Source organism: Hyla sarda, chromosome 8 (genome assembly GCF_029499605.1).
Source record: "Hyla sarda isolate aHylSar1 chromosome 8, aHylSar1.hap1, whole genome shotgun sequence".
In the NCBI taxonomy this organism is placed as follows: Eukaryota; Metazoa; Chordata; class Amphibia; order Anura; family Hylidae; genus Hyla; species Hyla sarda.
The window spans coordinates 51,151,695-51,399,321 of NC_079196.1; the positions used below are offsets into that span (position 1 = coordinate 51,151,695).

Genomic DNA, 247,627 nt, shown 5'->3' on the forward strand with positions numbered 1-247,627 from the left:
AGGTTACCTCTGGCAAGCACATGGAGGACTGTGTGGCTCCCCCCAAAGAAATGCCACCCCACACCATTACTGACCCACCGCCAAACCGGTCATGCTGGAGGATGTTGCAGGCAGCAGAACGTTCTCCACGGTGTCTCCAGACTCTGTCACATGTGCTCAGTGTGAACCTGCTTTCATCTGTGAAGAGTACAGGGCACCATTGTTGAATTTGCCAATCTTGGTGTTCTCTGGCAAATGCCAATCATCCTGCATGGTGTTGGGCTGTAAGCACAACCCCCACCTGTGGACGTCGGGTCCTCATACCACCCTCATGAAGTCTGTTTCTGACCGTTTGAGTGGACACATGCACATTTATGGCCTGCTGGAGGTCATTTTGTAGGGCACTGGCAGTGCTCCTCCTTGCAGAGGTAGCCGTCCTGCTGCCGAGTTGTTGCCCTCCTACGGCCTCCTCCACGTCTCCTGATGTACTGGCCTGTCTCCTGTTAGTGCCTCCATGCTCTGGACACTACGCTGACAGACACAGCAAACCTTCTTGCCACAGCTTGCATTGATGTGCCATCCTGGATGAGCTGCACTAACTGAGCCACTTGTGTGGATTGTAGACTCCGTCACATGCTACCACTAGAGTGAAAGCACCACCAGCATTCAAAAGTGACCAAAACATCAGCCAGGAAGCAGAGGAACTGAGAAGTGGTCTGTGGTCACCACCTGCAGAACCACTCCTTTATTGGCTGTATCTTGCTAATTGCCTATAATTTCCACCTGTTGTCTGTTCCATTTGCAAAACAGCATGTGAAATTGATTGTCAATCAGTGTTGCTTCCTGAGTGGACAGTGGGATTTCACAGAAGTGTCATTGACTTGGAGTTAAATTGTGTTGTTAAAGTGTTCCCTTTATTTTTTTGAGCAGTGTATTAATGATTCCACAAGATGAACAGCGTTGATTAAAAAAGAAATATACCCAATGCCAGAATTGTTATTTTGTGGGCACATCACATCCTAGAAAAAAGGATCTGCAGACATCATAGATCTGTAGAGTCACATGCAGATCCAGTATGGTCACTCCTGAGCTGCCACTGCTGTTACAAAATCTCTGTCCAAACTCATACTATCTGTGAGGTTTACGTAGCACAGCGTTTCCCAACCAGGGTGCCTCCAGCTGTTGCATGCTGGGAGTTGTAGTTTTGCAACAGCTGGAGGCACCCTGGTTGGGAAACACTGGTCTAGTGTAAAGAAGACACTTCCCAAAATGTAATTCACTAGAACACGCTCTGAGCAGACACTGAATAAGCCGAGGGCGCTGTCCGGGCATGCTGGGAGTTGTAGATTTGTAAAAGCTGGAGGCACCCTGGTTGGGAAACACTGACGTAGCAGGTTAAAGGGGTACTCCGGTGGAAAACTTTTTTTTTTTAAATCAACTGGTGCCAGAAAGTTAAACAGATTTGTAAATTACTTCTATTAAAAAATCTTAATCACTCCATTACTTATTAGCTGCTGAATACTACAGAGGAAATTATTTTCTTTTTGGAACACAGAGCTCTCTGCTGACATCACGAGCACAGTGCTCTCTGCTGACATCTCTGTCCATTTTAGGAACTGTCCAGAGCAGCATATGTTTGCTATGGGGATTTTCTCCTATTCTGGACAGTTCTTAAAACGGACAGAGATGTCAGCAGAGAGCTCTGTGTTCCAAAAAGAAAAGGATTTCCTCTGTAGTATTCAGCAGCTAATAAGTACTGGAAGGATTAAGATTTTTAAATAGAAGTAATTTACAAATCTGTTTAACTTTCTGGCACCAGTTGATTTGAAAAAAAAAAAAAAAAAATGTTTTCCACCAGAGTACCCCTTTAACACCTTAAGGACCATGGACGTGTATACACGTCCAGGCTGAATGCACGTTCAGCCATTAGGACGTCTATACTCGTCCATGGCTCTCGTGGGTGCTGCCCAGTGCACCCACAAGATCGCAGCAGGGAGTTGGCTGTAACACACAGTCGGGACCCTGCCGCACTGCCGGAACTGAAGTAAACTTCAGTCCCGGCATTTTAACCCTTACAGCCGCGGTCGGAAGTGACCGCGGGCTGTAAGTGTTATGACAGGGGGAGGGGGCTCCCTCTGTCTCTCTCCTGTAGCACCCCGCAACTATCACGGGGTGCTGCTGCTTACCTGGGCAGCCGGGGGTCTTTACTAGAACCCCCAGGTCTGCCCCGGTTATTGCCTGACAGGACGTGCCTGAGGCATGTCCTGATATGCTGCCTGCCAGTGTAAAACTGGCAGACAGCATATAACTGCAATGCTTTGGAATACTAAGTATTCCAAAGCATAAAAAAAAAAGTGTAAAAAAATATAAAATAAATAAAAGTGTAAAAAAGAAAGTGTAAAGACAATAAATGTAAAAAAAAAAGTGTACAAAAATGTAAAAAAGTGTAAAAAAAATAATAAAAATACATTTATTAAATAAATATAATCAAAAATAAAAATGCATAATGTGTAGGATCATCCCGCCGTGTGGATGCCCGCCAGCAGTCATGATAATGAGCTCCCTGCTACGGCTAGGTAGCTTTGTGTGTCCACTCATAGCGGCGGATTTCCCGGCGGCAGTCATGAGCAGACACACTGAGCTACCCAGCCACAGCAGTGATCTCGCCCCTTGTGACTGCTGCCGGGGGCATCCGCGGTGTGAAATAAGCCGCGGATGTGCTCTGGGACCCTACACTGCGTCCCGTTCATACTGCGATTGTGCAGTGTTAGAGGTATCCGTCAGCATCACGTCAATAAGAGTGAAGCTGACGTATACTGTAGCAGCTCCATTTATTTCTGAATGAGACGGTACAGTATACATTGGATCCCTTTTTTGTCATGAGAATGGACACCTGTACTGCAGAAACGCAGTATGAATGGGGACTATTCATATAATGATGCCCTGAAAGCCAAAGGGGGCTCCTCTCCTTCTTGGTCCTACCAGGCGGTCAGGCAACCAGATACAGCCTAAGTAGGGGTACTGCCCAGCCCGGGACGTACACGGTGATAAAATATGGGGCGTATTTCCTCCATTTCAAAGCGACTTACCAAAATGATGTCCCACAAATAAAGAATTTGTGGGAAAAAAAGCTAATTTCTATTTTTTCTACTGACTTTGAAATAATTCTAGCCACACAGTAAGGGCTCAACGTACTCACTTTTGCCCTAGGTGAATACTTTAGGGGGTGTAGTTTCGAAAATGGGGTCACATCTGGGGGTGCGATATTGTTCTGACAGCTAGAATGCTTTGCAAGAAGAAGTGCGGCCCATAATTTGTATAATGATATCCTGAAAGCCAAATGGGGCTCCTCTCCTTTTGGGTCCCACCATGCGGCCATGCAACCAAATATGGTCTAAGCAGGGGTATTACCGAACACGGGACGAACAGCGTAATAAAATATCGGGCGCATTTTCTACTTTTCAGATGCAATGTACAAAATATAAGTCCCACAAATGATGCATTTGTGAAAAAAAAAGAAAATTTTAATTTTTCCACTGATTTTGTATCCATTCCAGCCACACAAAAAGGACTCAAAGTACTCCCTTTTAGTCTAGATGAATACTTTAGGGGGTGTAGTTTCCAAAATGGGGTCACTTGTGGGGGTTCTGTATGGTTCTGATAGCTAAAACCCTTTGCAGGCATGAAGTGCAGCCTATAATACATTCGGCCTAAAATGATGCCCTGAAAGCCAAATGGCGCTCCTCTCCTTCTGGGTCCTACAACGTGACCAAGGAACCAAATATGGCCTAAGAGGGGGAATTTCCAAACACGGGCCGAGCAGCTTAATAAAATATAGGGTGCATTTCTTTCAATATCAGAAGTGATGTACAAAAAATAAGTCCCACAAACGATGCATTTGTGAAAAAATGCAAATTTCGAATTTTTTAACACTGACTTTATAATAATTCATGCCAAAAAACTATGGTGTTAAAATACTCACTGTACCCCCTAGCGAATACCTTGAAGGTCTAGTTTTTAAAATGGGGTCATTTGGGGGGGGGTGTTCCTATGTTCTACCACCTTCAAATTTCTGCAAACCTTGCATAGCACATAAAAAAATATGTACTTTTTAAATTTTCAAAATTTCAAGTTAAATTGTTAGGCTTCTAATTAATTTAAAATGTGAATTAAAAACAAAAAAAATGGTGTCACAATAAAGTAGACATCTGAAAGTATAAGTTTCATAAACTATTTGGTCAGTAAGTATAAATATATGCAACCTATTAGTGTTAAAATAGCAAAAAATCTTAATTTTTTTTAAATTTCATGATTTTTCGCATTGTAAAAAAAACTACAAATGATATCGGCTTACTTTTACTATGTACATGAAGGACAACTTGTGACAAAAAAACAATGTCAGAATTATCGTGATTGGCAAAACGTTACCAGAGTTATTCTCTAATAAAGACAGACATCCCCGATTTGAAAAAACAGGCCTGGTCTTTCAGGGGCGTACAGGTTTATTTGTATTGGTCCTTAAAGGGGTTAAAGGGGTATTCCAGGCAAAAACTTTTTTTTATATATCAACTGGCTCCGGAAAGTTAAACAGATTTGTAAATTACTTCTATTAAAAAATCTTAATCCTTCCAATAGTTTCTGAAGTTGAGTTGTTGTTTTCTGTCTAACTGCTCTCTGATGGCTCACGTCCCGGAAGCTGTGCAGTTCCTATGGGGATATTCTCCCATCATGCACAGCTCCCGGGACGTGACATCATATTTGAGGTTAGACAGAAAACTTCAGAAGCTAATAACTATTGGAAGGATTAAGATTTTTTAATAGGAGTAATTTACAAATCTGTTTAACTTTCCGGAGCCAGTTGATATATAAAAAAAAAGTTTTTGCCTGGAATACCCCTTTAACCCCTTAAGGACTCAGCCCATTTTGGCCTTAAGGACTCAGACAATTAAATTTTTACGTTTTCATTTTTTCCTCCTCGCCTTCTAAAAATCATAACTCTTTTATATTTTCATCCACAGACTAGTATGAGGGCTTGTTTTTTGTGCAACCAGTTGTCCTTTGTAATGACATCACTCATTATATCATAAAATGTATGGCGCAACCGAAAAACACTATTTTTGTGGGGAAATTTAAAAGAAAAACGCAATTTTGCTAATTTTGGAAGGTTTCGTTTTCACGCCGTACAATTTACGGTAAAAATGACGTGTGTTCTTTATTCAGAGGGTCAATACGATTAAAATGATACCCATTATTATATACTTTTCTATTATTGTTGTGCTTAAAAAAAATCACAAACTTTTTAACCAAATTAGTACGTTTATAATCCCTTTATTTTGATGACCTCTTACTTTTTTATGAGGGCTAATTTTTTGGGTATGAGGGCTCATTTTTTGCGCCATGATCTGTACTTTTTTTTGATACCACATTTGCATATAAAAAACTTTTAATACATTTTTTATAATTTTTTAAAATAAATAGTATTAAAAAAGTAGCAATTTTGGACTTTTTTTTTTTTACGTTCACGCCATTCACCGTACGGGATCATTAACATTTTATTTTAATAGTTCGGACATTTACGCACGCGACGATACCAAATATGTCTATTAAATTTATTTTTTACGCTTTTTGGGGGTAAAATTGGAAAAAACGGACGTTTTACTTTTTTATTGGGGATGGGGATTTTTCATTTTTTTTTACACTTGAATAGTCCCCATAGGGGACTATTCATAGCAATACCATGATTGCTAATACTGATCTGTTCTATGTATAGGACATAGAACAGATCAGTGTTATCGGTGATCTTCTGCTCTGGTCTGCTCGATCTCAGACCAGAGCAGGAGACGCCGGAAGGAGGAAGGAGAGGTGACCTCCGTGCGGCGTTCTGAATGATCGGATCCCCGCAGCAGCGCTGCGGGCGATCCGATCATTCATTGAAATCGCGTACTGCCTCAGATGCCGGGATCTGTATTGATCCCGGCACCTGAGGGGTTAATGGCAGACGCCCGCGAGATTGCGGGCATCGGCCATTGCCGGCGGGTCCCTGGCTGCGATCAGCAGCCGGGATCAGCCGCGCATGACACGGGCATCGCTCCGATGCCCGCGGTTATGCACAGGACATAAATGTACGTCCTGGTGCGTTAAGTACCACCGCACCAGGACGTACATTTACGTCCTGCGTCCTTAAGGGGTTAAAGCATATTATTCATTACTGGCTCTGAAAGCCTATGTAGACCAGTGTTCCCCATCTTGGCTCTCTAGCTGTTGCAGTGTTGCTCTTACAGTGGCATGCTGGGAGTTGTAGTGTCCCAACAGCTGGAGAGGCACAAGTTGTAAAAAAAAATTAGATTACTACTGAGGCAGAAACAACTTCTCTTTTTCTCTATAATTATAACAATGTATATCATGGTAATTAATCCAAGAGGCAATAACAAACTCTAGAATATTCACTTAAGAGATTTTATATATATTTGTTTTGCTAAATGACAATAAAACATCAATTATCAGCATGAATCATGTTCCTGAGGTATTGGAATTGGTTGTCTCTTTCTGTCAGCATCAGCGATTTCCATTCATAACTGGGAATCTGCGACACAAATAAAATCTGATGTTAGGGCCAATTTACTGGAAGACTCCGAGCACAATGATGTGTGACCAATGACCAAGCACCATTATATAGTGATCTCCACTGTACCTGAATGACACGGTATCCTAATATCTCCAAATGCCTTTTCTTCATTGCAAATTGTCCTTTTAAATGTGTATTGTTGCAGAAGGCCTTGAAACCAAGCATTTCCACTGCATATCTGGAATACAAAAAAAGGTTAGTGATCTTGATGACCAATGCTACGGGTAGACCAGTAGTATATGCTAAGGGTAGACCGGTAGTATATGCTAAGGGTAGACCGGTAGTATATGCTAAGGGTAGACCGGTAGTATATGCTAAGGGTAGACCGGTAGTATATGCAAAGTGTAGACCAGTAGTATATGCTAAGGATAGACCGGTAGTATATGCTAAGGGTAGACCGGTAGTATATGCTAAGGGTAGACCAGTAGTATATGCTAAGGGTAGACCAGTAGTATATGCTAAGGGTAGACCAGTAGTATATGCTAAGGGTAGACCAGTAGTATATGCTAAGGGTAGACCAGTAGTATATGCTAAGGGTAGACCAGTAGTATATGCTAAGGGTAGACCGGTAGTATATGCTAAGGGTAGACCGGTAGTATATGCTAAGGGTAGACCGGTAGTATATGCTAAGGGTAGACCAGTAGTATATGCTAAGGGTAGACCGGTAGTATATGCTAAGGGTAGACCAGTAGTATATGCTAAGGGTAGACCGGTAGTATATGCTAAGGGTAGACCAGTAGTATATGCTAAGGGTAGACCAGTAGTATATGCTAAGGGTAGACCGGTAGTATATGCTAAGGGTAGACCAGTAGTATATGCTAAGGGTAGACCAGTAGTATAGGCTAAGGGTAGACCAGTAGTATATGCTACGGGTAGACCAGTAGTATATGCTAAGGGTAGACCAGTAGTATATGCTAAGGCTAGACCAGTAGTATATGCTAAGGGTAGACCGGTAGTATATGCTAAGGGTAGACCGGTAGTATATGCTAAGGGTAGACCAGTAGTATATGCTAAGGGTAGACCAGTAGTATATGCTACGGGTAGACCAGTAGTATATGCTAAGGGTAGACCAGTAGTATATGCTAAGGCTAGACCAGTAGTATATGCTAAGGGTAGACCGGTAGTATATGCTAAGGGTAGACCAGTAGTATATGCTAAGGGTAGACCGGTAGTATATGCTAAGGGTAGACCAGTAGTATATGCTAAGGGTAGACCGGTAGTATATGCTAAGGGTAGACCAGTAGTATATGCTAAGGGTAGACCAGTAGTATATGCTAAGGGTAGACCGGTAGTATATGCTAAGGGTAGACCAGTAGTATATGCTAAGGGTAGACCAGTAGTATATGCTAAGGGTAGACCGGTATTATATGATGTGTGAGGGTCTGACTCTTGGCTCCCCTCCCCACTGATCAGCTGAATGAATGGGATGTGGCACTCGTTGGTGCCTTTGGTAGTGGCTGTGGCGGGTAAACATTGAAGGAGAGGCGGCGCCCGCTGGAGTAATACAGATGGCCTGTGATTGTCATCTATATTATAATCCCAGAAAACTTGCTTAAAGGGGAACTTTACTGCCCCAGCGTTCCGACATTTTGTTCCAAATGCTGGGGGTGGGCTGCGGGGGGGTCGTCACGTCATGGCCACGCTCCTCAATGCAAGTCTATGGGAGGGGGCGTGGCCGTGATGTCACGACCCCCAGCAGCCCGCATCCAGCGTTCGGAACAAAATGTTCTGAACACTGGGGCAGTGGAGTCCCCCTTTAAATATACACTGCAAAAAATAATAGAAAAAAATGTAGTTTATTTTAATTCTAGAAAAGAAAAAAAAATTTTGACACTCAATGGGGGAGTTTTTTTTTTTTACTAAAATTACCTTATTCTTCAGACAATGCAAATTTGACAGCCTAAGAATGCACCAGATTTAACACAGCTGCTGATCTTGTTTGATAAATTTGGTGCACTTAGGGTATTGTTCACACTACCGAATCTAAAGTACTAATCTACAATTGGTGTAAATGGGTCTTCTGTTGGTTCTCAGCAGTCGGAAAATTGCGATGCAGAAATTCCCACCGGAAGAACGGATATGTTCATTCTTTCCGTGGAAGTCCGTGCAGACTGGATTACCATCAATGTGGGTGGCGCAGGTCCACGCGACCCTAGCGCCGAAAGATTTCCACAGCAGCCGCTTAGACAGAATCTCCGACCAGGGATATGTGAGCGGAGACTCCGCAGTGTCAACGTACCCTACTAAACTTAGTTAATAAAAAAAATGTGTTATCTTACTTTATGTAAAAGTAAGGCAAACCATTTCCCGTAGATGCACCTTCTTGTCGGGCGAGGTGCATTTTCCTATTCTTTTTGGTACACGGTGTTTTGCTATTGTCCTGTTCCAGGATTCTGATGCAAAAGCCAAGTTAAAGAGTACCTATCAAAAACTAATCTGTCCCTAAATCCCTCCAGCATCTGTCCCTGACTCATCCTGACACTAATCCTGCCTTTTATTATATTCAAACCCCCCCCCCCCTTTTTTTTTATCGGCTCCTCAGCCTGCTCAGTCAGCGGTGTTCCAGTGAGGGAAGAAGTGGGCGTGGCCCGGCAGGCGCAATATCATCTGATGCCTGCCAGGGCCGGCTTCCGCCCTTCTTCCTGTATGCTGTGATCCCTCTGGAGGTTGTGCCCAGCGGGATGAATGGTACTGGAGGAGAAGGGGGAGATGCAAGGGGCAGGGATATTTAAATTAGGCACACGCCGCGCGCACGAGGATTGCGCTCACTCTCTGCCTGTTTCATATGCAGGCAGAAAGCGAGCTGCGCGGACGTGATTTCCTGCAGTGGGACCACTGCCCTGGCAAGCAGTGGTCCGAACGTGCCTTACATGAGGGGGGGGGGGGGGGGGGGGGAAGCCATCCTGGACCCAGTTGGGAGACACCTAGAGGCCAGGATTTCAAAGGAGAAAAAATATGGTAAAACTACGGAACATTTTTTTAAAAGAAATATATCAGAAAGATTTAGATTTTTTAATAATCTGTATGATATAAAAATGTACTTTAATAAGAGTGCCCATTTAAATCAGGGGCCAATGTTAACCCTTCATACTTAAGATAAAAGACTTTTGCCAAATTTCATATTCTGCTGGGGCTGAGAAAAAAAACAACCTAACTTACCTAGCCCCTGTCTCCCTCCCTAAGTTCTGTAGTCTTCCTGCTTCCAAGCTAAGTGCTTGGCTTAGCCAATCACAGCAGCGGTGTCCCCTCTAGGTCAGCGATAGGCTGTGTCAGCAGGTCCTTCTCCAAGCACTCGTCTCGGAAGCAGGAACACAACAGAAAACTGGGGGCTGGACCAAGCACAACGGGAGCTGCGCATGACCAGGGATAGGTAAGTATAGGTTTTTTTTATATAGTGAGTGTGTGTGTGTGTATTTAATTTTTTTTTTTCCTGGCCCTAGCTGGATATAAATTTTGGCAATACACTGGATAACTTCTTTAACATTTGGTACAGAAAACGAAGGGGAATAAAAAAAATAAAGAAGAAAATTGAGGGCAAGAGTCTAAGTTCTTAAGGCGAGTTATTACGGACAAATCTTTGGATCGTCAGAACCTAAAGCAATATTCTATGGTTGTTAAACATTGCTCCCAAGCTTTGTTCAAAGTAAAATGATCTTGAGCAAATAGATGCTTACCTTTGAGCTCCTTCTAGTAACTGACCGTCACGTTCACACATCTTTATTGCTTTATCGGAGACGCTGTCCTGCTCCTGGTATGGAATTGGTTTTTTATCCTTGTCTAACACAAATTCAAAATCTAAAGAAATAAAATGCAGACTATTTAAGCGTATGTCTGCTGCCCATTTTAGGTTTATACTTGAAGTGTTCCAGTCATTTTAATTCACTTCTGACAAAAAGATAAAGTCGATCAGGGCCGGTAGAATTCCGCGGCAATGCGCTTCACTCCCCAGCTCCCTATGTTTTTCCGAAACAGGGGGCCTCACACTATTGCAAAACTACAACTCCCAGCATGCCCAGACAGCCTTTGGGAGCTGTAGTTTTGTAACAACTGGAGGCACCCTGGTTGGGAAACACTGAGCTAGGGAGTGAAGTGCCACACTGCACAATTCACCCAGCTAAAACTAACAATCGGACCACAACCAATCTTAACTTTTGACATGTCTGTGCGACATGTCAAAAGTTGAATGAAATGCCAGTACAGTGATCCCTCAACATACGATGGTGATCCGTTCCAAACGGACCATCGTTTGTTGAAACCATCGCATGTTGAGGGATCCGTGCAATGTAAAGTATAGGACAGTGGTCTACAACCTGCGGACCTCCAGATGTTGCAAAACTACAACACCCAGCATGCCCGGACTTGCCGTTGGCTGTCCGGGCATGCTGGGTGTTGTAGTTTTGCAACATCTGGAGGTCCGCAGGTTGTAGACCACTGTTAGAGGAAGTTGTACTCACCTGTCCCCGCCGCTCCGGACCGTCACCACTCGTCAACGCTGCCCGGGATGCCGCCTTCCATCGCTCCAAGGCCTCTGCTTCCCCGGCATTCTCGCTCTCCGTCGCCGCCATCACGTCGCTACGCACGCCGCTCCTATTGGATGACGGGACGGCGTGCGCAGAGATGTGATGACGTCGATGGAGAGCGCCGACGATGGAGGGGATCCCGAAGAGGACGCGCCGGAGCCCGAGGTCAGGTAAGAGACATCACCAGACCACACGGGGCACCGTAAACGGCTATCCGGTGGCAGCTGAAGCAGTCTGCGCTGCCGGATAGCCGTTTATGCGATGGCCCCGACATACAAAAGCATCGTATGTTGATGCTGCCTTCAACATGCGATGGCCTCTGAGAGGCCATCGCATGTTGAAATGATTGTATGTCGGGGCCATCGTAGGTCGGGGGGGGGGTCACTGTAATTCTTTGACATACAATTACAGTCATTTTGAACTCCACAGCTACATTCACAATGCTGCAGGCTACTGAGCATAAAGGATTTGTATAGGATTTGAAAAACACCTGAAACAGTGCCACACCTGTCTGTAGGCTGTGACTGGGAATGAAGCTCAGCTCCATTGAAGTGAATTATTATTATTATTGTTTTTTATATAGCTCCCTTGGTTCCAGGGCACTTTACATATGATAAAGGTAACAGCACATAACACTAACATGGGATCAATGAGGATTACACAGATTAACTTGCCGACTGACATAGAGGGGGAAAGGGCCCGGCCCACAAGGGCTCACAATCTACAAGTGACTGGGGCGGAGCTGCAATACCACACACAACCTGGGGACAAGGAGGCACTGTAACTGGAGGAAAATACCTATGCTTTCTCCCCCTTTAAATCGTATAGCATGAAGTCTCAGAGTTGCAATAATCTTGTACACTGGGAAGGTCTGTCTAATCATGTAAACTGGCTTTAAAGGGATACTCCAGACTAAAACAACATTCATTCAGCTGTTTCTGTGAGGGCCATAGACACTGATTGGAGAGAAGGTACACATGGTCAACCACTTGTCCATTGAAACTCCTTGTAGCCATGGTAGTGTGGCACCCCAGACATCCAGTGCATGGAGTGAACTTCACTCCGTGCCGGATGACTGGCGATGCGGGGCAGAGGCTCGTGACGTCACAGCCACACCCCACTCGTGATATCAAGGCCGCGTCCCCTCAATGCAAGTCTATGGGAGGGGGCGTAACGGCCATCACGCCCCCTCCTATAGACTTGCATTGAGGAGCCGTGGCCATGATGTCACAAGACTCCGGCGCTGCACCAAACGCTGTAAACAAATGCCGGGGGAGATCGCAGGGGTCCCCAGCGGCAGGACCCCCGCGATCAGACATCCTATCCCCTATCCTTTGGATAGGGATAAGATGTCTAGGGGTGGAGTACCCCTTTAAGACCCACTGCGATTGTGACTTATAAGCCGGTGAAGTGCCGCTTCACTCCCCGGTCATCAATCAAATCCAACTCATTCACTGCATTAGATCTCCAGGGAGAAAAGCCCAGCAATCCAAGAGGTTCAATATAAAAACTATCCAAATTTATTTAAAAAATACAAAACTTTATAAAGGACTTTGTTTTTTGCACGACCAGTTGTCCGTTGTAATGCCATCACTCACTTTACCATAAAATGTATGGCGCAACCAAAAAAATACTATTTGTGTGGGGAAATTAAAAAGAAAACCGCAATTTTGCTAATTTTGGAAGGTTTTGTTTTCACGCCGTACAATTTACGGTAAAAGTGACATGTTCTTTATTCTTTGGGTCAATATGATTAAAATGATACCCATGATAACATACTTTTCTATTACTGCTGCGCTTAAAAAAAATCACAAACTTTTTAACCAAATTAGTACATTTAAGATCCCCCTATTTTGAAGACCTATAACTTTTTCATTTTTCCGCATAAGCGGCGGTATGAGGGCTCATTTTTTGCGCTGTGATCTGTACTTTTTATTGATACCATATTTGCTTATATAAAACTTTTAATACATTTTTAATACATTTTTGGGAATAAAATGTTATAAAAAGCCAGCTATTTTGGACTTTTTTTTTTTTTTTTTTTTAACGTTCACGCCGTTCACCGTATGGTATCATTAACATTTTATTTTAATAGTTCAGATATTTACGCACGCGGCGATACCAAATATGTATATAAAATATTTTTTTAACACTTTTTGGGGGTGAAATAGGGAAAATGGGACAATTTACGTTTTTATTGGGGGAGGGGGTTTTTCAACTTTTTTTTTACTTTATTTTTTTAACTTTTTTTTTACACTTTAATAGTCCCCATAGGGGACTATTTAAAGCAATCATTCGATTGCTAATCCTGTTCAGTGCTATGTATAGGCCACAGCACTGATCAGGGTTATCGGTCATCTTCTGCTCTGGTCTGCGGGAAGGCAGATCAGAGCAGAAGACTCCCGGAAGACAGCGGAGGCAGGTGAGGGGACCTCCGGCTGCAGTGCTGGATGATCGGATCGTCGCGGCAGCACTGTGGGCTATCCGATCATCCAATTAAGTGACCGCGATGCTGCAGATGCCGTGATCTGTATTGATCACGGCATCTGAGGGGTTAATGGCGGACATCCGCGGGATCGCGGATGTCAGCCATTACCGGCGGGTCCCTGGCTGCGATCAACAGCCGGGACCTGCCGCGCATGATCCGGGCATCGCTCCGATGCCCGCGGTTATGCTTAGGACGTAAATGTACGTCCTGGTGCGTTAAGTACCGCATCACCAGGACGTACATTTACGTCCTTCGTCGTTAAGGGGTTAAAAATGTCTCTTTGAGGCCTGCTAACATACCTGTATTCATACTGAGATCTTACCTACAGAATAACAGAACGGTGTTGTTACCAGGACCTTAGTATAATGTTTTCCTCCAAGAATTTCCTCCAACAATTCCTGAATGACCTGGTTCCAAGACGTCATCTCTGCAGAATGGTAGGACATTATTATTATAGGATATTAGGGATAGTTTTTCCATTTTGAAAGGTCTTTAGAACAGTCAATATTGGGTCATCAGCTTACCACCATGATCTAGAACCAAGGTTCTCCACTGGGGTATGTGTACTGTGGGTTCACGCAATGTCTCCAGGGGAACCCACAATGTGATCATGCTTCGCTTTATTGATAACCTTTGGTGTGCTTTATTTGAGGAGCATAGAAAAACTGATGTAAAACACTGTTCCCCAATCTGTGGCAACAGCTAAAGAGCCACAGGTTGGTGGAGCACAAATGTGGAACATTAACTCATCCTCATCTTACATGATCTAGAACACAAGGCCACAGTTGCATACAAATTGTGGTCATGATGCAACTTTATCCTCTACAGCAGTGGTCTCCAACCTGCGGACCTCCAGATGTTGCAAAACTACAACTCCCAGCATGCCCGGACAGCCGTTGGCTGTCCGGGCATGCTGGGAGTTGTAGTTTTGCAACATCTGGAGGTCCGCAGGTTGAAGACCAAGGCTCTACAGGAAAAAGTAATCATCGAACTTGTGACCATCGCAGAAAAATGGAAAAAGAGTTGCATTATTACCTTAAACTTTATGCAATGTGCTATATACAGCATGTGGTTCTGGATTGTTAAAGGGATTATTCAGGATTAGAAAAACAGCTAATTTCTTTAAAAAAAAAAAAAAAACATCCCCACCCCTGTCCTCAGATTCCATTGAAGTGAACGGAGCCAAGTTGTAATACCAAACACCTGAGGACAGTTGTGGTGCTGTTTTTGAAAGAAATATGCTCTGTTTTTCTATTCCTGAGTAACCCCTTTAAAGAGCCAGTCACATCTTAAAGGGGTATTCCGGGCAAAAACATTTTATCCCCTATTCAAAGGATAGGGGATAAGATGTCTGATCGTGGGAGGCCCGCTGCTGAGACCCCCTGCGATCTCCCTGCAGCACCCGCATTCTATGCGGGTGCTGAATCTCCAGTTTCGGAAACCTTCGGGACTGGCCCCTCCATTCATGTCTATGGGAGGGGCGTGGCATGACGTCACATCCCCAGTCCCGGAAACCCGGAGGTTTCCGAAACTGGAGATTCAGCACCCGCATAGAATAGGGAGATCGCAGGGGTGTCTCAGCAGCGGGTCCACCGCGATCAGACATCTTATCCCCTATCCTTTGTATAGGGGATAAAATGTTTTTGCCCGGAATACCCCTTTAACTGTAATAACAGTGAACGCGTGTTTTTCACATGAATTCACTGTGCCTGCTAAAGATGATATATGGTCAGCAGAATTTATTTCTTCTCTACATAAAACAAATACTGTTTGGCAGCAATGAAGGAACTAGAGAAACAAACTGCAATAGTTTAATAAATGACATACAAATATATATGAATATAAGTTCCCAAATTGGCAGATCTGTAGCTCACCTTTCTTCTTCATGTGCTGACAATATGGTTCATGGAACCATGGAATCTGATATTCTGGGCGCTCAATGCAAACTGCACGATTCAGTTCCATAAGATAATGCCGTAAACTCATACTCTGAGCGTGCGGAAAAGCTGAAACGTAACATTTTATAGATACCATCAGTGAAGTCATTCCTAATATAAAATGTCTATGGCTAAATGGACAGAATCCAAGATCTGTAACCTTCTCTGTTTAGAGGGTCCAGGCAGTCTCTAAGGGTGCATGCACACCACGTTTTTACTCTACGGGTAAAATCCATTGACTTTAATGAGCCGACCGGAGTCACCGTTTTACTCCGGTCGGCTCATTTTTAACCCGTATCCAGTTTTCTGACCGGACCTCAAAACGTAGTATATCGTTTTACTCTGGCCGGCTCATTTTTGACCCATATGCGGATTTCTGACCGGAACTCAAAACGTAGTATACTACGTTTTGAGGTTCGGTCAGAAAACCGGATATGGCGACTCCGGTGGGGTCATTAAAGTCAATGGATTAGGGCGTCGGTCTGGCTAGGGTACAGGACCACACGGTTTTCCCCTCCCCCGGATCCGGCACCCGTAGAGTGAAAACGTGGTGTGCATACACCCTTATAAAGCTGGCCACACATTTTATATTAGCCATCTATCCCAATACTTCCCATACATATGCACCCTCAGCTTGGCCCAGTGTGCATGTACTTTAAATAGGGAGAGGGGAGGAAGCTGGTGCAGGACACCTCTGTCCCCAAGAACAAAGGAATCAGGCATGTTGAAAACTAACATGCCCGACTGTTCTCTCTTGTGACACTTGCAGTCAGAGGCCTTTATACACATTAGATGGTTGGCATTTGGCTGTCCAGGCATGCTGGGAGTTGTAGTTTTGAAACAGTTGGAGGAACCCAGGTTGGGAAACACTGACCTATAGTATACGGCTGCCATGTTGGATATTATTGGCTGCTTCTTCCACCCTCCTCCATTTACAGAAATAACTGAGCTAAAGTAGAAAACTGGTGTAGAAACTGTCTGTAGTTTATGTCTGATGATAGGAAACGCTTCCATAGACAGTAATGGGGGCCAGGGCAACTTTAGGGGGTTTTCTTGCATGCGGACACAAAGCAGTTGCCCATAGCAACCAATCAGGCTTCAACTTTCAGTTTTAAAAAGGCTGGAATCTGACTGGTTGCTATGGGCAACTGCTCCACTGTTCCTTTGCACAAATGTTGCTAAATTTCCCCCAAATAAAACATTTTACAGACCTACCAAAAACCCCAGAGACCATAATAAAATAAAAATAGACTTACACTTCAGCTGGGCATCTAGCTGGCGCAAGAATGTGATGTTAAATACGGCCTTTAACAATTCTTTAGGAAAGTATTTTGCCAAAGCAAAACTGTAACAAATCTGCATTAAGCATGAAGGACTCAACAAATCTGTCAAAACAAAACAAAAAAATTATGGAGAACATAAAAAAAAAAAAAAACATAAGAAGCATTTTGTTACTAAAAACTCAATGCATGAAGTTTAAATTGTCAATGTCAAAAGTTTTGATCGACGGGGGTCTAAGTGTTCAGACCTCCACTAATCAGGAGAACGAGCTGGGAGAAATTAGCGCTCATCGCGTTCTCTCCTGGTCCAGTGATCGAGACAGTTTCATAATGGAAGTCTATGGAGCGTGCCTCGTTCATGTGACACAGAACAGGGAAAGGAGTGTGCGGCAGTGCGGACTTCTCCCGGCTCGTTCCTCTGATTGGCGGAAGTCTGAACACCTAGATTCCCACCGATTAAAACTTTTGACATGTGAAAAGTTTTTTTTAAGTGACAGGTACACTTTAAAGCGCAACTGTCATGACATTTTGGTGCAATAACCTGGACACAGCCTTTGTACTGTGTGCAGGTGGTGGGTATAGCAATATTTTTACCTAAAATTTGCAGGCTTTCATGACTGCAAAAAAAGCTTTTATTCAAAGCCACTGACGGTCAGATAGGCATAGCACGAGGTACGTGATGCCCCGCCGCCGCCCACGCCCACCTCCACGCTTACCCCGTATGTCAGCGCTGGGACCGCTGTGTGATTGACACACAGGTCCCAGCGCATGCGCCCTTCAGCTAATCTAACCTGCGTGCCGATGTGTCATCCAGCAAGAGCTTGCTCCCGCCGCCATCTTCCTCCTCAGTGCGACTGCGCAGTGCTAGGTGCAGAGAGCACGCTTCCTCTCTGCACCTAGTATCAAGAACTAACCTGATTGCACGTTGCTCTGCGCAGGCGCACTGAGGAGGAAGACAGCGGCGGGAGAGAGAAATTGCTGGATGACACACAGCAGTGCGCAGGTTAGATTAGCTGAATGGCGCATGCGCTGACATACAGGGGTAGGCGTGGAGGTGGGCGTGGCGGCGGCGGTTCATCGCGTACCTCGCGCCACGCCAGTCCGACCGTCAGTAGCTTTGAATAAAAGCATTTTTTTGCAGTCATGAAAGCCTGCAAATATTAGGTAAAAGGAGATTTTTGTACTCACCGTAAAATCTCTTTCTCGTAGCTCTCATTAGGGGACACCGAACTGATGGGTATATGCTCTTGCCACTAGGAAGCACTGACACTAGGAAAAAAAGTCGGCTCCTCCCTGGCAGGATATACCCGCCCACTGGAAGTGAGGAAACCAGTTATGTCACAAAGCAGTAGGAGAAGCCAACAAGAAATACGTCCGAAGGACCCTAGAAAGGAATCCCGGAGAAACAACTCAAGAACCGGAAAGAATAATCAGGAAAAGGGAAGAAGAAATGGGTGGGTGCGGTATCCCCCAATGAGAGCTACGAGAAAGAGATTTTACGGTGAGTACAAAAATCTCCTTTTCTCTGGCATTCTTCATTGGGGAACACCGAACTGCTGGGACGTACCAAAGGAGTCCCCTAGGGTGGGAAAAATACAACTACTGGAAAGAAGGTATCAGTCCCAAGACTGAACCCCAGAGTCCACGGGGTCCCAGGACGAGCCCCCAGGTCGGAGACAGACCAGAGCTAGAAACTGAGCTCCCAGAAGATCGCCCGACCAGAAAGAGGGACTAGGACCCCAAGGAAAAGGCCGACCTCTGGGGGGACCAGACGAGAAATCGATATGTCAGGGTCACCTGGAATACGAACAACCCCAGAGGAGTAAGGAAAAGCAGACGTCCGCGAAAAGACACCGGACGACCACTACATAGAGGAACGTGAAGAAGAGAAGGAGTGCAGTAGAGAAAAAAAACGCCCCGTCTGATGGGATAGCGGTGGAGTCTGGGTCAAAACAGAACACATGCCCAAGATCGGAACCAGCACCAAGGGTGAGCCAAAAAAGCTGCCTGAAAGGAATGCACGCCACAGCAGCCAAGGACAGAGTCCAAGCCAAGGACCAGAAAGTCATAGATCCAGTGGTCCGAGCGGACCCGAGCACTCCGAAAAAAAATCCCGCTAGAACGGGAACGGAGGGGGTGAACAAAGGAGAGCCCAACTGGGACTCCCAGGGTCTGGCCGCAGGAAGGATTGTGCCCAGAGACCTAGGTGTCAGTGCGGTATAACTGACACAGACAAAAAAGGGAAAGAAGAACTAACCCTTCCATGTAGATGGCCCCCTCCAGCAGAGGAGAGATGCCAGGCTGCGTGAGCAGCAGTAGAAAACCAAAAAAGTGGAAGAGAGCGAGGCCGCAAAGGCCGGCAAGCCAACAGCCCAGACAGGAAGAAACTCTGAGGAGGGCCCCCGGAAAAGCCAAGGGCCCCACCGATATCCCACCTAATAGGGGGAAACAACAAGACGGCATCTTCTCGGAAGCAGAAGCCAGTAAGGACCCGTGCCAAGCACCGCGATCCCCACACCCCCTGTGGAAAGACCATGGCACAAGAGGTGGGTGGACAGAGCCCCCAACTCTGTCCAGAGGGGCAACAGGAGACCCCAGATGGAGCGGAAGCCAGGACACTGAAGCAGGGCAACCATAGCAGTGGGGTACCAAGGCCGCCACACAAAGAACAAAAAACAGCAGACATCCCAAGGAAGAAGGAATGTAGCGCAGGAAACCTGCAGACACAGGTAGACTTACAGGGAGAAAGGGCGTCAAGAACCCGCAGATACGCACACAGCGTAACTGTCCCTGGAAAAAGACATCTGACGACAGCCGCGGCCGCAAAGTAGTGAGGAAGGCAACCAGGTCGTTTAGAAAAACATGCAGACACAGTCCGGCTATGTAGCATAGGGACCATGGGCAGGTCCAGTTCCGCATACAGAAAACACTGCGAGAAGAGTGATACCTGCCGTACACCCTGCCACTCAGAATCTGATGCATGGAACAAAGTCCACAGAGAGACACAGGAGACGCACTGAAAACAACACCTTGGCAGAGGGTCACCTGAACTACCGCCCACAGAGTGGGAGATGTATGGAAGATAACTGGAGTCAGTAGACAGCCACGTGGCAAACCAACTGGCCGACAAGAATAGAATTCCAGAGCACCCAAGATGACTCCAGGCAGCCCCCCACATAAAGTGGGGTACTAGAGTGCGGTCCGACCAAACAGTTGACCAGGTGGAGGAGAAAGACCCAGCAGCCGAAGGAACGTCCAACTGACAGCAAACCTGCATACCTGTGGGGACCTTACTTCCCCTTCAAACTATAGCTAAAGTGTGGTCCGTGGTGTCGAGTAGATTTCGGCAGCCTCTGGTATCTCCTAGCGCACCCTTGTGGGGGAATGTAGATTTACCTCACATGCATGGGTTACAGGCAGCTGGTTTCTGGGGTTCTCTTGGCGTCAAATTTGTGATCCACTTGTTTGGGGAGGATTAGGTTTTCTTATGCTTTTCGGACATGAAGGAACGTTATGGCATCCCTGGAAATGCCTTTTATAGGTATCGTCAGCTCAGGCATGCGGATCAGGTGCAGTTTGGCTCCCTGATGTTTACTCCTGTGTTTTCTGATGTGGAGCTTCTCCTGGGCACTATGGATCTTTCTAAACCCCTTAATCTTATGTTCTCCTCCAGACACTGGGGCCTGACCCTTTCTCACAAGCCTTTCATAAATGGGTGGCCGATATCCTGGAGGTTGAAGGCTCTTATTATTCCACTGTAGTTAGTATTAGAGATATGCTGATCCAATCTAGATATGTTTTGAGATTGTATTTTACTCCTGCTAAGCTTAAGTGCATTGGTGTTTCTCCTTCTGATATATGTTTTCGATGTTCTTCGGCAGTTGGTACTTTTTTGCATGCGGTGTGGGAGTGTCCTGTCATTGCTCTCTTTTGGAGGGAGGTGATGGGGTTTCTGGCCGATAATCTGATCTTCCCTTTCTCACTCACCCCTGTGGTATGCCTGCTGGGAGTTATTAATGAGGTGGTCTCTAGTTCACATAGACGCGTACTAATTTGCTTCCTGCTATTCTGTGCCCGTAAAGTGGTAGTAATGACCTGGAAGGATACCTCTCCTCCCTCGTTGTCTCATTGGCTAACTTTGGTTAACAAATATGTCCCGTTGTACCAGGCACTTTATGTAAGTCGTAAGTGCCCTAATAAATTTGACAAGGTATGGACCCCCTGGCTTCTGCTGGATGTGTCGGCGGACCCCCTGGGTAGACTGTCCCAGTAGGTTTTCTATAGAGTGTTGTTGCTCTCTATGAGAGGGGGCCGAGGTTAAGGGGGGGGGGGGGGGGGTAACCGGGATGTGTGCTTGTGTGCATGTGTTTGTCAGTGTTGGGCTTCCTCCAGTAGGGTCTCAGAGGTGCTCTTCTGTCCTAATAGTGCACGTTTTTACTTACTCTGAATCTCTGTTTTTGTGAAGGAGCCTGTAGCTGGGACCTATGGAGGCTGTTGTTATGTATGTTTTTCCTTGTTCCACCTTGTTGGTGGTGTTTGTTCATTAAAATCCAAAACTTAAATAAATACTTTTTTTTAAAAAGGACGCTCACCCGGATGTTGTGATGATGGCTATGATCATCGAATTCCTCCAAATGGTGCCCTGGTAGCAGGAGGTGCAGTAGCCATATTAGAGGTCTTCACCAGATGATCAAGAGGAGAACAGAGGCATATTAAAAAAAGTTCTCAGAGGGGTCATAAGCAGAGGGTACCAGAGGAGGAAAGTCCTGCAGCAGGCAGGCGGCAGAACAGGAAGGTGAGGCTCATCTGCCCAGAGAGATCATCGCAGGGGCCGCAGGAGATAGCGCATCCCACACCAGGGAGCCGGCCCAGCACGCAGGAGCTGAGAAAGCCAGCTCAGCAGAAGAGGAAACCAGCAGAAGAAGCGCCCGATGCCATTTAGGACAGAACGAGTGCAACGGCAGAAGAATCAGGCAGGAGGTAGCGGAACAGCGTGTTCAAATGGACAGCAGGGACCAGCTAAAGTGTGGGCCCCCAGGGGGGTCTAGTGGCATTTGTTTCCCATGGAGGGGAGAGGAGGACTAGACTAGGAAACACGTGTCTTACTCCAAGAACAGCAAGCCACACCCCTACAACTAAATTTTTAGTCGTCATGGCGAACTGGTGCCTGGGTTTGTCAAGCCCTGCCTTAAAGGAGTACTCCAGGATGGAAAATTTGTCCTCCATACTGCCAGCAGTAAAAAAATTAAGAGGTACATACCTTCCTTCGCTCCCTCGGTGCCTCCAGTAACCCACTCCGGTCTCCGCCGTGATCCTCTTCCTGGTTAGAGTATATTCACACCACGTTTTTTCAATACAGTTCCCATATATGTTTCCAATTTGAAAACCGTATGGAACCATATTGAAAACAACATGCATTGACTCTCCATTGAAAACCGTATGACAAACCATGCATCCAATTTGCATCTTGTACGGTTTTGTCAGTTTTTTTTTCCGTACCCAAAACCGTAGCCTACCACGGTTTTTGGTCCGGGTGAAAAACCGTATTGAAACCGTATACGGTCTTTTAAACATGGGAGACAATGGGAACTGTAGAAAACCGTATGTGCGTATGGTTCCATCCAGTTTGCACCATACGGTTTTTGACTATGCAAAGTTTTTTTCTTGGAATTTCAATCAAATAAGTAAAACAATATTCATAATGGGGTAAAAAGTTAAAAAATTATAAAAAAAAAAATTCTTGAAAAACAGATGCAACCGGACATCATTTTTCAAACCGTATAAGGGTTAAAATTTGTACACACGTTTTGATACAGTTTAGTACAGTTTTGAGGAATCCATTTTTAATCAAAAACCTGATACGGAAACTGTACTGCAAAAAAGTGGTGTGAATGTAGCATAAGAAATACAAAACACAGATATTTAAGCAACAATGTGCAGAAAAAAATTTGAAAAAAAAACAAACAAAAAAACAATTAAAGCAATGTCCACCTTCACAGCCATTTTTTTTCTATTGTACCAAAAGCATCTAAAATGATCCAGAAACATTCCCCTTCATCTTTCCTCTATGTTTTACTAACACATTCAGGAGGTAATAGGAAACTAACTGACTAGGGGTCTGAGTCTTGGGACCCCCACCGATCACGTGAACATAGGGCTCTTGTCAAGCAAATGGCCTTTTACTTGACAAGAGCATTTACTCTGTATGGGACTCCTGCCAAGCACGGTACGGTCCTATCTTCAGGAGCCCGACAATGGAGGGAGTCCCAATGGTTGGACCCCCATTGATGAGATACTTATCTCCTTATAGGAGATCCATTATAACTTGAGGACAGAACCTTTAAGAACTGACCTACTAAACACAGTACAATTTTATTGAGAAATATTGGAATACCTACCTTTTTGCTCCAGTGTACGTTGTAAACATACATCAAAAAATTCTGTCCCCTGAGGAGGCTCATAGTTTAGAAAACTGAAGGGACGCAGTACCATAAGGATACAGGATGAATGCATCTGAAAGAAAGTGACTGGATTTTAAAAAAAAATAAAAAACAATACAACAAAAAATGTTGGGAGTAAATAAATGTAAAGAAACGTATTCCAAGGGACTGGGCCTTTCTGAGATACCTTTGAAATATTTTCCATGGTCACTGTTGCTACCGTGTGTAGTAGTGGGACTCGTGCATTGTTCATGTGCATTAAAAGTATAGAAAGTTTTGTGACGTTCCTCCAGGTGACTTTATGCCTCAAGTTCTGGCAGGTATCCAAAAATCCCTCTATACATTCTTCATTCATCCACTGTCGGCTCTTGACCTGTATGAACTCATCTAGGAGGAGATCAATGTTGTCCACCTGCTGGATCCTCTCTAGTGCACGGCTGTTCAGTTTTTGGAGGAGTTCCCTGTAAGTATTATGGTGGTTCCCAAATGCACGTTGGGTTTTGGACAACTGCATGAGCAGGACCGCTATCTTTTCCATGCTTGGTAAATTGCATTGCTGGATTATAGCATCAATTTTAGAAAGGACAGCTTCATCCACTTGGTTTGGGTTCAACAGAGAAAGTGTTTTGGCCATAGTTGCCACTTCAGATGGTACGAAATTGGCAATTAAGTCCCTGCGGGAAGAAATTAGAGGACAAAGATTAGAGGACAAAGAGAGAATGCAAAGTGGTGTATTAAAGGGGTACTCCGGTGAAAATCAACTGGTGCAGGACGTTAAACAGATTTGTAAATTACTTCTGTTTACAAATCTTAATCATTGCAGTACTTATCAGCTGCTGTATGCTCTAGAGGAAGTTCTTTTCTTTTTTAATTTATTTTCTGTCTGACCACAGTGCTCTCTGCTGCCACCTCACCACGGTTCCTGAGACAGACAGAGGTGTCAGCAGAGAGCACTGTGATCAGACAGAAAATAAATTCAAAAAGTAAAGAACTTCCTGTGGAGCATACAGCAGCTGATAAGTACTGGAAGGATTAAAGGAGATCTGTAGTGCTCTGAACTTTATCCCCTTCGGATAGGGGATACGTTTTAGATTGCGGGAGGTCCGAGCGCTGGGGCCCCCCGCGATCTCCTGTACGGGGCCGCGGCAATGTACAGGAAAGGGGGCATTCCGTCCCCACAAGACGCGACAGCCGGCACGCCCCTCCATGCATCTCTATGGGATTCATGGAGGGGCGTGCCAGCTGCCGTGTCATGCGGGGATGGAACGCCCCCTTTCCTGTACATTGCCGTGGCCCCATACAGGAGATCGCGGGGGGCCCCAGCACTCGGACCCCCCGCGATCTAAAACTTACCCCCTATCCTTCGGATAGGAGATAAAGTTCAGAGCACTACAGATCTTATTTAAGATATTTAAATAGAAGTAATTTACAAATGTTCTGGCACCAGTTAATAAAAAAATAAAAAAAATAAATATATATATATTTTCACTGGAGTACCCATTTAACCCCTTAAAGGGGTTATCCCGGAAAAAACTTTTTTTATATATATATATCAACTGGCTCCAGAAAGTTAAACAGATTTGTAAATTACTTCTATTAAAAAATCTTAATCCTTTCAGTACTTATGAGCTTCTGAAGTTGAGTTGTTCTTTTCTGTCTAAGTGCTCTCTGATGACACGTGTCTCGGGAACCGCCCAGTTTAGAAGAGGTTTGCTATGGTGATTTTCTTCTAAACTGGGCGGTTCCCGAGACACGTGTCATCAGAGAGCACTTAGACAGAAAACAACAACTCAACTTCAGAAGCTCATAAGTACTGAAAGGATTAAGATTTTTTAATAGAAGTAATTTACAAATCTGTTTAACTTTCTGGAGCCAGTTGATATATATAAAAAATTTGTTTTTTCCTGGATAACCCCTTTAAGGACGAGGCACATTTTCACCTTAAGGACCAGAGCATTTTTTGCACATCTGACCACGGTCACTTTAAGCATTAATAACTCTGAATTGCTGTTACTTATTAATTTGATTCCGAGACTGTTTTTTCGTGACATATTCTACTTTAACATAGTGGTACATTGTTGTCAATACTTGCATCATTTCTTGGTTTTGAATTTTTTTTAACTTTGAAACCCTCTGCTTGTAAGGAAAATAGACATACCAAATAAATTATATATTGATTCACATATACAATATGTCTACTTTATGTTTGCAAATAGGATTATGTGATCAGTAAGGGCCACATAAGAACCCTGTCAAAAACCCCATAGACTACAAGTAAAATCAAAAACAAAAATTATAGGGTGTCGCTAAAACTAGTAAATTTTTATAATTCCTTTTAAAAGCCACCAGATAGAAGGATAGTGGATACCAAAAGGTGAAATGTAGCAAGGGGCGCAAGATTATCCTCTCAGAGCTATTATTAAAGTCCCATATGAAGAATTATTACCAACGCGTTTCTGTCCGCATGCTATATTCTTTTGTGCATGGGGACGTCCCCAGGGGAACCTTAATACATATAGCTCAAGAACTAATAGAAAAACATATTCATCTAATTCAAATGATATGCATTAAGAATACAGTATAAGCCTATTGGCTATCGGTACCTGTCATCCACATGGACATTATTGTGTATAGATCAGATGTCCAGTGGTAGCATATGATTTCCAGACATCCAGCACCAAGTAATATAGAAGCGCGTCCTGCAGTGGCAGGGAGCCGGGGAAGTAGCCTCGCATTCTGTTGTAGCTTGTGGTGAAGCCGGCTCAGGAACGGCGGCAGCAAACATAACCAGCATGAGTGGTGGCAGCAGCGGCGGCGGTGGCCCCGGTGGTGCAGGCGGCAGAATACAGCAGGAGGTGAGGCCCGTTACCCCCAGCTGTTGCATAACTACAACCCCCAGCATGCAGACTACCAATGGGCACGCTGGGAGTTGTAGTTGGAACACCAGCTGTTGCAAAACTTCAACTCTTAGCATGCCCTTTGGCTGTGCATGCTGAGAGTTGTTGCTAAGCAACAGCAGGAGGTGAACAGGCCTCACCTCCTTCTGTATCCTGCCGCCTGCACCGCCGGGTCTGCCGCCGCCACTGCTGCCACTGCTCCTGCTTCTCCTATCCGCCGCTCCTGAGGGGACCCCCCGCCGGGCCAGGCAAAGGTAGGAGACCCCCGCCGTCCCAGATCACCGCCCCGCAGTCATTCCAACCAATCAATCACGTGATCATGAGGTGGCACCCGTGCCACCTCACTCCTGCTGGGTAAGGGTGAATGGGGCTCGGACAGCCCCATTCACCCTATTTTTCCGGGTATCCAGAGAGCCGATCCGGAGACCCGGAATTTCCGGAAATCGCCATTCTGAATTAACAGGCGACTTGCGGCGATTGCCGACATTGGGGGATGGGGTCTCAGGACCCCCCCAGGGGTTTGCACGGGGTGCCTGCTGAATGATTTCAGCAGGCATCCTGGTCCGGTTCCCGCCCGGTGAGTGGTGTGGACCGGAATTCCCACGGGTCCTTAAGTACCAGGATGTCGAGGAGCACCTGTATGCCCGAGGTCCTTAAGGGGTTAAAAATGGTTGCAGAGACCAACATATTTGCTCCATTATTAGCAGGATGGTGCAATCTAGAGAGAGGACTCGGCAGAGTCCTATCGTAAATCATGCAGGAGGGGTAAAGGAGGGGATGATGCTGCAGAACTTCAGAACAGTGTTTCCCAATCTAGGTGCATCCAGCTGTTTCAAAACTACATCTCCCAGCATGCTGGAAGTTGTTGATTTGAAATGGACAGAGGTCTCAGCAGAGAGCACTGTGGTCAGACAGAAAAGAAATTCAAAAAGAAAAGAACTTCCTCTAGAGTATACAGCAGCTGATAAATACTGGAAGGATTAAGATTTTTAAATAATAATAATAATAATAATAAAGTAATTTACAAATCTGTTTAACTTTCTTGAGCCAGTTGATTTAAAGAGTACTTTTCACCAAACTAAACTTTTAATATATTGTTCCTTAAGTTATTATAAGACACTTTGCTATTTACTTGCTGTTAAAATTCTCAACCTTTATATGTTTTTAATGTGATTGAAAAAACGGCCACTAGATGGCTCTGTTCTGTTACCAAACAGTCCATTTGGTCTCCACCCAGACGTGCAGAAGTCCAATTCAGGAAGTGCGTGCGGGGCATGGCGAGGCACAGCTCTCGCAGGCTTCAGTGACGTCGCCCCTGCTGGGGAACGCCCACTTTCTCCTGACGGGAGCTCACAACATTGTGAGCAAGGGGAAAGGTATGATACACAGCTTTTTAAAGCTCTGAAATTTTTTTTTAGGGCAGGAGGGGTGTTAGGAGTAGTTAGAGAATATAATCTGAATTAGTTTAGAAAATATGGTTTGATGACAGGTACTCTTTAAAAAAAAAAATTTCCACTGGAGTACCCCTTTAATGATCCCAGAGTAATACACTTTTCTTTTACTACCTATCACAACCACCTATACTTAAAGGGGTTATCAAGGAAAAAAAATGTTTTATATATCAACTGGCTCCAGAAAGTTAAACAGATTTGTAAATTACTTCTATTAAAAAATCTTAATCCTTTCAGTACTTATGAGCTTCTGAAGTTGAGTTGTTCTTTTCTGTCTAAGTGCTCTCTGATGACACGTGTCTCGGGAAACGCTCAGTTTAGAAACAAATCCCCTTAGCAAACCTCTTCTACTCTGTGCAGTTCCCGAAACAAGCAGAGATGTCAGCAGAGAGCACTGTTGCCAGACAGAAAACAACAACTCAACTTCAGCAGCTGATAATTATTGAAAGGATTAAAAATATTTAATAGAAGTAATTTACAAATTTGTTTAACTTTCTGGAGCCATTTGATATATATAAAAAAGTTTTTTCCTGGAATACCCCTTTAACACCCTGATGATCCCATATTATTATGGTTTAAATGCGTCGGATATGAATACAAATATATGTTAATAGTGATAATTTTTTGGCAATTTCATTAACCCCTTAAGGACCAAGGGCATACGCCTTTGCTCCCTGGTACTTAAGGACCAAGGGCGTACCTATACGCCTGTGGGAATTTCGGTCCCCGCCGCGTGCTGGGGGTGGGGGGGGTGGGATCGGACCGGGGTGACTGCTGATATCTATCAGCAGGCACCACGCGCAAATGCCCAGGGGGGTCATCAGACCCCCCCATGTCGGCGATCGGCGCAAATCGCAAGTGAATTCTCACTTGCGATTTGCGCGATTCCGGGTCATTAATGGTCTATGGTGACCCGGTATATAAGGGGAATCGCTGGTGTCTAAGACACCCACAACCCCTCTGAAGAGATAGGAGTGAGGTGGTAGGGGTGCCACCCCTCCTATCCCTGCTATTGGTGGTCTAGACGCGACCACCAATAGCAGATCGGGGGCGGGGGGGTTAACTTTAGTTTTCCCCGTTCTGCCCACCCACAATAGGTGGGGCAGGACGGGGAAACGACAGAGAACCGAACGCCGAACATCCACTTACCGATCCGGAGGCTGCGGGCGACGATCGGCGTCGGAGATCGGCGGGCGGCGATGTCGTGCAGCAAGCTCCCTGGATCCGACGGAAGCCGGTAACTTGCCTAGCAACATCTGGAGGGCTGCAGTCCGAGACCACTGTATAGTGGTCTCTATACTGTAGCACTCCAGATGTTGCAAAACTACAACTCCCAGCATGCCCAGACAGCTGTTTGGGCATGCTGGGAGTTGTAATTTTGCAACAGCTGGAAGGCTACAGTTTGAGACCACTATATGGTAGTTTCTGAACTATAGCCCTCCAGATCTTGCAAAACTACAACTCCTAGCATGCCCACACAACTGTTTGCTGCCTGGGCATGCTTAGATTTGTAGTTTTGCAGCATCTGGAGGGCCACAGTTTGCAGTGGTCTCTATACTGTAGCTCTCCAGATGTTGCAAAACTGCAAATCCCAGCATGCTGGGAGTTGTAGTTGCGATCCCTCCAGCTGTTGCATAACTATATCTCCCAGCATGCCCTTCGGTGATCAGTACATGCTGGGAGTTGTAGTTTTGCAACAGCTGGAGGCACACTGGTTGGAAAATATTGAGTTAGATAACAGAACCTAACTGAAGGTTTTCCAACCACTGTGCCTCCAGCTGTAGCAAAAGTACAACTCCCAGCATGCACGATCTGTCAGTACATGCTGGGAGTTGTAGTTTTGAAACAGCTGGAGGTTTGCCCCCCCATGTGAACGTACAGGGTACATTCACACGGGCAGGCTTACAGTAAGTTTTCTGCTTCAAGTATGAGCTGCGGCAAATTTTTTGCCGCAGCGCAAACTCCTAGCAGGGAACTCACTGTAAACATCCGCCAGTGTGAATGTACCCTAAAAACACTACACTACACTACACTTACACATAATAAAGGGTAAAACACTACATTTACACCCCCTTACACTGTCCCCCCCAATAAAAATTAAAAACGTATTTTACAGCAGTGTTTCCAAAACGGAGCCTCCAGCTGTTGCAAAACAACAAATCCCAGCATTTCTGGACAGCCACTGACTGTACGGGTATGCTGGGAGTTTAGCAACAGCTGGAGACACCCTGTTTGGGAATCACTGGCATAGAATACCCCTATGTCCACCCCTATGCAATCCCTAATTTAGTCCTCAAATGCGCATGGCGCTCTCTCACTTCGGAGCCCTGTCGTATTTCAAGGAAAAAGTTTAGGGCCACATATGGGGTATTTCCGTACTCGGGAGAAATTACACTACAAATTTTGGGGGGCTTTTTCTCCTTTTACCCCTTATGAAAAGGAAAAGTTGGGGTCTACACCAGCCTGTTAGTGTAAAAAAAAATTTTTTTACACTAACATGCTGGTGTTGCCCTTTACTTTTTAATTTCACAAGAGGTGAAAGGAAAAAAAGACCCCCAAAATTTGTAACGCAATTTCTCCTGAGTGCGGAAATACCCCATATGTGGGCGTAAAATGCTCTGCGGACGCACAACATGGCTCAGGAGTGAGAGCGCACATGTACATTTGAAGCCTAAATTGGTGATTTGCACAGGAGTGGCTAATTTTACAGCGGTTCTGACATAAATGCAAAAAAATTAATACCGACATGTGACCCCATTTTGGAAACTACACCCCTCACGGAATGTAACAAGGGGTATAGTGAGCATTAACACCCCACAGGTGTTTGACACATTTTCGTTAAAGTTGGATGGGAAAAATAAAAATTTTCACTAAAATGCTGGTGTTATTCTAAATTTTTCATTTTCACAAGTTAAAATAGGAAAAAAGCGCCCCAAAATTTGTAACCCCATTTCTTCTGAGTAAGAAAATACCCCAAACGTGGATGTAAAACTCTCGGCGGGCGAACTACAATGCTCAGAACAGAAGGAGCGCCATTGGGATTTTGAAGAGAAAATGTGTCCGTTTGTTTACAAAGCCCCCATAGTGCCAGAACAATGGACCCCCCAACATGTGACCCCCTTTTGGAAACTACACCCCTCACGTAATGTAATAAGGGGTGCAGTGAGCATTTACGCCCCACAGGTGTCTGACAGATTTTTGGAACAGTGGTCCGTGAAAATTAAAAATTTTATTTTTAATTTGCTCAGCCCACTGTTCCAAAGATCTGTCAAATGCCAGAGGGGTGTAAATGCTCACTGCACCCATTATTAAATTCTGTGAGGGGTGTAGTTTCCAAAATGGGGTCACATGGCCCCTGACTACCATTCCAAACAAATTCACTCTTCAAAAGCTCAATGGCGCTCCTCCTCTTCTGAGCATTGTAGTTCGACCACAGGACACTTGACGTCCACACATGGGGTATTTCCATACTCAGAAGAAATGGGGTTGCAAATTTTTTTTTTTTTTTTTTACATATGCAAAAGTTGTGAAACCCCTGTGGGGTATTAAGGCTCTCTTAATTCCTTGTTATGTTCCTCAAGGGGTCTAGTTTCCAAAATGGTATGCCATGTGTTTTTTTTTTTTTCTGTTCTGGCACCATAGGGGCTTCCTAAAGGTAACATGCCCCCCAAAAACCATTTCAGAAAAACGTACTCTCCAAAATCCCCTTGTCGCTCCTTCGCTTCTGAGCCCTCTACTGCGCCCGCCGAACACTTTACATAGACATATGAGGTATGTGCTTACTCGAGAGAAATTGGGCTACAAATACAAGTATAAGTTTTCTCCTTTTACCCCTTGTAAAAATTCAAAAATTGGGTCTACAAGAACATGCAAGTGTAAAAAATTAAGATTGTGAATTTTCTCCTTCACTTTGTTGCTATTCCTGTGAAACACCTAAAGGGTTAAAACACTGACTGAATGTCATTTTGAATACTTTAGAGGGTGTAGTTTTTATAATGGGGTCTTTTATGGGGTATTTCTAATATGAAGACCCTTCAAATCCACTTCAAACCTGAACTGGTCCCTGAAAAATAGTGAGTTTGAAAATTTTGTGAAAAATTGCTTCTGAACGTTGAAGCCCTCTGGTGTCTTCCAAAAGTAAAAACATGTCAATTTTATGATGCAAACATAAAGTAGACATATTGTATATGTGAATAAAAAAAATTATTTGGAATATCCATTTTCCTTACAAGCAGAGAGCTTCAAAGTTAGAAAAATGCCAAATTTTCAATTTTTTCATCAAATTTTGGGATTTTTCACCAAGAAAGGATGCAAGTTACGACAAAGATTTTCCATCATGTTAAAGTAGAATATGTCACGAAAAAACAATCTCGGAATCAGAATGATAACTAAAAGCATCCCAGAGTTATTAATGTTTAAAGTGACAGTGGTCAGATGTTCCAAAAACGCTCTGTTCCTAAGGTGTAAAATGGCCTGGTCCTTAAGGGGTTAAAGAAGCCAGTATCTTTATCAGGCATTTAGGCTATACTTTGGGTGGCCTTTCGGCCCAGTGCCAAAATGTTATCTTGTTATCTATTATTTTCTCCCTTATTTAAACAGTATAGGGACTGTCACCATGGTTGAGTTCATCGTGCTAAGGAGATGGGTACCTCAAAAGGAAGGGACAGAATGTTGAGGGACTACCAGCATAGGATGGACACCACAGTGACCCCCCGATCTACGATGGCCCCGACATACGATCATTTCAACATGCGATGGCCTCTCAGAGGCCATCGCATGTTGAAGGCAGCATCAATAATGCTTTTGTATGTCGGGGCCATCGCATAAACGGCTATCCGGCAGCGCAGACTGCTTCAGCTGCCACCGGATAGCCGTTTACGGTGCGCCGTGTGCCCTTACGATCACTTACATGTCCTTGGTGCTCCGGCACGTCCTCTTCGGGGGCCCCTCCTACGTCGGCGCTCTTCTTTAACGTCATCATGTCGTCACGCACGACGTCCCGTCATCCAATAGGAGCGGTGTGCGTAGCGGCGTGCGTAGCAGCGTGCGTAGTGACGTGATGGCGGCGACGGAGAGCGGGGATCCCGGGCAGCAGAGACGTCCGGAGCGACCGGGACACGGCGACAGCGATGGAGGGCGACATCCAGGGTAGCGGTGATGGGTCCGGACCGGCGGGGACACGTGAGTATTACCTCCTATACTTTACATTGCACGGATCCCTCAACATACGATAGTTTCAACAAACGATGGTCCATTTGGAACGGATTACCATCGTATGTTGAGGGACCACTGTATTCTCTTTTTTTACTACAACTACTACTAGCCAGAAATAAGTACCCCCCCCCCCCCCTTATTTGACCATCACTCACAGGTTACATACCTCTGAAGATTCCTTTGTAGATCTTTTAATAGCTTGGCATTCTGGTACGGCAGGTGCACCAAGGCCTCACTTATATAAAATAGTTGTATGGGTTTGCAGACATCCAGATGCTTCTGCAAGAGGAAGAAAGTTCTAAAGGAGGAAACAAAAATTGCTCATGAAATACACATTCACACTATTGCTTCACATGTTAAGTGCTCACTGCAATGGGACAGTAAGTGCCTCTGTATGGCCAATTAACCAATGATCCAAGATACTATCATTAAGGAGTACTCCGCTGCTAAGCGTTTGGAACAAACTGTTCCGAACGCTGGAGCCGGGAGCTTGTGACGCCCCTGCCCCCTCATGACGTCACGCTCTGCCCCCTCAATGCAAGTCTATGGGAGGGGGCGTGACGGCTGTCAAGGCCCCTCCCATAGACTTGTATTGAGAGGGCAGGGCTATGACGTCACTAGCTCCTGGTGCCGGCTCCAGCATTCGGAACAGTTTGTTCCAAATGCTGAGCTGCGGAGTACCCCTTTAACTAGTGACTTATGTAGGTAGTTTATTCCTGTACAGGTTCCTGGGCAGCTCATAATAACCACTACTTGAGACCTTGGTAATATAAAAAAGTGACCTGCATGTAGACCACCATGGATCTCCAAAACAGCAAGGACATGATTAATCCCCTTAAAGACCAAGCCCATTTTGACCTTAAGGACCAGCAATTTTTCACAAAATTTTCAAAATCGGAATTTTTCACAGACCAGTTCAGTTTTGAAATGGATTTTAGGGGTCTTCATATTAGAAATACCCCATAAATGCCCCATTTATAAAACCTTCACCCACAAAGTATACAAAATGATATTCAGAATGTTTGTTAACCCTTTAGGTGTTTCACAGGAAGTAGAAAATTCAAAATCTAAATTGTTTACACTAACATGTTCTTGTAGACCCAGTTTTCAAATTTTTACAAGGGGTAAAAGGAGAAAATGCCCCCCAAAATGTGTAACCCAATTTCTCTCGAGTAAGGAAAGGGCTCAGAAGCGAAGGAGCGACAATGGGATTTTGGAGAGTGAATTTTGCTGAAATGATTTTCAGGGGGCATGTCGCATTTAGGAAGCCCCTATGGTTCCATAACAGCAAAAAAAACAAAAAACACATGGAATACTATTTTGGAAACTACACCCCTCAAGGCACGTAAAAAGGGGTACAGTGAGCCTTAACACTCCACAGGTGTTTGACGACTTCTCCTTAAAGTCGGATGTGTAAATAAAAAGATAAAAATTTTCACTAAAATGCATTCCCCCCCCCCCCCCAAATTTACTGTTTTTACAGGAGGTTTAGGAGAAAATTCCCCCAAAATTTGTAACCCCATTTCTGCTGAGTATGTAAATACCCTATATGTGGATGTAAAGTGCTCTGCAGGCGAACTACAATGCTCAGAAGAGAAGGAGCTTTTGAAGAGAGAATTTTTTTTGGAATGGAAGTTGAGGGCCATGTGCGTTTACAAATCCCCCCCCCCCCCCGTGGTGCCAGAACAGTGGACCCCCCCACATGACCCCCATTTTGGAAACTACACCCCTCAGCGAATTTTATAAGGGGTGGAGTGAGCATTTACACCCCACTGGTGTTTGACAGACTTTTGGAACAGTGGGCTGTGCAAATGAAAAATTACATTTTTAATTTTCACGGACCACTGTTCCAAAAATCTGTCAGACCCCTGTGGGGTGTAAATGCTCACAGTACCCCTTATTATATTACGTGAGGGATGTAGTTTCCGAAATGGGGTCACATGTGGGGGGGGGGGGGGTCCACTGTTCTGGCACCATGGGGGCTTTGTAAACACACGTGGCCTTCAATTCCAGCTAAATTCTCTCTCCAAAAGCCCAATGGTGCTCCTTCTTTTCTGAGCATTGTAGTGCGCCTGCAGAGCACTTTACATCCACATATGGGGTATTTACATACTCAGAAGAAATGGGATTACAAATTTTGGGGGGGCTTTTTTCCTATTACCCTCTGTGAAAATATAAAATTTGGGATAACACCAGTATTTTAGTGAAAAAATAAAAAGGTTTCCTTTTCAACAAAAATGCTTTAAACACCTGTGGGTAGTTAAGGCTCACTATATCCCTTGTTACATTCTGTAAGTAGTTTCCAAAGTAGGATCACATGTGGGTGTTTTCTTTTTCTGTTTATGTTCTGTGCAAATCACCTCAAATGTACATGATGTGCTGTCACTCCTGAGCCTGGTTGTGCGTCCATAGAGCATTTTACATCCACATATGGGGTATTTCCGTACTCATAGGAAATTGTGGTACAAATTTTGGGGGTCTTTTTTTCCTTTTACCTCTTGTGAAAATTAAAAGTATGGGGCAACACCAGCATGTTAGTGTAAGACATTTTTTTACACTAACATGCTGGTGTAGACCCCAACTTTACCTTTTCATAAGGGGTAAAAGGATAAAAAGCAACCAAAATTTGTTAGGCAATTTCTCCCGAGTACAGAAATACCCCATATGTGGCCCTAAACTGTTGCCTTGAAATATGACAGGGCTCCGAAGTGAGAGAGCGCCATGTGCATGCTGAAGGTTGTAGTTATGCAACAGCTGGTTGCAAAACACTGAGAGTTTGTTACTTAACTCAGTCTTTCCAAACCCATGTGCCTCCAGCTGTTGCACAACTACAACTCCCAGCATGCATGGTGTGTCAGTGCATGCTGGAAGTTATAGTTTTGCAACAACTGAAGGCACATGGGTTGGGAAACACTGAGTTAGGAAACAGACAATGTTTCCCAACCAGTGTACCTCCAGTTGTTGCAAAACTACAACTCCCAGCATGCCCAGACAGCCGAAGGGCATGCGTGGAGTTGTAGTTTTGCAACAACTGGAGGAGAACAGTTTGGAGACCACTGTGTAGTGGGTGTCCAAATTGTAGCCGTCCAGATTTTGCAAAACTTCAACTCCAAGCATGCCCAGACTGCCCAGGCATGCTGGGAGTTGTAGTTCGGCAACATTTGATGGGCGAGATGTTACAGAACTACAACTCCCAGCATGCCTGAACTGTCTGGACATGCTGAGAGTTGTAGTTTTGCAACATTTGGAAGAGCACAGATTGAAAACCAAGGCACAGTGGTCTCCAAACTGTGGCTCTCTAGATGTTGCAGAACTACAACTCCCAAAGGCTGTCTGGGCATGCTGGGAGTTGTAGCTTTGAAACTCCTAGAAGCAGCAGTGAAGGTCACTTTACAGCGATCTTCACTGCTACCTCTGATGCTGACGCAACCGCTGCCTCCTCCACTTGCCTGCCGCCCCTGCCTCCTCCACTTGCCTGCCGCCCCTGCCTCCTCCATTTGCCTGCCACTGGTCCCTGCTGCCTGTGCCGGTCCTGCGGTACGTCCCCCCCACAGCCCTCGGGGTCATCTTCCCCCGCTCTGCCCAGACTTCCAGGAGCGGCCAGAGCTGGGGGGATCTGAACTTTAACCCCCCAGCCAGCTGACACACTGTCATCAATCAAGACCTGTGATGTGGGGAGAGGTCACTGGGGACCACCCCGATGACTCATGGTCCAGAAAGCATGAAAGTAATAACAGGTTCCCTTTAAATGTAGCTTCTTTTGGCCAATCTATATGGTCAAGAGCCAAGGAGAATAAGTGATTACTACACAAAACACCAATTGCCATGTCTGTGGCTGAGAAAAACATACAATTTTAGAAAAAAAAAGTATTGTTGTGAAACCAAAAATATTACTTTTGGATGAGCGCACTATTTTTGCATTCCGTTTCTACCATTGCCTTCAGGACAACAAGTAGCTGGCTCAGATTCATCTCATCAATGATGGTCAGCAACTTTTCTTCAAGTCTGCAAAAAGATAAATATCTATGAATAAGTCTGGGCCATAAAAAGTCCTTAGTTAACCTATGTAAAGACATTTATGTATTAAAATGACTTAAAGAGGACCTGTGGCCTCCCCCAAAAAATTAGATTTTACTATTATTAAATAGCTTATGGTGTCCTAGTCACACACCTTCATACAGTTTCTTGATACGCCTTTCTGTTCCTGAGATATGAGGGTTTATAGTTTGTCCGACAATTCAGGGAATCAGTCAGATTGGCGTGAACATATAATGGGAGTGACTATAAGGTAATGGGTGGGATCATACAGTCAGATGGGCGTGAACATATAATGGGAGTGACTATAATGTAATGGGTGGGATCATACAGTCAGATGGGCGTGAACATATAATGGGAGTGACTATAAGGTAATGGGTGGGATCATACAGTCAGGGGGCGTGAACATATAATGGGAGTGACTATAAGGTAATGGGTGGGATCATACAGTCAGGGGGCGTGAACATATAATGGGAGTGACTATAAGGTAATGGGTGGGATCATACAGTCAGGGGGCGTGAACATATAATGGGAGTGACTATAAGGTAGTGGGTGGGATCATACAGTCAGATGGGCGTGAACATATAATGGGAGTGGCTATAAGGTAATGGGTGGGATCATACAGTCAGATGGGCGTGAACATATAATGGGAGTGGCTATAAGGTAATGGGTGGGATCATACAGTCAGGGGGCGTGAACATATAATGGGAGTGACTATAAGGTAATGGGTGGGATCATACAGTCAGGGGGTGTAAATGTTGTACAACAGGGGTATATGTGCCTAATACACATCCCCTGACTATATACTGTAATCCAACCTACTACTGCCACCTGCTATTGAAGATCGGCTTAATTTGAATAAATGGGGCAGAGCCACAAGACCAGACACAGCCCATGGGCAAATCCCTTTAACCCCTTAATCACTATGCAATTTTTTTTCTCGTTTTTAAAATCCTTGCCTTACAAGAGCCAAAACTTTACTTTTTCATTAATTGAGCCATACAGGGGCCTTTTTTTTTTTTTTTTTGCAAGACCTGTTCTATTTTTCAATGGTACCCTTCATTTTGCTATACAATGTATTGTAAAATATATATATGTATATACTGTGTATATATTTGTGCAGTGCAATTCAGCATTTTTTCCAGGAGGTGTTTGTTTTCACACGATTTACTGTACAATAAAATCACCTGTTAACTTTATTCAGTAAGTAAGCACAATTACAGTGATAACGAATTTATATAGTTCTGTAAATAACAGTGGTCAAAATAAAATATATATAAAATAAATAAAAAAAGAACATCTATATTATATTTTGCCACCGATAACGTCTTAAATTTTTCCATCTATGGCCCTGTGTAAGGTCAGGAAGGCCTTAGTCATACGATGACTATGACTAAGGCTTTCCTGTGAGGCCGAAACGCGTCACCTGTACCTGAGTCTGCATTATGTCCTGTGTGGCTTGTGAATAAATTAATCGTTCCTGAGTCTTTTGTGCTAGACATTCTTCCTCCTTTTGCATTCACCTGGGGCGAGGTTCACACTTGGTCCGTGCCGCATGTGGGGTGAGCTGAAGCACTACACGTTTTTGTTATTTTATATTAGTGGTTTGGACATTTCTACATTCAATTATATATTTAAATTTATATATTTTTAGTTTAGATTATTTCATTTAATGTAAAGTTAACGAAAGTGACTTTTTTTATTTTTTTTTATTTGGGCTTTATTTTTTTTATGTTTTTTACATTAAATTGTACATTTTAAGTTTCCTTATGTACAGTATGTTGAAGAACCCTATGTATTACAGTTTGCTGTCAAACTGAATGTTTCCTATTACACTTCAGCAACAAAAATAGCACCAGTCTTCTATATGCTTAGATGCCATGTCTGCCACCAGCAAAGTGCGCCTGTGCTGGTGCACATACAGTGGGGATCAAAAGTTTGGGCACCCCAGGTAAAAATTTGTTTTAATGTGCATAAAGAAGCCAAGGAAAGATGGAAAAATCTCCAAAAAGGCATCAATTTACAGTTAGACATCTAACTTTTGTTGAGATATTATAAGAATGTCTAATCTGTAATTTGATGCCTTTTGGAGATTTTCCATCTTTCCTTGGCTTCTTCATGCACAATAATACAAATTTTTACCTGGGGTGCCCAAACTTTTGATCCCCACTGTATATGTGAAGCCTCAGTGGATTCACACTCATCATACAGATCAGAGCCGCTTGCGCTGAGGACCTGTGTGTCAATCACACAGCGGTCCCAGCGCTCACTTACAGGGATAGGTGAGGCAGAGGCGGAGCATTGCCTATCCAACTGTTGCTGACCGCACAATAAAACTATTTTCTGGCTGATAACGAGGTGATAAAGAGGCTGCATTGCAGTTGTTATCATCTATACTATCATGGTACATGGTCTGGAGGGTACAATATCCATGACATCCAGGAGTAATACAGTGGTCCCTCAACTTACAATGGCCTCAGGTTACAATATGTTCAACATACAATGGTCTGGACCATTATAACCTGAAATCATACTCACCATACAATGCTACGGACAGTCCGGATCTGCAAAAAATGTAAATGGCTGAAAGAACTGACCAATCAGAATGGATATATTATTGGTGAATCAATTTGTGTTACTGAAGTGTATGCACTTGCTGGCTATCTGGTGGCGCCCCCTACAGTACAGGGAGGTATTACATGTTCTGTACTATTTACCTGTGCCACTGTTAACTGCTCCTTTGGACATCAGGTGAGGGCGGCTCCATTTAACTTTTTTGGGACACTGCGTGTACTGTACAGGACCCTGAAGAAGCTTCTGTCCTCTACATAGACAGTGATTACAGCTCCCAGCAGATCTTTATTAATTTTATATGTAAAGATTTGCTTTATCTATATTAGTTATCTACTTATTATTCTTTAATCCTCACTTTTTCCTATTTTTGGATGACATTTTGGGGCTTAAGAACCAATTACCAGGTTTCCATAGAGTTATGGTCTCAACATACAATAGTTTCACCATACAATGGTCACCATGGAACTAATTAATATTGTAACTTGAGGGAACACTGTACACAGATGACATTTACTACATATAAAGCAGGATCAGCTCCTAAATCTGATCCATACCACCCCACCACACTTCCAATATAGGGATTTGTCAGAATGTGTGAAAGGGTCATACATACAAAGATGAAGTTGGTCTGTAATATTGAACTGCAACTAATTTCCACAAATACATTTTCTATAAATGTTGTCAGATTTCCAATAACAGAAGCCTCTGAGCAGGGAGTATGAGTCCTTTGAAGAAAGAAAGTACGGAGGGTCCAGCACTTCGTTGCAAGCAGCTTTATTGAAGATACATCACACCATAAAAACGACAGTCAGTCAGACATGTTTCGACCTGGTCACCGAGGAAGAGCGCTTGCGCTCGAAACATGTCTGACTGACTGTCGTTTTTATGGTGTGTTGTATCTTCAATAAAGCTGCTTGCAACGAAGTGCTGGACCCTCCGTACTTTCTTTCTTCAATATTGGATGCCTTGCCGGGCACCGGTCCGAGCACCGTACATCAGGGAAGGTGAGCTGGATCACTCACTTGATAGTATGAGTCCTTTGTAGGGCACTTTTGTTCTGGAAATGAGTGGTGGTCCAGGATCAAAGGCTTTAAAGGAGTACTTCAGCCACAGACAACTTATCCCCTATCCCAGCGGATGGACCCCCGGCGATCTCCCGTACAGGGACCCGGAACTGCCGCGGCTCTGCGCGGCTAATGTTTGTGTTGTCGACCTCACTTGACAGACACGCCCCCTCCATTCAGCTCTATGGGAGAGGCACAAATGCTGCAACTCCGCCTCTCCCATAGAGATACATGAAGGTTGCGTGTCGACCGCATAGGGAGAGCCGTGGCAGAGCCTGGGCCCTATACAGGAGATTGCAGGGGTGTCCCAGTGTTCGGACCCCCCCACGATCAGACACTAATCCCATATCCTGCGGATCCTAGGGGATAAGTTGTATAAGGCTGAAGTACTCCTTTAAAATGTACCTGTCATTATAACAAACTTCTGACATGTCACAGTGAAATGTAAGGAGTTTGTATCGCTGGGGGTCCACGTGCTAAGACCCCAACAATCAAAAGAATGAAGGGGCATGAACTGTACCCCTGAATATCTTATCAGTCTATAGAACTTTTGGCAATTCCGCATCCTATAGACTTCCATTGTAGCTGTACACCACTGTACGGAGATGAAGGGGCACAGGATCTGCATCCGTACGCTTCTGCCCCTTCGTTCTAACAAACGGTGAACACCTGGACCTTCACCGATACAAACTAGATCTAAAATGTTATAATGGTAGGTACACTTTAACAACTCATAATGCAGCAAAACTATATTTTTATATTTAAGAATTTTTTCTTATAGTGAATATATAGAGAAAAGGAGTAATTTATATGAGAGACATTTATGCTTTCTTACCTGACTACACGACAAGAATCCATTCTACTTAAAGCATCAAACAGATCTACAAAAGTCTCAGGGTCATCACAGGTTTTCATCATTTCCACAAGTCTTGGCTTTGCCATCATAGGGAAGTCCGATTCTTTTAATCGCAGGTGTTGGTACAAGCTAGTAAGACTGGATAGGTTTTTGGCATCCATTGTATCTATACACTCTTTAAAGAACTTGTCATATTTCTCCAGCAGAGAGACATAAGTAAACTTATATTTGTAGAAAAGTCTCATCACCCTGAAGGCATGTCTGACACCGGACAGATCCAACGTGTGGAGGACGGATTCTGTCTTTTCCATCAGTCGTTCCTGCAGGATTGGTGAGCTCGCTGCTTGCAGGCAGACCAGGAGCGAGGACAGTGTCCTGGAGAGGATAGAACAGTGTTATGTTTGAAATAGAAATAAAATAATGTTGTACCCACATATACAGGGTATTCAAGGCAATAGTAATGACAAATATTTATGGTACTTATTATTTTACAAATGAGTTGTGTCTCAAGTTTTAATCGATAGGGAACCAGATGCTGAGACTCCAACCAAATGCAGACAAAAGAGGCAGAAATTACATGCTGCTGACTGGAAAGCTGAGTGTGTGGTGTGCTAAATCCTAGAAAGTATCAGAGACCGTATCTGAATCTGTACACCATGTACTTGTATCTGAATCTGTACACCATGTACTTGTATCTGAATCTGTACACCATGTACTTGTATCTGAATCTGTACACCATGTACATGTATCTGAATCTGTACACCATGTACTTGTATCTGAATCTGTACACCATGTACATGTATCTGAATGTGTACACCATGTACTTGTATCTGAATCTGTACACCATGTACTTGTATCTGAATCTGTACACCATGTACTTGTATCTGAATCTGTACATCATGTACATGTATCTGAATCTGTACACCATGTACATGTATCTGAATCTGTATACCATGTACATGTATCTGAATCTGTACACCATGTACATGTATCTGAATCTGTACACCATGTACTTGTATCTGAATCTGTACACCATGTACTTGTATCTGAATCTGTACATCATGTACATGTATCTGAATCTGTACACCATGTACATGTATCTGAATCTGTACACCATGTACTTGTATCTGAATCTGTACACCATGTACATGTATCTGAATCTGTACACCATGTACATGTATCTGAATCTGTACACCATGTACATGTATCTGAATCTGTACACCATGTACTTGTATCTGAATCTGTACACCATGTACATGTATCTGAATCTGTACACCATGTACTTGTATCTGAATCTGTACACCATGTACATGTATCTGAATCTGTACACCATGTACATGTATCTGAATCTGTACACCATGTACATGTATCTGAATCTGTACACCATGTACTTGTATCTGAATCTGTACACCATGTACATGTATCTGAATCTGTACACCATGTACTTGTATCTGAATCTGTACACCATGTGCTTGTATCTGAATCTGTACACCATGTACATGTATCTGAATCTGTACACCATGTACATGTATCTGAATCTGTACACCATGTACTTGTATCTGAATCTGTACACCATGTACATGTATCTGAATCTGTACACCATGTACATGTATCTGAATCTGTACACCATGTACATGTATCTGAATCTGTACACCATGTACTTGTATCTGAATCTGTACACCATGTACATGTATCTGAATCTGTACACCATGTACATGTATCTGAATCTGTACATCATGTACTTGTATCTGAATCTGTACACCATGTACATGTATCTGAATCTGTATACCATGTACATGTATCTGAATCTGTACACCGTGTACATGTATCTGAATCTGTACACCGTGTACTTGTATCTGAATCTGTACACCATGTACATGTATCTGAATCTGTACACCATGTACTTGTATCTGAATCTGTACACCATGTACTTGTATCTGAATCTGTACACCATGTACATGTATCTGAATCTGTACACCATGTACTTGTATCTGAATCTGTACACCATGTACATGTATCTGAATCTGTACACCATGTACATGTATCTGAATCTGTACACCATGTACTTGTATCTGAATCTGTACACCATGTACTTGTATCTGAATCTGTACACCATGTGCTTGTATCTGAATCTGTACACCATGTGCTTGTATCTGAATCTGTACACCATGTACTTGTATCTGAATCTGTACACCATGTACTTGTATCTGAATCTGTACACCATGTACATGTATCTGAATCTGTACACCATGTACATGTATCTGAATCTGTACACCATGTACATGTATCTGAATCTGTACACCATGTACTTGTATCTGAATCTGTACACCATGTACTTGTATCTGAATCTGTACACCATGTACATGTATCTGAATCTGTACACCATGTACATGTATCTGAATCTGTACACCATGTACTTGTATCTGAATCTGTACACCATGTACATGTATCTGAATCTGTACACCATGTACATGTATCTGAATCTGTACACCATGTACTTGTATCTGAATCTGTACACCATGTACTTGTATCTGAATCTGTACATCATGTACATGTATCTGAATCTGTACACCATGTACATGTATCTGAATCTGTACACCATGTACTTGTATCTGAATCTGTACACCATGTACATGTATCTGAATCTGTACACCATGTACATGTATCTGAATCTGTACACCATGTACATGTATCTGAATCTGTACACCATGTACTTGTATCTGAATCTGTACACCATGTACATGTATCTGAATCTGTACACCATGTACTTGTATCTGAATCTGTACACCATGTACATGTATCTGAATCTGTACACCATGTACATGTATCTGAATCTGTACACCATGTACATGTATCTGAATCTGTACACCATGTACTTGTATCTGAATCTGTACACCATGTACATGTATCTGAATCTGTACACCATGTACTTGTATCTGAATCTGTACACCATGTGCTTGTATCTGAATCTGTACACCATGTACATGTATCTGAATCTGTACACCATGTACATGTATCTGAATCTGTACACCATGTACTTGTATCTGAATCTGTACACCATGTACATGTATCTGAATCTGTACACCATGTACATGTATCTGAATCTGTACACCATGTACATGTATCTGAATCTGTACACCATGTACTTGTATCTGAATCTGTACACCATGTACATGTATCTGAATCTGTACACCATGTACATGTATCTGAATCTGTACATCATGTACTTGTATCTGAATCTGTACACCATGTACATGTATCTGAATCTGTATACCATGTACATGTATCTGAATCTGTACACCATGTACATGTATCTGAATCTGTACACCGTGTACTTGTATCTGAATCTGTACACCATGTACATGTATCTGAATCTGTACACCATGTACTTGTATCTGAATCTGTACACCATGTACTTGTATCTGAATCTGTACACCATGTACATGTATCTGAATCTGTACACCATGTACTTGTATCTGAATCTGTACACCATGTACATGTATCTGAATCTGTACACCATGTACATGTATCTGAATCTGTACACCATGTACTTGTATCTGAATCTGTACACCATGTACTTGTATCTGAATCTGTACACCATGTGCTTGTATCTGAATCTGTACACCATGTGCTTGTATCTGAATCTGTACACCATGTACATGTATCTGAATCTGTACACCATGTACTTGTGTCTGAATCTGTACACCATGTACATGTATCTGAATCTGTACACCATGTACATGTATCTGAATCTGTACACCATGTACATGTATCTGAATCTGTACACCATGTACATGTATCTGAATCTGTACACCATGTACATGTATCTGAATCTGTACACCATGTACATGTATCTGAATCTGTACACCATGTACTTGTATCTGAATCTGTACACCATGTACTTGTATCTGAATCTGTACACCATGTACTTGTATCTGAATCTGTACACCATGTACTTGTATCTAAATCTGTACACCATGTACATGTATCTGAATCTGTACACCATGTACATGTATCTGAATCTGTACACCATGTACTTGTATCTGAATCTGTACACCATGTACTTGTATCTGAATCTGTACACCATGTACATGTATCTGAATCTGTACACCATGTACTTGTATCTGAATCTGTACACCATGTACATGTATCTGAATCTGTACACCATGTACTTGTATCTGAATCTGTACACCATGTACATGTATCTGAATCTGTACACCATGTACATGTATCTGAATCTGTACACCATGTACTTGTATCTGAATCTGTACACCATGTACATGTATCTGAATCTGTACACCATGTGCTTGTATCTGAATCTGTACACCATGTACTTGTATCTGAATCTGTACACCATGTACATGTATCTGAATCTGTACACCATGTACTTGTATCTCAATCTGTACACCATGTACATCTGAATCTGTACACCATGTACTTGTATCTGAATCTGTACACCATGTACATGTATCTGAATCTGTACACCATGTACATGTATCTGAATCTGTACACCATGTACTTGTATCTGAATCTGTACACCATGTACTTGTATCTGAATCTGTACACCATGTGCTTGTATCTGAATCTGTACACCATGTGCTTGTATCTGAATCTGTACACCATGTACATGTATCTGAATCTGTACACCATGTACTTGTATCTCAATCTGTACACCATGTACTTGTATCTCAATCTGTACACCATGTACTTGTATCTGAATCTGTACACCATGTACATGTATCTGAATCTGTACACCATGTACATGTATCTGAATCTGTACACCATGTACTTGTACTTGTATCTGAATCTGTACACCATGTACTTGTATCTGAATCTGTACACCATGTACATGTATCTGAATCTGTACACCATGTGCATGTATCTGAATCTGTACACCATGTACTTGTATCTGAATCTGTACACCATGTACATGTATCTGAATCTGTACACCATGTACATGTATCTGAATCTGTACACCATGTGCTTGTATCTGAATCTGTACACCATGTACATGTATCTGAATCTGTACACCATGTGCTTGTATCTGAATCTGTACACCATGTACATGTATCTGAATCTGTACACCATGTACATGTATCTGAATCTGTACACCATGTACTTGTATCTGAATCTGTACACCATGTACTTGTATCTGAATCTGTACACCATGTACTTGTATCTGAATCTGTACACCATGTACTTGTATCTGAATCTGTACACCATGTTGAAAGCCTAATTGGCTGCATTTGTGGGAGTGGCGTGGGGTATAAAACTACACCTCTCCCACAGGTAGGGGCGTGTGTATCATTGGCAGTAGTTCTCTTGTAGGCTACTGTATTAGGTCTCACGTTCCTGGAGAGTTAGTTGGTGGTTTCTGTGACGGTCCTATCCCCCGTCCTCTACGAGGTTTTTCAGGTAAGCGCCGGTTCCCGGCCTCTATGTGTCCTGTCTATGCAACCCCACTGCTCCCTGTCTACGTTGTTCTGGGGCAGGGTACTGCTCTCCTCGCCAGGGCCGCCCTCCCCCCACGTTCCTGGGCCCTCCCGTCGGCTTTGCTGCCGCTCCCGGGAGTCCGGGTTTCCCCGGTCAACAACAGGGCTCCGCCCCTACCTGGTTCTCCTTCGGCCTGGTGGCGCCGCTGGCCCGAGGCGGGGAGACGTCATCGTGCTGGTCCCGCTGCTCCGTTCCCTCACGCCGCTCGCTGGCTCCGGTCGGCGGCATGGCTGGGGGGGGCAGGGTTTCGCGGCGCCAGCGGATGGCGTCACTCCCCCGGCGCCGCCTCGCGTCACTCACCGAGGGGAGGCCAACACGGGCGCCGATCGGTGTATCCGTCCCGTCGGGCCTCGCGCTCCTTCCCCTCTCCGGTCTCCCGGCGTCTCCTAGACATGGCAGGGAGACAGGAGGGGTGGGGCTCCGGGGTCACGGTGGGCGGGGCATGCGCCCCGGGCCCAGGGAAAATAGATATATACATGTATAATGTACATAAAGGGGAGGAGTTTTGTTTTGGGGTATTGCTGCATATGGGGGTCTCCCCTGGGAGACAGGGCATGTAAAATACTATAAAACAAGAGGGAAAAGGCATGTATGCACTCTCCTGGGGCAGCACATAAAAAATCCAGGGTGCCACTTCTCGCCTTGGCCACCTGCACAGGGCCTCAGTGAGTTCAGTGAGCGCAGGGCTTCACGCCCACTCAAAACACCGGTCTCCATGGCAACGGGCCCACGACTCATGCATGCTCCACGTTGTTGCTCAGTTCCCATGGCTACCAGACCTCACCAGTGGCTCCCTTCAGCTCAAGGCAGGGAGAGAATTGCGTACTCACACTGTACCACTCGTAATTTCCATTTTCACGGTTGCTACTGGAGACCGCATCTACTATGCTTCCAAAATGTCATTTCTGTGATTTCTTTCCCCCCTCAGGTTTGTCTAGTTGGTGGTCGGTGATTAGGTTCCCTTCTAAACGTTTTCCTCTCAGCTTGCAGCTCGAGGTACAAAAAAAAAAAAAGGAGGGGGGGGGGAATACATATTATATACACATACACACGTGCAAACCCACAAACTCACGTCCCGTGATCCACGTTTCTGACATCCACGGGTATACTCCCCGATGTCATGCATGACGCTGCTACTGACATTCCGTCACAGCCACGCGCGTCCTCACGCACACCTGCCACTCGGCTCTCGATCTGACTCTGCTTCAGTCGGGGCATGGCATTCATGTTGTACCTGACTCATTCAGCGCAACATGTCATTAAACTAGGCGGAGGATCACCTTTTGTCTGACACGTCTTCAGCGGGGTCCTCTGCGTGTGCCGTTTCTGACTCTTCTTCAGCGCAAACGGCATACACATAGTCACTACAGTAATTACTTTCTTCGCCACCCACACCCTCTAGTTGTTACTCAGTACACCACGCTAATTGTCTCATATAATATTCACAGCTGTATCAGGTCGTGCCGCCAAGGCTGTCGCGTTGTCCCTACAGCTCAGGACAGCAGCAGGTCAGTTCCTGTGTCTAGTAGCTAGGTGAAGTTGAGTTAGTTGCAAATTCATCAGTCATTTTTCTTTTCCCCACCGGCACCCTTGAGGAGGAGTTAAGGCGAAGGGACTTCCCCTTCCCAGCCTCTGCCAGGAAGGGCGAACTGTATAACCTGCTCACTGCCGACCAAGCCCCCAGGGGCAGTCAGGAAGCTTTCCAGGCTCAGGCGTCAAGCGCCTCGCTGTCCCAGCTTCATACTATGATGGCAGACGTCCTAGTGTCAGTCGCTGGCTTCCAGGCCAGACTGGACCTTATGGACACCTCCAAGAGTAGCAAATCTGCTCCCACTACGGCAGCTCCCACGGCTTCTACCTCACAGGCTACGCCTACAGGTACGCCACAACTCCCACCCAAAAATCACCCCAGCGCATCTCATCTCGGCGCCCATTAAAAAAAAAAAAAAAAAAATGACATCCTAGAGGGCAAGGATGTCAACCTTGCCTCCCTTCTAATCGCTACGACAGACATCAAGGACACCAAGACTGTCGCCTGTGGTGAGCTGGCGGTGACATTCAAAGCAAGGACGCCAGGCTCAACAGGTCCTTGAACGTCACCGAATTCGTCCTTGCATTCGGCCTCTTTTAGGGACGTCATCTGCTCGGTCAGCCCTAGCCGCAGGGTTGAGTTAGACCTGTATCTGCACAGAGTTATCCAGATGGCTCATAAATACGGGGGCACTACGTTTTATGATTACCACAAATCCTTCTCGGCCAAAGCAGCGGCAGCTTACGCAGAATTTAACTATATAACTAACTTGGGGGGTTGTTGATACGGAGCTCTATTGCGATCACTTCGCAGGCATGAAAGCTCCGTCCTGCGCTGTGTGCGGACTCACCTCCCACTCAGCCAACTGGTGTCCTAGGAGCAGCGACCCAGGGGAGTCTAGCTCCAGCAGGGGCCCCAGCTCCCACGCCTCTGCTCCTCAGAGGAACACAGGCGCTCTAGACAGGCTGGGCAGGCCTGCAACAACTTCAATCTCTTTTCCTGTCAATACAGCAACTGCAGACTCCTACACATATGTCTCACCTGTTACAGAGCTCACTCCAGCTCAATCTGCTCCCAGAGGGGCTCTCAGGCGTGACTAGGCGTGGTCCAGGTGCAGGTCCTGGCCGGGGTCCTCGCCTGTCACCCTGATCCCAACTGGGTCAGTTGGTTGGTGTCTGGGTTCTGTGACGGATTCCACACAGGCTTGGTCGCCCTCCCACAGTGTACTTATGAATGTCACAATTTGGTGTCAGCCCTTGCTGACACAGAGGCGGTGTCCAGTCTGATCATGTCAGAGCTGGAAAAAGGATTCATGATCGGTCCTTTTGACACGCCTCCTTTCTGCACTTGGAGAGTCTGCCCGCTGGGGCTCGCTACCGGAAAGTTCAATAATAAAAAGAGGTTAATATACGATCTCTCCGCTCCTTATTCGTCTGTCATACCCAGCATCAATGCTTTAATTCTGTCAGAGGAATTCTCAATGAAGTATTCATCCATTGACCAGGCCATACAAATCATCCTGCAGTTAGGGAGGAACACCTGGTTGTCAAAAGCAGACATAACCGATGCTTTTAAATTACTCCATATTAGGCCAGACCTCTGGCAGTGGCATGGCATTAAATGGCTAAACAAATATTACTTCACCACCAAACTCACTTTTGGCGCAAAGAGTAGCCCGTGGCTTTTCGATCAGTTGGCCACAGCCCTTCACTTGGCACTCCAAAACGTCACCAACTGCCAACACACCATACATTACTTGGACGATTTCTTGATGCTTGAACACCCCAAACATACTCCAAGTAACCTTTCCTCACTGCTGGCTTTGTTCAAAGAGATTGGCATCCCTGTCGCTTCACACAAAACAGAGGGTCCCTCCACCCAGCTTGTCTTCTTGGGTATCCTCCTGGATACCGGGAACATGCAAGCGAGACTACTACAGGACAAACTGGACAGAATCCGGGAGCGACTACACAGCCTCTCCAGGTGTCGTACGGTCTCCAGGGTCGAGCTTCAAAGCCTCCTGGGAATGATGGCTTTCGCCATGAGGATTATCTCTCTGGGGAGAGCATTCATTTCCAGGCTCCTGGACCTTCTCCCCTCAGTCTCTGGCCAGAGGCAGACTATTCACATTGACAATGAAGCCATGGCAGATCTACTTATGTGGGACCAGTTTTTAGACAAATGGAATGGGGTGTCTTTCTTTACTCCTGGAGCATCAGAACTGTCCTCCATTGTGCGGTCCAATGCTTCTGCACTCGGGTTCGCAGCTATACACAAGAATTAGTGGCTGGCAGGTCCTTGGCCTCCAGAGATCGGCAACATTCCCGGTTTCAAAGAAACCTCTGCACTGTTCGAGATATATCCCATTGTAGCGGCCGCTGCAGTGTGGGGACGGTCTTGGAGTAACACGACTGTTCGCTTCATATGTGACAACACGGCCATGGTTGATATACTAAACAAAGGGTGCTCTAAGTCCCCCCACATCATGCGCTTCGTCAGGAAGTTCGTGTTTCTAGCACTCGAGCACAACTTCCACTTCTCAGTCGAACATATTGAGGGCAGGTTAAATGTTGCAGCTGACGCATTGTCCCGAGCTAACCTGAGGCTGTTCTTTCAGGTACTACCAGGAGCAGATCGAACGGTCCACCCGCTCCAGCAACTGACGGCCTAGCCACCTACTCAGCAGTGGCTATCGCTCTAAACCGAGGTTCCTTAGCACCCAGCACGATTCGGGCTTATGATTCTGCTCTGGCGTCTTTCACTACCTTCATGAACAACTTAGGTCTGCCTGCCACAATCTCGGTGCATTCTTCCCTAGCGTTCATTGGTTTTTGCCACTCCTCCTTACACTTGTCCCACAATACCATCAAGCTGCACCTCACGGGTCTTCAGCACCACAGGTCCTTGTTGCACCCTAATGCACCGTCACTGCTTTCCGCACGTCCCATCAAGGCTGCTCTCAGAGGTGTGTCACTTTCTTCCCTTCACAGGTCACCTTCCTGCGCACCGGTCACCGGGGACCTCTTCAGGGCCATGTGCACCCTGCTAGACACTCACCCTTTCGGTTACCACCTAAGTACGGTCATCAAAGCGGCCATTCACCTCGCTTTCTATGGCTTTCTCAGGCCCGGTGAGTTCACGCGTCTCGGGCACAGATCACCGGGCCTGACCCCGGGCCAGCTGTCGCCTAGTGGCTCAGGTTTCACCCTCTCTCTGCTGGCCACCAAAACCTGCAGGTGGGGAGTGTCCGTCCGCTACTTTCCCACGTCACATCATTGGTGCCCGGTAGCTGCCCTATCAGCCTTACTGGCCATGTTGTTGGGGCGAGTGGCGGACGGTCCTCTTCTACCTCTTGGTGGCCAGGCTTTAACGTCATCACAGTTCATCAAACATGTCCGGTCACTCATCAACATGTTGGGTAAAGACTCTGCAGGCATCACAGGGCACTCATTCAGAATTGGCACGGCCTCGGCTGCTTCTAGACACAACGTTCCAGCTCACATGATCAAGAAGCTGGGTTGTTGGAGTTCTGCTTGCTTTGACCGGTATGTGCCCGACCCTTCAATGGAATGGCAAATGTATTTAAGATACTGGCTCTGGAAACTAAATAAAATCAAGTTGCACCCTATTTCTGACTTTTGCCCTCTATAGGCGTACCCACGGTCGCGGTACTTTGGGCACACTTCAACCGCTGTTTCCTTACTTCTTCTTATGTTCCAGGTTCCATAGGAATTCAAGGTTAGGTCGGTAAGTCATCCTAATCCTGTTTTCTCCTTAGGTTATTCATTCACGGCTCTTCGAGCCACGACCACAAGTACATGTATCTGAATCTGTACACCATGTACATGTATCTGAATCTGTACATCATGTGCTTGTATCTGAATCTGTACACCATGTGCTTGTATCTGAATCTGTACACCATGTGCTTGTATCTGAATCTGTACACCATGTACTTGTATCTGAATCTGTACACCATGTACTTGTATCTGAATCTGTACACCATGTACATGTATCTGAATCTGTACACCATGTACATGTATCTGAATCTGTACACCATGTGCTTGTATCTGAATCTGTACATCATGTGCTTGTATCTTAATCTGTACATCATGTGCTTGTATCTTAATCTGTACATCATGTGCTTGTATCTGAATCTGTACACCATGTGCTTGTATCTGAATCTGTACACCATGTGCTTGTATCTGAATCTGTACACCATGTACATGTATCTGAATCTGTACACCATGTACTTGTATCTGAATCTGTACACCATGTACTTGTATCTGAATCTGTACACCATGTACTTGTATCTGAATCTGTACACCATGTACTTGTATCTGAATCTGTACAACATGTACTTGTATCTGAATCTGTACACCATGTACATGTATCTGAATCTGTACACCATGTACATGTATCTGAATCTGTACACCATGTACAAGTATCTGAATCTGTACACCATGTACATGTATCTGAATCTGTACACCATGTGCTTGTATCTGAATCTGTACATCATGTACTTGTATCTCTGAGGAGAACAAAGCAGAGCTGATCTTAAATAAGAGATGTATGTTACTCAGCTAAGCACTTCTGACACTAAATTCAGCAACTAAAGGGGGTCTAAGCAGCCAGACCCCGACCACGAGAGATGTGGATTTACAAAAGTAGCTGAATGTCAAGCATTGGCTGGCATTTTATTTTGTATGGCATAACACCTGGTCTCCTGGGACAATGGTCTGGTACCACCTGGAGGTCTCCTGGGACTATGGTCTGGTACCAGCTGGAGGTCTCCTGGGACTATGGTCTGGTACCAGCTGGAGGTCTCCTAAAACTATGGTCTGGTAGCAGCTAGAGGTCTCCTGGGACTATGGTCTGGTACCATCTGGAGGTCTCCTAAAACTATGGTCTGGTACCAGCTGGAGGTCTCCTAAAACTATGGTCTGGTACCAGCTGGAGGTCTCCTGGGACTATGGTCTGGTATTACACATGAAGGTATTGTAGGACTATGGTCTGGTATGACACCCGGAGGTCTTCTAGGACTATGGTCGGGTATGACACCCGGAGGTCTTTAAGGACTATGGCATGGTAGGACAACTGGAGGTTTCCTAGGACTATGGTCTGGTAGGACAACCCCAAGGTCTCCTAGGACTATGGTCTGGACCCCCAGAGGTCTCCTAGGACTTTGATCTGGACCCACAGAGGTCTCCTGGGATTATGGTATGATATGACACCTGGAAGTCTCATAGCCCTATGAGTTGGTATGACTCTCAGAGGTCTTCTAGGACTAAAGTCTAGCATGACACCCAGAGGTCTCCTAGCACTATGGTTAGGTATGACACCCAGAGGTCTCCTAGCACTATGGTTAGGTATGACACCCAGAGGTCTCCTAGCACTATGGTTAGGTATGACACCCAGAGGTCTCCTAGCACTATGGTTAGGTATGACACCCAGACGTCTCCTAGCACTATGGTTAGGTATGACACCCAGACGTCTCCTAGCACTATGGTTAGGTATGACACCCAGAGGTCTCCTAGCACTATGGTTATGTATGACACCCAGAGGTCTCCTAGCACTATGGTTAGGTAAGACACCCAGACGTCTCCTAGCACTATGGTTAGGTATGACACCCAGAGGTCTCCTAGCACTATGGTTAGGTATGACACCCAGAAGTCTCCTAGCACTATGGTTAGGTATGACACCCAGACGTCTCCTAGCACTATGGTTAGGTATGACACCCAGACGTCTCCTAGCACTATGGTTAGGTATGACACCCAGAGGTCTCCTAGCACTATGGTTATGTATGACACCCAGAGGTCTCCTAGCACTATGGTTAGGTATGACACCCAGACGTCTCCTAGCACTATGGTTAGGTATGACACCCAGACGTCTCCTAGCACTATGGTTATGTATGACACCCAGAGGTCTCCTAGCACTATGGTTAGGTATGACACCCGGAGGTCTCCTAGGAATATGGTCTGGTATGACACCCAGACGTCTCCTAGCACTATGGTTAGGCATGACACCCAGAGGTCTCCTAGCACTATGTTCTGGTATGACACCCAGAAGTCTCCTAGCACTATGTTCTGGTATGACACCCGGAGGTCTCCTAGCACTATGGTTATGTATGACACCCAGAGGTCTCCTAGCACTATGGTTATGTATGACACCCAGAGGTCTCCCAGCACTATGGTTAGGGATTACACCCAGAGGTCTCCTAGCACTATGGTCTGGCATGACACCCAGAGGTCTCCTAGCACTATGGTTATGTATGACACCCAGAGGTCTCCTAGCACTATGTTCTGGTATGACACCCGGAGGTCTCCTAGCACTATGGTTATGTATGACACCCAGAGGTCTCCTAGCACTATGGTTATGTATGACACCCAGAGGTCTCCTAGCACTATGTTCTGGTATGACACCCGGAGGTCTCCTAGCACTATGGTTATGTATGACACCCAGAGGTCTCCTAGCACTATGGTTAGGTATGACACCTGGAGGTCTCCTAGCACTATGGTTAGGTATGACACCCGGAGGTCTCCTAGCACTATGGTTAGGTATGACACCCAGAGGTCTCCTAGCACTATGGTTAGGTATGACACCTGGGGGTCTCCTAGCACTATGGTCTGATATGACACCTAGAGGTCTCCTAGCACTATGGTCTGATATGACACCCAGAGGTCTCCAAGCACTATGGTTAGGTATGACACCTGGAGGTCTCCTAGCACTATAGTTTACGTATGACACCCAGAGGTCTCCTAGGAATATGGTTATGTATGACAACCAGAGGTCTCCTAGCACTATGGTTAGGTATGACACCTGGAGGTCTCCTAGCACTATGGTCTGATATGACACCTAGAGGTCTCCTAGCACTATGGTCTGATATGACACCCGGAGGTCTCCTAGCACTATGGTTAGGTATGACACCCAGAGGTCTCCTAGCACTATGGTTAGGTATGACACCCAGAGGTCTCCGAACACTATGGTTAGGGATTACACCCAGAGGTCTCCTAGCACTATGGTTAGGTATGACACTCAGAGGTCTCCTAGCACTATGTTCTGGTATGACACCTGGAGGTCTCCTAGCACTATGGTTATGTATGACACCCAGAGGTCTCCTAGCACTATGGTTAGGTATGACACCCAGAGGTCTCCTAGCACTATGGTTAGGTATGACACCCAGAGGTCTCCGAACACTATGGTTAGGGATTACACCCAGAGGTCTCCTAGCACTATGGTTAGGTATGACACCCAGAGGTCTCCTAGCACTATGGTTATGTATGACACCCAGAGGTCTCCTAGCACTATGGTTATGTATGACACCCAGAGGTCTCCTAGCACTATGGTTAGGTATGACACCCAGAGGTCTCCAAGCACTATGGTTATGTATGACACCCAGAGGTCTCCTAGCACTATGGTTAGGTATGACACCCAGAGGTCTCCAAGCACTATGGTTATGTATGACACCCAGAGGTCTCCTAGCACTATGGTTAGGTATGACACCCAGACGTCTCCTAGCACTATGGTTAGGTATGACACCCAGAGGTCTCCTAGCACTATGGTTAGGTATGACACCCAGAGGTCTCCTAGCACTATGGTTAGGTATGACACCCAGACGTCTCCTAGCACTATGGTTAGGTATGACACCCAGAGGTCTCCTAGCACTATGGTTAGGTATGACACCCAGAGGTCTCCTAGCACTATGGTTAGGTATGACACCCAGAGGTCTCCTAGCACTATGGTTAGGTATGACACCCAGAGGTCTCCTAGCACTATGGTTAGGGATTACACCCAGAGGTCTCCTAGCACTATGGTTAGGTATGACACCCAGAGGTCTCCTAGCACTATGGTCTGGTATGACACCTGGAGGTCTCCTAGCACTATGGTTATGTATGACACCCAGAGGTCTCCTAGCACTATGGTTAGGTATGACACCCAGAGGTCTCCTAGCACTATGGTTAGGTATGACACCCAGAGGTCTCCGAACACTATGGTTAGGTATGACACCTGGAGGTCTCCTAGGAATATGGTTAGGTATGACACCCAGAGGTCTCCTAGCACTATGGTTAGGTATGACACCTGGAGGTCTCCTAGCACTATGGTTATGTATGACACCCAGAGGTCTCCTAGCACTATGGTCTGATATGACACCCAGAGGTCTCCAAGCACTATGGTTAGGTGTGACACCCAGAGGTCTCCTAGCACTATAGTTTACATATGACACCCAGAGGTTTCCTAGCACTATGGTCTGATATGACACCCAGAGGTCTCCAAGCACTATGGTTAGGTGTGACACCCAGAGGTCTCCTAGCACTATAGTTTACATATGACACCCAGAGGTCTCCTAGCACTATGGTTAGGGATTACACCCAGAGGTCTCCTAGCACTATGGTTATGTATGACACCCAGAGGTCTCCTAGCACTATGGTCTGATATGACACCCAGAGGTCTCCAAGCACTATGGTTAGGTATGACACCCAAAGGTCTCCTAGCACTATGGTTAGGGATTACACCCAGAGGTCTCCTAGCACTATGGTTAGGGATTACACCCAGAGGTCTCCTAGCACTATGGTTATGTATGACCCCCAGAGGTCTCCTAGCACTATGGTTAGATATGACACCCGGAGGTCTCCTAGCACTATGGTTAGGTATGACACCTGGAGGTCTCCTAGCACTATGGTTATGTATGACACCCAGACGTCTCCTAGCACTATGGTTAGGTATGACACCCAGAGGTCTCCTAGCACTATGGTTAGGTATGACACCCAGAGGTCTCCGAACACTATGGTTAGGTATGACACCTGGAGGTCTCCTAGGAATATGGTTAGGTATGACACCCAGAAGTCTCCTAGCACTATGGTTAGGTATGACACCCAGAGGTCTCCGAACACTATGGTTAGGTATGACACCTGGAGGTCTCCTAGGAATATGGTTAGGTATGACACCCAGAAGTCTCCTAGCACTATGGTTAGGTATGACACCCAGAGGTCTCCGAACACTATGGTTAGGTATGACACCTGGAGGTCTCCTAGCACTATGGTTAGGTATGACACCCAGAGGTCTCCTAGCACTATGGTTAGGTATGACACCTGGAGGTCTCCTAGCACTATGGTCTGGTATGACACCTGGAGGTCTCCTAGCACTATGGTTATGTATGACACCCAGAGGTCTCCTAGCACTATGGTTAGGTATGACACCCAGAGGTCTCCTAGCACTATGGTTAGGTATGACACCCAGAGGTCTCCGAACACTATGGTTAGGTATGACACCTGGAGGTCTCCTAGGAATATGGTTAGGTATGACACCCAGAGGTCTCCTAGCACTATGGTTAGGTATGACACCTGGAAGTCTCCTAGCACTATGGTTAGGTATGACACCTGGAGGTCTCTTAGCACTATGGTTAGGTATGACACCCAGAGGTCTCCTAGCACTATGGTTAGGTATGACACCTGGAGGTTTCCTAGCACTATGGTTATGTATGACACCCAGAGGTCTCCTAGCACTATGGTCTGATATGACACCCAGAGGTCTCCAAGCACTATGGTTAGGTGTGACACCCAGAGGTCTCCTAGCACTATAGTTTACATATGACACCCAGAGGTCTCCTAGCACTATGGTTAGGTATGACACCCAGAGGTCTCCTAGCACTATGGTTAGGGATTACACCCAGAGGTCTCCTAGCACTATGGTTAGGGATTACACCCAGAGGTCTCCTAGCACTATGGTTATGTATGACACCCAGAGGTCTCCTAGCACTATGGTTAGGTATGACACCTGGAGGTCTCCTAGCACTATGGTTATGTATGACACCCAGACGTCTCCTAGCACTATGGTTAGGTATGACACCCAGAGGTCTCCTAGCACTATGGTTAGGTATGACACCCAGAGGTCTCCGAACACTATGGTTAGGTATGAAACCTGGAGGTCTCCTAGGAATATGGTTAGGTATGACACCCAGACATCTCCTAGCACTATGGTTAGGTATGACACCCAGAGGTCTCCTAGCACTATGGTTAGGTATGACACTCAGAGGTCTCCTAGCACTATGGTTAGGTATGACACCCAGAGGTCTCCTAGCACTATGGTTAGGTATGACACCCGGAGGTCTCCTAGCACTATGGTTAGGTATGACACCTGGAGGTCTCCTAGCACTATGGTTATGTATGACACCTGGAGGTCTCCTAGCACTATGGTTAGGTATGACACCCGGAGGTCTCCTAGCACTATGGTTAGGTATGACACCTGGAGGTCTCCTAGCACTATGGTTATGTATGACACCTGGAGGTCTCCTAGCACTATGGTTATGTATGACACCTGGAGGTCTCCTAGCACTATGGTTATGTATGACACCTGGAGGTCTCCTAGCACTATGGTTATGTATGACACCCAGAGGTCTCCTAGCACTATGGTTATGTATGACACCCAGAGGTCTCCTAGCACTATGGTTAGGTATGACACCCGGAGGTCTCCTAGCACTATGGTTAGGTATGACACCTGGAGGTCTCCTAGCACTATGGTTATGTATGACACCCAGACGTCTCCTAGCACTATGGTTAGGTATGACACCCAGAGGTCTCCTAGCACTATGGTTAGGTATGACACCCAGAGGTCTCCGAACACTATGGTTAGGTATGACACCTGGAGGTCTCCTAGGAATATGGTTAGGTATGACACCCGGAGGTCTCCTAGCACTATGGTTATGTATGACACCCAGACGTCTCCTAGCACTATGGTTATGTATGACACCCAGAAGTCTCCTAGCACTATGGTTAGGTATGACACCCAGAGGTCTCCGAACACTATGGTTAGGTATGACACCTGGAGGTCTCCTAGCACTATGGTTAGGTATGACACCCAGAGGTCTCCTAGCACTATGGTTAGGTATGACACCTGGAGGTCTCCTAGCACTATGGTCTGGTATGACACCTGGAGGTCTCCTAGCACTATGGTTATGTATGACACCCAGAGGTCTCCTAGCACTATGGTTAGGTATGACACCCAGAGGTCTCCTAGCACTATGGTTAGGTATGACACCCAGAGGTCTCCGAACACTATGGTTAGGTATGACACCTGGAGGTCTCCTAGGAATATGGTTAGGTATGACACCCAGAGGTCTCCTAGCACTATGGTTAGGTATGACACCTGGAGGTCTCCTAGCACTATGGTTAGGTATGACACCTGGAAGTCTCCTAGCACTATGGTTAGGTATGACACCTGGAGGTCTCTTAGCACTATGGTTAGGTATGACACCCAGAGGTCTCCTAGCACTATGGTTAGGTATGACACCTGGAAGTCTCCTAGCACTATGGTTAGGTATGACACCTGGAGGTCTCTTAGCACTATGGTTAGGTATGACACCCAGAGGTCTCCTAGCACTATGGTTAGGTATGACACCTGGAGGTTTCCTAGCACTATGGTTATGTATGACACCCAGAGGTCTCCTAGCACTATGGTCTGATATGACACCCAGAGGTCTCCAAGCACTATGGTTAGGTGTGACACCCAGAGGTCTCCTAGCACTATAGTTTACATATGACACCCAGAGGTCTCCTAGCACTATGGTTAGGTATGACACCCAGAGGTCTCCTAGCACTATGGTTAGGGATTACACCCAGAGGTCTCCTAGCACTATGGTTAGGGATTACACCCAGAGGTCTCCTAGCACTATGGTTATGTATGACACCCAGAGGTCTCCTAGCACTATGGTTAGGTATGACACCTGGAGGTCTCCTAGCACTATGGTTAGGTATGACACCTGGAGGTCTCCTAGCACTATGGTTATGTATGACACCCAGACGTCTCCTAGCACTATGGTTAGGTATGACACCCAGAGGTCTCCTAGCACTATGGTTATGTATGACACCCAGAGGTCTCCTAGCACTATGGTTAGGTATGACACCCAGAGGTCTCCGAACACTATGGTTAGGTATGAAACCTGGAGGTCTCCTAGGAATATGGTTAGGTATGACACCCAGACATCTCCTAGCACTATGGTTAGGTATGACACCCAGAGGTCTCCTAGCACTATGGTTAGGTATGACACTCAGAGGTCTCCTAGCACTATGGTTAGGTATGACACCCGGAGGTCTCCTAGCACTATGGTTAGGTATGACACCTGGAGGTCTCCTAGCACTATGGTTATGTATGACACCTGGAGGTCTCCTAGCACTATGGTTATGTATGACACCTGGAGGTCTCCTAGCACTATGGTTATGTATGACACCTGGAGGTCTCCTAGCACTATGGTTATGTATGACACCCAGAGGTCTCCTAGCACTATGGTTATGTATGACACCCAGAGGTCTCCTAGCACTATGGTTAGGTATGACACCCGGAGGTCTCCTAGCACTATGGTTATGTATGACACCTGGAGGTCTCCTAGCACTATGGTTATGTATGACACCTGGAGGTCTCCTAGCACTATGGTTATGTATGACACCTGGAGGTCTCCTAGCACTATGGTTAGGTATGACACCTGGAGGTCTCCTAGCACTATAGTTTACGTATGACACCCAGAGGTCTCCTAGGAATATGGTTTGGTAAGATATTTATGTTCATTAGTCTGACTTTTAATCCCTCTTTTTTCAATTATTTACACACAGATTTGCAGTAAACAAGGTAATTTTACTTACCTTTCATCACATTTGAACATAACTGATCACTTCATTATACATATACTTACACAGGATCATCTGTATCTTCCAAATTCTTGTTCACAATGTCGGCTATCTGTCCCATAAGTGGACTAGTGCTCAGATCTTGTTTTTTCAAGCATACTGCAAACTTCGATAATGTTGGAAGATCAAGCCTACGTATAAAAGGAAAATCCTGATCACAAGATGCATATTTACTCCATGGGGGGAGATTTATGGAAATTTGTACAGAGGAACAGTCACCGATAACAACCAATCAGATTGCAGCTTTTATTTTTCAGTTGCCTTTTTAAAAATGAAATGAAAACTCTCCTCCCATTTTTTTGATCTTGTTGCCCTCCGTTCGCTAATCCTATAACTAGCAAAGTGACTTGGGGCAAAAAGCAGAACTTTTCTCCTAATCCTGGACAACAAGCAATAGACGAACCCTCCTGATCCCTCCACACACGTGAACGTTCGGCTTGGCCAAATGTTCATGTTTTCTGAATGGAGGGGTGAAGGGGGGAAAAACTGATTTAGGCTGGGTCCACACTACGTTTTGTCCCATACGGGAGCGCATACGGCAGGGGGGAGCTAAAACCTCGCGCTCCCGTATGTTACCGTATGCGCTCCCGTATGTCATTCATTTCAATGAGCCGACCGGAGTGAAACGTTCGGTCCGGTCGGCTCATTTTTGCGCCGTATGCGCTTTTACAACCGGACCTAAAACCGTGGTTGACCACAGTTTTAGGTCCGGTTGTAAAAGCGCATACGGCGCAAAAATGAGCCGACCGGACCGAACGTTTCACTCCGGTCGGCTCATTGAAATGAATGACATATGGGAGCGCATACGGTCACATATGGGAGCGCGAGCTTTTAGCTCCCCCCTGCCGTATGCGCTCCCGTATGGGACAAAACGTAGTGTGAACCCAGCCTTACAGGGGTTTTCCCACCTTGCAATGTTATTCCTCTTTCCACAGGATAGGTGAAAACTATCAGATCGCAGGGAGTTTTACACCTGTGACCTCCGTGATCACCAGGATGGGGTTCACCACCTCTCTTATGAATGAAGCAACAAGTCCCAAATCCACCGCCATTCCATTTATTGTCTGTGAAGCAGTTGAAGACAGCGGAGTACAATGCTCGGTTACCTTCAGCACCTCTCATACAAAATGAACGGGGCATCAGTGCGCATGTGTGACAGGTCCCTCCATTCATAACAGAGACCAGGGGCCCCATTTTAAGGATCATGAGGGACCAAAACAATTGGACCCTCCGCAATCTCACACCTATAACCTATTCTGTTGATAGGGTAAACTTACCTCAAAATACCCCTCAAATTAACCCCTGCAATTTAAAGTCTCATTGACAATGGGCTTTTCCGGGACAAATTTCACAAAAAGAATAAACATGTAAATTATTTCAGTGGAATCCGGATCCGCATTGGACGTTCCATAGTGTGCACTAAATGAACCCTATTAAGATCAATGGAATTCTGCTGAAAGTGGATTCTGCTAAGAAGTAATTTGGAGCAGATAATCTGTATTGTGTATGAGCCCTTAGGCCATGTCCCCACAATGGAATGTCACAGAGACTTTCCGTGCGGACATTCTGCAAACTGCGGCAGCCAGCATAAACATGCCGGCGCTAGGACCGCCCGGAAATTCTGACGTGTGAACATGTGCTGAGGGTCCTTATGTAATCTTCCTTTTACCAAATATAGGCCTACCTTCAGTGGTATTTATCTGTAAGGTATTAAAGGGGTACTCCGGTGGAAAACAAATGTTTTAAAATCAACTGGTGCCAGAAAGTTAAACAGATTTGTAAATTACTTATATTTAAAAAATCTTAATCCTTCCAGTACTTATCAGCTGCTGTATACTGCAATAAAACAGAAATTGGTTGGCTACACACTAAAGGAGGGAAGACTAAGTTCAGACCGAGGTACTGAGTTGCACTATATCCAAATAAAAGCTAGTGAAATGGAAATCAGACCTCAAGGAATGAACTGAATTTAGTAAGGTGTATAATACCTTAATATATAATCTAACTAGAGAAATACGATGTAGGTGATTTAATATAAAATAGCGTAATTTATTAAATTAATAAATACAGAAGCTGGTATCTGAGCATGGCCCTTGCTCCAGATCCAGCGATAATAGGTTAATAAAATATTGATAGGATAAAGAAACAGCTGTAAAAAAGAAAATAAAATAAAACAAGATCCTACATATTAATCTTGTTTCATTTTATTCAATTTTTTTACAGCTGATTCTTTATCCTATCAATATTTTATTAACCTATTATCGCTGGATCTGGAGCAAGGGCCATGCTCAGATACCAGCTTCTGTATTTATATATATATATATATATATATATATATATATATATATATAAAACTCAATGTTTGTGTGTATGTTCCAGCATCACGTCCAAATGGCTGAAGATATTAACATGAAACTTGGCACACATGTTACTTATATGTCAACAACAAACATAGGATAGGTCATTTAACCCTTACTCAACCCCATTTACCGGGGTTGGGGTTTTTGTTTAAAGTCCCATGCAAGTCTATGGGAAATATATGTTACCACATAACTTCCAAACGGCTGGAGATATTTCAATAATACTTGGTCACATGTTACTTATATGTCCACTTAAAATATAGGATAGTTAATTTAACCCTTAACTACCCCCATTTGTGAGGGTCAGGGCTTTTGTTTAAAGTCCCATGCAAATCAATGGGAAATGTATGATCCCACATAACTTTCGTACGGCTGGAGATATTTCAATACCTGGTACACATATTACAGGTCGGGATATGAGGTCGGGATAGGAGGTCGGGATAGGAGGTCGGGATAGGAGGTCGGGATAGGAGATCAGGATAGGAAATCGGGATAGGAGTTCGGATTAGGAGGTAAGGATCGGAGGTCATTATAGGAAGTCGAGATATCAGGATAGGAAACGAGGACGGGAAACAAGGACGGGATAGGAGGAGGGGATAGGAGGTCAAGATAGGAGGTCGGGATAGGAGGTCGGGATATAGGGTTGGGATATGACAACAATATATGAGTACGGGATATGAAGGCAAAAGCTTCCTCCTCTGTTGATTTTCCTCCACAACAAGGTTTAGGAAGGAAAAACCGGGCAACGACGTGTACTCAGCTAGTTCATTTAATAAATTACGCTATTTTATATGAAACATCGTATTTCTGTAGTTAGATTTTATATTAAGGTATTATACGCCTTACTAAATTCAGTTCATTCCTTGAGGTCTGATTTCCATTTCACTTGCTGTATACTACAAAGGAAGTTGTGTAGTTCTTTTCAATCTGTCCACAGTGCTCTCTGCTGACACCTCTGACCATGTCAGGAACTGTCCGGAGCAGGAGAGGTTTGCTATAGGGATTTGTTCCTGCTCTGGACAGTTCCTGACATGGACAGAGGTGTCAGCAGAGAGCACTGTGGTCAGACTGAAAAAAAACTTCACAACTTTCTCTGAGGTATACAGCAGCTGATAAGTACTGGAAGGATTAAGGTTTTTAAATAGAAGTAATTTACAAATCTGTTCAACTTTTTGGAACCAGTTGATTTAAAAAAATAAAAATAGTTTTCCACTGGAGTACCCCTTTAAATGTATTCTTATTCCTACTAAAATTAATGGTGTAACATCACACTGCATTTACACAGTAACCACCAAAAAATGTCAGTGCACTAACCTTTCCAATCTCCTCCAGCCTTCTACTACCAGCTGCTGTATTAGTGAATCGTGGGTCTCCACCTGAAACCTTGGAATGAAGAAATAAAGAGTTAATCCAGTGTATTATAGGGGTACTCTGCTGCGCAGCGTTTGGAACAAACTGTTCCAAATGCTGGGGTCGGCACGGGAACTCATGATGTTATAGCCCCGCCCCCTCACACTGAAATGCCCCGCCCCTCATCACATCTCACCTCACCCGCTCAATGCAAGCCTATGAGATTAGGTGTCACACCCCCTCCCATAGACTTGCATTGAGGGGGCAGGGCTATGAGGTCACGAGCTCCCGGGGCCGGATCCAGCGTTCAGAACAGTTTGTTCCAAACGCTGAGCAGCGGAGTACCCCTTTTAAGGTATGCCTGCTACCTGTGTTAGTACCACTGCAAAACCATAGTAATATTTTATTCTTTAAAGTGTCCTTGTCATAAAAAAAAAAACATGTGAAATGTCTAAAATTTTTTGGTAATATTTTTTAATAATAATAACAGCAGACACAAAGCACGGTCGGCTACCTACCTTATTACGTTGTATAAAATATCCACCAGTTCCTTGTCATCTAGAAGATCTAGTTTGTTCTGTGCTAAAGTGCGAAGTACAATAAATTCTGGATGATCTCGAACTTGGCCAAAAGTTCTAGAATTTTCTGGTTTCCCTTCCTGAAAATACCAAAGCAGATTGACTGCGGAGCCCACGTGATGTACGGTGAGTGCGGATCTGTTCATGCCAAGCAGCTGGAAGACCTGGTATTCTGTGGTGCATGACTTTAACTGGTCCAGTAACGACTCCGCTTTTACATTATGAGTCTGAAACAGTCGCAGTGAGAAACGGAAGGGGCTTCTCCAGCGGAACATGGCGGAAATACTTAAAGAGATGCTTAACTTGTATTCAACATCCTGTACACCTGTAAAGAAAGTAAATTATATTTTCACTAATTTCATACTAAGTTTTTTTTCTTTTATAGGAAATCTGTCATCATTGTCACCTACACTAACCTGTACCGACAGATAGTGCAGGTGACACTGATAACAACGATACTTACCTTGTCCCGTTCCGTGCAGTCGTTCTTTGGTAATCTTCTCCGGTATCTTCTGCTCCGGGGCCCGGCTTGGAGCATGGGCGGAGCTTAGTGACATCACTGCTGCTGTTCTCTGCTGGGTCCCGCTGAGCAGCAGCGGTGATGTCACTAAGCTCCGCCCATGCTCCAAGCAGGGCCCGGAGCAGAAGATACCGGAGAAGATTACCAAAGAACGACTGCACGGAACAGGACAAGGTGAGTACTGTTGTCATCAGTGTCACCTGTCACGGTACCGACAGGATAGTGCAGGTGACAGATTTCCTTTAAAGGGGTACTCCCGTGGAAAACTTTTATTTTAATTTTTTTTAAATCAACTGGTGCCAGAAAGTTAAATAGATTTGTAAATCGCTTCTATAAAAAAAATATTAATCCTTCCAGTACTTTTTAGGGGCTGTATACTAAAGAGAAATCCAAAAAAGAAATGCGTTTCCTCTGATGTCAGGACCACAGTGCTCTCTGCTGACCTCTGGTGTCCATTTTAGGAACTGTCCAGAGCAGCATATGTTTGCTATGGGGATTTTCTCCTGCTCTGGACAGTTCCTAAAATGGACAGCAGAGGTCAGCAGAGAGCACTGTGGTCATGACATCAGAGGAAATGCATTTCTTTTTTTGGATTTCTCTTTATTATACAGCTTCTAAAAAGTACTATAACAGTAGTCTCCAACCTGCGGACCTCCAGATGTTGCAAAACTACAACTCCCAGCATGCCCGGACAGCCAACGGCAGGTTGGAGACCACTGCTCTATAATATCCAGCAAGCTATTCTTCATGGCATATGCAGGAAACATTCCTCAGAGATTTCCCTCCATATAGACATGATGACATCACACAGTTCCTCCATATGGACATGATGACATCACACAGTTCCTCCATATGGACATGATGACATCACACAGTTCCTCCATATGGACATGATGACATCACACAGTTCCTCCATATAGACATGATGACATCACACAGTTCCTCCATATGGACATGATGACATCACACAGTCCCTCCATATGTACATGATGACATCACACAGTTCCTCCATATGGACATGATTACATCACACAGTTCCTCCATATGGACATGATGACATCACACAGTTCTTCCATATAGACATGATGACATCACACAGTTCCTCCATATGGACATGACATCACACAGTCCCTCCATATAGACATGATGACATCACGCAGTCCCTCCATATGGACATGATGACATCACGCAGTCCCTCCATATAGACATGATGACATCACGCAGTCCCTCCATATAGACATGATGACATCACGCAGTCCCTCCATATAGACATGATTACATCACGCAGTCCCTCCATATGGACATGATGACATCACACAGTCCCTCCATATGGACATGATGACATCACACAGTCCCTCCATATGGACATGATGACATCACACAGTCCCTCCATATGGACACCGTTGCTGCAGATTTGCTGGCTGCACATCCATGATGAGAATCTCGCTTTCCACCACATGATTTATTGGACTGAGATCTGGTGACTGTGGAGGCCATTGGAGTCATGTGACCTCATTGTCATGTAGGAGATGATGTCATGTCACAAGGTGCATTATCCTGCTGGAAGAAGCCATCAGAAGATACAGGGGACACTGTGATCATAAAGGGATGGACTTAGTCAATACTAATACTTAGGAAGGCTGTCATGTTTAAACAATACTTAATTGGTACTAAGGGGCCCTAAGTGTGCCAAGAAAATGCCCCCCCCCCCCCCCCCACACACACACACACACCATTACACCACCAGACTGACCCATTGACACACACAAGGCAGGATGGATTCACGCTATCATGTTATTGATGCTAAATTCTGACCCTGCCAGCTGAATTTCGCAGCTGGAATCGAGACACATCGGACCAAGCAATTTTTCGTCCAGTCTTTCATTGTCTCAGTTTCCTGTTCTTAGCTGACAGAAATGGCACTCTGTGTGGTATTCTGCTGCTGTAGCCCATCTGTTTCAAGGTGTGACATGTGGTGCATTCAGAGACGGTATTCTGCATAACCTAATTGTAAAGAGTGGTTATTAGAGTTACTTTTGCCTTTCTGTCATCTCCAACCAGTCTGCCCATTCTCCACTGACACCACAAGGCATTTTTAACCACACAAATGCCACTCACTGGATATTTTCTCTGTAAACCTTAAAGATGGTTGTGTGCAAAAATCCCAGTAGATCGGCAGTTTCTAAAATACTCAGACCAGTCCGTCTCGCACCAACAACCTTGTCACTTTAATCCCCCTTTCTTCCCCGTTCTGGTGCTTGGTTATAAGTCCAGCAAGTTGTCTTGACCATGTCTACATTCCTAAATGCATTGAGTTGCTGCCATGTGATTGGCTGCTTAGCTATTTTTTTTTAACAAGCAAATAACAGGTAATACCTGAAAAAGTGGCCTAAAGTTGTCAGCTGCAACTTTGGCGTGATTTAATGTCAGAATGGCATTGGGTGGCTCGAAGCCCATTCTAATTTTGGGTGCAACAAACATGTTAGTACACGTATGGGTCTGGGTTGTGCTGGTGCAAAACTACAACTCCAAGCATAGCTAAAGGCCGCATAGCTAAAGGCTGTCTGGGCATGCTGGGATTTGTACTTCTGCAACAGCTGGAGGCACCATGGTAGGAGACCTCTGGTGTATTGTGAGTCTTCGGGTGAGTAATTCCTCTTGAATTCTCCACTTAAAAATAATTAAGATCTATTTTGCCATTGACTTCAATGTATTTTACTCTGCACTGTTCACACTGCGTAAATTCTGATTGCGGAATTCCGTTCCGCTAGAAGAAAGAACATGTTCATGTTGTACTTGCGGAATACGCGAGCAGAAGTCCATTGAAGTCAATGGTAAAAAATAAATTCCACTTGAAATTGTTTCTGCACGGAATTTTCAGAAATTCCGCACGAAAAAAAATAAAATAAAAAGGGAAATTCCAATTGGTGGTTGTAGTCCAGCAAAAAAAAAAAAGTTTTCTCCTATATTCTGCACAGAATTCAGCATTAATTCCACGCTATTTTTGCGCAAATTTCGTGCAGGAAAAAAACCAGTAAATTCCGCTGTGGAATTTTAACACGAGGATTCCTCTCCTATTCCTCAGTGTAAACGCACCCTTTTAATGACAAAATAAGCTCCTCCCCTAATGTCAGATCCACTAAGGCTGGATTCACACCGCGTTTTTGCAATACAGTTCCTGTATCAGGTTTTTGATTTAAAAAAACGGATTCCTCAAAACCTGACTAAACTGTATCAAAACGTGTGTACACATTTTTATCTGTATACAGTTAAAAACTGTATACAGTTTGAAAAATGATGTCCGGTTGCATCCGTTTTTAAAGAAAAAAAAACGTATACGTTTTTAACTTTTCACTCCATTATGAATAAAGTTTTACTTGTTTGATTGAAATGACAAGAAGAAAAACTGAGCAAAGCCAAAAACCGTATGGGGAAAACTGGATGGAACCGTACGTACATACAGTTCTGTACGGTTCCCATGTTTAAAAAAAGAAATTAAAAAAAGTATACAGTTTAATACAGTTTTTCACCCGGAACAAACGGCTGCATTCACATCTCATTTTTGCAATACTGTTGCCGTATCCAGTTTCTGTTAAAAAAATGTATGTCACCGAACCGGACCGAAACGTATGCAAACGTATGCAACCGTATATGCCTCCTCACGTTTTTAAACTGTATACGGTTTAAAAACGGATATACATTTGCATACGTTTTAATACGGTTTTTCTTGAAAAAAAATATATATACAGTTTTAAAGTTTGTCAACATTTTAAATAAAGTTCTTCTTTTTATTGAATTTCCCCCCCCCCCCAAAAAAAGAAAAAAAATGAAAAACCGTATTGTGCAAACCGGATGTAACTGTATGCACATACGGTTACATACGGTTACCATAGAATTCCATTTTAAAATAACTGTATACAGGTTGGATACGGTTTTTGACCGGGACACAAAACCGTAGTAGACTACGGTTTGGTGTACCGTTAAAAACCGTATACAACCGTAAATGATGCAAAACGTACACAACCTGATGCTACAGATGGCATGCGGTTTACAATGAAATGTCTATGTATACAGTTTGCACTACGGTTCGATACGGTTTTTTAAAGCAAACTGGATACGGCAACCGTATTGCAAAAACGAGGTGTGAATGCAGCCGTAGACTACGGTTTTCTGTCCAGAAAAAAAAAAAAAAAGTAAAAAACGTATGGTTTGAAAAACGGAGACAACCGTATACATTATGGTGCATACGGTTTTGAATGGGAAGTCTATGGGCACGGTTTTCTGTACGGTTGCATACTTTTTTTTTTTTTTTTTTTATGAAACCGTATGCCGAAACCGTATAGTAAAATCATGGTGTGAACCGAGCCTGTGTTTCTTAATTCGGGTGCCTCCAGCTGTTGCAAAACTACAACTTCCAGCATGCCCGGACAGCCTACGGCTGTCCGGGCATGCTGGGAGTTGTAGTTTTGCAACAGCTGGGGGCACCCTGACTGGGAAACACTGCACTAACACGTCCCACACCGCACAATTCTGTAAAGAACACAACAGCTGGAACACATGAGAAGCGACAAGACCCAGAACGTCGCGTTTATGACGTCATCTTGCAAGCCCCGCATCTCTCACACACCACTCTCTAAATCAACAGAAGACGCTGGGTGAATGTGAACAGGTGTCCGATCGTTACACATAAAGACGCGTATATATATATGTGTGTGCACAAGCGCTATGTAGCCGGCACCTTACTGCGTTACTAGGAGGTCAGAATCCAGGCAGGATGACTGCGAACCGCCGAGTTTGACTTTCACTGGAGATCACGTGTAAGGGAAGTCCAGACAAGACGAGCAGATAACCGAAATATCGATTGTCACCTTGTCTAGTGCTAAAGTGATCGCTCCTGCCACCTGCTGGTCACTAAGTGTTATGTTCGCAGCTTGTGGAGAGGGAAATGCATATTTTAGTGATGTCGCAGGTGGGGGGGGGATGGGTCCGAAATTTGTTCTTTTGCCCACTGGACTCTATTTATACCACTGGATGTAGTCCAGTCGCTGCAAAACTACAACTCTAATCATGCCTGGACAGCCAAATGATGAGAGTTGTAATTTGTGCAGTAGCTGTAGCCTGTAGAGCCACAGGTTAGGCTGCATTCACATCTCGTTTTTGCAATAAGGGTCCGGTATCCCGTTTCTGTACAAAAAAAACTTGTTTCTCCAAACCGGACCGAAACGTATGCAACCGTATTTGCCTCCTCACGTTTTTAAACTGTATACGGTTTGTAAACGGATGTCCGTTTGCATACGTTTTACTTGGGGAAAAAAACGGATATACGGTTTTATGTTTGTTAACATTTTAAATAAAGATCTTTTTTTATTGAATTTTCAAAAAAAAAAAGAAAAACAGTATTGTGCAAACCGGTGGTACCCGTACGCACATACGGTTCAATACAGTTACCATAGAACTCCATTTTAAAATAACCGTATACAGGTTGGATACAGTTTTTGAAGTTAAAAAACGTATAAGCCCGTAAATGATGCAAAACGTACACAACCTGATGCTACGGTTGGAATGCGGTTTACAATGAAATGTCTATATATATATATATATATATATATATATATATATATATATATATACGGTTTGCAATACGGTTTGATATGGTTTTTCAATGAAACCGGATACGGCAACCGTATTGCAAATACGAGATGTGAATGCAGCCTTAGGAGACATGGTGCCAGGTCCCTTTCCATTTACTGAAGCAGTGTTTCCCAACCAGTGGTGCCTCCAGCTGTTACAAAACTACAACTCCCAGCATGCCCAGACAGCTACCCTGGTTTGGAAACATTGTAGGAGAAGCAAATGTGCCCCCTACCCCCCTACTCTTACTAAGGCCAAGGATTCAGCTATTATGGGCTCAGGGTGCGTTCACACTGCGGAATCTCCGCTCGCTGAATTCCATTGGCTATACCATTGATGGCTATGCAGTGCTCGCGGAATCCGCGCAAAGAATGAACATGTTCTTTCTTTGCGCGGAACAATTAGGAATCATGGAATTCCACGGAAATTCCATAGTGTGAACGCACCCTCACACTCAACAGAAAAACATGGTGGGGAGTTGTTAGTAGTTGCACCGTTGGCTGTCCGGGCATGCTGGGTGTTGTAGTTTTGCAACATCTGGAGGTCCGCAGGTTGTAGACCACTGTCCTATACTTTACATTGCACGGATCCCTCAACATACGATGGTTTCCACAAACGATGGTCCATTTGGATCGGATTACCATCGTATGTTGAGGGACCACTGTAATTCTTATCATATAATTACCAGTATGGGGCTGATTTCATGTACAGAATTGTTGGCACTCCTTCCCTCCTTACATCCCATACTGGTGGCCCCTGACAACTGCTGAAAATATGCAATTAAAGGGGTCTTCACTACACCGGCTCTGGAGAAACTGGGCAAAAATTGCCACAACTGATGCCAGAAGTGCATTAGTTGGCATCAGTTGTGCATCATCCAGTGTCCATTGTTTGAGATGGCCGGACGGGGAAAGCAGCAAGATGGTCCAGCGGGTACAATCATCCGGCGTCCAAACTGAGACAAATGAATGGGATCAGTTCTTGCTGACGACGCTGATATGTAAAGGAGGCCTTAGTGCCAGTTCAGGTCATAAGACCCAGCTCTAGCGATGTATTACACTCGTGTGAAACAGGTCTCAGGGTGGGCTCACATTGTGGGGCAGTAGTGCACCATGTCAGCAAGGACCGCGAGTTACCATGTTTTGCCCTTGTTCTCTCCTGCATTTTTATCTACCATGGGAGGGGTATTTTGGGCGCCAAACTGAACCCTCATTCATGCTTCCTGCACTGTCCTCCTTGTGCCAAATCTGTCCTCCTCCTCCTGCAAGCAGCTGGCCAAGTAGAGAGGGTTATATATGGAGCGCAGTGCCACCTCCGAGGCAGACAGGCAGGCCAGGTCCGTCCAGCATCCTGACATCGCGCGTGCCTCCATACATCTGCCCCAGCTCCCGTCCCGAACCATAACCCCAGTAGTAAGGTGATTACATGAGAAGGAGGTTTGTTACAGTGTGTCATCCCATTAAAGGAGTACTCCGGCACGCACTTTTTTCCTTTTATCCCATCCGGGCTGCAAAATAAAAGAAAACACACTTTCTCTTACCTGCCAACGAGCCCCCAACGCTCCGGTAAACTCCGGTACAGGTGTTTGGTCCCCGGGCTGTATTCTTCTTACTTCCTGTTAGCCCGGGACATCACACGGAGCTTCAGCCTATCACCGGCCGAGGCGGGACATCACTGCGGCCAGTGATAGGCTGAAGCTCCGTGTGACGTGCCGGGCTAACAGGAAGTAAGAAGAATACAGCCCGGGGACCGAACACCTGTACTGGAGCTCCGGGGGCTCGTTGGCAGGTAAGAGAAAGTGTGTTTTCTTTTATTTTGCAGCCCGGACGGGATAAAGGGAAAAAAGTGCGCGCCGGAGTACTCCTTTAAGGTGGGGCGTGTCAAAGGGCAGAGCAATAGGCAGGGTCAAGGGGCGGCAAAATTCCTTTCGCCTAGGGTGGCAAAAATCCTTGCACCAGCCCTGGCTGCAAGACAGGCAGCGCCTTGCATACACATTAAAAATAACCCAAACATAATCACTGGGTAACTACGCCCAGGCCATTGAACTGAATAGGGCCCGTGCGTGGATAATGGGCATGTTATTGTGACAATTTCCCAACGTAACTAAGCCTCAGAGGCACAAATCGTGATGTGGACCTAACCTTGTTCTTATCAATAGCATCACATTTTGTCCTAGACTAAAATGGTAAATTCTGCCAGACCATATGGAGAGCACACTGAATGCAGATTTATAGAACTCCCATTTAGTTCAATGGGCAGAATATTGTGTGGATCCATAGGTAACAAGCTCCCCCTAGTGGAGGCAGAATTTTATGATACCACTGGCTGTGAATACTGTATACCAGTGGTCTCCAACCTGTGGACCTCCAGATATTGCAAAACTACAACTCTCAGAATGCTCAGACAGCCTATGATCAGGCCATTAACCTGTTGGGGACGAAGGGCGTATGCATACGCCCTTGCGTCCTGGTACTTAAGGACGAAGGGAGTATCCATACGCCCGTGGGAATTTCGGCCCCCGCCGCGCGCCGGGCGGGGACCGGGCTGGGGTGACTGCTGATATCTATCAGCAGGCACCCCGTGCAAATGCCCAGGGGGGTCATTAGACACACTGAATTCACACTTGCGATTTGCGCCGATTCCGGGTCATTACAGGTCTATGGTCATTACGGGTCTATGGTGATCCGGAATTGAAGGGGGATCGCGGGTGTCTAAGACACCCACGATCCCCCTAAAGCGATAGTAGTGAGGTGGCAGAGTTGCCACCCCTCCTATCTCTGCTATTGGTGGTCTAGACGCGACCACCAATAGCAGATCGGGGGCGGGGGGTTTACTTTCGTTTTCCCCGTCCTGCCCACCCACAATAGGCGGGGCAGAACGGGGAAAACGAAGAGGAGCGGCGCCGGAGTCCACTTACCCCTCCAGAGGCAGCGGAGCGACGGGGATCGGCGGCGGCGACGGAGATCTGCGGCGGCGTGCGGCAGAAGAGGACGGCTCCCGGATGCGACGGAAGCCGGTGAGTAGTTGCCTAGCAACATCTAGAGGGCTACAGTCTGAGACCACTATAGTGGTCTCTAGACTGTAGCCCTCCAGATGTTGCAAAACTACAACTCCCAGCATGCCCAGACAGCTGTTTGCTGTGTGGGCTTGCTGGAATTTGTAGTTTTGCAACAGCTGGAGGGCTGCAGTTTAGAGACCATTGCACAGTGATCTCTATACTGCCCTCTAGATCTTGCAAAACTACAACTCCTAGCATGTCCACACAGGCTGTTTGCTGTCTGGGCATGCTGGGAGTTGTAGTTTTGCAACATCTGGAGGTCCACAGTTTGGAGATCACTGTTCAGTGGTCTCTAAATTGTAGCACTCCAGATGTTGCAAAACTACAAATTCCAGCATGCCCACACAGAAAACAGCTGTCTCGGCATGCTGGGAGTTGTAGTTGCGTACCTCCAGCTGTTGCATAACTACATCTCCCAGCATGCCCTTCTGTGATCAGACATGCTGGGAATTGTAGTTTTGCAACAGCTGGAGGCACACTGGTTGGAAAATACTGAGTTAGGTAACAGAACCCAACTCAGTATTTTCCAACCAGTGTGCCTCCAGCTGTTTCAAAACTACAAATCCCAGCATGTACTGACAGACCGTGCATGCTGGGAGTTGTAGTTTTGCAACAGCTAGAGGCTCACTGGTTGGAAAATACTGAGTTAGGTAACAGAACCTAACTGAAGGTTTTCCAACCAGTGTGCCTCCAGCTGTTGCAAAACTAAAACTCCCAGCAGGTACTGACAGACCGTGCATGCTGGGAGTTGTAGTTTTGCAACAGCTGGAGGCTCACTGGTTGGAAAATACTGAGTTAGGTAACAGAACCTAACTGAAGGTTTTCCAACCAGTGTGCCACCAGCTGTTGCAAAACTACAACTCCCAGCATGTACTGACAGACCGTGCATGCTGGGAGTTGTAGTTTTGAAACAGCTGGAGGTTTGCCCCCCCCCCCCCCCCATGTGAACGTACAGGGTACATTCACACGGGCGGGTTTACAGCAAGTTTCCTGCTTCAAGTATGAGCTGCGGCAAATTTTTCGCCGCAGCACAAATTCCTAGCGGGAAACTCACCGTAACCCGCCAGTGTGAATGTACCCTAAAAACACTACACTATACTAACACCTAATAAAGAGTAAAACACTACATAAACACCCCCTTACACTGTCCCCCCCCTCCCCCCCAATAAAAATGAAAAACGTATTGTACAGCAGTGTTTCCAAAACGGAGCCTCCAGCTGTTGCAAAACAACAACTCCCAGCATTTGCGGACAGCCACTGACTGTCCAGGCATGCTGGGAGTTTAGCAACAGCTGGAGGCACCCTGTTTGGGAATCACTGGCATAAAATACCCCTATGTCCACCCCTATGCAATCCCTAATTTAGTCCTCAAATGCGCATGGCGCTCTCTCACTTTGGAGCCCTGTCGTTTTTCAAGGAAACAGTTTAGGGCCACATATGGGGTATTTCCGTACTCGGGAGAAATTACACTACAAATTTTGGGGGGCTTTTTCTCCTCTTACCCCTTATGAAAAGGAAAAGTTGGGGTCTACACCAGCCTGTTAGTGTAAAAAAAAATTTTTTTACACTAACATGCTGGTGTTGCCCTTTACTTTTTATTTTCACAAGAGGTAAAAGGAAAAAAAGACCCCCAAAATTTGTAACGCAATTTCTCCTGAGTACGGACATACCCGTAAAATGCTCTGCGGGCGCACAACAAGGCTCAGGAGTGAGAGCGCACTATGTACATTTGAGGCCTAAATTGGTGATTTGCACAGGGGTGGCTGATTTTACAGCGGTTCTGACATAAATGCAAAAAATAAATACCCACATGTGACCCCATTTTGGAAACTACACCCCTCACGGAATGTAATAAGGGGTACAGTGAGCATTTACGCCCCACAGGGGTCTGACAGATTTTTGGAACAGTGGTACGTGAAAATGAAAAATTAAATTTTTTTGTTTGCACAGCCCACTGTTCCAAAGATCTGTCAAACGCCAGTGGGGTGTAAATGCTCACTGTACCCCTTATTACATTCCGTGAGGGGTGTAGTTTCCAAAATGGGGTCACATGTGGGGGAGTCCACTGTTCTGGCACCACGGGGGGCTTTGTAAATGCACATGGCCCCCGACTTCCATTCCAAACAAATTATCTCTCTAAAAGCTCAATGGCGCTCCCTCTCTTCTGAGCATTGAAGTTCGCTCGCAGTGCACTTGACGTCCAAACATGGGGTATTTCCATACTCAGAAGAAATGGGGTTACAAATTTTGGGGGGCATTTTCTCCTATTACCCTTTGTAAAAAAAAGTAAAATTTGGGGAAAAACCAGCATTTTAGTGGAAAATTTTTTTTTTTCATTTACACATCCGACTTTAACAAAAAGTTGTCAAACACCTGTGGGGTGTTAAGGCTCAACGTACCCCTTGTTACATTCCTTGAGGGGTGTCGTTTCCATAATAGTGTGCAATGTGTTTTTTTTTGCTGTCCTGGCACCATAGGGGCTTCCTAAATGGGACATGCCCCCCAAAAACCATTTCAGAAAAACTCACTCTCCTAAATCCCATTGTTGCTCCTTCGCTTCTGAGCCCTCTAGTGCGCCGAACACTTGACATACACATATGAGGTATTTCCTTACTCGAGAGAAATTGGGTTACAAATTTTAAGAGGATTTTTTTCCTTTTACCCCTTGTAAAAATTCAAAAACTGGGTCTACAAGAACATGCCAGTGTAAAAAATGAAGATTTTGAATTTTCTCCTTCACTTTGCTGCTATTCTTGTGAAACACCTAAAGGGTTAAAACACTGACTGAATGTCATTTTGAATACTTTGGGGGGTGCAGTTTTATAATGGGGTCATTTATGGGGTATTTCTAACCAGAAGACACTTCAGATCCACTTCAAACCTGAACTGGTCCCTGAAAAATTCCGATTTTGAAAATTTTGCGAAAAATTTCCAAATTGCTGCTGAACTCTGAAGCCTCTGGTGTCTTCCAAAAGTAAAAACTCATCAATTTTATGATGCAAACATAAAGTAGACATATTGTATATGTGAATTAATATATAATTTATTTGGAATATCCATATTCCTTATAAGCAAAGAGCTTCAAAGTTAGAAAAATGCAAAATTTTCAAATTTTTCATGACATTTTTGAATTTTTCACCAAGAAATGATGCAAGTATCGCCGAAAATTTACCACTAACATAAAGTAGAATATGTTACGAAAAAACAATCTCGGAATCAAATTTATAAGTAAAAGCATCCCAGAGTTATTAATGCTTAAAGTGACAGTGGTCAGATTTGCAAAAAATGCTCCCGTCCTTAGGGTCATAATGGGCTCCGTCCCCAAGGGGTTAAAGTGAATGGACCCGCTGCTGTGCTCCACGGCACCCCCAACCCGTCCGTACGTGCCCCCCCGCGCGCAATCAGACATCTTATCCCCTATCCTTTGGGGATAAGATGTCTAGGGGCGGAGTACCCCTTTAAGGTGTGAATGTCATTAAAAAAAAAAACTGTCAAGAGTTTAGATGTCAGTCCTGAGAACCTTTTTATTCCACAGACATATGCTGTGAAAGTGTCGGATTTGATTGACAGCTAGGGGATGAGGTGCGCGCTGCTGAACACTTTGCTTAGCTGCAACTCACGATCGCTATGCAGTGGGTCTCAGTAGTGAGTCCTGGTGGTATCTATCTTTTTATAACATTATAACAGTGGTGCTTTAGGCTAGGTTTCCAGTCTGCAAAAACGCCTTAAAAAACACCATAGTCTCGACATGCGGCAATTTTGGAAAACTGCTCCTGAGCCCCACACCGCTGAAAAACGCCAAAGATGAGTAGAAAAAAAAAAAATGCCAAAGAAAAAAAATGGCAAGTGGATTTGGCATTTCATATATCCCATATATGGCATTTCATATATATCTTTACCAGTAAAAACCTTACCCTGTTGGATTAAAGGGGTATACTGGGATTTTATGTTATTATTTGACTGTGCTACAGGGGCTGTAAAGTTAGTGTAGTTCAGTGGAGTGTGTCTGTGTTTTAATGGTTGGAGTGACAGCTGGGTGGGAAGGAGATCATTCTCACAGGGCTGCAGAGAATTGTAGTGTCAAGCTCAGAATGCATGGAAGGGAGCTCAGCTGTGCTGCAAAAGGTGGGGTGGCTGATGTGTGGGAGATACAAAAGTTACCTCACATCTAGAAACAAGGGATCCTGGGGATTGTAGTTGGAGGGAGAGAACTCCAACAGGAAATAACCAGTTCACAAAAATAGCAGCAACATTATGGTGGACTCACAACACAGCCATTTAGCCCCAAGACAAGCACAGATCCTTCCTAAGCATGTCCATTACTGTCTGGCAGGTAAGTAAGGAAGTTACCTTATGTTGGAGAACCCCTTTAATGTCATAACATTAGTCAGTTCTATTAACGTGCAAGGTTGCCACCTATATCTTACATTAGTCCGCACAAATAGAATGCTTTTCCAAAACTTTGAAGTGTCAACAATATTTTTGAAGCTGTATATTGACACCTTATTTATGTGCTTTTGACACTTTGTTCGTGCCTACATCAACAAGGGATCATAGCTTATAAGGAAAGGGGTGCTGCCTGCATGACTCTTCATGTGCAAAAAAAAAGTGAGTACCTTTTGGTGCTAAATTTTGACTTAAAGTAGGCGAATTGATAGGTTATCTAAATTTACACAAGACAATCTAAAGATTTATCAAATAGCATAAAACACAGTGATAAATCTGGTGGTTCTTTAGATTGTCTAGTCTAAGTATACAATGTCTAAGTCAGTGTTTTACAGCCAGTGTACCACCAGCTGCTGCAAAACTACAACTCCCAGCATGCCTGGATAGCCTTAATGGGGGGCTGCTACTATTACCTAAAGGGGTTTCTACTACCTAATGTGGGGGATGGTACTATGTAAAGGAAGGCTTTTACTATTACCTAAAGATGCTACTACCTAAACAGGGGCTGCCGCTATTACCTAAAGTGGTGCTTTTCCTACTACCTAAAGGAAGTGTTGGTAATTTTAACTACACATCATAACTCAATTATGAAATATGGTCAATATAACAAAAATTATTTAAAAAAAATTATGACCTGGTAAACTGCAGAAAAATATAATCAATATAATTCACATCAGGAGACTAGTTCTCAACTACGTTAAGTTACTTTTGATGATCTGAGATGACAGTAACGCTAGGAAAGTAGTGTAAAAAAATTATTTACTGGTTATAGGTAATAAACGTAAATGAGTGAAAAATAAACACTACGATGTATAATAATAAATACTAATAGGTTATAAACTTTACAAAGATAATTAATAAAAGCAGTATTAGCTGGTTAATTAACTACAAGTCAGAAGTTAGTAATTATGTCACAATATAACAACATCAGCTACAAGGTTGGTTCAGATATCATACAAAAAGAAGGTGTGTTACTCTGAAAGAAACTCAAATCATATGGACAACATCTCATTAATACATATATAAAAATGGGTGTAATATCTCACACTCCGCCCAATTCTAACTAACTACACATCACATGACTGGGTAAGAACTTTCAAAGACACAATACAAGAAATGCCTGTTACATAGCGAGGGACAGCTCTCGCTCGCTGCCTATGAGACAGACAGGGGCGAGTGCTGTGCCTGCCACGCACCGCATCCTGTACTAGGCTCCGCCCCCTGTGATGAAGAGCCTGCCGGCTGTGCGCGCCGGTCGGAGCTCATTGCAGTGCTGGATAGAGAGTACAGCACTGGATACAGAGAGAGGCCCGAAAAGATGAGAGGGAGGAAGTGAGCTAGTTTAGAAAAGATTGTTTTGTTACAGGTACTCTTTAATCCAATGAGAAGCCATTTGTATCTTACCGAGATCATGTGAGATGTAACTTCTGCACCCGGGAAAGCTAAGCACATTGCATCTTCATGGATAGTCATTGTGGATGATTTCCCCTTGGCTTTTCATTGTTGCGTTGTCCCTCAGGTAACTTTTTCTAAGGGTACATTTACACAGGCATATTGCTTTTCAAACTCGCAGCAAATTTCCCGTTTTGAAACTCGTTTCCAGAGTTTGAAAAGGGGCTGGGTCCTTGGGCAATACCCACAACATTTTCGCCAGCAGAATCTCTGATGTTAAAAATCCGCCACAGACCCTATTGGCTTCTATGGGGTCTGCGGCAGATTTTAAACAGCAGAGAATTCACTGGCAAAAATATGCTGCAGGTAGCGTGCTAGGACCCCGCCCCTTTTCAAACGCACAGCGGGAAATCCGCTGCGAGTTTGAAAAGTAATACGCCCATGTGAATGTACCCTAAATATGTATAGAGGTCCTAGACAGTATGTAACCTTTCCCTATAATGGACTTCATCCAAGATCTCTCTAAGATCTGGAATTTTCTTTGTAAAGTTTATCCTAAGATACAGCGGAGTATATTCTTTGTGTAACTACACATGGTCATACCAGAAATGACCATAAATTACCTTCCTTCTGGTTTAATGACCATTTTACCGATCCACTTATGGCACTCTGGCACAGCATTTTAAAGGGGTACTCCGGTGAAAACCTTTTTTCTTTTAAATCAACTGGTGGCAGAAAGTTAAACATATTTGTAAATTACTTCTATTAAAAAATCTTAATCCTTCCAGTACTTATTAGCTGCTGAATGCTACAGAGTAAATTCCTTTCTTTTTGGAACACTGATGACATCACGAGCACAGTGCTCTCTGCTGATATCTCTGTCCATTTTAGCAACCATGCATAGCAGATGTATCCTAAGGGCAGCATGGTGGCTCAGTGGTTAGCACTGCTGCCTTGCAGTGCTGGGGACTTGGGTTCAAATCCCACTAAGGACAATAAATAAAGTGTTATTATTATTATTATTATTATTATAACAACATCAGCAGAGAGAACTGTGCTCGTGATGTCATCAGAGATCATTCCAAAAAGAAAAGAATTGCCTCTGTAGTATTCAGCAGCTAATAAGTACAGGAAGGATTGAGATTTTTTAATAGAAGTAATTCACAAATATGTTTAACTTTCTGCCACCAGTTGATTTAAAAGAAAAAAGGTTTTCACCGGAGTACCCCTTTAAGAATTAACCCAGGTCTACCTATGTATCATGGACAAGAGATAAGCTTGATCTCTCCAGACTCCTGGCACTAGGTCAGACATCCCAAGGCTATAAATTAATGAAAGGCTTTTAGACCTGGAGATAAGAGTACACGCTTCGTAAACTAACCCGATAAAGGTATTAGTAGTAGACACACCAGTTCAAGTAACATGTGTTAACAAAAAAAAAAATATATATTTATAATAGGATAATCACTGTATAGAGAGCTGCTCCATTTTGTCTGTGGGCCTACCCCTCCCACCTTTATGTTGAGCGAGTTGTGAGCTTCTAGCCTAACTGTCCAACCTATTCCCCACTACTCCTTCAAATATTTGTATGAGGCCCTGGTCTTTTTCTTGGTGACATGGCTCAATAAGTCACATTGCAGATGCGGCTATCGATTCACTGAGCTTAACTCTGAAGCTTCGACCGCTGACACCAGGAAGAGGATCTCACTGGGGACTTTATTTTTTAGTTTTTTTTATAGGACAAGCTGGACATCTTTAAAAAAAAATAAAATAAATTTAAAATACCCTTTTAAGAGGGAAACCTCAAAACATGCCTTGTATAAAAACCAGTGTTCCAACTACAGTGCTGCCTCCTGAATATAACCTCCCTCTTTCTTAAGTCTGCAGGGTTCTCATTATCATTATCCGCAATTCAGGGTCTAAACATTTTGCTTGCTGTGCTGCATTTTTTCTTTCTGATCCTATAGCACCTCGTAAACCCGGTGCACCAGATAGGCTTCGTTCAGATCTGCTTCAGAGGCTTCGTTCTGTGCCTCAGTCACAAAGTCTGTTTACTGCAGAAAATCTTAGTCTGCAAACGGACTTAGGGCGGACAGCCTAACCCCTTCTGCCCCACGTGCCATCTACAGTCATGTAATGTAAATCATCCAGTTCAGGCCGTTTCATCAGCACTGTGTCATGTCATGTCATTGCAGATATAAGTAGGTGCTGTCCTATGTTTGGCCAGACAAGTAAAGGAAAGGAATAATGTGTGTGTGTACTTCTGACAACTGCCCAACTTTGGTCTTGCGCCCTGAAATGGCGTGTGCTCAATAACGGCATTGAGATCACTAAGATCACCTTTTTACAACTCTAAAAGGCTAATGTAACCAAACCATGCAGGTTTTCAAAAATCTTTTGAATGTACAGGTATGCTAGAAGTCACATAATTTTGCAGTAAATTGTAGCATGTACGTAAACCCATAGCTTTAGCTACCTTAATATATATTTATAAAAGTTCCCTTTTTCTCCTATTAGTTTCTGAAAGAAGCAGAAATGTTTTTCCATGCTTTACCATTCCTTTTATTTCCTTTGCACTAATTTGCACACAATAAAAAAAAAAATTATAATCTTGATATTGAATAAAAATAAAAACGGTTTTATTTTGTGTTTTCTTTTTTACCCAACCTACACAGATATACATAACATATTATAAAATAGTTTATTTACAACTTTGCATAAAACATTTTAAAGTTCATTAGCAAAGATCTTCTTCCTGAGATAGTTTATCCAAGTGTCCTTTGTTCCTAGTTCCATCGAATTCCATTCAAAACTAGGGATCTGTAAAACAGAAAAAAATTACGTGTAGAAGAAATACGGATTAGCAGCCGGGCAATGGGAATCATCAGATTTTAAAACCCATAAACATGGGACAATTTATCTACTGAGCAGTGTATGTGGAAGTATTTCTAAAGGATCCATGCACAATGTGTAGCTGTTCATTCTTCCCTTAGTGTCATTGTTCATATTAGGGCTGCACGATATATCAATAAAGCAATCGAATCGCTATTATCTGCTCGGGCCGGCTCCCATGCGCTGCTGCAGGCGGGGTGCCAGCCAGAGCAGGTAATAACAAATATAAATACTAAAAGTCAGTGTTTCCCAACCAGGGTGCCTCCAGTTGTTGCTAAACTACAACTCCCAGCATGCCCGGACCGGCAAAGTCTGTTCGGGCTTGCTGGAAGTTGTAGTTTCACAACAGCTGGAGGCACCCTGGTAGAAAAACACTGAGCTAAGTAAAAGGGCACAGGGAGAATAAAAAATAAAAAATTCTGCTCACCTACTCCCGATCCCTTCAGATGCCGTTCCCCTCCGTGTGGTCCGATGTCTCCTCTCTTCACCATTCAACTAGTAGGACCTTTCTCTTTTCAGCCAATCACTGGCCACAGCGGTGTCACGTGTCAAGCCAGTGATTGGCCGATGGGGAAAGGTCTTTTTCTTCAGCAAACAAACTAGGTTTCCCGAATCCGGTGGGAGATTTGAAAATTTGGTTATATGTTGCCATGGTCATCTTGGTAGCATGTGCCATGTCATCTTGCATTCTCTATGCTTGCTTCTATGCATGATTGTTCTTTCCAGTATCTGTCTGCAAGCAGTATTTTCTGTGGACCGGTTGTGTTTACCTTACATGTTTAATATCATATTGTATACAGTTGAGCATTTATTTCTGCATTCATTACATCATTTATGCGTGCCCTTTAGCATTATCAGCTGTATTTACAGATCTAGGCATATCCAGCCCTTATTCCATAACACACTGTGGGGAGGTTCCAGTTGTAAATGTCCATCCCTGATATATTTCATCTATATATTTGCTTATTCCCTGACTTTGTATTCATCACACATAGTATTAGGGATAGGTCAGGTTAGCTAGCTAGTATCTTTTCTAGTTAGCTATTTAGTTTAGCACAGGGATAGGATAGCTGTTGGTAGGAGGTTCCAGTGCTGGACCGTCCTTCTTAGGACGAAAATTCTGCCTAGGGGTAGGGCCTGACCTAGGGATTAGTGTAGAGAGTGATAGGCTCCCTATCCCGGCCCCCCTGTTGTCCCCACCTGTTCCCTCCCTGAGTCATTGGGGGATAGGGTTTATTAGATACATACTGGGTATACAAACTTTTTTCAGTTTATCATTTTGGTATTATCAGTTACCTTTGGATTTTTGGTATTAGAGATGAGCGAACTTACAGTAAATTCAATTTGTCACGAACTTCTCGGCTCGGCAGTTGATGACTTATCCTGCATAAATTAGCTCAGCTTTCCGGTGCTCCGCTGGGCTGGAAAAGGTGGATACAGTCCTAGGAAAGAGTCTCCTAGGACTGTATCCACCTTTTCCAGCCCACGGGAGCACCTGAAAGCTGAACTAATTTATGCAGGATAAGTCATCAACTGCCGAGCCGAGAAGTTCGTGACAAATTGAATTTACTGTAAGTTCGCTCATCTCTATTTGGTATCTATAGTGGTTGTTGCAATCCGTGTTATTTGCTGTATCGGATGCATTTAATATTATTGTGGTTTATTATCACCATATTGGAAGTTATATTGATTTATGTAGAGTGGTATCCCTCGTTTTATAGGCTCGTATTAAAAGTTGTATTTTAAATATGTCTATTTTTCTGTGATTCCTAATTTGCTCGATAGACGCTATATCCCAATCTGTGAAAATGAGATTTGAAAACCGCCTGGGAAACCCAGTGTATTGCTGCAGTACAAAATGTGACAGGGGGGGGGGGGGGGAATGTGACGAGGAGAATGTGGCAGGGGGAAAATGTGATGGGAGAAGATGTGACGGGGGGGGGGGGGGGGGGGAGAGAAATTAAATGGGGAGATGCGAAATGGGCGGTGGGCATAAAATAGGCGGATAGTTGTAAAATGGAGGAGATTGGACATAAAATGACGGGATTTTACAATTTATTTATTATATTGCATCGCATATCGAAATCGCAATATTTAGGCCCAAAATCACAATCGCACATTTTCCCCATATCGTGCAGCCCTAGTTCACATATAATCAAGTTGAGCAATCCCTACACCCAATATAGATGAAAATGTGGTATGACATGATTGTATTGAACCCTTTAAAGGGGTACTCCACTGGCCAGCGTTAGGAACTAAATGTTCCGAAAGCTGTTTTCGCGCTGCAGGGTCGGTCACGCCCACATCCCCTCAATGCAAGTCTATGGGAGGGGGTGTGACAGTCATTCCGAACGTTGCCTGGTGGAGTACCCCTTTAAGGAAGCTAAGTATGGACCCTGCCTTATAGGGCACATGAGCAGGGTTGTCACAATGGGGTTGGCTGCTATAGCAGGCTGGCAATGTTACAAAGGACAGAGTAGTTGTACCCACCAGGGGAACATGGCAGCCAATTCCTCAAAAATAACTAACCAACAATTGGCTACTGTGATCACATTGGGGCAGACAACACAAAAAAGCCCCAACATCAGGGTAAAGTGCAGGGTCAGGGGAACGGAAGCTCGGAATAAGCAGTTCTATAATGTTTAGCTGTGGTACACAACAGAGCTTCTTAGAGAACAGTTATCAATAGGATAGGCGATAATAAAATGACTGAACACAACCCATTCTTTTGGCCATTTGTGATGAAAGTAATGATATGCTGTACTATAGGGCAGGCTGTCTGCCGTTTTGTACCCAGGACAGAAAGGTCTGTTAAAGGGGTATTCTGGTTTTATACATCTTATCCCCTATCCAAAGGATGGGGATAGGATGTATGATTGCAGGGATCCCGCAGCTGGGGACCCCCGAGATCTCTGTGCAGCCCCCAGCATTATGTGCCAGGCACCGCCTCGGAGACCAGGACGTGATGTCACGGCCACGCCCCCTCCATCATGTCTATGGGAAATGGAGGGGGCGTGGCGTGACGTCACGTCCCCAGTCCCGGAGGTTTCCGAAACTGGAGACTCAGCATCCGCATAGTATGTGGGTGCTGCAGGGAGATCGCGGGGGGGGATATGGCGGTTCAAAGCAGCGGGCCCCCCGCGATCAGACATCTTATCCCCTATCCTTTGGATAGGGGATAAAATGTCTTTGCCCGGAATACCCTTTTAAATGTAGCAAAGTCATGGCTTAACCACAATAATACTGAAAATAAAGTCAACAAACCTGAACTACATAGTACCCCAGGATCTCCAAATGTCTTTTCTTCATGGCATTTAATCCTTTAATCTTCGTAGAATTTCTGCAAAAGGCCACTGGATTAAGAAATTCAATGGCAACTCTGGAAAAATGAAGGAAATAATATTTATTGTGGAGGTACTCCAGAGAAAAAAAAAATTTTCATATCAGCTGGTGAAAAATCATACAAGTTTGTAATTTACATCTAAAGAAAAAAATAAACAACAACTCAGGCCTTCCTGTACTGATCAGCTGTTATATGTCTAGGAGGAAGTTGTGTAACACACAGTGTTCTCTGCTGACAACTCCGTCTTCGTCCCCATAGCAAACCTCTCCTGCTCTGGAAAGTCCCTGACACAGACAGAGGTGTCAGCAGGGAGCACTGAAAAGAACTACAAAACTTTCTATGGAGCATACAGCAGCTGATTAGTACTGAAAATACACACTAATTGATTTAAAAACAATGTGTTTTATTTCTCCCGCAATGCATAGACGTGTGAACTAAAAGTAAAAAGCTATTTGGTCAATACTAGAAGTCACTGCACATAATGACTGGGCCTGAATGACTGGGAGTTGTGGAAAGAACATTGCACGGTGATCTAGCATCACTCTTCAATACACAGAAGAATGAGGACTATACAATCACTTACCTCTGGGCTCCTTGTGGTAAAGGCTTGTTATCCATTAACTGACTGTCCAGACCCCACTGTACTTCTGCCACATTAGAGGAAAGCTTGTTTTCATCCATATACGCAATAGGCTTTTTATTTTGGTTCAGTATGCACTCAAAGTCTAGAGGATCCAATCATCACACTATGTTAGAAGCTTCACAATTTCATAAAGATAACCCCTCTGTCTCCATTACCAGCCGATCACCACTGATCTGGATTATCTATCCATCAGCGATCACCTATCCATTTTAGAGTACAGTTTTGTGTGGCCATACCTAGAGGATAACCACCGCCCCCTTCACCCCTATGACGTTCATATGCCCTAATAGGGCACATAGAAATTGTCTGTCACCATGGAGCAACCTATGAAGGTTAAGGCTATGTTCACAAGAAAGATTCAGCTTGGAAATTCAGTTGCAGCAGAGTCCCATTGTTTTCATTGGGTTTCTGCTGCACTGTGCACCTGGCAGAATTTCCACGGTGGAACATTTTCCACGGAAATCCCGATTATAGCCCTCGCTGAAAGCAAAAACATGTCAATTCTTTTAGTGGAATCCACTCGGAAGTGCATTGCTGTCTATGGAGACATAGTGTCTCTAAGCGGTCCTAGAGCCAGCATTTGCAGAATGTCTGCCGCGTGGACATGGCTCTTCATATGATTTTCAAATTCTCTTCCTTAAAGTATAACTGTCATCCTGTTCACCCACACTAAACCCAATACACTGGGTTATAGTGCAGGTGAACAGGAGACCAATGCGGGCTCTCTGGCTAATATACCTACCTTTTAGTAAGGCGCAGTGTCCCTCTGAAGATCACAGTGTGAATTTGGGTAGAAAACAGACATGGTGCACATCTAGGGACGTTAGGGACCCACTCTGGATAGGTGGCCTTGACATGGCGAGTGGGCTTGTACTTTTTGATCAAAAATGTATACTAACTACCTGTTAGTTTTTGATATTATGCTGAGAAGCAATCAGATCATTATACAAGATTGTAGATGTGCGACCATGTCTGTTTTCTACCCGAATTCACACTGTGATTTCTATCCCCTCCTTTTTTTTTTTGTTTGAACATGTGCTGCACTCTTCCCCACCCCCTCAGCCCAACCCTATATAAGTAGCAGGTAGCTACACAAGGGCCATTTCTTTCCTAGCAGCCTCCCAGTCTGACTGGGAGAGCAAGTTAAGTGAGCGATTACACCTTGTTCACACTGGTGTGGTGCTGGGCGGCGTCCGTTGCTGCCGTGGCACCGTGTCTGCAGGGGGGTGCGACCCATAGACTGGTTTGAGTGGCATTGGGGCCGCTCTGCCGGTGGGTCGTTTCCCTCCCGTGGGCACTGGTGTTTGGCGGCGGTGGTGGTCGCTGCCCGGTGCTGCGCCATTTTATGTTAGGGACGTTAGGGACCCACTCTATAGGTGGCCTTGACGTGGCGAGTGGGATTGTACTTTTTGATCAAAAATGTATACTAACAACCTGTTAGTTTTTGATATTCTGCTGAGAAGCGATCAGATCATTATACAAGATAGTAGATGTGCACCATGTCTGTTTTCTACCCGAATTCCCTCTGAAGATCAGCTTTCATCTTTGCTGAATTGAAAATTGAAGATGAATTTGAATATTCATGGTCGCTTGTCACATGAGTGTTTGAGCGCTCACATGACCAACGACCATAAATATTCAAATCCAGTCAGCGGGCCCGCCTCCAGCGTGCAATTTAAGTAGCTGATATTCAGAGGGACCGGGTGCCGGACTGTAGGTATGTATATTCGTCAGAGAGCCTGTATCGGTCTCCTGTTCACTCGTACTACAACCAGGTGAATTGGATTTAGTGTGGGTGAACAGGATGACTGTTTTCCTTTAAGGGGGAACACAGTATTTAAAAATGGATTTTCTAAACTAGACATCCCTTTAATAATAAAAAAATAAAAATAAATGTATAACATAAAACATTCCTTTCCGATTAGGTATAGTAATATAAAATGTTTAAAGTCTTACCTACTGTATAGTAATATGGAGTAGTAACAAACATCTTGGCATAATTAATTCCTCCAAGGAGATCTCCAAGAAACAGGTGAATTTGATTATAAATGGATCTTTTGTTGTTTGAATCTGAACAAAGAAAAAAGAAATGTAATTCTTCCCCTTCGAGGCCTCTCTTGGGTTGGGTCTAGTATTGCAGCTCAGTTTCACTCACTTCAATGGGGATGAACTGTAATACCAGACAATGTCACAGACTAAGTATGGGGCGGGAAGAAAAAAAATGATTTTTTTTGTTGATCTTATAATATCCAACCACTTAAATTATCATTATAAATGAAGTTAATTTAAGCATTTGTTAAATGAAGGAAACAAGAGAGCACTATCATCCAGCTCCACGCGTGTCAGGTAATTAGGAGAATAAGCTGAAAGCAGGACAGCGGCCGGTATCTTCTATTAAATCTCTACTCACGGGGTGCAAAGCTCAAAAGTAGAAGAATACTGAAGGATGAAGATGTGGAAAATAAACTTGCACTCACCGTTCTTGTAGTATATTCATCAGACGGTCATTTCATTCAGGCAGGGAGGTCTCGGTGATGCGGGGCGCTCAGAGGCAAACAGCCGTTTTCGCACACAGCCGTGTGCTTCTTCCGGCCTCAGAGGCCGGAAGAAGCACACGGCTGTGTGCGAAAACGGCTGTTTGCCTCTAAGCGCCCTGCATCACCGAGACCTCCCTGCCTGAACGGAATGACCGTGTGATGAATATACTACAGGAACGGTAAGTGCAAGCTTCTTTTCTACATCTTAGTGCATAAATGAAGTTAACTCAAACTGGCACCACACCTTTTTGCTTCATCTGCCGACAGTAACCTTCATGAAACCATGGGACTTGGTATTCGGGGCACTCCAGACAAACGGCTCGATTTAACTGCATCAGACGCACACGGATCTTGGTACTTCTGTCAGGCGGAAAGGCTAAAAACAATACAAATAGTGAATAAAGACAAAGTCTACAGCACAGTCAGTAGCAACCAATCACAGCTCAGTTTTCATTCTGTATTCAGTGATTGGTTGCTATGGGCAACAAAAAGTTTTTTTGTTATCTTTCCCAGAAGGAGAACTTAGTCTTACAAATTATAGGAGAGATTTATTTGCCTTGGTTTTCTGGGAAAAATTAGCAACTTCTTTTGCCTCATGTGAGGTGGGTGGAACATGACCTTCCCCCTGGCCCAAAAGATTTACTAAACTTTATGCCAGAAACTGTAAGGGCTTGTTCACACTACAGAGTTTAGTAATGAAAGTTTCCTCACAGAATTCCTTAAAGGAGAACTCCGGAATATAAAAATTGTCCCCCATAGTGCCGGCAGTAAAAAAAATAAAGATGTACATACCTTCCTCCGCTCCCCGGGGCCTCCGGTAACCGTCTCCGCCACGATCCACTTCCTGGTTGCCGGTGGTCGGATGAATCCTACTGCGCTCAGCCAATCACCAGCCGCAGCGAAGTCCGACTCGGCCGGCGATAGGCTGAGCGGCAGTGTGAAAACGCTTCAGGACACAAAATTCTTCACTACACCGGCACCTGCGGCCGGGGCCGAAAACGTCACACTGCCGCTCAGCCTATTGCCGGCCGAGTCTGACTGCGTTGCGGCTGGTGATTGGCTGAGCGCAGTATGATTCATCCGACCACCGGCAACCAGGGAGTGGATTGCGGCGGAGACCGGAGCCGGTTACCAGAGGCCTCGGGGAGCGGAGGAAGGTATGTACATCTTAATTTTTTTACTGCCGGCACTATGGGGGACAATTCTTATGTTCTGGGGTTCTCCTTAAATTTTCGCAATTTGTCCAGGAAATAAGTGCCAAAATTCATCATCCCATTAACTTATGAGCTCTTACTGTTGGGTAACTCTTCTGCTGGAATTAAAATCCTCTGATGCAAAACTTCTGCTGAGTGAACACAACAGAGAAAAGCCCACTGAAGGCAATGGGAATGTTTGCAGAATTTGCCTTAAAGGGGTACTCCGCTGCTAGACATCTTATCCCCTATCCAAAGGCTGGGTTCCAGCGGCAGTGGTTGTGACGTCACGCCACGCCCCCTCGTGATGTTAAGCCAAGAAGAAAAACATGCCATGCTTACTATCAAGTTCAGAATCCAATTTGGTTAGGAAACCAATGTTGAAAATGGATTTAATCAGCCCCTCAGGAAAATATTGTGCAACAGCAAGCGTGAATCCAACCAGAACCATTAGATGGGGAGGTAAGGAATCTGGAAAAGGAATAAAGACAAACACAGGTTAAAGGGATTGTCCATTTTCATACATCCTATTGGGTTGGTTTCTCTATTCTGGACCCTAATCTCTTGGCCAGAGTGGAAAGTGGTTATAAACAGAGTCGCTAACCCTGGAGGACCAGTCCTGTCTTGTATTACACATACAACCCATTGATGGGAACGGATTCCTTGTAATGCTTCACTTCTTCTGTTGTGGCGCTGCAGCGAAACTGAACACTTAGGTTATGTTAACACGACGGAATGTCTGCACGGAGACTGTGCGGACATTCCACAAACAGCGGGCGCCGGCATAATATGCCGTCTCTGGGGCCGCACAGGAATGCGCAGTATTATAGATAGCTATGCATTCCGTGCAGACTCCGCACAAAGAATGAACGTTTTCATTTTTTGTGCGGAGACGGAAAATGGAATTTCTGTGCCGGAAAGATCTGGCACGGAAATTCCACCGTGTGCACGGCGCAGCAGAATCCCATTGAATTCAACGGGACTCTGCTGCAGCGGCGTCTCCGTGACGGAATCTAAATTCTGACATGTGACGGAATCTAAATACTGACATAGTGAGTGCAATTCCGCTTGCAATTATCTCAATGAGCTTCTGCTGCACTGTGCACACTTGGAAAGTTCTGTAGTGGAACTTCCAAAGTGGATCTAGATTTCACTGAAAGAATTAAAATTTTAATTCTTTCAGTTTAATTCCACCCAGAACTGCACTTGCAGGCGGAAGTTCCATAGTGAGAACGAGCCCTTACTGTCATGTAAGCCTAGGATGGGAAATACATAATCCCCCCCTGTCATCATCCAGACCCCGTCATCATCCCCCCCCCTTCATCATCACCGCCTGTCAATCCCCTCAGTTGTCTTTAACCTGCGGACCTCCAGATGTTGCAAAACTACTACTCCCAGCATGCCCGGACAGCCACCGGCTGTCTGGGCATGCTGGAGTTGTAGTTTTGAAACATCTGGAGGTCCACAGGTTGAAGACCACTGTGCGGGCCTTTCATGCGCATGAAAGTCCCTGTGCGTCATCGTCAAGGCAACGTCACTAGTCCGGGGCCGGCCCGGAGCGAGCGGAGAAGAGGGCCTCCCGGTGAAAATGTACAGCCCGGAACGACTAACCCTCCCCACCGGACGGTCCCTGCAGCATAGATGGCCCGGACCAGCTCACCCTTCCTTCCCACCGAGGGGAGGTGAGTAGAAAACTAAAGGGGGGGGGGGTCTGGATGAAGGCCCGCGCAGTGGTCTTCAACGTGCAGACCTCCAGATGTTTAAAAACTACAACTCCCAGCATTCACAGACATGCTGGGATGGCTGTCCGGGCATGCTGGGAGTTGTAGTTGTGCAGGCGGAGAGTTCACTCGAGTATAAGCCGAGGGGGGGCGTTTTCAGCACGTAAAATCGTGCTGAAAAACTCGGCTTATACTCGAGTATATACAGTACTTAGTCTAAGGAAATATAGAGTGGGAAGTAAAAGCTTTTCTGAATTACTTCTCCCTGATCTGTATAAGATTAGGAGGCATATTCAGTTTTTCAGTTTATCCTGGGGTACAAAAACTGTATATACTGGCCCTGATAACTGCTCATGTTGTTGTTGAGTTGTGGGGTTTTCCAGAGCTCATATCCACCACCAAATCTGTGGAAACCTTAGTAAATATGTTGGCATTTTTTTGATGGTCACACCCCTTTTCGGGTTTTCTAAATAAAATGGAGAGTTGATCGGGTTTTTGAATTTTTTGGCACGAATTCTGGTCCAGACACAATGAGCCAAATTCTGGCGCACAACCCGACAAAACAGGTTGGGTTTACAATAGTAAATCAGGGCCAATGTGTAGTTGTGGATTTAAATACAGTGGTCCCTCAAGTTACAATATTAATTGGTTCCAGGACGACCATTGTATGTTGAAACCATTGCATGTTGAGACCATAATGCTATGGAAACCTGGTAATTGGTTCTAAAGGCACCAAAATGTCATCCAAAAATAGGAAAAACTGAGGATTAAAAGGAAAAATAAGTAGATAACTAATATTGATAAAGCAAATCCTTACATATAAAAGTAATAAAGATCTGCTGGGAGCTGTAAATCACTGTCTATGTCAGCGTTTCCACAGCAGGGAGCCTACAGCTGTTGTAAAACTACAACTCCCAGCTGCTCCTTTGGACACCAGGTGAGGGCGGCTCAATGTTACTTTTTTAGGACACTGCGTGTACTGTACAGGACCCTGAAGAAGCTCCTGTCCTCTACATAGACCAGTGTTTCCCAAGCAGGGTGCCCCCAGCTGTTGCAAAACTACAACTCCCAGCATGCCCGGACAGCCTTTGGCTGTCCGGGCATGCTGGGAGTTGTAGTTTTGCAACAGCTGGGGGCGCCATGCTTGGGAAAAACTGTTCCTTTTAGAGGACAGGAGCTTCTTCAGGGTCCAGAACAGTACATGCAATGTCCTGAAAAAGTAACATGGAGCCGCCCTCACCTGGTGTCCAGAGGAGCAGCTAACCCTGCACAGGTAAATAGTACAGAACATGTAATACGTCCCTGTACTGTAGGGGGCGCTACCAGACAGGGATTCAGTGCATACACTTCAGTAATACAGGTGTTTTACCAAAGAAATGCCCATTCCGATTGGCCAGATCTTCCGGGTATTGACATGTTTCACAGGTCTGAACTGTCCGTACATTGTATGTTGAGTCTGGTTTCAAGTTACAATGGTCCAGAAAAGACCATTGTATGTTGAGGCCATTGTAAGTTGAGGGATCACTGTATCTGTGTGAATACACACCCTGAAGAATTACCGCAGAATGTGCACCACAGCAGGTGCTTCACCCAAACTCTGCGGCAATTTACAGTAAAATAAACAGGAATAGGAATTTCAAAAACCTGTCATGGAGGGCACACCGCAGAGGTTCTAGTATGTGGCATGTCCATTTTTCAGCGGCTGGCACCATGTGAAAACCAAGTCTGCTCTTTAGCGCAGCCATTCCTCCCATGAGAAGAGCTTCTCCACCACATCTCCAACCACACAAAGAACGGCCAATAAAAAAAGAGCTTATTGAATACTTACTTAAATTAGAGAGAATATGCTGAATACACATATTATAGAACTCCTCTTCTTGCGGGGGATCGTAGTTCAAATTGACAAAGGAATATAAAATTCTGTTCAAATCAGTGGGATGAATCTGGAAAAGAAGAAAAAGCTAAATATTAGGGGGAGATTGATCAAAACCTGTCCAGAGGAAAAGTTGCCCAGTTGCCCATAGCAACCAATCAGATCGCTGCTTTCATTTTGCAGAGACCTTGTTAAAAATGAAAGAAGCGATCTGATTGGTTGCTATGGGCAACTCAGCAACTTTTCCTCTGGACAGGATTTGATAAATCTCCCCCATGTACGTTCTCAGACAAGGCGGCATGAATACGCTTTATACATATATTACCTAGAGATGAGCGAATTTACAGTAAATTCGATTTGTCACGAACTTCTCGGCTCGGCAGTTTATGAATTTTCCTACATAAATTAGTTCAGCCTTCAGGTGCTCCGGTGGGCTGGGAAAGGTGGATACAGTCCTAGGAAAGAGTCTCCTAGGACTGTATCCAACTTTTCCAGCCCACCAGAGCACCTGAAAGCTGAACTAATTTATGCAGGAAAAGTCATCAACTGCAGAGCCGAGAAGTTCGTGACGAATCGAATTTACTGTAATTTACTTCGCTCATCTCTAATATTAAACAGTGCAGTGTTCTCAATTAGGGAAGAAGTTCGTGACCTCAAAGTTAATCTCAACTTAAAATAAAACGTTTGACATGTTACACGTGTGTCAAAAATCCCAATTGATATATGTAAAGCCAGAAGACAAGTGTGGCTGCGCGCTTCTTTCCCAGTCTTGTTGCAGGAGGCGGACTCTGTAGACTTAAAGAGGCACTCTGGTGGAAAACGGTTTTTTTTTTTTAGGTCTTTTTAAGTCAACTGGTGCCAAAAAGTCAAACAGATTTGTAAAATACTTCTATTAAAAAATCTTAATCCTTCCAATACTTATTAGCAGCTGTATACTACAGTGGAAATTCTTTCCTTTTTGGATTTCTTTTCTGTCTGTCCACAGTGCTCTCTACTGACACATCTGTCCGGAACTGTCCAGATTAGGAGAAAATCCCTATAGCTTACCTATGCTGCTCTGGACAGTTCCTGACACGGACAGAGGTGTCAGCAGAGAGCACTGTGGTCAGACAGAAAAGAAATTCAAAAAGAAGAGAATTTCCTCTGTAGCATACAGCAGCTAACAAGTACTGGAGAGATTAAAGGGGTTATCCAGGAAAAAAAAATTTGTATATATATCAACTGGTTCCAGAAAGTTAAACAGATTTGTAAATTACTTCTATTAAAAAATCTTAAATCCTTTCAGTACTTATGACCTGCTGAAGTTGAGTTGTTCTTTTCTGTCTAAGTGCTCTCTGATGACACGTGTCTCGGGGACCACCCAGTTTAGAAGCAAATCCCCAGAGCAAACCTCTTTTGCTCTGTGCAGTTCCCGAGATAAGCAGAGATGTCAGCAGAGAGCACTGTTGCCAGACAGAAAACAACAACTCAACTTCAGAAGCTGATAATTATTGAAAGGATTAAGATTTTTTAATAGAAGTAATTTACAAATCTGTTCAACTTTCTGGCACCAGTTCATAAAAAAAAATAATAATAAATTCCACCGGAGTACCCCTTTAATTTAGAACTCCTGCATCCAGCCAGGGAGAGAAGTGCTCAACAGTGGACTTCTCCCAGCTTTATCTAGTGATCAGCGGGTTTTTGAACACCCAGACACCGACAGATCTAAACTTTTGACATGTCTGTGTAAGGTTAGAAATACATATGTCCGGTGTCTGTCATATGTAAATTCAGCCTAAATCTCAACGCAACTAATGCCCCAACTGATGACTACATACAACAGTTGTCATCAGTTGTGTAGCATCTGGCTTCCATTGTTTCTGAACGCTGAACGGGGGAGCGCAGCACAATCCATTCCCCTGTCCGGTCTGACGAGTCTGGATCAGTTTTAGCATCAGTTGCTGGAAAAGATGCCAGACACCTGACTTATGTAATTCTAGCCTCACATACCATAAGTATTTTTTATTTTTTTTTTTAAAGTGACAGTAATGCTTTAAAGGGGTACTCCGTTGAAAACATTTTTTATTTTATTTTTTCCCTTTTATTCCAACTGGTGCCAGAAAGTTAAAACAGATTTGTAAATTACTTCTATTAAAAAAAAAATCTTAATCCTTCCTGTACTTATTAGCTGCTGAATACTACAGCAGAAATTATTTTCTTTTTGAAACACAGAGCGGTCTGCTGACATCACGAGCACAGTGCTCTCTGCTGACATCTCTGTCCATTTTAGGAACTGTCCAAAACAGCATATGTTTGCTATGCGGATTTCCTTTTACCCTGGACAGTTCCTAAAAATGGACAGAGATGTCAGCAGAGAGCACTGTGGTCATGATGAGAGCTCTGTGTTTAAAACGGAAAATAATTTCCTCTGTAGTATTCAGCAGCTAATAAGTACAGGAAGGATTAAGATTTTTTAATAGAAGTAATTTACAAATCTGTTTAACTTTCTGGCACCAGTTGATTTAAAAAAAAAAAAAAAAAAAAAAAGTTTTTCACCGGAGTACCCCTTTAAGCCATCCATAGATGGCTTATAGTGATTGTCAGATGCTTGACAATATACTTTTTGACTAAAAGAATTACAAAATATTAACAAAATATTAACAAGCACGAGATCACTAGATATATCTGACATTTTAGTGCTTTACTGATACATTTATTAGTCATAAACCCCCCCCCCCCCCGCCCCCCGCCCCAATACACTTATTGGAAGATATTTTGTGGTCTACGTGATACATAGAGTCAGATAATCACTGACTTTGACAAGTATCAGAACAAAGTGCAGGTCCTTGCTTTTGTCTTTGCAAAGGAATCCCCCAAGCAAAAGCCATGAAAAATAGAGGTTTCATTGACCAATTCCATCTGCTCATTTATAGGAACACATATATAAAATGATATATTATATTTATATATATATATATATATATATATATATATATATATATATATATATATACACACACACACACACAGTGGTCCCTCAAGTTACAATATTAATTGGTTCAACTACGACCATTGTATGTTGAGACCATAACTCTATGGAAGCCTGGCAATTGGTTCTAAAGGCACCAAAAGGTCATCCAAAAATAGGAAAAAGTGAGAATTAAAGTAGATAAGTAGATAACTAATAAAGATAAGTAGATGGCTAATAAACTAATAAAGATAAAGATAAAGCAAGTCCTTCCATATAAAAGTAATAAAGATCTGCTGGGAGCTGTAATTACTGTCTATGTCAGTGTTTCCCAAGCAGGGAGCCTCCAGCTGTTGCAAAACTACAACTCCCAGCATGCCCGAACAGCCAAAGGCATGCTGGGAGTTGTAGTTTAGCAACAGCTGGGGGCACCCTGCTTGGGAAACACTGGTCTATGTAGAGGACAGGAGCTTCTTCGGGGTCTTGTACAGTACACGCAATGTCCTAAAAAAGTAACATGGAGCCGCCCTCACCTGGTGTCCAATGGAGCAGGTAACCCTGGCCCAAAGAGTACAGAACATGTAATACCTCCCTGTACTGTAGGGGGCACTACCAGACAGCCAGTCAGTGCATGCACTTCAGTAATACAGGTGTTTTACCAGTGAATGCCCATTGTGATTGGTCAGTTCATTGACTCATTTCACAGATCTGGACTGTCTGTGCATTGTAGGTTGAGTCTGGTTTCAACTTACAATGGTCCAGAAAAGACCATTGTAAGTTGAAACTATTGTATGTTGAGGCCATTGTAAGTTGAGGGATCACTATATATATATATATATATATATATATATATATATATTTTTTTTTTTTTATTTTTTATTACAGACTGTTCCCGTAAGCTCATAATTTTAAGATCTGAGACTACCTCACAAGCTAGATGACAACCAGAATGCATGCGGCTACTAGGCTACTACCTTTGTAATATTCTCCTTGGTAACTTCTGCAATCCTATCCAGCACTGAAGGACACAGAGTGTTACAGTAACTAGTAACCAGCGCTAAAAATGGAGCGTTGATCCACGTGACCTGATGCAGCAGGCGCTGGCACGTGTGCAGTATGTCGTCTATGAGCATATTCTGCAGCCACTGCCCGTTCATCATGTATGTCAGTTCCTGCAACAGATTATCAATGTTGTCCATGTGTTGGATTCTCTCCAGCCCGTGTCTGCTCACTTTATGGAGGAGTTTTTCATACAGCCCAGATTTATTCTGTCTGGACACCTTAACCGGCTCTAACCACCGGATGAGGCTGTTAGCAATGCTATTCAAGTCGCTGAGATCGCACTGGGGAATGATGGCGTCAATCTTGGTAAGGATGGCCTCATCCACTTTGGTAAGGGTCAGCATTGATAGGGATCTGGTCATCATAACCACAACGGTTGGAATGTAACACGTCTTCATATAGCTATGGAAACGACAAACAAATCAATATTCATACGTAAAGCAGGAAAACCAAAAATGTGCACCATTACAGTTCCTACAGGGGGGAGTCGCAAATAGAGATGAGCGAACTTACAGTAAATTCGATTCGTCACGAACTTCTCAGCTCGGCAGTTGATGACTTATCCTGCATAAATGAGTTCAGCTTTCCGGTGCTCCCGTGGGCTGGAAAAGGTGGATACATTCCTAGGAAAGAGTCTCCTAGGACTGTATCCACCTTTTCCAGCCCACGGGAGCACCTGAAAGCTGAACTAATTTATGCAGGATAAGGCATCAACTGCCGAGCGGAGAAGTTCGTGATGAATCGAATTTACTGTAAATTCGCTCATCTCTAGTCACAAAGCTTTTAAACATTCTTGTATGGCAACTTTGGGGATATATACGGGGATCAGGAGAAAGGGAAGTCACATTACTAGAGATGTAAAATTTCCGTAAATTTTAAACAGAAAAAAAGTCTTACAAATTGAAAATAGTTTTGTTACACTGGGAACATAAAATGCAGTGTATATAAAAGTACTGTGCTTGAAATAAAAGTACAACTTAATCAGTAAATAATAAACTAAATTTACTTTTTTAGGGTAGGGTCTCATGTAGCGTATACACAGAATATTTCACTACAACGGGAAATACGCTGCATACTCTTCTTAGAGCAGACACATGAGGCTACCCGCCGGCAGCCCTGTGTGTGCAGTTAGGTTTGGAGGTGGGGCATGCACGCCGATGTGATGTGAAATGCAGCCACACCTCCAAACCTCACTGTGCACACAGGGCTGCTGCTCTTAGAAGAATATACAGCACATTTCCCACTGTGCAGCAGAATTTGCGCAACATGAAATATGCTGTGTATACGCTATGTGGGACCCTTCCCTAAAACTTTATTTTTGCTACAAGCAGAACAAGCTTCATAGCCAGGTTTGTCATAGGAGTGGTCCTTTAAATTTCTTTCTATATTTTGTGCTTTTGTTTGCTTTTCTCAGTTTTACGTAAGGATGTCCCGATACTAGTATTGGTATCAGGGCCGAGACTATCCATTTGCATGTATCGGGGACTCGTTCAATGTCCCCGATACCAAATCAGATACCTGCTTCCCAGCTCCACTGCCCAGTTCACCATTCTCCTGTCCACATCATGGCGTCCTATGGAGGAGCATGTGACACACACGTCACTCCACCTTCTTCACTGCGCCCAGCGTAACGCTACGGAGGAAGCAGAGTGATGTATATGTCACATGCTCCTCCATAGGACGCCAGGATGCGGACGGGAGAACTGGGCAGCGGAGCGGCAGCACCTGACAGAGGACAGCCGCAGGGGAGCAACTCACCGGGTGTGCTATCTAGAAGAGTGGGGGCTGCGGTTTACAGGGAGGCTGCTACTTATGTCTACAGGGGGGGCCTGCTGTCTACAATGGTGGGGGCTGCGGTCAACAGGGAGGCTTTGCTGTCTAAAGGGGGGGGGGGGGAGCCTGCTGTCTACAAAAGGGGGTGCGGTCTACAGGGGGGCTGCTACTAATGTCTACAAGGGAGGGGGGCCTGCTGTCTACAAGGGGGGGGGGGCTGTGGTCTACATGGGGGCTGTTGCTAATGTCTGCAATTATCTATACTACCTACAAGGGGATACTACCTACTATTAAAGGCAATCTTTCAGGAGTCACCTGCACTAACTTCAATTTATAGGTAGATAGTGCAGGTGACCCGGTTTCTACCTCTGCCCACCATGTGAACATCAGCGCAATTGCTCCGGAGACATCGGTCTCACCGCCAATGTAAACTCCCTGTTCTGCCCAATGGAGAAGACAGAAATCTTTGCTCATACTACAGCAGCCCCCTCCATTGTACACATCATACGGTAAAAAGCGCCAGTAACCAGGTCACCTTGGTGTCACATTCCCTTTAAAATAAAAGTACTCGTTATTAGTATCGGCGAGTACTAGAATTGAAGTATCGGTACTCAGTATTTAAAAAAAAAAAATGATATCGGGACATCCCTAGTTTTACTTATTTATTTTTAATTTTTTTTTTACCTGCCTCATACTGCTACTACTGCTGGGTATTTGAGAATGTTCACAGATTCTTAAAAGGTTTTTTCACCAAGGTCTAAAGGTTATATAGTTTGAATACCATGTTATTAAAAAACTACTTATCACTATGAACATATCCCATACTCCATTTTTTGTGTTCTGAAAAAAAAAAAAAAAAAAAAAAAAAAACTGGTTCAGGCCTTCTCATCTCTACATATTGCCAGATTGGATACTCAGGATGACAGAAAAGCTGGGTAAGAACATAGGAGCTAGAGGTAATCGATGTAAGTTTCCACTGGATGACAGCAAGCAGAGGTCTTGCAGACCATGAGGAATTTAAAACAGAAAGCAGTTTAGAAGTTGTATTATGTTTAAAGGAGTTCTCCAGGACTACAAAATTGCAGACCTAGCCTTAGGATCAATATAAGATCAGTGGGGGTCTGATTGCTAGAGCAATGCCCCCCCCCCCCCCCTTTGTTGTTTATCAGACACAGCTGTGTAATTTTAATAGTGGCTGTATCTGGTGTCACAGCTCAGAGCAGCTCAATCCTGTTTAATGGGACCAAGCTGTAATACCAAGCACAGCCACTACTGGAAGTATGGCGCTGTGCCTGGTAAACGTGTAGCGCGGCCGCTCCAATCATCCGGTGTGCCAAGAGTCTGATTATAAAAATTCAATATTTATACAATCCACGCTGTAAATTTTCCACCGTCTGCTCGCGGCGATAACCCAAATACCTCCCTCTTTGTTAGCAGAATAAGACACACTTACGCAGTTAGACGTTTCTGTAGATCAGCAAACAGCTGATAATTCTGGCAGGGCAGGCACACCAGGGCATCTGTTATTTTACATAAATACAGTCGATGATAATTATCTAGATTTTCCTGGATAGATGAGCAGATTCTAAACAGATAGAAAAAAGACAAGATGGTATCAAAACACAAGTTTCTTATATACAGGTCATGAAGCAGGATATAAGTAAACTACAGTATAATGAGGATCCAATCCCAACAGACTCTCCATACAATGCCACAGTCCAGGTCTGTGAAACATGTCAATAGCTGGAAGATCTGACCAATCAGAATGGGCAATGGGTAAAACCCCTGTATTCCTAAAGTGTATGCATTGACTGGCTGTCTGGTAGCGCCCCCTACAGTACAGGGAGATACTACATGTTCTGTACTATATCTTCTGTACTACTCTTTACCTGCACCAGGGTTGGCTGCTCCTTTGGACACCAGGTGAGGGCGGCTCCATTTTACTTTTTTCGGACATTGTGTGTACTGTACAGGACCCTGAAGAAGCTCCTGTCCTCTACATAGACAGTGATTACAGCTCCCAGCAGATCTTTCTTACTTTTGTATGTAAGGATTTGCTTTATCTTTATTAGTTATCTACTTATTTTTCTTTAATCCTCACTTTTCCCTATTTTTGGATGACATTTTGGGGGCTTCAGAACCAATTACCAGGTTTCCATAGAGTTATGGTCTCAACATACAATGGTTTCAACATACAATGGTCGTCCTGGAACCAATTAATACCACTGTAAACGGGTCTTATTTTTTGGTTTTACTTTAATGGCATGCTGCACCTTAGAAAGAACTGCTGATAGAGCCTTCTAAAGGCGAACTGACCGGTCGATCCATTCGGACATTGTCCGAAGGCCTGGCCGGGAAAAGGGCCCGCCGTCCGCTGCCGGTCATATAAAATAAAACATTTCTCTTCAATAGCCGGAGCTGTTACTGTTATTCCGCTCCCAAACAGCCTCTGTAGCGGCGGCCCTTTAAGAGAACCGCAGCGGCTGCCTGGGAGAGGAGCTTAGGTCACGTGAACCTCATGTGTAAGCGTGGCAGCGCCAGAGTTCACTGCTGCCACCGAAGACCAGTGTGCCCGCCCCGCTTCCCCTCGGTGCACAGAGCCCTGCTTCCCCTTGGTGCACAGAGGAAATTCTTTTCTTTTTGGATTACTTTTCTGTCAGGACCACAGTGCTCTCTGCTGACACCTCTGTCCATTTTAGGAACTTTCCACAGCAGAAGAAATTCCCCATAGCAAACACATGCTGCACTGGATATTTCCTAAAATGGACAGAGGTGTCAGCAGAGAGCACTGTGGTTGTGACAGAAAAGAAATCCAAAAAGAAAAAAATTTCCTCTGTAGTATACAGCCGCTAATAAGTACAGGAAGGATTAAGATTTTTTTATAGACGTAATTTACATATCTGTTCAACTTTCTGGCACCAGTTGATTAAACAAAAAAAAAATAAAAATTCCACCGGAGTACCCCTTTAAGGTGAATAGAGGCTTGAGCCAAGTTGGACTGGGTATCACAGACAGAGATCCCAAGTTGGCATAAAAAGGAGGAGGATAGTTCAGTGTTTTTAAGCGCTTGGTGTAGTTAAGGTGATTGGCATTGTCATCCCTCAAAGTAAACCATAGCCTCAAGCACACTGCAGCCCCGATTCCTTTCTATGGCAAATATTCATATACATACTGGGCGGGAATAGGGGCAGGGTAGAGGTGGGGCCAGGGGTGGAGTCTTACTGGGGGCACTTGCTTTATCTGGGTGCCCTGAATGGTGTCAGTCCGCCCCTGTAGCATTCAATTAGTTATCTTTCACAACCTTCCCATAAACTTGAACAGTCTGCATGGCCAAACATTCATATGTTGTCTATGAAAAGGGGAGGGGTAAGCTGAAGCCAGACAGCTTTATAGTGTCCAACATGTGCAAACCCTTCTCTGCACCAACATCATCTGTCAGTGGAAAGTCAGGAGGCCACCATGCATCTTAGATAGTCAGCCGACCCTGATACCGGCGTATGGGCATCTTAAAATGCAAAACTCTTTAACCCAAGTATCTACCCCAATAAGGGAAATATTATTGCAAATGAGAGTAAGTGGACATTATTATTCCGACCCATAATAAGGAAAAATACTCAAATAAAGACGCCAGTGAGTCTCTATGTCACTTAAAAACTTTTTTGACTTGTCAAAAGTTTTCTTTATCTTTCAAGGTCTGGGGCTTCTCTGCTACTAAATCTAGAACAGGTGGAAAAAAACACATGGCTTCGGCATGCACCTGAGGGAAACTGATGCCAGAACTGATCCCATTCTTTTGAATGGGGCAGTTCGCAATCATCCAGTGTCTCAATTTTGACGCCGGATGGTTGTACACGCCGGACGGCACTGGACAGGGGAACACAGCTTGCTGCATTCCCCTGTCCGGCGTCCAGAAACAATGGATGCCAGATGCCATACAACTGATGGCAACTGATGCATGTTGTCATCAGTTATAGCATCAGTTGAGTCAAGATCTATGCTGGACATATGTGAACCAAACCTAAGTGCATCTCTTCTCATCTCGCTGCACAGGATGGGCTCCATCAGTTTTCTATAAAATCTTTCCTGTGTACTAAGCAGCAAGTAGCCATGCGTAGCGTAGCCATGCCCTTTTCCCGCCATGTTGTTGTTTTTTTTTTTTTTTTTTAAATCAGAAAGTTTTTATTGAACTTTTTTTTAGCATAAAACAAACAAACAAAAAAAACATACAGAAACAATAAACAAAACCCCCTTCCCGCCATGTTGTAGTGATAGGTTTGAGTACATTTTCCCATGTCTATAGTGCAGTGGTCTTCAAACTGTGGACCTCCAGGTGTTGCAAAATTACAACTCCCACCATGCCTGGAGAGCCAACAGCTGCCTGGGCCTGCAAGGAATTATTGTTTTGCAACATCTGATAGGTGGCGATAGGGGGGGGGTGCTTTTCCCATGCCTATAGACCAATGGCCTCCAAACAGTGGACCTCCAGAGATTGCAAAACTACAACTCCCAGCATGCCTGGACAGACGTTGGCTGTCCAGGCATGCTAGGAGTTGTAGTTTTGCAATCTCTGGAGGTCCACTGTTTGGAGGCCATTGGTCTATAGGCCATGCTTGACTGTCAGGATGATGGAATTGACTTACTAACTGCCCATAAACAGAGGTGAAGCCTCCTTATAACCTCCATTTATTATTTGTTTCCCAGCGCTGGCTTCAAAAACTGCATCGGGAAACCTGAAAATGTGAACACTCTCTAAAAAAAAAAAATATATTATATTATAATATATATATATATATATATATATATATATATATATATATATATATATATATATATATATATATATATATAATATAAAACTTACTTTTGAATGAGTATGGGATTTTTACATTCTTCTTCTGCCATGGTCTCCAGGATATACACCAAACTGATATGATGGATCTTATCAGCCAGTATGACAAGGTCGTCTTCAAGCCTGGGGAGAAAAAAAAATATATATATAAACACACAATGTCATTCCTTTACAAATTTCATATAGTTCATAAGGGAACAAGAGAAAAAAAAATTAAGGAAATAAAAAACCCTTTAAAAAAAAAAAATAATAATTTAAAAAAAACTTTACCCTCCAATACAGTACATAAAAAAATAGAAATGACCAATATAAAAATATAATAAATAGTAAGCCAAAGTATCAAAGAAAAAAAAATTCCAATCTACGTGTACCATAAAAAATTAACAGGGGGAATCTGTTCCTTGACTTCAGCTTTTCACCACTGTATTGTGCGAATTATTATTATTATTTTTTTTTTATTGGTTCAGACCTGATACATTTTTTACCACTTTATGGGACCATTTACCTGTTTCTTGTCTCCTGGGAAGCCATTGGAAATAAGGCACAAAATATTTTCCCAAAATGCTCAGCGTTATTCCACAGGTTTGATAATTCCAGCAGAGACGACTTTGCCATGACCTGAAATTCATACTGCCTGAAGGCCATTTGTCTGTACAGACCGGTAACAATGCACATTGTGTCTGTGTTCATCTTCTTTATGTCTCGTATGAACACTTTGTTGCATTTATCCATAAGGAGCTGGTGGTCATACTTCATCAGGAACAGAAACTGGACGATCCTGCGCACACTGTGCACATCTACATTATCACTACTCTCCATGAAGGATTCTGCCTTTTCGGCCAATCGATGCTGCAGCCTTGTAGAGGTGACGGGGAACGTCTTGATCATAAGACTGGATAAGATTCTGGCAAAATTATTTAAAAATCAGAAATTTAGCCAATGGTATTAGGTATGTCATCTCTAAAGAATGAATGAAGACAGTGATCTAGTGAATGCTCCTACCGGTTCTTATAGGGTCCTGCATCATACAAGTAAACCCTTAAAGGGATACTCCGCTGCTCCAGTGTTCTGAATGCTGGGTGCAGGCGGCGGGGGTCGTGAAGTCACAGCCACGCCCCTCATGCTGTCACACCACGCCCCATAAATGCAAGTCTATGGGAGGGGGCGTGACAGCCTTGCAGGCTTGCATTGAGGGGGGCATCGCGTCACGAAGGATGTGACGTCATGACCCTGCTGCCCACACCCAGCATTCTAAATGAACACCAGGTGCTGCACAGAGAGCGCGGGGGTCCACAGTGTCGGGACCCCCACGATCAGACATCTTATCCCCTATACTTTGAATAGGGGATAAGATGTCTAGGGGTGGAGTACTCCGCACCTAGACATCTTATCCCCTATCCAAATGATAGGGGATAAGATGTCAGATCGCCGGGGTCCCGCTGCTGGGGACGCCCGGGAATCGCCGCTGCGGCACCGCGCTATCATTACTGCACAGAGCGAGTTCGCTCTGCACGTAATGACGGGCAATCCAGGGGCCGGAGCATCGTTACGTCACGGCTCCCCTCCTCGTGACGTCACAGCCCACCCCCCTCAATACAAGTCTATGGGAGGGGGCAAGGTGGTCGCCACGCCCCCTGCCATAGACATGCATTAAGGGGACGAGCCGTGATGTCACGAGGGGCGGAGCCATGATGTCACGCTTCTCCGTCCCCTGTATCGCCCGTCATTACGCACAGAGCGAACTCGCTCTGTGCAGCAATGATAGTGCAGTGCCGCAGCGGGGATCCCGGGGCTCCCCAGCAGCAGGACCGCGGCGATCTGACATCTTATCCACTATCCTTTGGATAGTGGATAAGATGTCTAGGGGTGGAGTACCTCTTTAAGGGATATTCCAAATTCCAACTTATAAAACACTTATCCCATAGACAGTTCATCCCCCCACCCCAAGTCTCAGAATGGAGCACAAGTTGCTCCGTATATATTGTTTATGGAGCAGTCAGAATAGCTGGTTACAACTGGGGCCATAAAATTAAACAGATTAGTAAATTACTTCTATTTAAAAATCTTAACCAGTACTTATCAGATGTTGTATTCTGCAGAGGAAGTTGTGAAGTTTTTTCCAGCCTGACCACAGTTCCTGACACGGACAGAGGTGGCAGCAGAGAACACTGTGGTCATACAAAAGAACACCCCTTAAAGGGGTTGTCTGTGTTAAATAACTATCCTGAGTATGACCAAATTATAGCTGAATCAGGAAAATAACTATTTTAAAAGGGAATAAACGGTTATTTAAAACTAAAGATTAATTCTTCAGATAGGTCATAAATTTTAGATTAGTGGGGGTCCAACTCTCAGTTTAAGGGCTCAATAGTGTGAGTGGTGAGGCCTCTTCATAGTTTAAACTGCTTCTTAGCATTTTTTCAAGTGGACGGAAGAAAAAGCCGGGATCCGTTGGCGCATGCCGCAGTAATGCTCAGATGTCCAGTTAGGATAAAAGTTCTTTTATTAATGCCAGATTTTAGACGCGTTTCGAGGTTCCTACCTCTTTCTCAATAAAACATAGGCTTCAGACAACATTGACATACAAGTGCTATTTAAATGAAAAAAGCCTGCGAGTGGCTTGTATGTCAATGTTGTTAGAAGCCTATGTTTTATTGAGAAAGAGGTAGGAACCTCGAAACGCGTCTAAAATCTGGCATTAATAAAATAACTTTTATCCTAACTGGACATCTGAGCATTATTGCGGCATGCGCCAACGGATCCCGGCTTTTTCTTCCGTCCACTTGATGTCTTAGATCAGCAAGGGATACCCCCTACTGATTACCGGGAGGCAGCTCCGTAAAACACTGGCAAGTGCTTCATGGTGGATGTGTCTGGGACACAACCCCACAAGGTGAGCGGACACCCTACACGGTGTGCACATCTACACTTGCTATACCCATCTGTATATACATACTACTCTTAGAGGAAGCTCTGCTCTCTTCTTTTTTCTGCTCTTAGCATTTTTTAGAATGAAAGGCTGTAACATAACGCACAACCACTACGACCGTGACAACCACTACGACCGCGACAACCACTACGACCGTGACAACCACTACGACCGTGACAACCACTACGACCGTGACAACCACTACGACCGTGACAACCACTACGACCGTGACAACCACTACGACCGTGACAACCACTACAACCGTGACAACCACTACGACCGTGAAAACCACTACGACCGTGAAAACCACTACGACCGTGAAAACCACTACGTCCGTGACAACCACTACGTCCGTGACAACCACTACGTCCGTGACAACCACTACAACCGTGACAACCACTACAACCGTGACAACCACTACAACCGTGACAACCACTACAACCATGACAGTCTTGTGCTGTGTGAAGCCGTGTAAACAAAAATAGAAAATGGCGTACACAAAACATTACAGTTCCCTGATCAGCAGGGATTTTGAGAGTTTGTCCCCCACCTGTCCTCAGGCTGTGTGTGGTATTGCAGCTCAGTTCCACTGAAGTAAATGGAGACATAACCTGAGGACAGGTATGGAGCTGTTTTTGGAAAACAATTAGCTCTGTCTTTCTAATCCCGTATAACCCCTTTAACATTTTCAAGTTTATTAACATAGTTAAGATTCCTGCATTGTGATCAACTCCCATTTTGTGTTTTTTGTTAATGGGCCCAACTATTCTTCTATCACTAATAATCCTCAGAATTCAAAATATCTGTAGCATACACATAAAAGCTTACCTGATATTCGGTATGTTATCCAGATTCATGTTCAGAGCGTTGACTACCTGTCCCATAAGCGGACTGGTGCCTAGATCAATTTTTTCCAAACAAACAGCAAATTTTGATAGTGTCTCTGGTTCAAACCTAAACAGGTAAAAACATAATAGTAATACTAAATCTTCATTAAATGTATATGTTTAACATTGCAAATCCATGGAATTCTAAAATTTTTGTTTGTTTGTATCATTTAAGCCAGTGTAAAACCTCTATGCATAGGTGATCAAGATCAAACTAAACCAACATAAAATAAACCAATATACATAATATACAATAAAGGAAGTTATCCAGGATCTGAACAAGTGAAAATTAACACTGATGACAGAAGGTATATAAATAGCTACTAAACAAAGTTTGACATTATATCTACTAAGGTGAAGACAAAGGAATCCTCGAGATGGTTGTGTGAGGTGCGGACAAGGAAAAAAAACACAGGCAGAGGTCTTCAGGAGGATCAGAGATTACGTGGGGGGCGTTATCGAGAGGTCATGTCAGGGTTAACAGCTTCAACTGAATTTGTTGGCCAATGGGTAGCCAGTGAGTGAATTGGCCGAAAAGAGAGGCAGAGGAGCAGTGAGGTGGATTAGTGGTTTCTTACAAAAACAGCACCACACCTGTCCTCAGTTGGTACCGTGTTTCTCCGAAAATAGGACCGGGTCTTATATTATTTTTAGCCACAAAAAACACACTAGGGCCTATTTTCAGGGTAGGGCTTACTTATTTACAGTACAGTATGCACATTAAACAACATGGCGGTTCCACGGTATTTACACCCCCCCATTATTATCATGTGATGGGCGCAGCTCTGAAGCCCAATGTCCCCCCCCCCACCGGTTTATCAGCACAGCACCCCACATCGGGGTAATAATCGTTTCTCCCCCCCAAATAATGATCAGCTGCTGCGCTGTATCTATTCCTGTGCCCGGGCTGCAAATAGGGTATTACAAAACAAACTTTAACTTACCGTACCTTCATCCTCCGTTCCCCCGTTGCTAAGGCACCGGCCTCACCGTCCTCCGCTGTTATCGCTGCTTCCTGGTGTTGGGACGTCACAGAGCCTTCAGCCAATCACCGGCCGCAGCGATGTCCCGCCTCAGCCGATTATAGACTGAGTGCATTCTCATGTAAGGAGCCGGCCGGCTTCTTACATCACAGTGGGCTCATCCTATCATCGGCTGAGGCGGGACATCGCTGCGGCCAGTGATAGGCTGAAGGCTCTGTGACGTCCCAACACCAGGAAGCAGCGATAACAGCGGAGGACGGTGAGGCCGGTTCCTTAGCAACGGGGGGGACGAAGGTAGGTTTAAGTTTGTTTTTTAATACTTGCAGCCCGGGCATTGTCTAGGTCAGTGGTCTTCAACCTGCGGACCTGCAGCTGTTGCAAAACTACAACTCCCAGCATGCCCGGACAGCCAACGGCTGTCCGGGCATGCTGGGAGTTGTAGTTTTGCAACATCTGGAGGTCCGCAGGTTGAAGACCACTGGCCTAGGTCTTATTTTCGGGGTAGGGCTTATATTGCAGCCCACCCCGATAATACTGCTAGGGCCTATTTTCAGGGTAGGGTGTATTTTCGGGGAAACACGGTATTACATCTATCTCTATTAATTTCAATGGAACTGAGCAGCAATGCCGCAGAAAAACTGGGGACCAGAGTGGTGCTGTATCTGGAAGAAAGCAACTGCTTTTCTAATCCTGAATAACTCCTTTCAGTGAATATTTTACCAAGCTTACCTCTCCAGTCTTCTCCAGCCTTCTACTAGTAGCTGCTGCACCAAAGAATCATGAGCTTCTACATTAAACCTTGAAATGTAACATAAAACAACAATTAATGGCAATGAAACAATGGGATGTCAGGTAATGGCAGAACAATTCTCCCCAAGGGACAATAGTAGGGATCATCTTCTTATATACAGGTACAGTGGTCCCTCAAGTTACAATATTAATTGGTTCCAGGACGACCATTGTATGTTGAAACCATTGCATGTTGAGACCAGAACTCTATGGAAACCTGGTAATTGGTTCTAAAGCCCCAAAATGTCATCCAAAAATAGGAAAAAGTGATTATTAAAGAAAAATAAGTAGATAACTAATAAAGATATAGCAAGACCGTACAAATAAATGTAAGAAAGATCTGCTGGGAGCTGTAATCACTGTCTATGTCAGTGTTTCCCAAGCAAGGAGCCTCCAGTTGTTGCAAAACTACAAATCCCAGCATGCCCGGACAGCCAAAGGCTGTCCGGGCATGCTGGGAGTTGTAGTTTTGCAACAGCTGGGGGCGCCCTACTTGGGAAACACTGGTCTATGTAGAGGACAGGAGCTTCTTCAGGGTCCTGTACAGAACACGCAATGTCCTAAAAAAGTAACATGGAGCCGCCTTCACCTGGTGTCCAAAGGAGCAGCTAACCCTAGAACAGGTAAAGTGTATAGAACAATACCTCCCTGTACTGTAGGGGGCGCTACCAGACAACAGTCAGTGCATACACTTCAGTAATACAGGTGTTTTACCAGTGAATGCCCATTCTGGTTGGTCGGTTCTTCCAGCCACACAGATCACAGGTTCACAGATCTGGACTGTCTGTAGCATTGTATGTTGAGTCTGGTTTCAACTTACGACGGTCCAGAAAAGACCATTGTATGTTGAAACTATTGTATGTTGAGGCCATTGTAAGTTGAGGGATCACTGTATATGTGTACAATATTGTTTCCTACTAGCAGGTTACCAGCAGGCACAGCAATGAAGCAAGAAATCAGGGTCCCTACAGTTTACCTTATTACAGCATACAATGTATTCACCAAGGCGGCATCATTCATGAAGTCAATTTTATTTTCTGCCAGGATCCGAAGAGCAATAAATTCTGGGTGATTTCGTACAGCTTCACTTTTTAAGGACGAGCTGGTTTTCTCCTTCTGAATCTCCCATAAGGTGTTAATGGCGCAACCCACATGCTGGACTGTAAGCTTGGACTTATGGATCCCAACAAGCTGAAATATCTGGAACTGATTGGTGCAAGTTACCAGCTGGTCCAGGAGTGGATCGGAACTTATACTACGGATCTGAAACAAGCGCACTGAGAGGGGCAATGCCCTCCTCCAGTGGAACATGTCCGGACAATAGGGGACGACCCTTATGACTGTAGAGAAATGAAATATTTTTGCATCTTTTCCTGCATCATCCTCTTGGGAATTTGATCTTCCTTTCTCTTGATAAGATCACGTTATTTTAAGTGGTGATAAAACAATTTTCATGACCGTCATCTGTAAAAGCGAAACAAAATATATTGAAAATATTGAGTATTTAGAACTTGCATATAAGGCTCGCCTTCTACCACATTCAGATTATACAGTTACAGTGGTATTCAAACTGGACCTCCTGCTGCTGGAAAACTACAACTCCCAGCATGCTTGGACAGCCAACAGCTGGAGGTCCACAGATTGGAGACCATTGCTGTAAATTGTTCTGCATAAAGTGTTAATGAAGTTTAAAGGGGTATTCCAGGCAAAACCACACATATATATATATATATATATATAACCAAAGGATAAATTGGCCAGCACTGTTGATCCAAACTATTGTAAAAACCTGGCTTGCAGGTTCAGGCTGCTGGGCTAAATATACAGCAACAAGAGAATACAGCAGCACACTGCTAGCACAAAGATATAGATGAAACATGAGTATATAGATAAAACATGAGTATATAGATAGAACATGAAAAGCTATACAGCTGTAATGCAATAAATGAATTCACTTATTGCATTACAGCTGTATAGCTTTTCATGTTCTATCTATATACTCATGTTTTATCTATATACTCATGTTTCATCTATATCTTTGTGCTAGCAGTGTGCTGCTGTATTCTCTTGTTGCTGTGTATATATATATCTCAATTGGCTCCGAAAAGTTAAACAGATTTGTAAATTACGTCTATTAAAAAATCTTAATCCTTCCAATAGTCATTAGCTTCTGAAGTTTTCTGTCTAACTGCTCAATGATGATGTCACGTCCCTGGAACTGCACAGCTCCCGGGACGTGAGTCATCAGAGAGCAGTTAGACAGAAAACAACAACTCAACTTCAGAAGCTAATAACTATTGGAAGTATAAAGATTTTTTAATAGAAGTAATTTACAAATCTGTTTAACTTTCCGGAGCCAGTTGATATATAAAAAAAAAAGTTTTGGCCTGGAATACCCCTTTAACCCCTTAAGGACCCAGCCCAAATATACCTTAAGGACCCGGCCATTTTTTGAACATCTGACCACTGTCACTTTAAGCATTAATAACTCTGGAATGCTTTTACCTTTCATTCTGATTCCGAGATTGTTTTTTCGTGACATATTCTACTTTATGTTAGTGATAAAATTTTGTCGATACTTGCATCATTTCTTGGTGAAAAATTCCAAAATTTGATGAAAAAATTGAAAATTTTGCATTTTTTTTTACTTTGAAGCTCACTGCTTGTAAGGAAAATGGATATTCCAAATAAATTATACATTGATTCCCATATACAATATGTCTACTTTATGTTTGCATCATAAAATTGACATGTTTTTACTTTTGGAAGACATCAGAGGGCTTCAAAGTTCAACAGCAATTTTCCAATTTTTCACAAAATTTTCAAAATCTGAATTTTTCAGGGACCAGTTCAGTTTTGAAGTGGATTTGAAGGGCCTTCATATTAGAAATACCCCATAAATGACCCCATTATAAAAACTGCACCCCTCAAAGTATTCAAAATGACATTCAGTAAGTGTGTTAACCCTTTAGGTGTTTCACAGGAATAGCAGCAAAGTGAAGGAGAAAATTCAAAATCTTCATTTTTTACACTCGCATGTTCTTGTAGACCCAGTTTTTGAATTTTTACAAGGGTTAATAGATGAAAAATCCCCCCAAAATTTGTAACCCAATTTCTCTCGAGTAAGGAAATACCTCATATGTGTATGTCAAGTGTTCGGCGGGTGCACTAGAGGGCTCAGAAGGGAAGGAGCGACAATAGGATTTTGGAGAGGGAATTTTGATGAAATGGTTTTTGGGGGGCATGTCACATTTAGGAAGCCCCTATGGTGCCAGAACAGCAGAAAACCCCAACATGGCATACCATTTTGGAAACTAGACCCCTCAAGGCACGTAACAAGGGGTCCAGTGAGCCTTAACACCCCACAGGTGTTTGACGACTTTTCGTTAAAGTCGGATGTGTAAATGAAAAAAAAAAAATTTTCACTAAAGTGCAGTTTTTCCCCCAAATTTACCATTTTTACAAAGGGTAATGGGAGAAAATCCCCCCCCCAAATTTGTAACCCCATCTCTTCTGAGTATGGAAATACCCCATGTTAGGATGTAAAATGCTTTGCGGGCAAACTACAATGCTCAGAAGAGAAGGAGTCACATTTGGCTTTTTGAAAGCAACTTTTGCTGAAATGGTTTTTTGGGGGCATGTCGCATTTAGGAAGCCCCTGTGGTGCCAGAACAGCAAAAAATACCCACATGGCATACTATTTTGGAAACTACACCCCTCAAGGAACGTAACAAGGTGTCCGCTGAGCCTTAACACCCCACAGGTGTTTGACGACTTTTCGTTAAATTTGGATGTGTAAATGAAAAATTATTTTTTTTTACTAAAATGCAGTTTTTCCCCAAAATTTTACATTTTTACAAGGGGTAATAGGAGAAAATGACCCCCAAAATGTGTAACCCCATTTCTTCTGAGTATGGAAATACCCCATGTTAGGACGTAAAATGCTCTGCTGGCGAACTACAATGCTCAGAAGAGGAGGAGCGCCATTGAGCTTTTGGAAAGAGAATTAGTTTGGAATGGTAGTCAGGGGCCATGTGCGTTTACAAAGCCCCCCGTGGTGCCAGAACAGTGGAACCCCCCACATGTGACCCCCTTTTGGAAACTACACACCTCACAGAATTTAATAAGGGGTGCAGTGAGTATTTACACCCCACAGGACTTTGGAACAGTGGGCTGTGCAAATGAAAAAGTTTATTTTTCATTTTTACGGACCACTGTTCCAAAAATCTGTCAGACATCTGTGGGGCGTAAATTCTCAATGTACCCCTTATTACATTACGTGAGGGGTGTAGTTTCCAAAATGGGGTCACATGTGTCGGGGGTCCATTGTTCTGGCACTATGGGGGCTTTGTAAACACATGTGGCCTTCAATGCCGGACAAATTTTCTCTACAAAATCCCAATGGCGCTCCTTCTCTTCTGAGCATTGTAGTTCGCCCGCAGAGCACTTTAAATTCACATATGGGGTATGTTCTTACTCAGAAGAGATGGGTTTACAAATTTGGGGGGGCTTTTTTCCTATTTCCCGATGTGAAAATGAAAAATTTAGGGTAACACCAGCATTTTAGTGAAAAAATATAATTTTTTTCATTTTCCCATCCAACTTTAATGAAAATTCGTCAAACACCTGTGGGGTGTTCAGGCTCACTATACCCCTTGTCACATTCGGTGAGGGGTGTAGTTTCCAAAATGGGGTCACATGTGGGTATTATTTTTTTTTGAGTTTGTCAGAACCGCTGTAAAATCAGCCACCCCTGTGCAAATCACCAATTTAGGCCTCAAATGTACATGGTGCACTCTCACTCCTGAGCCTTGTTGTGTGCCCGCAGAGCATTTTACGCCCACATCTGGGGTATTTCTGTACTCAGGAGAAATTGCGTTACAAATTTTGGGGGTCTTTTTTTCCTTTTACCACTTGTGGAAATAAAAAGTATGGGGCAACACCAGCATGTTAGTGTAAAAAAATTACAAAAATTTACACTAACAGGCTGGTGTAGCCCCCAACTTTTCCTTTTCACAAGCGGTAAAAGGAAAAAAAGCCCCCCAAAATTTGTAGTGTAATTTCTCCCGAGTACGGAGATACCCCATATGTGGCCCTAAACTGTTTCCTTGAAATACGACAGGGCTCCGAAGTAAGAGAGCACCATGCGGATTTGAGGACTAAATTAGGGATTGCATAGGGGTATTCTACGCCAGTGATTCCCAAACAGGGTGCCTCCAGCTGTTGCTAAACTTCCAGCATGCCTGGACAGTCAGTGGCTGTCCAGAAATGCTGGGAGTTGTTGTTTTGCAACAGCTGGAGGCTCCGTTTTGGAAACCCTGCCGTACAAGACGTTTTAAATTGTTTATTGGGGGGGGACAGTGTAAGGGGGTGTATATGTAGTGTTTTACTCTTTATTAGGTGGTAGTGTAGTGTAGTGTTTTTAGGGTACATTCACACTGGCGGGTTACGGTGAATTTCCCGCTAGGAGTTTGCACTGCGGCAAAAAATTTGACGCAGCCCAAGCTTGAAGCAGGAAATTTACTGTAAACCCGCCTATGTGAATGTACCCTGTACGTTCACATGGGGGGGGGCAAACCTCCAGCTGTTTCAAAACTACAACTCCCAGCATGTACTGACAGACCGTGCATGCTGGGAGTTGTAGTTTTGCTACAGCTGGAGGCACACTGGTTGGAAAACCTTCAGTTAGGTTCTGTTACCTAACTCAATATTTTCCAACCAGTAAGCCTCCAGCTGTTGCAAAACTACAACTCCCAGCATGTACTAATCACCGAAGGGCATGCTGGGAGATGTAGTTATGCAATAGCTGGAGGTACCCAACTACAACTCCCAGCATGCCGAGACAGCTGTTTGCTTTCTGGGCATGCTGGGAATTGCAGTTTTGCAACATCTGGAGAGCTACAGTTTTTAGACCACTGCACAGTGATCTCCAAACTGTGGACCTCCAGATGTTGCAAAACTACAACTCCCAGCATGTCCAGACAACAAACAGCTATGTGGGCATGCTAGGAGTTGTAGTTTTGCAACATCTGGAGGGATATAGTTTAGAGACCACTGTATAGTGGTCTCAAACTGCAGCCCTCCAGCTGTTGCAAAACTACATATTCCAGCATGCCCAAACAGCTGTCTGGGCATGCTGGGAGTTGTAGTTTTGCAACATCTGGAGGGCTACAGTTAGAGACCACGGTCTCAGACTGTAGCCCTCCAGATCTACTTACCGGCTTCCGTAGGATCCCGGCAGCCGTCCTCTTCAGACGCACGTGACGCCGCCCGCCGATCAACGTCGCCGCAGCCTCCGGACGGGTAAGTGGACGTCGGCGCCCGGTCCCCTTCGGTTCCCCGTTCTGCCCCGCCTATTGTGGGAGGGCAGGACGGGGAAAACGAAAGTTAACCCCCCCGCCCCCGGTCTGCTATTGGTCGTCGCCTCTGACGATCAATAGCAGACCAATAGCAGGGATAGGAGGGGTGGCAACCCTGCCACCTCACTCCTATGCCTACAGGGGGATCGTGGGTGTCTTAGACAACCGCGATCCCCCTTCTATTCCGGGTCACCGGGTCACAATAGACCCGTATGACCCGGAATCGGCGCAAATCGCAAGTGTGAATTAACTTGCGATTTGCGCCGATCGCCGACGTGGGGGGGTCTGATGACCCCCCTGGGCATTTGCACGGGGTGCCTGCTGATAGATATCAGCAGTCACCCCGGCCCGGTCCCCGCCCGGCGCGCGGCGGGGACCGAAATTCCCACGGGCGTATGGATACGCCCTGGGTCCTTAAGTACCAGGACGTCAAGGCGTATCCATACGCCCTAGGTCCTTAAGTGGTTAACTAACATTTCAGGATGAGTTGCTGTGCGTGTATGAGGAGCCGCAGCTATTTCTGGTCATTATATAACTTATGATTTCTGCTCTGCAGGCATATCTAAAAATTTCTAGTTGTCCACCAGCTAGTGGGTGTAGTATAGCCTTTTCTGATGTCAAACACTGCACACACGCACAGTGGAGGAGCTCATGCTCTCCTATGTCTCGTTAGCTCCCCCTTAGAAGCAGCAGCAGCATGAAAGATATTGTAGAGCAGCACAAGTCTGTGTGGGAAGGGCTTCCGGTTCCGGCGCGCTGATGGAGTAGTCGCAGCAGCGGGAGCTCCGTCCCACCACCTTGCTACCGCCGCCTAACCGACACTTTAAACCGCCGTTCAGGGGTTGATCTGTTGCCCGGATCTCCCCTCACATCTCTCCGATGGAGAAATTTGTCAAGCGCGGCACCACCGCTTTCCCCCAGTCCTCACCTGCCCCACAGACGCCGAGCAGCGCTCCTTCTAAGACGGCGGCGGACGGCACAGCTCCGGAGCAGGAGATGCAGCAGCTACAGGCGCAGCAGTCGCAGACACAGGCAGCCCAGGATGCGCAAGTAAGCGGGATGATGGACACAATTATCCCATCTTTGGGAATGACAGGGAAGCAATATGCTATGGAGATGGTGAAGTTGATCTCCCCACAAATTACAGCCACCATTGCGACTTCCATCTCAACGGCTGTGGCGCAGTTGAAATTAGAAGTGGCCACACATACTGCGCAGATCACTGAATTAGACCGCAAATATGTCCACATGGAGAATGAAGTGGATACTGTCACCAGAGAGCTACGTATCCTATCTAAATCCCAGCAAGCTCTCCAGGACAAAGTGGAGGATTTGGAAAACAGATCTAGGAGGAACAATTTAAGGGTGGTGGGGCTCCCTGAAACAGTGCCACACAACCAACTTACTATGCTTTTTTCTGTTGATCTACCTAAAGCGCTTGGTTTGGAAGGTGGCTTCCTGATAGAAAGGGCGCATAGGGTGGGCCCCCCCCCCCCCCCCCCACAAGCGGACATGAATAGACCTAACCGGTCCCCAAGAGCGCGCCAAGTAATCGCCCGCTATCTCAATTACATGGACAAGGATCTGGTCCTCCGCACCTTTAAAAAACGCTCCACTCCACTGGTTTTCCAGGGACATAAGCTTCTTGTTTTTGGTGATTATTCAGCAGAAGTGGCTCAGAGACGTAAATCTTTTGCTCCCATCTGCACCAGTATGGTTAAAAAACAGATTCGTTTCACCCTGCAGTACCCTGCTATCTTGAGAGTCTTTATGAAAGACGGTACTTCTTCTACATAACAAACTCCCGATGCTGCCGCCATGTTGTTAGACTCTACTGAGGACATGGAAATCTCGACGAGATCTGCGCAGAAATGCAGACGGGATGACAAGACTGCCACCACTCCGGACCCTACAGGATGATCTGCTTATATTGACGGTCGGATTTGATTTGCACTGCTTGTCACCGGACTGTTTAGGAGTCTTAGTGACACATGGGATACACATTGTCTCTATTTCAAGCAGCCTTTTGATACGGGGCTCATCGGGGGGAGGGGGGTTTAACTAAAACGACCACTTTGATGCTCTTTATTTTTGTACAGGTGTTTTGTTGCTCCTTTTTACTGTATTCCCACTTGCGGTTTACAGATAATTGACCTTTGTGAGAGTTTCAGGGGATATTTTCTCGTGGGGGGGAGGGGGCAGGGGGAATGGCCAATATTCAGAGGGACTAGGGGTGGGAGGGGGAGACCAGTTGATTGTTGAGTACACCACGACATTACTTGAGTGGTTCAGTGCCCCACTAGTAGCCATCAGCAAAAAAAGTGAAGCCCGATATCACATTGGCACTGTGAGAGGGCGTGATGCCCTTCTGTTATGGTTTCTATTTTTGATTTGTTGTTATATGTTTATGTTCACTACTGCTCCTCACCTGTCTTTTCTCAGATATCATTCACAGAGACTGTATGATGTATGCTTGGACGGAAGGATGTCGCTTGCCCCCAGGCCATTGAGGTGTGTAACCTTACATTTTGAGTGGGAATGACTATAATAACATGGAATGTGAAGGGGCTGCGATCCCCAGCTAAGAGAAGGATGGTACTACGTCATCTACATAAACTAAGGGCCAGTATTGCATTACACCAGGAAACACATTTAGAGGAAGGGGACTTCTTTAGGATGCGCCAAATGTGGGTAGGGGAGGTGTATGGTTCCCCAGCAGTACAGGGGAAAGCGGGAGTCCTCATACTGATAAGGAAGAATTTTGCACACACGCTCATTTCTAAAACTAGCGATACTGAAGGCAGGCTATGTCACATTGTTATGGACTCGGAGTTGGGGCGCTTGAGCCTATATAGTGTTTATGCTCCCAATGACAATCAGACCCCTTTTGTTAGGGATTTGCGGGAGGCAATTCATGGGGATTCAGAGAGGGATGTACTGATCGGGGGGAGACCTTAACACTGTACATTCCGGTGTAGAGGACAGGAGGCGACATCAGGAGGGGACGCACCGCAGAGGGGGAGGGGACTCTTGGTTAGCTCACCTACTGGACTGCACAGACCTCACAGACGCGTGGCGACATTATCACCCAGATGAGAGGGAGTTCAGCTTCTTTTCACCGGTATGGAACACGTGGTCCCGAATAGATTATTTTCTGTCCTCGTCTTCTTTATTACATAGGGTGCTGGATGTGGAGATTGCTGACATTGCTATTTCTGATCATGCCCCGGTTCTGATTACAATCCTTCCGGTTGTCCCCAAGGGTCAGGATATTTTATGGCGCTTCCCCCTAGCTCTGGCTACCAATTCTGACTTTGGGTCACAGTTGAATGGGTGGTGGATCGACTTCTGTGCCACAAACTCTGCTCATGAGCACAACCCAAGACTGTTCTGGGACACCGCAAAAGCCGTGCTGAGGGGGAGAGTCATGGCGTATACTGCACATAAGAAGAGGGCTGCTGTGGCCGCCTTCAAGCTGGCCACGCAGACTCTAAGGAACTCTTACACAACTTTCCTTGATTCTCCCAGTCCTGAGAATAGAGATAGTTGGGTTGGGGCCAGGACAGAATTTTTGGAAAAGCAGGAGGGGTTGGACGCTTTGTTCAGAGACCAGAGAAATGCCACTTATTATAAATATGGGAATAAAGCTGGTAGGTTATTAGCTAACTTGGCGAGAGGTTGGAGGCCCATTACAGACATTAGGTGCCTGAGAGACACTCACGGAAACCCTACTACTCACCCCAAACAGATCAACCAAATTTTAGGGGATTTTTACCAGAAACTATATCAGGGGGATGAGGTGCATAGGCATGGGGGCCTTGAACTCATACGTTCCCTTGATCTACCCCGTATATCAGAAGAGGATCTTGCCGCCCTGAATGCCCCGGTAACTGTGGAGGATGTTCAGACCGCTATCGGGGGGCTGCAGAGAGGTAGGGCCCCGGGCCCAGACGGGTTTGGACCGGACTTTTATAAACTACTAGGGGAACAGGTTACACCCACACTGGTGAAGGTGTTCAATTCTATTCTCACAGACAAAACCATGTTATCCTCTGGAAACATGGCCTATATCAAGGTCATACCTAAACCGGGCAAACCAGCCAATTCCACGTCATCCTACCGGCCGATATCACTCATTAACCAAGATTGTAAGTTGCTTTCTAAAATATTGGCAGATAGGCGCACATCAGGTTGGCTTCATTAAGGGAAGGTCGGCTGTGACCAACATCAGAGCAGTGGTGGCGGCCATGGATATTGCAGGGAGGATGGATCCCTCCAGGTCTCCCCCAGCTTTACTTGCCATTGACGCCGAAAAGGCTTTTGACAACATTAGCTGGACTTGGTTGGGGGATGTCCTGGACAGATTCGGGGTTAGAGGGACTTTCAGGGAGTATATCCAGACTATGTATAGTGCTCCAGTGGCAAAGGTATATACCCCAGGTTTCCTGTCACAGACTATTCATTTACAGAAGGGGACGCGACAGGGATGCCCATTATCGCCCCTCCTTTTTGATTTAGCCTTGGAACCTCTGGCGCGTCGCCTGCTCTCCACTGCAGAATTTCGGGGAATTGGGGTGGGATCTAGGGAAATTAAACTTACCTGTTTTGCGGACGACGTCCTAGTTTTTCTTGATTCACCGTCCCTCCACGTCCAGCGTGTCCTAGATCTGCTTCAAGATTTTGGTACCTTATCGGGATTTAGGATAAACCCTTCCAAATGTCAGTTATTGTTTCTGGGAACGGGAAACATCCCACATGTGTCCATACCGGAGGTTGAAATTCCGACATCACACATGACATACCTAGGCATAAAATTAGGGCGCACCCCATCTGCTCTTTATAACCTTAACTATAAACCAATTTTCACTAAGATTAAAGGTGATCTAGGCAGGTGGTCCACTCTTCCTCTCTCTGTGGTGGGTAGAGCGCATTTGGTAAAGATGATGTGCTTCGGCAAGCTACTATACCCGCTACAGACGATACCTCTACTGCTTAGACATGATGACATCCGTACACTTAGGTCGCTTATAATTAAATTTCACGCATAGCGTATACAAACTTCAGTTGGGTAAACATATTGGAGGACTGAATTTGCCATGCATTCGCACTTATAACCTAGCGGCACTCTATAGGCACGCGAGGGATTGGATTATGAACAGCTCTTATTTTTCTGACCTGACTATAGATAGACAAATGGCGGAACCGTGGGACCTCGTGGCTCTGCTACACTCCAAATACTCTGAACTTCCTCCGTCGGTCAAACATAGTGTATTGTTGAGGGACACAATTGCAGCATGGAAAGCTATTAGACTACTCTATAAAGTGCCCTTTAGTATCTCCCCGGTAATGTCCTTATGGAATTCACCATCCTTTGCCCCCGGACGTACTAACAAACTTTTTAACGCATGGAAAGAAAGGGGGATTATGAAATTGGGAGACCTCTTGTTGCCTCCTAGGGGTACCTTTATGACATGGCCGGAAGTCAGGGACAAATATCATTTCCCCTCTTCTCATATATTGCAATATTATCAAATTAGGACTTTTTGTAGATCGAGAGCCCGCCTTTTTGATGAAGTCCATGGGGAGGTGCAGTTTGCAGATTTACTGGCTCAGCCCACTGGTTCGCTCTCTTTATCTACTATATACAAGATTTTGAGAGAACACAGCTCAAGGGGGCTGGCTGACAAAATTTTCGATCACTGGGTTCCTATCCTGCACACGGACGATTTGACTCCTAAACTATTGCAGGGCCTAAGACACGTCAGGAGCGTTGTAGTGGGGGAGGACTGGAGAGAAATGCATTTCAAACTTCTACATAAGGCCATCAATGCTTTTAACTTCTCCCACTGGGAAGTACCTCCCCATTACTTAAAAGCTTGCCCAAAATGTCACCTAGATGGAGCGGACCTCTGGCATTGCCTATGGACCTGTGATGGGATACAGGGGTATTGGAAGGATATCAAGTTCTTTCTTTCACACATATGGAATGTGCATATTCCTCTAGAACCGCTACACTTCATATTTCATTATATTCCTACTCCAAACACTAGCAGTGTTTCATCCACCATAGCCTCCAAAGATATCCATCTCCTCCTGCTGGTGGGGGTGAAGTGCTTATTACGCCATTGGTTGGTTGCCACAATACCCACACTGACGGAGGTGAGGGATACTATGATACATTTATTAGGTCTAGAGGCTAGAGAGACGCTAAAAGACCCTGACAAACTTACTAAACCTTTTTTTGCTAAGTGGAGGACAGTGATCGAAAAAGTAATGCCTGATGGGGACAGGAGGCGCCTGATGTCCAAATTCCGAATGACTGAATGTTATGCGCTAGAGTCCTTGAAGGGGACTCTTGGAGTCCTAGAAGTAGTAGAGGAGTGAATGTAGCGGTTGTGAATGAGTTGATGTTGCTTTGATGTTTTTTATCTTTTATTTTTTCTGATTATGTCCTTGTCAGACTGTAAGACAGATGCTTCCACATGAGGAGTCTCTCTCCTTATTTGCTCCTCTCATCAACCTAAACGCAGTTTTGTTTTTTATCATCTGTCCTGAATTATGGAGCAATGTTCCACCTGAATGCTGATGTACCGGATATATGTAGGCCCTTTTGCATATGTTATAGCTCTTGACATGTAATATAATGGGTTGTATTGTTTTTCAAGGAAGCATTCTTTTGCTCTATTTCTGTCAAATGTTTGGAAAATTTCTAATAAAATTGTTATTTAAAAAAAAAAAAAAGTCTGTGTGGGAAGTAAAGTGGTCAGCACAACCGGCATGTTCAGGGATTACAAGCCCAGGGCATAAGTCAGCAAGTGTCTATGGATACAGACAGGTGAATATGCATAGTAAGTGATGCTCAATCCCCGAAAACAGAGCAGTCCAACAACTTAAAGGGGTACTCCGGTGAAAACCTTTTTTATTTTAAATCAACTGGTGGCAGAAAGTTAAACATATTTGTAAATTACTTCTATTAAAAAAATCTTAATCCTTCCTGTACTTATTAGCTGCTGAATACTACAGAGGAAATTCTTTTCTTTTTGGAATGCTCTCTGATGACATCACAAGCACAGTTCTATCTGCTGACGTTATTATAATAATAATAATGCTTTATTTATTGCTGTCCTTAGTGGGATTTGAACCCAAGTCCCCAGCACTGCAAGGCAGCAGTGCTAACCACTGAGCCACCATGTTGCCCTTAGCATACATCTGATATGCATGGTTGCTAAAATGGACAGAGATGTCAGCAGAGAGCACTGTGCTCGTGATGTCATCAGTGTTCCAAAAAGAAAGGAATTTCCTCTGTAGCATTCAGCAGCTAATAAGTACTGGAAGGATTAAGATTTTTTAATAGAAGTAATTTACAAATATGTTTAACTTTCTGCCACCAGTAGATTTAAAAGAAAAAAGGTTTTCACCGGAGTACCCCTTTAATCCGTAAGTGGTATAAACGGAGGCACCCACCGAACTGTTATTTGTAGTGAAAATATATCAATGGCATGGGATCTGGGGTGGATGCTGAAGCCCACAGGTAGATAACTGTCCTTTAAAGGGGTACTCAGGTGCCAGAAAGTAAACCAGATTTGTAAGTTACTTCTATTAAAAAATCTTAATCCTCCCAGTACTTATTAGCTGCTGAATACTACTGAGGAAATTATTTTCTTTTTGGAACACAGAGCTCTCTGCTGAATCACAAGCACAGTGCTCTCTGCTAGGGATCGACCGATATCGATTTTTTAGGGCCGATACCGATAATCTGTGACCTTTCAGGCTGATAGCCGATAACTTATTGGCTATCAGTATAAATTATTGGCTATTCCCCCCCCCCCGATAGCGGGCGCTTTAAATCAATGAACTGCAGTGGCTTTTGCGGGGCCAGAGATCGCCGCCGCCACCCGCTTCTCTCCCCCTGCCTGTCCTGGGGTCCTGAGTCCAACCACAACCGCTGCCCCATTGCCTCCCCCATCCCTGGTTTTATAATTACCTGTTCCCGGGGCCAGCGCTACTTCTGGCTCCGGCGGCGTCCTGAGCTGTCACTGTGCGCACTGGCGGTGACGTTGCGTTGAGGACGTCACTCGTCATTGCGCAGTAAGATTTTTTTTTTAATAGAAGTAATTTACAAATCTGTTTAACTTTCTGGCACCAGTTGATTTAAAAAAAAAATAAATAAATAAAAAGTTTTCCACCGGACTACCCCTTTAATGCCCTACGTCAGGCATTTTCAGGAAGGGTGTGACACGGTTATTTCCTACCTGTGTCCATGCTGGATCCCAGTTCTTCGATGTATCTGCACTACAAATTTCAATTCTTTAATAAGTAGGGATCGACCGATTATCGGTATGGCCGATAATCACGATTTTGGGCATTATCGGTATCGGCAATTACCTTGCCGATAATGCCCCGCCCCCCGCACGCCCACCCCCCGACCCGCCACACCGCGACCGCCCCCCCCCCGACCCACCGCACCCCCCACCGTAGTGCTGGGTGGTATACCGGTATGGAATTTTGCCCATACCGCTATACCTGTCGGGCCCCTCCCCCACCCTCCGAGTCAATAAAAAAAATTCAACTTACCCGTAATGGGGGTGGTCCGGGCCATCCATCCTTCCTTCCTGAAGTGTCCGGCGGCATTCCGGGTGGAGGGTGAACCGGTCCGGGCTGTCCTTCTCCGGGGGTCATCTTCTCCACTCCGGGCACGCTCTGGCCTAGTACGCTGCATAGACGCCGTGACGTCAGGTGCGTCGCTGCGCAGCGGCGTCTATGCAGCGTACTAGGCCAGAGCGTGCCCGGAGTGGAGAAGATGACCCCTGGAGAAGAAGAAGGACAGCCCGGACCGGTTCACCTCCACCCGGAATGCCGCCGGACACTACAGGAAGGAAGGATGGATGGCCCGGACCACCCTGACAGGTAGGGGAGAGAAGCGGGTGGTGGCGGCGGAGGCCTATGGCACCACAAAAGCCACTGCAGTGCATTGATTTAAAGCGCCCGCTTTAAATCAATGATCTGCAGCGGTGTCGCGGGGTGATAAATAGCCGATAACTTATAACGGAATATCGGTATAAGTTATCGGCTATCGGCCCTAACCTACACCGATAATCGTATCGGCCCTAAAAAAACGATATCGGTCAATCCCTATAATAAGTTCCTCCCTTTGTTCCTCTTCTGGATTATAGTATAGAGCAGTGCTGAGCCCTGGGGTGAGGCTAGGTTCATACTACAGCAGTGTTTCCCAACCAGGGTGCCTCCAGCTGTTGCAAAACTACAACTCCCAGCATCCTGGGAGTTGTAGTTTTGCAACAGCTGGAGGCACCCTGGTTGGGAAACCCTGTACTACAGAGTTTCTGAGGGGAATTCCATTTTGAAATCCCACTGGCAAATTCCGGTACAGCAGAATCCCACTGCTGTCAAAACTCCCAGTAAGCTAATTTACGCTCTTAGTTCACCCTCTCTCCAGCAACTCCTCCCTTTTGTTTCTCCCTTCTCTCTCTCTATAGACTTCTAGGGGCAGCATGTCACTGATCTCTCAGTGAACTGCTGGCTTTTCTTATAAAAAGACAAGATGGATATGAGCTTTTTGGAGTGAAATATGAGCAGCCAAAGAATTCAATGGGCAAAATTTACAATTTACACAAAATATAATATTGTACACATCCAAGAGGCAAGACAATTAATTGAATAAACCCTACCTGCAAGCAAACTATAAATACAATTTTAGAATAAATAACTGCATAGGTTACATTAAATGCATAAGTGATGTTTCTATTGAAACCAACAGCGCTAAACTAAAGGGTAATAACAATAACCAGAATAGAAATAAATAAAAATAAAAAACAAGCCAAAATCTCTGTACATATGAAGCCCATAGCATGTGCTTACACTGACCTTGATGCTGATATAACCCCCAGTGATATTTTTTTTCTTCTGGATTTAGAGGACAACTGAAACTCCTGTACCCATCTCAAAGACATGTGTCAGGTCTCATTCAGAGTCGCACATTTCCTGTCGCACAGCTGACGTCATCCTGAAAGCCCCGCATACCTCCTCAGTTCATCGCTTCAGCAACTAGCACGTTTGGTTGCAGGCTCAGAACAACAAACAGTGTAAGTCGTCAACTAAGTATCGCGAGAACACCAGACCGCAGTCCCTACCAGTCGATGTCCGATGAACTTGGTTCGTCTTTTCAGTTCTCTTTACGGCGCAGCTTGGTCACGTGACCTCTGTCGGGGCGGCCATCTTCCCAGCAGATTGCTGCAGTAAAGTGGAGGGAACGATTGGCTCGGTGTTCGCTTGCTGATGTCTGTGTGGTGTCCGCGCTCAGTGGTGAGGAGGGAGGCGGATCCGGCCCGTATGGTTCGCTACTAGTTGGGCTCCCGCACGCCTCTGCCTTCGCTTCCGTCAGTCCTTTACCTGCAGGGGGGAAATACGAGCTGACCCTCGGCTTCCACGGTGACCGCCCCCCGGTAAGTGCACACATCGCTTCCTGCGGCCGCCTTCACATCCGTAAAGTTGTATCTACAGATCAGTCCATTACTAAAGATCTATAGCTACAAATCCCAGCATGCACCTCGGCTCCTGATCCCCAGTGCAGCGTATGATGATACTTTACCATTTTTATTCATTGCTGTAGAACTACAAATCCCAGCATGCACCTGGGATCCTGATCAGCCACAGTGTACTTTACCCACAGCCTTTCATTCATTGGAGTAAAACTACAAATCCCAGCATGCACTTGAACCTGATCAGCCACAGTGTTTGTGTATTCTGATACTTTATCCAGAGCCTTTCATTCATTTCAGTAGAACTACAAGTCCCAGTATGCTCCTGAGCCTGGTCAGCCACAGTGTTGGTGTATGCAGATACTTTACCCACAGCCTTTTAATTTGTTGCAGTAGAACTACAAGTCCCAGCACGCTCCTAAGCCCAATCAGCCCTAGTGTCCTTTACCCAGGGCCATTCATTGGAGTAAAACTACAAATCCCAGCATTAGGGATGTAAGAAAAAATCAATTCACTTGATTATCACGACTTTTCATTTGGCGCTTCTGTAATCTAAATATTTTTGAATCAGTCCTTTTAGGGATGTGGAATTTGTATATCCAGACACCTGTGACAAGCAGTTCCGGGCGCCGGGCAGGTGATTTTTTCCGGCTCGTGCAAGCAGGGCCGGACCTGACAAGCGCGGCGGCGCTCTTGGTGTATGGAGCGGCTCCGACTCGTGCCCGCTCCGTACTCTGCGGCCCCCGGCTGATTTCAGTAGCCATGGGCCGCTGATGCATCACCGCCCCTAATATCCAGCATTCAGTAGCCGGGGGCCGCCGCTAATAGCCTGCATGCAGCAATTGCCGCGGCTGGCTATTAACCCTTTAGATCGCCGCTGTCACAGCTGACAGCGTCGTCTAAAGGGATCTGTGAATGCTCCCTGGTGGGCTAGTGGGGTGGATCGACCCCCCCCCCCCCTGTGGAGGTAGCCGGAGGGCTTACCTCTGCTTCCTGCTGTCCCGTGGCTCTGTCATTCATAGATCCTGGCTGGACGAGGCTCTATCAATGGATCACAGATCAATGGAGTTCAATAGAACTCTATTCATCTGTCTGAGGAATCTAATGATTCCTCCTAAAAGTCTAATAAAGTGTATAAAAAAAAAATATATAGATATAGATATATATGTTTTTAATAGAAGTGTAAAAGACATTGTTTTTGAGACAGAATCGGGATATATCGCGATATATCATATCGTCATACATCTATCGCGACACATATCATATCGCCAAATTCTTTCTGATTCACACCCTTACCCAGCATGCTTCAGAACCTAATCAGCTATGGTTTTTGTGTGTTCTGGTACAACTAAGAGCCTTTCATTCATGTCAGTAGAACTAAAAGTCCCAGCATTCTCCTGAACCTTATCATCCACAGTGTTCGCGTATGCTGATGCTTTTCCCACAGATTTATTTTATTTATTTTTTTAATTGTTGCAATTGTACTCAAAATGCACCTGGGCTTCTGAGGCTGATCAGCCACAGTGTTCTTAAAGTGTACCTGTCGTCATCAAAAACGTTTTATATAATGGAGATAATGCCATTATATATATGTATTTGTAATACAGTCATGGAAGTATTTCTCACAGGAAAGGATTGCAGTAACACATGTTTTGCTATAGACATGTTTATTCCCTTTGTGTGTATTGGATCCAAACCAAAAAAGGGAGGGAAAAAAGCTAATTGGACATAATGTCACCAAACTCCAAAAATGGTCTGGACAAAATTATTAGCACCCTTAACCTAATAATGGTTGCCCACCCTTTGGGAAAAATAACTGAAATCAGTCGCTTCCTATAACCATCAATAAGCTTCTTACACCTCTCAGCCGGAATGTTGGACCACTCTTCCTTTCTGCTCCAGGTCTCTCTTTTTGGAAGGCGCCTTTTTTAAGATCTCTCCACAGGTGTTCGATGGGATTTAGATCTGGACTCATTGCTGCCACTTCAGAACTCTGCAGCGCTTTGTTGCCATACATTTCTAGGAGCTTTTTGACGTTTGTTTGGGGTCATTGTCCTGCTGGAAGAACCAAGATCTCAGACACAAACCCAGCCCTCTGACACTGGGCTGTACAGTGCGACCCAAAATCCATTGGTAATCCTCAGATTTCATGATGCCTTGTACACATTCAAGGCACCCAGTGCCAGAGGCAGCAAAACAGGTAATTATAAAACCGCGGATGGGGGAGGCAATGGGGCCTGGGGGGTGCGACGCGGCGTGGTGGGGCGGTAGGGGGCGGGGAGCGGTGTGGCGGTGATAGGTCTCAGGACCCCCGGACAGGCAGGGGGAGAGAAGCGGGAGGCGCCGGCGGCCTATGGCACCGTAAAAGCCACTGCAGTTCATTGATTTAAAGTGCTCGCTTTAAATCAATGATCTGCAGCGGTGTCACGGGGGGATAAACAGCCGATAACTTATATCGGAATATCGGTATAAGTTATCGGCTATCGGCCCTAACGTCCACCGATTATCGGTATCGGCCCTAAAAAAAAAACGATATCGGTCGATCACTATTATCCACCATCCAGATTATCCTGCGTTGACAGTAGGGATGTAAGAAAAAATCGATAATCACGATTTTTCATTTGCCGATACAGAATCGATTCAAAATATTTTTGAATCGATTCTTTTAGGGATGTGGAATTTTTAATAAAACGCACTTTATCTTACCTGCCAACGAGCCCCCGGAGCTCCGGTACAGGTGTTCGGTCCCCGGGCTGTATTCTTCTTCTTACTTCTTGTTAGTCCGGCACGTCACATGGAGCTTCAGCCTATCACTGGCCGCAGCGATGTCCCGCCTCCGCTGGTGATAGGCTGAAGCTCCATGTGACGTGCCGGACTAACAGGAAGTAAGAAGAATACAGCCCGGGGACCGAACACCTGTACCGGAGCTCCGGGGGCTCGTTGGCAGGTAAGATAAAGTGCGTTTTATTTTATTTTGCAGCCCGGACGGGATAACATGAGAAAAGTGAGCACCGGAGTACTAGATCGCCGCTGTCAAAGCTGACAGCGGCGTCTATTGGGATCTATGAATGCTCCCAGGTGGGCGATATATCGCGATGTATCGTCACCTAGACGGTATCGCGATATATCGGGATATATCGAATCGCCACACTGGTATCGCGATTCGAATCGAATCGCCAAATTCTTGGCGATTCACACCCCTAGTTGACACATTTCATCAATTTTTCTCTTCCGTCCACGCCCAGGGAGATTAGCTACAGTGCCATGGGTTGCAAACTTCTTGATAATGTTGCGCACTGTGGACAAAGGCAAATCTAGATCTCTGGAGATGGACTTGTAACCTTGAGATTGTTGATATTTTTCCACAATTTTGGTTCTCAAGTCCTCAGACAGTTCTCTTCTCCACTTTCTGTTGTCCATGCTTAGTGTGGCACACACAGACACACAATGCAAACACTAAGTGAACTTCTCTCCTTTTTATCTGCTTTCAGGTGTGATTTTTATATTGCCAACACCTGTTACCTGCCCCAGGTGAGTTTATAGGAGCATCACATACTTGAAACAATCTTATTTTTCCACAATTTTAAAAGGGTGCCAATAATTTTGTCCAGACCATTTTTGGAGTTTGGTGACATTACGTCCAATTTGCTTTTCCTCCTTTTTTGGTTTAGTTCCAATACACACACAGGGAATAAACATGTGTATAGCAAAACTTGTGTTACTGCAATCCTTTTCTGTGAGAAATACATCATTTTCTAGAAAAATTTAAGGGGTGCCAACATTTACGGCCATGACTGTATACATTGGTCCGTGCAGCTATTGCCTGTGTGTCTATATGAGGAGACCAAATACAGAAAGTGTGGGTGGACAAGCAGGGCTCTGTGCACTTGAGGCTCTATGACTTGCTATGGGCTCACATAGCAGGATGATTGACAAGCCAGGAGTCTGTGATAAGGATGACCATTATGATTTTGATTACTAATCAATATATACCATATATTAAAAAGAGAGAGAGATATGCTAATATGCTGCAGAAAAACGTTATTTTCCTTATGAGACATTTCAGCTTGCTAACTTGCTGACCAAGAAGATGAAGACCTTGGAACGAGGCCAAAAGAAGCAAGATAAGAGGCTGAAAGTTGGAAGACAAAATATTTGAAGTATAGACTGTGTAGAAGGGTGGATATATATCCAGAAATTTCCGGTAGAAGAGTGAGAGGGCAGCATAAGTGACCTATGGCTAAGAAAGAAATGAATGCTTTACTCAAATGAACGCAGTACTCAAATAACCAATCAAAATATAACCTGATGATTTTGACGTGATAACTAACCTCCCCTTTTTTGTCAAATGTAAAAAACTAATGTACTAACGTATAATAAACAGAACTCCTTGGGACAGCTCCTTAGCCAGTATGCTGAGAAGGAGATATATATATATCAACATTTTGTCTGGTGTTTATTCCTTGTGTCGCTGTCACTCGCATTTTAAGGCCTAACCAGCAGCCATCCTTGACACCTGCACAGAGCCCTGCTTGTCCTGTCCTCACTTCCTGTATTTGGACTTCTCATAGGGACACACAGGCAATAGCTGCAGGGACAGCATTTTTCACCCACAAATATTCACATTTTAACTAATGTATATTATAAATATCTATATGATATCCAAATTTTTGTTGATGACAGGTACATTTTAACCCAGAGGCTTTCATTCATTGGAGAACTAAAAGTCCCAGCATGCTCCTGAACATCCACACTGTACTTTACCCAGAGCCTTTTATTCATTAAAGTAGAACTGCATGCCCCAGAATGCACTTGGGGGGCCTGAGCCTGATCAGATGCAGTGTTAGGCTCCTTTCACACAATATGTTGCTCTGTTTTAACGGCGTCCGCCATTAACCCCTCAGGTGCCGGGATCAATACAGATCCCGGCATCTGCGGCAGTTCGCGATTTAAATGAACGATCGGATCGCCCGCAGCGCTGCTGCGGGGATCCGATCATTCATAACGCCGCGCGGAGGTCCCCTCACCTTCCTCCTTCCGGCTCCCGGCGTCTCCTGCTCTGGTCTGTGATCGAGCAGACCAGAGCAGAAGATGACCGATAACACTGATCTGTTCTATGTCCTATACATAGAACAGATCAGTATTAGCAATCATGGTATTGCTATGAATAGTCCCCTATGGGGACTCTTCAAGTGTAAAAAAAAAAATTAAAAAAATGTAAAAGTAAAAAAAAAAGTGAAAAATCCCCTCCCCCAATAAAAAAGTAAAACGTCTGTTTTTTCCTATTTTACCCCCAAAAAGCGTAAAAAAAACATTTTTTATAGACATATTTGGTATCGCCGCGTGCGTAAATGTCCGAACTATTAAAATAAAATGTTAATGATCCCGTACGGTGAACGGCGTGAACGAAAAATAAAAAAAAAATTCCAAAATTCCTACTTTTTTAATACATTTTATTTAAAAAAAATTATAAAAAATGTATTAAGTTTTTTATATGCAAATGTGGTATCAAAAAAAAAAGTACAGATCATGGCGCAAAAAATGAGCCCCCATACCGCCACTTATACGGAAAAATAAAAAAGTTAGAGGTCATCAAAATAAAGGGATTATAAACGTACTAATTTGGTTAAAAAGTTTGTGATTTTTTTTAAGCGCAACAATAATATAAAAGTATGTAATAATGGGTATCATTTTAATTGTATTGACCCTCAGAATAAAGAACACGTCATTTTTACCATAAATTGTACGGCGTGAAAACAAAACATTCCAAAATTAGCAAAATTGCGTTTTTCGTTTTAATTTCCCCACAAAAATAGTGTTTTTTGGTTGCGCCATACATTTTATGATATAATGAGTGATGTCATTACAAAGGACAACTGGTCGCGCAAAAAACAAGCCCTCATACTAGTCTGTGGATGAAAATATAAAAGAGTTATGATTTTTAGAAGGCGAGGAGGAAAAAATGAAAACGTAAAAATTTAATTGTCTGAGTCCTTAAGGCCAAAATGGGCTGAGTCCTTAAGGGGTTAAAGACCCGTTACAATGTCCCGTTAAGAAAACCATTAAAAACGTCCGTTACAAAATCCCATTCAGGTCTATGGGAATTTGTCATTTGCCGTTATCACTCGTTATGACTAACGGACGTTATTTGTGACGGGAGAAAAAACGTCACGTGCACTAATTTTTCTCCCGTCACAAATAACGTCCATTATACATAACGGGTGATAACGAATAATGAAAAAAATCCCATAGACTTGAATGAGAATGTGTAAAGGCCGTTTTTAAGGGTTTTCTTAACGGGACATTGTAACGGTTGTCTTTAATACAGAGCAACATATAGTGTGAAAGGAGCCTTAGTATATTTTTTGCACAGCCTTTCATTCATTACGGAAGAACTAGCAGTCCCAGCATGCAGTGGCATCTGTAGGTCCTGAGCAGTGCCAGCTTTCAAAGCATGCTGGGAGTTATGGATTTACAGTAGCTGGACAGCCCCAGGAGGGAGACTAAAAGGCCAAGCGATTCCGGATCTCCAGGGGCAGACGGCTGTACATGGCAATGATAGGACAGATGTCAGATTGGCCCACTACATCCCTGCTGTCAGTTCCTAGTGCCAACACCAGGGGGACTCGAGCTGTTGCAAAACTACAACTCCCAGCATGCCCGGACAGCCGCAGGTAAAACTTTGACAGCCGCAAACTTTCTAGGCATGCTGAGAGTTGTAGTAATGCAACAGCTGGAGGGTCACAGGTTGGGGATCTTTGCTCCTCAACCTGTGACCCTCCAGCTGTTGCAGTACTACAACTCTCAGCATGCCTAGAAAGTTTGCGGCTGTCAAAGCACACTGGGAGTGGTACTTCTGCAAGGCTGGGGATCCCTGTGTTAGAGTAATGACTGCCATAGTTAGTGGCCTGTATTCTGCGCAAGGTTGCAAAAGGGGAATTAGATTTTGCTCATAAAGCCATGATAGAGAATTTTTTGTTTTTTTACCGTGATGAGAATGTTTTCATTGAAGTCAGTGGGAGATGATTGATTTATTATTTTTTTTTATTTATTATTATTTTTTTTTTATTATTGCTCAAATTTCATATCCAGACTAGTGTGACCTATATCAGTGTAAACATGCCCTTTAAGGACACGTACGCAGATTTGATGCACAGGATTTTCTGCTGCAGATCTTAATGTAAACTAAATGACTGAGCACAGCTTCTAATCTGCAGTTACAAATCCTGCGCATCAAATCTGCGCAGGATCCTGTATGTATGAACGTAGCCTAAAAGTGGCCCTCCAGATATGTAGAATATAGATCTGTCTACATTTATTGTTTTTTGTTTCTAAATAGCAGCACAGGACTGCTGTCTGCTGTAATGTGGTTCTACCGTTGCGGCACCTATCCAAAGGATCTCTGCCGCGGCACCCAAGTCATCCGGAACTCTGCTCCATGCTGGATGACTGTCGATCACAGCCGCCACGCCTCCTCTATTCATGTCTATGGGAGGAGGCATGACAGCTGTGTACTAGCCAATCACTGGTCACAGCAGAGTCCTGTGTTGGCCAGTGATTGGCTAAGCTGCGGGGGACCAGCCATCAGTAAGTATAGGTGTTTTTTCACCACAGCTTGATATTAGTTTGTGCAACATGCCTGATATCATCTTTTAAAGGCATACTTTGGATAGGGGATAACATGTCTGGGGAAGTACTCCTTTTAAAGGAGTACTCCGGCGCTAAACATCTTATCACCTATCTGAAGGATAAAGGATAAGATGTTAGATTGCGGGAATCCCGCCGCTGGGGACCCCCGTGATCTCTTCTGCAGTACCCCCTGTTTTTCAGCTGCACAGAGAGAGGATTGCTTTGTGGCTGACGGGAGGTGCAGGGGACGGAGTATGATGACGTCACGGCTCCGCGTGATGTCACGAGGGGCGGAGCCATGCAGTAGAGATCGCGGGGGGTCCCAGCGGCGGGATTCCTGTGATCTAACATCTTATCCCCCTATCCTTTTGATAGGGGATAAATTTAGCGCCAGAGTACCCCTTTAAGGCTATGTTCACACTGACATCTTAAAGCGCAGCGGTCATGAACTCCGGGCTATATAACCTACACACCGCCTTTCTACTGTGTGCAGATGGTGTGTATAGCACCGTTTTTACCTTATTTCTGACGGCTTTTATCACCCCAAAAAATGCTTTTGATCACAGCCACACAGTCGGATAGGTGTGGCGCGAGGTACGCTATGCCCCACCGCCGCCACCACGTCCACCTCCCATAGGTCAGTGCTGGGACCGCTGTGTGATTGACACAGTTCCCAGCACACGTGCCGCTCAACCCAGCTAACGTGTGAGCCAGAAACATTTTTATTCAGATATTCACCTTTTATAATTTATGTACTGTACTCTGTGCTGCTATCCTCTTGCTGCTTCTTTCTTCACCCCTGCAAACGTACGCAGGACCGTCCCCGTTACTAGAGGCAGAGAGGCGGGAGTGAGGAGGCAGAGAGGCGGGAGTGAGGAGGCAGGCGGCGGGAGTGAGGAGGCAGAGAGGCGAGAGTGAGGAGGCAGGCGGCGGGAGTGAGGAGGCAGGCGGCGGGAGTGAGGAGGCAGGCGGCGGGAGTGAGGAGGCAGGCGGCGGGAGTGAGCGCTTGCCTGGATACCATACGCCGCGACGCACATGCACTGGGACCTGTCAATCATACAGCGGTCCCAGTGCTGACGTACAGGGGTGGGCGTGGTGGCTCGCTCCACACCTGTCTGACTGTGTGTGGCTGCGACCAAAAGCATTTTTTGGGGTGATAACAGCCGGCAGAAATGCGGTAAAATCGTTGCTGTACACCATCTGCATACAGTACAAAGGCGGTGTGTAGGTTATATAGCCTGGAGTTCATGACAGTTGCACTTAAATGGTTCCCATGTATATAGATCAGTATGACTGATCTGAACAGTGACAGATCCTGTTGATTTTAAAAGGTTCTTTTGGGGTTTCCTCATGTTTAGGGCAACATGAGGGAAAACCTACACTGAATAAAGTGTGTGCTAAATATACAATATTCCTGCAGAGCTTTAACATGCTTATTGGTATGAAAGACTTAAAGTGTACCTGTCATTTAAAAAAACTAAACTAGGGATCGACCGATATGGATTTTTATTTATTTTTTTGTAGGGCCGATACCGATAATCTGTGACCTTTTTAGGCCGATAGCCGATAACTTGTACTGGAATATCGGTATAAGTTATTGGCTATTGCCCCACAGAAGCTGCTGCAGATCAATGATTTAAAGCGGGCACTTTAAATCAATGAACTGCAGCGGCTTTTGCGGGGCCAGAGACCGCCACCGCCACCCGCTTCTCTCCCCCTGCCTGTCCTGGGGTCCTCCCTAGTCCAACCACTGCCGCCGCTGCCCCATTGCCTCCCCCATCCCCAGTTTTATAGTTACCTGTTCCCGTGGTCCACGCTTCTTCTGGCTCCGGCGGCATCCTGAGCTGTCATTGTGCGCACTGACAGTGATGTTGTGTTGAGGACATCACTCATCATTGCGCAGCGCAGCGTGCAGGACGCTGCAGGACATAACAGGAGCCAGAAGTAGCGTGGACCCCGGGCCCTGGGAACAGGTAATTATAAAACCGGGGATGGGGGAGGCAATGCGGCAGCGGCGGTGGTGCCGGTGGTAGATAATCGGTCGATCCCTACAAAAAACTTTAGACATGTCCGTGCTCAGGCCCCCATCAGTCATGAGATCTCCCTGGCTGTGTAAATTGCTGTGCATGGCTGTGAGCTTTCTACGTCCTGCAGCTCAGTTAAAAGTCTATAGCAGTGGACCTCCAGATGTTGCAAAACTACAACTCTGGCATGCTGGTACTTTTAGTTTTGCAACATCTGGAGGTCCACAGATTGGAGACCACTGGTCTATAGGCTTATAATGGGGCCTTAGGATGGAGACCACTGTGACCCATGAAGTGTCAGTCAGTCAATAATGTCTAAGGCTGCATTCACACCACATTTTTGCAATCAGGTTTTTGATGAGAAATGGATTCCTCAAAACCTGACTAAACTGCATCACAATGTCTGTAGAAATTTTAACCCGTATGTGGTTTGAAAAATGATGCCTGGTTGCTTCCGTTTAAAAAAAAAAAAGTGTAAATTTTTAACTTTTCATTGCATTCGGTGTGCACTGCGCATGTGCAAACTCAAAAACCGTATTGTGCAAACCGGATGGAACCGTGCGCACATATGGTTCTCTACAGTTCTCATTGACTCCCATGTTAAAGGAACCTTATACGCTTTCAATACGGTTTTTCACCCGGACAAAAAAAATCGTGGTAGGCTACAGTTTTGGGTACGGGAACAAAATGGACAAAACCGTACAAGACTCAAAGTCCACAGCCGGATGCATTGTTTGTCATACGGTTTTCAATGGAGATTCAATGCATACGGTTTACAGTACGGTTCCTTACGGTTTTCAAATTGGAAACGTATACAGGAACTGTATTGCAAAAAACGTGGCGTGAACACAGCCTTAGTGTGACGGAGCAGAGAGGGTCTGCTGGAAATGGGTAAAATGTTACTGTTATTGGATGTAATGTCCTCTCATACATAGTCTATCTTTTTTTTTTTTCCAGTGGAAATCATGGGGGTCAAAGTGCAGCGTCCTCGTTGTTTTTTTGACATAACTATCAACAATGTACCAGGTAAGTCAGGGTTAAATTACAGTTATGCCAACATACACTGTGGCCTCATTTACTTTTGCAAACCCGACATGTTTTGTTGGATTGTGCGCCAGAAATTCTGTCTGCGCCAGAATAGAAAAAACCCGACTAACTCTCCATTTTGCGAAGAAAACCCTAAGGGGCGTGGTTGCTTACAAAAGGGGGCGTGGTCTCTGAAAAGGGGGCGTGGTCCCAACATTTTCACAAAAACCCAACATATTTAGTAAGGTTTACACATAAAAATGTGGTGGATTTGAACTGAGGAAAACCAGACAGATCAGAGCATGTGTTTAAAAAAAAAAAAAAGGAAAATGTAGGGAAACCTTAGTAAATACCGTGGAAAATAAATTGTAAGGAATTAAAACCCACAAAGAAACCTACACAACACTCTTAGTAAATGAGGGCCTGTATGTAGGATGGGGGACACTACTCTTTTATTGGCCAAGACCTTAGATGTTCCTTTATGGTAAGTCCTCCGTAATGGATTTATTGCAGATAATTTACACAGAAATCTGCTAAAATCTGCACTAAATCCAGCAGGCTTTAGGACAGCGGACATTTAGCCAGCGGAGTTTCACTTGCAGCAGGCACCACCAAAATCATTGGAGATAGGACTGCGCGGGTGACTGCGCTAACTCGTAGACAGCAATGCAGTCTGGTGGAATTCTACCCAAAGAATCAAAATGTTAAATTTTTTTTAGGCAGTTGCCCATTCTGCTGGCTGAATTCCACTGAAAACAATGGGACTCTGCTGGAAGTGGAAATCCGCAGCAGAATTGGCCGCAGTGAGGACGAGCCCTTACCCTGAGGATTCAGACAGCTGGTTACATAAAATAAAAATCTGTGTTTATATTCCCCTTACCAATCCCCTGTGGTTCCTATGCTGATGCTTACATGGTCTCTGTTCACCAGTGATGTAATGTCGACACCTGTGACTGGGGCAGGTACTGTAGCCAACATATACATGATTGGTGGAGTCCATTAAAGGAAAACTGTCAGCTTGCTCCCCCGGCACTAACCAGCTGTACTGGTTGATAGTGCGGGGGATGCTGATCAGTTTGATGCTTACCGTGCCCCGATCCGCCCGGCCGAAATCTTTGTTTTTCCGTATATGCTATTCAGGTGCTAACTGGCACAGGTGGCGTAACTGGCACTCGAACGTTGCCGTCGTCCGCAGCGCCGCCCAGTTCATCAATATTCCTCCCTCTGCCTCTCCCTGTTCTCCCCGCTCTGTAATGAAGAGGGAGAGGCGGAGGGAGGGGAGAAGATTGATTGATTGAGCTGGGCGGCGCTGCGGTCGGTCGATGGCCAATGGCATCAGAGTGCCAGTAACTCCGCCTGTGCCCGTTAGCACCTAATTAGCATATATGGAAAAACAAAGATTTCGGCCGAACGGCGGGACTGATCAGCGTCCCTCGCACTACCAGCCAGTACCACTGTTAGTGCGGGGGGAGCAAGCTGACAGTTTTCATTTAAAGAGGTTGTGTGCTGCCCTGACTTTCAGAGCTCCGCTCACAGCGTCCGGAAGTTCATTACTCCGAACGCTGTGTGCGGGCTTCTGTGTTCGCGGCCGCCGGGTGTGACGTCACGCACGCCCCCTCAACAAAAGTCTATGGGAAGGGGGCACGTCACGCCTGGCGGCCGCGAACACAGAAGCCCGCACACAGCGTTCGGAGTAATGAACTTCCGGACGCTGTGAGCGGAGCTCCGAAAGTCAGGGCAACGCACAACCCCCTTTAAATGAAGACCAGCGGAGGACCACTGAATGGAGGGGGCGTGGTGTGACACCACAAACACTGAAGCTCCAAGCTTCCGTGTTCCAGACTACGCCACTGGCGGACATCATATCCCCTATCCTTTGGACAGGGGATAAGATGGTTTCTCACCGGAGTACCCCTTTAAAAAAACAAACCCTCCCCTGAGAATACTTAAGATTCTGTCTGTTACCTGTTTTAATGCTGTGAGTGAGTGACTGTCCGCCTCTTAGTTCTTACAACCATTAGGGAATTGACAAACTATCGGTATATAGTATATAGTCACTTCTTGTTTCTTACTTGCGTGTTCTTTTCTTGCAGCTGGAAGAGTTGTCTTTGAACTGTTTACAGATGTTTGTCCCAAAACTTGTGAGAATTTCCGCTGCCTCTGCACAGGTCGGTGGACACATCATTGTGTATGTCAGTGTAAGAATAGATGTTTAGTCAGAACGTTCCAGATGCCTACATTGAATCCCCTGCAAGTTGTATAAAAATGTTGGCACTGCTGTGACCCCAAGGTTTCCTCTCAGGAGTTCTGATGATATTATAATTCAACAATACTTACAAGTCATTTGAGAATCTCCCTGAACATTGCTGTGGCCAAGGCCACCGACACCTTTGACATTTTTTTGTTCTTGCATTGTGCCTATTATTGAGCAAAAAAATTTTGTTTTTTGGTTGTTGTTTTACATTTTGCTTCTCTTCTACAGCCTTCTTGTGTCTCCTCTATCGTGAACATTCTCATAAGCGACCTGCCTGCTCAGTCCTCCAGCCCCCTCCCCCCCCTTCTTACTGAATAAACTTTTAAGCTGATTTATGACCAGAGTAAAGTTAATGTTTGTTCTGGTCACAGATCATCTTAGAGAATTGTTCGGGGCAGAAGAGACAAAGGCTGGAAACAGACCCATCCTGTTCTGACAGGACTTCACTGTGCATGAGGCAGCAGTCTATGAAAACAGGGAGGCCTTAGAAGAAAGACAAAAGACACGCTCTTTTGTTTTTGCGGGTTTTCCGCTGCGTATTTGAAAGGGGGCGGGCTCTACTCGGCTGTCCGCAGCAGATTTTCCACTGAGGAATTTACGCTGCAGAAAATCCACCGCAAGCCCCATTGAAGTCAGTAGGGACTGCGGCGGATTTTCTGCTGTGTAAATTCCGCTGCGGACAATCTGCTATGGACATCCGAGAAGAGCCCACCCCTTTCAAATACGCAGCAGAAAACCCGCAAAAACAAGAGCGTGTGAACGCACCCTAAGGAAGCATTTTCACAAAGACCTATAAAGAGTTTTTTTTTTTTTTTTAAATTAATCATTTTTAATCTAATGCATCTAAATAACAGAGGATGGTAAATGCCCCAAAACATAACATAACAACCTCAACTAAACACACATTTGTTGTGTAGTGCCATGGCAATCCTCACCCCACTACAATCATATTTTAAAGGGGTACTCCTCGGCTCAGCGCTTGGAACAAAATGTTCCGAATGCTTAGAGCCAGCGCCGGGAGCTCGTGACATCATACGGCTGTCAGGTCCCCTCCCATAGACTTGTATGGAGGGTGTGGGGCGTGACATTATGAGGGGCGGGGCTATGACGTCACGAGCTCCCGGCGCCGGCTCTAAGCATTCAGAACATTTTGTTCCAAATGCTGAGGAGCGGAGTACCCCTTGAAGTTATCTTGAGATGACCTAGTGAACCACGAAGATCTTCATTACACCAAATGGTGTTACAAAAAATAAGTGTTTTTTTTTTTTTTTTTTGTTTTTTTTTTTAGAAATGATCTTTGGAAACATGGATAACCCCTTTAGTGTCCCAGTTGTTCACAAAGGACAAATGCACAGCCTTTCTGCACCAAAAGCCACACCAAATTGTGCCGATTCTGAATGTTGTATAAAAAGTTTAGTAAAAATGTTTTTTATACAAAAATCAATGTATTTAAAATCCACAGTTGCAATTTCTGACATTCCTATTGAAGTTAGTGCTAAAAATCCTTTTAAATTTGGAATGCAGCGTGTGGAGGATATTTCTCCAGATTCCCTCCTCATTGTTACTACTGTAACACCCTGCATACTTTCCAGCTTGTATGAACATACCCAAAGTCTTTAAAGGGGGACTCCACTGGAAAACTTTTTCTTTTAAATCAACTGGTGCCAGAAAGGTAAACAGATTTGCAAATTACTTTTATTAAAAAATCCCAATCCTTCCAGTACTTATCAGCTGCTGTATACTACAGAGGAAGTTATTTTCTTTATTTCCTTTCTGTCTGACCACAGTGCTCTCTGCTGACACCTCTGTCCATCTCAGGAAATGTCCAGAGCAAAAGAGGTCTGCTATGGGGATTTGCTCCTGGACAGTTCCTGACATGGACAGAGGTGTCAGCAGAGAGCACTGTGGTCAGACAGAAAGGAAATTCAAAAAGAAAAGAACTTCCTGTGTATTATACAGCAGCTGATAAGAACTGGAAGGATTAGGATTTTTTAATAGAAGTAACTTCTGTTTAACTTTCTGGCACCAGTTGATCTGAAAGAAAAATGTTTTCCAGTGGAGTACCCCTTTAAGCTAAGGTCTTGGTGGTCGGTAATTTTATGCCAAAGGTTCTTTAACCTGCATAGGCTGCTCTGCACCTGGATGGTTTCCTTATCTCTAATCTCGTGTGTATGTTCCAGCATCACGTCCAAACGGCTAAAGATATTAACTTGAAACTTATATGTCAACAACAAACATAGGATAGGTGATTTAACCCTTACTCACCCCCATTTGCCAGGGTCGGGTTTTTGTTTTAAGTCCCATACAAGTCTATGGGAAATATATGTTACTGCATAACTTCCAAACAGCTGGAGATATTTCGATAATACTTGGTCACATGTTACTTATATGTCCACTTAAAATATAGGATAGTTAATTTTAACCCTTAACTACCCCATTTGTGAGGGTCGGGTTTTTGTTACATTTCCCAATGAATTGCATGGGACTTTTATGTTCTCACATAACTTCCGTACGGCTGGAGTTATTTCAATACCTGGTACACATATTACTTATATGTCAAATAAAAATATATGATAGTTAAATTAACACTTACCTACACCCTTATATAAAAGATGGGTTTTTGTTTCAAGTCCCATGCGAGTATATGAGACTTCCAGTACCTTACTCCACAAGCTCCTCTCTGCATCTCCTGTTGAATGTGTCAATCCGGCTTGCAAGCCACACCCCATCTCACAAAGACTCTGTTTAAGTCCCACTCCTTTTATTCTCTACCCCTTTTGTACATAGGTCTGGCTTGCAAATCACGCCCAGTCCCACAAAGCCACGTCCCCTTCTATTATTAGCTTACAGTATCTTCATCACAAATCAGTCCCACCTGATAGGACATGGGGACGGGACATTGGGACTGGATAGGGGGTCGGGATATGGGGTTGGGATATAAGGACAATATGAGGACCGGATATGAAGTCAAAAGCTTCCTCCTTTGTTGATTTTCCTCCCCAACAAGGATGAGGAAGGGAAAACCAGGCAACACCGGGTACTCAGCTAGTGTGTGTGTGTGTGTGTGTGTGTATATATGTATGTATGTATGTATGTATATGTGTGTGTGTGTGTGTATATATATATATATATATATATATATATATATATATATATATATATGTAATCATCTGACATTTCATTTTTACATTCATGTCTTCCATTATTTCTCTTCTTAGGTGAAAAGGGCATCGGGAAAACCACCCAGAAGCCGCTGCATTACAAAAACTGCTTGTTTCATAGAGTGGTGAAAGATTTTATGATCCAAGGAGGGGATTTTAGTGAAGGTAGCCCCTATTTTTCTTTTCTTTCTCTCGCTCTCTGTTGAGTTAGTCCAAGTTTGTGTTGATGACCTCTCATTATACTTTTAGGAAATGGAAGAGGCGGAGAGTCTATATACGGAGGGTTTTTTGAAGGTATGTAAACCATTATACTTGTCTCTTGCCTCAAGTTGATGAAATACATAAAGCTACATTATTCTCACGTATCCATGGTTACAGACTACAAACCAACTGTCTGTCTGTCTTATCTCCAGATGAAAACTTTTCGGTTCAGCACAATAAGGAATTTTTACTGTCCATGGCCAATAGAGGCAAAGACACCAACGGATCGCAATTTTTCATGTGAGTAGTTATGAGGATATCCCCAGTCCATATGTCGTATTAGGGCATAGAGCTGTGGTGTCCAACCTGCAGCCCTCAAACTGTTGAAAAACTACAACTCCCAGCATGCACGGACAGCCAACGTCTGTCTGGGCATTCTGTGAGTTGTAGTTTTGCTAAAGCTCGAGGGCCTCAGTTTGGACACACTCAGCATAAGGTGACTTGTCTGCAGGTAATCTTGTACTTATCTTTTTTACCTTATATTTTTCTGCCCTTTTATACCTTATACTTTTTGCTTCTTTTCTCTCTTCTCTCCCCCAGGGTGCCTCCAGCTGTTGCAAAACTGCCGAAGGCTGTCCGGGCATGCTGGGAGTTGTAGTTTTGCAATAGCTGGAGGCACCCTGGTTGGGAAACACTGGTCTATGTAGAGGACAGGAGCTTCTTTAGGGTCCTGTACAGTACACGCAATGTCCTAAAAAAGTAACCTGGTGTCCAAAGGAGCAGCTAACCCTGGCACAGGTAACGAGCAGTACAGAACTTGTAATACCTCCCTGTACTGTAGGGGGCACTACCAGACACCAGTCAGTGCATGCACTTCAGTAGTACAGGTGTATTACCAGTGAATGCCCATTCTGGTTGGTCGGTTCTTCCGGCCATTGACAAGTCCGGCCATTGGACTGTCCGTACATTGTATGTTGAGTCTGATATCAAGTTACAATGTCCAGAAAAGACCATTGTATGTTGAATCTATCGTATGTTGAGGCCATTGTAAGTTGAGGGATCACTGTACTGTAGCTGCTTCAGCGATATTTTAGTTTATTAAATTTTTTTTAATGACCTTATCATTCTTTCTGAATTTCATTTCTCTTTTCTGTAAAATTGTTGATAAATGTATTAAAATAAACAAACGTATATATATGTGTGTGTGTGTGTGTGTGTGTATATATATATATATATATATATATATATATATATATATATATATATATATATATAATATATGTGTGTGTAAATAAATAGAAAAGTGACCTGTCTGTTTAGCCGGAGCAAAAGATCCTAACAAAGGGTGTTTCCCTCACGGCAGCCATGTACAACACGGTCCCCCTCTTGTTTTCAGCAGAGAATTATGGAATACCAGATCACTCCTGTAGGGGGCGATGCGGCATGTGCAGCTCGGCCTTTGTGCTTGGCAAATATTATGTGAAGAATCACCAGTTATAATACACATTGATTGTATTTCTATAGTTAACTGTGTATTTTATTTTTTCCTTCTCGTGCCATGTCTTATGCTTCCATTTATGTGAACCCCTGCAGTACGACAAAGCAGACGCCTCATTTGGATGGGTGAGTATTGCTTTCTGGGTTGACTTTGCAGGACGTTATCTGGTATGCCTGGTGATTGAGCACCACCTGCTTTTGTCTTTATAGGCTTCATGTTGTTTTTGGACAACTAATATCCGGACAGGAAGTAGTAAGGGAGATTGAAAATCAGAAAACGGATGCTTCCAGTAAACCATCCACCGAAGTCAGGATACAGAATTGTGGAGAGCTTGTCCATGTACAGAAGTCAAAATGTGAGCTTTTATGTTGTGGAGCCGTAACGCAGCGCCCATAATAATATTTGTGCCGCAACGTGCAGGTTTTCATAGGAATCGAACAGAGACTAAAACAATATGTTCCATTGGATATCCTTTTACTTAACCCTTGGAGGACACTGTGACCTTTTACTTGGCGAACAACGTAGGGTTCCACGATCACCACATCCCAAAAATTACAGCACCTTTAATTGTTTGGTTTACAGATGAGAGAGAGAAAAAAAAAAATAGGACTGTTAAGTTTACTTGACCCGGTACCAAACCACTGGTGCTATACTGACCAAGTGTTGCAATGTAATAGCAGTATACAGCTCGAGGACCCTATCCGCATACCCTAGGGTGCAGATAATTAATGGAAGAGACAAAAGGGAGCGTAACAAGGTTTACAGATAGGAAACAGGTGGGAAACAGTTATTCAGGTGGTGGATGATGTCAAAAAGGAAGTGGTTGCAATGCAATCACTATTGGCAATGTTTTTCTTTCTGAAGAGACTGCAGCTGAACAGTCTATCATGGGCTTTTTTTTGTACAAAATACATACTTAAAGGGGTGTTCCAGGGAACTGAACCCATAGCCCATCCGTTCCCTTTCATCAACCTATTTAGTTGTCTAACTATTAATCATTGGCTATATAGAGCAGTTCCCTCTTTCACTTGTCACTTACATGCAGGGAGCGAGGAAAATATGTCATCTAGCCATCCACTGTGTGTCTGTCCAAGTCCCTTTCTGAAAGCAGCCCCCACCCTCCTGAGACACACAGACCACATGGTTTTTTAAGTCATGCTTCCTTTAGTTCTGAGAGTTGGGAGGTGTGGGCAGCCTCAGCCAATCAGACACTGAATTTCCCTGCTTGCAGAGCAGGAGGGTGGGGGCTACTCTCAGAGAGCGAGCTGGCCGGTAGTGAGGGCAGAGCTGCAGTGATTCCTGAGACTTGTAGTATCATGCTGCAGGGGGAGGGAAGGATGGCAAAGAATATCAAGCAGTTGGCAAAGAAAACAGGCCACAGGAGCAATGCATATTATAGGCAGAAGCAATTACAGAGAACATATCTAGGTAGTGTGTTGGTTTCTAGAGCTTTTTCTTATATATACTTCTGGAGCACCCCTTTTTAATCACAACCTCTTTCCGTATGTTCCCTATCCATTTTTGACTGTAGTAGTAGCCACTGGAAGCTTTCACTGGAGTTGCTGTACACTACCACATTCACATCTACTAGCAGAATGACATTGGGTTCTCCTTTCTTTGTCCAAATAGGGTGAAAGTGTAATTATGGATCTGTAGATCCTACAATAATAGTTTGCCTAAAATATTGTAATCTTCTCATTTCATTAGCTAAGAAAGAGAAGAAAAGACACAAATCCTCATCATCCAGCGACACTGATGGCTCAAGCGATTCCGACTCCTCTTCCGAGTCCTCTTCTGACTCTGATGAAGAGGAAAAATCCAAGAAGAAAAAGAAGAAACATAAGAAAAATTCAAAGAAACAGAAAAAGGAGAAAAAGAAGCGTAAGAAGAGTAAGAAAAGGTGAATTAATTTCAGACTCCTTTTTCTTTTACGGTCTTCAGGGTCCAGATCAAAACCTAAAGAACAAAATACCTGCTTAGACCCCCAACAGATGGTATAAAGGGGATTCTGTGTCCCACATAGATTATTTTTTTTTCCAATTAAAAAAAAAGGGGTTTATTAAAGAACAAAAATACAATATACATACAAGGTATGCAATAAAATGACCAAGTAGGTAAGGGTCCAACGGCCAGGGGAGGCCAATAGGGACAAAAACATAATAACCTGAATGAAACCGCACATAAGGAAAACAAAGCACATGTATTGAAGGAATAAAGAAGGCAATGGGAGTGATGGGAAGGGCAACAGAGCAAGTAGAACGGATATCGTAGGGTGTCCAGAGCTACGGATAAGAGATCCAGATAGAAAAGAAGTATGAGAGAAAGGGCAGGGAGCTTGTCCATATCAGTCCCACATTGATTTTACAACCGAGCCAGAAGGGAGTAGAAGCAAGGGAATGTCCAAAGGAAAAACTGAAGACACCCATACACATTAGAGAACAGTAGGACAAACTTCAGCAGGACCTGCCTACTGTCTAATGTATGGGGGCCTCCCACCTCTGCCCAAGAGACCACCCGCTTCTCTCCCCCTGCCTGTCCTGGGGTCCTCCTAAGTCCTACCACCGCTGCTGCACCCCCCCCCCCCCCCCCCACCTATCCTCTGTCTAGAGACCGCCACCTGCCGGTCCTTAGTCCAACCACCGCCGCTGCCCCATTGCCTTCCCCATCCCCGGTTTTATAATTACCTGTTCCCGGGGTCCGCGCTACTTCTGGCTCCGGCGGCGTCCTGAGCAGTCACTGTGTGCACTGACGGTGACGCCGCGTTGAGGATGTCACTCGTCATTGCGCAGCGCACAGCGTAACGCAGTCCTGAGACCAGATACAAGTGCGTTATAACCCTGTGAGGTTCACATGGCAGCTCTGTCCAACTTATTCTCTGTTTCCCAAACAGGGTGGCTCCAGCTGTTGCAAAACTACAACTCCCAGCATGCCTGGACAGCCAAAGGCTGTCCCGGCATGCTGGGAGTTGTAGTTTCGCAACAGCTGGAGGCGCCCTATTTGAGAAACACTGGTCTATGTTAGAGTCAGGTTGGAGTGTCAGCCTGGGTGTGAGCTGCGTACTTCACCTGGCTGGAACTCACGATTACAGTAGGTTTGGGACCTGGTGCGATCTAAACTTTTGACATGTCTGGACAATGTCAAATGTTTTTGTAAATGACAGTGACACGAATTGTTCTCGACTAAACTCTATTTACATATAGACACACATGAGGATTTGATGGACTCATTTCCTATGTATTGGTGGTTAACTTTATTTATTTATTTTTATATAATATTCCTTTTTTTTTATTTTTTTTGCAAGTTCTGAGAGTGAAAATGAAGATCAAGAACTTCAAGTGACATCCACCGTCCGTCCAGAAGAGATCCCCACTGTGCCAGAAAACAAATTTTTGATGAGGAAGAGCCCTCAAAGAGCCGAGGAACAGGAGAGCAGAGGAAACAGAGAACGTGAGCGGGAAAGGTGAATGTTGTTAAAAATTTGTGTTGTGCAAAAGTATATACCTGTGTACATTCCAGAAATATATTATACAAGACACTAGATAAAAATTAAGAAATTTACCATTCCTTTTGAGTTTGGGATACCATAAGACATGTCCATATGCAATTTACTGTTTGTTTATACAATGCATTAAGAAAGTGTTATGACCAAAATTGTACAGACTAAAAAGTACCGATCACGGCGCCAAAAGAAAGCAATTTTAAGCATACTTAAAAAATATTTTCCTAAAAAATATATATATTAGAGATGAGCGAACTTACAGTAAATTCGATTCGTCACAAACTTCTCGGCTCGGCAGTTGATGAATTATCCTGCGTAAATTAGTTCAGCTTTCTGGTGCTCCGGTGGGCTGGAAAAGGTGGATACATTCCTAGAAAAGAGTCTCCTAGGACTGTATCCACCTTTTCCAGCCCACAGGAGCACCTGAAGGCTGAACTAATTTACGCAGGATAAGTCATCAACTGCCGAGCCGAGAAGTTGGTGACGAATTGAATTTACTGTAAATTCGCTCATCTCTAATAAATATATATATATATATATATATATATAAAATTATAATTTTTTAAAGTAAAATAGAAAATACTAATATATATATATATATATATATATATATATATATATATATATATATATATAGTATAATAAAAAATTTCTCTTCAACTCAACTTGTAATTTTCACCGTAAAATGCACTCCCCAAATAGTCTTTTTTATTTATTTATTTTTATTTTTTTTCTATTTCAACCCCGAATCGGTCTCCCTGTCCCAGCCGCTGAAAACCACCCCTACAGCATAATGCTGCCACCATCATTCTTCACTGTAATAATGTAATGGTATTGGCCAGGTGATGTACAGTGCCTGGTTTTCTCCAGACAAGGAACTTTAAAAGTGAGACCAAAAAGTTAAAGGGGTACTCAGCCCCTAGACGTCTTATCCCCATCCAAAAGATAGGGGATAAAATGTCTGATCGCAGGGGTCCCGCGATCTCTGTGCGGCACCCGGCATTTGTTTACAGTAGAACGCTGTGTGCAGGCAGCAGGCCCCTCATGATGTCACGCCGTGGCCCCTCAATGAATGTCTATGGCCATAGTCTTGCCTTGAGGGGAGGTGGTGTGACGTCATGAGGGGCGTGGCCGTGACATCACTTCCCCACCGCCCGCCCCAAGTGTTTGGCACAAAATGTTCTGGTGCAGCAGAGTGCCCCTTTAAATCTTTATCACACCAGAGTGTCTTGTTGGACTTTCATTTGACTTCCCCCATTAATATCAATGCTTTAGTTGCTTGCATGTTTAGTGTCATAGGTAGGACACCTCTGCAGTGCCCAATTCTTGCTTATCCCCAATAATCCAGGTAAAAAATGCTGGTGCTGAGCTTTATTTGTTTGTGGGGAGAAATCATCCAGCTGTCTATGCAACCTATCCGATCTACTCTGCCTGTGTCCAACAACTTACATGAGATGCTTATAGAGGGACAGGAAAAATCACAAACTGGTATTTCGGGGGTAGTAATGTGAATGAGACCTGGCTCCAAAATACCTATTTGAATATTACTATTTCTTAAAATATTTTATGATATTTTTTTTTTTTTTTTTTGTTACCAGTTCTTCACTTTATCAGAGGAGACTCTTAGTAACCAGGTCTGGAAGGAAGATCAAGGGGAGAGGCCCCAGAGTAAGTTTTTATTTCTCTTAAGTTGTTACTGAGATTTCTTCTCAAAAGGGTCGTTCATATTAATCTCCACATATACTCCATATACCAGTGGTCTTCAACCTGCGGACCTCCAGATGTTGCAAAACTACAACTCCCAGCATGCCCGGACAGCCGTTGGCTGTCCGGGCATGCTGGGAGTTGTAGTTTTGCAACATCTGGAGGTCCGCAGGTTGAAGACCACTGCCATATACACTGATGAAACGGGGAATTAAAGGCAGGTAAAAGCAAATAGCAGAGAAACCGGAAGAGGCAGCGCACTAATCTAAACAGCTACAATCATCTAAACATCGTAGACGCAAAAAAAAAATAGCGCAGAAGAGAAGAAAGCAAGGCAGGACGAAGGAAAACAAAGGGTGGGAGAGGAAGCAGGGAAAAGCCAATTGATCATGTATTTGGCATAAAATCCTGTTTAAAAAAAAATAAAAATAAAATTTTAAGGAATAATGCTAAGGTTACTATTTACGTTTTTATACCCACTGCTCCATCCGTTTTCTAGATATGTCTTGACTTGGGCTCCTTTCACACTATATTATTGTTCCGTTTAGGAACTTCCATCAGAAGTTCCATCACTATATCGGGGAAAACCCCTGACAGCCGTGACTAAATCGCATTGCAGCCTATGGGGTTTTGTAACTGGCCGTTTGCACCCGTATATGCCCGTAATTCATTACGGACGTTATATAGTGACGGGACATCGTGGCAGAAAATTACTGCCTGCAGTAATTTTTCCGCCACGATGTCCCGTCACTGTATAACGTCCGTAATGAATTACCGGCATATACGGGTGCAAACGGGCAGTTACAAAACCCCATAGGCTGCAATGCGATTTAGTCACGGCTGTCAGGGGTTTTCCCCGATATAGTGATGGAACTTCTGATGGAAGTTCCTAAACGGAACAATAATATAGTGTGAAAGGAGCCCAAGTCAAGACATATCTAGAAAACGGATGTAACGGCCGGTTTTCCCCGATATAGTGACGGAACTTCTGACGGAAGTTCCTAAACGGAACAATAATATAGTGTGAAAGGAGCCTTATTTCAGTAGAGTACTTCACTTTCTTGGCTAACACCTTTTTGCTTTCATTTTTAGCGCTACCGTACACCCTCAAGGTCCAGGTCTAGAGACCGCTTTAGGAGAAGTGAGACTCCCCCACACTGGAGACAGGAAATGCAAAGAACCCAGAGAATGAGATATTCCAGCGGAGAACGTTGGATCAAGGGCGATAAGTATGTTGTTTTGATTTAAAATAAATAAATCACACTGGGGTCATGTAGGTCTGGTGATCCAGCATAGTTACCATCCAGCGTGCAAGCGCCAGATCATAAAATGTTGCTTGCATAATAAACCAAGAGGAAAACTAATCAGAGCATTGCTAATGATAAAATCCAAATCACACAAAAATAGTATATTGTACAACGATTAATATTTGGGGAACAATAAATTGATCCTAAAAAAAACAAATGTGCGAGACAGACTATAAAGTAGAGTAAGCCCAATAATAGTATTAAGGTGAAGAGAAGGGTGAAATAGTTATATCCATATAAAACCTTGCAATAATGGTATAGGAGAGTCAGGGTTACTCCCACCCTCACCACTACCATAAGTGGTCTCAGCTATGATGTGCTCCAACTACTATAAATCATGCAAACAATGTGGCAAAATATCCACTCGCCCATCATGGAAGATCTGCCACCGCAAGCCCCGACGTACGTTTCATCTGCCCTGGAGGCCCTTGAGAAAGTCAAGCAGGTGAAATGTGCATTTGTCTGATCACTTTTCCAAGTTCTATTAAGGCTATGCTACTTAAACTTTACTGATTCACAGTGACTGCTTATCACTCAGAAATCTGCCTTATCTGTTGGCCCATGGATTCTTGTACCACACTTGCTGTAAACTAGTCTATCAATGAGAAATATTGTTTTCCTATTCAAGGCCTGTCCCATGGTTGTGGATCATTGAGGACATGTATCATAACACTTCTACCAAAAACCACTGTTGTTGGTGTAAAAACAGATCACCTCAGTGTCTGTATGCAAAGCGGTAGTATGTATAGGAGCTGACCCTACACTTGGCATCATCTGTGGCAGAGCCCATACTTATATACTCGAGTTTGTCAGCACGATTTTTCGTTCTGAAAACGCCCCCCTCGGCTTATACTCGAGTAAACAAAAAACATTCATCTGGAGGTCCTCCCCAGTTGGAAAGGAAGGGTGAGCTGGTCGGGCCGTCCATCTTCAGCCATCTATGCTGCAGGGACCGTCCGGTGGGAAGGGTTAGTTATTCTGGGCTGTCCATCTTCACCGGGAGGCCCTCTTCTCCGCTCCGGGCTGTCCCCGAACTAGTGAGGTTGCGTTGACGACGACGCGCAGGGACGTCCGTGCGCAGCAGACGTCCGTGACATCCCTGCGCATGAATGTCCCTGCGCCGTGGCGTCAATGCATCGTCACTAGTTCGGGGCCGGCCCAGAGCGGAGAAGATGGCCTCCCAGTGAAAATGGACAGCCCGGAATAACTAACCCTTCCCACCGGACGGTCCCTGCAGCATAGATGGCCCAGACAAGCTCACCCTTCCTTCCCACAGAGGGGAGGTGAGTAGAAAACAAAAGGGGGGGTCTGGATGATGACGAAGGCCTCATTGGTCTTCAACCTGTGGACCTCCAGATGTTTCAAAACTACAACTCCCAGCATGCCCGGACAGCCGATGGCTGACCGGGCATGCTAGGAGTTGTAGTTTTGAAACATCTGGAGGTCCGCAGGTTGAAGACCACTGAGATGGGATTGACAGGCGGTGATGATGAAGGGGGTGTCTGGATGACGACATGGGGGGGGGGGGGGAGATGATGTATTTCCCTAGGCTTACAGTCGAGTCAGTAACTTTTCCTAGGTATTTGGGCTGAAATTAGGGGCCTCAGCATATATTCGGAATGGCTTATACTCGAGTATATATGGTATGTTCAACAGGGCAAGAATTTTATGTTGAGCTGCGGAAATCGTTTTTGTTACTAGAGCTATATACTAGTACTTTTCAGATATTTTTATTGGAATATCAATATGTCTCAGGAAGTATATCTTATATACATCTATATTGTTTTTACAGGAGTGAATTAAATGAGAAAGAAAGTCCGAAAAGCCCCATAAGAGGAAGAGAGAGAAAACAGTCTGACCAAAAGGAGGGTTCAGTGAGTCCACACAAAAGAAGTGATCATAGGAAGAGAAGTAAAGACCGCAAACCAAGCAGCAAGGATCGGGAGTCTAAAGATGCAGAACATGAAGAAAAGCGGAACACAACTCGGAGTAGAAAAAGAACAACTTCAGAAAGGAGGAGTGAAAGCAAAGAGAATGTAAGAAACAACAGAGATGATAAGCAAAGCAAACGGGATGACAGGAGCAGATCAAGGAGTAAGGAAAGGGGACACGAGAAGAGAAAAGAGAAAGAAAAGCACTCAAATAATAAATCAAAAGACAGAGAGAGAAGCAGGAGCAAGGAAAGATTGAGGCATGGTACATCAAAGAATGAAAAAGGACGAAGTAAAAGTAAGGAAAGGGGTAGAAGCAAAGAGAGAGCTAAAAGCAAGGAACAAGAGAAAAGCAAAGAGAGGCACGATAAAGCTAAGAGCAAGGAGCGCGAATCAGAGAAAACAAAGCCTAGATCTAGTAGTAAAACGAAGGAGCGGAGCAAAAGCCGAGAGAATAGCAGAAGAGCTCGATCCAGAAGTAGAGACCATGAAAAGACCAGGGGTCAAGACCATGCAAGAAGCAAGGAAAAGGAAACAAAGCGAAGAGGTCGATCCAGATCAAGAGACCAAAAGGGATCTCCAGAGAGGACAAGAAATAAAAGAAGCAAAAGTAGAGGAGGCTCCAAATCTTCAGATAGAGAGGTCAGTCAGAGCAAAAGCAAAGACTCCTCCAGAAGGGAAGAAAGCAGCTCCCATAAAAAGACCACCGAGAGGGAAAGCCATAAAAAGAGGCCGTCTCGCAGCAGTAGTCCGGACAGTAAGAAGGCCCGGAGGTCCAGTAGGAATCACGTGAGCCCGGACTCCAATACGGTACATAGTACTTATAAAGAAGATCGCTCATCCCACCGAGGGAGTCGAGACAAAGAGAAAAGAAGGTCGTCAGATGACAAGGAAACGAGCAGAAAGTCACGTAGTCGAGAAAGGGATTCATCTCGCACAAAAGAAGCAAAACTAGATAACCCATCAAGTCCTAAGAATATTGATAGCAAGAATGAGAAGTGACCTATAAATACTACCTACATCTAAAGGACATTCAGCTTTCTGTTTGTGGTTTTTTTTTTTCTTTTTTTTTTTATTAAGCATAAACTTTTACGTTCAAATTTTTTTGATAATCCTCAGCCCCGAATCATTTGTATTCATGAAGTTTTAATAAACTATCCAAAAAACAAATTTTAGATGTAAAATTGTTTCAACCTCCGGAGGACTCTCTTGTGGTCTTATTTTTATTTTTTTTATTTAGATTTATTTTTATTTTTTTTAAGCACTTCATCCCAATGTAATTTGGCAAGAGAGAAAAAATCTATTTTTTTGTGGGAATATACAAAAAGTGCATGTTCTATTATTACAATTGTTTTCTGACTGTTTATTACCAGTAATCATGTTTTAATGGCATGTTCATAGTAGAAGCATTTTTTGTTGTTGTATAGTACTGTGCATTAAAGGCCATTTTTTCTGCATGAGTTTCGGCCTTGATGGAATGATGAAGATACATAGTAGTTTTGATCAGTGTATACTGAGGCTGCTCCTCGTTTAGCCTATACCAGTGTGCCTCCAGCCTTTGCATTACTACAACTCCCAGCATGCCCGGAGAGCCTTCATTCATTCAGAGAACCTTAATTTGAGCAATTAAACTTGCTCAGAAAAGGAAATAAACTCCCCTTCCATATGTAGAAAAAAACATAAGGTTTTAATTAGAGATGAGCGAACTTCCAGTAATTTGATTCATCACAAACTTCTCGGCTCAGCATTTGCTGACTTGCTCCGGTGGCTGGAAAAGGTGGATACAGTCCTAGGAGAGAGTCTCCAGCCCACCGGAGCACCTGAAAGCTGAACTAATTTATGCAGGCTAAAGTCATCAACTGCTGAGCCGAGAAGTTCGTGACGAATTGAATTACTGGAAGTTCGCTCATCTCTAGTTTTAATAGGAGGGCATTCTTCTGCTTCATCACTGAAGAAAAAGGTTTACATGATGGAGAATGATGATACTCAACGGGCTTGTCAGGTTTTCATCATGGTGGCCTGTATTTTTGATGGAATCTGCAACCAGGTTTCCTTACAAAACTTCTGACACGGATGTGCATGTGGCCTTAGGTTCTCTAAGATGGCACTTTTAGAGTTAGCAAACCACTTAAAAAAAGAAAATCTTACTCCAGGATTAAGAGGTTATTTCTGGAGCTGCTGTTCGGAGGATCAGGGAGGCCATGTAATGTAATTAATAACATGTATATTTATAATATACATTGGTTTAAAATGTGTATATTTTTGGGTGAAAAAAATTCTGTCTCTGCGGGGCCCTGTGCACTGGGGGACGAGCGGGGCCCTGTGCACTGGGGGACGAGCGGGGCCCTGTGCACTGGGGGACGAGCGGGGCCCTGTGCACTGGGGGACGAGCGGGGCTCTGTGCACTGGGGCTCAGTCACACTCCCGGGTCACACAGCAGGATGATTGACAAGCCAGGAGCCTGCACAGAGCCCGGCTTCTCCTGCCCTCACTTCCTGTATTTTGCAGACGCACAGGCAATAACTGTGGGGACAAGACAGCATAATAAAAAATAATATATATATTTTCTTTTCTAAGCAATGTACACTGCTGAAAAAAAATGGAACATTTAAACAACAAAACGTAACTCCAAGTCAATGACACTTCTGTGAAATCACACTGTCCACTCAGGAAGCAACACTGATTGACAATCAATTTCACATGAGACAGACAACAGGTGGAAATTATAGGCAATTAGCAAGACACCCAATAAAAGAGTGGTTCTGCAGGTAGTGACCACAGACCACTTCTCAGTTCCTTTGCTTCCTGAATGATGTTTTGGTCACTTTTGAATGCTGGTGGTGCTTTCACTCTAGTGGTAGCATGAGGCGGAGTCTACATCCCACACAAGTGGCTCAGGTAGTGCAGCTCATCCAGGATGGCACATCAATGCGAGCTGTGGCAATAAGGTTTGCTGTGTCTGTCAGCGTAGTGTCCAGAGCATAGAGGCTCTACCAGGAGACAGGCCAGTACATCAGGAGACGTGGAGGAGGCCGCAGGAGGGAAACAACCCAGCAGCAGGACTGCTACCTCTGCCTTTGTGCAAGAAGGAGCACTGCCAGAGCCCTGCAAAATGACCTCCAGCAGGCCACAAATGTGCATGTGTCCACTCAAACAGTCAGAAACAGACTCCATGAGGGTGGTATGAGGACCTGACATCCACATGAGTGGGTTGTGCTTACAGCCCAACACCGTGCAGGACATTTGGCATTTGTCAGAGAACACCAAGATTGGCAAATTCACCACTGGTGCCCTGTGCTCTTCACAGATGAAAGCAGGTTCACACTGAGCACATGTGACAGAGTATGGAGATGCAATGGAGAACGTTCTGCTGCCTGCAACATCCTCTCGCATGACTGGTTTGGTGGGTCAGTAATGGTGTGGGGTGGCATTTCTTTGGGGGGCCACACAGCCCTCCATGTGCTTGCCAGAGAGAGCCTGACTGCCATTAGGTACCGAGATCCTCGGACCCCTTGTGAGACCTTATGCTGGTGCGGTTGGCCCTGGGTTCCTTCTAATACAAGACAATGCTAGACCTCATGTGGCTGGAGTGTGTCAGCAGTTCCTGCAAGAGGAAGGCATTGATGCTATGGACTGGCCCGCCTGTTCCCCAGACCTGAATCCGATTGAGCACAACTGGGACATCATGTCTCTCTCCATCCACCAACACCACATTGTACCACAGACTGTCCAGGAGTTGGAGCAGCTGGAGCATGCCCAGGCATTGTAGGGAGGTCATACGGGCACGTGGAGGCCACACACACTACTGAGACTCATTGTGACTTGTTTTAAGGACATTACATAAAGTTGGATCAGCCTGTAGTGAAAAGAAAAGGAGATATGAAGCATGAATAGGAGAGAGAGTGAACAAATAAAGGAACGGAAGAAAAAGGAGGGACGGGGCCGGGCCCAGACTGTAAGTTGGAATTGGGGGGGCGGATGGGGAGCTGGAATTAATATTATATATTATTATTTTTTTATATGGTGGTTATTTAGAGATGGGGGGAGGAGAGGAGGGATACAATTTAAAGAGTAGGTGGGTGAAGTGGGTCGGTGAGGGCACTGTAACCGGGGAAAAAAATAAAATAAGAGGAGACTGAGGTGGCTTTAAATCTTCAAGGTTTTTCTGGTTCTAGAAAAAACTATAAAGCAAAAAAGTGTATTTTGCATGATTCTAAAGAGGACTACCAATCCAGCATCTAATCCATAGAACTTCAGGACTAGAAGAAAGAGGTATGTTCTCTCATCAGAAAATGTGAATACTCTTTTGAAGGCTCCCAGAGATACTATGAAGAATAAGAATGTCAAGAAGCCAGCACAGAGACAAATGTTTTGGGGCCTGGGCTTACACTAATGTGATTAAGGTGGTTGATATATTGGCTGAAAAAACTGCAAGACAATTCCTAAGACTATGGAAAAAAGTACCAAAACCATATCATTGCCTTTCCAGGATTCCTCTCAATTAAAGGCCAAAGTATCCTGAAAAGTGACAATTCCTATAATCACATCTGATGTGGTGTCTACCTTTTAGACATCATCTCATTTTTCTTAACAAGCTGGATAATGGTCTGATAAGAAGAACACTTATAGATCAGCTGAATGAGATCAGGACGGATGCTGAAATTGTCAGAACAGCGCCAATGTATTCTGGGTATGTCCACCTGGGATGACAAGCTGATGGACTTCTAGATGGAAAAGTTTATTTAAAGGGGTACTCTGCCCCTAGACATCTTATCCCCTATCCACGCCCCCTCCCATAGACTTGCATTGAGGGGGGTGTGGCCGTGACATCACAACCCCCACCACCTGCTCCAAGCGTTTGGAACAATATGTTATGAACGCTGGGGCAGCGGAGTACCCCTTTAAGCTTCCTAGAGGTTGGGATCTTAAATCTTGTTTTGACTTTTGTCCATTTCAACCTCATTCCCATTGGAGTGGCTCCTGGGAGGATTGCATTTTTGGTGGCAATTTTTGGTGGCAATGTGCTGTGTCTGTGAGATGCTGGCACTGTCAGTAAGGGGACCTTATCTGAACATACTAGATAATAAAATTATTGTGAGCAATGTTATTGCTTAGTTTTCCTTCCTTAGTGTCTTTGAAAGGGTTCATATGATATAAGTATTGTATTGCCAGTTGGGCTTAAGGTTTGGGTTTATATTTTACCAAGGAAGGATTGTGTGGCTTATAAGAGTTTAAATAGGGTTAGTTTTTATATTTTCCCAAGAAGGAATGGTGTAGCTTATAGTATTTTAAATGTCATTTGGAGTTCTCCCTAAGTTGAAATGTACCAGAAAGATAGGATCTTTGATAGGGTTTATGTCATCATATTAAATATTGTATTGCCGGTTAGGGGGAACCTGTGCTGTATATTGTACTGTTATCCTTTGTGTGATTTGTAATTTATTGTTTGACTTGTAATGACCACTGAATGAAGAATAAAGCTCTTTCATTACCCTAGGGCAGTGCTTCCCAAATAGTGGGGTTACGTAGAGGGGGGCTCGTTTGACCTCGGCAAATACTCGCAAGCGGCGTCCCACACGGCATCGGTTGCCTAGCAACTCTACGGCTGGAGAGAGGGAGAAGCGCGGCGCGATCACTGGAGATTGTCCCAGCACAGCCCCAGTAGCAGCCCGACGCGGAGGACCACGTGACCGCCAACGCACGTGACACATGCAGAGAACCCGTGGAGACATACAGGAATCAATATGCCGGTTCCTAGTGCCACTCACAGAGGAGAAAGAGCAGGACGCCGGCATGTCATCAAGATACATCCGCAGCATCACCAGGTGGGAAAACAAGAGCTGAAGAACAGAAAGAACATAAAGAGCAGGGGTCAAGGAGAGGAGGTAGGACAAACACAAAATCTGATAATAAAACTGAAAAGGGGAAAAGAAATAGTAACCAGGGGATGGAGGAGGAAAAAGTATACGAACTAGAAGACAGTACCCTGGATCAAAAGGAGGAGGGGGAAGGTGCAAAAAGACGCTCTGCAGGTAAAGTTACTAAGCCCTGAAGGTAACCTAGATAAAAAAGGGCATAATAGCAGGAATGCAGGAGTGGAAGGGGTACAAAGCACACCGCAGGAGGATACCAATAATAAGGGTCAATATCCATTACAGGAGCCGCAAGTAGATACGACCCCCCCCCCCCCCCATACAATAGACCACCCCCAGGTTAAGCTAATAAAGCTATTCTTTGTTGTAAATTGATCCACATTTCTTTCTTTTTTTATTCTTATATACGTTAATAAGGACACAGTGTTATGCAGAGGTGTACTTATAACAATTTTATAGACAAATGATACTATTTACAGTTGCGCAAAATTTTTTCTTCTTCCTAGGGGGGGCATGACAGAAAATAATTGAGAAGCACTGCCCTAGGTTTAGGGTTTAAACACTGCTCAAAAAAATAAAGGGAACACTAAGATACAACATCCAAGATCTGAATGAATGAACTAATCGTATGAAATACTTTCGTCTTTACATAGTTGAATGTGCTGACAACAAAATCACACAAAAATGATCAATGGAAATCAACTTTATCAACCCATGGAGGTCTGGATATGGAGTCACCCTCAAAATCAAAGTGGAAAACCGCACTACAGGCTGATCCAACTTTATGTAATGTCCTTAAAGGAGAACTTCAGAATATAAAAATTGTCGTCCCCCATACTGCTGGCAGTAAAAAAAATAAAGATGTACATACCTTCCTTCACTCCCCCGGGGCCTCCGGTAACCGGCTCCGATCTCCGCCACAATCCTCTTCCTGGTTGCCGGTGGTCGGCGAGTCATACTGCGGTCAGCCAATCACCGGCCACAGTGAAGTCCCGACTCAGCCGGCAATAGGCTGAGCAGCAGTGTATAAACGCTTCAGGACACAAAATTCTTCACTACACCGGCACCTGCTGCCGGGGCCGAAAAACGTCACACAGCCGCTCAGCCTATCGCCGGCCGAGCCGGGACTTCACTGCGGCCGGTGATTGGCTGAGTGCAGTATGACTCGCCGACCACCAGCAAACAGGAAGAGGATCGCGGCGGAGACCAAAGCCAGTTACCGGAGGCCCCCCAGGGGAGCGAAGAAGGTATGTGCATCTTTATTTTTTTTATTGCTGCCAGTATGGGGGACAATTTTTATATCCTGGAGTTCTCCTTTAAAACAAGTCAAAATAACGCTCAGTAGTGTGTGTGGCCTCCATGTGCCCGTATGACCTCCCTACAACGCCTGGGCATGCTCCTGATGAGGTGGCAGACAGTCTGAGGTGCACATTTTATTCGGTCTTTATGGCTGAATTTAATCATATTGAAAAACATGATATCAATTTTAATGGTAATGATAATCTGACTACGATGGAACGTCATGCTATTAGAACATTACAAAACAATGATCAAATTATTATATGCCCCGCAGATAAGGGGGGGGCATAACTATCCTTAATCGAGGGGACTATATCCTTGAGTCTCGTAGAATCCTGTCCGACACAAATTATTACATTATTTTACCCACAGACCCTTCAAAAGAGTTTCATGAAATCTATACTAATAATATCAATACAGCATCTGATAAAAAATATTTTCAATAAACAAGAATTTTTGTTTCTTACAGTAAAACATTTTTCTTTACCCAATTTTTATTATCTACCCAAATTGCATAAAAACCCTGTCAATCCCCCCGGCCGACATATTATTTCAGGTATCTCTTCCCTAACCTCCAATTTATCCCATGCTGTTGATTTGTTTTTACAACCTTACGTTTAAAATTTACCTTCCTATTTTAGGGACTCCTCTCAACTAATTTTGGAATTACAAAAGATTAATTTACCATCATCATATCCATTTTTGACTCTTGATGTTTGCTTGTTATATTCTAACATTGATACAGATCTGGGTTTGCATGTTATGCATAGGCGTGCGCACGGGGTGTGCCGGGTGTGCCCAGGCACACCCTAATCAAGCCCAAGGAGGCATCCGAGGCCACCATGAGCAGCCCGCAGAGGACCCCCCCCGTCACATTCGGGACATCCCTGTGTCCCGAAAGATCTTTTCGGGACACAAGGATGTCCCGGTTACCTTTCTACAGTGGCCCCCGTGTTAACTTTCAAAACACAGGGGCCGCCGGGAAGTAGCGCACGCAGGGACGTCATTGACGTCCCGTGCGTGCGCCCATAGCAACAGAGGAGCGGAGATTCAAGGAAGAGGATGCGCGCGCCGGCCGGAATGGTAAGTGACCAACACGAGCTGGTGTGGGGGAAACTATGTGGGGGAAACTATACTGCACCTAATGTGGGGAAAACTATACTGCACCTAATGTGGGGAAAACTATACTGCACCTAATGTGGGGGAACTATACTGCACCTAATGTGGGGGAAAGTATACTGCACCTAATGTGGGGGAAAGTATACTGCACCTAATGTGGGGGAACTATACTGCACCTAATGTGGGGGAACTATACTGCACCTAATGTGGGGGAACTATACTGCACCTAATGTGGGGAGAACTATACTGCACCTAATGTGGGGAGAACTATACTGCACCTAATGTGGGGAAAAGTATACTGCACCTAATGTGGGGGAAAGTATACTGCACCTAATGTGGGGAACTATACTGCACCTAATGTGGGGAGAACTATACTGCACCTAATGTGGGGGAACTATACTGCCAGCCTAATGTGGGGGAACTATACTGCCAGCCTAATGTGGGGGAACTATACTGCACCTAATGTAGGGGAACTATACTGCACCTAATGTAGGGGAACTATACTGCCAGCCTAATGTGGGGGAACTATACTGCCAGCCTAATGTGGGGGAACTATACTGCACCTAATGTGGGGGAACTATACTGCACCTAATGTGGGGGAACTATACTGCACCTAATGTAGGGGAACTATACTGCACCTAATGTGGGGAAACTATACTGCACCTAATGTGGGTGAACTATACTGCACCTAATGTGGGGGAAAGTATACTGCACCTAATGTGGGGGAAAGTATACTGCACCTAATGTGGGGGAACTATACTGCACCTAATGTGGGGGAACTATACTGCACCTAATGTGGGGAGAACTATACTGCACCTAATGTGGGGGAAAGTATACTGCACCTAATATGGGGGAAAGTATACTGCAGCTAATGTGGGGGAACTATACTGCACCTAATGTGGGGGAACTATACTGCACCTAATGTGGGGAGAACTATACTGCACCTAATGTGGGGAAAACTATACTGCACCTAATGTGGGGGAAAGTATACTGCACCTAATGTGGGGGAAAGTATACTGCACCTAATGTGGGGGAACTACACTGCACCTAATGTGGGGGAACTATACTGCACCTAATGTGGGGGAACTATACTGCACCTAATGTGGGGAGAACTATACTGCACCTAATGTGGGGAGAACTATACTGCACCTAATGTGGGGAAAAGTATACTGCACCTAATGTGGGGGAAAGTATACTGCACCTAATGTGGGGAACTATACTGCACCTAATGTGGGGAGAACTATACTGCACCTAATGTGGGGGAACTATACTGCCAGCCTAATGTGGGGGAACTATACTGCCAGCCTAATGTGGGGGAACTATACTGCACCTAATGTAGGGGAACTATACTGCACCTAATGTAGGGGAACTATACTGCCAGCCTAATGTGGGGGAACTATACTGCCAGCCTAATGTGGGGGAACTATACTGCACCTAATGTGGGGGAACTATACTGCACCTAATGTGGGGGAACTATACTGCACCTAATGTAGGGGAACTATACTGCACCTAATGTGGGGAAACTATACTGCACCTAATGTGGGGGAACTATACTGCACCTAATGTGGGGGAAAGTATACTGCACCTAATGTGGGGGAAAGTATACTGCACCTAATGTGGGGGAACTATACTGCACCTAATGTGGGGGAACTATACTGCACCTAATGTGGGGGAAAGTATACTGCACCTAATGTGGGGGAAAGTATACTGCACCTAATGTGGGGGAACTATACTGCACCTAATGTGGGGGAACTATACTGCACCTAATGTGGGGAGAACTATACTGCACCTAATGTGGGGAAAACTATACTGCACCTAATGTGGGGGAAAGTATACTGCACCTAATGTGGGGGAAAGTATACTGCACCTAATGTGGGGGAACTATACTGCACCTAATGTGGGGAGAACTATACTGCACCTAATGGGGGGGAACTATACTGCCAGCCTAATGTGGGGGAACTATACTGCCAGCCTAATGTGGGGGAACTATACTGCACCTAATGTGGGGGAACTATACTGCACCTAATGTAGGGGAACTATACTGCACCTAATGTAGGGGAACTATACTGCCAGCCTAATGTGGGGGAACTATACTGCCAGCCTAATGTGGGGGAACTATACTGCACCTAATGTGGGGGAACTATACTGCACCTAATGTAGGGGAACTATACTGCACCTAATGTAGGGGAACTATACTGTACCTAATGTGGGGGAACTATACTGCACCTAATGTGGGGGAACTATACTGCACCTAATGTGGGGGAAACTATACTGCACCTAATGTGGGGGAAACTATACTGCACCTAATGTGGGGAGCTATACTGCACCTAATGTGGGGGAACTATACTGCACCAAATGTGGGGGAACTATACTGCACCTAATGTGCGGGAACTATACTGCACCTAATGTGGGGGAAACTATACTGCACCTAATGTGGGGGAAACTATACTGCACCTAATGTGGGGGAAACTATACTGCACCTAATGTGGGGGAAACTATACTGCACCTAATGTGGGGGAAACTATACTGCACCTAATGTGGGGGAACTATACTGCACCTAATGTGGGGAGCTATACTGCACCTAATGTGGGGGAACTATACTGCACCTAATGTGGGGGAACTATACTGCACCAAATGTGGGGGAACTATACTGCACCTAATGTGGGGGAACTATACTGCACCTAATGTGGGGAAACTGTACTGCACCTAATGTGGAAAGATATACTGCACCTAATGTGGGGAACTATACTGCACCTAATGTGGGGGATCTATACTGCACCTAATGTGGGGGAACTGTACAGCACCTAATGTGGAAAGATATACTGCACCTAATGTGGGGAACTATACTGCACCTAATGTGGGGAGCTATACTGCACCTAATGTGGAGGAACTATACTGCACTTAATGTGGGGGAACTATTCTGCACTTAATGTGGGGGAACTATACTGCACCTAATGTGGGGGAACTATACTGCACCTAATGTGGGGGAACTATACTGCACCTAATGTAGGGGAACTGTACTGCACCTAATGTGGGGGAACTGTACTGCACCTAATGTGGGGGAACTGTACTGCACCTAATGTGGGGGAACTGTACTGCACCTAAAGTGGGGGGACTGTACTGCACCTAATGTGGGGGAACTGTACTGCACCTAATGTGGGGAAACTATACTGCACCTAATGTGGGGAAACTATACTGCACATAATGTGGGGGAACTATACTGCACCTAATGTAGGGGAACTGTACTGCACCTAATGTAGGGGAACTGTACTGCACATAATGTGGGGAACTGTACTACACCTAATGTGGGGGAACTGTACTGCACTTAATGTAGGGGAACTGTACTGGTGCAGTAGAGTTCCCCCACATTAGGTGCAGTACAGTTCCCCCGCATTAGGTGCAGTACAGTTCCCCTTCATTAGGTGTAGTACAGTTCCCCCACATTAGGTGCAGTACAGTTCCCCCACATTAGGTGCAGTACAGTTCCCCCACATTAGGTGGCACCTAATGTGGGGGAACTGAACTGCACCTAATGTGGGGGAACTGTACTGCCAACCTAATGTGGGGGAACTGTACTGCCAACCTAATGCGGGGGAACTGTACTGCCAACCTAATGCGGGGGAACTGTACTGCACCTAATGCGGGGGAACTGTACTGCACCTAATGTGGGGGAACTGTACTGCCAACCTAATGTGGGTGAACTGTACTGCTAACCTAATGTGGGGGAACTGTACTGCCAACCTAATGTGGGGGAACTGTACTGCCAACCGAATGTGCGGGGAACTATACTGCACCTAATGTGGCGGGACTTATACTGCACCTAATGTGGGGGGGGACTATACTGCACCTAATGTGGGGGAACTATACTAACTGTGTGTATGTGTGCGTATATATACATATATGCACGCGCGCGGCGTGAGTTTGTGCTTTAGGGTGCACACCCTAATGCAATAGGCTGCGCACGCCTATGATGTTATGAGAGATATTTTATTTGGTGATAGTTCCCTGATCAAGCATCTTTTTTGTTACAATCAATTTCATTTATTCTCAAACATAATATCTTTTCATTTAATAATGTCATCTATCAACAGATCAGAGGCTGTGCTATGGGGACGCGCTTCGCCCCCAGTTATGCTAATTTAGTTATGGGGGCTTTTGAGGCCGTCCACATAGCACAATCTCTGATCTATTCACCATTTATTTTATTTTTCCGGCGTTTCATTGATGATTTATTTTTCATTTGGACAGGCACGGAAAAACAAGCTTATGATTTTGTCAACCATCTCACTTCCAACACTTGGGGTTTACAATTCACTATTAATTTTTCCCCTATAACTATAAATTTTTTAGATTTAGAAATCATCAATTCTACAGGTCAAATACACACCAAAACCCACTTCAAAACCGTAGATGTTACCGTATTTATCGGGGTATACCACGCACCGGCCTATAACACGCACCCTCATTTTTCCAAGGTTATTTGGGTAAAAGTTTTTTACCCAAATATCCTTGGTAAAATGAGGGTGCGTGTGTGTGCGTGTGTGTGCATACCCTGATAGACTGTTTCTGACCCCACAGAAGCCCCAAGGAAAGGCAGGGGGAGAGAGGCCGTCGCTGCCCGCTTCTCTCCCCCTGCCTTTCCTGGGGTCTAGAGTCCTCCTGCCGCCACCGCTTCTCTCCCCCTGCCTTTCCTGGGGTCTAGAGTCCTCCTGCCGCCGCCGCTTCTCTCCCCCTTGCTATCCAGAGACCTCTGCTGCCCCGTTACCTCCCCCATCCTCGGTTTTATAATTACCTGTTCCCAGGGTCCACGCTGCTTCTGGCTCCAGAGGCGTCCTGTGCTGTCACTGTGCGCCGGGCCACTGACGGTGACATCGCGTTGAAGACGTCACTCGTCATTGCGCAGCGTAGCGCATAGCAACAACGCAGGACACTGTTGGAGCCAGAAGCAGCGAGGACCCCGGGAACAGGTAATTATAAAACCGGGGATGGGGGAGGTAATGGGGCAACGGCGGCGGTGGTCTCTGGACCCCAGGATAGGCAGGTGCAGAGAAGCGGGCAGTGATGGCAGGTCTCTGGCCCCGCAAACGCCACTGCAGTTCATTGATTTAAAGCGCTCGCTTTAAATCATTGAACTGCAGAGGTCTATCGGCGTATAACACACAGATAGACTTTAGGCTAAAAAATTTTGCCTAAAAATGCATGTTATACACCGATAAATACGGTAATAGTTTTTAGACTACACCAGTGCTCACTACCCCAGTTGGTTGAGAGGAGTCCCTGATGGACAATATCTTCGAATTCACAAAAATTGCACCACTGACCGTCATTTTTCTTTACCGGCACAAATATTAAAACAAAGATTTCTATCAAAAGGCTATCCAAATTCATTACTAACACAAACATACCACAAAGTCAAAAATAAAACCCAGACAAATCCCACTACTACTATACCACAGAAAAAAGAAAACAATTTGTTCAAATATAATTTCATCACTGGTTATAATAGAGCGGCCCCTTTGATACACAATATTTTAAAACGCAATTGGCATATTATTCGGAGTGATCCGATACTCAAGGATATAGTCCCCGCTAAACCAGGTATCACATATAGGAGATCTAAAAACCTCCAAAACTTACTTGCTCCTAACAGATTAAAAAATTCCTCACCAATCAGCACTGTACCTTCATCCCCCACTATGGGCTGTTCACCATGTAATAAAACCCGCTGCTTATGTTGTAGCATGATGGATCCATTTGTCGATAAATTTCATTCTTTTTATACAAAAAAAACTTTTTATATTAAAGAAAATTTTAATTGCAACACCCAATATGCTATATATCTGCTATCATGTAGCTGTAATATTCAATATATCGGACGCACAATCCAAACAGTACGTTGCCACATGTCAAAACACTGATCTAATATTAGGAACAAATTCACACTCCACAGCGTCTCACGTCATTTTACCTTAATTCACAAAGTGATATGTCTTCTTAACGTTTAAGTATCTTAGAATCCATTCCATCTACTAGACCAAACCGCTTTCAGTATTCAATTAACCGCGAATCATATTGGATATATACACTCTCCACTTTAATACTGCATGGTCTGAATGAGACTATAGAGAACGCTCGCTAACTACCCGTCCGTCCTCTATTCTCATTCACCATTTTTGTACTTAATCATATTTTTATGTATATATTTTTTAATAATTTCTTATTATGTTTTTGTGAATTTTTTTATATGAATTTTGTAATCTTCATGTCTTTTTATAATATCTTTTTGTATGGTGTAATTTGCCCAGCAGTGAGGATACATTCCATGTTCCCTCCTCCCACTCCCCCGGTCCTACTCCCTATCCCCTCCCATTCCCTTACGTATCCTTTCACTGTCTGGATAAATTCACCACTCACATGTTCCTTGTTATGAAGCTGCTATAGCAGTGAAACGCGTTGCATGCTGGGAGAATAAACTACCTTTGCACCTTACCTATATGCTTCCATCTGTGTCCTGCGCCACCTGAAAGCCGGTTTTCCATTGAAGCCTTTCCCTACACTCTCCATTGATCAGCCCGGCCTGCTGCGGATACTTTACGCGCTCACCATTGTTGTGTATGAGGTTACACAACATAACCAGGTGAGCTCCTTGCCTATTGCACATCTACCATACAGGTCTCTCTTTTATTACACCATGGAGCACTTTATTTCTTATTTCTTTTAGCTGAGGTGCAACATGGCATTGGTGGATGGAGCAAGACATGATGTCCCAGATGTGCTTAATCGGATTCGGGTCTGGGGAACGGGCGGGCCAGTCCATAGCATCAATGCCTTCCTCTTGCAGGAACTGCTGACACACTCCAGCCACATGAGGTCTAGCATTGTCTTGCATTAGGAGGAACCCAGGGCCAACCGCACCAGCATATGGTCTCACAAGGGGTCTGAGGATCTCATCTTGGTACCTAATGGCAGTCAGGCTACCTCTGGCAAGCACATGGAGGGCTGTGTGCCCCCCCCCCCCCCCCCCAATGAAATACCACCCACACCATTACTGACCCTCCGCCAAACCAGTCATGCTGGAGGATGTTGCAGGCAGCAGAACGTTCTACACGGCATCTCCAGACTCTGTCACATCTGTCACATGTGCTCAGTGTGAACCTGCCTTCAGTGTGAACCTGCCAGTGGCGAATTTGCCAATCTTGGTGTTCTCTGGCAAATGCCAAATGTCCTGCATAGTGTTGGGCTGTAAGCACAACCCCCACCTGTGGAAGTCGGGCCCTCATACCACCCTCATGAAGTCTGTTTCTGACCGTTTGAGTGGACACATGCACATTTGTGGCCTGCTGGAGGTCATTTTGCAGGGCTCTGGCCAGGGACGGACACAGACAGCATAGGGCCCCTGTGCAAAGAACGTGCCTGCCCCCCCCCCCCCCCCCCATACATCAATTGTTCAGGTAGGAGATAAATATGAGATGGATAGATGGATATGAGATAGATAGATATGAGATAGATAGATAGATAGATATGAGATAGATAGATAGATAGATAGATAGATAGATATGAGATAGATAGATAGATATGAGATAGATATGAGATAGATATTAGATAGATTTGAGATAGATAGATATGAGATAGAAAGATAGATATGAGATAGATAGATATGAGATAGAAAGATATGAAATAGATAGATATTAGATAGATAGATAGATATGAGATGGATATAGATAGATATGAGATAGATAGATAGATGTGAGATAGATAGATAGATAGATAGATAGATATGAGATAGATAGATGTGAGATGGATAGATAGATAGAAAGATATTAGATGGATAGATAGATGATAGATAGATATAAGATAGATACAGTAGATAGATAAATAGATAGATGATAGATAGGACATGGATATCTTTTTACCAACCAGGGTGCCTCCAGATGTTGCAAAACTAAAAAACTACAACTCCTGGGCCTTTGGCTGTTGAGGTAAGCTGGGAGTTGTAGTTTTGCAACAGCTGGAGGCACCCTGTGGGATGGATAGATCGATAGGTAGATAGATAGTGTTTTCCAACCAGGGTGTCTCCAGCTGTTGCAAAACTATAACTCCCAGCATGCCTGGACTGTAGTTTTGCAACAGCTAGAGGCACCATGGTAAGAAAACACTGATCTATGCCCAGTCAATCTATCTCAGTGTTAACCAACCAGTGTGCCTCCAGCTGTTGCAAAACTACAACTCCCAGCATGCTGTCTGGAAGTTGTAGTTTTGCAACAGCTGGAGGCTCCCTGATTGGAAAACACTGCCTTAATGGATTAATGACAAATAAACAAGCAGTGTGTCCACATGTTGTGGCCCCAGTGAGGTCACTTTCCCTCCTCCGGGGTCCTCAGGTCACATTACAAGAACAATTTTTTGAAAAATTGCGGCAAAAATGGCGCAGTTTTACCGCGATTTCGAAAAATCGTGGTAAAACCGTGCCATTTTTGCCGCAATTTTTCCCAAAAATTGTTCTTGTAATGTGACCTGTAGGTGACCTGTGGACACCGGAGCAGGGAAAGTGACCCCACTGGGCTGCTACCCCCCCAGCCCCAGGTTATACTGCTAGTGAGAAGAGAGGCAGGACAGGGGGACATAACTTCCCCTCACAGCCGCTGTGCTCCTGGGAGGCCTGTCAGTTCTCGGCCTCCGTCCTCTTCCTGTGCTGGGGGCGGAGCCATGAATCAGGTGACTTCATCCCTGCGCTACTGCCTGTCTCCCTAATGATACCGGAGCAGGAGCAGCGCAGGGATTGTAAAAAATAAAAAACTAGCGCTTGTCTGAGTGGGGATCGGGACAACTGTCCTGGATCCTCACCAGCTGCACCTCTCTCTCAAGGGGGCCCTTGGCCAGTGCCTGAAGGCCCGTGTGTAGTGGCGGGCCCCTGTGCAGCTGAACATGCTGCACATGTGATTTGTCTGCCCCTGGTTCTGGCAGTGCTCCTCCTTGCACAAAGGCGGATGTAGAAGTCCTGCTGCTGGGTTGCTGTTACGCCGAGCGCTCCGGGTCCCCGCTCCTCCCCGAAGCGCTCGCAGCATCCTCGCAATCGCAGCGCCCCGGTCAGACCTGCTGACCGGGTGCGCTGCGATACCTCTCCCAGCCGGGATGCGATTCGCGATGCGGGTGGCGCCCGCTCGCGATGCGCACCCCGGCTCCCGTACCTGACTCGCTCTCCGTCGGTCCTGTCCCGGCGCGCGCGGCCCCGCTCCTTAGGGCGCGCGCGCGCCGGGTCTCTACGATTTAAAGGGCCGCTGATTGGCGCAGTTGGCTTAATCAGTTCATTCACCTGTGCACTTTCCTATTTAACCTCACTTCCCCTTCCCTTCCTTGCCGGATCTTGTTGCCATTGTGCCAGTGAAAGCGTTTCCCAGTGTGTTCCTAGCCTGTGTTCCAGACCTCCTGCCGTTGCCCCTGACTACGATCCTTGCTGCCTGCCCCGACCTTCTGCTACGTCCGACCTTGCTCTTGTCTTCTCCCTTGTACCGCGCCTATCTTCAGCAGTCAGAGAGGTTGAGCCGTTGCTAGTGGATACGACCTGGTTGCTACCGCCGCTGCAAGACCATCCCGCTTTGCGGCGGGCTCTGGTGAAAACCAGTAGCAGCTTAGAACCGGTCCACTAGCACGGTCCACGCCAATCCCTCTCTGGCACAGAGGATCCACCTCCTGCCAGCCGAATCGTGTCAGTAGATCCGGCCATGGATCCCGCTGAAGTTCCACTGCCAGATGTCGCCGACCTCACCACGGTGGTCGCCCAGCAGTCGCAACAGATAGCGCAACAAGGCCACCAGCTGTCTCAACTGACCGTGATGCTACAGCAGCTACTACCACAGCTTCAGCAATCATCTCCTCCGCCAGCTCCTGCACCTCCTCCGCAGCGAGTGGCCGCTTCCGGCCTACGACTTTCCTTGCCGGATAAATTTGATGGGGACTCTAAGTTTTGCCGTGGCTTTCTTTCACAATGTTCCCTGCACTTGGAGATGATGTCGGACCAGTTTCCTACTGAAAGGTCTAAGGTGGCTTTCGTAGTCAGCCTTCTGTCTGGGAAAGCTCTGTCATGGGCCACACCGCTCTGGGACCGCAATGACCCCGTCACTGCCTCTGTACACTCCTTCTTCTCGGAAATTCGAAGTGTCTTTGAGGAACCTGCCCGAGCCTCTTCTGCTGAGACTGCCCTGCTGAACCTGGTCCAGGGTAATTCTTCCGTTGGCGAGTACGCCATCCAATTCCGTACTCTTGCTTCCGAACTATCCTGGAATAATGAGGCCCTCTGCGCGACCTTTAAAAAAGGCCTATCCAGCAACATTAAAGATGTTCTGGCCGCACGAGAAATTCCTGCTAACCTGCATGAACTCATTCATCTTGCCACTCGCATTGACATGCGTTTTTCCGAAAGGCGTCAGGAGCTCCGCCAGGATATGGACTTTGTTCGCACGAGGCGTTTTTTCTCCCCGGCTCCTCTCTCCTCTGGTCCTCTGCAATCCGTTCCTGTGCCTCCCGCCGTGGAGGCTATGCAAGTTGACCGGTCTCGCTTGACACCTCAAGAGAGGACACGACGCCGCATGGAGAATCTTTGCCTGTACTGTGCCGGTACCGAACACTTCCTGAAGGATTGTCCTATCCGTCCTCCCCGCCTGGAAAGACGTACGCTGACTCCGCACAAAGGTGAGACAGTTCTTGATGTCAACTCTGCTTCTCCACGCCTTACTGTGCCTGTGCGGATATCTGCCTCTACCTTCTCCTTCTCTACTAAGGCCTTCTTGGATTCCGGATCTGCAGGAAATTTTATTTTGGCCTCTCTCATCAACAGGTTCAACATCCCAGTGACCAGTCTCGCCAGACCCCTCTACATCAATTGTGTTAACAATGAAAGATTGGACTGTGCCGTGCGTTACCGCACGGAACCCCTCCTAATGTGCATCGGACCTCATCACGAAAAAATTGAGTTTTTGGTCCTCTCCAATTGCACTTCCGAAATTCTCCTTGGACTACCGTGGCTTCAACGCCATTCCCCAACCCTTGATTGGTCCACAGGAGAGATCAAGAGCTGGGGTACTTCTTGTTTCAAGGACTGTCTTAAACCGGTTCCCAGTACTCCCTGCCGTGACCCTGTGGTTCCCCCTGTAACCGGTCTCCCTAAGGCTTATATGGACTATGCTGACGTATTTTGCAAAAAGCAAGCTGAGACTTTACCCCCTCACAGGCCTTTTGACTGTCCTATTGACCTCCTCCCGGGCACTACTCCACCCCGGGGCAGAATTTATCCTCTGTCCGCCCCAGAGACTCTTGCTATGTCTGAATACATCCAGGAAAATTTAAAAAAGGGGTTTATCCGCAAATCCTCCTCTCCTGCCGGAGCTGGATTTTTCTTTGTGTCCAAAAAAGATGGCTCCCTACGTCCTTGCATTGATTACCGCGGACTTAATAAAATCACGGTAAAGAACCGCTACCCCCTACCTCTTATCTCTGAACTCTTTGATCGCCTTCAAGGTGCCCACATCTTTACCAAACTGGACTTAAGAGGTGCATATAATCTCATCCGCATCAGGGAGGGGGACGAATGGAAAACTGCATTTAACACCAGAGATGGACACTTTGAGTATCTGGTCATGCCCTTTGGCCTGTGCAACGCCCCTGCCGTCTTCCAAGACTTTGTTAATGACATTTTTCGTGATCTCTTATATTCCTGTGTTGTTGTGTATCTGGACGATATTCTGATTTTTTCTGCCAACTTAGAAGAACATCGCCTGCATGTCCGCATGGTTCTTCAGAGACTTCGAGACAATCAACTTTATGCCAAAATGGAGAAATGTCTGTTTGAATGTCAATCTCTTCCTTTCCTAGGATACTTGGTCTCTGGCCAGGGACTACAAATGGACCCAGATAAACTCTCTGCCGTCTTGGATTGGCCGCGCCCCTCCGGACTCCGTGCTATCCAACGTTTTTTGGGGTTCGCCAATTATTACAGACAATTCATTCCACATTTTTCCACTATTGTGGCTCCTATCGTGGCTTTAACCAAGAAGAATGCCAATCCTAAGTCCTGGTCTCCCCAAGCGGAAGACGCTTTTAAACGGCTCAAGTCTGCCTTTTCTTCTGCTCCCGTGCTCTCCAGACCTGACCCATCTAAACCCTTCCTATTGGAGGTTGATGCCTCCTCAGTGGGAGCTGGAGCGGTTCTTCTACAAAAAAATTCTTCCGGGCATGCTGTTACTTGTGTTTTTTTTTCTAGGACCTTCTCTCCGGCGGAGAGGAACTACTCCATCGGGGATCGAGAACTACTGGCCATTAAATTGGCACTTGAGGAATGGAGGCATCTGCTGGAGGGATCAAAATTTCCAGTTATCATTTTCACCGATCACAAGAATCTCTCCTATCTCCAGTCTGCCCAACGGCTGAATCCTCGCCAGGCCAGGTGGTCGTTGTTCTTTGCCCGTTTTAACTTTGAAATTCATTTTCGCCCTGCCGACAAGAACATTAGGGCCGATGCTCTCTCTCGTTCCTCGGATGCCTCGGAAGTAGAGGTCTCTCCGCAACACATCATTCCTCCTGACTGTCTGATCTCCTCTTCTCCAGCCTCCATCAGGCAAACTCCTCCAGGGAAGACCTTCGTTTCTCCACGCCAGCGTCTCGGGATTCTCAAATGGGGTCACTCCTCCCACCTCGCAGGCCATGCGGGCATCAAAAAGTCCTTGCAACTCATCTCTCGTTTCTATTGGTGGCCGACTCTGGAGACAGATGTTGTTGATTTTGTGCGGGCCTGTACTGTCTGTGCCCGGGATAAGACTCCTCGCCAGAAGCCTGCTGGTCTCCTTCACCCTCTGCCTATCCCCGAACAGCCGTGGTCTCTGATTGGTATGGACTTTATTACAGACCTACCCCCATCCCGTGGCAACACTGTTGTTTGGGTGGTCGTTGATCGATTTTCCAAGATGGCACATTTTATTCCTCTTCCTGGTCTTCCTTCAGCGCCTCAGTTGGCAAAACAATTTTTTGTACACATTTTTCGTCTTCACTGTTTGCCCACGCAGATTGTCTCGGATAGAGGTGTCCAATTCGTGTCAAAATTCTGGAGGGCTCTCTGTAAACAACTCAAGATTAAATTAAACTTCTCTTCTGCTTATCATCCTCAATCCAATGGGCAAGTAGAAAGAATTAACCAGGTCCTGGGTGACTATTTACGGCATTTTGTTTCCTCCCGCCAGGATGACTGGGCAGATCTTCTACCTTGGGCCGAATTCTCGTACAACTTTAGAGTCTCTGAATCTTCTGCTAAATCCCCATTTTTCGTGGTGTACGGCCGTCTCCCTCTTCCCCCCCTCCCTATTCCCTTGTCCTCTGGTTTGCCCGCTGTAGATGAAGTGACTCGTGATCTTTCCACCATATGGAAAGAGACCCAAAATTCTCTTTTACAGGCTTCATCTCGCATGAAAAAGTTTGCCGATAAGAAAAGAAGAGCTTCCCCCATCTTTGCTCCCGGAGACAAGGTATGGCTCTCCGCTAAATATGTCCGCTTTCGTGTCCCCAGTTACAAACTGGGACCACGCTATCTTGGTCCTTTCAAAGTCTTGTGCCAGATTAATCCTGTCTCTTACAAACTCCTTCTTCCTCCTTCTCTTCGTATTCCCAATGCCTTCCATGTCTCTCTCCTTAAACCACTCATCATCAACCGTTTCTCTCCCAAACTTGTTTCTCCCACTCCTGTTTCCGGTTCTTCTGACATCTTCCCCGTAAAGGAGATACTGGCCTCCAAGACGGTCAGGGGAAAAAGATTTTTTTTGGTTGATTGGGAGGGCTGTGGTCCTGAAGAGAGATCCTGGGAACCTGAGGACAACATCCTAGACAAAAGTCTGGTCCTCAGGTTCTCAGGCTCCAAGAAGGGGGGGAGACCCAAGGGGGGGGGGGGTACTGTTACGCCGAGCGCTCCGGGTCCCCGCTCCTCCCCGGAGCGCTCGCAGCATCCTCGCAATCGCAGCGCCCCGGTCAGACCTGCTGACCGGGTGCGCTGCGATACCTCTCCCAGCCGGGATGCGATTCGCGATGCGGGTGGCGCCCGCTCACGATGCGCACCCCGGCTCCCGTACCTGACTCGCTCTCCGTCGGTCCTGTCCCGGCGCGCGCGGCCCCGCTCCTTAGGGCACGCGCGCGCCGGGTCTCTACGATTTAAAGGGCCACTGCGCCGCTGATTGGCGCAGTTGGCTTAATCAGTTCATTCACCTGTGCACTTCCCTATTTAACCTCACTTCCCCTTCCCTTCCTTGCCGGATCTTGTTGCCATCGTGCCAGTGAAAGCGTTTCCCAGTGTGTTCCTAGCCTGTGTTCCAGACCTCCTGCCGTTGCCCCTGACTACGATCCTTGCTGCCTGCCCCGACCTTCTGCTACGTCCGACCTTGCTCTTGTCTTCTCCCTTGTACCGCGCCTATCTTCAGCAGTCAGAGAGGTTGAGCCGTTGCTAGTGGATACGACCTGGTTGCTACCGCCGCTGCAAGACCATCCCGCTTTGCGGCGGGCTCTGGTGAAAACCAGTAGCAGCTTAGAACCGGTCCACTAGCACGGTCCACGCCAATCCCTCTCTGGCACAGAGGATCCACCTCCTGCCAGCCGAATCGTGTCAGTTGCTGCCCTCCTACGGCCTCCTCCACATCTCCTGATGTACTGGCCTGTATCCTGGTAGCGCCTCCATGCTCTGGACACTACGCTGACAGTCACAGCAAACCTTCTTGCCACAGCTCGCATTGATGTGCCATCCTGGATGAGCTGCACTAACTGAGCCACTTGTGTGGGTTGTAGATTCTGTCTCATGCAACCACTAGAGTGAATGCACCGCCAGCATTCAAAAGTGACCAAAACATCAGCCAGGAAGCATAGGAACTGAGAAGTGGTGTGTGGTCACCAGCTGCAGAACCACTCCTATATTGTGGGTGTCTTGCTAATTGCCTATAACTTCCACCTGTTGTCTGTTCCATTTGCACAACAGCATGTGAAATTGTCAATCCCTGTTGCTTCCTGAGTGGACAGTGTGATTTCACAGAAGTGTGATTGACTTGGAGTTACATTGTGGTGTTTAAGTGTTCCCTTTATTTTTTTGAGTAGTGTATTTGACCAAGGAGAGGATTGTGTAGCTTATAAGATTGTAAATGTCATTTGGTTCCAGGTAGATAGTGTCTTTGAAAGGGTTCACGTCATCATATCAAGTATTGTAATGCCGGATGGGCTTAAGGTTACGGTTTATATTTTAACAAGGAAGGTAAACTCTGGTTTCTCTTCAGATCGTAAAAATCTGATGAGAGGCTTTCCTGGCAGGAGATCCTGGTCTTCAAGCTTCTTCTGAGGATCATCTGCTTTCAACATTAAGCTTTTCCTGCTGAGGATTTTATTTTGCTTCAACTTTTCCTGTTGGATTACAACTGCTGGGGAAGAATTTGCATAGCTCGGCCCACTATCTTCACCTAGTTGGATTTTCTTCAGGACTCGACCTTGCTTCTGGATTTTGACCCTTTCTTTGGATTTACAATGGCTTTAGATAAGGAGACCCAGCCTGGATCCTTTTCTCCTGATGCTCCCCAGGCATCTGGAGGGGCTACACCATCAGCTCCCAGACAAGGAGCCAGCTCCCAGCCTTGCCAAGGTTCTTCAACCCTGGAGCCTTAGATGAGGCAGACCGTCGTGCTCAAGCTGAAGGAGGTTGACGGGAGCAACCCCCGACATGAGCCAGGATATTTTTGGAAGAAGATGGTCCTGGAACATCCAGTCCTTTTTCCCTGTAATGTTTTACATTACCTTTGCCTCCATTGGAATCTGTAAATGTTACTGGGATATGGTGAAATCTGTGAGGCCGGACTCCCTCTTTGCCTGCTTTGTTGTGAACTGTCCCATGCAGAGGGAGGAGAGGAGGATTACAGTTTCAATGAGGAATCCACACATCCCAGGACCTGACATCACTACCTTCCTGAAGCGTTTCCCACTCACATCCTGGACAGAAATTGTTTTTGGACTGGCAAGTGGTCTATGATTGTGCGCCTGAACAAGGACTCTTCATTCCCAGATGGGGTTCAACACCTAACCCAGTTTTTTTTTCCCAGGAACTCCTCAGACCTGATTTTCTACCCGGACATGCCGCAGGCCTGTCGAGTGACAGGACATTTGACCAAGGATTGCCCAAAGACCAAGACATGCAACCTTTGCGGATAAGCAGCCCACACCTACAAGGACTGTCCCCAGAGGAAAAGAACATGGACATCTGTTGCAGCAAAAGCCCCAAAGCCAGCCTTAGCTCCAGAGCCAGCAGCATAGAAGGAAAAACCGGCTAAGAAGGAGAGTAAGAAGGCGAAATCTGTCACTACCCAGCCCACCCCTGCCCAGAATCCGACCCTTCCCACCCCTGCCTCCGGCAATCTCCGGCTCTGCCATAGAGTTGTATTGAGGGGGTGTGTCGGCCGCCGCTTCGAGCAGTGGTCAACACGCCCCCTTCCTACGGGCTGCCGGGGGCCCCGTACAGGAGACTGCGGGGAGCCTCAGCGGTCGAACCCTCCCCCCCCCCTCCCGCGATCTGAAACTTATCTCCTATCCTTAGGATAGGGGATATGTTTTTCAGGACTGGACTACTCCTTTAATGTGAGGAGTATTAGAGATAGGATTAGACGTCAGACTGTGGTTTACCTTTTTAGATTCTCAGATGTGTGATGTGTATATGTTGCAGGAATGTGCTTTGCCCTCTTCTAAGTCCTATAACCATCTGGCCAGGCAGTGGTCCCACAGTCCCACTGGTCTGGTGGGGGTAACAGCAGGTCTGCAGTGGGTGGCCATCCTCGTTAGGGGAGGTAGTTTTACACTCGACTCCGTCCGGGAGCTTGTCTGTGGCAGACTTCTTGTTGCAGACGGCTCCTGGGCAGGGGAGCCCATAGGGCTCATCAATGTGTACGCCTCTCCTGATGGGGGTAGTTGCCTGGAGTTTTTCCAGACCCTGCAGACCCAGCTCGCAACCACTAGGGCAGTAGTGTTGGGTAGGGATTTTAACTGCATCATCGAAGCGGACAGGCGCAGTTCCAGCACATCTGCCAGACTGGACCCTTCCTCCAAGTTGCTGATCGAGATGGTGACAGAGGCATCCTTGCAGGATGCTGTGAGGTCTATCGGGAAAGGCTCTGTAAATTATACATGGAGCCTCACCGATGGCCCACTTAGTTCTCGAATACACTTCATATTCAAGTCTAGAACGGTCAAGTATATTAAGCACTCTATGGTCCCTCCTTCTTTTCTGACACAGGGCCATTCGATTTCAGGGGGTTGTGAGCCATGGTTTCTCATCTCGCCCTGGCTCCTGGAAGTTGAATTGTGCCCTGTTGGTGCAGAGGGAGGTTCTGGAGGAACTTACAGATGCTTACATAGTGTGGCGAAATGATAAATGTTTCTTCAAGTATACTAGCGATTGGTGGGAGTATGTTAAAGTCTTCTCACATGCCAGACAACAGGCATGTGAGAAGAAGTGGGACTTAAGGAGGCTGCAGCGAGAGTTGCGATCACTGCAAGAATTGCTCCGGTGCGGCTGGGACGTCAGGGATGAGCTGGAGGAGACCAAAAAGCTTGAAAAGGCACTTTGAGGAGGAATCCAAGCCAATTGTCTTTCGTTCCAAGGTGGAGAACCTGGAAAAGGGTGAGAAATTTAACACTTTCTTTTTCAGGAAGCTCCACACCGGCCCCTGACAGAGCTGAGAGATGAGACTGGACACATGCGGAAGGGCAAAGAGGAGGTGATGGGGATCATTGCAGACTACTACCACAATCTCTACACCCCAAAGATATCCGACCCTGAAGCCGCCGAGAGGTTCCTGTCAGGAATCACTAACATTGCCGATAACGCAGGTGCCGTGGCTATGGATGATCCCTTGACGGTGGGGGAGCTGCTTTCTGCCGCTAAATCCTTTAACCCCTTTCCTGTGCCAACAATTTTACTTTGTAATACATTAACAATTTTACCATAAAATCTACGACAAAACTAGAAAAAAATTATTTGTGGGGCAAAATTGAAAAAAAAGCCATTTTATAATTTTTAGCGGCTTCCGTTTCTACGCAGTAGTTTTTGGTAAAAATTGCACCTTACATTTATTCTGTAAGTCCATACGGTCGCAAGGATACCCAATTTATATAGGTTTGATTTTATTTTACTAGATGCACCAAAATACATTGAAAAATTTCCTGTTCTGACCCCTATAACTTTTTTATTTTTCCGTATAAGGGGCAGTATGAAGGCTCATTTTTTGCGTTGTGATGTTAAGTTTTTATTGGTACCATTTTTGTTTTGATCAGACTTTTTGATCACTTTTTATTAATGTTTTTATGGTATAAAAAGTGACCATCTCTCTCTTGAACGTGGACTACAAGATCCTTGCCAAAGTGCTGGCCAACAGGCTGAAATCTCATCGGGCAGATCGTCCACCCGGACCAGACCTGCGGCATTCCCGATCGCAGGATCGCCGACAGCCTTGCCCTTGTGAGAGACTTGGATTTACATGCAGGACCATCGTCGTGCTGGTCAGTCTGGGTGAGAAGAAGGCGTTTGACTGTGTCTCCCACGCTTTCATGGGCAGGGCTTTGCTCAAGCTGGGTCTGGGGGAGATGTTTTGCACGGTGCTGGTGAATGGCTGGAAGACTGACCCCTTCCCGATTCTTTCAGGGGTCAAACAAGGCTGCCTTCTTTCACCTCTTCCTTTTGATTGTGTTATAGAGCTCTTTGCGGAGTCTATCCAGCAGAATGAAGAGATCAGAGGGATCACCGCACCTGGACCAGATCACTATGAGGTCAAGTGCTCACTCTACATGGATGACGTGACGTCTTCTGCGCTGATTGGCATTCTGTGACTGCACTCGTCCAGACCTGCGAGGACTTCGGCAGAGCTTCATGGGCAAAAGTCAACTGCGGGAAGACGGAAGCTATGCTCTTCGAGGAATGGCACCTGGCTTCTTCTGCCCCCTTCCCTTTTACTATTAAACCAGATTTCATCAAAATCCTCAGACTCTGATTCGGTTAGGAAGGCACAACTCACAGGTCATGCATGTGTAGTAGTGCAGCTTCGTCCTATTCACTTTGATGTAGTGTAGCTGCAGTACCAGAAACTATTTGTGGACAGGAGTGGTGCTGTTTTCGCAAGAAAGAAGCAGCATTTGTCTAATCCCGCAAAACCCATTAGATGCTTTTCCTTTCTTAATAATATTTGGGAATTTTGCACACTCTCCCTTTGGACCGTAGGCATGTAAAAAGCCAGTCTTTAATACATTTTCTCCTTTGAGTTTAAAATAGGTTCTCCTTGGTCCTTTAGTGTAGACTGGAGTTGGAGGTGCCAGCTTTTTATCCTCTGTGTTTTTTAACATTCTATTTTTTAAAATACTTTCTCAAAAATACAGGCCACTGCATGGGGAAATAAAAGTGGATGATACTTCATCAGCCTTCATTGTATACAAAGATTGGTTGGATTTGGGCACCTGGCTTGACTGATAATGTAACCTTACTATTCTAATATGATGCCCTTTTCTAAGTGTTTAGGGACACTGCTTTTATTTTGTACTTGTGTGTGATTATCCTTCTCCATTTTCTTTCCTATTGCCCAATAGTTTTTCATTAGGATTTGGAAAGTGATTTTATGCAGCTGTCCATATCCTTTATTATTCTTTTTTTTTTTTTTTTTTTTTAATACTTCCATTTTTATTTCAGTTTTTCATTTATACATTAACTCTGCAAAGGCATGTTACGTTTCTCGAAAATGTAAACAACAATATTCTCCCCACATTTTCTAATTTCCCAATCATTGCTGATTGTTCTCGGTTTCTGATTTTGCTTGTCACTAAGACTCAATAAAATGAAATAAGAAAAAAAAAAGGAAATTAAAAAAATACAGGTCACCGTGACTAAAACTCAACAGAGCCGTGAAAGTCATATGGGTCTGTTGAGTGATGTTAGTGTTTGACCTGCGACAAATCCGGCACTGAGATTACTCTCATTCTACAATAGAACAAAACAATGACCATGTATGTGAGTTGAAGTAAGGTAAAGATTTGTAACTCTAATCGCATACTACTTGTATGCATATCCTGGGCTGGTATGGATCAATGTATTTGATTAATTTTTTTACTGTATGGAATAACACAGTAGTAGGACGTAAGAAAATAAAGTGCTTGGGGTGGTCGAGTAGATTGGCACTTGTTAAAGCAGTCTTTACATGGCTTAAAGGGGTACTTTGCCGTGTGTCTGCTGGGGGTTGTCAATGGGCTGGTGAAGGGCTCTTATAGACTGATTTTGGTACGATTCCTCTTGTTTTGTGCGCGCAAAGTTGGAGTAATGGCGTGGAAGGATGTGTCCTCACCCCCTCTGGCTCGGTGGATAGCTTTAGTTAATAAATATGTTGTTACGCCGAGCGCTCCGGGTCCCCGCTCCTCCCCGGAGCGCTCGCTTCTCTCTCGCTACCGCAGCGCTCCGGGCAGCTCCACTGACCCGGTGCGCTGCGATACCGTCTCCAGCCGGGATGCGATTCGCGATGCGGGTAGCGCCCGCTCGCGATGCGCATCCCGGCTCCCGTACCTGACTCGCTCTCCGTCTGTCCTGTCCCGGCGCGCGCGGCCCCGCTCCCTAGGGCGCGCGCGCGCGCCGGGTCTCTGCGATTTAAAGGGCCACTGCGCCGCTGATTGGCGCAGTGGTTCCAATTAGTGTGTTCACCTGTGCACTCCCTATTTATACCTCACTTCCCCTTCACTCCCTCGCCGGATCTTGTTGCCATTGTGCCAGTGAAAGCGTTTCCTTGTGTGTTCCTAGCCTGTGTTCCAGACCTCCTGCCGTTGCCCCCGACTACGATCCTTGCTGCCTGCCCCGACCTTCTGCTACGTCCGACCTTGCTTCCGTCTACTCCCTTGTACCGCGCCTATCTTCAGCAGTCAGAGAGGTTGAGCCGTTGCTAGTGGATACGACCTGGTCACTACCGCCGCAGCAAGACCATCCCGCTTTGCGGCGGGCTCTGGTGAAAACCAGTAGTGACTTAGAACCGATCCACTAGCACGGTCCACGCCAATCCCTCTCTGGCACAGAGGATCCACTACCTGCCAGCCGGCATCGTGACAGTAGATCCGGCCATGGATCCCGCTGAAGTTCCTCTGCCAGTTGTCGCCGACCTCACCACGGTGGTCGCCCAGCAGTCACAACAGATAGCGCAACAAGGCCAACAGCTGTCTCAACTGACCGTGATGCTACAGCAGCTACTACCACAGCTTCAGCAATCATCTCCTCCGCCAGCTCCTGTACCTCCTCCGCAGCGAGTGGCCGCTTCTGGTCTACGACTATCCCTGCCGGATAAATTTGATGGGGACTCTAAATTCTGCCGTGGCTTTCTTTCCCAATGTTCCCTGCACTTGGAGATGATGTCGGACCAGTTTCCTACTGAAAGGTCTAAGGTGGCTTTCGTAATCAGCCTTCTGTCTGGAAAAGCTCTGTCATGGGCCACACCGCTCTGGGACCGCAATGACCCCGTCACTGCCTCTATACACTCCTTCTTCTCGGAAATTCGAAGTGTCTTTGAGGAACCTGCCCGAGCCTCTTCTGCTGAGACTGCCCTGTTGAACCTGGTCCAGGGTAATTCTTCCGTTGGCGAGTACGCCGTACAATTCCGTACTCTTGCTTCAGAATTATCCTGGAATAATGAGGCCCTCTGCGCGACCTTTAAAAAAGGCCTATCCAGCAACATTAAAGATGTTCTGGCCGCACGAGAAATCCCTGCTAACCTACATGAACTCATCCATCTTGCCACTCGCATTGACATGCGTTTTTCCGAAAGGCGTCAGGAGCTCCGCCAGGATATGGACTTTGTTCGCACAAGGCGTTTTTTCTCCCCGGCTCCTCTCTCCTCTGGTCCCCTGCAATCCGTTCCTGTGCCTCCCGCCGTGGAGGCTATGCAGGTCGACCGGTCTCGCCTGACACCTCAAGAGAGGACACGACGCCGCATGGAGAATCTCTGCCTGTACTGTGCCAGTACCGAACACTTCCTGAAGGATTGTCCTATCCGTCCTCCCCGCCTGGAAAGACGTACGCTGACTCCGCACAAAGGTGAGACAGTCCTTGATGTCTACTCTGCTTCTCCACGTCTTACTGTGCCTGTGCGGATATCTGCCTCTGCCTTCTCCTTCTCTACTATGGCCTTCTTGGATTCCGGATCTGCAGGAAATTTTATTTTGGCCTCTCTCGTCAACAGGTTCAACATCCCAGTGACCAGTCTCGCCAGACCCCTCTACATCAATTGTGTAAACAATGAAAGATTGGACTGTACCATACGTTTCCGCACGGAGCCCCTTCTAATGTGCATCGGACCTCATCACGAGAAGATTGAATTTTTGGTCCTCCCCAATTGCACTTCCGAAATCCTCCTTGGACTACCCTGGCTTCAACTCCATTCCCCAACCCTGGATTGGTCCTCTGGGGAGATCAAGAGTTGGGGGCCCTCTTGTTTCAAGGACTGCCTAAAACCGGTTCCCAGTACCCCTTGCCGTGACTCTGTGGTTCCCCCTGTAACCGGTCTCCCTAAGGCCTATATGGACTTTGCGGATGTTTTTTGCAAAAAACAAGCTGAGACTCTACCTCCTCACAGGCCTTATGATTGTCCTATTGACCTCCTCCCGGGCACTACTCCACCCCGGGGCAGAATCTATCCTCTGTCCGCCCCAGAGACTCTTGCTATGTCGGAGTACATCCAGGAAAATTTAAAAAAAGGCTTTATCCGTAAATCCTCCTCTCCTGCCGGAGCCGGATTTTTCTTTGTGTCCAAAAAAGATGGCTCTCTACGTCCTTGCATTGACTACCGCGGTCTTAATAAAATCACGGTAAAGAACCGCTACCCCCTACCCCTCATCTCTGAACTCTTTGATCGCCTCCAAGGTGCCCACATCTTTACCAAACTGGACTTAAGAGGTGCTTATAATCTCATCCGCATCAGAGAGGGGGATGAATGGAAAACGGCATTTAACACTAGAGATGGACACTTTGAGTATCTGGTCATGCCCTTTGGCCTGTGCAACGCCCCTGCCGTCTTCCAAGACTTTGTTAATGAAATTTTTCGTGATCTCTTATACTCCTGTGTTGTTGTATATCTGGACGATATCCTGATTTTTTCTGCCAATCTAGAAGAACACCGCCAGCATGTCCGTATGGTTCTTCAGAGACTTCGTGACAATCAACTTTATGCCAAGATAGAGAAATGTCTGTTTGAATGCCAATCTCTTCCTTTCCTAGGATACTTGGTCTCTGGCCAGGGACTACAAATGGATCCAGACAAACTCTCTGCCGTCTTAGATTGGCCACGCCCCTCCGGACTCCGTGCTATCCAACGTTTTTTGGGGTTCGCCAATTATTACAGGCAATTTATTCCACATTTTTCTACCGTTGTGGCCCCTATCGTAGCTTTAACCAAAAAAAATGCCAATCCCAAGTCTTGGCCTCCTCAAGCGGAAGACGCCTTTAAACGGCTCAAGTCTGCCTTTTCTTCGGCTCCCGTGCTCTCCAGACCTGACCCATCTAAACCCTTCCTATTGGAGGTTGATGCCTCCTCTGTAGGAGCTGGAGCGGTCCTTCTACAAAAAAATTCTTCCGGACATGCTGTTACTTGTGGTTTTTTTTCTAGGACCTTCTCTCCGGCGGAGAGGAACTACTCCATCGGGGATCGAGAGCTTCTAGCCATTAAATTAGCACTTGAGGAATGGAGGCATCTGCTGGAGGGATCAAGATTTCCAGTTATTATTTACACCGATCACAAGAACCTCTCCTATCTCCAGTCTGCCCAACGGCTGAATCCTCGCCAGGCCAGGTGGTCTCTGTTCTTTGCCCGATTTAATTTTGAAATTCACTTTCGGCCTGCCGATAAGAACATTAGGGCCGATGCTCTCTCTCGTTCCTCGGATGCCTCGGAAGTTGAACTCTCTCCGCAACACATCATTCCTCCTGACTGCCTGATTTCCACTTCTCCAGCCTCCATCAGGCAAACTCCTCCAGGAAAGACCTTCGTCTCTCCACGCCAACGCCTCGGAATCCTCAAATGGGGTCACTCCTCCCATCTCGCAGGTCATGCAGGCATCAAGAAATCTGTGCAACTCATCTCTCGCTTCTATTGGTGGCCGACTCTGGAGACGGATGTCGTGGACTTTGTGCGAGCCTGCACTGTCTGTGCCCGGGATAAGACTCCTCGCCAGAAGCCCGCTGGTTTTCTTCATCCTCTGCCTGTCCCCGAACAGCCTTGGTCTCTGATTGGTATGGATTTTATTACAGACCTACCCCCATCCCGTGGCAACACTGTTGTTTGGGTGGTCGTTGATCGATTCTCCAAGATGGCACATTTCATCCCTCTTCCTGGTCTTCCTTCAGCGCCTCAGTTGGCTAAACAATTTTTTGTACACATTTTTCGTCTTCACGGGTTGCCCACACAGATAGTCTCGGATAGAGGCGTCCAATTCGTGTCAAAATTCTGGAGGGCTCTCTGTAAACAACTCAAGATTAAATTAAACTTTTCTTCTGCATATCATCCTCAATCCAATGGACAAGTAGAAAGAATTAACCAGGTCTTGGGTGATTATTTACGACATTTTGTTTCCTCCCGCCAGGATGATTGGGCAGATCTTCTACCATGGGCCGAATTCTCGTATAACTTTAGAGTCTCTGAATCTTCCTCCAAATCCCCATTTTTCGTGGTGTACGGCCGTCACCCTCTTCCCCCCCTCCCTACTCCCTTGCCCTCTGGTTTGCCCGCTGTAGATGAAGTGACTCGTGATCTTTCCACCATATGGAAAGAGACCCAAGATTCTCTTTTACAGGCTTCATCTCGCATGAAAAAGTTTGCCGATAAGAAAAGAAGAGCTCCCCCCATTTTTGCTCCCGGAGACAAGGTATGGCTCTCCGCTAAATATGTCCGCTTTCGTGTCCCCAGTTACAAACTGGGTCCACGCTATCTTGGTCCTTTCAAAGTCTTGTGCCAAATTAATCCTGTCTCTTACAAACTTCTTCTTCCTCCTTCTCTCCGTATTCCTAATGCCTTTCATGTCTCTCTTCTTAAACCACTCATCATCAACCGTTTCTCTCCCAAATTAGTTTCTCCCACTCCTGTCTCCGGTTCTTCTGACGTCTTCTCAGTGAAAGAGATACTGGCCTCCAAGACGGTCAGAGGAAAAAGGTTCTTTTTGGTGGATTGGGAGGGCTGTGGACCTGAAGAGAGATCCTGGGAACCTGAGGACAACATCCTAGACAAAAGTCTGCTCCTCAGGTTCTCAGGCTCTAAGAAGAGGGGGAGACCCAAGGGGGGGGGTACTGTTACGCCGAGCGCTCCGGGTCCCCGCTCCTCCCCGGAGCGCTCGCTTCTCTCTCGCTACCGCAGCGCTCCGGGCAGCTCCACTGACCCGGTGCGCTGCGATACCGTCTCCAGCCGGGATGCGATTCGCGATGCGGGTAGCGCCCGCTCGCGATGCGCATCCCGGCTCCCGTACCTGACTCGCTCTCCGTCTGTCCTGTCCCGGCGCGCGCGGCCCCGCTCCCTAGGGCGCGCGCGCGCGCCGGGTCTCTGCGATTTAAAGGGCCACTGCGCCGCTGATTGGCGCAGTGGTTCCAATTAGTGTGTTCACCTGTGCACTCCCTATTTATACCTCACTTCCCCTTCACTCCCTCTCCGGATCTTGTTGCCATTGTGCCAGTGAAAGCGTTTCCTTGTGTGTTCCTAGCCTGTGTTCCAGACCTCCTGCCGTTGCCCCCGACTACGATCCTTGCTGCCTGCCCCGACCTTCTGCTACGTCCGACCTTGCTTCCGTCTACTCCCTTGTACCGCGCCTATCTTCAGCAGTCAGAGAGGTTGAGCCGTTGCTAGTGGATACGACCTGGTCACTACCGCCGCAGCAAGACCATCCCGCTTTGCGGCGGGCTCTGGTGAAAACTAGTAGTGACTTAGAACCGATCCACTAGCACGGTCCACGCCAATCCCTCTCTGGCACAGAGGATCCACTACCTGCCAGCCGGCATCGTGACATATGTCCCCTTATATCACGCTCTTTATGTCAGTAGGAAATGTCCAAAAAATTTTGGGTTCCATGGTTGTTGCTGGATGTCTCTACTGATACGGGGTGCCTCTCTGACTTAACCTGGCTGAGGAGCTCATAAGGTATGTCTGGTTATGTGTGTGTGAATGGATTTGTCTGTGGTGTTTTCCTCGTGTGGTGTTCTTTTGTGCGGAATCCCCTTCTTCTCTTGAGTTGGGGGGGGGGGGTTATGGGATCTGTTTATATGTCTGTTATTCAGTTAATTGAAAATCAATAAAAATATGTAAAAAAGAAAAGGGGGGTACTTTGGTGAAAAACATCTTATCCCCTATCCTTTCTATCCAAAGGATAAAGGATGTATTCCAGGTCTGGAATCAACTGATGTACGTGATTAAATTCTACCTGTAACCCTAATCTACTCCCCGTTCTTCAGAATGGGTGTGTAGAGACACAAGTCCATACTGGGCAGTACAAATTCAAAGGCACCGTAAGGCCATGTTCACACGCCATATTTTCCGTGCAGACATTCCGGATGTGTGAACATAGCCACCCACACTGTTAACTTGACTCAAAAATCTAGTAATACAACAGAAAAGTATGTGCACTCACTGCAGTGTACTTGTCACTGCGTTCCGGGGTCCGGGTGTCGGGTAGCTGGATCTCAGCGTAGACGCATGCTGAAAGCGCTCAGAGGCAACGCCGGCAGTTTCGCACGTGAGTGCGTGCTTCTTCTACGCTGAGATCCAGCTACCCGCCATCCGGACCCCGGAATGCAGTGACAAGTACCCTGCGGTGCGTGCACATACGTTTCTGTTGTATTACCTTGTTGATACTTTACCTCTAGTATATGCACCCTGCAAGCATCACCACTTTTATTGACCGCTGAGACTGACCGCTGATCCTACATAGGTGAATATTCCGTCTAGTGTGCCCTCCCTATTCTATCTTGCATTGTTTTTCAAAAATATATAGACTCATGCATGGCACTTGCTGGGAATCATATGGTTGCTTTACAACTGTGCTGCCCAGCATAGACCTTTTTCTCTTCATGCCTGATCTGGAGAATAGGCAGGACACTTACAGACTAGTACTAATTTCTATGATGTTAACTCTCTTTATTAGGGACAAAACCCAAAAGTCATATTTAGTCCAGTTCCAACATCTAAAACCTACCTTATCCGATACTCACATCAGTAATAATAAAGCTCTTGGTGCTTGTCTGATTTACTCGATGACATAATGATTCTACCACAGATTCCTTTCATCATATATCTCCCACTTAAATCCAGCACTGTACACAAGACAGCAGGGAGATTTATTAAAGAAATGCTCCAGTTTTGAGAGGCTTTTGTCAATATAGTGCACTATATTCCACTATTCTTACAGTGTCATGGTAGCTGCATCCATACATTTCATCACTGTAGCCTTATCAAGTGATCAGACCACCCAAAAAATGCCAGTGCTTAATGTGTAACAGAAGTGGTCTGTCTTTGGTCAGCTGACTTCTGTAAACCGAAGGATGACATCATCACCTACCATAATCCCCAAGAGCCTTCATGGTAAATAAAGGCAGCATTAGAAAATCGTTTAACCTCTATATTTATTCTCTGACAGCCTATGATGCACTATATAAGCAAAGCATAAACAACATTTCCCAAAGTGCTTCTTTAATACTGACTTAAATTTAGATAGCATGGACCTAGACGAGGCAGACAGAAGATGAGCTTTATCACAGTGACATATTTGGTCAATCTAGCTTGATATTAAACACTTTTTTTTTTATATGTCACTTCTTGATGTCTTACTTTACTCCAATATTTAGTTGTGCCAATCATCAATAAGTCTGGTACGTTTTATGATTACTTAGCCACTCCTCCTTTTCCAGACACACTTCAAAAGTGTCTAAAGTGTATAATAAACTTGGTGAATGGCCTGTAAGTCAGTTTTTTGGCACAACTGGAGTTGTAGTCCAGGCAAAATTGGTGGCTCGCTTCAATGGGATCTGAGCTCCAGTAACCTAGTACAGCAATTACATAATATATTGAGCTAAGGGTTCCAGCTCAGGACACTATATTTACTTTCAGGCGCCGTAGCTCACTTAAGTGTCGGCAGCCCACTGATCACCTATTAAAGGCCTATTCTACAGATAGGCCATCAATCAATTTTGCCTGGTATATTTTACTATAAACTAAATTACTGTGTAGAATTTTTTGTGTATGACTAGATTTGTTGCTCTTGTGTTGTTTATGTTGAAACTACACCTCCAAGAATGTGGCTGGCAAAGCATGCTGGGAGTTGTAATAGCAGCTGTTAAGCAACAGGTTTGGAACCACTTCACCACAGACGTTCAAATGGCAATCGTTTTAAATGTCTAATGACAGACCTAACATCTGGAAGGAAGATAGCTGTTTGTGAAATTTTCAGCCAAAGGTAGGATCTTTCGGAAATAATGTTATCAGTCTATTCTCATTTCCAGAAAGATCATTCTTACTTCTGTCGGTGTCAATGATTATATATGACCAGCCTGGATACCTGTTTTAGCTAATACAGACTAAATTCTGCATGGCAATGTTTGAGAAGCAATCTCTGAACAATCAATCATTTCTGATAATCGTTCCTATTCCTATTTTTCGCCGTATAAGACGCACTTTTTCTTCCCCAAAACTGGGGAGGAAAAGTTGGTGCGTCTTATATGGCAAATACATATTAAAACCCTGTCCTATCGCGGCGGTCCCTGCGGCCATCAACGGCCGGGACCCGCGGCTAATACAGGACATCACCGATCGTGGTGATGCCCTCTATTAACCCTTCAGATGCGGTGATCAATGTGTCTGAAGCGAAAGTGACACTAACCTGGTTGCTCAGTCAGGCTGTTTGGGACTGCCGCGGTGAAATCGCGGACACCGGGAGGATCCTTACCTGCCTCCTCGGTGTCTGCTCCTTGCCGGGCTCCCCTGCATGGCCGGCGCTCTCTTTCATTGTCAAAAGATTCTAAACCAAATACAATGTAAAGTATAGGACAGTGGTCTTCAACCTGCGGACCTCCAGATGTTGCAAAACTACAACTCCCAGCATGCCCGGACAGCCAACGGCTGTCCGGGCATGCTGGCAGTTGTAGTTTTGCAACATCTGGAGGTCCGCAGGTTGACGATCACTGTCCTATACTTTACATTGTATTTGGTTCAGAATCTTTTTTTTCTAGATTTTCATCCTTTAAAATTGGGTGCGTCTTAAATGGCGAAAAATACGGTACTTCTAACTAATGGGTACGACCACCTTTGGGATGGCTTGTTATATTAATTAGAAAAAAACAAGTTTCACAATTGAAGATCTCATTGACTTGTATTTAAATGATACAGACATTTGTATAAAGTGAAGTCACAGAATCTCCACAATACTTATGCTGAGAAATCATCCCTAATCAAAATGTAAAACCGAGTCTTCTCTTCCCTTGTTGTACATTACCAGAATCATTTATTTCCTTTATTTGTTGGGTGGTCTCATTCTGATACGTCGGCAGCTGAACTCCACTGGTGTCCTGCACTTGATAACTAGGTTGAATGCCTCCCCTGTCTGAGTACACAGGACCACGTCCTCCCCCAGTGCCCTTCTGTGCTGCCTTCTTCAGCAGCAGTGGGTTTCGGTCAGCTTTGGTCACGGAATCAATCACCTGTTTGGCATACTCCTGAAATATTTCTTCTTCCTTACTTATCAGGGCTTCATTCTGCTTGACATACTCTAACTCTGCTTCTCTTTCTGCTTGTGTCATAGTCTTCTTCTGCGCCTATAAAAATAAGCAGGATAGACGGTAGAATTAAAGGGGTTCTCCGGTGCTTAGACATCTAATCCCCTATCCAAAGGATAGGGGATAAGATGCCTGATAGCGGGAGTCCCGCCGCTGGGGACCCCCGTGATCATGCACGTGGCACCCCGTTTGTAATCAGTCCCCGGAGCGCGTTCGCTCCGGGACTGATTACCGGCGACCGCAGGGTCGGCGGCGTGTGACGTCACGCCTCCGCCCCCGTGTGACGTCACGCTCCGCCCCTCAATGCAAGCCTATGGGAGGGGGCGTGATAGCTATCAATCCCCCTCCCGTAGGCTTGCATTGAGGGGCAGAGCGTGACATCACATGTGGGCGGAGGCGTGATGTCACACGCCGCCGGCCCTGCGGTCGACCATAATCAGACCCGGAGCGAACACGCTCCGGGTCTGATTACAAACGGGGTGCCGCGTGCATGATCCCGGGGGCCCCCAGCTGTGGGACTCCCGCGATCAGGCATCTTATCCCCTATCCTTTGGATAGGGGATAACATGTTTAAGCACCAGAGTACCACTTTAAGAATCAAAGAAGCACAATTATTGGTAGAGTTGAGCGAACTTACAGTAAAATGGCTCGTAGCGAACCTCACAGCTCGGTTGTTGATTACTTTAGTGTGCATAAATTAGTTCAGTTGCCTGGAAAAGGCGGATACAGACCTATGAGACCTAAGACTGTCATCCCGGACTTTTCCAGGCAACCAGAGTCCTTGGAAAGCTGAACTAATTTACGCAGACTAAAGTAATCAACAGCCGAGCTGCGAGGTTCGCTACGAGCCAATTTACTATAAGTTCACTCAACTCTAATTATTGGAACTAAGTTTTGCATAATTGGGTACTCCGGCGGAAAACTTTTATTTTTTTAAATCAACTGGTGCCAGAAAGTTAAACAGATTTGTAAATTACTTCTATTAAAAAATCTTAATCATTCCAGTACTTATTAGCTGCTGAATACTACAGAGGAAATGGTTTTCTTTTTGGAACACAGAGCTCTCTGCTGACATCACGACTACAGTGCTCTCTGCTGACACCTCTGTCCATTTTAGGAACTGTCCAGAGTAGGAGAAAATTCCCATAGAAAACATATGCTGCTCTGTACAGTTCCTAAAATGGACAGAGATAGAATGGGCAGAGAGCACTGTGCTCATGATGTCAGCAGAAAGCACTGTGTTCCAAAAAGAAAATCATTTTCTCTGTAGTATTCAGCAGCTAATAAGTACTGGAGGATTAAGATTTTTTAATAGAAGTAATTTTCAAATCTGTTTAACTTTCTGGCCCAGTTGATGAAAAAAAAATAAATAAGAAAAAAATAAAAGGGTTTTCCACCGGAGTACCCCTTTAACATTGCCTTTTCCTGCTGTTCTACTGAACCAGTGTTCCCCAAGCAAGGTGCCTCCAGCTGTGGCAAAACTATAACTCCCAGCCTCCGGCTGTCTGGGCATGCTGGGAGTTGTAGTTTTGCCACAGCTGGAGGCACCCTGCCTGGAAACACTGTACTGAACCGTAAAGTTCAAATTTTTTTTTTGTTTCATTCAGTACATCTGTGTAATATGGCCACTTGACCAAGAACACCCCCCTCCCCATTCATTTTAAGCTAAGTTTTCTGGGTGCTATTCTTACCATCTGCTGGATCTGAAGTGTTTGTACATTCTTACATTCCTCCTCTGCTCTCTTCATTTTCTCCTTTTGCTGAGCAATAAAGAAGTTATCGGCTTCTCTTATCTCATATTGAGCCTGGAATCCTTTCAATTTTTCTTCCTTCTCTTCTTTTTCTTTCTTCTTCCTCTATTAAAAGTATATCAAATACAGTTTAAATAAACAGCTAAATAAAACTCAATTTTAACCCCTTAACGACCAAGGACGTATATTTACGTCCTTGGCCGGCTCCCGTGTCATATCGGGTCGGTCCCGGCATGTATCTGATGCTGGGACCCGGGGCTAATAGCGCGTGGCAGTGATCGCGATGCCGCGCGCTATTAACCCTTTAGTCTAAACCGAAAGTGAAAGCTGCCCGGCTGCTCAGCGGGGCTGATTGGGACTACCGCAGTGAAAATGCGGTGTCCCGATCAGCTGGGACACGAGCGGGGGTCCTCTTACCTGCCTCCGGCGTGTCCCCTCGGCGACTGATTGCTCCAAGCCTGAGATTCAGGCTTGAGCAATCGACCGCCGATAACGCTGATCATAGCAAAGCTATGGCTTTACAGTGAACAGTGCTGGCAATCAGGGTGTGCAGTGTTATAGGTCCCTATGGGAGCTATAACACTGCAAAAAAAAAAAAATAAAAAAATAAATAAATAAATGTGATTTAACCCTTTCCTTAATTAAAGTTCAAATCACCCCCCTTTTCCCATAAAAAAAAAAAAAAAAAATAGCATGTAAATATACGTGGTATCGCCGCGTGCGTAAATGAACTATAAAAATATATAATTAATTAAACCGCACGGTCAATGGCGTACGCACAAAAAAATTCCAAAGTCCAAAATAACGTATTTTTGGTCAAAAAGTCCGATCAATACAAAAATGGTACCTCGAAAAACTTCGCGCAAAAACTGAGCCCTCATACCGCCCCATATGTGAAAAAATAAAAAAGTTATAGGGGTCAGAAGATGACAATTTTAAACGTATACATTTTCCTGCATGTAGTTATGATTTTTTACAGAAGTGCGACAAAATCAAACCTATATAAGTAGGGTATCATTTTAACCGTATGGACCTACAGAATCATGATAAGGTGTCATTTTTACCGAAATATGCACTGCGTAGAAACAGAAGCCCCCAAAAGTTACAAAATTGGTTTTTTTCTTCCATTTTGTCGCACAATGATTTTTTTTCCGTTTCGCCGTAGATTTTTGGGTAAATGACTGATGTCACTGCAAAGTAGAATTGGTTGCGCAAAAAAATAAGCCTTCATATGGATTTTTAGGTGCAGAATTGAAAGGGTTATGATTTTTAAAAGGTAAGGAGGAAAAAAAGAAAGTGCAAAAACGGAAAAACCCCGGGTCCTTAAGGGGTTAACAATGATGGGGGAGATTTATCAAAACTTTTCCAGAGGAAAAGTTGCCCAGTTACCCATAGCAACCAATCAGATCGCTTCTTTAATTTTGCAGAGGCCTTCTTAAAAATGAAAGAAGCTCTTTCCTCTGGACAGGTTTTGATAAATCCCCCCATTATCTTTATAAATGTTTTCTCCCAGCTGTGCATGGCTTCCTCCATATCAGTATCAATACCTTCCTGCCTCAGTATAGAAGTATTACTCTAGTATAAATACAGTAAAATCTGGTTAACACTGCTATATTATGATCACACCAGCTTCATTATTACTGCACAACATCCCACAATGATTTTAGTAAACCTAATTTTGCTGATCTTAAAGGGGTATTCCAGGCAAAACATATACACATACACACATATATATATATATATATATATATATATATATATATATATATATATATATATATATCAACTGGCTCCGGAAAGTTAAACAGATTTGCAAATTACTTCTATTAAAAAAATCTTAATCCTTCCAATAGTTATTAGCTTCTGAAGTTTTCTGTCTAACTGCTCAATGATGATGTCACGTCCCGGGAGATGTGCCTGATGGGAGAATATCCCCATAGGAACTGCACAGCTCCCGGGACGTGAGTCATCAGAGAGCAGTTAGACAGAAAACAATAACTCAACTTCAGAAGCTAATAACCATTGGAAGGATTAAGATTTTTTAATAGAAGTAATTTACAAATCTGTTTAACTTTCCGGAGCCAGTTGATATATAAAAAAAAGTTTGGGCCTGGAATACCCCTTTAATTCAGTTCAGTAGAATCACTGATGATCAGGTTGTTGCTTTTATAATGTGGTCATGGAAAACCAGTTTTTTTATATATCAACTGGCTCCAGAAAGTTAAACAAATTTGTAAATTACTTGTATAAAAAAATCTTAATCCTTTCAGTACTTATGAGCTGCTGAAGTTGAGTTGTTATTTTCTGTCTAAGTTCTCTCTGATGACACCTGTCTCGGGAACTGTCCAGAGTAGAAGCAAATCCCCATAGCAAACCTCTTCTACTCTGTGCAGTTCCCAAGACAAGCAGAGATGTCAGCAGAGCAATGTTGCAAGACAGAAAAGAACAACTCAACTTCAGCAGCTGATAATTATTGGAAGGATTAAGATTTCTTAATAGAAGTTATTTACAAATATGTTTAACATTCTGGAGCCAGTTGATCTAAAAAAAATAAAAAATTTCCCCCTGGAATACCCCTTTAACCTCTTCAGGACCCATGACGTATGCATACGTCATGTCTTTTCCTGGTCTCCGCCGCTCACCCGGTGGAGATCGGAAGCAGATAACTGCTGAAATCCTTCAGCAGGGATCCAGAGCAAACGCCGAGGGAAGCCATGTAGGCCCCCCATGTCGGTGATCGCCGCAAATCGCAAGGGAAATCGCCCTTGCGATCTGCGGCGATACCGGGCTGATCGGGTCTCTGGGACCCGACCGCCCGGTAATTTCGCATGATCCCGGCTGTCACAGACAGCCAGGACCATGCTAACGTATAGGAGCGAGGTGGCAAACCTGCCAACTCCTCCTATTCCCTGCGATCTGTCAGTTAGTTAACCGACCAATCGCAGGGAGTAGATCTTCAGCCGCGGCCGGGCCCTTTACAGCAATGCACGTCGCCGTAAAGCGACATGCATTGCTGTATTGGGACCCTATATACTACAACTCCCAGCATGCCCAGACAGCCCTTGGCATCTGGGCATGCTGGGAGTTGCAGTTTTGCAACATCTGGAGGTCCACAGTTTGGAGACCACTGTGCCTTTCCAGATGTTGCAAAACTACACATTCTCAGCATGCCCTTACTGTCCAGGCATGCTGGGAGTTGTAGTTCTGTAACATCTGGCCCTTCAGATGTTGCAGAACTACAACTCCCAGCATGCCTGGACAGTTTTGGCATACTGGGAGTTGTAGTTTTGCAACATCTGGAAGGGCACAGATTGGGAACCACTGTATTAGTGGTCTGAAAACTGTAGTCCTCCAGATGTTGCAAACTACAACTCCAAGCATGCTGGGAGTTGTAGTTCAGCAACATCTGGCTCTAAAGATGTTGCCGAACTACTACTCCCAGCATGCCTGAGAATGTTTGGGAGTTGTGGTTTTGCAACAACAGGAGGCACACTGGTTGGGAAACATTGTCTGTTTCCTAACTCAGTGTTTCCCAACCCGTGTGCCTCCAGCTGTTGCAAAACTATAACTACCAGCATGCACTGATCGACTGTGCATGCTGGGAGTTGTAGTTTTGCAACAGCTGGAGGTCCCCCCCTTGTGAATGTACAGGGTACATTCACATGGGCAGGGGGCTTACAGTGAGTATCAGGCTGCAAGTTTGCGATGCAGCAAATTTTGCGCGGCAGCTCAAACTCGCAGCGGGAAAATCGCTGTAACCCCCCCTGCCCGTGTGACTGTACCCTAAAAACACTACACTACACTAACACAAAATAAAATAAAAAGTAAAAAACACTACATATACACATACCCCTACACAGCCCCCCTCCCCTCCCCAATAAAAATGAAAAACGTCTGGTACGCCACTGTTTCCAAAATGGAGCCTCCAGCTGTTGCAAAACAACAACTCCCAGTATTTCCGGACAGCCGTTGACTGTCCAAGCATGCTGGGAGTTTTTCAACAGCTGGAGGCACCCTGTTTGGGAATCACTGGCGTAGAATACCCCTATGTCCACCCCAATGCAAATCCCTAATTCAGGCCTCAAATGCGCATGGCGCTCTCACTTTGGAGCCCTGTCGTATTTCAAGGCAACAGTTTAGGGTCACATATGGGGTATCGCCGTACTCGGGAGAAATTGCCTTACAAATTTTGGGGGGCTTTTTCTCCTTTCACCCCTTATGAAAAGGTGAAATTGGGGTCTATACCAGCATGTTAGTGTAAAATTTTACACTAAAATTTTTCATCAAATTTTGGGATTTTTCACCAAGAAAGGATGCAAGTTACCAAAAATTTTTACCACTAAGTTAAAGTAGAATATGTCACGAAAAAACTATCTCGGAATCAGAATGATAATTAAAAGCATTCCAGAGTTATTAATGTTTAAAGTGAAAGTGGTCAGATGTGCAAAAAATGGCCGGGTCCTAAGGTGTAAAATGGCCGGGTCCTAAGGTGTATAATGGCTGGGTCCTTAAGGGGTTAACATACATAAGAGCAATTGACAATGGAAGAAAAATATGTGTGTGTATACACAGCTATTCTGTACGGGCATCAAGGGAATACATAGTTCCCAGGAGGGGTTTGAATGCAGGTCCCAGGAACGTATTGAAAGTAGGGGCTATCCTTAAACTGTTTTGGAAAAAGCCTAACAAAGGGCATCCAAACAGGATAGAGAATTTCTACCTAGAAAAACCATGTACAGTGTATCCCTATGCCCGGGCTGCAAAAGATAAACAAAATAAACTTTAATGCACCTTCCTACGTCGGGATCACACTCTTCCTAGGGACAGGAAAGTCGGACAGCTGTCAGCCTATCACCGGACGCAGCGATGTTTGGCCTCGGCCGGTGATAGGCTGAGCCCACTGTCATGTAAGAAGGTGTGTTAAAGTTTATTTTGCAACATTTTATTATGCTTGTGGGTGACACGTGAGTATACTTAATGGGGGGGGGGGGCAGAACAGCATTTGTGGGTCACATATGATTAGTTACCCGATGTGGGGACAGCACAGGACTGGTTTTTCAATCCCGCTCCCGATGATTTTTTTTTTGACCAATCCCGCCCGCTCCCGTAGGGTGTTTGCCATTTTGTAAATTGTGGGGAATTCCATTTCTGCGCAGTGCACTTTTTGGTAAAAATGACACCATATCTGTATTCTGTAGATCCAGACGGTTGCAAGGATACCCAATTTATATAGGTTTTATTTTATTTTACTACCTTAAATTTTTTTTAACTACATGCACCAAAATTAGTATGATTAAAATGGTCCTCTTCTGACCCCTATAACTTTTTACATTTTTTCTGTATAGGGAGATGTATGAGGGCTAATTTTTCGTGCCATGGTCTGTATGGTGTTTATTGGTACCATTTTTGTTTTGAGGGGACTTTTTGATCGCTTTTTATAATTTTTTATGGCATATAAAAATGACTTAAAAAAATGCGCAATTTTGGACTTAAGTATTTTTTATATGTGTACGCCATTGACTGTGCAATTTAATTTACATCATTTTTTAATAGTTCAGACATTTACGCATGCAGTGATACCACATACGTTCATTTATCTCTTTTCCATAATTTTATTAAAAAAATGGGAAAGGATGGGGGGATTCAAGTTTTTATTAGGGAAGAGGTTAAAGGGAAGTGGTTAATTTTTTTACACTTTTTGTTATAGCTCCCATAGGGTATGAGCAGACTGCAGAGCATTGCACTCTAGGGTCTGTAGACGACCCTAGGGTGCAATGTTCTGCAGTCTGCACATTCCCCCATGTGTATAGCAGTGTGTGTGTGCGTGTATGTACATTTCTATACATGTGGGGGTATGTGCAGAGTATTGCATCTTAGTCTGTAGTACCCTAGGGTGCAATGCTCTGCACATACCCACCCCCACGTGTATAGCAGTGTGTGTGTATGTACATTCCTATACAGGTGGGGGGGTATGTGCAGACTGCAGAGCATTGCACCCTAGGGTCTTTAGAAGACACTGGGGTGCAATGCTCTGCAGTGCACTTACCCCCATGTGCATAGCAGTGCAGAGGCCCTGGCTGATCACTGAGATGCAGTCACTTACATACCCAGCTGGGGCAGCAGCACGTGCACAGTGCACTCTGAGTCTCTGTGTGTGAACATTGGTGGCAGCTCTCTGACCTACTGGGCTGGCAGGATAAGATGGAGTGTACAGTACAGAACACAATCCTCCAGGGCAGGCTAAGCTCAACGGGCTCCACAAAATGGCGTGGAGGCTGCAGCAGCAAGGGGAGGATACAGTACTGGGATGGGCACTGGGAGTGTGAGACACTCAGTCACTGTCTCATTTCGAGTTATATTGAGGTTGACCGCCCGCAGCAGCCTCCTGACCGCCCATGCCCGCACGTTTTGGGTTTTGGAAGTTGTACATGGTGTCCCCCACCTTTTGTGTGACAGAAATAGGGTGAAAGTGTCTCGGTGCAGCTTAAAGGGGTTCTCCGGTGCTTAGACATCTTATCCCCTATCCAAAGGAGCGTGTTCGCTCCGGGTCTGATTATCGGCGACCACAGGGCCGACGGCGTGTGACGTCACGCCTCCGCCCCCGTGTGACGAACGCTCCGGGGACTGATTACAAACGGGGTGCCGCGTACAAGATCACGGGGGTTCCCAGCGGCGGGACTCCCGTGATCAGGCATCTTATCCCCTATCCTTTGGATTGGGGATAAGATGTCTAAGCACCGGAGTACCCCTTTAAAGACTTTGTTTGCTGCAGAACCAAATTGGTGGTTTATAGGGAGCACTATATGGCAGACGCATGCACGATTACAGGAACACATCTATTCCCTCAAATGCTGGAAGCGCATGGGGTAAATCTAAAGACAAAGGGGGAGATTTATCAAAACCTGTTCAGAGGAAAAGCAACCAATCAGATTGCTTCTTTCCTTTTGCAGAGGCCTCGTTAAAAATGAAAAAAGAAATCTGACTGTTTGCTATGGGCAATTTTTCCTATGAACTGGTTTTGATAAATCTCCCCCAAAGACTTTGGCAAAGAGAAAAGGTGAGAGAGATGGAGTGAATATGGGAAGGTGTTGTTCCAGGCTGAGGCTTGATGGATAATGCGCACTGGCGCACAAGGTAGTCTGGGTCTTAACAGCAAGTTGGATTTTAGTATGTTTATGTGATACTCTCGCTTACTGCAATATAGTGTTCCAGTTTTGTTTCTTTTTAATGTTTTTAACTCTTTTACTATGTTGGAGATATTCGTCCACTAATGTCCTCACCAGGTGTATTTCACCAGTGCCAACGTCAGTCAAGGAAGTACAAATCGTGCCGGTGTCGGTGTCTCCCCTCCCCTGCTTTTTGATATGATACTGTACCCTAAATAAAAAAGTATATTGCAACTGGACTCACAATTGAAACAATAAAATCCTTCCTTAATGTAGGCTCAATGCAAACTAGTTAAAGGGGGTTAAAAAAAGAACCACAATATATACACCTATAAGCGCACTAGGCACAAAAACAAATAACCCCCATGAACAATAATACATAAAATGGTTAAAGAATTTTATTTTAATCAGCAAAAAATTTATATTAAAAACATTACATAAAAATCACACAATGACAGAGTAATAAAGTTATACATTTATGTGGATACTGGGGTGAAAGTCCTGTTATAATGTATGATCTGCATGTCTATTACTAATACGTCTGCTACATGCTTAAACACATTAGAAAAGTGCAAGCTAACAAGAGATGATCGATAATACAAAGGCAGAATATGACCCAATAGTAAAAAAAGTGCATAAATCTAGTTTAAAAAACTAATAAAGTGCACAGGTGCCATACATGTGTGATAGCGGCAAAATACAAATAAGAATAATAAGCAAAAGTGTAGCAGCAGATACATACAGCACCCAGGACTCACCCCAGCCCCACAGTAAACCCCCAAGGTGTTTCACCGGGAAGGGCTTTATCCAGGAGTGTGACACATAAGTGACACATTGATTTCTACTACAAGACATTAAACAGAAAGCCAACTTTTTTTCTAAGGGAGGCCTTAAATTTGCATGTGGCGGACATGTTCAAAATGTTATTCTGAGGTATGTTTTACTGATGGCGCACATGGATATATTCAAAAAGGTCTCCATAGCCCCTATATAGTGGTGACAGCAGGAGTGAAAGCCGCTGGCATGTTGCCTTTATATTCAGGGATGTTGGAATTGTATCGCCCGATGCCCGGGACATGCAGTTCTGGGCGCCGGGCAGGTAAATTCATCAGGCATTTAGCCCTGCTTCAGGCAAGCAGCGATAGGAAGAATTCACCTATGACGAGGAAACACTGTCTTGCCCCGTCACTAAACTGCTATACACTGCAGCTGTATGCTGCAGCATATAGCGAGCCTTCCTGGCGGAGGTGCGCGTGATGAGTAACGTCATCGCAGGTGCCACGCAGGACGAAGGGATGCTGAAGTCCTGCACAGAGCGTTTGATGACGTCACTCACTGCGCGCATCTCCGCCAGGAAGTCCCCGCAGGGAACACGGAGATGTAAGTAGCAGTGAGTTACTTACTCAAACTTGGCTACTTACTATATAAGGGAGGACCTGCCTACCACTATGGGCTACCCTATGTACTTAGGGCAGTGCTTCCAAACCATGTTGCCTCCAGCTGTTGCAAAACTACAACTCTCAGCATGCCCGGACAGCCTTCGGCTGTCCGGGCATGCTGGGAGTTGTAGTTTTGCAACAGTTGGAGGCACCCTGGTTGAAACTTAGGGGGTATAATTGTTTAAATGGGAGCCCTACCTACTGGGGGTCATATATATCTGGGGGCCTTTCTACCTACTGGGAAGCCCCACCTAATCATCAGGTGGGGCTCCCCAATAGGTAGACAGGCCCCCAGATAGATACGACCCCCATCAGTGATGGGAGTCTTATCTATCTGGGGGCCTGTCTACCTACTGGGGAGCCCTACCTGATGGAGGTCATATCTATCTGGGGGTCTAACTACCTATTGGGGAGCCCTACCTGATGGGGGTCATATATATCTGGGGGCCTATCTACCTACTGGGGAGCCCTAACTGATTGGGGTCATATCTATCTGTGGACCTGTCTACATATGGGGGAGCTCTACCTAATGGGGGACATATCTTTCTGGGGCTCTGTCTGCCTACTGGGGGAGCTCACCCTTCCTACCCACTGGGGGGGGGGGGGGGGACATATCTATCTGGGGCATTATTTACTTACTAGGGGATCCCTACCTGTCTACCTACCTGATGAGGGGACGTATCTACCTGATAAAGGGACATACCTTCCTGAAGGGGGGACTACCTACTTAATGGGGCGGACTTACTTACCAGGGGCCCTATCCACCTAATGGGGTGACATACTGGTCTACTATTAAGTTTCTATTAATAAAGACCTTATTTACATACTATTTTGGTTGGAATTATTTTATGTACCAGGACAAGTTGATTGTCATGAGGGACAAGTAGATTGTGCTTCGTTTTAGTCCCATGGACAGGTAGTTTTTTTATTTTATTTCCACACCCCTGATATTACAGTTAAATAAAAGACCCAAGGATCATGTACTCACCATGGCGATTCTGTGCTCTGTAATTGCCTTCAGATCTGCTTTTCTTTTCTCCTCTTTTTCCATAACTTCTTTTTTGAGCTTTGCTTCCATTTCCTCCAGAGCGTTAGTTAGACGTTCTTCTTCATCATCAAGCTTTTGCTTCATCTGTGCTGCCAGCAGCTCAGTGATTTTATCCCTGCGTTCCACTGTTTTTCTATTTCACATAAAGACGAGGAAATCTACATTGTATCTTCATATACAGTGATCCCTCAACTTACAATGGCCTCAACATACAATAGTTTCAACATACAATGGTCTTTTCTGGACCATTGTAAGTTGAAACCAGACTCAACATACAATACTACATGTCAATGGCTGGAAGAACCGACCAATCAGAATAGGCATTCATTGGTAAAACACCTCTATTACTGAAGTGCATGCACTGACTCGTGTCTGGTAGCGCCCCCTGCAGTACAGGGAGGTATTACATGTTCTGTACTCTTTACCTGTGCCAGGCTTGGCTGCTCATTTGGACACCACCAGGGAGCGGCTCCATGTTCCTTTTTTAGGACACTGTGTACTGTACAGGACCCCGAAGAAGCTCCTGTACTCTACATAGACCAGTGTTTCCCAAGCAGGGTGCCCCCAGCTGTTGCAAAACTACAACTCCCAGCATGCCCGGACTACATCTCCCAGCAGATCTTTCTTACTTTTATATGTAAGGATTTGCTTTATCTATATTAGTTATCTACTTATTTTTCTTTAGTCCTCACTTTTTCCTATTTTTGGATGACATTTTGGTGGCTTCAGAACCAATTACCAGTTATGGTCTCAACATACAATGGTTTCAACATACAATGGTTTTCCCGGAACCAATTAATATTGTAACTTGAGGGACCACTGTATATGCATGCTATAACTTATTCACCTTTAAAGATGTTAGAGAATTGCTTAAATAAGATGTTCTCTTAAATCCTATCTTTACAAACAGATGTACAGGATAACCCTGCAGGACAGCAGAATGACTGTCACAGCCTGTTTGTTGCTGCCCTTTACAATAATAAACCTGTAGGTACTTGTTCAAGTCATGTGTTCTCCCTATGTATGATATGTAGAGTTGCCACTAGGCCGATTATCCACGACCCAACTGGTATTAGGAGAAAGGTTGGTGCTTGTAATGATTTTTCACCAGCAATAATTTGATATGCAGCCAAGCTCTTCCTACCCTGCAGTCAGTCTTTTCATGTAACTTCTACCCCTATACTCTGCAGCTGCAGCATCAGTATGCCAGAGTGGAGACCATCCCCACAGCTGCCAAACTAAAGAATCCTGCCCAACCTGGACAGACTGCCTCTATGACCAGCCTTCATATCAGTCTCAGCATAGTGAGCATTATTCACTGGCTATGCTGGGACTATGTATACCCACTTATATACTTATAGTACCTCACTTTCCTTTACTTGTACATCTACAGTAGTGCTTTAGAACCAGAGTGCCTTCAGCTGTTGCAAAACTACAACTTTCAGGATGCTGGACTGTCAAAAGCTATCTGGGCATGCTGGGAGTTGTAGTTTTGCAACAGCTGGAGGCACCCTGGCTGAGAAACCCAGATCTATAGTGCCCAGAGGCTACTTTTTGCTGATTGCCTCCAAAAAGTAGAAAAATGCATAGTTTTTAGGTTTATCAAAGTCCTCACCTATATAATTGCTCTTCTCTCTCCCTTTTAAGATTTGCCATTTTTTTCTTTGCAAGAACATAGCGTCTTATCAGGTCGTCATTCTCTTCTTCCATCTGCTTTTCAAGTGCTTGAAGGAGGTCTCTATCAGCCATATGTGCCTAGGAATATTGACAGTGTAAATGTATTGATTTCTTTTCGTAGTTTTTTTCTGGATTGAGATTACATTACAAGGGTACTCTGGTAGTAAACAACTTATCCCCTATCCATGCACGGACCCCCCCGCAATCCCTTGCCCGTTGCCCAGTTCTCCCTATGCACGAAGCTGTGTCGACCACCACAAGGAGTGGTGAAAAAAAACACCCCCTCCATGCATCTCTATGTGAGAGCCAGAGATACTGTGCTTGTGTATCTCCTTCTCTCCCATAGAGACGCGTGGAGGGGGCATGTGTCAGTGCCAGCTCCATGCATGGGGAGAGCCAGGGTGCCGAACCCCCGCAATCAGACACTTATCCCCTATCCTGTTGGAAGAAGATCAGTAACAAATCACTAAGTGCTTATGTCCTTTCAATTCAGACCATTACTGATCAAAACTTTAAAAATGATCTAAATAATGTTTTATACCACTTAACAGTTGCATTAAAATTGGAACAACTCTGAAAATGTCCCTTTTTAACTGTGGGATTCAATTGTATATCTTGAGTAAATGTAATTAGCACATAACTCTTGCAATCATCATTTTTTTTCTTATGTGTGACTGTATTTTGCGGGATGAGTTGTACTTTTATTAGGAACCATTGTGGGGCAGATATGGTGTATTCTATAACTGAATAACTTTTCTAATTTTTTTTTGAGGAAATTCTAAATAAAACAGTAAGTCCTATATATATATATTCTTAAATCTTTTTACTGTGCAGTACACAGACAGCAGAGCGCTGGGACCTGACGTCTCATAGAAGGCAATGCATATCCTTGCGGAATACGCAAAAACACTGAACATGTTCAATGTTTTTGGGGACACCGGAATCAGGAATTCCGTGGCAGATGTTGCTGCTGCGGAAATTCTGCCGTGTGAACAAAGCAGCAGAATCCGATTGAAATTAATGGGACTCTGCTGCTGCAGAATGTCCGTGTGGAAGATTCATGTGGAATTCCGCATGGAGATTCTGCCGTGTGAACCCGGCCTTAGGGGGTTAAAGTGATCTCTACATAAAAAGTTGTAAAACTCAGTAAATGCTTTATTGTTTTTGATCTGAAGTAGAAGACGACATCTTCCTTCATTTTGCAAGATATTCTGAGCTTTCTACATGGCTATATAAATGTCTCCCCACTCACCAAATGAGTCTTCATTATTTCTTTTTTCTCTTCCTTTTTCAGTTTGGCTAATTTATTCATTTCCCACTCATATAGCCTGGCCTGTCTCTGGATCTCTTCACTTTCTCTGTGACTGGTTCGCTTCTCCAGGTCAGCAGCATGGTTGTGCTCCTCCATTCTGGGGAAAAAATGTAATGACAGTAAGATATTTAGAAGTAATTTACATGTATGCAGTGTAGTGGTATTAATGTTTAATCCTTCCTAATGCCAATGTTACATAATGGTTTTAAACTGTAGTGCTGATTACCCTCTTAAGTAGCTATGAATTTCCTATTCATATTGTTGATGACAGATGTATCTCTGTATTTCTCCCATCTAATTGAAAAAAGGGCCTCTATTGGACACCGTACTACAGATGTTGTATTATGAAGCCCTGTATAGCAGATTGAGTATGGCTCTATGCACATGGCTCTTCTGGTTGGGAGAAGAAAGAGGGGCAATCTCTGTTAAAATTATCCTCTTTTTAACCATTCTCTAATAGCTTAACCCCTTAGGGACGCAGGACGTAAATGTACGTCCTGGTGCGGTGGTACTTAACGCACCAGGACGTACATTTACGTCCTGTGCATAACCGCGGGCATCGGAGCGATGCCCGTGTCATGCGCGGCTGATCCCGGCTGCTGATCGCAGCCAGGGACCAGCCGGCAATGGCCGACGCCCGCGATCTCGCGGGCGTCCGCCATTAACCCCTCAGGTGCCAGGATCAATACAGATCCCGGCATCTGCGGCAGTGCGCGATTTGAATGAATGATCGGATCGCCCGCAGCGCTGCTGCGGGGATCCGATCATTCAGAACGCCGCACGGAGGTCCCTTCACCTTCCTCCTTCCGGCTCCCGGCGTCTTCTGCTCTGGTCTGAGATCGAGCAGACCAGAGCAGAAGATCACCGAAAACACTGATCTGTTCTATGTCCTATACATAGAACAGATCAGTATTAGCAATCATGGTATTGCTATGAATAGTCCCCTATGGGGGTAAAAAAAAATGTTAAAAAATGTAAAAGTAAAAGTAAAAAAAAGTGAAAAATCCCCTCCCCCAATAAAAAAGTAAAACATCCGTTTTTTCCTATTTTACCCCAAAAAGCGTAAAAAATAAATTTAATAGACATATTTGGTATCGCCGCGTGCGTAAATGTCCAAACTATTAAAATAAAATGTTAATGATCCCGTACGGTGAATGGTGTGAACGTAAAAAAAAAAGTCCAAAATTGCTACTTTTTTTATACATTTTATTAAAAAAAATTATAAAAAATTTATTAAAAGTTTTTTATATGCAAATGTGGTATGAAAAAAAAGTACAGATCATGGCGCAAAAAATGAGCCCCCATACCACCACTTATACGGAAAAATAAAAAGTTAGAGGTCATTAAAATAAAGGGATTATAAACGTACTAATTTGGTTAAAAAGTTTGTGATTTTTTTTAAGCACAACAATAATAGAAAAGTATATAATAATGGGTATCATTTTAATTGTATTGACCCTCAGAATAAAGAACACAGGTCATTTTTACTGTAAATTGTACGGCGTGAAAACGAAACCTTCCAAAATTAGCAAAATTGCGTTTTTCTTTTTAATTTCCCCACAAAAATAGTGTTTTTTTGGTTGCGCCATACATTTTATGATATAATGAGTTATGTCATTACAAAGGACAACTGGTTGCGCAAAAAACAAGCCCTCATACTAGTCTGTGGATGAAAATATAAAAGAGTTATGATTTTTAGAAGGCGAGGAGGAAAAAATGAAAACGTAAAAATTTAATTGTCTGAGTCCTTAAGGCCAAAATGGGCTGAGTCCTTAAGGGGTTAAAGGGGTACTCCACTGCCTTATAATAAATCCCCTATCTGCAGGATAGGGGATAAGTGTCTAATCGTGGGGTTCTGACCTCTGGGCATGCCCAGTGATCTCTGGAACTGGGCCCTGTGTATTTCTGTGCATGTAGTGGCGTGTAGGCCCATGCTTTATGCATTCTCTATAGGTGCACTGGAGATCTACGAGCACTGCACTCTCCGGCACTCCCATAGGCAGTGCATGAAGAACATGCTGACAAGCTGCTCTATTTACAGGGAGAGATGAGGCCCCGTTCTGGATATCGCAAGAGGTCCCAGAAGTCAGATCCCCCTTGATCAGACACTTATCCTGCAAATATGGTATGAGTTTTAAAGTAGTGGAGTACTCCTTTAAAGGGGTTGTCTAGCAAAATAAACAAGCTGTGTATGGTGTCAAAGAGTATAACAAAGTAACATACTAATTTAATGTTATTAGCCATACTGCACAAATCTGCCATTGTCAGTTGAGCTATCTGGCTTGAAGATGTGATGTTCCATCACATTTTCTAAAAGGAGAATTTTAATCCTTGCCCCCGCACCTGTTGTCTGCTCAGGGAGAGACCAGTAATGTGAAGGGGAGAAACTCATATTACTGTTTATTAGATTTTTAAAGAAGTAGAAGGCTTTTCCCAGGTGCAGAAGTTTCCTTCAGTACAGGCTCACAGCTGTCTTATCTGTTGCCTTAAAATCTAATGAGCAGTAATATGAGCTCTCTCGCTTCACATAAATGGTCTTACCCTGAGCAGAGGGGGCGGGAGGGATAGGTGCTTTGTGTGTAACATGAAGTCACAGCTACAAGGGAGAGAGCAGAGCTGATACAGAGAGATCTGTGCAGTATGACTAATAACATTATATTAGTGAGTTGCTTTATTATACTGTGACACCATACACAAGTTATTTCCTTCTCTGGACAATCCCTTTAACCCCTTAAGGACACAGCCCATTTTGGCCTTAAGGACACTGCCAATTTTATTTTAGCATTTTTGTTTTTTCCTCCTCGCCTTCTAAAAATTATAACTCTTTTATATTTTCATCCACAGACTGATGAGGACTTGTTTTTTGCGCAACCAGTTGTCCTTTGTAATGACATCACTCATTTTACCATAAAATGTATGTCGCAACCAAAAAAATATTTATGTGGGGAAATGTAAAAAAAATTCATAATAAAGGCCAAGAATGAAATATGAATCCTTTACATACTGCTTTAGAAGATCTTGTGCGTTCTTCTTCTTCTTGGTTGACCTCTGCAGCGCCTTCTGCTGGTCATTATAAATACTTTCTTCCAATTCCCTCTGCATTTTAGCCAAGATGTCCTTGTCTTGCCTATTGCTCCTGTTCATCTGTTGATTTTTAAGTTCTATCTGGGCATCTCGTTCTTTTATGACTTCAGTAAGCAGCAAAGCACTCTGTAATAACATATTTAACTCATTTCATTGTGATCAGCCAAATGCCTAGAAAACTTGCACAGCAGATAACCAAACATAGCGTCTTGCATGAACGAGCCCTGAAAGTGCTTTGAGTTTTTAATGCACCACGATTTAACTATACGGTTTCGGCATACGGTTTCATTAAAAAAACGTATGCAACCGTACAGAAAACCGTGCCCATAGACTTTCCATTCATGCACCATATGTATACGGTTGTCTCCGTTTTTCAAACCGTACATTTTTTTTCTCCGGACAGAAAACCGTGGCCTACCACGGTTTTTGGTCCGGGTGAAAAACTGTATTAAATGTATACGTTTTTTTTTAACATGGTAGTCAATGGGAACCGTACTGAACTGTATGTGCGTACGGTTCCATCCGGTTTTCACCATACGGTTTTTGGCTTTGCTCAGTTTTTTTTCTTGGAATTTCAATCAAAAAAGTAAAACTTTATTCATAATAGTTAACGTATAAGTTTTTTTCTTAAAAAACGGATGCAACCGGACATCATTTTTCAAACTGTATACGGTTTTAAACCGTATACAGATAAAAATTTGTACACACGTTTTGATACAGTTTAGTCAGGTTTTGAGGAATCCGTTTTTTATCAAAAACCTGATACAGGAACTGTACTGAAAAAACGTGGTGTGAACCCACCCTTAGGGTGCATGCACACCACGTTTTTGCAATACAGTTCCCGTAACAGGTTTTTGATGAAAAACGGATTCCTCAAAACCTGACTATGGCTGCATTCACATCTCGTTTTGTACATACGGGCGCCGGATCCGGCTGGGGGAGGGGCAAACCAGGCGCTCCCGTACCCCAGCCGGATCAGCCCGTGACTCCATTTACTTTAATGAGCCGACCGGAGACAAGCGGTGACTCCGGTCAGCTCAGTTTTGACCCGTATGTGGTTTCCTGACCGGACCTAAAACCGTAGTATACTATGGTTTTAGGTCCGGTCCAAAACCACATACGGGTCAAAACTGAGCCGACCGGAGTCACCGTTTGACTCCGGTCGGCTCATTAAAGTAAATGGAGTCACGCGCTGATCCGGCTGGGGTACGGGAGCGCCCGGTTTGCCCCTCCCTCAGCTGGATCCGGCGCCCGTATATACTAAACGAGATGTGAATGCAGCCTAAACTGTATCAAAACGTGTGTACAAATTTTAACCCATATACGGTTTGAAAAATGGTGTCCAGTTGCATCCGTTTTTTAAGAAAAAAACGCATACGTTTTTAACTTTACACTCCATTTTGAATAAAGTTTCACTTGTTTGATTGAAATTCCAAGAAAAAAAAACGTGCAAAGTCAAAAACTGTATGGTGAAAACTAGAGATGAGCGAACTTACAGTAAATTCGATTCGTCACGAACTTCTCGGCTCGGCAGTTGATAACTTTTCCTGCATAAATTAGTTCAGCTTTCCGGTGCTCCGGTGGGCTGGAAAAGGTGGATACATTCCTAGGAAAGAGTCTCCTAGGACTGTATCCACCTTTTCCAGCCCACCGGAGCACCGGGAAGCTGAACTAATTTATGCAGGAAAAGTAATCAACTGCCGAGCCGAGAAGTTCGTGACTAATCGAATTTACTGTAAGTTCGATCATCTCTAGTGAAAACCGCATGGAACCTTTCGCACATACAGTTCTGTATGGTTCCCATTGACTCCCATGTTAAAAAAAAATGTATATGGTTTAATAGAGTTTTTCACCCGGACCATAAAACGTGGTAGACTACGGTTTTGGGTACGTGTAAAAAAATGGACAAAACCATATAAGATGCAAAACGGACTAAACCGGATGATGCGTTTGACATACGGTTTACAATGTTAAGTCAATGCATACGGTTTTCTATACAGTTCCATATGGTTTTTAACTTGAAACCGTATACGGGAACTGTATAGCAAAAACGTGGTGTGCATGCACCCTTAGTCAGACAAGCAGAAAGACAAGTTACCCCCATGATGACAGAAGTTTGATCTGTAAGGCTGGTGGTTGTACATTTGCATCCCCATTAAACTTGTCTTATGGATTCCCTGTCTGTTTACGACAGGTGCATAAATGCTATGTTTGTTGGAGGTCCAACCACTAGGACCCCCCCTTCCTATCTTTCAATACAATGGCAGACCCCAAGTGTCCCTTGTGAATGGAGCAGCAGTCACTGATGAATAGGACCGATGAAGAGTGCAGAGCTTGGCTGTCAATGATCTCAATTCAGCGGTGGACACGCAGGCTAAATACTGCTCCATACACACTTAGTAGGGGGGGTTTATCAAAACCTGTGCAAAAGGAAAAGTTGCCCAGTTGCCCATAGCAACCAATCAGTTTGCTTCTTTTACTTAGCAGAGGCCTTGTTAAAAATAAAAGAAGCGATCTGATTGGTTGCTATGAGCAACTTTGCCTCTGAACAGGATTTGATAAATCTCCCCCATAGAGACCACAATTCTCGATCAGAGGAGGTATCAGCAGTGGGACCCTTCAGCGCTCATACATTTATCATCTATCCTGTAAATAGGTGACAAATGCTGTTAGTGAGCCAATCCTTTTGAATAGAATGTGCAATAAGATTGCATATTAAAACAAGCTCTTGTTTTGTATTTCAGACACAATAGTGCACTAAAGAAATAAAAACAAGAGCATCAATAGCTTCATACAGGATCAAACCAAAGCAGCCGAATATTTGAGTCCATGGCAGAAACAGATGACATACATGGAAGGTCTTGACTCTGTCATTCTGATTGTATTGCTTGATCCTGGCGTTTTCTATTGCTTGCTTCCTCTTTTCTGCCTGGTACTGGGCCTCCTCCAAATCTATCCTTTTTTTCTCCTCCTCTTCTCTTTCCTCCCGCAGTTTCTTTGCCTGTAATTTTTCCTTCCTCAAGCCCTGTGAAGAAGTAATATTTTGAAAGAAATTAATATCTGGAAAATATGAAAGCCTTTTCTTCTGCAGCAAAAAATCCACACGGGAAACCCATTGACTTCAATGGGTATCAACATAATCCACAAGCGGAAGTTCAGCTGCAGGAAACCCTACCCTAAAAGTTACAGCTAGTCTATTAAAGGGGTATTCCAGGATTTTTTTTTTATTTGACTATTGACTAGGTGTTGTAAAGTCAGTGTAGATTATAATATAGTGTCTATACGTGTGTGTGTGACGGTTTTCTCACAATTGTTCTGTGATTTTCACCTTAATATTTATTTTTAACAGCATACAAAATTACTCAGGTCTCCGGTTTTCCCAGGTTGCAGTGCGGCCGAGACCTGACATCACTAGTCAGGTGTGCAAAGGGAGCCTGTATGCTTCAATAGGTGGAGCGACCGCTGGGTGGGAGATTATTTTGCAACAGCTAGAGGCATCCTGGTTAGAAAATACTGGTCTTTTGAATGGAATGCAACTAATTTGTGTTTCAATGGGTGAGGTGGCTGATGTGTGAGAGGGAGGAAAGTGACCTCACACTTACAAACAAGGAACTATGGGATGTGTAGTTTGAGAGAACGAACTCCAACAGGAAATAACCAGTTCACAAAAAAATAGCCACAGAATTATAGATAAGCCCTTTAAGTCCTGTTACAGCCAGACAGGCTTTCGCACATGGCAGTTATGAGAGCTATTGTTAGGCCCTTGGATGCTGTAGCAACCCATTAGCACCCTGCAATCGCGTTATGGGGAAACTGATAAGCTTACAGAGGGACTCTTCTTCATCTTATAAACAACTTATTTGCCATGATCAGCATTCACCACAGTATTTTAAGGGGTCAGATTACTAGATTTGTACCTAAGTCTTGTCCTGGCTGTTGTAGCAGGATGTCAGCTGCTTCTGAGCTAAAGATAGGGAGGTAAAACTTGCTTTTCTTTTTTATTGTGCATTTATATTACTCAAACTGTTGCTGACCAGGTGGTCAGGTGTGGCAGCTATCCACATGGTGCCCAGGCCTTCTTTACACCCAAAGGCATTGATAGCTTGTGCTGATGCGTATGACACCTAACCCAATAATCAGCAATAGGTTGAGCAATATTTTTGACTCATTAGCCAGTTATAGCGTGGATATTTAACCCTATGTATACAATGTCCCCTGACAAAGTAAACCAATACAGTGCACTGAAACATGCGGTGACATAGTAGAATATTTATAGTTTTGGATATTCAGGGCTCAGAACTGGAGTTAACAGCTTTCAGAGAAGGTCACCATTTTAGAATGTGTGCTCTGGTTAGATCTATAGGGACTGGCAAGTAGGACACAGTAGGGGTGGTTTATGGTCCCACTCTATCCATTGCCTTCTTGATGACCACCTATCACCGTATCCAGTGATAGTTGGCACTTTTTTAATTCACGAAAGAAGAACGTAAGATGGCCCTCACTTGTTCTCAGCATACAAACGGTTTATTAAAACAGTCGAGTCACCTATACAGAGATGCCCAACAGGCCATTTAACGCTAGCGTCAAATGGCCTGTTGGCCATCTCTGTATGGGCGACCTGACTGTTTTAATAAACCATATGTATGCTGAGAACAAGTGAGGGCCATCTTCCGTTCTTCTTTCGTGAATTGGATATATGTTTTTGATGTAATGAGCACCACATGGATTACAGCACGGCTGGAAGCAAAAAGGTGTGTTAGCTGTGGACTGGTTATAACCTCCATTGAACGCGGGGCCGAATCATACCTGATATGTTTATCTTAACTGAGTGGCGATGCACACAAAGGACTCATTACCTACATAATCCATTGCTTGCCTACCTACCGACTGGGATAAGGGACTCATTACCTACAGTGGGGATCAACAGTTTGGGCACCCCAGGTAAAAATTTGTATTAATGTGCCTAAAAAAGCCAAGGAAAGATGGAAAAATCTCCAAAAGGCATCAAATTACAGATTAGACATTCTTATAATATGTCAACAAAAGTTAGATTTTATTTCCATCATTTACACTTACAAAATAACAGGAAAAAAAATGGTGTCTGCAAAAGTTTGGGCACCCTGCAGAATTTATAGCATGCACTGCCTCCTTTGCAAAGCGGAGACCTGCCAGTGTCATGGATTGTTCTCAATCATCATCTGGGAAGACCAAGTGATGTCAATCTCAAAGGTTTTAAATGCCCAGACTCATCTGACCTTGCCGCAACAATCAGCACCATGGGTTCTTCTAAGCAGTTGTCTAGAAATCTGAAACTGAAAATAGTTGATGCTCACAAAGCTGGAAAAGGCTATAAGAAAATAGCTAAATGTTTTCAGATGTCAATATCCTTTGTTCAGAATGTAATTAAGAAATGGCAGTCATCAGGAACAGTGGAAGTTAAAGCAAGATCTGGAAGACCAAGAAAAATATCAGACAGAACAGCGCGCAGGATTGTGAGAAAAACAATTCAAAACCCATGTTTGACTGCACAATCCCTCCAGAAAGATCTGGCAGACACTGTAGTTGTGGTACACTATTCCACTATAAAGAGATAGTTGTACAAATATGGTCTTCATGGAAGAGTCATCAGAAGAAAACCTCTTCTACCTCCTCACCACAAAAATCAGCGTTTGAACTTTGCAAATGAACATATAGACAAGCCTAATGCATTTTGGAAACAAGTTCTGTGGGCCGATGAGGTTAAAATTTAACCTTTTGGACGGAATGAGCAAAGGTACGTTTGGAGAAGAAGGGGAACAGAATTTAATGAAAAGAAACTCTGTCCAACAGTTAAGCATAGGGGTGGATCAATCGACCTTTGGGGTTGTATTGCAGCCAGTGGTACAAGGAACATCTCCTGAGTAGAAGGAAAAATGGATTCAATAAAATTTCAGCAAATTTTGGATACTAACTTGATGCCATCTGTGAAAAAGCTGAAGTTAAAGAGAGAATGGCTTCTACAAATGGATAATGATCCTAAACACACCTCGAAATCCACGGGAGATTACATCAAGAGGCGTAAACTGAAGGTTTTGCCATGGCCTTCACAATCTCCTGACCTCAACATAATTGAAAATCTATGGATAGACCTTAAAAGAGCAGTGCGTGACAGACAGCCCAGAAATCTCAAAGAACTGGAAGACTTTTGTAAGGAAGAATGGGCAAAGATACCTCAAACAAGAATTGAAAGACTCTTGGCTGGCTACAAAAAAGCTGTGATACTTGCCAAAGGGGGAAGTACAAGATATTAACTCTGCAGGGTGCCCACACTTTTGCAGACACCATTTTTTTTTAGTTTTCTGTCATTTTGAAAGTGTAAATGATGGAAATAAAATCTAACTTTTGTTGACATATTATAAGAATGTCTAATCTGTAATTTGATGCCTTTTGGAGATTTTCCATCTTTCCTTGGCTTCTTTATGCACATTAATACAAATTTTTACCTGGGGTGCCCAAACTTTTGATCCCCACTGTACCTGCCTACCTACTGGGGAGGGGGGTAATCACTATATACCTGCCTACTTACTGGGAGGATTTATTATCTACCTGTCTGTCTACCTACTGGTAGACCATCGACTGCCATATACATTAGTGAAAACAAAAGGGAAGATTTAGAAAAACTGTTTAATACTGTCTAAGAATACACCTAAGTAGATTATGCAATTTGATAACTCTAGTGCATCTCTAGACACTCTTGTCTAACCTTACACCACCTATTATTAATTTGCGCCCGAATCAACAGAAATTTGGCTGAGTTTTATTACACTGATGGCAATGGCAGATGAATTCCCATACAGATTCAGCATCCATGGCAGATTTTAGTCATGTAACGGTAGCCGACCATACGAGGAGTTTTATCAAAACTTGGTGCTGTTGCCTATATCAAACAATTCGATTTATCCTTTTTTTTTATTAAAAAAAATAAATAAAAAACTCCCCTAAAAAATGAACACTGGAATCTGGTTGGTTGCTATGGGAAACTGATTAATCTCCATCATTTTTTGAAAGAACTACTCACTGATAAGGTATTGGTCCAGTTTTTCACCAATTCCTTGGACTGTAAATGTAAGGCTTCTCTTTCTTTCTTTTCTTCATAAAGTTTCCTTGCTTCTTTTTCCAATGAATTAGCATGGTTGGTAATACGCTCCCACTCTGCTCTTGGAAGAACAGCAACTTCACAGAGATCTACTGTTGGACCTGGTGCAATGTTTCCTCCTGTATTTTTCTCCACTGCAATTTGAATTAAATAAATAACTATGATGCTGTCAGTTCAGATGATTAGATCTGCAATAGGGCTGGAACATATGACCATAATATGGGCTCAAAAATGTGCATGTATTAGGCTAGGTTCACACTGTGATTTAGCTGTCCATCAGAGGTATCACTGGCATCCTGCCGAAAACAACATGCCGGCTATATGGTTACCCAGGGCAGCAGATGCCATTCATTTCAATGTCCCAAATGGAGTCACAGCACAGGCCTTATGCACTATAATGCACGGTCTGCTGCGTTATCCAGTCTGCTGAAAATAAAGCATAACGCTTGAAAGCTGGAATTCCACTTGTTTTCTTGGGCGGGAAAAACGCCAATTCTGCCTCATGGAGTTTTTTCGGCCAAAAAACGCTGCGGCCAGATGTTATCTGTAAATCAATGAGAAATCGCAAAATTCTTTTTCAACTTGGGGTTTTTCAGTTTGGCGTTTTTTAAATCCTTTTGGCGCTTTTTCACTTTTTTTTGGCGTTTTTAAGCTCCTTGGCGCTTTTGCAAAATCGCAGCATGTTGAGCCTATGGAATTTTTTTCCCTGAAGTCTATGGGAGTGAAAAAAACGCCAAGAAAAACGCCATGTGGGTTTTAACTTTGGCGTTTTTGCAGGCGATTTTTATTCTTTTTTGGACTTTAGCAATCCAAAAAAAGTGATGGAGATACCTTTTTTAATAAAATTTTGTAGGGTACCATTAAAAAAATAAAATAAAAAAGATACAGCAGTGATGTCAAAAATGGTATTTAAAGACATTTACGTTTTTTATAACAACATTTTTATACATTTTTAAACAGGGATCAATTTATGTGGGCGGACGGGGCACAAAAATGTAGCCGACAATAATAAAAATGTAGTGTGTGTGTGTTTTTCCCCTTTTTTCTTTATTTTTTAAGTGGTACTACTACTCCCAGCATGGAACACACTGTTCCATGATGGGAGTAGTAGTACCTGTACCAATTGACAGATCGCCCCTGGTGCCACTTCTGACACCCGTTGCGATCCCCCTGTATAATGTATAGATGCGTCCGGCAGCTCTTCTATAGTCCCCTGCACTGCCGTATATATACACCTATTCATATTTCCCGCAGAGCTGTGATTGGCCAGATGGTTCCAGCCAATCACAACTCTCTGTGGGAAATATCAATAGGTGTATATTAGAGGTGAGCGAACTTACAGTAAATTTGATTCGTCATGAACTTCTCGGCTGTGCAGTTGATGACTTTTCCTGCATAAATTAGTTCAGCCTTCAGGTGCTCCCGTGGGCTGGAAAAGGTGGATACAGTTCTAGGAAAGAGTCTCCTAGGACTGTATCCACCTTTTCCAGCCCACGGGAGCACCTGAAAGCTGAACTAATTTATGCAGGAAAAGTCATCAACTGCCGAGCCGAGAAGTTCGTGACGAATCGAATTTACTGTAAGTTCGCTCATCTCTAGTGTATATATACGGCAGTGCAGGAGACCATAGCAGAGCTGCCGGACGCATCTATACATTATACAGAAGGATCACAGCAGGTGTCACTACTGATACCCGATGCGATGGTCCTGTCTATTGCAGAGATGGAGCGGCTTTCTCCTGCGCTCGCATCTCTGCACTATACGCCGGCCACTCAATCATTCCTATTTCCCTCTGAGAGCTGTGATTGGCTGCAACCATCAAGCCAATCACCACTCTGGGCGGAAAATATGAATTGATATGAGTGATGTTCTATTCCCATCACTGGCCAGAGTACAGAGCAAAGATGCGAGCGCTGTATAGAGCCGCTCCGCATCTCTGCTATATTATGGACGATCGCATCAGGCGATATGTCTATTGGTACAGGTACTACTACTCCCATCATGGAACAGTCTGTTCCATAATGGGAGTAGTAGTACTACCTAAAAAATGTTTTTAAAAAAATAGAGAAAAAAAAGTGAAACACACATACACGCTTTATTAAAAAATAATTAAAAGTTCATTATAAAAAATAAAAATTGCCTTAAATACATTTTTCTCATCTCTACTGCATCCTTTTTTTTTTTTTGGGCACCCAACACATTTTGAAAAAAAACGGCAAACACAAAAACGCCAGAAAAAAAGTCAGACGCAGGAAAATGCACTGCCGTTTTTTCTGCCCTTTTTTTAAGTGAAAAAAACGCTGGAAAAAAAAAACAAGTGGAATCCTAGCCGAAAGGTGACTTTTTTTTCAAAAGATTGGAATGAACCGCATCTTCTGCCCTCCGTTACGGTATATGTCGGCATCACTAATTCAGTGTAAACCTAGCCTTATACATATGGAATTATGATAATACTTTACTGGCACCTCTTTCATGTGAACTCCCTAGCAATGTTACAAAAATATTCTTGCTAGTTTTAACTTAGGCTGCGTTCATGTCACGATTTCTCCATCCGACTTGAGTACACGATTTTATAACTTAAAATCTTATGAAATCGTATATAAAGTCAGATCAATTGACCTACATAAAAAAAAAAATCGGCTCCATTACACACATCCGATTTGATCCGCATCCGATTTCACACGATTTTTGTTGGGGTCTGAAATCGGGTTTGACCACGATTTCAGACACGAACAAGATTCTAAGATTGTGCCAAGTTCCCAAGCCCGACCGGCATCCTCATAGTTATACCCTCTAGACCAGTGGTCTTCAACCTGTGGACCTCCAGATGTTGCAAAACTACAACTCCCAGCATGCCCGGACAGCCGTTGGCTGTCCGGGCATGCTGGGAGTTGTAGTTTTGCAACATCAGAAGGTCCGCAGGTTGAAGACCACTGCTCTAGACCCTTCTTTTCCGCTGTGAAATCTCTCTGGCTAGCAGAGAGGTTTCACTTCATATCAGTGACTATTGCGCATGCGCAGCCGCGGCCACGGACCAATATGAAGTGTAATCTCTCGGTTCGCAGGAGAGATTTCACAGAGGAGGAGAAGGGTCTGGATGGAATTACTATGAGGAAGCTCCTTCATTTGCATTTCTAGAAAACCAGGAATATCGGAGGAATGGAGGCACCAATCAGCAAACCCGAACTACAAGCCAATAGGTTAGTGTGGGTGATGCTGATGACATATTTCATTTAAGGCACGTTTTATGGTGCATTTTATTGAACATTTGGTGCACTTTAAAGGGGTACTCCGGTGGAAAACTTTTATTTTTTAAATCAACTGGTGCCAGAAAGTTAAACAAATTTCTAAATTACTTCTATTAAAAATCTTAATCCTTCCAGTACTTATTAACTGCTTAATACTACAGAGGAAATTATTTTCTTTTTGGAACACAGTGCTCTCTGCTGACATCATGACCACAGTGCTCTCTGCTGACATCTCTGTCCATTTTAGGAACTGTCCAGAGCAGTATATGTTTGCTAAGGGGATTTTCTCCTACTCTGGACAGTTCTTAAAATGGACAGAGATGTCAGCAGAGAGCACTGTGGTCATGATGTCAGCAGAGAGCTCTGTGTTCCAAAAATAAAATAATTTCCTCTGTAGTATTCAGCAGCTAATAAGTACTGGAAGGATTAATTTTTTTTATATAGAAGTAATTTACAAATCTGCAAGCAATAGAAGAAGGTAGAAACGAAGCAACTCACCACACCGACCCAGGTATTTCTATGCAAGTGGTTCTTTATTCCAAAGCTTCAACCATGGAAGACAAGCAGGGGAGAGTGAGGACGGGACGCGGGGGGTATCCACTTGGTAATTCACAAATCTGTTTAACTTTCTGGCACCAGTTGATAAAAAAAAAAAAAAGAAAAAAGTTTTCCACCGGAGTACCCCTTTAACCTGTTGGGGACGGAGGGCGTACCTATACGCCCTCCGCCCACTCCCTTTCTATAACGCGGGGCCACGCCGTGGCCCCACGTCATAGCGGGTTTGGCCCAGCCTCTAACAACGGCCGGGACCCGTGGCTAATAACTGATAGCGGTGCCGTGCACTATTAACCCTTTAGACGCGGCGTTCAAAGTTGAACGCTATGTCTAAAGTGAAAGTAAAACATTGCCGGTTAGCTCAGGGGGCTGTTCGGGATAGCCGAGATGAAATTGCGGCATTACGAACAGCTTACAAGACAGCAGGAGGGTCCCTACCTTCTTCCTCGCTGTCCGATTGCCGAATGACTGCTTAGTGCCTGAGATCCAGACATGAGCAGTCAAGCGGCAGAATGATTGATCAATGGTTTCCTATAAGAAAGCATTGATCAATGTAATAGATTAGTGTGTGCAGTGTTATAGCCCCCTATGGGAGCTATAACACTGCAAACAAAAGTGAAGAAAAAAGTGAGTAAAGATCGTTTAACCCCTTCCCTAATAAAAGTTTGAATCCCCCCCCTTTTCCCATTTAAAAAAAAACTGTGTAAATAAAAATAAACGTGGTATATGTTAATTTTTTCATGATATAAAAAGTGACCAAAAATACGCTATTTTGGACTTTGGAATTGTTTTGTGTGTGCGCCCTTGACTGGAATGTCCGAATTATAAAAATATATCGTTAATGAAACCGCACGGTCAATGGCGTACACGCAAAAAAATTCCAAAGTCCAAAATAGCATATTTTTGGTCACTTTTTATATCATGAAAAAATTCATAAAAAGTATCAAAAAGTCCGATCAATGCATAAATGAGCCCTCATAGCGCCCTCTACGTGGAAAAATAAAAAAGTTATAGGGGTCAGAAGAGGATCATTTTAAACGTATAAATTTTCCTGCATGTAGTTATGATTTTTTCCAGAAGTGCGACAAAATCAAACCTATATAAGTAGGGTATCATTTTAATCGTATGGACCTACAGAATAAAGATAAAGTGTCATTTGTACCGAAAAATTCACTGCGTAGAAACGGAAGCCCCCAAAATTTACAAAATGGCGTGTTTTCTTCTATTTTGTTGCAAAATTATTTTTTTTTTTCGTTTCGCCGTAGATTTTGGGGTAAAATGACTGATGTCATTACAAAGTAGAATTGGGGGCGCAAAAAATAAGCCATCATATGGATTTTTAGGTGCAAAATTGAAAGGATTATGATTTTTAATAGGTAAGGAGAAAAAACAAAAGTGCACAAACGGTAAAACCGTCCATCCCCAAGGTGTTATAGGAGTACTCCAGATTAGGAAAATGTATCCCTTATCTATAGAATAGGGGTTCCCCCCTTCCCCCCCCCCCCCCCCCGATCTTGGGCACCGGCACACACCCTCCAGGCATCTCTATGGGAGATATACTCGTGGATCTCCAGCTCTCCCATGGCGAAGCATTGAGGGGGCTTGTTGACCACCGCTTTGTGTATTGGTCGACATAGCGCACGTGCATTGGAGATCCAGGAATGGCGGACATCTTTATTAAATTTGCAATTTGACTTTGCAAGTGGTTGGGGCGTTTCCGGAGAAAGACCCTCCAGCGATTTGGTCTTATTTTTGATGGAGTACTATTACAACCACGATGCGACAGTTGCCCAAAATTAAACTTTTCTGGATTTTTTTGTGCTTTTTTTTTTTTTTACCTTGTTCAACTGAGAATTGTTTAAAATTTCTCTGTCATTTCGTAATTCTAAAAAATTTTGTCTAAAAAATTGCAACGCCAACAAAGCTACACAACAGCACGTTGCAGATGTGATTTGCTGTCACATGATCCATGTCACTGTGTGACCCAGTGTTTCCCAACCAGGGTGCCTCCAGCTGTTGCAAGACTACAACTCCCAGCATGCCCAGACAGCCTTCGGTTGTAGTTTTGCAACAGCTGGAGGCACCCTGGTTACTGATAATAATTAGGCCTCAATTGAGGCAATCCTGCGCACTACTTCCCCCATCTGTCGCCCGTTCACAGGTCACCTGTCTCCCTTCTGCTTGAGCCTTTCCTCCGACCATACTGGACCACCGGACCCGACACCGCGGACATCATCTCCTCTCAGAGAAACCCTGCCGCGTCCTCACGTCGCCTAGCAACAGCCAGGGACGTGAGACATTCCGTTGCCTAGTTACCACACCGGAAGTTAAACAAGACGTCAAGGCCGCCTTACGTCAGTGCCCATTGCGCATGCTCAATTATTTATAACTGTTATTCTTTTGTTTATTTAGCTGTTACGTTATTTCTATGAACTGGTGACATAATTTATACAGGTAGTAAGACATAGCTATAGCTGGTACGCCAACAGAGGATGGCGGCTGAAGGCCTGTGACGTCATTGACACCAGCTCCCTCATCAAAGATGTCCGACCGTCTGCTGCTACTGACGTAATCGTCACCTTTGACCGAGGATCCGACGCTGAAGTGGCGCTGGTTGTGTCCGGCTTCTGCAATTCGGAAGGGTGAGGAAATGAATAAGGAATATACTGCACTTGGGGGGATATGACTTTTTATTCCTCTGGGTCGGGGGACTGGGAAGCCATTAATGTTGTCAGAGATCTGTGAGCCACTAATAATGTCTATGTCTGCAGCAACTACAACTCCCAGCATTTGCAGTTTCCCAGGGCCTGCTGAAGGGCGGGGGATGTAGCTTTACAACAGTTTGAAGAGCCAGGTCACAGCTTTGTGTTCCCATCAGTGTGCCTCCAGCTGTTACAATACTGTATCCCCCAGCATACTGTCCGGGCATGCTGGGAGTTGTAGTTTTGCAACCACTGGAGGCACACTGGCTGGGAAACACTATATCAGTGGTCTTCAACCTGCGGACCTCCAGATGTTGCAAAACTACAACTCCCAGCATGCCCGGACATAATGCACAGTATGAACACCGCCTAACCCTGGATACTTTAAAACAGAGGTCACCTAACTTTGGACCTCCAGCTATTGCAAAACTACAATTCCCAGCATGCTGGGATAGCCATCGGCTGTATGGGCATGCTGGGAGTTGTAGTTTTGCAACATCTGGAGGTCCGCAGGTTGAAGACCACTGCACTATATTTTACTTTCTTGAGCAGAGGTCTCTAAACTGTGATCCTCCAGTGGTTGCAAAACTACAACTCCCTGCATGCCCATACAGCCGATGGCTATCCCAGCATGCTGGGAATTGTAGTTTTGCAATAGCTGGAGGTCCAAAGTTAGGTGACCTCTGTTTTAAAGTATCCAGGGTTAGGCGGTGTTCATACTGTGCATTATGTTGTGCTTTCCACATTTTTGTTTTGTTTTGCTTTGCTCAGCAAACCTCCACCCACCTCACAATCTAAACTCACTGATCTAAACAAAAAAACAAAAAAAAGCATTTTACAAATGCAACAAAAATGCACAGGGCAAACCCAGAAGCATCTATTCCAGTCTACAGGATAAATGGGGATTACTATATTGGTGAAGGTTTTCCTTCAGGGGACTCCCTTGATCACAAGAATGGAGAACCCTGATTCCCCCCCCCCCCCCCATTCCTCTTAAGAACAAATGGAGCAGCAGTAGAGCATGTGTCCGGCTACTCCAGCCAAAGTCTATGGCACTACCGAAAAGTGATCCGTTATTTACATCAGTACCAAAGACTGGTGTTTCCCAACCTGTGGCCTTCTGGCTCTTGCAAAACAGCAAGTCACATAATTCCCTAATGGCTGAAATGGCAAGATGGGAGTTGTAGTTTTGCTGCTTGTATCTGACCTGTGTCTGTATACATGACGTTGCCTCTGCCTAACTCTTGTGTATTATGTTGGCCTTCTTGCGTATTACCTGGACTGCTGACCCTGAAACTGTGCCAGCTGCTTGTACCTGATGCCAAACCAGTGTCACCTGCCACCTCTCTTTTGCCTGGACCTGATTCCGCTGCCTGATTGCCTGCCTATCATGCCAGCACAACCAATCACCTCTGCCTGTCTGCTCGGCAAGCCCGCTATCCATACCAGAACCACTATTGGGGTAGCAACCTGGTATCCTCTAGCACAGTGGTCTCCAAACTGGACCTCCAGACATTGCAAGACTACAACTCCCAGCATTGGCTGTCTGGGCATGCTAGGAATTGTAGTCTTGCACAGTTTGGAAACCACTTTTCTACAGTAGAAGTCCAGGTTCTGCATCCCGTAACAATATAAATAGTGGAAACCTAGAGCAGTAGTCTCCAAAATATGGACCTCTAGCTATTGCAAAACTACAACTCCCAGCATGCCCGGACAGCCAACGGCTGTCCGTACATGCTAGGAGTTGTAGTTTTGCAATGGTGTGAGGTCCACACTTTGGAGATCACAGACCTAGAGGGTACTTAGACTCCACTACCGAGTTTGGTTAAAGCATTTGGGTAGCAGAGCAGGTCCACATCCTTTGAGGTATTACAACTTTTACTGCCAGTTTACCAACATACACAGAATGTGGCAATGATCATTGCAGGGCTGTATATAGGAATACGCTAGCATTTAAAGGAGATGTCCGGTGCTCACTTTTCTTATTTTATCCGTTCCGGGCTGAAAAATAAGAGAAAACTAATTTTCTCTTACCTGCCTACGCTCCCCCGGTGCTTCAGTACAGGTTTTCGGTCCCTGGGCTGTATTCTTATTACTTCCTGTTAGCCCGGCACGTCACACGGAGCTTCAACCTATCACCGGCCACAGCAATGTCCCGCCTCGGCCAGTGATGGGCTGAAGCTCTGTGTGACGTGCCGGGCTAACAGGAAGTAAGAAGAATACAGCCCAGGGACCAAACACCTGTACCGGAGCACCGGGGGAGCCTAGGCAAGCAAGAGAAAGCTTTTATTTTCTTCTTTGCAGCCCGGAACGGATACAATAAGAAAAGTGATCACCGGACATGTCCTTTAATACTGTGCTATAAATTTTGGGTATTGAACCAGGTATTGAACTTCATGTTATTGTGTCCATCCCTGTGTTACTAACTCTCTTACCCAACTAGTCTGTTATAATGTGTTGTGTATATGACCAAGTCTCTTACCATCTTTAACTTTTGTTATCTGTAGGTAAAATCTACCATCCTACAAGCATGAAGGTTCTCCTGGTGTTTGACTTTGACCACACTATTGTGAATGACAACAGTGACACATGGATTGTCCAATGTGCTCCGGATAAAAAGCTCCCGAACGTCTTAGAAAATTCTTACGAGAAAGGGAAATGGACAGAGTACATGGGTAGGATTTTCACCTACCTTGGAGAACAGGGAATCCGCGAGGATGATATGAAGAGAATCATGATTGCTATACCCTATACCCCTGGGATGACCGAGCTCCTTCATTTTATTGGCCAAAACAAAGATCAATTTGATTGTATCATCATCTCCGACTCCAATACAATCTTCATCGACTGGATTCTCACCCATGCCAACGTGAACAACGTTTTCGACCAGGTGTTCACAAACCCTGCAACCTTCGACCGCTTTGGGAACCTCACAGTGCAGAATTTCCACGTCCACCACTGTGCAGCCTGTCCCAAGAACCTGTGCAAGAGAAAAGTGTTGCAAGAATTTGTGTCCAAGCAGACAGCAAATGGAGTGAGCTATTCCAAAATAGTTTATATTGGCGATGGAAGCAATGACCTCTGCCCTGTGACGTTCCTTAAGAAAGGTGATATTGCAATGCCCAGGGAGGGCTACACCTTACAGAAAAGAATTGCCAAGGAGATTGATCTTATCGATTCATCCATAAGTGTGTGGTCTACTGGAGCCGAGATATTGTCTCACCTCAAGCACTTACTGGAAGAATAAGCTTCTGTCTTGACATGAGAATGGATGCTAAGACCCCGCATTACAGATCATATCTACGATATAGTCTATAGTAGGTGGCGTCTTATCCTGCATTTTGTCAAGTTCGTTAATAAGCGCACAATCGGTATATTTACCCTGAATGTCAATAAATATGTCTCCTAATAATTTTGCACATTAGATGGTTGGTGGAACTGTGGTTCTGTTCCAGTGTGTTCTTCATTTGGTTCAGCATCCCATGTACTGCAGTGATTCTCACCATGGTTCCTCAAGCCAAACAACCAATGGATATTCGTGGTTCCTACCTTTTCATTCTCAAACAGTCCCAAGAGCAGATCTTGTTTTCAAGATATCCTTAATACTGCACAGGTGATATGAGGATTCTATGTGCAGGAATTACCACAGGTGATCAATTAATGGGATATCCTCAAGCCTGACCTGTTGGCTAGTACTTAAATCTGACCTATCTGGAAGAAGCTGTAAGCAGTTCTCTATTTCATTCTTTTATTCATGTTGACATCATAATTTGACTGGATGATGGAGCATATTCTGAGATAAAGTTTTTTGCATCAGGATAATACATTGTGATAGTTTGGAAAATGAAAGAGATTGGATCCAGCTCAATGCAGATAAAATCGGGTTTAATCCATAGGACAAGGAAGGAACAAGTTATGCGTTTCAAGCGCTGCAGGCGCTCTTAGTCATACTATTGTGATAGTTTGGCTGACAATGACTATACCCCCGACTAACGATGGCCCCGACATACAATTGTTTCAACTTTATGATGGGCTCTTAATCGAATTGCAAGGCTGCTGTACGTCGGGTCATTGCAAAAACTGCTATCCAGCGTCGCTGACTGCCGAGCCCACTGCCACACACAGTACAGTACTGCAATAGATACAAAGTGAGTCTCCCTTACTCACTCTGTCTCTGTATAGTCTCTAACTCCATGCTCATATAGTGCACTTGTGAATCTCCGGCTCTCCCCCAGACATGCATGGAGGTTGGAGTGTCGACCCCCGATCGGTGCACAAAGAGACCCACAGAGTTGTAATGGAGCTCACAGGGGTCCCAGCAGTTGGATCTCCCACAACAAGTCACTTATCTCCTTTTCTTTAGATAGGAGATTGAGTTAATGTATGTTAGCATAATATAAGATTTACAGAAAAGGTGAGTAACTTCTTAAATCCAGGGCTGAAATCACAATATTTACCACTTTTTATGTGCAGTGATTGTACTGGTGTTTTTACACGCACTGTAATACAGTGATCCCTCAACTTACAATGGCCTTAACATACAATAGTTTCAACATACAATGGTCTTTTCTGGACCATTGTAAGTTGAAACCAGACTCAACATGCAATACTACAAACATTCCAGATCTGTGAAATGTGTCAATGGCTGGAAGAACCGACCAATCAGAATAGGCATTCATTGGTAAAACACCTCTATTACTGAAGTGCATGCACTGACTCGTGTCTGGTAGCGCCCCCTACAGTACAGGGAGGTATTACATGCTCTGTACTCTTTACCTGTGCCAGGCTTTGCTGCTCCTTTGGACACCAGCTGAGGGCGGCTCCATGTTCCTTTTTTAGGACTGTGTACTGTACAGGACCCCGAAGAAGCTCCTGTACTCTACATAGACCAGTGTTTCCCAAGCAGGGTGCCCCCAGCTGTTGCAAAACTACAACTCCCAGCATGCCCGGACAGCCAAAGGCTGTCCGGGCATGCTGGGAGTTGTAGTTTTGCAAAAGCTGGAGGCTCCCTGCTTGGGGAAACACTGACATACAGTGATTTACAGCTCCCAGCAGATCTTTCTTTTATATGTAAGGATTTGCTTTATTTATATTAGTTATCTACTTATTTTTCTTTAGTCCTCACTTTTTCCTATTTTTGGATGACATTTTGGTGGCTTCAGAACCAATTACCAGGTTTCCATAGAGTTATGGTCTCAACATACAATGGTTTTCCCGGAACCAATTAATATTGTAACTTGAGGGACCACTGTATAAACTAAGGAAACCGAATCGTCCACCTTGTATTATGGAGCTTATCTAATTTATTGGGGTATGTGTATTGACTCGCTTGTTGGCGGTTACCAACAACAATGAGCAGAATTGTGAATGCAGCTCTGGAGTAAAATAAAGGCTGTACAGGATTAGTACAAGATCGGTAATGCAGTGTATTTACAAAGTTCCTCAGCTTTTTCTGTATCTAGATATGAAGTGTAAAATGGTGGCCAAAGGTTGGAGTACACTGCAAGAAGGTTGTATTTTTATACAGTATCATTGAACGAACAGGTTGTGTCTCTGAGGTGAAAATTCACAATGCATCGATTGGATTTATTTGCAAATGACAAGGCTCCATGGTTGTTACAGCTATCTGATCTATTTGTTTTAATATGTTTTATACCTTTTACTTGTCCTATTCATTTTCATTTTGATTTGCATGACCAGGAGGCTCGTGAACAGAACTGCTTTGAATATAGCTTGAATACTTGTAACTCGAGTATCAGACCATTGCCAAGAAAATGAATGGAACAGAATGCACAAGGTAGATTTTCTTTTGTATTAGAGAATTATTTTTATTCAGAAGCCTAAAACAAGACAAGTACAGTACAGGAGTGTTCACATGTTACATAGTGTATATGAGAGGAAACATATAACAAATATAAACTGTCAAAAGAATCTACAAATATATTTTAAAAAAAATCAACCTCAAGAAGTACAGAACAAAGATAATGAGAACAATTAAAGGGGTATTCCGGGCAAAAATATTTGATCCCCTATCTAAAGGATAAGGGATAAGGTGTCTGATCGCGGGGGGCCCGCTGCGGAGACCCCCCGCGATTTCCCTGCAGCACCCGTATTCTATGCGTGTTCTTAATCTTCAATTTAGGAAACGTTCAGGTTTCCGGGACTGGGGACGTCACGCCACGCCTCTTCCATTCATGTCTATGGGAGGGGGCGTGATGGCTGCCACGCCCCCTCACATAGACATGAATGGAGGGGGCGTGGCGTGACGTCAGGTCCCCAGTCCTGGAAACACGGAGGTTTCCGAAACTAGAGACGCAGTATCCGCATAGAATGCGTGTGCTGCAGGGAGATCGCGGGGGGTCTCAGCAGGGGGCCCCCCGCGATCAGACACCTTATCCCTTATCCTTTGGATAGGGGATCAAATATTTTTGCCCGGAATACCCCTTTTAATATCCTAGTCCCAGTGTGCACACTGAACTTGAAAATTAATTTTATACATCACAATTTTACCATACATTCCTGGCCTGTCAAAAAGGGATGCCGACGTATACTGTCAGTGACGTTCCATTTAATAGCCCAGTAATAAAAGGTTAACTATTTTTCATCCATTTCATAGATATAAAGTGGATTGAGCAGAAGGAGGATGAGTCTAGTGATAGTTGGGATTAGCTATTAATTAAAAATCCTGAAATACAGTTGTATCAAGTATTATTTTATGAAGTTTGAGAATCTAGATTAGGAAGAAGTTCTTTTAGGATACATAAAGGCTATATGAATGTTAGTCTGGTGAAGAGCCTTCCAGAGGACAGGAGCAGCCAGAAGAAAATCAGGCACAAGTTCTTCAACACGGATGACCAGAGATCTTTGTTTTTTGTTTCCTTACACTTTTCTAGGCAGAGGTCACTGGGAATTTTAGAAGCCAATGTTTGAATGTATAAAGTGCATAGGGCAGGTTAAAGGGGTACTCCGGAAAAAAAAAGGTTTTCATATCAACTGGCGCCAGAAAGTTATACAGATTTGTAGATTCATTAATTATCTCTAAAAATCTTAAAGGCTACCTGTCATCAACATTGACAGTTCCCACTGCTGTGATGACGTTTGCACAGTGCTTTGCAGAGCTGTCGTGGGTGCGCACACAGCCCTTATCCAATCAATGCCTTTGGTTGTGTTTTCCCCTCCTCGCTGTAGGGCACTCCCGCGGCTAGAGACAAGCCTGTACTCCTGCTATTTCTTTCACTGGGTACCGGCCTTACAGCATGTACCGTACCCAGTGTGCTGCAAAATAGGGACATGTTGGTGTTCTGCCTGTAAGTCTACATCTAGTGGTGGCCAATTTAAGTTAATATATATATATATATATATATATATATATATATATATATATTTATTTATTTTTTTTTTTTTACAAAAAGTTATCAGATCACATATTAAAGTATAAAAGAGTCATACTTTACAGTCATAGAGGATATAAAAAGTTTGATTCCTGGGCCCATTTACGTTTCCTAGTACTTCAGCTGCTGTATGCTCCACAGGAAGTTGTGTGGTTCTTTCCAGTCTGACCACAGTGCTCTCTGCTGCCACCTCTGACCATGTCAAGAACTGTCCAGAGCAGGAGCAAATCTCCATAGCAACCCTCTCTTGCTTCGGACAGCTGATGACAGGGACTTGGCTTCTTCTTGTCCTCCCTGACAAGAGGCCCCGTGATGACATGTACGCTCCATCTGGATGTGTCGGCGTCCACTGCGTCCCCGCATTTTGCAGACTGCTGAGATCACGTGACACCAGCACGTCGGGACGTACAGATGGATTGCACATGTCAGAGGGACAAGCCCCCTGTGATCAGCTTTAGTCTCAAGCCAAACAGGATCGCAGAAAAGGCTAGAGTTGCCAGTAATACATACCGCAACTGAATGCTGAACCTGAGGGACCATAAAAAGAACAAAAAGTGGATTATCTGCGGCAGAGCCATACCACAAGTAAAATGGATGGGTGGGATAATTAAAAGTTAATAAATCCCAGAATACCACTTTAACAAAATTCGCTGGTTAAACTAGCATTATAGTTAACATTAAAGGGGTACTCCGGGGAAGTTAAGAAAATTAAAAATGCCCCAAAGCCACCACAATACCTGTTCTGTGTCCCCTGTAGTTATCTATGTGGTTTTGGCAGCTTCTTTGGCCCCTGTTGTCTCCTTAAGGGCCAAGGGTGTACCTGTATGCCCTGGTCCCACTCCCCTGCTATGATTCAGTGTCACGGCTGACCCCGCGTCATAGCTGGGTGGTCCTGGCAGCTATCAGCCACCAGGATCCATGTCTAATGCCGGACATCGCCAATTACGGTGATGCCCAGTATTAACCCCTTAGACGCGGCGATCAAAGTTGATCGCCGCATCTAAAACTAAAGTAAACTGTTCCTGGCAGCTCAGTTGGGCTGTTCAGAACTCTCGGCATCCCGAACAACTAAGAGGACGGGGAGGGTCCCTACCTGCCTCCATCTAAGCAGGCTGGAGCAGCAGAGCACAGATAACGTTAATCAATGCCATGCAATCAGAAGACTGCATGTAATGGTCCCCTATGGGGACCAAAAAATGGTGTACAAAAAAGGTAATATGTGATTTAACCTCTTCTCTAAAAGTCACCCCCCTTTTCCCATTTAAAAAAAAATGTAAAGAAAAATAAACGTGTTATCGCCACGTGCATAAATGTCTAAACTATAAAAATATAACGTTAATTAAACCGCTCAATCAATGGCGTATACGTAAAAAATTCCAAAGCCCAAAATTGCGTATTTTTGGTCATTTTGTATATCCTAAAAAATGAATAACATTTTTTTCAAAAAGTCCATTAAATCAAAAATGGTACCGAAAAAAACTTGAGCCCTCATACCGCCCCGTATACGGAAAAATAGAAAAGTTATAGGGGTCAGAAAATGACAATTTTAAACATACTAATTTTGGTGCATGTAGTTATAATTTATTTAAAGTAGTGAAATAAAATAAAACCTATATAAATTAGGTATCCTTGCAACCGCATGGACCTACAGAATATAAAGATAAGGTGTCATTATTACCGAGAAGTGCACTGCGTAGAATTGGAAACCCTCAAAAGTTACAAAATTGCTTTCTTTTCAAAAACATTTTTTCAATTATGCCCCACCAATTTTTTTTTTCTGGTTTCACCGTAGATTTTGTGGTTAAGTGATTCATGTCAATACATTGTTAAATTGGTGGTACAAAAAAAAAAGCTCTCATATGGGTCTGTAGATGGAAAATTTGAACCGTTAAAGGGATAGTCCAGTGCTGAAAAACGTATCCCCTATCCTAAGGACAGGGGATAAGTTACAGATCGTGGGTGGCCCCGGCTCGCTGATCAGATAGCTGGTGTCGACCACCGCACGAAGCGGCGGCTGACACGCCCCCTCAATACATCGCTATGGCAGAGCCATCTGAAACTTTTCCCCTATCCTTAGGATAGGGGATACGTTTTTCAGCACTGGATAGCTCCTTTAAGGTTTTTAGAAGGTGAGGAGGAAAAAATGAAAGTGCAAAAATGAAAATTGGCCTGGTCCTTAAAGGGTTATTATTCTTTTTCCTTGTTTGCAGAACAGACTACAACTTCCAGAAGTCAGTGCAGCTCTTTGTAATGGCTGCCAGCCAATTGCTTTCACTATCTGTGCGCATGCTTACACTGCAGCTCACACACACACTGTACATGTCTTTTCTTTCAGACTATCCTTCCTCCAGCAATAAATCATGCAATGCTCTTAATGGCAGCAGTGAGTGATAAGATCTACACAGGAAAAGAGCAGCATTATGTGCCGAGGAGACTGAGGAAATCTTCACTGAGCTTCTTTTAGGGCAAGCTCTTCACACACGGAGGGGAGGTGTACCTGTGAAGTCAGAGCTCTAGACCAGACAGAAATCATGTGGTGCTGTCATGAAGGGTGGGGGCTAGGTCAGTGAGGGTTTTACAGCAAGACAAGCAGGATCAGATTATGACGTCTTTCTCTTACTCACTGCATGTAAGTGACAGCTGAAAGAAGAAAACTGCTCTATATAGCTAATGAATGATAATTAGACAAATACATGGGTTGGTGAGAGGAAAAGGATGGGCTATGGGTTTAGTTTCCCGGAGTACCCCTTTAATGTCAAATGACATGTCAATTCTTTTAGTCGAGGCCGGAATTAGAATTTCCAAAGCAGATGTTTTTTTGCAACGGAAATTTTGCTCTTTTGTGGTACAGCAGAATCCCATTGAAAACAATGGGACTTTGCTGCAACGGAATTTCGGAGTGGAATTTTTTTGCCAGATTCTTCTTGAATATTCTGTTGTGTGAACAAGGCGCAGGGCTTCATGTTCACTTTTAAATATACCTTGTTACTGTGGTATATGTTGAAAAGCTAGCCAGCCACTATATCACCCCAGATCCGTTGATTTCAATATACTGAAATCTCTCAAAGGGGGAGACATAAAACCTGTGTAGAAGGAGTGGTGCAGTTGCCCATAGCAACCATTCAGATCGCTTCTTTCATTTTTAGAATGGCCTCTGAAAGATGAGAAAAGCAATCTGATTAATTGCTATGGGCAACTGCACCACTCTTCCACTGTTTTAGATAAATCTCCCTAAAAGTGACCACCTTTCATACATTTGCATGCATAAGTTGTGTTTTTGCAGGACTCAGAAGCACAGGCGGTCACATTTTTTTGAGTCTCCCCAAAAAACATATACACTAAGGGTTGCATAAGGGTACACTAAGGGTAACGTATACACGTAACGGATCCGCTGATGACGGACCATTAAGTGTGTCTACTTCTGTGCCTTCATTGTCTGCTCGAGCAGATACACAGGGACGTGCGAGTTGCACGCGCAGTGTACTCCGACATCACACCTAGCTCAGGGAGCAGGGGGAGCGACCGCGATGTCTGTGAGTAAACTGCCCGCGCGTCCCTGTGTGTCTGCTTGTAGCAGTGGATTCCTGCTACGAGCAGAAAAGCAGGCACAGCAGGAGGCACAATCTAGGGTTTCTCATCGGTGGATGTGCATCGTAAAATATGCTGCAGATCTGTTACGTATGATCCTAGGGGAGATTTATCAAAACCTATGCAGAGGAAAAGTTGACCAGTTGCCCATAGCAACCAATCAGATTGCTTCTTTTATTTTTCAGAGGCCTTTTCAAAAATAAAATAAGCAATCTGATTGGTTGCTATGGGCAACTGGTCAACTTTTCAGCACAGGTCTTGATGAATCTCCCCGTAAGGGCCCTAGTACACAGGGCGATTATTGGTAGAACAGACTTCTGTGCCCTCTGGATAGTGCTAGTGATCAGCTGACCTGGTTATTTCGACATACCGAAAAATCATCAGCCGTCGGCCTCCCTGTGTAAAAGGGCTAGTGTGGCGGACCGCACGACTAATGAAGCCTTGTGAAAGCTCTGTAAATGAAGGCTGATTAACGTGATTGGTGCTTGTTTACACACAATCTCGTTTAATAGGGCCCATGGAAATGGACCAAATGTTGTCACATTTATAAGATATTTGGTACATGGAAATCAATTGATCTTTTGGGGTACATTTGCACACCAGACAATTTTTTGACGTATACCACAAGTGTAGGTTTTATTTGTGAACTTAGCCTTAAAGTGTTTACGCTGTTTTGTGTGGTGATGAAAATAATAGTGGATATGGACAGAAACAATATTCATGAGAATGCAGCTTACAGCGTGGCCTGTTTGCTGACTGGGATCGGTTCTGTTCAGTATGACTATATACGTAATAACTATATTTTGTAGTACATTTATTTTTGACTACGCAATAAATATTATATAAAATTGATGATGTGCATTAATAATCGTGTTACAATAAACATATTTGTTGAAGCAGCTTTGTGTGATCGTGAGCTTTTTGGTCCTGGGTTCAAATCCCACCAAGGACAACATCTGCAAAGAGTTTGTATGTTCTCTCTGTGTGTGCGGGGGTTTCCTCCGGGTACTCCTCCGGTTTCCTTCCACACTTCAAAACATACTGATAGGTTTAGATTGTGAGCCCCAATGGGGACAGGGACCAATTTGAATGTACAGCGCTGCGAAATCTGTGTGCGCTATATAAATAAAGAGTTATTATTATTAGGGTTTCTTCTCTGAAGTAAGCAAATTATCATAATGTCTTGTATTTTTCTTTCATTCATCCATGTAAAGAAAAAGAACAGAAAGTTCCTCATGTGCATGTCTTAAAGGGGTACTCCGCTCCCCCATCTTTCAAAACATATTGTTCCGAACGCTTGGAGCGGGGGTTGTGACGTCATGACCTCGCCCCTCGTGACGTCATTGCCCCCTCAATGCAAGTCTATTGGAGGGGGTCGCAACGCCCCCTGCCATAGACTTGCATTGAGGGGGTGTGGTGTGACACCATGAGGGGTGTAGTCGTAAAGTCAGGGTCAGGCATCTTATCTCCTGTCCTTTGGGGATAGGGACGGATGTCTAGGGACAGAGTATCCCTTTAAAGGGGTACTCCGGTGCTTTAGACATCTTATCCCCTATCCAAAGGATAGGGGATAAGATGCCTGACCGCGGGAGTCCTGCCGCTAGGGACCCCCGTGATCTTGCACGCGGCACCCCATTTGTAATCAGTCCCCGGAGCGTGTTCGCTCCGGGTCTGATTACGGGTGATCACAGGGCGGGCGGCGTGTGACGTCACGCTCCGCCCCTCAATGCAAGCCTATGGGAGGGGGCGTGACAGCTATCACGCCCCCTCCCGTAGGCTTGCATTGAGGGGCAGAGCGTGACGTCACACGGGGGCGCAGGCCTGACGTCACACGCCGCCCGCCCTGTGAGTGCCCGTAATCAGACCTGGAGCGAACACGCTCCGGGGACTGATTACAAACGGGGTGCCGCGTGCAAGATCACGGGGGTCCCCAGCGGCGGGACTCCCGCGATCAGGCATATTATACTCTATCCTTTGGATAGGGGATAAGATGTCTAAGCACCGTAGAACCCCTTTAAACAATGGAAGAAATGTCTTAGATAGGGGTGCTATGGACCGCCTTCACCTTGACATGTTGTGCATATAGGGCACAACAATCATCAACCATATAGGCCTTAAACAATACAATCTGCTTACTAAAGCTATTGCTATCACTCTTCTGGATTACTTGCAGTGTGAGCAAGTCTCTGGAACATTAGTGTGGTATGTTCAAAATGTTACAGGGCAGACAAGATGGGTGCATGTAGGTGCTATCTTCTCTTTCTATTTGTAGCTTATATAGTTTTCAGAGACCCTAGCAGTAGTCATATAACACCAATTATAAAGGGTATGAAATGTTTAGTCTTTTTGTAAAAAAAAAAAAATAAAAAAAAATTGGTTTACCAAAATAAATGCCTGTGTTATATGACATCTGTCAGTGTCTCAAATAACTATATGGGTAACAAATAGGAAGAGAAACTAAAGTGGTATATGCACCCACCTTTTCGGTGAAAAAAATGGGAATTTTTCAGATCATCAATAAAGCGGTTGAGTATTGAATTATTGTGTCAGTTTTTATAGGTTAAGTATTTATTTTTTATTTTTTTGCTTTAAAGACAAAAAACATAAAAACTGTAGCAATTTGGACTTCCGGTTCCGGCACGGCCGACGTAGGACGCAGCTCAGACGGGCTCCTGCTCTCCCCGGCTAGTATCAGCTGCTTACCGGCCCCACAGTGTCCCTTGGACGTCCCGTCAGCTCCTCCGTGCCTCCGCTCACCTGCAGGGATGGAGCGGTATCTTCAGCGAGGGAGTGCACCTGCTCGGGCAGAATATAGAATATTTGACACAGTCCTGACCGCAGTATCTGAGGAAAGGGATTTAGGAGTAATTATTTCGGAAGACAATGTAATAGAGCCGCAGGCAATGCTAGCAGAATGCTTGGATGTATAGGGAGAGGTATAAGCAGTAGAAAAAGAGAGAAGTGCTCATGCTGCTGTACAGAACACTGGTGAGACCTCACTTGGAATATTGTGCGCAGTACTGGAGACCATGGGGGAGATTAATCAAAGCCGTCTATGTCCCGCATCAATATAGACCAACCTACAGAGGGTGAGGCCAGTCTATTGTGCGCCTAATTTATCAAAAGGCACACGGCTCTTGCTAAATTCTGCGCACAGACTTCGTGATCTATGCTTTAGACTGTATTTAAACCTGCTCCAACATGGTCTGATATTTCGGCGTACTTTCAGCCGATGTGACTTGTCACTGAAAAGTCGCTTTTGATAAGTTCAGCATCAATGCATTTTCCAATGCATTTACGTCTAAAATAGACTAGAATGCATCATGTTCTAAAAATCCTCTAGAGCAAAAGTCGCAAAAAAGTCACACATATTTAGACTGCGACTTTCTGTGCGACAAATTTAGACAGAAAAAAACTGTCTAAATTTGATAAATATCCCCCCATAACTCCAAAAGGATATAGATACTCTAGAGAGAGTTCCAAGAAGAGCTACTAAACTAGTACATGGATTGCAGGATAAAACTTACCAGGAAAGGACCTTAATATGTATAGCTTGGAAGAAAGAAGAGACAGAGGGAATATGATAGAGACTTTTAAATACATAAAGGGAATCAACACGGTAAAGGAGGAGAGTATATTTAAGAGAAAAAAAACTACCACAAGAGGACATAGTTTTAAATTAGAGGGGCAAAGGTTTCTGCAGTAATATCAGGAAGTATTACTTTACTGAGAGAGTAGTGGATGCATGGAATAGCCTTCCTGCAGAAGTGGTCACTGCAAATACAGTGAAGGAGTTTAAACATGCATGGGCTAGGCATAAGGCTATCCTTCATATAAGATAGGGCCAGGGACTATTCATAGTATTCAGATTATTGGGCAGACTAGATGGGCCAAATGGTTTTTATCTGCCGACACTTTCTATGTTGCACAGCCACAGACAGACTCCTCCCAAGCTCCGCGCAGCGCTTCTAAAATGGTGGTGGCTCATGCTCCTGCTGCCTCTCAGCCTCCACACGCTACCCAGCCCCCACCTGAGCCCTCTGACCCTGGCCATGCCGCTATACCACCAGGGGCTGAAATGAATGTTAGCCTGCTGGCCATATTTATGGGGGACCATGATTCTTCCTCACAGGGCACAGATAAGCCCTTGCTATCTCAAGGGGGTCTGGTCCCTAAACAATTAGGGGATGCACGGCACATGGATTACCAGCTTATAGCTAAGACGATGGCACAACGTATGACGCCTACAGTACAACATATTGTAGAGGAGGTCCTGAAAGCCACTCTACAGAACCTACAATTAGATGTGGCCTCTCATTCTACCCGCCTGACAGAAGTTTAACACCGGGAATCTACCTTGGAAGGCTCTGACACGGATGTGTTCAAACGCTTACGTCATACTGAGGCGGAATTACTCAGTGTCTGACAAGCAAGAGGATCTAGAGAACAAGTCCCGGCACCACAATCTCTGCATAGTGTGGGTTAAGGAATCTGTGGCATCTCCTGATCTTCAGCGTTTCTGTGAGTGCAACATACCTAAAGCCCTAGGCCTCTCTCACCCATGACGAGGGGAGAGGGCCCATTGCATTTGCTCGCTTCCAGACTCCTCTCAGGGCTTACCAGCAGCCTTGGGGAACCGTCCTCCAAGCTTACAGGTGCTTGTACTTCATGGCATGCGCTTATTGCTTTTCGAAGATTATTCCGTGGAAGTGGCAAAACGCCGGAGGGCCTTCAGCTCCATCTGTACAGCACTCTTCAAAGCCAACTACCGTTTCCAGCTCCAATACCTAGCGGTTTTGCTAGTCTTTCATCCGGATGATAACATATCTGTCTACAAATCTCCTGAGGCGGCGGACTCCTCTCTGGATCATCTCCTGGGCACCTCTTTACAAAGTTCTTCCCGATGCTCTAGTCACGAATCCCGCTCCCCTAGGGAGCTACACCGCTCCAGACCCGCTACTCGGAACACGGCTCACTCCCCAGATCCACGGGATCATCGCAGTGGCTATGGCAGTGACCGCCATTCCTTTTAAAACTGAACACCTCCGGGACAAGTAACGAGCCTTTCAGTGGGACTTGTATGGTGTTCCCAGGTTCTTTCCTGGCGGCCGACTCTTCTCAGGTCAAATGTTCTATTCTAGTGCCTTAAGTTGTTTATTTTTTATGATCTACCATGCATTGTATACCCTCCTGTCAGTTATTCCCCATCCCTGATGCGTTTGTAAGGCTAGGTTGTACTTTCTATTTTTTTGTTCCTGAGCCTGGGACGCACCGTGTGGGCATAACTGGGGGTCAAAGAGTGGGACCATTGTCTTTCTTCGCATAGACATGTGGGTTACCTGGGCAGACCGGCTGCAGTACACCTTGCTGCTGCATCTCCCTTCCAAAACCTTTATTCTACATTCTAATATGTTCCATGCTAATTTCTCCTGTGTTGAGATGTTACCATGGTCAAGTTAATTACGTGAAATGTGAAAGGCATCCGTTCTCCACATAAATGGCGACTGTTTTTGCGTTACTTAAAAAAGTATCGCCCAGACATAGTACTATTGCAGGAAAGCCATCTCTCTGAACATGATTTTTTTTCACACTTATTCACAAATCATTCCAATTCAGTTTAGTGTCCCATTCCTCAGATACAGATGGCAGACTGTCCCATCTTCTCTTAGAACATAACGGGGAACTTCTTATAACATATATGCTCCTAACGGTGACAATACCTTGTTTTTCAGGGACTCAGCGGACAGAGTATAGACTGATACCACCTCCGGTAAGGTATTGGGGGGCAATTTTAATACAGTATTAGACCATCTGGCTGACCGTAAAAGCCCCTCCCCTCCCTCCTGACACCGGTTAGATCTAGGGACTGTGTACTCCCCTCATTTCTCAACCAACTAAACATACAAGACGCATTGTGCCTGAGTCATCCTGATGACCGTGAGTTTACCCATTTCTCCAATGCCCACGGCTCCTGGTCTAGAATAGATTACTTTTTTCTGACTTCTGACCTGCAGTCCGTGGACATTGGTGATCTGGCACTCTCGGACCATACTCCAGTGACTTTGTCACTTCAACCCTCTATGACATTTTATGGAGGTTTCCTTATTTACTGACAAGAGATGAATCCTTTGTAGACCAGCTTAAGTGGTGGCTGGAATTTTCAGTCCAAAATGATGCTTATAGATCAGACCTGAAACTATTCTGGGAGACTGGGAAGGCAGTGCTGTGGGGTTGATTGATCGCCCATATGGCAACCCTGAGGCTTACACTCGCTTCCTCCACCACTGTACATAGGGATGAGTGGAAGGCTGCTAGATCTCATTTTGAATTGTGGCTCGATCGTCGAGAATGCTTCAGATGCTCTCAATTTGAGGTAGATCTATTTCACTATGGTAATGAGGCGGGACCTCTGCTGGCCCTTCTAGCTAAGGGGTGCTGCCTGCCATCGCATATTGTGGTGCTGAGTGATTCTTCTGGAATGACCCAAACTAATCCCCACCTAATTAATAAGAACTTAGCCAATTTTTTATTCAAATTTGTACAAGGATTCTCCTGCTGATCTTTCTTCCGTTGAAGCATTTCTACGTGGTATTGCTCTACCCTTGTTCACGTATGATCAGCGTGACATTCTTAATACCCCAGTTAACATGTCATTCAACACCTGCTAACGGTAAAGTACCTGGCTCAGACGGCTACTCAGGTGAATTTTACAAGGCTCTCTCACCCCAACTCTCTCCAGTCCTGACGGAAGTCTTCGCTACCTACTGTATATATCCTCAGGCTCGCTTTCAAAGGAGGCCTCGCTGGCATATATAAAAGTACTTCCAAAGCCTGGCAAGGACCCAAGATACCCAGGATCTTACCGCCCGATTTAATTAATAAATCAGGATGTCAAGATTCTTTCTAAGATCCTGTCCGACCATCTGCCCTGATAGGTACCCACCAGGTCGGATTCATAAGGAACTGATCGGCCACCATGAATCTTCGAACAGTTTTAGCGGTACTAGATCGACTGCAGCCCCAGCCCCTTCCTGGGGAACAACCGGCATTGCTAATGTTGGATGCTGAAAAGGCCTTTGACAATGTCCGTTGGGACTGGTTGGGGTTGGTGCTGTAAAAATAGGTCTAATGGCCTATTTCGTAACTACTTATCGGGGGTTTACCAGGCTCCAATGGCAAGAGTTTACACACCGGGCATCCTTTCGTCTCCCTTTCCTCTATTCAAGGGGACCCGACAGGGCTGCCTGCTTTACAGCTCCTGTTCAATCTTGTCATTGAACCCTTGACCAGGTCATTGTTATACTCCCCAGTATTTGCAGGTATCAAAGTGGGGGGCATGGAAGTCAAACTCACTATGTTTGCCGATGATATATTGTTTTTTGTAGAGCTCCCCTCTACGGAACATTCTTGATCACTTAAATGGTTTTCAGGATTTTTCGAGCTATAAAATAAATGTGACCAAATCAGAACTGCTCCCACTGGGCCCTACTCCTCCTTGCTGGTTCCCTAAAGGTGTCTGGGCTGGGAATTAGACTAGCCTCCTCCTTTGTCACGTACCTTGGCATAAAGGTGGGCAGAACCCCTGACAAATTATACTCTTTAAATTATCAGCCCGTTTTCTAAAATATGGGCAGAATTATTGAGGTGGGGGAGCCTTCCACTCTCCTTTATGGGGAGGTGTCACTTACTGAAAATGATCAGCTTCTCTCATTTACTATACCCCCTGCAAACCATGCCTCTTTTGTTACGTCATGATGACGTCCACCAGTTGAACTCAGGGTTTCTTAAATTCATATGGGCAGCCAAGAGACCTTGTATAGCACTGCACAAATGAATGCTAGGCAAACAGGAAGGGGATCTTTATTTCCCCAAAATATTTGAGGTTACAATCTCGCCTGTCTCTTTCGTTTTACAGTGGATTGGATTCACGGTTCCTCTTTCCATGCCAATTATAGTCTGGAAAAGGAGATGGCATCCCCATGGAACCTATCGGCTCTCCTCCACATTACTTATACCATGCTACCTTCTTTAATGAAGGCTCGGTTCTTTTGAGAGACACGATAGAGAGGTACTGAAACTGTTCCACCTGCCGTTATTAGTTTCTAAACCTCATCCCTTGTCAGGTCATCCTGAAGTCCCTCAGTGTATTTCCTCCCAAATCTATATGGTGTGGGCAGAGAGAGGCTTAAAAATGGTTTAGGGAGTTTGACATGCCACATAAATGTTGGTTATCTCCTCAGTCTTTGTTGTCTAAATTTGAGCTCCCATAATCCCATATACTTCCCTTGAATCAAATGTATTTCTTCCTTGTTAAACGGTTGAAAAATCTAGATATGGAGTCCCCTGACCATACATTTCTTCTATTTATCCCGTCATCAGGAATGCTCTTGTCAAGATTGACCCAGCCAACCTTTTCTCCTCCTGGTCCTCCTGGATTCCGGATTATCACATTTCCGACTATATACTCCAGGGTTGGAATACGATTCGCCGCTGTATCATTAATGAACGTTGGCGTGAAACGTATTTCAAACTGGCACACAAGGCGCTTTATGGGTTTAATATCCTACCATCCCTTGACTTCCCTGACAGAATAACTGACTGCCCCATGACTAATTTGTGGCATGGGATATGGACCTGCTCTTACACTGTGACATACTGGCACCTGATTCTTTATTTAATCAAGGATAATTTGGACCAGACTTTGCCTTGCAACACTAAAGCCCTGCTTTCCCACCAATTTAGCCCCCCTGACAACATTGCTGCACCCCTGCCTAGGGTTCCTCAATTAGTACATATAGTCCTGCTAGTCGCTCTCTGCTCTTGGTTAGCAGCTAGCCCCCCCCCCCCCCCCCAACCCTGACAATGGTTATAAGGCAATGTAAGTTATATTGCGGGATTGACAGAATTGACACGGAGCCCCACAAAAACACACAGACAGCGAATTTTTTTGATAAATGGAAGACTTTTATTCTTTCACAATATACCCCTGTTGAGGTAGCAGACATTGTTCGCCCCTTTAGCTCTACAGAGTGGTACTGCCTGAATGCGCTGGGGGGTACGTTAGGTGCTTTGCAGCTTCCCCCTTAGCGACTGCTCCAATTCCCCCCCCCCCCCCCCCTACCTAGGTTACATTGTGGGAGATGGGACTTTTCTTTTCTGCTTCTATGTAGATTGAATGTATTGTTCTTGCAGAATTTACTGTGTTTCAGCCGCCTCCCAGAAGATTCGACTCCTGTACTTCTTCCTTCATTGGACTAGTTGCTCCTACTGATGATCTCCTGTGATCACACACTGTTCTTGATTGCTTTTTGTTCTAAGGTTTTGTTATATTTATATGCAGAAAACCAAATAAAAGGTTATAAAAAAAAAATGTAGCAATTTTGTGTGCATCATGATGCACGTTTTGTGCTCCCCCGAATAGTTTTTTTTTCTCAATGGCGGTTTCATCATAAAGTGATCATGTAATTTAAAGATTTTTATTAAAGAATAAAAAATTAATAAATAAATAGCACCCAAAATCACATTTACACATAGAGGTCAATGGAAGGAGAACACCGCAAACTTGGTGATAGGATATCACATCTGGAACATGCTGCGTTTATGAAAAAAATAAAAATTACCACAGACCCCAAATAAAAAAAAACATGGTCATTATAATTTATTATTGACATCCAGATAACATCTGGCTCCAAAATTCTTTCCACACACAAAAAAAATTAATTTGTGTAAAAATACCATATGTGATCCCAGCCTTAGGGTACAGTCACACAGGTGTATTTGCAGCTTGCAGGTTTCCGCAGTGGAAAATCCGCAGCAGATTTTGTTGCCATTGACTTAAAGGGGTACTCCAGTGCTCCAGCATTCTGAACATTTTGTTCAGAGCCCTCAGAGCTGAGGGCCGTGATCGTGACGTCACGCCACTCTCCTTCCATTCATGTCTATGGGAGGGGGCGTGGCCATGACGTCACAACCTCTGTCGCAGGAACCTGACGTTTGTGTAGAACACCTGGTGCTGAAGTGATGTCACATGTGCATTTAGTCACTGTTTTCTGTGCTAATCTCTCAGAATCAATCAATTCTTATTTGCCTTTCCTGTTTATAAAAGACGAATAGCAGATATTATCTTGTATTTGCATGGATAAAAGACATGTTTGATATAATCAAGGAAAAGTGTCTGCTATATAAAAACCCAATAAAAGGATTGGTTAAAGGGAACCTGTCACTTAGATTTAGCAGATATAAGTTCTTTATATAGTACCAACATATTCCTCAGCGCTGTTCAGAACTTGTCATCTCTCATATCGGTCCCTGTCCCCATTGGAGCTGGAGAAAACCCACGCGTAAACTAGGAAAACATACAAACTCCTTGCAGATATTGACCTCAGTGCTGAAATGACACTGTGCTAACCACTGAACTACTGTGCTGCCCGATATAACAAGCAGCAGCATGTAATGCCTTCTAAAACAATGTTCCCTACCTTTTTCTATAACTGCAGCGCCATCCATAAATGAGAAGAAATTTACTTTTTTAACTGTCCTGCTAGTAGTCATTGGGGTGGGCATCTTAAGCAAGTAGTCACTGTCTCCAGGGCTCAATAGACGTGATAGACAGTGTAGGCCTGGCCGACGCCATCGTTCCATTGCCGAAATCCAGGCCGATGACGTCAGCCATGCCTGTGCGGACAATCACGCTTCAATAGGTGTGATTACAGCTCTGGAGACGGGTGACTACTTGTTGGAGGTGCCCGCCCCAATGACTACTTGTGAGGAATTTACATACGGTGCAGGACAGGTATAAAAGTACATTTGTTGATCATTATGGATTATACTACAGTTATACAAATATGGTAGGGAAAGTCATTTTATTATGCATTATGTGTTGCTGCCTGTTATATCTGTTAAAGAGGTTATCCAGGAAAAAACTTTTTTTTATATATCAACTGGCTCCAGAAAGTTAAACAGATTTGTAAATTACTTCTATTAAAAAATCTTAATCCTTTCAGTACTTATGAGCTTCTGAAGTTAAGGTTGTTCTTTTCTGTCAAAGTGCTCTCTGATGCCACCTGTCTCGGGAACCGCCCAGTTTAGAAGAGGTTTGCTATGGGAATTTGCTTCTAAACTGGGCGGTTCCTGAGACAGGTGTCATCAGAGAGCACTTTGACAGAAAAGAACAACCTTAACTTCAGAAGCTCATAAATACAGAAAGGATTAAGATTTTTTAAAATAAGTAATTTACAAATCTGTTTAACTTTCTGGAGCCAGTTGATATATGAAAAAAAAAAGTTTTTTGATGGAATTTGTGTGTGGAATTCCGTATAGGAATTCTGCGTGGAGATTCTGCAGCAGTAGAGTCCCATTCATTTTATTTGGATTCTCCTGCACTGTTCACATGACAGAAACATCTGGCGTAGAAATGTAAATTCCGGTGTCTGCAGAAAGAATAGACATGTCTATTCTTTATGTGGACTCCGTGCGGAAATGCATTGGCATCTTTGAGACAGCGCGCTTCCGAGCGGTCCTAGCGCTGGCATGTTCTACCTGTGCTCTGCTGTCAGGGGAATGTCCTCACAGAGATATTCCATGTGGACATTCCACCGTGTGAACATAGCCTAAGCGTGAACTGCCACCAATATAATTCACAGGTCATAACTTCAAGAAGACAAAGAGATGAAAAGCAGGTTGTCTTCATACTGAGAAGATCGCTGCCCTGTGTCACATGTGTTATAAAATAAGACACTTTATTGCCCAGTTAGTGTTATATAAAATAACGTTTTATAGTTCTCAATAAAGAGTTCTGTTCTCAATGCTCAGGGATGCGGACCTGACGAAGGAGGGAGCCCCTCTGAAACGCGTTGTCCATCCAAGCACCAATTCTTTTTATGATTATACAATAAAAAGTTATCACCATACTCTGCACCCTCTCCGATTGCTAATTTACCCCGCCGGTGTAGCGCTGCAGCGCCGAAGTCGTCACCCTCGGGAAGGTTTAGGAGACCCGTACTGGGATTCCTACCTCCCACATCTGCTACAGTATCCTATACACCGTCTCCAACGGGACCGACGACCAGCTGCTCCCGGCGTACCTGCGGACAGACACCTGCTCAAGGCTTACATCAGTGTTGCACCTGAAATTAGCGCAACAATTAAAGGTGAGCAGCCTCCTATCTATCTACTAACCATCCATTATCCACGGATAACCGGCACTATATTAGCGCCACATCTGTCTGTTTTCTCCCCTACATACCACAAACAAGGGTTGTCAGACACATCTCTAGCAGTTTTGCTGAGCTACTATATTAGATTTTTGAGAGATTTAAAGGGGCACTCCAGTGTTTAAAAATCCCTATTTGATTGTCAGCAATGATTGTGCATGCACAGCCATGGCCACAGGCAATATGAAGTAAAATCTCTGCTCACACAAGAGATTTCACAGGGGAGGGGGATCAGAACAGGGGGGAGGGTATTTACTCTAAAGGTCAAGGCCGGACGTCATGGTGCACTCGTGACTTGGGTGCGCCCCCGTGCACCAAGCCACATACTTTACATAATCAGAAAACCAGAAATAACTGAGCAATGGAGCCATGGAGCATCAGCAAATGGTAAATACCGTTGTCATCAGCGTCACCTGCACTACAAGCCTATACCAATAGATTAGTGTGGGTGATACCAGTGGTGGAAGGCTACAAATCAAATGTCAAAATAGCCCTAAAGGCGATGTCTCATCCTATAAATCACTGAAAAACGTATCCTGCGTCACAACCCCCACCCAAAGCGGGACTGCAACGCCCCCTCCATATATCTCTATGGGAAAGCCATTTGACAATCTTTAGAAGCCAAAAATATATAGCAAACATGGATCTTCACAGGTGCATAAACAGCAATACATTAAGTGGAATGGATCCTCAAGTTCATATTAATGATTTATTCCAAGCACATAAAAGCAATGCGTTTCCTGCCCGTAGCAGGCACTTCATCAGGCAAGTGTGTATATGCAGGTGTTGTGCCCTTAGCGCAACATCTTTTGGTAATTGTGACCTTTATTGCACTTATCTATTACTATAAACGTACCACACTAGGGGCGCGTGTGCCTTTTTTCCCCTTTTTGTCTTTACATTTGACAATCTTTGTCTCTTCCATACAGATATAAGGAGGAGAGCCAGTTAGGGGTCATGACGCACCGCTCCTGGAGAGAGCCAGGGCCCTGTACAGGAGATTGTGGGGGGTAGCTATCCTGCGGATAGGTGATACGTTTTTCAGTAGTGTTTACGATAAGATTTCTCCTTTAAATTTCACAGAAAAAGAATGTTTGTATACTCACTAGGTTATGCAGATGCTTTACATGTATTTTTTTATGTGTCTAGCTTTTGTATGTGGCTCACAAATCCCTCTGTTCTGCTGCTCACTCATTCTGATATCCACTGCTCATGAAGAGGCGTGTGCAAGGCAAGCACTTATTCACCATTCACTTCCTCCCTGAGTCTGCTGTGCAGTGCTGGGTCTCTTCATCCAATCACTGCAGGGCAAT

The 247,627-nt window shown here is 44.6% G+C and overlaps 5 protein-coding genes and 1 long non-coding RNA gene across 13 annotated transcripts; 3 read left to right on the plus strand and 3 right to left on the minus strand.

Annotated features, from left to right (window-relative positions):
- Window positions 1-6,353: 6,353 nt before the first annotated feature.
- On the minus strand, window positions 6,354-73,087 carry LOC130284625 (FAST kinase domain-containing protein 1, mitochondrial-like). 5 transcript variants are annotated; one of them, XM_056535144.1, is made up of 15 exons: window positions 67,682-67,766; window positions 65,287-65,671; window positions 64,733-64,801; window positions 61,064-61,189; window positions 41,340-41,735; window positions 36,726-36,836; window positions 32,998-33,129; window positions 23,457-23,943; window positions 23,228-23,342; window positions 16,806-16,934; window positions 15,487-15,618; window positions 13,935-14,039; window positions 10,279-10,399; window positions 6,671-6,782; window positions 6,354-6,562 (listed from the first exon to the last, which is right to left on the minus strand). In XM_056535144.1, exons 1-15 carry the CDS (start codon window positions 67,749-67,751, stop codon window positions 6,473-6,475), a joined length of 2,580 nt encoding a protein of 859 aa, XP_056391119.1. In that variant the 5' UTR covers window positions 67,752-67,766; the 3' UTR covers window positions 6,354-6,472. The 5 variants fall into 5 exon arrangements, with proteins under 5 accessions (XP_056391119.1, XP_056391122.1, XP_056391120.1 ...); XM_056535147.1 differs by lacking the exon at window positions 67,682-67,766 and adding an exon at window positions 73,038-73,087 and having other exon boundaries at window positions 6,356-6,562; XM_056535145.1 differs by lacking the exon at window positions 67,682-67,766 and adding an exon at window positions 70,605-70,736 and having other exon boundaries at window positions 6,356-6,562.
- Window positions 73,088-82,942: 9,855 nt separating this feature from the next.
- On the minus strand, window positions 82,943-127,183 carry LOC130284320 (FAST kinase domain-containing protein 1, mitochondrial-like). Of its 4 annotated transcripts, none has more exons than XM_056534552.1 (15): window positions 127,056-127,183; window positions 111,791-112,278; window positions 110,755-110,823; window positions 108,984-109,109; window positions 105,732-106,130; window positions 105,239-105,349; window positions 101,831-101,962; window positions 98,517-99,006; window positions 94,551-94,665; window positions 91,344-91,472; window positions 90,053-90,184; window positions 89,228-89,341; window positions 87,212-87,353; window positions 86,550-86,664; window positions 82,943-83,213 (listed from the first exon to the last, which is right to left on the minus strand). In XM_056534552.1, exons 2-15 carry the CDS (start codon window positions 112,123-112,125, stop codon window positions 83,121-83,123), a joined length of 2,502 nt encoding a protein of 833 aa, XP_056390527.1. In that variant the 5' UTR covers window positions 112,126-112,278; window positions 127,056-127,183; the 3' UTR covers window positions 82,943-83,120. The 4 variants fall into 4 exon arrangements, with proteins under 4 accessions (XP_056390527.1, XP_056390529.1, XP_056390531.1 ...); XM_056534554.1 differs by lacking the exon at window positions 127,056-127,183 and adding an exon at window positions 125,158-125,244; XM_056534556.1 differs by lacking the exons at window positions 110,755-110,823; window positions 111,791-112,278; window positions 127,056-127,183 and adding an exon at window positions 109,992-110,125.
- Window positions 127,184-127,452: 269 nt separating this feature from the next.
- Window positions 127,453-154,972, plus strand: PPIG (peptidylprolyl isomerase G). The gene is made up of 13 exons (XM_056534557.1): window positions 127,453-127,633; window positions 138,280-138,348; window positions 140,442-140,516; window positions 143,821-143,928; window positions 144,013-144,057; window positions 144,177-144,264; window positions 145,558-145,587; window positions 145,672-145,817; window positions 147,170-147,362; window positions 148,764-148,922; window positions 150,560-150,629; window positions 151,758-151,894; window positions 153,765-154,972. The coding sequence occupies exons 2-13, from the start codon at window positions 138,288-138,290 to the stop codon at window positions 154,903-154,905; spliced, it is 2,253 nt and encodes a 750-aa protein (XP_056390532.1). The 5' UTR covers window positions 127,453-127,633; window positions 138,280-138,287; the 3' UTR covers window positions 154,906-154,972.
- A 36,596-nt stretch (window positions 154,973-191,568) lies between these two features.
- Window positions 191,569-222,800, minus strand: CFAP210 (cilia and flagella associated protein 210). The gene is made up of 9 exons (XM_056535610.1): window positions 222,588-222,800; window positions 216,541-216,752; window positions 212,335-212,508; window positions 209,404-209,609; window positions 206,340-206,496; window positions 205,026-205,165; window positions 203,351-203,543; window positions 193,698-193,862; window positions 191,569-192,045 (listed from the first exon to the last, which is right to left on the minus strand). Exons 1-9 carry the CDS (start codon window positions 222,655-222,657, stop codon window positions 191,683-191,685), a joined length of 1,680 nt encoding a protein of 559 aa, XP_056391585.1. The 5' UTR covers window positions 222,658-222,800; the 3' UTR covers window positions 191,569-191,682.
- Window positions 222,801-222,925: 125 nt separating this feature from the next.
- PHOSPHO2 (phosphatase, orphan 2) lies at window positions 222,926-226,957 on the plus strand. The gene is made up of 2 exons (XM_056535611.1): window positions 222,926-223,063; window positions 225,631-226,957. The coding sequence occupies exon 2, from the start codon at window positions 225,654-225,656 to the stop codon at window positions 226,368-226,370; it is 717 nt and encodes a 238-aa protein (XP_056391586.1). The 5' UTR covers window positions 222,926-223,063; window positions 225,631-225,653; the 3' UTR covers window positions 226,371-226,957.
- Window positions 226,958-228,093: 1,136 nt separating this feature from the next.
- LOC130284409 (uncharacterized) lies at window positions 228,094-235,001 on the plus strand. Its single transcript, XR_008847020.1, has 2 exons — window positions 228,094-228,920; window positions 232,850-235,001. It is a non-coding gene; the product is annotated as an uncharacterized LOC130284409 (long non-coding RNA).
- The last annotated feature ends 12,626 nt before the right edge of the window (window positions 235,002-247,627 follow it).

Excerpts from the sequence above, each read along its gene's own strand:
- PPIG (XM_056534557.1), top strand. The coding sequence starts at position 138,288 with ATGGGGGTCAAAGTGCAGCGTCCTCGTTGTTTTTTTGACATAACTATC. Across the intron at positions 143,929-144,012 it reads AGGAGGGGATTTTAGTGAAG|GAAATGGAAGAGGCGGAGAG; the intron begins GTAGCCCCTATT and ends TTATACTTTTAG. Across the intron at positions 144,265-145,557 it reads AACGGATCGCAATTTTTCAT|TACGACAAAGCAGACGCCTC; the intron begins GTGAGTAGTTAT and ends GAACCCCTGCAG.
- PHOSPHO2 (XM_056535611.1), top strand. The coding sequence starts at position 225,654 with ATGAAGGTTCTCCTGGTGTTTGACTTTGACCACACTATTGTGAATGAC.
- LOC130284320 (XM_056534552.1), bottom strand. The coding sequence starts at position 112,125 with ATGTTCCACTGGAGGAGGGCATTGCCCCTCTCAGTGCGCTTGTTTCAG. Across the intron at positions 105,350-105,731 it reads TCCCAGGAGACAAGAAACAG|GCTTGAAGACGACCTTGTCA; the intron begins GTAAATGGTCCC and ends TTTTCTCCCCAG. Across the intron at positions 90,185-91,343 it reads ATTGGATTCTGAACTTGATA|CCTTTCCGCCTGACAGAAGT; the intron begins GTAAGCATGGCA and ends TATTGTTTTTAG.
- CFAP210 (XM_056535610.1), bottom strand. The coding sequence starts at position 222,657 with ATGATGTCCGCGGTGTCGGGTCCGGTGGTCCAGTATGGTCGGAGGAAA. Across the intron at positions 206,497-209,403 it reads GCACAAGATCTTCTAAAGCA|AATGGAGGAGCACAACCATG; the intron begins GTATGTAAAGGA and ends TTTTTTCCCCAG. Across the intron at positions 205,166-206,339 it reads AAATAATGAAGACTCATTTG|GCACATATGGCTGATAGAGA; the intron begins GTGAGTGGGGAG and ends CAATATTCCTAG.
- LOC130284625 (XM_056535144.1), bottom strand. The coding sequence starts at position 67,751 with ATGAAAGACTGGACGAAAAATTGCTTGGTCCGATGTGTCTCGATTCCA. Across the intron at positions 14,040-15,486 it reads TCAGCACATGAAGAAGAAAG|AGATGACGTCTTGGAACCAG; the intron begins GTGAGCTACAGA and ends ACCATTCTGCAG. Across the intron at positions 10,400-13,934 it reads ACCGTTCTGTTATTCTGTAG|ATTTTGAATTTGTGTTAGAC; the intron begins GTAAGATCTCAG and ends TTATTTCTTTAG.